The sequence below is a fragment of the Eretmochelys imbricata genome, chromosome 11 (assembly GCF_965152235.1).
Source record: "Eretmochelys imbricata isolate rEreImb1 chromosome 11, rEreImb1.hap1, whole genome shotgun sequence".
NCBI lineage: Eukaryota > Metazoa > Chordata > Testudines > Cheloniidae > Eretmochelys > Eretmochelys imbricata.
The window spans coordinates 32,332,064-32,575,856 of NC_135582.1; the positions used below are offsets into that span (position 1 = coordinate 32,332,064).

Consider the following 243,793-nt stretch of genomic DNA (forward strand, 5'->3'; position numbering starts at 1 on the left):
CATTTCAGCCAATCCCCAGCTGAAGTGGGAATAGGGCCCGCTGAGCCCCTTCCCTGCCCTCCTCAGCCCAGAGCTCACAGACTGCAGAGGGAGCTACAGTAGAAGCCAACCTGACCAAGATGCCACCTGCTCTCCCAGGGCTGCTGTTGCCCTAGCCCACAGCTTGTCAGGTAGCAGAGGCCCCGTGCCCTGAGGGGGGCTGGAGCCCAGAGCCCCCAGCCCAGACTCTATATTTGAAAATATAGAAAACCCTCAAAATATTTAAATAAATGGTATTCTAATCTTGTTTAACTGCAATTAAAACTGCAATTTTTAAAAAAATTTCTGGACAGCCCTAATATATATATTCACATTGAAAGAATTTTTAGGCTGCAAAGTTAAGCACTCAGATGTCAGGAAATGCCAGAATTAAGGTTGCTTATGCAACCTTAAATTGGTTCCTTTGTGCGTATGTATTATGATTAGGTTTGGCAGAAATCAATTTTTATTTTTTAAACCTTTACTGTGATAGCTATTCTTGAGTATTTTTTTCACTTGTATTGCTTTAAATTTTCACAGTTGTAGGACACTGCAGGTGTGGGGCCAGACAATTATTTGGTGACAGTAGACGTTGAGATTTATAACCATTAAAACAGAAACTGTGAACATCACATATCAAGAAATACAAAGTGAATATCCTTAAATCAAACTCTAAGAAGTTCTAAAGCAATATTTTTCTTAAGAACATAAGCACAGCCATACTGGGTCAGTCCAATGGTCCATCTAGCCCAGTATCCTGTCTTCTGACAGTGGCCGATGCCAGATCCTTCAGAGGGAATGAACAGGAAATTGCCTATCTGCAAATTTCAGTTTTTATTGATGGAAATATTTTTTCCTCAGTTTGTGGCTGTACAGTGAAATTGACACTTACCCATAAAAAATCTAATCCCTACAAGCCTAATTATGATAATGTCTTTAATTACATTATTACAACTTTTTTTCCCCCACAGGAGTCCTGTCTCATTCAGTACTCAGGATGGATGTATTCAGAAAATTTAAACTTCAGAACCCTGATAATGGAGCTATTTTCTGCAAGATCCTGGCCTCACAAATACAATAGATGTCAAGGAGCGCTCAGCTGTGACTATATAAAATGCTAATTCTCTGAAAAATTGGATCCTAGATTTTTCAAATGGGGCACTTTAAATTAGTGTACTCTATAGACATAAATATCTGAGCCTCATTTCCTCAGCTGTAAAATGGGGATAACAAACTACCTTATTATACAGGGATGTTCTGAAGATAAATTAATTTAACAGTTGTTAAGCACTCAGATACGATTACTGGAGAAAATCCTTAATTCTGAATTCAATGCAAGGTTTGAATAGCATGCAGTAAATGAGGCATAGGGCCACACCTTAAATAATGAGGGTAAAATAAAATATTGAATAGCTGCTCAGTGAGCAGCAACCATCCTGTGCACTGAATGAGGCTGGATCGGAGGGAGAAATAGTGTGAGATCATATGTACAGGCAACCTTAATTCTGATAGTTCCTAAGTTTTGAGTGCTAGACCTTGAAACCTTAATATTATTTTAATGTAGTCTTTATACATACTATATAGAATTTATAAGCATTTTAACAAAGTTACATTCTGTTCACACTAGTTCAGCTCACATTCTGAAGGGCCATTTTTTCCAACCTCCACGTAAGTTTTAAAGGTAACGTAGATCTGTCATTTTGGGAAGAGTTCTTGGCTTCTGACTTGTCCCTCTTTTGTTTCCTTAATATGCGTCAGGTATTACTGATTATAAATAACTGAAATGTGTTGTGTGACCTCACTGTCTCTTTTTTGGTGGATGAGCATAAGCAGGCAGAGTTCATGGAATGATGATGACAGAGGCAGGAGCTCAGTAATGGCAGAGCATTTATTACTGGAAGAGGGTGCAGACAGGCAGCTCTCCAACTGCTGCTGCTGACTCCAAAAAATACATTCATTTCACTTTACACAGGCAGGAACCACCCCCTTACCTGACCTTTCACTCAGGTTACTTCCTCAGTCAAAGTCCTCCTTCCCCTCCCCTGCCCCTGAGAAGCCACACCCTTTAGAGGCTGTCTGTGGATGTGCCCCACACACAGACCCAGCCAGCACAGTATCTTGGTTAGTTACACACACACACACAACTCTGTAAGGTGAATCAGAAGCTTTTAATTTACTTTATATGTACTGTGACAAAGTTCCTTCTCTACGTTGGTGGGTCTTGCGCTTATAGGCTGATTTGCTCACCTTGGAGCTTCACAGCAGCCCTCAATTTGGCTGTTTTCATGAACCCGCAGTCTAGGTCAACTCCTCCTGTGTCTGACCAGGAGTTGGGAGGTTTGGGGGGAATCCAGGCCTGCCCTCTACTCCAGGTTCCAGCCCAGGGACCCGTGGAATGCAGCTGTGTGGAGTGCCTCCTGGAACAGTTGTGCGACAGCTACAACTCCCTGGGCTACTTCCCCCATGGCCTCCTCCCAACACCTTCTTTATCCTCACCATAGGACCTTCCTCCTGGTGTCTGATAATGCTTGTACTTCTCAGGCCTCCAACTGTATGCGTTCTCACTTTCAGCTCCTAGCACCTCTTGCTCCCAGCTCCTTACATGCACACCACAAACTGAAGTGAGCTCCTTTTTAAACCCAGGTGCCCTGATTAGCCTGCCTTAATTGACTCTAGCAGCTTCTTGATTGGCTGCAGGTGTTCTAATCAGCCTGTCTGTCTTAATTGTCTCCAGAAGGTTCCTGATTGTTCTGGAACCTTCCCTGTTACCTTACCCAGGGAAAGGGACCTACTTAACCTGGGGCTAATATATCTGCTTTCTATTACTCTTTGGCCCAATCCTGTCACAGTACGTTAATTATTGAGCTTATGAAGTAGCTACTTTGATTATACGGGGTACAATTCTTGTGCTCTGTAGTCTGTGACTGATGAGTGGAAGCCTGTTTTATTAACTAGACCAGGGGTGGGCCGCCCACCAGCCATTTTAATCCGGCCCTTGAGTTCCCACTGGGGAGCAGGGTCTGGGGTTTGCCCCGTTCCGGTGCTCCAGCCAGAAAGCAGGGTCGGAGGCCACTCCACGCAGCTCCCGGAAGCAGTGGCATGGCCCCGCTCCAGCTTCTATGCCTAGGGACAGCCCAGGAACCGCAGCCAATGGGAGTTGCAGGGGCGGTGGCTGCGGACCGGGCAGCGTGCAGAGCTGCCTTGCCACGCCTCTGCATAGGAGCTGGGGAAGGGACATGCTGCTGCTTCCGGGAGTCGCTTGAGGTAAGTGCCACCTGGAGCCCACACCTTTGAGCCTCTCCCCATGCCCCAACCCTCTGCCCCAGCCCTGATCCCCCTCCTGCCCGCCGAACCCCTCGGTCCCAGCCCGGAGCATGCTCTTACACCCCAAACTCCTCATCCCCAGCCCCACTCCAGAGCCTGCACCCCCAACCAGAGCCCTCACTCCCCTCCTGAACCCCAACCCCAATTTTGTGAGCATTCTTGGCCCATCATACAATTTATATTTCCAGATGTGGTCCTTGGGCCAAAAAGTTTGCCCACCCCTAGACTAGACCCAAGTCTAAAATATAGCATACAAATTAATTAAAACTTTCTCAGATGGGTGAAATGATTCCATTAACACTGCAACAAAGCTAAAAATAGCAACAGTAGACTTGGTGTAAAGTCAATGGAAAATACGGGATAGCTACTGAAATAAAATGGCAATAAGATTTTGAGATTATTTAAAATGCTGTTTTCACCCTTCCTGATTCTGGGGGCAAATAATGGCTGAAGGGCTAGTAAAGGGCCTCATCCCGAGAGGTGCTGAGCACTTGTAATTCCTACTGAAGTCAATGGGAGAAGCAGGTGCTCAGCACCTGTAGGCTCAGGCCCATAATGGGCTACTTGCATTCTGGCTCAAGGATGTCCTACCAAAATATATAATTGTCTGGGGGAGAGGAATATTTTCTCTTGGTTTGAGTGCCCCTTTCTCTTCCACCATAGGGAACAATTTTCCTTTGGAAAGAAGAACAAATAATGAAGCCTCTAGTTCAGGCCTTTTTTCAGCAGGCCCAATGGGGAGGCAGTCTAAGATGGCTTTTACTCCTGTGAGAATTCTGTACCACTGTGTCTGTGCAGAATTCATGTAAAGATTTTTTTTTCCCTCAGAGGAAAATACATTCTGCCCAGAAGTGATGCAGTTATGCCTTTCCCTCACCGGGGCTGCTGTGGCACCAGAACAGAGAGCAGCTGCTCCTGGTCAGGAGCAGCCCCAGCTGTGGATAGGGAAGAGAAGAGGCCCTGTTCCACACAGCACCCTGCTTATGGGGCCAGGTCAGGAGGCACAGGTTATGCGGGGACATTCGGCATATGGGGCTGTTGGGAAGGGGGGCACAAATTGGGTTTCAGAAGAGCTAGTGGTGGGGGACTGGGGTGGGAGCTGAGTGGAAGTTCAGGAACATGTGGACGGGGGAGGGGAGCTGCTGAGTTGGGGTGCAGGGACACAGGAGGGGGGGACAGGGATGCAGGGAGACAAGGGCAGATGTGCCTGACTGAATGAGAGGCTAGGGGTCAGCCAGGATCTGTATGGGGAAGGATCCCTAACAATCCCTTCCCCGCCCCCAAAAAAACCCTGTTCCATACTTCTCCCACCCACACCCAACAACCCTCCAAGTTCACATTCAGGCTGCTTCCCAGAAATTACTTCTGTCTCCCCCACTCCTCTGTTACCCCTAACTCCTCCAAGCCTTTTACTGCTTCTGAGGGGTGTGGAAATATATATCTGTATTGTAATTTAAATGAATTATTACTCATTTAAGTTCTGTGTTAATATGCCTAGTAAGGAATCTATTTGTCAAAAATATTTCCTGAATCTTTTTTGTTGTCTGTATTGTTACAGACCTACTTGTCAACAGCTATTTTGAAATAAATTACCAAAATAATTGAAACTTGCATGATTATATTGTGTTGTTTTGACAAATAAAATATGCAGAATTTTGCAGAATTTTAAAATATTGTGTGCAGAATTTTTAAATTTTGGGCACTGAATTTTAAGTTTTTGGCACAGAATTCCCCCAAGGACAGATTTTACAGATTTCCTCTTTCTGGTGCCGCTTCCTGGTCCCTGCACTCCCCTGTTCAGTTCTGGCACAATTTAGAGCCTTAGGACTGTGCTAAATTACACCCAGTTATCAGAGGTCCCAAGGATCCTTTCCAGAATGTAAGGATCACCTAGAGGTACCTTGGTCTTCTTACTTTCCTCTGGGAATGCCTCCTGTACCAGCAGCCGGGAACTGGGGGGCATAAAGTTACTATGCTGGCTCTGAGCTACCCCGGAAATCCCTCTGTCTGGAGGGACTTTCCCAGTAACCAATTAATCCATCACTGCAGCTCTCCTTCACTGCTGAAGTGGCATAAATTCCTATGTTTTTAATCTCTCTTCCCCTCCCAGAAGCTAATGTCACGTCCAAAAGGTGCTAATGATGGACTTCCACATGCAAAAATAAAGGAGCCAGTGCTTCTTCTATTTTTTTCTATTTTTATAAGTATAATCAACAGGCTTTGGTAGAGTTAATCCTGATTTAAATGGTTTTAAATTCAAGAGGAGAATAAGACCCAAAACTATATTTTGGGATTAGAGTAGTGGTGAAGAGAATGTATGAAATGACTGAGGCTAGGGCTACACTACAGCTTAGGTCGATATAATTTATGTCGCTTAGGAATCTGAGTAAGCCACCCAACCCACAAGCAACGTAAGTTACACTGACCTAAGAGCCAGTGTGGCTAACGCTATGTCGGTGGGAGAGCTTCTCCTGCAAACACAGCTCCCGGAGAACTCTCTCCCATCCCCTTAGCGTGTCTGCTCTAGCACTGCTACAAAGTGGCGGGTGAAGCTGCACTGCTGTAAACTCTCTAGTGTAGCCATGGAAGCAGTCACAGTCATACCTCCACTACTGTGATGTAAAATTTGTAATTCTGCTCAGCCAAAAAATTGTCTCCAAGATTTATCTTGACTCCCATTACCTATTGTCTAGCGTAGACATAGACTCTGCTGTTTACTTTTTATCTGCTTTTTATGTTCTCCCTCTTTCTAATTTCCATAAATAAACTTTGATTTGTTTATAAGTGGAGTTAACGGCTGTTTTGGGGAACAATCAGTGGGAGCCAAAGCAATGGTCTGTGCAGGAGAGAGGGAGTGGAGGGTACCAAAGAGTTGGTAAGTCTCCCTGATTCTGAGCGCTGGCTAGCCCCAATGCAACTGAGTTGCTGCTAGGTTGTTCTAAGTTGCACCACTGATTTAGGGTCTTTAATGGATCCTATGCCGGTAGAGGAGTGATATAGTGGAGCTCTGCACTGCTACAGTCTCTCCCTGCTCCCAACATACCCCTTCCTCCCCTTGCTCTCTATATTGGAGGAGGAGGGGACCACAAGCAAAGAAGCTAGCTGCATGCAATTATACATTGCAAGGAATTCCCCTTCAGAAAGGGAATTACCTGATGGGCATTTGTGGCCAGATTATGGTCACTGTGTGCACCCTGAGAAGTATGAAGGGGCTGTAATGCAGTAGAGATTCAGTCCCAGTAATGACCCCTCCCACCGCCCACAACCTAGCCTCCACTGTCCAAAGAGGGGGTGAGATGGGATAGACGTTTCAGTCAAAGGATGGGCACAAGTGTCCCAGTCTCGACTCACTTCTGCTAAATCACTAATTGCAGTAGAGCTGGTTGAACTTTTTTCACAATTAATATAAATCAGAAGCTAGGAACTGTAGAAAATTGATAAGGGAAGCAAAGGGACACAAGGAGAACCATATGCCAACAGAATTAAGGACATAAGGACTTTATTATTTATTTATATTACTTAAAATAATAACTAAACAACTTATTGACAATGTATGAAAATGACAGAGAAATTTGCATATTTTTTTGAACTTCCAGCATTGTTCAGCTCTTCTCCCTGTTCCTGGTCAATGGGAGCTTCAGGGGCGGTGCTTGCAGGCAGGAGCAGTGCGTGGAGGGAGACCCCTGCCTCCCCCCCCACAGGACCGCGTTTGCCACTTCCAGGAGCGGTGTGGGGCTGGGGCAGTCAGGGAGCCCAGCTGCACCACTGGAGATCACAATCGACTGGGAGATTCTTTAGGATTGACCAGTTGATTGCGATCAGCTGGTTGGTGACCATTGCTATAAACAATGCAGAGTGAACAAAAATGAAATATTCTTGTCAATGTCCTTTTCATTTTTAACTTTTCATGACAAATATATTTCCCCCTGCCTGATTTTCTTTCATCATCTTGACAGATGGAATAACAGCAATATATTATAGTTTAATTCTTATAGTGGTTTGTCATCTATAAACCTCAAAACACTTTAAACAAATGGGTAAGACCTCAAGCCAAGTACCAATGAATTCCATGGAAAAAACCGCCAAGGGAATTCAGTAAATACTGAGTTGGTTACTGAAGGTGAAATTTACCTCTGTTCAGAGGGTCTGCTTAATTCCCTCATTAGTCCTGTTTGAAGATTTTAAGTGATGTATAGGCCTTGTGCTGGCCTTATGCACAAGTATGAATTTTACCCTTTACAAGGCAATGGCTCTGTCTCTAAGCTCAGGGAATTCATAGTTTAGTCAGTTCATGATGGAGATATGATGGAGTATGGCAGCAACCATAAAACTATGCTTTTAGTAATATTGGAATAAGTCTTTGATTCATATGTAATATTGTAATTTAAGTGTATGGATTCACTGAAGACTTATAGAAGAATAGACAACAATTTGACATTCTCCCACAGATGGAATGAGAAAAAAAATCTAAGTCATGAAACTATTAATAAAAAAATATAAACAGCTTTACATAAGAACGTATCCCCTTGAGTCTGTCAAGCTCATGCTTCCAACCTTGAAAAAATGAACACCAAAGTACAAAGCCATTCCCAGCATATGAACCTTCCCCCAATATTAAAAATATATACAGATCAAGATACACTGTAAAGTGTGTGTTACATCATCTTCTAGTGACTGGTCCACATACGTATAAGATAAGGCACCTGTTATAACTCCCAACTAAGCTCTCCTTTAGTTGAAGTGGCAGAGGTCTGGTTTTGGATCTCAATCAGGGTTCTAATTCCAGTTTTTTCTGTGTAATTTATATTGTAATTGTGTCTCGTTACATGACCCCCATAAAAAGTTCACAGTCAAGCAGGTAAATATGCTTTGAGAGCCCAATAATGCATTCTTGCAAAAATGTCTGTCCTCCCTGGTTGTCATTCCTTGGGGTGCTGCTGTTCCTTATTTTCCCTTTCTGCAGCTCATAGACTACCCTCTCCTGTCCTCTTTGGTATTTACAGGATGAGTGCTGGTCTAGCAGACTTCCCAGTGGTCATTTTTGTATTGCCATGATACATAGTTTTTCTGGTGTAGGGTGTGTACGGTGGGATCTTTCACATACTTCCAATGATCTATCAGTCTTGCCTCTGGTTTTCTAGCTTTCCAGGGCGTCAAGCTTTCTGGATAGAGAGGGAGCCGCCAAGTCAGTTTTCTACAGAAGACTTTATTATACTAGGCAGGTACCTGGTATCCATTTTCACAGTCATCTGCAACTACTGAGACAAAGAAATTATAGTCTTCCTTTTACTCAGTGGCTGGCTTCCTCTTATGCAGTGGACACATGCTGAGATTGATGGATTCAGCTCTCTGACAGCCCTGTTTATTATTGATGGTACTGGATACACACTGTTAACTGACTCCATATCTCACTGTCATATCTTACATGATCTTGAGAGGTCTAGGTCTTCATATTCAGTATTTAACAAATACTCTGGTGTTCATTATTAGTTTGGGGATATGGAAAATATATATTCTGATTATACAACAATACAATTTACTCTTCACTGGAGCATAAATGATTAATTAAACAATTTATTTCACCTTCAAATATTAGGGCACTTTCTATATCTTATTGTGTTTGTCATGGAAAATTACTTTTGGAAGGTTCAGTCTAGTGCTCCAGAAGCCTTTGTTAGCAAGAGATTGGAAAATGGAAGGACAGTCTTTTTATTCTGCGTTTGTACAGTGCCTACTACAACAAGGTCCTGGTCTGTGACTAGGGCCCTAAGGTGCTACATTAATAAAGTGGATTGAGGGGAATGGAGGGACGAGGAAAGGAGACTAAGAAAAGAGGAGAGGCTAAGGTTCTGAAGTTTTTGGGAGCACTTCAGACTCTAGCAGAGGCTAATTTTAAACTTGTTTTTCTTATTTACTGAGAGTTAAGTGGACATTATTCAAAGGACAGGTTATTGATTCAGTCATGTCTAAAGAATCTTTTGATAAAAGATTAGAGAGACAAGGTGGGTGAGGTAATATCTTTCACTGGATCAACGAAATATATTATCTCACCCACATTGTCTCTTTAAAGTGCTGGAACCCACATGGCTATAACTGCACTTCAGAGAAGATTAACATTAGCTGTTAATTATACCTGCCTTTTTTATGCCACAAGATGTTGCTGTTCGCCTACAATTTATACAGCTTCCACCAGTTGAGCTGTCCAGTGATGACATTATAGTATCCGCCTATCACTGAGCCATTCTTTTTAATCCACACACAAATTTTATTGCAACAATTTTAAAGAGCAAGCATTAAAAGGAAAGATGTAGTTCTTTCAGTATCATGCTAGGGTTTACACAAACCACAGAGGATTTGACCCAAAAAATGAATTATAAACCTATATACCACATCATTTATGGGGGGGGGGGAGGGGAAGGGGGAAATCACATTTCTTCTTACCATTCCTAGTATCTACCCACACATACGATCTTCATATTTGAACAAGTTAATTACAAATGAAATATGATCAAAATAAATTAGTGGCAAACATACTACACTGGCACTGAATTCAGAGGAGTAGATTTCAGAATCATGCTATTTTGCAGATCCTATTGTATTATACATTTCTAACAGAACAATCTCAACACCAAACTATTTGAATATAATACAGGTATTTTGGAGGGAGATGTAGGCAGTGAGATTTTAGGAGATTTATGAAAACGCAAAATAAAATGTTTGTGTGCAGTGTTGTGGTAGCAGTGTTGGTTCCAGGATATTAGAAACAAGGATGAGGTAATGTCTTTTATTGGACCAACTTCTGTTAGTGAGAGAGACAAGTTATTGAGCTTGCACAGAGCTCTTCTATGGGTCTCTCTCCCCAACATAAGTTGGTCCAATAAAAGATATTACTTCACACACTTCGTGCCTATAATAAATATGTACATTTTAAAAGGCAAAATGATTTCTCAGCAGCACTTCTTCATAATCTGCTCTAGTCACTATCAGAGTTAACATAGACTGGTGCATGTAGATCTATTGAAGGTTGGATATAGCAGTTCAAAATCAACACTGATGTAAACAGACACAACTTCATTGACTGCACCAAGTCTGAATTTGGTCCAGTTTCTCCTCTGCCATTAATTTATTTCTAACTGTTGTTTCAGAAGTTCTTTTTTGTAACATCAAGTTACAAAAGTGCAAGTGCTTTGGAGGTAGCATTAAAATTCAAAATGATCTGGACAAACTGGAGAAATGGTCTGAAATAAATAGGATTAAATTCAATAAGGACAAATGCAAAGTACTCCACCTAGAAGGGAACAATCAGTTGTACACTTACAAAATGGGAAATGACTGCCTAGGAAGGAATACTGTGGAAAGGGATCTCAGGGTCATAGTGGATCACAAGGATCACACAATATGAGTCAACAGTGTAACACTGTTGCAAAAAAAGCAAACATCATTCTGGGATGTATTAGCAGGAGTTTTGTAAGCAAGACACAAGTAGTAATTCTTCCGCTCTACTCCACGCTGATTAGGCCTCAGCTGGAGTATTGTGTCCAGTTCTGGGAGCCACATTTTAGGAAAGATGTGGACAAATTGGAGAAAGTCTGGAGAAGAGAAATAAAAATGATTAAAGGTCTAGAAAACATGACCTATGAGGGAAGATTGAAAAAACTGGGTTTGTTTAGTCTGGAGAAGAGAAGACTGAGAGGGGACATGATGACAGTTTTCAAGTACATAAAAGGTTGTTACAAGGGGGAGGGAGAAAAATTGTTCTCCTTAACCTCTGAGGATAGGACAAGAAGCAATCGGCTTAAATTGCAGCAAGGGAGGTTTAGGTTGAACAGTTAGGAAAAACTTCCTGTCAGGGTAATTAAGCACTGCAATAAAGTGCCTTAGAATCTCCATCATTGAAGATTTTTAAAAGCAGGTTAGACAAACACCTGTCAGGAATAGTCTAGATAATACTTAGTCCTCTTGAGGTCCCTTCCAGTCCTATGATTCTATGTATTTGTATGACGCATTTTCAGTCTGGCTGCATTCAGGAGGTCGGGCTTCAAGATGGTTGTGTTGAAGGGAGGCCTTTGTTAACTTCAGAAACTACATGGATCTGACATCATCAGCTCTACAGGACTGAAGATGCCCTCTGGTTAAGGGATTTAGAAGACTTGTTGGAAAACTGGAATTTATATTTTCTAAAGTTAGTAGGTCAAAATTGGCTTGTCTACACTACACAGCTTTTAGCAACACGGCTGTGTCGTTACAGCCATGCCGCTAAAAATTGGGCAGTGTAGCACTGTTTGTCGGCTCTCCTGCCAACAAAAAACTTCCTCCCCCCAATGAGTGGCGTTGGCGTTGTTGGCAGGAGAGTGCTCCTGCCAACAATGCACTGTTCATACCAGCACTTGTCGCGGCAAAACTTTTGTCTTCTAGGGGGGTGGAGGGAAGGTTTAACTCCTCTGAAAGACAAAAGTTTTGTCATTCATTTGCCATTGTAGACATAGCCTAAGAGCTTCACTGAGGAAGCTAGTAGAATTAGTAAGATGATGATGATCTCTCTCTATATATCAGAAACAATGGCGTCCAAGGTCTGTATTAGCAGCTAAGAAGATCAGTCTTTCCTTCAAGACTAATAAATTTCTAGATACATCTCAGTGGAGCAACGGACTAAACATTACAAGTAGCTATTTATAATCGTATATGGAACCCTATTGCAGATATGCATGTGGACTGATGATTAAAGAAATTAATGGTGCTCTTGATAAACTTCTTAATCAAACAGAAACACTAACATAGGATTAAAAATTGTGTGGGAGTTTGATGTAATTAATGGAATCTTTGCAATGATGGAAGGTCATCTTAAATACCATTAAGAAGATTCTGAAGCTAACTTAGATTAGATGATTTTTGGATAGAATAGATGTGGTGTCACTTCTTACATTCAGCAACATATTTTCTCCAGATTTGATGGCACATTTATTTAACAAAGCCACAGAAGGAAAGAAAGACTGAGCAAGACTATATGGCACTTTTCCTTTCACATTTCCTGGCTGCATTTATCTTGTCTTTCTATTTATGTATTTAAATTTGGTACTAAAAAAAGCACTGAAACAGAAGGTGCGAGCAACCTGGCAATAACTAGACTTACAGTAACCACCCTACACCATTAATACTGGTACACAAATCAAACTAATTCTCCAAGAGAGTAGCATAGAATAATCAAATAGAAGTATCTGTCAAGAATGATGGCTTGCAGCTGCACCTACCCAGTCTCTAGGCACAGTGCCACCCAGATGATTCAGGGGACCTGGGGCAAAGCAATTTTGCGGGCTCCTTCCACAAAAAAAAGTTGCAATACTTTTGTACAGTATAGTATATTGCCCTGGGGCCTGGGGCAAATTGCCCCACTTGCCCCCGAGCGGCTCTGTCTAGGCAGCTTATGAGCACAGCTGAGCCACAGCAGGGCTGTCTTATTGGCTGCTGAAGTCAGCAAGTCCACTTTTAAGCCCAACAGCAACAACCAATCTCTGGCTGCTTAATGCCCATGCCTGCAGCTGTGATCTCTTCTGTGTCTGTCTTGCCCAGCCCTGATCCTGCCTTGTTGCCAGCCTTGTTCCGGCCTAGCCCAGCCTAGTCCAGTCCAGTCCAATCCATTCCACTCCACTCCAGCCCTGATTCCCGGTTCCTGACTCTAACATTTGGCGCTGTTCCTGGCCGCTGACTCCAGCTCTGACTAGTAGGCAAGACTGCCTATGTCTTGGTTTGTGACAGTAACAACTAATCTCAGCCAGCAGACAACAGAAAAGGAAAACTCAAGAAAAAATTTCACCCGCAAATCTTACCCAGGAACTTCCCCTCATCCATCTTTAAGAACATGGTTTTTGGTCCTGTCGACTGAGTTTTGTGTGTCACAGACTGTGTTTAAGGGCTTAGATCCTGGTGGTGTCTATTGCTGTTAAACATAGTATAGAGGACTGTGTGTGAGTGTGCTGGGGGCATGCCTATGACTTTCCTTCCACTGTGACCAGTTGTGTCAAACTGTACTGGGAGGAGAAAATGCTACACCTTTCCAGAAGGAGCAGCTGGGATCATTGCTGTATGCACTTTCCCCAACTCACTTGAAGGATTTCTTCTGTCATGCCTCCAGCCACCACCAAAAGGGCACTGAACTTTCTCTTTCCAGTGCGGCGTACGATCTGGGATCCTTCATTTGTCCCTAAAATCAAAAACAAATACAAAAAAAACCACAAAGTATTTGTAACAAATCTTTGAAAGAATACTCCCCAATCCTCATTTATTTCCAGTATGGCTTTCTGATGGACACAGTCACTGGCAGGGAGGAAGGATCATGGTAGCAATGAACTTCTCAACTCCACCCTGATAGGACTAAATTAACATAACCATAAGAATGGATTATCATTTGTTACATCTGAGAAACTCCAAAGGGCCCTTTTTGAGACCTTCTTTTTCTAGAGACTCTTAGAAGTCTAAATGAACACATCTACCCTGCCCATCTGTATGTTGGACCCATGCCACAGATGTGGCTAATTCCTGAATGGCAAAAATGAAATTGTAGGAATTATAAAACATCATTGTTCATAAGCATGGTTGTCCTTGTTAACAGTTTTACCGATTATTTTTTCAGTTAAATGTTTCCAGTGCTTCTAATTTTTCAAGGAGACTCAAAGATTTTTTTACATCTGGGGAATTTCCTCAGGATAAGGCTTAATTTTCAACTAATCAAAATCATTTGGCACTACTGAAAATAAATTGGAAGCAGAGTTTTCCACTTATTAATTTATTTCCAGACATACAACTGGTGCTTCTTCAAATTGAAAACATTTGCCTTTCCATTACTCTGATGTTTATCCATCAGTCTTCACTATTCTTTGAGTACTTATAAAAATGTCACATACAGTAAGTCTGTGATAAACTTTGGGTTCAAAAATTCCTCCTGTTTGGAGCATGACTTTCTTCTAAACTCTGTACCATGGATGTTCTTCTGTAATCTGCTCATCTCTTAGATATGTGTGTTTGGTATGTCCCAAAGCAGAAACTTTGAGCTAGTACTACTGACACGCTTCACTAAGGCCTCACTTTTACAAAGTACTTAAGCACCTTCTTAAGATTAAGCACATTTTAAGTCTATCTCTATTCAGCAAAGCATTTAAGCACATGCTTCAGAATATTGCTGAACTGGGGCCAATGCTAAGTAAATGCACTGCTTTTGCCGTGTATGTACCATCCATAAGCAATGAAATTCTGCAAGTCACTAGATCTTATACATCTCTTATTTCCTCCTTAGATATCAATCATTCCTTGTGAAATCAGATTCAGAAGTGAGAGACTGCCAAGATAAAATATAGGGCAAAGCTCATCTAATAATTTCTGTCTCCAGATCAGATATAATCAGTTTTTTGATACTGAGAAGAGGATACGGAACGGAAAGGAGAGGAAGGGAGCCTAGCAAAGCATAATGACAGGTTTCAGAGTAGCAGCCGTGTCAGCTCTCGTCTCCTAATGCCCCTACTCTACTTGCGCTACGTTGATGACATCTTCATCATCTGGACTCATGGAAAAGAAGCCCTTGAGGAATTCCACCATGATTTCAACAATTTCCATCCCACCATCAACCTCAGCCTGGACCAGTCCACACAAGAGATCCACTTCCTGGACACTATGGTGCTAATAAGCAATGGTCACATAAACACCACCCTATATCGGAAACCTACTGACCGCTATTCCTACCTACATGCCTCCAGCTTTCATCCAGACTACACCACACGATCCATTGTCTACAGCCAAGCTCTACGATACAACCGCATTTGCTCCAACCCCTCAGATAGAGACAAACACCTAAAAGATCTCTATCAAGTGTTCTTACAACTGCAATACCCACCTGCTGAAGTGAAGAAACAGACTGACAGAGCCAGAAGAGTACCCAGAAGTCACCAACTACAGGACAGGCCCAACAAAGAAAGTAACAGAACGCCACTAGCCATCACCTTCAGCCCCCAACTAAAACCTCTGCAGCGCATCATCAAAGATCTACAACTTATCCTGAAGGATGACCCATCACTCTCACAGATCTTGGGAGACAGACCAGTCCTTGCTTAAAGACAGCCCCCCACCCTGAAGCAAATACTCACCAGCAACCACACACCACACAAGAGAACCACTAACCCAGGAACCTATCCTTGCAACAAAGCCCATTGCCAACTGTGTCCACATAACTATTCAGGGGACACCATCATAGGGCCTAATCACATCAGCCACACTATCAGAGGCTCGTTCACCTGCACATCTACCAATGTGATATATGCCATCATGTGCCAGCAATGCACCCCTGCCATGTACATTGGTCAAACTGGACAGTCTCTACGTAAAAGAATAAATGGACACAAATCAGACGTCAAGAATTATAACATTCAAAAACCAGTCGGAGAACACTTCAATCTCTCTGGTCTCTCGATTTCTGACCTAAAAGTGACTATTCTTCAACAAAAAAACTTCAAAAACAGACTCCAACGAGAGACTGCTGAATTGGAATTAATTTGCAAACTGGATACAATTAACTTAGGCTTGAATAAAGACTGGGAGTGGATGGGTCATTACACAAAGTAAAACTATTTCCTCATGTTTATTCCCCTCCACCCAACTGTTCCTCAGACGTTCTTGTCAACTGCTGGAAATGGCCCAGCTTGATTATCACTACAAAAGGTCCCCCCCCGCCTGCCCGTGTCCTGGTGGAAATAGCTCACCTTAAGTGATCACTCTGGTTACAGCGTGTATGGTAACACCCATTGTTTCATGTTCTCTATGTATATAAATCTCCCCACTGTATTTTCCACTGAATGCATCCGATGAGGTGAGCTGTAGCTCACGAAAGCTTACGCTCAAATAAATTTGTTAGTCTCTAAGGTGCCACAAGTACTCCTTTTCTTTTAGCAAAGCATAGAATCTGGATGACTCCAGTCGATTGGCTTGATCATGTTCTTGATATCTTGTTGTTATAGCCTTAGTTTGTAATAACTTTGCTGCCACTAATTGTGTTGTTATATTGCTTTTTCTTCTAGTAGCCCTTCCAAAGTGATGGAAACTCTAGAGTGGCAAAAGGCAATAGATTAACTACTCTAGCAGGAATAGGGAAAGCCATGCAATCACTGGAGATAAAAGGACTTTAAAATCAGTGAGCTAAATCCTGTCCTCAGATAATCACCTACAGCAAAATTTAGCCCACTTAGTCCTTTAGGAATCTGAGCATCCAGATCAGTCCTTACTGACTGAATACAGAAAGGATGTAGCTTTGTCCTTAGGACTCATGGATTCAATGATTTTCACATTTTAAAATATTTATTAATGATTTTTACCGCTTAAAGACTCTTGCATCTAGGCAAGCAGATATAACAGTATCAGGTGATCCATTTGATGAGGCAGATGAGGGCTGCCAAGTTAAAACCTGAGCTGCGTGGAAAAACTAAGAGTAAGTAGGAAATCTCACAGACCCCATGATTTGTCACAGGGACTCATGTATTCCAAGCAGGAGGCTACTGGTGGTGCGTTCCTTAACAGGCAGCTGCCATGAGTTACATGCAATCAAGTATATCTTAACAATTTAATTTTCCAATAAAAAGAGATTTTAATTAAAATAATGGTATCTATGAATTAGTATTTTTTACAATAAATTAATTATTTTTGTCTTTTTCCATAACAGACTAACTTATGTAAATTGCCACCACAAACCAGTCCCCCTACTCAGATGTTATTTAGTCCCACTGCAGAAAGTGAGCAAGAACTTCTGTAATCAACTAGCTTTTTTGCACTCCCTCTACTGGATGGAAGGTGAGAAATTTGTTAAAGTGTTTACAGTGTAATATATTGATGGTCACCTAGGAATTTAGGGTTGTGGTCACTATGCTGCAAACCATGGCCTCTTGGAGCTTCACCCTGGAATAGAACCCACATCCCACTTGCTCTGGAAGTACAGGTCCTGCTACTTTAACTAAAGTGTCAGCAGTATGTAGGACATGTGACACACTGTCCAGCAACTCTTACTCCATCCAATAGTGGGTAGTGGAGTACATATACACTCTAGCCAGTTCATTATATGTTCCCTGTGTGACCAGCTAAATTAGAGGACTTACTCTAGCCTGCTGCGGTAGATCCCTATAATATCTGGAACCTAAGATCGTGGGTTCTGTTTCTCACGCTTTATGTGTGTATTTGGCTGTTTCTGACCAGAATGTCTCTGGCTGTATGTGTTCATGGATTGTAACACTTGCATGAACTGAATAGTGACACTTAATTTCTTTTCTTTTTTTTCAGAGAAGTTTAGTACCATTGCTTCTTTTCTGGTTCATAAGAGCAACAACAACAAAAAACACCACTGCCTATCCCACCCCCAACCCAGCCTACAAAAAATGTACAAAAGTTAAATAAAGAATTAACATTAATGTGCAATTAACTCATAAAAAGGAAAAAGAGAATATGATGGGCCACTTAAGTCTCATCTTGCAGTACAGTATTTCTGACTTGACTTTGCTTTAAGCGCCATATTCATTGTCAGCTTTTGTTCTGGAGCATTTTATGAGGTTTTCAGTTTTCTTAGTTTAGTTCCAAGCACTGACTGTTCCAGTGTGTGATCACTGATGTTGACCCTAGCTCAAGATGAGTTTTTAAATAGAAAAATGTAAGAACTTGGGTGTAGGCAGGCATACACACCCACAAAATACAGTTTTATCCCCTAAGGGCAACAATTCCTGTGGTGTAATGACAGGGTTTTATTTGTTATCTTTCCTCTGTATGCCTTGCAGAAATGAAGTGCTGGCAGACTGGCAGTAAAGCAAAATTTACTAGCACCCTGTTCTCTGAAGTGCTGTCTGCCAGGCCAGGCCTTGCACAGAGGTCAAGTTTCTGGTAAATTTCACTTTGCTGCCAACCTGTACACAGAGCAAACAGAACAGAGAACTGGAGGGGGTTGGGAAAGAGTAGACATAACAGGAGCAAGGGTTGGGAGAGGAGAGGCAACAGAGGTATCAGAACTGGAAAAGAGAGGATGAAAGAAACTGTAGGGAACACATTATTAATTGGAAAAAATTATCAAACAGAGTGACATTTAGAGTTTTTTTAGTTAATGTTTATTATTTTTATTATTTATACAGTGCCATAGGTTTGCATGGTATGCTAAAGCCAAAAAAGATAAATTCTGCCTCCAGGAGCTTAAAATTTGCTGCCTGTTCCTGCAAACACTTACTCATATACATAATTATTTGTGTGTATTCCGTATAGAGAAAGTGTTGCAGGAGATGAATTGCAATTCTGCAAATACTCATGCATATGACTCACTTGATATGTGTGACTGGTGGTACTACTGAAGTCACTGAGACTCTGCACAGGGATCTGGTCATGCAGAAGAGCTTTCAGGACTGGAGTCATAGTATTTACCAATCACAAAGTAGTTTAACAAAGATATTATTTGTAACTTTATTTTATGTTTTATTTTCATTTTTGTGTTTTTCTCTTGTAAAGTCAATAAAAATATATTTTATTAAGAAATTTTCAGTAAGTCAACAATCTTCTAACAAAAAGTACATAGATGGGGTGGAACTAGGCAGAATAAAGCAGCTGCATCTAAAAAATAGCCCAACAAAACCAAAAGAAATAGAACTGAAACAGCAGCTAAAGATGTGAGCCCACAATCAGTAGCAAAAATTTAGTGAAAATGGACAAAGACAGAGCAAAGAAATCCGATTTCTTAGCTCCCTTGGCCCCCATGTTGCTGTCAGTCTGCTGCAGTATTTATCATCTCAGGATGAGGCTCTTGGTGATCAGAACAGCTCTTTAAAAACCTTGAGAGCTTGCATAATAAATTTGAGGATATAAGGGGAGCCATAACCTCTGTGGAACAAAGCTGGAAAATCCATTGGCTCAGACAAATTATCTGAACAACTGAGTTGAAGGGGCAGACGGGGGAATAGTGCAAGTGGAAAAACAGCTTTGGACGCAACTCCTCCCATGAGGAAGCTACTGATGAGAGGAAAGATTTTTTTTTTTGTGATCAAACGTATTACTGTACTGAAAGACAAGTAGAGAACCTTCACAATCAAGCTACAGCTAAAAATACCTGGTCTTGAGCTTCCCTGTGGAACAGCAGGACCTAAATCCAATTGACTTTATTCTTAATAGTATCCCAAAGCTCCTTGACTTAGATAGAGAGGACTATCACATTATTCAGCAATACTTCAGGATCCTGACCAGGAACACATCACAGAACATGGACCTGTAAGTCTCATGGTTTCTTGTTTCAGATTTCAGACACAAAGAATCGTAAAGGCTGCCAGATGCAAGAAAGACATCTCCTTTGAGGGACAGAAAATCTCCTTTTTTCCAGAGATAGGCCCAATCACACAAGCAAAAAGGAGGGAATGGAATGTGATCAACAATGATTCTCCACAGGAAGGAAGAGAAGCTGATGTACTGTATCCAGCCATATGGTGAGTTGTGCACAACAACCTGTCCTTATTTTGGGATAATTTTTCAGCTACTAAGCTGTTAGAGAAAGTCAAAATGAAAACACAAGCAGCAGATAAAATTTAACTGCATCATGGTTAGGACACTAACACTCCTTGTTTCTACTGTGTTTTGTTTTTCTATTACCACATATGGTATTCATATTTAAATATTCTGGTGGGGTGTAACTTTTGTAAATAATCCTATGACATGTTTATCAACACATCCATGGGCTCTATCCTAAACCTTTACTGGCATAGTGGAAAGGCTATGTGTACACCGTGGCAAACTGGACGTTTTGGCACTCTAATGGTTATTCAGCAGCTTCATTAAGATTAAAAAAGTATGTTTTTAATTAATTCAATATGAAAATAAATAACTCAGTCTGCACAGGAATCCCCTATTTTTTACATTAAATTCAGTTTATTTTCCTCTGTTTCCACATTTTCAAGGTCCTGCAAAATTTTTTATTGATAATGAATAATAGCATAATAGTAGAAATTGCATGGGGTGAAATTGGTATCTAGGCAGGGGATAGTTGGGGTTTGTGGTACCTGCAGAGGTGCGGGAGGCAGTTTGGGATTGTGGGATTAGAACATTAGATGGATGTTTCTGCTAAAATTATCAACTATGAAATAGCTAATGATGACATTTAAATTGCCATCACTAACATTATGTTTTCACTGCAGAAAAAAGATGTTTTACATCAAGATCTAGCTCGAAATAGCTATCCTGATGTAAAATCCTAGTGCAGATAAATCATAGAATATCAGGGTTAGAAGGCACCTCAGGAGGTCATCTAGTCCAACCCCCTGCTCAAAGCAGGACCAATCCCCAATTTTTGCTCCAGATCCCTAAATGGCCCCCTCAAGGATTGAACTCAGAACCCTCCGTTTAGCAGGCCAACACTCAACCCACTGAACTATCCCTCCTCACCACCTGCTGATAAGGCACTATAGTGTTTATCTTGTTTAAAGTAACCCGCAGATGGGGGTACGGAGTTGGCCTCTACTTGTTACATTGAGGTAAAAGCTACCTATACCTTGTTTACACAAGGAGTTTACATCAAAATAGCTATCTCGAGTTAGATATCTCAATGTAAAAACACACCTATTTTTGCAGTAAAGATGTAGCTTGTGTTTCAGAGTTAAAACTTTACTAGAATGATTGTAGCAATTCACGCCCTGGGCTCAGACTGTTTTAGGCTGTCCTTAGATACATCCGTGCATCAGTACGTTCAGAATAGTGCTCCCCTTGACCTCAGCTGCAGTTGTGAAGGCTCAGTACTTATGCAAATCAGACCAGGAGTCTCAAGTTGGGCATTCAGAAAATGAGGAGAACACAGACAGTGGCCATTTGTGGAATGTCTAGTTCGAGCAACTTGCTCAGCAGCACACAGGAACTTTGCAGCGGAGGCAATGATAGAATCCAGTTCTCCAGCATGGCATTCAACTCTCACACACACATTCCCAGCCCCGCTAACTCTCTACAAATCCACTCTCTGGCTCATCCTTTCTCTTCCTTCAGCTCTCTGTCTTATTCGCTACACACCTTCCAACTTCTGCAACAAATGAAGCAAGGGGTGTACAGGTAATAGCCGCAATAACTACATGACCTCAGTTCATTCCGTGACCACTGTCCATTCTGTGCAGTGAAAATAAAGTGTTGGGCAATCTTAGCTATAGGTCATCACTGCCTCTGCCAACTATAATAGCTACATGGTAGGTCAAACCCACCTTCTTCAATGTTCAGTGTAACAGAGTAGTTCCAACCTGTGGGTTGTGACCGCAAATGGTGTTGAAGTATCAGGAGATGAGGTTTTGATGATCCTCAGTGTGCAGAGGATGCCATTTTGCTCCACTCAGCATGACTTCTCTTGTGTGGTGCCTGTGAGGTCATACTCTGTGGAAGACACCATTTTCCTCTACCAAATGGCATCCTCCACACAGCTTGACATCACGTGCACCTTACATATGAGGTCATGCTGTGTGGAAGATGCCATTTTGAAGGGGAAAATGGTGTCCTACATGAGGTGTCACCTCACACATACAGTGCATGTGAGGTCATACTGTACAGCAGATGCCATGTTGTTCTTCAAAATGGTGTCCTCCCTAGTGTCTAGGGTCCCAGGAGGAAATAATTAATTAAAATGGGGTCAGGCCAGCAAAAGCTTTGGGAACCCCTGCAAAGCTTCCCACTTGCTTTCAAACAAACAAAAATAAAAATGGGAGAAAACAGGATTATAGAATAAAAAGTATTAAGACGTTATGAAAGGTGATACAAATATATTTGAATTGAAACACAAACAAACAGCATAGGCCTGTGAAGACTCAGTGATTGGAGGGAGATACCATCATATTTGGGTTGATTTTAAAGCAGTTTTTGAAGTTTCATCCTCTAATAATGAAGAATTTTTGCACTGTATTTCACTGAGACTTTAAAAATCTTCCCTTTTTTGTAATCTGCACTATCCAAATTATCTGGCTATTGTGTAGTACTTTATAGCACTGATAATGTGTGACATATGACAGCAGTGAACACCAGGGCACACACACCAGTTAGAACACAGATATAACATACAACACACACCTGAACAAGAACATGCAGTGCAGGAAAGTTAAGAAGGTATAATTACAACAAGCATCATACACAAGTTCATAACATGGAACACTGAGAGAACGTAACAACAACATGATAACTCACAGATTAACAGCAGCGGGCAACCCACAAGTCCGGATGCAAATGATTTTTTCCCCGGGTGACCCCATCGGCTGGCCTTATTCTTTTAAATTTGCATTTGGCTTCTGTTTTGCATTGCTGATGTTAAGGATAGGAGGACGGGCAAGGCAAACCCTAGCTGGGACCCCCGCTACAGCAAAACCAGCCTGGCTGAGTCCCACTAGCGCTGCTAATCGCTCCCAATCGCTCCCTTATGGGTTGCCTCTTTCCAAGCAGTAGTAACTTTGGACCCTGAGGGCAGGGCTCTGTTTGCAGACGCACCCCGCAGAGGGGCTGAGGGGCTGCTCAGGGATCTCATGGGCCCAGCCCCGGACCGGAGGTGGGAGGCTGCAAGGCAGAGCATCGGGCGTATTTGGCGTAAGCTGGGTGCTATTCAGGAGCTCTCTCCCCTCCCCCAGCAGGAGTCTGTCCGTTCGGGGGAGGGAGGCGGCCGTAGAGAGACTGCGTAAGGCGGCGGTTGTTGTTGCCGCCTGCTTCCAATGAGCTCATCCCGCTGGCTGCCTGCGGAGGAGCCCAGCTCGGGACGCACCGAGGGCCAGGCAGAGGGGCCCGAGGTGGCAGAGGGGTTGAGGAGGCGGCCCCCGCGGGGAAGGGAGGTAAGTGCCCTCGCCGCCGCTCGAGCGGTGCCCCTCGCCGCGGAGGGTTTGCCGGGGCTGGGTGGGGCTGGAAAGTGTGTGTGAAAGTTTCAGGCTGGGAATGTGCATGGGCAAGTCTGTGCCCCTGGGAGCCCGGCTCCGCCGCTTCCTGCCCCGCCGCGGCTCCGCGCGTGGGGCCCCGGCCTGGGCGTGGGAGGAGGAAACCTGAGGGGGCTCCTGGCGCTTAACAGCAGGGCGCTCTGCTCACAGGTAACTTGCGGGTGGAGGCGCTAAGCTCTGACTCTGCTGAGCGGCAACGCTGGGCACGGGCCTGGGGGCGGGCTGGGGCTGGGGCTGGCGCCTGGGCACGGGTCTGGGGGGGGGGGTCTGGGGCTGGCGCCTGGGCACGGGTCTGGGGGGGGGGGTCTGGGGCTGGCGCCTGGGCACGGGTCTGGGGGGGGGGGTCTGGGGCTGGCGCCTGGGCACGGGCCTGGGGGGGGGTCTGGGGCTGGCGCCTGGGCACGGGCCTGGGGGGGGGTCTGGGGCTGGCGCCTGGGCACGGGCCTGGGGGGGGGTCTGGGGCTGGCGCCTGGGCACGGGCCTGGGGGGGGGGTCTGGGGCTGGCGCCTGGGCACGGGTATGGGGGGGGGTCTGGGGCTGGCGCTGGCGCCTGGGCACGGGTATGGGGGGGGGTCTGGGGCTGGCGCCTGGGCACGGGTCTGGGGGGGGGGTCTGGGGCTGGCGCCTGGGCACGGGTCTGGGGGGGGGGTCTGGGGCTGGCGCCTGGGCACGGGTCTGGGGGGGGGGGTCTGGGGCTGGCGCCTGGGCACGGGTCTGGGGGGGGGGGTCTGGGGCTGGCGCCTGGGCACGGGTCTGGGGGGGGGGTCTGGGGCTGGCGCCTGGGCACGGGTCTGGGGGGGGGTCTGGGGCTGGCGCCTGGGCACGGGTCTGGGGCTGGCGCCTGGGCACGGGTCTGGGGGGGGGGTCGGGGCTGGCGCCTGGGCACGGGTCTGGGGGGGGGGTCGGGGCTGGCGCCTGGGCACGGGTCGGGGGGGGGGGTCGGGGCTGGCGCCTGGGCACGGGTCTGGGGGGGGGGGTCTGGGGCTGGCGCCTGGGCACGGGTCTGGGGGGGGGGGTCTGGGGCTGGCGCCTGGGCACGGGTCTGGGGGGGGGGTCTGGGGCTGGCGCCTGGGCACGGGTCTGGGGGGGGGGGTCTGGGGCTGGCGCCTGGGCACGGGTCTGGGGGGGGGGTCTGGGGCTGGCGCCTGGGCACGGGTCTGGGGGGGGGGGTCTGGGGCTGGCGCCTGGGCACGGGTCTGGGGGGGGGGGTCTGGGGCTGGCGCCTGGGCACGGGTCTGGGGGGGGGGTCTGGGGCTGGCGCCTGGGCACGGGTCGGGGGGGGGGGTCTGGGGCTGGCGCCTGGGCACGGGTCTGGGTGGGGGGGGTCTGGGGCTGGCGCCTGGGCACGGGTCTGGGGGGGGGGGTCTGGGGCTGGCGCCTGGGCACGGGTCTGGGGGGGGGGTCTGGGGCTGGCGCCTGGGCACGGGTCTGGGGGGGGGGGTCTGGGGCTGGCGCCTGGGCACGGGTCTGGGGGGGGGGGTCTGGGGCTGGCGCCTGGGCACGGGTCTGGGGGGGGGGGTCTGGGGCTGGCGCCTGGGCACGGGTCTGGGGGGGGGGGTCTGGGGCTGGCGCCTGGGCACGGGTCTGGGGGGGGGGGTCTGGGGCTGGCGCCTGGGCACGGGTCTGGGGGGGGGGTCTGGGGCTGGCGCCTGGGCACGGGTCTGGGGGGGGGGTCTGGGGCTGGCGCCTGGGCACGGGTCTGGGGGGGGGGGTCTGGGGCTGGCGCCTGGGCACGGGTCTGGGGGGGGGTCTGGGGCTGGCGCCTGGGCACGGGTCTGGGGGGGGGGGTCTGGGGCTGGCGCCTGGGCACGGGTCTGGGGGGGGGGTCTGGGGCTGGCGCCTGGGCACGGGTCTGAGGGGGGGCTGGGGCTGGGGCTGGCGCCTGGGCACGGGTCTGAGGGGGGGCTGGGGCTGGGGCTGGCGCCTGGGCACGGGTCTGGGGGGGGGCTGGGGCTGGCGCCTGGGCACGGGTCTGGGGGGGGGTCTGGGGCTGGGGCTGGCGCCTGGGCACGGGTCTGGGGGGGGGCTGGGGCTGGGGCTGGCGCCTGGGCACGGGTCTGGGGGGGGGCTGGGGCTGGGGCTGGCGCCTGGGCACGGGTCTGGGGGGGGCTGGGGCTGGGGCTGGCGCCTGGGCACGGGTCTGGGGGGGGGGCTGGGCCTGGGGCTGGCGCCTGGGCACGGGTCTGGGGGGGGGTCTGGGGCTGGGGCTGGCGCCTGGGCACGGGTCTGGGGCTGGCGCCTGGGCACGGGGCTGGGACTGGGGCTGGCGCCTGGGCACGGGGCTGGGGCTGGGGCTGGCGCCTGGGCACGGGTCTGGGGGGGGCTGGGGCTGGCGCCTGGGCACGGGTCTGGGGGGGGCTGGGGCTGGGGCTGGCGCCTCGGTACGGGTCTGGGGCTGGGGCTGGCGCCTGGGCACGGTATTGGAAGGAAGAGGGTGGGTGAGGGTAGTGGCTGGCCCCTGCACTTGGGATGGGCCAGGCTGGGCTGGAGTTGGCATGTGGACACTGTATGGGCCTGGCCTCAGACTGGCGGGTGGACATAGTATATGGGGGGCAGACACATGGACAAAGTTTTGCGGCAGAGGATAGGTTGGGGCAGACCTCTGGACGTAGTACTGGTGGGAAGCTGGGCTGGGGCTGGTACCTTTACCCTGTTTGTTTGTTTTTTGGCGGGGGGGTAGGAGGGGAGAGTTGGGGCTGACACCTGGGCAGAATTTGGGGGTTGGGGAGCTGAGCTCTGCCTGGCATTTTGGCATAGGTGGGATATGGGAAAGGGAAAAGGAGGGCCATTGATGGAAATAGCCTTGCCTTTGCTCAGGCATTGTTGGGATGGGGGGCAAAAAAGCAGGTGTTGGTTGTAGCTCGGACTGGCATCTGGTGCAGTGAGGGAACAGTGATGTTAAGAAGCCTTGTCCCTTTCCAAACTGAAAGCTGAAGGCTCCTATTTGTGCAGTTTTTATAGAATCATCGTGTCCATGGATTTTACTCACAAGGACATGGCTTACCCCTATCTTTTAGTTCAGGATTTTTCTGATGTTTCCCGGAGAACAAATAAAATCTACTTTCTGCTTAGCCTGGGAACGACTCTGAAATCAAGAAATCTTGGTCTGATAATGTTTACTCTGTTTTTAATTGATATTTGAGGGAGGGGTAGTTAAAAAACTTACAAAATTGCTTTGCATTTGTTTAATCAAGTATATACAGCAACTGCAGCCACATAGAAAGAATGGGCATATGCCACCATGCCATGTGACATGCTGCTGTCTTTCCCTATTGTTAAAAGATAAACTGAGCTACCCCAAAGGAGGATATGAAGTGTTTTGTGGCAGCATGGGGGAGAAGGCAGGACTTTCAGTTAGTACCATCTCTTAATAAAGAAAAAGGTGAATATCAAAGGTGGCTTTGTTGCCTGAATTTGTGAATCCAGGTCTCATAATCTCATCCTAACTAAAAAGAATAAAAAGATATGTTAGCTGATGAGTTACTGTGCATTTGCGGCTCTCAACATAATCTTCCATGAACTGAAAGGCATGGCATGAAACCAAATAGGAATAGAAATCATATTGGATTTGTTTCTTTAACATGTATTTCACATAATTTTCTGTAACCTCATTGTAATGACTTAACACTTCTGATGTCAGTAACTGGCATAGAAAGAGTGAAATAACTCTCTTTGTGTGGTGGATGGAGGGAAATCTGGGTTTTATGTGAATAAGTGTACTTGGAAATAGAACACAGCTGAAAGGTGTACCCCTGTGGGAAGGGAGCTAGGAAGAAGGGAGTCCGGCTCATCTAGTTTTTGATACTGATTTTGTTCCTGTCATGTGACATCTGCCAAAGTGGCACTTTTGTAATCTACTTTGGAAGTGAATTATCCTGGTTGGCAAAGCAAGTGTGCTACTGCTTTACTACTGGGAAACCTGAGATTTCTTTTTACAGAAGACTTGTATGATTGGTAGGAGTGAAAGAATTTGCAAGCGACAGGAAGGTGCTCATTTATAGTATTTGAGTCCTTTACTCATCCAGACTATTTAAAGAGTCTTAAACTGGGTAATCACGTTGCATGTCAATTGTTTTTAAAGTTCCTACATCAGCCAAAAATTTTGGTGGCTATTGTCTTTAAATATATCCTGATGGCTTTAATTTTAAAAGTATCTGGAAGTAAGGGAAATAAATGTGGTATCTTACATCCTTCAGAATTTCCTCCCAGTGTAGTTTCTGATACATAACTGCCAAAAATGAACCTATTCAGAGATTTCCTAATTGTTGTGATTTGACAATAGGTGATGGGGAAATAGTGTCATTATTAAATTATGTTAGGAAAGCAAGTGAATACATGTGAATAAGCTTTAGGTTATCAGTGTAAACATACAGGTACGGGAATGTATATGTGGTTTCAGAGTAGCAGCTGTGTTAGTCCGTATCTGCAAAAAGAAAAAGAGTACTTGTGGCACCTTAGAGACTAACAAATTTATTTGAGCATAAGCTTTCGTGAGCTGCAGCTCCAATGAATCCGATGAAGTGAGCTGTAGCTCACGAAAGCTTATGCTCAAATAAATGTTAGTCTCTAAGGTGCCACAAGTACTCCTTTTCTTTTTATATGAGGTTTGTTTATCTGAATGCTATAATGTGCGAGCTGTCCAGCTTTCTTGGTTTAGTTAACCAGTGGAATGTCCAAATGATGATAAATTATGTCCACTCTAGAGCCCAAACATATTTGGTTCATGGCCAAGCTTGCTCAGCTTCCCATAACAGCTTGTATAAAGAGACATTTTGTCTCTCCAACCACAGTCTTGTAGTTGGTGCCATGGCAACTTTGTGATCTGATGGTATTATTTTAAAGACATCTGAGCAATCTCCACTGAATGCATCCGATGAAGTGAGCTGTAGCTCACGAAAGCTTATGCTCAAATAAATTTGTTAGTCTCTGAGGTGCCACAAGTACTCCTTTTCTTTTTGCGAATACAGACTAACACGGCTGCTACTCTGAATTGTTTTCTTAACTGAACTGTTCACTTTTTCTTTTATAGAATTTCATATTATCAGGATTAATACTTTCCTTGGCAACAAAATGTTAATCAACAACTCTTCAAACTCGCATCTCTATAAGAATATGATCATGGCCTGTTGTGACTCCTATTAACACTGCTAGAAGTTAAAGTTTATGTCAGTGGTAGTATTCTAAACACCTAATTTTGCTCTAAAGGTTTTCTTTCGGCTAAAAGATGGTATTCAAAGCCTCTGACACTGTTTTTTCTTTTATCTTCTAGAAAATGGGAGGAAAAGTCAGTTCAGATGTTAATTACGAGAGTGTGCCTCACCCCTCCCCAAAAAAACAAAATAGATAATGGATGGATTGGTTGTTTGGGGTGGTGGTGGTTTTTTTTTTTTTTTTGGTATTGCTCTGAGTTCTTTTGCCTTAACATGAAGGTTGGCAAGCTATTTATCCTGCACACTATAGTAATTGGGTATAAAAATACACATATATATCCTTTTACCTAACAAATTATCTAATTTTTTTATATTTAAAGTAGTGTGCAGATACAAGAGGCATTGTCATGCTTCAGATTGTAGGCACTCCAAAGTAGTCATTGGGGCTTACTGTATCTCTAGTTTGTGGATGAAGAAAAGGAATGATGTGAAACAAGGACTGAATCACACCAACAAGTGGATAATTCTCAGAGACCATTTCATTTTTTATTTAACTACTCTTTTTGAAATGGGGGATTTTAAAAACTATCTGGGTACAAAGGGATTGTAAACTCTGATCTCGCCTCATGCCCTCCTAAAGAAGGGAGGTAGATAGAGGCATCAGTTTCCTAATATGCACAATAATCAACACTTTCTATCACACTGGCAACTTTAGGGTGCCTACTCTTTATTTTATTGTTTTTATTGCTCTTTCACGATTGTTTTTTAACGTGTTTGGTGGAGCCTTTTGTCACTGTAAATCAGAGAAATTTTGTAAGGAGACACTCCAACACTTGTACCTGGTTATAATATAATTCATGGTTGTATGGTGCTGAAACATACATCCAAGGATCTCAAAATGCTCTGTCAACATCAATAACTTAAGTCTCGCAGCACCCCTTTTAGATATCCCTAATTTATATTGGATGAAACCAAGGGACATTGGCTAAGTGACTTGCCCAAGGAGTCACAGTCTGTGGCAGAATCTAAAGTAGAACCCAGATTACCTTGAGTCCAATAATTCAGTAAAATACCATCTTTTCCCCTTGATCTCTTCATTTTTGAATTTTATTGCAACAGCTAAACTAACATCCTGCCTTTTGCTTTTCTGTCCAATGGCTTCATAAAGAGACCGGTCCTGAAAAATCTGCTTGTAATGTATTTCCGATTTTTTTACTGATCAGATGATACACATATTGTGGGCTTTTTAACTTGTTTTTAAAAATTCCTTTTCATTGGACTAATACAGTTGCTTGCCACTTTTACATCTTAAACTGGAAAACTTATCCATCTTATCTTAGTGTACATTTATACAACTTGATTTGGTGGTATGCCATCAGCACTTTCTATTTTATTTTAATTTTTTACTACCAGTATAAAATAAAATTATGATATGGTTTATCTAGCTAAATGCTCTACATTTCTACAAGGTAACTTTTTGATTGTTAAACTTTTAAAAGACATGCTTGATGCTTAAAGTATTTTGGAAGTATGACACCAGTGGAGGTAACACTAGCATTGGAAAACTAGGCGATTCCATTAAAGGGACACCCTAAACTAACCTTTAGCAATCAGCTAACTGCTTTATCAGAAACTGGATTTTTGTATTCTCTAAGTAATGTCCTGAACTACTTTATTAAAAATTCCTTTTTTAAAAAAAGTTGTTCTCTGCTTCCCTGCTGGTGTTCATAAGAGGTTTTTATAATTAATTTTTTCCCTCCAGCAAGGGAGAGAGTGACTGTATCCAAAGTGGTGTCAAATATGTAAAATTGGGATTTTATCAAAGGAGTGGAAGAAAGTTAGGCTCCCTGCTCTCATTGAACACCCTTTTAGGCTCCTTAGAAAATCCCTGCCAAAACTGTAAGCTCTTGAGGCCAGGGACTCTCATCATTTTGTGTTTGTACAGTGACTAACATAATGGAATCCTGGTCTGTGACTGGAGTTTCTAAGCCCCATTGCAATACAAACAGTAGGTGAAAATAAGAAAGTAAATGGAAAATAGGGACCTTTTTAAATCTAATTTTCAGTTCTAGTAATCTTTGGTGTTATATAGAACCACAGTGGATACAAAATTACAATAAAGTGTGGATTTGTGGTCTCCCCCCTTTCCCTTCCACTGTTCTGTGTTTCTTTAGAAGCTGGAACTGGTAAATTATGTAACTCTGCTGATTCTGTGTTGCACGTTTCCTAGATTCACTCTGAAGTCAGTGAAGTTACACCCACTTGCAACAGTGGAATTATGTTAGTTCTGAATTGGGCCTTTGGTATATATGTTGCTTTCTGACTGGAGTCCCAAGCATTGTTTCATTTACATCTTTTTTTTGTTTGTTTTCAAGCAGTTCTTCCACAAAGACTGTCAGTGTTAATCTACCAAAGAAAAGTGTACAACATAAAAATGAATAAGTGATATCTACTCGACTATGAGATTTGATTATCATATCAGCAGTACTGCTGTTGAGTCAGTAGAAATTACTTGTATGAGTAGGGGCTACTCATGTGTGATAAGGACCTACTCCTGCAGCCCCTTAAATCATAAGCACCTTGGGACAGTGATAGTGTGTGTCTTTGCGTTTACTCCACACTGAGCACACTAGTATTGCAATAATCAGACCACAAAAGGGTAAAATGAGTAGTTCTGACATCCACTGTGAATTTCTTTAACTTCAAGTTGGGGTGTGTGCGTGCATGTGTGCAGGTTGTTATGGTTTACTTTATTGTGTGTATGGCATTATGATAGATCTCTAAAAGTTACAATTTTGAAATGCGGGAGAGAATGATTTATTTATAAGGAATGTAGCCATTTACTTTAATTCTGCTGCTTTCCATAAAAAGCCATTTTAAACTAATAGTGTGGGGAAAATACATCAGCATTTAAAAATTCTAAGTGAAAGTATAACAAAATCTGAAGACCTTGTAAGGAGGGTCGTCATCACCCCCCCCCCGGCTTAAGTAAATGGATCTACTCTTGGAACTCACTGGTGACTCAGGTTTTGCTTGCACCTCTGACTTCCTTCTGCAAAGTTCATTCATTCACCTTTACATGTCTAATTAAACAAAGTGAATGCCAGTACTAGCTGTACATACTGGTATATAAAACACAGCATTGGGTGGTGATGGAGTAACTTTGCTATTTACTGAATCTCTTACAGGGACATACATGTAATAAATTGCAAAGAAGAAAACAGGGTAGCCAGTAAGATGGGATGTTTGTGTTGTTGTTGTAGGGCTTTTTTTAAATTGACTAAATGTTAGTTTTGGTTAAATTTAGATCTTAAAAGAGAGAAGCTGAAACTTGTTAGTAACATAGGAAACGCCCTGAAAGAAAGTTTGTTTGTTTAGTGTGTGAATGTAAACTTTGCAGTTTTATGGCTCAAGGCAAACTATAGGGAGCCCTGATTACTTTAGCAAAGTTTTGAAACTTCTTGTGTTGTATTGGCTTCTAGTAGTTTTGCTGAAGCATATTTAATGCACTTAATTTAGTTTTAACAAACCATAGGTATTACATACATTAAAAAACTGACAGCTAATAGTTCTGAAATTGACTTAGCACTTCAACTGCAAAAGTCTTTAATTGCTGGAAAATCTGGAGACTGAGAGTTTGGCTCAGAATTACTACAATTTTGCTTCATTTGAAGAATTCTTTACAATGCGAACTAATCTAAAGACTTTGAATTGTGCCCTTAACTATTTCATTCACTTACAATAAGATAAATTTGTTTCTTTCATTGCAAGTTTGTTTTCTTTTTTTGCTTTTAAGAGATGGGCCTGAACCAAAACTGTGAACACCCCTAAACTTCTGAGAAGTTAAGATCTGAGTGATGGTGCTTGAGCCCATCACTAGTTTCTACATATTCAGACTTTTTTAAAAAAAGTTGCTTGGAGAAGTTATTGATAGGTAGAGCTGGCTGAAACTTGGAATTCCCAGTTTGCAGTAAATTTTGAAATTTGGTTTTATTCTGATTTGATCTCAAGCTGGGTTCCCTCAGGTTTTTAGGTTCCTTGCTGCGCAGCTGGAACCCAGAACACCTGGGGACCCTGTCCCTGGGCAATCTGCATTTCAGGGTTACCCCAGTCCCCAGCAGTCTGTCAGGTGAGATGGCAGGATACCAGGCTGGGTTCTGTCGGAGACCTGCCTGTGGTTCATTGGAAGTTCGTTGAATCCACTCTCGCTATATCTGTGACCGTTTCTGGTTTGAGAAATCAGTGTTTTCCAATGAAACCCTGGTTTATCAGAAAATTCCCAGCCAGTGCTAGTGATGAGACCAATGTGTTCTGACTATTTTAAATTAAAGTGGAAAAAGGATGATTGGAAGCAGTTTGACATTTTTTGTGAAGTCACTCCATATACACAGGGCATTCTAAATGTGAAATTTGAAGAGGTGCTTCTTTTTTTGTGGTTTGCACCAGAAATATCTTTGTGATGAATCTCTATTCTTATTAATATACTTGGAGCACCATTTCACACTTGGACTAAACTCACTTTGAAGTCAGAGTGAGAGTTTTTTCTTAATAAGAACAGGGTTCCTGGACTCTTCTAAAATGTTGGCCAGCAATTAACATAAAATAAATATGAAAAAGTAAGGGTCGGGTGAGGGGAGAAACCCCACAACAGTTCAGACTGTTGATAATTTCTAATCAGCTTTTATTGCCATAAAATAACAAATTAAATTCTCAGTAATTTTCTACTTCCTGTTCTATAAAATCCTTGCAAACATGAAAGAATTAGCTTTAAAAGTTGTGTGTAAGGGGCTGTCATAAATATAAAGGGAAGGGTAACCATCTTTCTGTACACAGTGCTATAAAATCCCTCCTGGCCAGAGGCAAAGTCCTTTTACCTGTAAAGGGTTAAGAAGCTCAGGTAACCTGGCTGGCACCTGACCCAAAATGACCGATTTGGGGACAAGATACTTTCAAATCTGAGAGGGGGGAAAAGGCTTTTGTTTGTCTGTGTGATACCTTTGCTGGGAACAGATCAAGGATGCAAGCACTCCAACTCCTGTAAAGTTAGTAAGTAATCTAGCTAGAAAATGCATTAGGTTTTCTTTGTTTTGGCTTGTGAAATTCGCTGTGCTGGAGGAAATGCGTATTCCTGTTTTTGTGTCTTTTTGTAACTTAAGGTTTTGACTAGAGGTATTCTCTATGTTTTGAATCTGACTGCCTGTAAGATTATCTTACAGAGTTGTTCTGTTATGTTTTTTTTGTTCTTCTAATAAAGTTCTGTTTTTAAGAATCTGATTGGGTTTTTTGGGTCTTAAAAATCCAAGACTGGTCTGTGCTCATCTTGTTTATTCTCACACCTCCCCAGGAAAGGGGGTGTAAAGGCTTGGGGGGATATTTTGGGGAAATAAGAATCCAAGTGGTCCTTTCCCTGATTGTTTATTAAATCACTTGGTGGTGGCAGTGTTTTACCTAATCCAAGGGCAAAGACTTTGTGCCTTGGAGAAGTTTTAACCTAAGCTGGTAGAAATAAGCTATTTGTGCACAAAGCTATGGCCATTAACTATATTGTGAACCACTTGCTGAGACGGAAAGACTTCAGGGCACAGATTCCGTGTTGCGCCTCCAAGAGGCACAGCACAACAGGAAGGGGTGCAAAGGTGGCTTTAAAGTAAACCACCTTTTTGTGCCAATTTCTTTCTGGGCTGTTGCAGGAGCTCAGAATCTTCACAACAGCTTGCACCATGGAAATGCGCCAATACACTCCTTCTGCTAGGCTTTGCAAAGGTTGGGGGGTAATGTAGAGCTTATGGTGGTCCTGAGCTGTGCCTACACTGGGGAAATTCTTCTCTGATCCCTTGCAGTGCCTTTTCAGCTCCGTCTACTGCTGGAGTGGCACATAGGGATTGAAACAGGGGCAAGAGGCTTCTTGGGGGAGACTTTGTTTTATTAATTAGGTGCTCTGCTCTGGTCCTTCTCAGCAGTTTCATTTTCCATAACAGCTTCTGGCAGGTAGGTATATGATAAATCTAAAGGCTGCATCCTTCTGTCTGGCAGAAATTAGAAGAAACTCTTTCTTCATCCTCCTGTTGGTGGAAGTGGGAAGAGGGGATGCTTGCTCATACTTTGCCCACTATTGCAGCTTTTTTTGGGGGGAGGAGGGAGGAATCCATCCTGCCCCTGCCCCTACTTCATTTAATAGCTTTACCCAGGAGCAGAATTAAATTGATGTGATTTGTGCCAGTTTCTCTGTTGCCCGTGTACAGTTCTATCTGAGTCGATAGGTGAGTACTTGAGGATGGTTAGTTCCTCCTGCTGCTTGTGCCATCGTCCCCACATTTCTATTTTTAGCACACTAGATCAATCAGAGCAGTCTTGAGCTGGTCATCCAGGTCTAATGTAGACATACCCTCAGACTCCTAAGGGCTGAAATGCTTTAGGTCATGTCTATACTACGCTGTTTATGTTGGCATGGCCCCCTAGTGTAGATGTTGTGTATACTGACAGAAGGAGTTCTTCTGCTGACATGGTTATACCACCTCCCTAAATGTCATTAGCTAAGCTGACAAGCACTCTTCAGAGGGTTCTACCTGCAAAACTATGTCACCTAAGGGGTCTGAATTTTTTACACTCCTTCTTGACATAGTTATGCCAGCACAACTTTGTAATGTAGACCATTCCCTAGTCTAATCCAAGTTATTCTACTCAATGTACTCAAATGTAATGGCCTGTGATATACAGGAGGTCAGACTACCATCAGGGGTGCCCAGCCTATGCTCGCGGGCTGTACACAGCCCACCAGAATATTTCATAAAGCCCCGCAGCCTGCTTCGTTACAGTATACTAAAGGCCATTTCATCAGCGTTTTGACGCCATGTTTATACCATTTAGTTTACGCAAGTGTATAAATAGGTTGTTTCTATGTACAGTATCATCTGTCTAAATACATACAAAACAAATTGAACTTAAAATGTAAATCAGTACAGGTGACTTTAAATCTTTTTAAAATATGTGGAATCAGTTTGGCCCACACAAGATTGTGCTTAGGCTATATGTCCTTTCTGTGTAATAAAGTTGGGTAATACTGATTTTTATCCAGTGATCCCTTCTGGCTTAAGCTCTATAAAATCTGCCTTGCAGACATTGATTTCAAGGGGTTAATTATCCATCATACGCTGAAAGTTGGTGGACAAATCTAAAACTTAGATAAAAAGTGGGCATGCCAGATATTCCATTTTCTGGTATGTGCATGTTAGTTTTTTTCCTCAAGCCGTTTCTGGACATTACACTTATATTTGAAATTGGGGACATGAATATGTTGTTCATGTCCTGCAAGAGAGGAAAAATAATTGAAGCACATGTATAGCTTTACTAATGTGAATAATTTCACTGACTTCACTTGCTCACTTATGTGAGTAGTGTTCCGTAGTTAAAAGTTGTAGGATCAGAGGTTGGATTTTAAGATCTTTGCGGCTTATACTGTCTCTAAGTATTTGTACAGTGCTTAGCATAGTATAATATGGCTGCTGTATGCTACCTCAATATAAATTAGTTTACACAAATAATTGCAGTGAAGAGAGCTAGAAGGCAAATGGACTAGGAAGAACAGTGTATTGGAACTTTCCTTCTTAGGTTACACTATTGAGGTGGATATTTAAGTCTCTCACAAAATATAGTATAGTTGGATGGTAAATGCTTACTCTTGACAAGGACAGGAAAACAGACAATTGTCTTTAGTGTGCTACATTTAAATTTTACTGGCTGAATATTAAAAAAAAATCAGACTATTTTGCCCCTTCCCACCTCTTCCCTATTGTAAAAGGTACTTAATAAAATATAATTAGAACAATAAACCTTTCTCAGATTGAAGAGCCCATTATATTTAATCAAATATTTAATTGTTGTCCATGTAGATACTTCTTCTCTGAACCCTCTCCAGTTTATCAATATCCTTCTTGAATTGTGGGCACCAGAGCTGGACACAGTATTCCAGCAGCAGTCGTACCAGTGTTAAATACAGAGGTAAAATAACCTCTCTACTCCTATTTAAGATTCCTCTGTTTATGCATCCAAGGATTGCATACGGTCTTCTGGCCACAGCATTACACTACGAGCTCATGTAAAGCTGATTATCCACTGTGACCCCCAAATCTTTTTCAGTCATGGCTTTCCATGCTAGAGTCCTGATTGTTTTGGTCAAATTGTCATCTCAGAATGGGCAGAAGCCTGCCTTTTATATAATGATGGTATTAGTTTTGCCAGTGTAAGCTTCCATTAAGAGGAATAAAAGTCTTTGCAGTTTAAAAGAGAAATTGTCAACAGCCTAATTTTCAAATGTGTACCTTAATCAGGTGTCCAGACTCCATATTTTGACACCTAGATGCGTAAATTCTATTTTATATCTCATAGATCTTGAAAACATTTTAGAAAATAAATTAAGTAATTTTATCCAGAGAGATAAGACTGCAGGCAAATAAGTGTTTTGTGGTGATAACTCTTCATTTAGGGTAAATAACTTTGTCTGGGCTGTTTAACACAGGGGTTCTCAACCTTTTTCCTTTCTGAGGCCCCCCCCAACGTGCTATAAAAACTCCAGGGCCCAGCCAGGGGGGCGTGGAGGGGGACTCAGGGCTTCTGCCCCATGGGTCACCAGGGCTCGGGGCTTCTGCTCTGCGTACAGTTACTGTGTTTCAGGTTCCCCAAAAGAGGACACTGCCAGAGGGGGAAGGGGAGCCAGGAGAGGAGGAATTGGAGGGGGGGTTCCTGTAACCCATCCAGCACCCCTCCTCCCCTAACCCCTGCACTCCCTCATGGCTCTAGCCCCCTGCACTCCCTCCACCCACCCTCCAGGCACTCGGTGCAGCCTGTCTCTTACCTCCAGCAGCTGCACGTAGCTCCTCCCTGGGAAACAGCTGCACAGCCTGTCCTCCTTTTGTCCTTCCCACTGGGCCTGCAGCATGGGGATCAGCTCTCCCACTGCGAAGCACCGCCCCAGTCAGAGCCACTTCTAGCATGATAAAAAAAGAGCAAATGAACACGTGTTCCTGCAATATCAAAGCAAACTGTATACTTACCAGAGGTTCCTTCCCCTGCATCAGGCTCGCCTGTGCTGGTCTGGAGGGACTGGCTCGACTGCTCTGGAGTCAAAATAGATCCTGGCTTGCTGTTCCTCATACTCCTCTCCACCTCTTCCTTGTCCAACAGCACCTCCTTACAGTTCACTCTGGGGGCCTGTGACTCCAGCTCCCCGAAAGTATCCACAGAGTCTTGCGGTGGTGGTAGTGTCTCTGCCAAAGATGGCATGCAGCTCTTAGTAAAAGAGCAACTGTTAGCCTCCCTTGCCTTCTGGTATGCCTGCCAGAGGTTCTTGGCTTTCACACAGCACTGCTGTGGATCCCTCTTGTAGCCCCTCTCCCCCATGCCCCGAACAATCTGCTCATAGATATTTATGTTCCTGTTGCTCTCTCAAAGCTGTGCCTGCACAGCCTCTTCTCTTCACAGACTCGGGAGATCCACAACGTCCTGTGTACTCAGGCAGGAGTGTGTCTGCAGTATGGTCAGCTGGGCAGTTTCAAGGTGAGCTCTCCAAGGTCAGCAAACAGGAAATAGAATTTCAAAAATGCATGGGGCTTTAAAAGGGGAGGGTCATGTACCTGTGTACCTGGCCGCCAGGCAGCGGAGTACAGAGCTTTCATGGTGGGGCATTATGGGACACCTCCTGGAGGCCACTAAAGTCGACATATGTTGATGCAGTGTCAGCATTACTTAAGTGCTACACCTCTTGTGGAGGTGGAGTTATTAATTCGGTGCAGTGGGCGAGTTACAACATTTTAATGTGGATGCTGAGAGCAGGGGTTCTCAAACTGAGTGTCGGGACCTGTTAGGGGGTCACAAGGTTTTTACATGGGGGGTCGTGAGCTGTCAGCCTCTACCCCAAACCCTGCTTTGCCTCCAGCATTTATAATGGTGTTAAATATATAAAAAGTGTTTTTAATTTATAAGGGGGGGTCACACTCAGAGGCTTGCTATGTGAAAGGGGTCACCAGTACAAAAGTTTGAGAACCACTGGCTTAGAGAGTTAGGTCGACGGAAGCTGCCTTGCACCGACTTAACTCCGTAGTGTAGACCAGGCCTAATCTCAAATGAGATTTCTCTCCTCCTCTGTATGTGAGTAATAGTGTTCCCTCAGAACATCCCTCAGGTTCTACTCCCATCTTTATCGTTCAGAAGCATATAGGGGGAATCTGAGCAATTCTAGATCTCAGAAGGCTCAACCAATGGATAAAGGAAATGAAGTCCCAATGGAGACCCTAACCTCTACAGTGTCAACTCTGTCCCAGGTGGATTTTCCGACTTCAGTGGATCTACTGGATGCATATCTACACATCCCTATCAGACCTAGTCAACACAGGTATTTAAGGTTTGCCTATGACAGGAAGCATTATCAGTATTGGAAGCTCCCATTTGGCTTGTCCGTGGTTTGCCTGGGTCTTCACAAGGATGTTGATGATAATTATAATTGGACTCAGATCACAGGGGATCCACCTATATTCCTTCCTGGATGACATCTTAGTCAGAGCTCCATCCTCTGTAATGGTTAACAGAGCTACAGTCCTTTTCCTTGAATCTCCTGCAGGTGCATGGTTTATCATCATAGTCAATAAAAGCTCCTCAATTCTGTTCACTCAAACAGCTCATTGGGAGTGGCCATAGACACCTCGGTAGCAGGGACATACCCATCTCTAGAGAGATTCCAGAAGATTCAAGACCTTCTTGCATTGTTTTGAAACTGCAAGATTGCTCATTATTGCATTGAGCCTTCAACGGCTAGGTCTGCAAGTATCATGCACAGGGATCACTCCATAGCTGCAGTCACACATCAGGTACCTTCAGGGCTTCATCTTAAAGGCATGGGACCACTCCTTGGAACATATGAAAGATCAAGTGAGAGTTCTGGCACAAGTGATCAGCCCAGTGTAATGTCCACAAGGGCATGCCCATGTGCCTTCCGGATCCCCTGATTCTCACCAATGTCAGCCTGTCAGGCTGGGGAGCACACTTCGGGTCCCAAACAGTTCAAGGAATCTGGAATCATAGAATATCAGGGTTGGAAGGGACCTCAGGAGGTCATCTAGTCCAACCCCCTGCTCAAAGCAGGACCATTCCCCAACTAAATCATCCCAGCCAGGGCTTTGTCAAGCCTGACCTTAAAAATATCTAAGGAAGGAGATTCCACCACCTCCCTAGGTAACGCATTCCAGTGTTTCACCACCCTCCTAGTGAAAAAGTTTTTCCTAATATCCAACCTAAACCTCCCCCACTGCAACTTGAGACCATTACTCCTTTTTCTGTCATCTGCTACCACTGAGAACAGTCTAGATCCATCCTCTTTGGAACCCCCTTTCAGGTAGTTGAAATCAGCTATCAAATCCCCCCTCATTCTTCTCTTCCGCAGACTAAACAATCCCAGTTCCCTCAGCCTCTCCTCATAAGTCATGTGTTCCAGTCCCCTAATCATTTTTGTTGCCCTCCGCTGGACATTTTCCAATTTTTCCACATACTTCTTGTAGTGTGGGGCCCAAAACTGGACACAGTACTCCAGATGTGGCCTCACCAATGTCGAATAGAGGGGAACGATCACGTCCCTCGATCTGCTGGCAATGCCCCTACTTATACATCCCCAAATGCCATTGGCCATCCCAAAATGCCATTGGCCTTCTTGGCAACAAGGGCACACTGTTGACTCATATCCAGCTTCTTGTCCACTGTAATCCCTAGGCCCTTTTCTGCAGAACTGCTGCCTAGCCATTCGGTCCCTAGTCTGTGACGGTGCATGGGGTTCTTCCGTCCTAAGGTGCAGGACTCTGCACTTGTCCTTGTTGAACCTCATCAGATTTCTTTTGTCCCAATCCTCTAATTTGTCTAGGTCCCTCTGTATCCTATCCCTACCCTCCAGTTTATCTACCTCTCCTCCCAGTTTAGTGTCATCTGCAGACTTGCTGAGGGTGCAATCCACACCATCCTCCAGATCATTTATGAAGATATTGAACAAAACAGGCCCGAGGACCGACCCTTGGGGCACTCCACTTGATACCGGCTGCCAACTAGACATGGAGCCATTGATCACTACCCGTTGAGCCCAACAATCTAGCCAACTTTCTATCCACCTTATAGTCCATTCATCCAGCCCATACTTCTTTAACTTGCTGGCAAGAATACTGTGGGAGACCATGTCAAAAGCTTTGCTAAAGTCAAGGAACAACACGTCCACTGCTTTCCCCTCATCCACAGAGCCAGTTATCTCGTCATAGAAGGCAATTAGATTAGTCAGGCATGACTTGCCCTTGGTGAATCCATGCTGACTGTTCCTGATTACTTTCCTCTCCTCTAAGTGCTTCAGAATGGATTCCTTGAGGACCTGCTCCATGATTTTTCCAGGGCCTGAGGTGAGGCTGACTGGCCTGTAGTTCCCAGGATCCTCCTTCTTCCCTTTTTTAAAGATGGGCACTACATTAGCCTTTTTCCAGTCATCCAAGACTTCCCCAGATCGCCATGAGTTTTCAAAGATAATGGCCAATGGCTCTGCAATCACAGCCGCCAACTCCTTTAGCACTCTCAGATGCAGCGCATCCAGTCCCATGGACTTGTGCTCGTCCAGCTTTTCTAAATAGTCCCGAACCATGTCTTTCTCCACAGAGGGCTGGTCCCCTCCTCCCCATGTTGTGCTGCCCAGTGAAGTAGTCTGGGAGCTGACCTTGTTCGTGAAGACAGAGGCATAAAAAGCATTGAGTACATTAGCTTTTTCCACATCCTCTGTCACTAGGTTGCCTCCCTCATTCAGTAAGGGGCCCACACTTTCCTTGACTTTCTTCTTGTTGCTAACATACTTGAAGAAGCCCTTCTTGTTACTCTTAACATCTCTTGCTAGCTGCAACTCCAAGTGTGATTTGGCCTTCCTGATTTCACTCCTGCATCCCCAAGCAAAATTTTTATACTCTTCCCTGGTCATTTGTCCAATCTTCCACTTCTTGTAAGCTTCTTTTTTGTGTTCAAGATCAGCAAGGATTTCACTGTTAAGCCATGGTCGCCTGCCATATTTACTATTCTTTCTACACATCGGGATGGTTTTTCCCTGTAACCTCAATAAGGATTCTTTAAAATACAGCCAGCTCTCCTGGATTCCTTTCCCCCTCATGTTGTTCTTCCAGGGGATCCTGCCCATCAGTTCCCTGAGGGAGTCAAAGTCTGCTGAATCTGGAAGAAAGGACTCACAGCATAAACCCCATAGAATTAAGAGTGGTCAAGCTGGTGCTATGAAGGTTCTAGTTCAGCCTAAAAGCGAACCATGTCCTGATTCAGTAAGACAACACGACCGTGGTCGCATATGGGAAAACAAGAAGCCCAGTGCTATATGCTGAAGCTGTAAAAATCATGCAGTGGATGGAGCATTCTCTCCTTTCTCTTAGGGCAGTTCACGTAAAGGGAGACCTGAACTAGAAAGCAGACTGGCTTAGTAAGTGGAAAGGAGAACTGCTCCTAATGGTGCCTGAATCAGGAAATCTGCAAGTTAATATTTCAGTTTTTCAGCTTGCCTTCAAAAGACCTATTCACAAATCACATGAATACGAAGAGACCAAAGTACTTTACTAGGGAAGTGGACCCCAGAGCCGGGGTACAGATACCCTATTACACAGATGGCCGCAGAGTCTCCTCTGTTCGTCTTCACCATTCCCATTATTAGGGAAAGTGGTCCAGAAAATAAAACATGAAGAGGTGATGGTAATGGTAAAACCACATTGATAAGAAGATCCTGGTTTTCAGACCTGATAGAGATGAATTTGGGGCCACCACTGTATCCCAAAGACACAGGCTATCCTCCACAAGGGCCTCTACTTCATTTGGTCCCAAACTGGTTGCATCTAACAGGCTGGATATTGAAAGGGAAGCAGTAGTAACACTGGGTCTGTCCTCCAAAGTCATCAGAATAAGTCTGTCATCGAGAAGAGTATCAACCTTGAGAGCATACTCCTCTCTCTAGACCAAGTTTCGCAGCTGGTGGCAGGAACATAAAGCAAATATTAGAAGTCGAGCAATTCCAGCTATCCTGGATTTTCTCCAATAAGGTTTTGACAGAGGTCTCCAACCCAACACTATTGCACGTCATGTGTCAGCCCTTAGTAATGTGGTGTTTGTAAGATCCACGGGTTCTCTGGCAGAGAACCCTGAAGTAGCCAGATTCCTCAGAGCAATCCAGTTGGCCAAGTTGGTGATTAGACCTGTGTTTCCTAAATGGACTATACTGAGAGGCCTAACATCCCTTCGAACCACTTACATCAATGTTTTATTTAGCCAGCAAAAATTGTTTTCTGATTGCATCTGCCAGGCGAGAGTCAGAGTGGGTGGTGCTCTCTAAGGAGGAACCTTACTGCGTGTTTCATGAGGATAGGGTGGTGCTAAGAACTTGGGAATTGTTTATGCTGACGATGAAATCTCCTTGGAGAGATGGAACACCTTTAGAAGTCAGAAGGGCTCTGAAAAATTATTTCAAGTGTATTCTTCCATATGAAATGCTAAGGACTCAGAGCTTGCACATTTTCTATTGCTAGGTGAATTAGACTATGTATTGTGGAAGTGTACAAACCATTGAAAATTGTAGTTCCAGAAGGGGTCAGGGAATGCTCCACATGATCCCTGGAGACCTTGTGGGCAGAAAGAACTAATGCATCCACAGCAGAAATTAGAGAGGTAGCCACCTGGTCAAATGCTATCATCTTTATCAAATATTACAAGGTGGACTTCCTGTCCTCTGCAGAGGCATCCTTTGGTGGCAGTAAGGCACTGTAGATGATGGCCTGGAAATGATTTTGCCATGTGAGCAGATATTTTAGAAGGGGAGGGATACCTTTTTCCTTGTGAACATTTCCATAAACCTTCCCATGTCTGTTCACTGCTTGCTATTCCCAGATGACAACAATTGTGGGAGATGCTGGGCCGCAGAATGGAAAATTTTTTTACTGATCATTTCCTTTCTGCTAGTAGCATTTCCCACAATTCAACCCACTCTAGATGGCTCATGAGTCAAAGATCAGATATTAAGTGGAATCATTGCCATGTGACAGTTTCCTTTAGTCTAATGTACATAGGTATTTCATTATCTCTGGGATATTTATTAATGATATGCAAGTTTTACATCTTGGGAACAATTTATTTGGAAGCAAGCCGAGGCTGAGGGGATGTGGCCAGACCATGCAGCTCCAAAACTGTGATAGCCTCCATGAGCTGTAGAGAACAGTCCAGATGTCAAGACTTGTGGGAGATGCTTCTAATGGAAAGGAAATTATCAATAAGAAATTTTCTGTTCCTTCTCTTGTCCCCTCATTTCCCAGTCTGACCAGCTGTTAAACTCCTTTGTGTGTCCTACAGCAGGTCGTTCTCACTCCTGTTCTACTTCCTGTGAAGATCCAGAAGCCTCTGGCTCACCATTAGTGATCCCCTCAGAGGATGCCTTCCCTCCCTTTGTATTTTAGGATGTTGGAAAGCAATAAGACTGTTTTTGAGTTCCTCAGAGAAAGTTTCTCCCTTTACTTTTCTGCATCATTGCACAACAGAAATACAACTTGTATCTCACTTTTTTTCCTTTCCATTCCATTTCATTCGTACATTTCACCATTTGCGGCCTGCTCCTTCTTCTCAACAAGAAAATGGCAAGTGCGTGTACCCACGCGCGCGCGCACGCACATGCACACACACCGTTGTAACTTCTATATGGCAGACTGACACGGTTTCCAGATCTGGAAAGAGGAGAAGCAGAACAGTACTGGTGATGGTTTTAACATGATTTTAGGTTAGAGTAGGCTGATGTGAACTTGCTGAAGATCCCAGACTGGAAAAGAGAACAGCTCCATCCATCTATGCCATGGAATTTTTTTTGTCAACTGATGAGCAGATTAATGACTGGAGTGGACTAATGAGCTACAGGGATGAGAGGGGGAGTTAGCCTTTCCGGAAACCGGTCTGACTGGAGTAACTGTTGAATGAAAATTCCCCTGCATCATTCCATAAGAGAGGTCCAAAATTTCAACATATAGAAATGAGCTAGTGGCTTCATGCAAAAGCAGAAAATCACCATAAGTGGCTTGCAACCCCTCATCCCCACTCTGCAGTGTGAAATCAGGGTCCATAGTTGGGGCACTGCTAAGAGATCTGTCTAATAATAGTATAGGCATGTTCTTGGAATATTATTAGACTGGTGGTTATATTACTTGATCTTCCAGTTAGCGCATCCTAATTCCTCTGATTTTTCTCCTGGCACTGAAGTTCCATTCAATGGATTTCATGATCAGCCATCTTATTTGAAATGTCCTCATGCAGCTTGGTATTTCAATTCTTGCTCCCTAAACTGTGGATCCTGGAAGCATCACACCAAAGATCCACCAGTACCTTGATGCTGCCTCTGGTCAGCTTTCGGCACATTGAGATTATATCTTGTTGATGGCTATCCTAAAAAAAACAGAGGTGTGTACTTGCTGTTGTTTAATGCTGCGTGCAAAAGGAGGGGGAAAATTCTGAGCAGGCCTATCTGCAGTGGTAGGGGACTTCCAGTTAGGAAACAAAATAGGTAGATGGCAAGAAAAGAGCATGGGGTCCTTGTGTTTTGTATGACTAGCAGCCTTTTTTTCTGGATGCAGGGTAGCACTACAAGTCTGCCCTATATCCCAGTCACATGAACCAACTTGTAGTACTATATACTGCTACCACCGCTACACACAAGTGATGGGTTTTTGTGTGTTGATAGGGGTTGAGCAGAGGATGGGACTGAAAGTTCCTGAGAAATTGTGGACATTGATGACCGGGAGATATTTATCATGCTCATGGTGGCAATCCTTGTGGACACACGCCAAAGTGGGTAGTCAACAATAGGATAAAATAACAGCAGAGTAGAAAACTGGGTTACTGGTAGATAAAAGAAATATATAAAATCTGGGAAACCAAATCTAAAACCAGGCTGGTGTGAAAAGTGCTGTTGCAGTGCTTTCTTCTAGTTAACATGAGAGTGAGAGGCAGGTTTTTCTCAGGATTCCTCATCTGTTCCCTCTTTCATTGTAGTTTAATACTGCATCAGGGTCTAATTCTCCTTTCAGTAGCTGTAGTGGTATATTGGAAGCCTCTGTCTTTCTAATTCTGAAGTCAGCAATCTGCTATTGAATTGAGGAATAGCTTTCATGTGTCAGTGAAGTGCTGGGAAGGTGGCATAGCTCATAGGCAAGGTTAATGGTTAGGTTGTTGAGTGAACAAAAACACAGAATTCCAGCATGGGATGTAATTTTAGTGTCTGTGTAAGTATCAGTCTTAGTATCTGATTTTGAGAAACATCTGCAAAATGTAAATATTTGACTGTATGAATGTGTTTAAGAAAAAATGACCACCTATGAAACTACAAATAGTTATTAATACCTATTTTACAACAGTGGGTTTGTTTTGGTTTTGGCAGAATGCAGCCTGTCATGCAGTTATAGAAGTGCATGAGATGTTTCTGACTTTTAGTGCATGGAGCTTTTTTTCTGCATGTCTATAGCAGTTTTTGTTCATTGAATGAGGAATAAAGGGTGCAGCTCATCAGATGATGTGGTGCCTTTTTTCAAATGAATAACTTTTTGTGAGTTACCCATTTGTTCCTGAAAGATGTGGGATTGACAGCTCTAGAAACAGGTCCTCTGTTTATCTATCATATATCAAAAGATTATGGCAACTTGATGTCTAATCAATTTCAAAAAGTGAATTTCAGGTACTACAGTTACCCCTGACTGCCTTGGCCAGTTATGGATTTTTTTTATTTTAAAATGTTTTTCTCTTCCCTCTTGATTTAACTATACAGGGGAAGCTATGAAACTGACTACACATAAGGAATGAAATGCTGGTCCCGTTGAAGTCAGTGGGAGTTGTCACTGACTTCAGCGAGGCTAGGATTTTGCCCAAATGCTTTGGAGTTCTATGGCTGTGCCTTAACCAGACTATCAGTAGCTCTGCCTCGTTATCTTATGTGACATTTTAAAGCTTTACTGAAATGTGTTACAAATATTTCTCATGACCCTATAGTACTTAAAGTAGTTCTGTTACTTGCTGGCTTCTGCTGGTATTTTTAGACTTGGGAAATCTCTCAAACTGTTGAAATGAAGGGAGTTAGAGCAGGAGAGTCTTCTGATGTCAAACTTTCCATTGTTTCTGTATGAGTTCTGGCTATAGTTTTTCTATTTAAACAAAAACAGTATAAAAATGTAGTGGGCCAGCCACACTAGTCTAGGAGACTTCCAAAAGTTGTATGATAGTTTGACTGATCATTGCTTGAAAACATATTTTTATCTAATCCAATGCTGCTTATTTGGATACTGGGCATGGGGGGAAAAAGGGGATGTCCCTTTTTAAATATAGGACAGATGGGGTGCCCCTGAACCTTCAATTCTAAAGATATTTGATTGTGTTAAGTGCTCTGTTGCCACCAATAGCAAGACCAAGAGGGATATTCAGCATATGCCTTCTTTCCAAAGTAAAATCAGTTATTTACAAATTGCTTGTAATGATTTAGGAATGGAGAGGAGTTTAAAGTAGTAGAGATTGAGAAGCTAGCGAAATCCAGGAGGAAGCACAGCACTTTTGTGAGGGAGGATTTGCTAGTTGGTGAAATGGAATATTTGTGAGAGAGTGGGCATGTAGTAAAGCTGTTAATTATGAAGCCATGATAGTGACTCCGTAGGTGAGATTGTAGCTAGCTTTCTGTTATAAATCAATGTGATTTTATTTATTTATTTTTGGATCCCCATCAACAACCTCAAAAAAATAAAAATAATAAAGCTGCTGCTTTTCTCTTGAAATTTCTCATACATGTTCTTTAGGGTAAATCTACACTGTACCTGGGAGTGTATTAGATGATCAGATGTTTGAGAATGAGCTAGTAACAGGAGTAGGATTTGGACTCCTTGTCCAAATACTTATAGAATATTAAATGAAAATTCAGATACAAAGTATATATAAAAATATTGCTTATATCAGAATCTTATACTTTCCTACTTAGAAAAGTAGAAAGACAATGAATAAGTGGTATAAGGTAATGGAAAAGACAGAGCTAAATTACAGTGGCATCTGGAGTGGGGAAGGAGAGAGAGTTATTTTTCTGAAGTTTGATCACAAAAAATATATAAGCTAACATCTAAAGGCCTCTAACTTTGTAAACTTTGGTAGGGTATCTGATTTTTAAGAATACTTAATGAGTGTCTAAATCGTAAGGGAAAATTAATATTGTGTGTGAAGGTAGTATGTGTCATTACTCCCATTAGATAAAAATACTATAGGGCTGAATTACTTGGATGAATAAAAATGTAATCAAAACTTTATCGTATGTGAAGATGTTTAATAATTACGCAGATATAAAAAGTGTTAACATGTTCAATGTGGTAGAGTATTTGGTGCAGTAATAAATCACAAGAAAGTCTATTAATATAAAAAGGAAGTTAGACAGTGGGTTACTAAAGGAGATGAGTGGGCTGTAGTGATTGAATAACATTCTTAAGAGCTTGAATGATTGCTTTGCCTCAGTATTCACCAGGGAAGCTGCATAGTGCTACATCAAAAATAGAGCAGAGGGCCAACAAATAAAATTATACAAAGGAAACTAAAACTCCGAATTTGGTTATTGCAATTCAGGCTAGCTACTTTAAACTCAGATTGGAGAGAATATGATTTTAAAGCTACAGTCATAAGGGTAGCAAAATACAGACCAATTCAGGGAGGGGAGAGAGAAATTTTCTGTTCTATATCAGTTTTTAGTGTATTTATATAGTGTTAAAGTAACTTATATTTAGCTGGCTTGAGGCAAGGGGAAAATACACAGATTTGGCTCATACCTTTTTTGGTAAAGGATGACATGGTTAAAGTATAGCATGGAAGGCATATTAAAATAGGACAAAGTTTTGGCTGTTTAAACGTTTTAACAATCGCCAATTCTGAAAGTCTTGGATTGAAAGTGATGGGGGAGGGGAAAAGGGGCATAGTGTACAAGTATTGTAGACTGAATTTTTTTAACTCAGGGTTTTCTGAAAAAATCCATTTGCTAAAGGCATCAGTGGAAGCAAGTAGTTTGATGAAGAAATGTTCAGTATTGACTTTAACTGAGGAACAGTTATTTTGTTGGATTAAAGTGCTAACAGCTGCTGGTCTCCTGGACTAAATGTGGTCTCTGATAAATTGTATTGTCTTGGGCTGTCTCTTAAATGTTCTTGTATTTGTATTTTAACACTATTGTAAACCCTATGGAAATAAAGAAATGTAGGGTGTGGAGCGGGAAGCATTGCCTCAGGCCTGGTGTACACTGGAAACTCTCGGTAGTATAGCAGTGTCAGGTGGGGGTGTGGCATTTTTGTGTTTTGCTACATTCTGTACTGATAAAAATCGTAATGTAGATGCAATTATAATGGCATAAAAGTGCTTTTGCAGTTATAGCTTATTTCTCTAGGGGAACTAGGATAAGTTATACCACCAAACCATTTTTAGTGTAAGAGCTACTTTAAGATGAGAGCAGGAGATGGAGTCAGGAGACTGAGAGTATGTCTACGCTGCATTTAAACACCTATGAGTGATCCATATCTACTGGCTTGGGCTCAAGTTACTGGTCTGTAAAACTGTGGTGTAGACATTCAGGCTTGGACTCCACCTGGACCCTTGTGGGGTTCCAGCGCTCAGATTCCAGCCAGAGCCCAGACAACTACACTACAGTTTTACAGCCCCGTAGCTCGAGCCTGAGTCAGCTGACATGGGCCAGCCACTGTATTAATTGCAGTGTAGACAGTGGTGTTGGAACAATTTTTATAGTGGGGGTGCTGAAAGTTATTGAACAAAACTGTAAACCCTGTATATGATGGAAACCACTTCAAGCCAAGAGTTGCTGCTGCACGCCTAGTTCCAACATCTTTGAGTATATACATATCTCAAGGATCTTCCCACCTCTGTTTTGGCTTTGTGTGAACTGGGCGAGTGGGGGGCTGTCACTAAACATGTCTGTTTCTATTCCCATTCTATAAAGTGGAAATAACACCTTCCCTGCTCAGAGCTTTAGATGTAAATCACAAACCAATTAATGCTATGTTTCATATATCTAGTGCTCTTCATCCTCTTTGAAATGTTGTTGCCTACCTTTGTGCTAATATTTTTGTGAGAAGAACCTGCCATGATTGAATGGGTAAGAGAACTAATCAGGAGTGGATATTAGTCTGGCATTTCAGCCATCAGCCGCAGCATGTAATAAAATTTTAACTATTTAACAAGGCTCAGGAGGCTGTGATCAGCCACAGGGTTTTCAGAGGGAAACACGTGGCTGCTGGGTTCCCAGAAAGCAACTAGGAAAGAGAGAGTAGTATCTGTGTGAGGTAAGTTCTGAAGCAAGCTCAGGAAGTGTGCTGCCCTCTGGCTGGCTGGCTAAAATCCACCTTAGCATTTTTACAGGTCTATTAAAAACTTTGGGGCAGACCAAGACAGTTGAGGGAAAGACTGTCCGAGAGAGTGTGATATGAGTTCCTGGACTGTGGGCATGATTTATGTTGTCAGACTACTGTTAAAGAGAAGTGGAACCTCATTGCTAAAGGTGACATTTACCAGGAAGCTGGCCAAAAGAAGTCTTGGCTCTTAAGACCCACATTTATATCTAGAAATAGTTGTTTTCTGTTTGTGACCTTTGTGCAACAATATACTACTTCTGCAAATAAAATGGCTTACCTGAAGGACTCTTTCAAACCAAGACTCTCAAACTTCTTTGGGGAGGAGGAGGAGAGAGAGACATTCTGAAGATTATTTTATGTGGACACTGCAAAACTTGTGGCGCAAAGAGGGATTCATAGAGAGATGCTGAGTATCTCAATTGGGAAAACAATAGGAGTCATTCTTAGTCATTGTTTCTGTAAGTGGATGCAAAATTTTAGAATTGATGTTTTCCATTAAAGGAGGCGATGGGGTGGGGGTGTATGAGGTGAATAGAGAATATGCAAAATATAAATCTGTACATTCAGCTGATGGTCTGTAAACTAACTCTAGTGTTCTGTGACAACAGCAAAAGAAATTCCACCAAGTGGATTAAAGATGCCATTTCAAACTTTGTTAGAACTAGAGCATAATTTCTAGTACTTAAAACATTGTTTTTAAGCACTTTATGTAAAAGAATTATATGCAATTTAAAACTTTCATTCACCAAAGACAGACAAACCATTTTCAATTAATGTTTGTTATGATTCATGTTTTTGGTTTTTTGTTTTTTTTTAATACAGTCATTGGGAGGTAAATTATCTCCAATTCAACGGGTTAATCATTAATATTTGGGGGATTTTTTTGCCATGTAGTATTAGGAGGAGAACATCACCAGACACACACTTAAATTGTTTTATTTAACTAAAACAACAACGTTATGTATTCTGGATTTTTTTCTTCAACAACAAACACCTAATATTTTAACAAAACAAGCATATGAATCTTTGAATTTAGTTAAACATTTGTTTTTTAAAATCAGGTTTGTTTTTGTTAAAATTGTTTTTAACTACAATAGTTAAATGAAATATTAAAAAAAAAATTTAGTTGACTGTGTCGGTCAGGTCAACATGAGAAACTTAAAATATTGGCTTCTGCAGCTAATTCAATAGTCTTCACCTTCATTTTCCTGTTGGTTCATAATCTGGGAAAAAAGAACAAGCTTTTCTGCTTTTTCAGGTCCCAAACGATTTCTCAATTTGGAATGAATTAGTCTAAAGAAAGAAAATATCCTTTCTACACCAGCAGAAGACGTTACTGCTGTTAAAAGTGAGATAATCACTTCAACAGTCTCTGAATCCAAGTGCTTAAGTGACTTCCATCAGTTCACTGGTGTGACTTTCTTTAAACATCATCAGCAAATATATATTTCTTGAATGGTTCTTATTCCCAAACTGGGTTTCTTTTACGGCCTGCTGCCATTATAGGTTTTCCTTTCTCGTGAGAGAAAGGTATGGTAGATCTCAAATCAATGAAGGTTACGCTCAGAAAGACCTCAAGACTTCTGGAATGTGCTGCTCAAACAGTTTCACTTTTGTTTCTACTGCCTGTCCCTCCCTTCTCACGTTTATCTCCAGACTTTTCTCCTTGTCCAGATCTATTCCGCTCCCAACAATCTTCTGTTCCGGGGCCAGCTCTAGGCACCAGCTAAGGAAGCAGGTGCCTGGGGTGGCAAATCAGAAGGGGCAGGACTTGAGACTGTTCTTGGGAAGCACTCCTTCCTCGGCGGCACTTCGGCAGCAGCCTTTTCATTTTCCCTTCCTCGGCGGCACTTCGGCAGCAGCCTTTTCATTTTCCCTTCCTCGGCGGCACTTTGGCAGCAGCTTTTTTATTTTTTCTTGTTCGGCAGCTGCTTTTTATTTATTTATTTAATTTAATTTAATTTTATTTTATTTTTGCTTCGCTGCTTGGGGCGGCAAAAATGGTAGAGGGGGTCCTGTTCTATTCATTGAACTTTTTGAAGTTTTGCACTTTTAGAGAGAGGTAAGGGATTGCCTCTGTGTACACATATTTGCATAGGGACCCATAGGGTTGAGGTCTGTTGTTTCTCACCTCTATAGATTTATTTATTTATTTTAAATCATTTTTGCTGTTAAGAAGCATGTTATCTCTGGAGACACAAATCTACAGTTTGAGAACTGCAAAACTAAGCATCTCTGATGGTTTCTTCTAGACTGAGCACCGAGTCCCATTGGGTAGATAGAAAGATTAACCTAAATAATCTATACAGAAGCCCCAGGAACCCCATAAAATTGGGTCCCTAATCCATGAGCTATTGGAACTTATTTACAAAATTTTTCTTAAACGTTACATGACTATATTGTCTCATACTATAGAATTAGAATTTATAATCCCTATTCCATGATGAGATATCTCTGAGCTATAATGTATCTTAATTAAAACTATCTTTAGATTGCTTTTTTCCTCAAAAAGCATTTTATCATAAAATTCCGATTTAAATAAAAAAAAATCTGTTTGTTTTTTTTAAATCATTGGTTTTTATCCACCCTAGATAAATCAAACAATAAAAATGTGAGTCTTACTCTAGGAAGTTAATAATAAATTCTGATATTTTAAAAAAGAAATGAAAGTAGGGCAAAAGGGAAAAATTACCATCACAAAAGTGAAAGTGAATTGTGGGGGTGGGGGTAAATAGGGGAAAAAGTGGATTTTTGAGGAATGAGTTGAAGTAGGGGCCTTATTTCAGGGGGAAAAAAAAAAACGGGAGTGGGGGGAGTTGCCAGCATATAGAACTTACTCTGTTTCAGAAAGCATGATGAATGAAAAGAACTAGGCAATTATTGGTTTCCTAATGACTGCATTTTAAGTCTGGGTGGGTGGCGATGGAACTGTCCCCATTGCTTCATACAAATGATGCCCCTGGATTTGAAAGACGATGGCTGATGCACAGGAAGAGTGATGTCCTTCCAGGTTTAGGGAGCAACATGGAAAAAGGTATGAAGGCAATTTTTTAAACAAAATCTATTCCTACAAGTATTTGGACATTATTCAAACATATATTCCTCATTCAAAGCAACAACTGTTGTAGCTGAAATATTTTTCTCTTCAGATGTAGTGAGTCATTGAATATAGTTTAATTGTGGGCAGAAGAGAAATAACATGGGCTTAAACAAAGACAAGCTTCCATTGCCAGCGGGAAAACATTTCCTACCAACATAACTATTAAAACATTTTTAAAAATATAGTACTCTGTCCTGCATTGGTTTCAAGGCATAAATCAGTGTGGACACACAGCATTGCTGTCAGTGTTGTTAAACCTCTTTCCCAAAGCTCAAATAGGGGCAGGAGGCATTGGAAGAAAAATCTTTTCCTGATGCTAAAATTGCTGCTTATGAAAATATTTGCAAAACCATACACACAAGTAGGATTTTTAATAGTTTGGAGTTCCTTTGTAATAAAAGTCTAAGATATGCTTTGAAGCTATCTCCTAAAATGTACGCAATTCAGCTACTAATAAAATATAAATGTTGTAAAATAACTAATATCTTGGCCTTAATAGAACAGTTCTTGTAACTATAGTGACTTCTGTTTCCATCTATTAGCATGTCAATTCGTGGTAAATTTGCACTGCTTCTGTTTTGCTGATGAGAACCCTGATCAGTAAAGTCTGCTTCAGAATGTTATTAGCATATTAGAACTCTGACAGAATAATTTTGGAAATAGTTAAATTTGGGCTGTCAGTCGATTAAAAAAAATTAATCACAATTAATCGTGAGATTAATTGCACTGTTAATAATACAATACCATTTATGTAAATATTTTTGGATGTTATCTACATTTTAAAATACATTTATTTCAATTACAACACAGAATACAAAGTGTACTGTGCTCACTTTATAATTATTTTTGACTTCAAGTATTTGCACTGTAAAAAACCAAAAGAAATAGTATTTTTCAGTTCACCTAATCCAAGTGCTGTAGTGCAATCTCTTTATCATGAAACTTGAATTTACAAACATAGAAATATGTAAAAACAAAAACAAAAAAACTGCATTCAAAAACAAAGCAGTGTAAAACATTAGCCTACAAGTCCACTCAGTCCTAATGTATTATTTTTTTAGCGAGCATCATCAGTGTGGAAGCATGTCCTCTGGAATGGTGGCTGAAGCATGAAGGGGCGTATGAATGTTTAGCATATCTGGCACATAAATATCTTGCAATGCCGGTGAGAAAAGTGCCATGTGAATGCCTGTTCTTGCTTTCAGGTGGCATTGTAAATAATAAAGTGGGCAGCATTATTTCCCATAAATGTAAACAAAGTAGTTTTTCTGAGCAACTGGCTGAACAAGAAGTAGAACTGAGTGGGCTTGTAGGCTCTAAAGTTTTACATTGTTTTGTTTTTGAGTTCAGTTACATAACAAAAGTCTACATTTGTAAGTTGCACTTTCATGATAAAGAGATCACATTATAGTACTTGTGTGAGGTGAATTGAAAAATACTATCTTTTGTTGTTTTTACAAGCAAGTATTTGTAATAAAAAATATAAAATGAGCACTGTACATTTTGTATTGTTTCATAATTGAAATCAATATATTTACAAATGTAGAAAAACGTCCAAAAATATTTAATAAATTTCAGTTGGTATTCTACTGTTTAACAGTGTGATTAAAACTGCGATTAATCGAGATAAATTTTTTTTAATCACGAGTAATTTTTTTGAGTTAATTGCATGAGGTAACTGTGATTAATCGGCAACCTTAGTTAAAATAGATCTCTTAAAATAGATCTTTTAACCCTAGTTAAAATAGATCTCCACGCTGTTGTCCTGGGCAACACAGTATGAGAAGGTGAGCAGCCTTCAGTGGTGAAAGAACAGGTTAAAGACTATTTAGAAAAGCTGGACATGCACAAGTCCATGGGTCCAGATCTAATGCATCCGAGGGTGCTGAGGGAATTGGCTGATGTGATTGCAGAGCCATTGGCCACTATCTTTTAAAACTTGTGGCGATCGGGGGAGGTCCTGGATGATTGGAAACAGGCAAATTATAATTCCCATCTTTAAAAAAGGGAAGAAGGAGAACCCGGGTAACTAGACCTGTCAGCCTCACCTCAGTCCCTGGAAAAATCAAGTAGCAGGTCCTCAAGGAAACCATTTTGAAGCACTTGGAGGAGAAGAAGGTGATCAGGAACAGTCAGCATGGATTCACCAAGGGCAAGTCATGCCTGACCAAACTGATTGCCTTCTCTGATGAGATAACTGGTTCTGTGGCTATGGGGAAAGTGGTGGACGAGATATATCTTGACTTTAGCAAAGCTTTTTATACGGTCTCCCACAGTATTCTTTTCCAGCAAGTTAAAGTATGGATTGGATGAATGGACTATAAGGTGGACAGAAACCTGGCAAGATTGTCGGGCTCAAAGGGTAGTGATCAACGGCTTGATGTCTAGTTGGCAGCCGGTATCAAGCGGAGTGCCCCAGGGGTTGGTCCTGGGGCTGGTTTTGTTCAACATCTTTATTTATGATCTGGATGATGGGATAGATTGTACCCTCAGCAAGTTCGCAGCTGACACTAAGCTTGGGGGAGAGGTAGATACGCTGGAGGTTAGGGATAGGGTCCAGAGTGACCTAGACAAATTGGAGGATTGGGCCAAAAGAAATCTGATGAGGTTCAACAAGGACAAGTGCAGAGTCCTGCACTTAAGATGGAAGAATCCCATGAACTGCTACAGGCTGGGGACTGACTGGCTAAGCAGCAATTATGCAGAAAAGGACCTGGGGATTACAGTGGATGTGAAGCTAGATATGAGTTAGCAGTGTGCCCTTGTTGCCAAGAAGGCTAGCAGCATGTTGGGCTGCATTAGTAGGAACATTGCTAGCAGATCGAGGGAAGTGATTATTCCCCGCTATTTGGCACTGGTGAGACCACATCTGGAATATTGCATCAAGTTTTGGGCCCCCCACTGCAGAAAGGATGTGGACAAATTGGAGAGAGTCCAGCGGAGGGCAATGGGAACTGGGATTGTTTAGTCTGTAGAAGAGAATAGTGAGGGGAGATTTGATAGCAGCCTTCAACTACCTGAAGTGGGGTTCCAAAGAGGATGGAGCTCAGCTGTTCTCAGTGCTGGCAGATGACAGAACAAGGAGCAATGGTCTCAAGTTGCAGTTCGGGAGGTTTAGGTTGGATGTTAGGAGACATTGTTTCGCTAGGAGGGTGGTGAAGCACTGGAATGGGTTACCTAGGGAGGTGGTGGAATCTCCATTCTTAGAGGTTTTTAAGGCCTGGCTTTACAAAGCCCTAGCTAGGATGTTGGTCTTGCTTTGAGCAGGGGGTTGGACTAGATGACCTCGTGAGGTCTCTTCCAGCCCTAATCTTCTGTGGGACTGACTATCACTTGTCATTTTAGTGGGGAGAGGAAGGGAAATGGACAGTATTGCCAAGTCTCTGTATAGTCTTGAAGTTATGGATTACTGGGTACCTTATGTGTATTATCTGAATAGTATTGCCCTCGTCTTCCAAATAGGAGCAAGAAGCTAGCATTTGTCCTTGTGGATCTTTTATTGTAAGGGTGGAATGGGCCTTGATTTTTTTAAATAAAGATTGGGTAAACACAGAAGTGGGAAACTCAAAACAGAATTATGCAAAGTTTTGCTGATTTAATGCCACATTGCCCCACACCTCCATCTTCTTATCTCTGTCAGACATGCCGGATGTAAAGAATTTGTTTTGTAATGATAGCTCAGGATTGTATAATAACTTCAGATTCCAGCTAAGTATCGAGCTTCTGCATTCATGGCAATAGAAATGGTACACCTGGCACACTCCTGAAGTAAAAAGTGAATTAAACAGAGTATGCAACTCTTTCTGTTCTTTCACTGTGTCACCAGCTTGGTTTTGTCATTCACAATATTGCTGTCAGATTCAATGAGACTGTTTTGTGATTAGATAATGCAGGTTTTCTACAATACTTTTTTCTTTCAGCCAAGTTATTTAAAACAATCCTGTGAAAACCAAAAAGGTTCACTTTTTTTTTTGTTTTTATTTTAAAAGATTGTGAAATAGGCATTTTATTCTTGTTGCTATAGCTTATGAGGCTATCCCATAGTTTGTAGGCGAAAATGTTCTAGTTCTTTATTTCTACCTTTTTTTCATTGGAATATGATACTGACACTTGGCCTAGTATTTGGAGTCTTAAAAAAATTAAAAATGGGGATGGATGGGGCATGTACATTTCACTAGAGTACAAATAGTTTCTGTAGTGTTTCTTATTCTAGTCTGTCCCTTCAGGTTTTTCCCCTATTTCCGCCAATGGGACACAGACATTCTCTTCTCTCCTCAAGCCCTTAACTTATTTTCTATCTCCATTTAGAATCAGACCCAAAGAGAGACTGCTTGGACACAAGAAACAATTTACTTCACATTTGAACCAAAGTAAGAGCCAGGCTCAGCATCGGCTATGAGGATTGGTCAGTTTTTCCATGTAAAATACATTCAGAGGCCCTTTCTTTTCTTTTCAGTATGTGTGCAGCACATTGTCCCTTCTACCAGTAAAGACTGATTAAAACAAGGAAGACTATGTCTTCTGACATTTTCAAGGTTAGAAAAGAAGTAGGAAATGCCATCCCACTTTATTTTTTTGAGAGTTGAGAAAAGCATTCAGGGCTGCTACCTATGCATTAAGAAGCAAAAAAGAAGACATGCACACTTCCTGTTTCATCCATGTCATTGTTTAATTAAACATTGAGTGTAGCATATCTTTGAAATGATAGTAAAGATGAATCTAACTTACTATTTATCACCTCTTACTGTAGTGGCTATAGGCCCTGTGACTGGGGACCCCAGTATAACTATCTGTTAGTAAGAGGCAGTCCCTGTCCCCAGTAGCTTACTGTATACATAGAGAAGACCTACAAAAGGCAGTTTTGTTAACACCATTCTATTGAGGCACAGAGAGAGTAATTGATTTGCCAAAGATCACACAAGAAGTCTGTGGCAGAGCTGGAAATTTTACCTGGATATCCTGAGTCCCAAATCGAATGCTTTATGCACAAGGTGATCTTTCCTGTCTTTCTGTTTTGTTTTAAAAGTTAGTGTCAGAGGACTTATTTAAAATTGAAATTGTTCCTTTCTTTGCTGCTTTATGGTGTGTGAAGCAAGCCTGGCAGTTTGTCTGTCTGTGTGGTGGTTTATTCATTTGATTGTTTTTTCTCGGCTTGTTGTTTATCATGGCAATATTAGGTCTGGTTTTACTTGAAAACATCTTGTTTGTTGTGAGTTCTAACATTTTAATTGAGGGATTGGGAGTGCTGAATCTTGAACAAAGATATCCTATATCCAAGCTGTTTAGTATGAAGGTAAAACAGTTGCTAACAAAAGCAAACAAGAGTTGGAAACTAAAAATCCCTTCCCCTTCAAATTGTTCAACTTTCATTCTTGAGTTGCGATATGATGAAATCACTGGTTCTCTAATCTTTATTAGGGGATGCCTATTGTAGTGAACACTTTTTGTTATATTAGTTATTCAGCCTTACCATCCTTTGTAATGTTGTGAACCTTAAGCAGCTAGGATGCTGGCTGTTACAAGCATTCTAACTGACGTAGTTAAAATATCTGCAGCAGCTGGTGACCTGTCAATACAAGGGCTCCCAAAATTGCTGACACAGCTGGAGCAGAAAGCATTGGCAATGATGCTTTTTTGAAAAATTTGTCAGTGGAAACATTTGTAAAGCATCTTCTAAAACTGACTGTACCTGAATTTGTAAGGTTTCGAAATAAGTAGAAAAAAAATCTTTTGAAAGTAGTCATTCAGGTCCACTATGTAAAGAAGCAAAAAAGGACAAAAATCCACATTTTCTATTTGTAGATCACCATTGAACAGACTGCTATCATGTCACTACTGAGTCAGGATTCAGAATAGGCTCCTTCAGTCTGAACTGTCTGAACAAAGACAGGAAAAGTCTAAAAGTCCACCCTACAATTCAGAAACTAATAATTTTAAGCAGTGGGCATGACCAGATTAATGCTTTCCCCAACCTTAATCCTTTATCAGAACTACTAGCTAACAAATGGATACTTTGTTGTTGAGTCTCTGTCCCCAGTGTAAATGCTGTCATTTCTGAACTGCTTTGGGGCTACTGATTTGGAGAAGGGTTTGGACTGGAATTTGTGTGCTTAAATACATGTTACTTCTATGCTCTCCATGAAAGCTGAGTTAAGCAAAGGATGTCAGCACAATTTTCAGTGCCCCTTTTGAGTTCCATTTTTATTGCTTTCTTCAGTGCTCAATTTTCTCCTCATTTGTAAGCCTATTCTTAGTGGCCACTGTTTGGTCAAGTGTGTCTCACTAAGCTGCTGGCTCTCTGCTTTTTTGCAGGTCTTGCCAGACCATGTATCAGGGTGGAATCAAGCTTTGAGCTTTAAATTCCTACTGTTTTTCTACAAATAGGAAATTATATTTCACTCCATTGTATCCTAGATATTATGCACTTCTGCCTTGAGCCAAGATGCATTTCTTGGATGTTAATAGAACAATAAAGACTTGGCTACCTGTATAAAATGCTGGGGCCACATTTTCATAAGTGACTAATGATTTTGGATGCCCAAATTGAGATGTTTTAAAGGACCCTGATTTTTAAGAAACTGGTGAATCCCTATCTTCTGAATATCCGGCCTCTTGAACATGTCTCCACTTAGGCACACAAAATCACTAGTCACTTCTGAAAACTTGGACTTAGGACTTCAGGAACTTGGAGAGATACTGTGATACAAAAAGATTCCTCAGGGCGTATGAGAAGGTTTACTGCCTCTGCCCCTCTTCCTGAATAAGGGTGCGATTTTCAGAAACACTCAGCATTGGTTTACTCTGCATTGACTTCAGAAGGAGCAGAGTTAGGTATGGCAATATTTATAAATCATATGAGCAAGTGGCGTTCAGCAGACACAGAATTTATCAGAGTCCCAGATTTAATGACTGGTGTATTTTTCTCTTACTAAAATGTTAGTCTAGGTTTTTTGGGACCCCCCCAAAATGTGTAAGGTACAATCCAACTATTTTTTGTATTAGCTAATGTACCATTTTAGACCAGTCCTCCCTCAAAAACAAATAAATGTCTTTTGTGTATATTGGCATACCTTTATTTTAGAAGGGTGTTTCTCATGTTTAGAAAAATAATTATCTATAATATCTATAATAACTTTATGGGTTTTATTTCTAATAATCTTCTGTGGAATGGATATCAGCTAGTGATCTGGAATGGAGGTGCAATGGGACCATCTTTTTCTACATGCTTGAAAGTAGTTTCTACATGCTGAATATTCAAAATGTGTATAAGCTAGCATGCTTGAAAATGTTCCTATAAACATTGTCATTGACAAGAAGCTATAGTCCTTTATTGGCATTTTATATAACTTTAAGTATTAATGGTGACCTGGATTTTTTTTTTAAATGTAGTTGGTACATTTTTGTGAGGGTACACTTTTTAAAAATTGTTGCTGCTTCACAATGAAAAAAGAAGACATGAAAGGGTAAGGGGTTGGGTTAATTTTTTCTTTTTTAAAGATTAAAACCCATTAAGTGACCATGACCAGAATCGTCACATAAGTGTTTAAAAATTTAAAACAGTCTCATTAAACAATTCCTTACCGTCACAGTATATGAATCTTTACTCTCTTGGCTTTTGTGGTGTTGTCATTTCACTAGTTCTTTTTCCCCCTTTTCTTTCAGTCATCATACAGTCTTCCAGGCTAGACAGGATCTGAATTTGCAATCTTAACCTTCGCAACCCCCCCCCCCCCCCAAAAAAAAAAAAAAAAAAAAAGGCAGTTTGTAATAGGCTCTGATAATGCAGAACTTTTTTACAATTGACTTTTCATCTAAGGAACCTTGTTATCAGACTCCCTAACATTAGGTTGTCACTCTGTCCACCTCAATACCTCCATTGTGCCATAATGGACTTGGAGCAGTTTTGTGCTATGTCTTGCAATAATTAAGTTAATATGTGGACAAAGTTGAAACTTCAACTCAGAATATTCTGGTTTAAACTAGAAGCTGTCCAGAACCAAAGCTCTGGATCCAAACAGTCCTGACCTTTGTGGTTCAGGCCAGTTTACAATGACTGAGCTAATCCGAGGGAGGAGAGCATTTTGCGAAATATCACTTAAGTGTGTACTCTTATGAGGTACTGGAAGAGAAAATGGATGCTCCACTCAGGATGCTACTAAGAAAGCCAGAAAGTTCTATTAAAAATGTGTTTGTGAACTGGCAGGCTCTCATTAAGCAGCTCTCCAGTGCTTCTTGATGTAAAGGGAATGGTTTCTTTCCTGAAAAATGCTATTGATTCATATCCTCGTTCACAAGATGGCGTGATCCTGTCGGGAATCCCCAAATGCTAAGCTGACTTTGGCTAAATGTTGGAAAGACTTAAAAGATAACCACAGAAGATAATTCCTTGTGGTTGAAACTCCCAAGGCTTGACTTTACAGTTTCAGCCTATGCTAAATTCTCCTCTCATCCCCTGGACTCCAGTGTCTTGCCTAAAGATTTATTAGACCATAAAACTGAGTAAAATCTGAGGCACAAAAATAAGTTAGTGACCATTTAGCTTGCCACGAACACTAGCTACTTTTATATTTTTCTAGAGTGGCTTAAGCCTGGAAGGGGAATATTCAGGCAGATGAAATAGCATGTGCTCCATTACCCAGATAAGTCATAATTTTCCCCCACCTCTTATTAACCTTTGTCATAATGGTAGCAGCAATCACAGCGAAGATCTCTAGTGTCCTACTTACGATAACTGGCTTGTCCAGTCTCTATGAGCAGTTATCACCAAAGAAGAACTCCAGAAGTCTTTGACTTCAAAGTCCCATGCCTGAAACAGATTCAGTCCACAGAAATGCTTTCGGAAACAGGTTTCAGAGTAGCAGCCGTGTTAGTCTGTATTCGCAAAAGGAAAAGGAGGACTTGTGGCACCTTAGAGACGAACAAATTTATTTGAGCATAAGCTTTCGTGAGCTACAGCTCACTTCATCGGATGCATTCAGTGGAAAATACAGTGGGGAGATTTATATACATAGAGAACATGAAACAATGGGCATTACCATACACACTGTAACGAGAGTGATCAGGAAAGGTGAGCTATTACCAGCAGGAGAGCGGGGTGGAGGGACCTTTTTTAGTGATAAACAAGGTGGACCATTTCCAGCAGTTGACAAGAATGTCTGAGAAACAGTGTGGGGGGGGGGAATAAACATGGGGAAATAGTTTTACTTTGTGTAATGACCCATCCATTCCCAGTCTCTATTCAAGCCTAAATTAGTTGTATCCAGTTTGCAAATTAATTCCAATTCAGCAGTCTCTATTTGGAGTCTGTTTCTGAAGTTTTTTTGTTGAAGAATTGCCACTTTTAGGTCTGTAATCGAGTGACCAAAGAGATTGAAGTGTTCTCCGACTGGTTTTTGAATGTTATAATTCTTGATGTCTGATTTGTGTCCATTTATTCTTTTACGTAGAGACTGTCCAGTTTGACCAATGTATGAATAAATGGACACAAATCAGATGTCAAGAAGTCTTAATCTTGGAACAGCCAAGCAGGTGAAATCCCCTGAATGTACTATGGGATTTGGGAAGAATGCATCAAACTCCAAATGCTAGCTGGAGAGTTCACAGGGGCACCTGGATGGTGCAGATGATATGGTGTTGCTGGAAGAAATGACACACAAACATATTGTAGAGCAGGGGTGGGCAAACTTTTTGTCCTGAGGGCCACGTCGGGGTTGTGAAACGGTATGGAGGGCCGGGTAGGGAAGGCTGTGCCTCCCCAAACAGCCTGGCCACCGCCTCCTGACTGTCCCCCTCAGAACCCACGACCCATCCAACTCCCCCTGCCCCTAACCAGGACTCCACCTCCTATCCATCCACCCCCTGCTCCCTGTCTCCTGACTGCCCCGACTCCTATCCACACCCCCGCCCCCTGACAGGCCCCCCAGGACTCCCATACCTATCCAACCCCCCCAGCTCCTTGTACCCTGACTGCCCCGACTCCTATCCACACCCCCGCCCCGTGACAGGTCCCCCGGGACTCCCACGCCTATCCAACATCCCTGTTCTGCATCCCCTGACTACCCGAACCCCTATCCACACCCCGGCCCCTGACAGGCCCCCTGGTATTCCCACACCTATGCAACATCCCCCCATTCCCTGACTGCCCCCCCCAGAACCTCCGCCCATCCAACGCCCCCCCCATCCCTTGACCATCCCCGCACCAGAACCTCCACCCCATCCAACTGCTCCCTGTCCCCTGACTAACCCCTGGGATCCCCTGCCCCTTATCCAACCCCTGCCCCCTTATCATGCTGCTCAGAGCATCATGTCTGGCAGTTGCGCCGCCCGGCCGGAGCCAGACACGCTGCCCACACAGCGGCATGGCTGTGGGGGAAGGGGTAAAGCGGGGGAGGGGTCAGGGGCTAGCCTCCCTGGCCAGGAGCTCAAGGGCCAGGCAGGACAGTCCCGTGGGCCTAAGTTTGCCCACCTCTTTTCTACAGGGTGGTGTTGCTAGTGATGCTAGCTGTCTTTAGCATGGCATGTGACTGCCAGAAACCAACACCTTTGGGTTGGACAGTTGCGGCTTCTGTAAATATTGGCACACAAAGAGCAGAATGGTCCTGTCCTTTTAGGTGGGCAGAAAGAAGTCTAAACTCTGCATCAGTGATACTCAATTAGATCTACCCGTAGGTTGATTTGAGAATTTTATGACACGAAGCAGGCCATTTGCATAGAAAGCTGACAGCAACAAAAAATTAGCTGCCAATAAAGACCTTTATTGCAACATAAGTATTAGTGTTTCTGTCTTTTAACCAAGTTTATAAATCAACATTATTACCTGTGTTTGTGACAATATCTGATGGGAGAGGTGACATCGTTGATCTCTGGCAAGTTTTTGAAGAATGATTTATAAAAGGTCAGGGAAAGGCACAGGTGAAGATGCTCATCTGTCAGATGATTGCAGTATTGTTTTTTCTATGTTCATGGTAGAAAACCCAGATTCTCAGAGACACATTGATCCAAACATTGTTAAAAGATAGATGGCTAGATTCTGGCTATTCTGAAACTGGTCAGCATATTGAGTCCAGAAATCACAAAGTCCCACTTCTCTGAATTTTGCCTTCAAGGCATCTGAGCTCTGGAGTCTTATAATTTCTAATTGAAAGGCACCTTCATCAGCTGACTCAAGAATGGCCTTTGCTTCAGAAGGGCAAAGTCCATTGGCAGAGTCAACAAATGGATCATGAACAAACAAAACCGAATCCTTTGGAATTTTAAAATGTCTCAAATCTCATTTTAAAATTTTTGATCAGATTGTTTAGGAATTCTTGCTTCGTTTTCATATAAGTTTCATGTGTAGCGACAACAGACGGTGTGGGAAAGTGCAACATCTTTCCTGTTAAGTCTGGCTGAAAGATTTCAAGATTCCTCTGAAAGGCGTGCACTTTTTCAAACAGATCCCCAATGTTGCTTGCATGGCCTTGGAGCTGCAAGTTGAGGGAATTCAAGTGACCAGTAATATCACACAGAAAAGCTACCTGTGACACAGAGGGGATATCCTTCATAAATTCGAGGAACTCACAAGCCATATTGGTTTTGTGGTTTAAAAGAAATTATATTATTTCAAAGCTTCACAGCCTCTCTAACACACTTAAGCAGCAAATGTCACTGTGCTGCAAGAGGTCACTGTTTTTGGCTGAAATGTCTTGTAAAGGAGCTTTAAAAAGATGATGTAGGAAGCTAGAAGTTGAGCGTATGTAGTTCCTTAATCTCATCACAATACTCATGGTTAGTCCCAGACAACTTAGGGTATGTCTACACTACGGAATAAGGTCGAATTTATAGAAGTCGGTTTTTTAGAAATCGGTTTTAGGTATTCGAGTGTGTGTCCCCACAGAAAATGCTCTCAGTGCATTAAGTGCATTAACGTGGCGGAGTGCTTCCACAGTACCGAGGCAAGTGTCGACTTCCGGAGTGTTGCACTGTGGGTAGCTATCCCACAGTTCCCGCAGTCTCCACTGCCCATTGGAATTCTGGGTTGAGATCCCAATGCTTGATGGGGCTAAAACATTGTCGCGGGTGGTTCTGGGTACATATCGTCAGGCCCCCGTTCCCTCCCTCCCTCCGTGAAAGCAAGGGCAGACAATTGTTTCGCGCCTTTTTTCCTGAGTTACCTGTGCAGATGCCATACCACGGCAAGCATGGAGCCCACTCAGGTAACCGTCACCCTATGTCTCCTGGGTGCTGGTAGACGCAGTACTGCATTGCTACACAGTAGCAGCAACCCATTGCCTTTTGGCAGCAGACGGTGCAATATGGCTGGTAGCCGTCATCGTCATGTCCAAGGTGCTCCTGGCCACATCGGCCAGGAGCACCTGGGCAGACATGGGCGCAGGGACTAAATTTGGATGACTTGACCAGGTCATTCTCTTTAGTTCTGCAGTCAGTCCTATTGAACCGTCTTATGGTGAGCAGGCAGGCGATATGGATTGCTAGCAGTCGTACTGTACCATCTTCTGCCAGGCAGGCAAGAGATGAGGATGGATAGCAGTCGTATTGCACCATCTTCTGCCGAGCAGCCATGAGATGTGGATGGCATGCAGTCCTTGTGCACCGTCTGCTGCCAGCCAAAGATGTAAAAGATAGATGGAGTGGATCAAAACAAGAAATAGACCAGATTTGTTTTGTACCCATTTGCTTCCCCCCGCACCCGTCTAGGGGACTCATTCCTCTAGGTTACACTGCAGTCACTCACAGAGAAGGTGCAGCAAGGTAAATCTAGCCATGTATCAATCAGAGGCCAGACTAACCTCCTTGTTCTAATAAGAACAATAACTTAGGTGCACCATTTCTTATTGGAACCCTCCGTGAAGTCCTGCCTGAAATACTCCTTGATGTAAAGCCACCCCCTTTGTTGATTTTAGCTCCCTGAAGCCAACCCTGTAAGCCATGTCATCAGACGCCCCTCCCTCCGTCAGAGCAACGGCAGACAATCGTTCCGTGCCTTTTTTCTGTGTGGACGCCATACCAAGGCAAGCATGGAGGCCGCTCAGCTCACTTTGGCAATTAGGAGCACATTAAACACCACACGCATTATCCAGCAGTATATGCAGCACCAGAACCTGGCAGAGCGATACCGGGCGAGGAGGTGACGTCAGCGCGGTCACGTGAGTGATCAGGACATGGACACAGATTTCTCTGAAAGCATGGGCCCTGCCAATGCATGCATCATGGTGCTAATGGGGCAGGTTCATGCTGTGGAATGCCAATTCTGGGCTCGGGAAACAAGCACAGACTGGTGGGACCGCATAGTGTTGCAGGTCTGGGACGATTCCCAGTGGCTGCAAAACTTTCGCATGCATAAGGGCACTTTCATGGAACTTTGTGACTTGCTATCTCCTGCCCTGAAGCGCATGAATACCAAGATGAGAGTAGCCCTCACAGTTGAGAGGCGAGTGGCGATAGCCCTGTGGAAGCTTGCAACGCCAGACAGCTACCGGTCAGTTGGGAATCAATTTGGAGTGGGCAAGTCTACTGTTGGGGCTGCTGTGATGCAAGTAGCCCACGCAATCAAAGATCTGCTGATATCAAGGGTAGTGACCCTGGGAAATGTGCAGGTCATAGTGGATGGCTTTGCTGCAATGGGATTCCCTAACTGTGGTGGGGCCATAGACGGAACCCATATCCCTATCTTGGCACCAGAGCACCAAGCCGCCGAGTACATAAACCGCAAGGGGTACTTTTCAATAGTGCTGCAAGCCCTGGTGGATCACAAGGGACGTTTCACCAACATCAACGTGGGATGGCCGGGAAAGGTACATGACACTCGCATCTTCAGGAACTCTGGTCTGTTTCAAAAGCTGCAGGAAGGGACTTTATTCCCAGACCAGAAAATAACTGTTGGGGACGTTGAAATGCCTATATGTATCCTTGGGGACCCAGCCTACCCCTTAATGCCATGGCTCATGAAGCCATACACAGGCAGCCCGGACAGTAGTCAGGAGCTGTTCGACTACAGGCTGAGCAAGTGCAGAATGGTGGTAGAATGTGCATTTGGATGTTTAAAGGTGCGCTGGCGCAGTTTACTGACTTGCTTAGACCTTAGCGAAACCAACATTTCCACTGTTATTACTGCTTGCTGTGTGCTCCACAATATCTGTGAGAGTAAGGGGGAGACGTTTATGGCGGGGTGGGAGGTTGAGGCAAATCGCCTGGCTGCTGGTTACGCGCAGCCAGACACCAGGGCGGTTAGAAGAGCACAGGAGGGCGTGGTACGCATCAGAGAAGCTTTGAAAACCAGTTTCATGTGTGGCCAGGCTATGTTGTGAAAGTTCTTTGTTTCTCCTTGATGAAACCCCCGCCACTTAGTTCACTCTAGTTCCCTGCAAGCTAACCACCCTCCCCTCCTCCCTTTAATCATTGCTTGCAGAGGCAATAAAGTCATTGTTGCTTCACATTCATGCATTCTTTATTCATTCATCACACAAATAGGGGAACGACTACCAAGGTAGCCCGGGAGGGGTGGTGGAGGAGGGAAGGAAAATGCCACACAGCACTTTAAAAGTTTACAACTTTAAAATTTATTGAATGCCAGCCTTCTCTTTTTTGGGCAATGCTCTGTGGTGGAATGGCTGGTTGGCTGGTGGCCCCCCCCCACCGCGTTCTTGGGCGTCTGGGTGTGGAGGCTATGGAACTTGGGGAGGAGGGCGGTTGGTTACACAGGGGCTGTAGTGGCAGTCTGTGTTCCAGCTGCCTTTGCTGCAGCTCAACCATACACTGGAGCATACTGGTTTGGTCCTCCAGCAGCCTCACCATTGAATCCTGCCTCCTCTCATCACGCTGCCGCCACATTTGAGCTTCAGCCCTGTCTTCAGCCTGCCACTTACTCTCTTCAGCCCGCCACCTCTCCTCCTGGTCATTTTGTGCTTTCCTGCACTCTGACATTATTTGCCTCCACGCATTCGTCCGTGCTCTGTCAGTGTGGGAGGACTGCATGAGCTCAGAGAACATTTCATCACGAGTGCGTTTTTTTTTTTTCTTTCTAATCTTCACTAGCCTCTGGGAAGGAGAAGATCCTGTGATCATTGAAACACATGCAGCTGGTGGAGAAAAAAAAAAGGGACAGTGGTATTTAAAAAGACACATTTTATAAAACAGTGGCTACACTCTTTCAGGGTAAACCTTGCTGTTAACATTACATACATAGCACATGTGCTTTCCTTACAAGGTCGAATTTTGCCTCCCCCCACCGCGTGGCTACCCCATCAACCCTCCCCCCTGCCCGTAGCTAACAGCGGGGAACATTTCTGTTCAGCCGCAGGCAAACAGCTCAGCAGGAACGGGCTCCTCTGAATGTCCCCTGAAGAAAAGCACCCTATTTCAACCAGGAGACCATGAATGATATCCCTCTCTCCTGAGGATAACACAGAGAGATAAAGAACGGATGTTGTTTGAACGCCAGCAAACATACACTGCAATGCTTTGTTGTACAATGATTCCCGAGTACGTGTTACTGGCCTGGAGTGGTAAAGTGTCCTACCATGAAGGACGCTGTCAAGGTTCCTCTCCCACTCTGAACTCTAGGGTACAGATGTGGGGACCTGCATGAAAAAAATCTCCTAAGCTTATCTTTACCAGCTTAGGTCAAAACTTCCCCAAGGTACAAAATATTCCCCCCCGTTGTCCTTGGACTGGCCGCTACCACCACCAAACTAATACTGGTTACTGGGGAAGAGCTGTTTGGACGTGTCTTTCCCCCCAAAATACTTCCCAAAACCCTGCACCCCCCTTCCTGGACAAGGTTTGGTAAAAAGCCTCACCAATTTGCCTAGGTGACTACAGACCCAGACCCTTGGATCTTAAGAACAATGCACAATCCTCCCAACACTTGCACCCCCCCTTTCCTGGGAAATGTTGGATAAAAAGCCTCACCAATTTGCATAGGTGACCACAGACCCAAACCCTTGGATCTGAGAACAATGAAAAAAAGCATTCAGTTTTTTACAAGAAGACTTTTAATAAAAAATAGAAGTAAATAGAAATAAAGAAATCCCCCCTGTAAAATCAGGATGGTAGATATCTTACAGGGTAATTAGATTCAAAAACATAGAGAACCCCTCTAGGCAAAACCTTAAGTTACAAAAAAGATACACAGACAGAAATAGTTATTCTATTCAGCACAATTCTTTTCTCAGCCATTTAAAGAAATCATAATCTAACACATACCTAGCTAGATTACTTACTAAAAGTTCTAAGACTCCATTCCTGGTCTATCCCCGGCAGAAACAGCATATAGACAGACGGAGACTCTTTGTTTCTCTCCCTCCTCCCAGCTTTTGACAGTATCTTGTTTCCTCATTGGTCATTTTGGTCAGGTGCCAGCGAGGTTACCTTTAGCTTCTTAACCCTTTACAGGTGAGAGGAGCTTTCCCCTGGCCAGGAGGGATTTCAAAGGGGTTTACCCTTCCCTTTATATTTATGACAGACGCAATAAGGCTGCCCTCCCCAGAAACCTTTTGCAAAGGCTTTGGGAGTACATCCAGGAGAGCCGCGAATGCCAGGGCAAATTAATCCTTTCACATGCTTGCTTTTAAACCATGTATAGTATTTTAAAAAGTACACTCACTGGAGGTCCCTTTTCCGCCTGTCGGGTCCAGGAGGCAGCCTTGGGTGGGTTCGGGGGGTACTGGCTCCAGGTCCAGGGTGAGAAACAGTTCCTGGCTGTCGGGAAAACCGGTTTCTCCGCTTGCTTGCTGTGAGCTATCTACAACCTCCTCCTCATCATCTTCTTCTTCTTCTTCATCCCCAAAACCTGGTTCCGTGTTGCCTCCATCTCCATTGAAGGAGTCAAACAACACGGCTGGGGTAGTGGTGGTTGAACCCCCTAAAATGGCATGCAGCTCATCATAGAAGCGGCATGTTTGGGGCTCTGACCCAGAGCGGCCGTTCACCCCTCTGGTTTTCTGGTAGGCTTGCCTCAGCTCCTTAAGTTTCACGCGGCACTGCTTCGGATCCCTGTTATGGCCTCTGTCCTTCATGCCCTGGGAGATTTTGACAAAGGTTTTGGCATTTTGAAAACTGGAACGGAGTTCGAATAGCACGGATTCCTCTCCCCACACAGCGATCAGATCCTGTACCTCCCGTTCAGTCCATGCTGGAGCTCTTTTGCGATTCTGGGACTCCATCATGGTCACCTCTGCTGATGAGCTCTGCTTGGTCACCTGCATCTTGTCACGCTGCCCAAACAGGAAATGAGATTCAAAAGTTCGCAGTTCTTTTCCTGTCAACCTGGCCAGTGCATCTGAGTTGAGAGTGCTGTCCAGAGCAGTCACAATGGAGCACTCTGGGATAGCTCCCGGAGGCCAATACCGTCGAATTGTGTCCACAGTACCCCAAATTTGACCCGGCAAGGCCAATTTAAGCGCTAATCCGCTTGTCAGGGGTGGAGTATGGAAATCGATTTTAAGACCCCTTTAAGTCGAACTAAAGAGCTTCATCGTATGGACGGGTGCAGGTTTACATCGATTTAACGCTGCTAAATTCGACCTAAAGTCCTAGTGTAGACCAGGGCTTAGTGTACAAGGCAGTCTGGTGAATGATGCAGTGATATATATTGAATGAAGGGTGTATTGCTGCCAAATGGGAAGCAAAGCCCACAATCATGGAGGGACCTCTGTCTGTAACAAGCAAGTTTACTTTCTGCAGATCTAAACCATTTTTTTCTCCCAAAAAGCCTTTTACCTTTTCAAAAATGATCTCTCCTGTGGTGTATGTTTCTAATGGTATTTAGCACAAAAATTCTTCCTTGAAAAATTTCACCATCATAAAATCTAACAAACGGTGATTGCTGGGCAGTGTCACTTAAATCGCTTTGTTTGTCCACTGCAAAAGACACACATTTGGCGTTTTTCAAATTGAAAAGCAGTGCTGATAAACAATCCTTGTAAATTACTTCCAAACTTTGCACTGCTATCAAATCAGATGGGAACTTGCTTTGCATGGTTCACAATGGCATCTTTGTTTTTATCTCCAGCAAAAACCTTCTCCAGCATTTCCAACTTGCACTCCTTCACAAGCTCAGCATCCAGGAAAGGCTATTTCTTTTTAGCTAGTACCAACATTATCCGAAGAGAAGCAGCTGTTGCTTTTTCCTCTAGTCACTGATGATGTTAGAATGACATTTTGAATTTTGATATGAAGACTTCAGATTTTCAGTTTTGTCACATCTTGCAGTACTGTCAGGATGATAGGCTGCGTTGAAGTTACTCTGCTTTGATTCAAAGTGTTGCCTCATGTTGACGACCTTACAGACGGATACAGTTTGCATATTAAACATGAAGGTTTTGCATTTAAATGAGGTGGCATAATAAAAAGAAAAACTGCTGTCCGGTTTGGGTTTAAAGCTTCATTTTTGCTGTTGACTTTGCAATGTTTAGTCCCACTCACATTAATTTTTGGCTCAATTTCCATCACGAATGAAAAAACGGGTGGTGTCCTAGCTCATTCGTAGCCAATGCTATCGCAAGAACTTAAGATCCTTTAAGCAGTGCTTAATTTGTGCCGGAGCTTGCTGGGGCTGAGCTCTGGCACCTCTAGGATAGAAAGTTCATAGCCGTGGCACCTCTGGCTCCCAGCCAGCAGCAGCACCGAAGTAAAGGTGGTGATACACCATACCATGCCACCATTACTTGTTTACTGCTGCTGGTGGCAGTTCTGTCTTCAGAGCTGGGCATCCGGCCAGGAGCTGCTGCTCTCTGGCTGCCCAGCCAGTGCTTAATTTGAGCCAGGGCTTGCTGGGGCTGAGCGCCGGCACCTCTTTCATTACAAATTAAGCACTGCCATTAAGGTACTTACTAAGGAAGTCATTACAAATGATCCGCAGTGCATCACTGTTCATGAATTTAATTATAAACTTTTTTTAAGGTGAGCTGGTGGGCCACACAGGAAGACTTGGCAGGCCACGTTTGACTTGAGAGAGAGAGAATGCTTTTCGTCTGCTACAGGGCAGGATACTTACTTCAGTCCCAGATATGATATACTTAAAGCGGGGTGGGCAAACTTTTTGGCCCGAGGGCCACATCGGGGTTGCGAAACGGTATGGAGGGCCGGGTAGGGAAAGCTGTGCCTCCCCAAACAGCCTGGCCCCTGCTCCCTATCCGCCCTCTCCCGGGACTCCCTCCCCCCCGGGACCCCACCCTATCCAACCCCCCCCCCCCCCCCGCTCCCTGTCCCCTGACTGCCCCGCCCCCTATCCACACCCCTGCCTCCCCACAGGCCCCCTGGGACTCCCACGCCTATCCCACCCCCCCTCTCCCTGTCCCCGACTGCCCCCCAGGACCTCCGTCCCTAACTTGTCCCCCAGGACCCCACCCTCTATCCAACCTCCCCCCGTCTCCTGACTGCCTCCGCCCCATCCAACCGCCCCCTGTCCCTGGACTGCCCCCTGGGACCTCCTGCCCCTTATCCAACCCCCCGCCCCCTTACCCTTACCAGGCTGCTCAGAGTGGCAGGACAAGCTTATTTGAACGCCTGGGAGGTGGGTGGGCGCAAGCCGCACTACCTGCTGGGGAGGGGCCAGGAGCTCAGGGGCCGGTCAGGATGGTCCCGCAGGCCGTACTTTGCCCACCACTGAGTTAAAGGGATGCAAGTGTCAAGCAAGTCCTTTTGAATTCGGCCTTGCTCTTCTTGAGGCATCAGTACGCTTGAGGCCTGCCTGCACTAAGATTTTGTTGCTCTCTGAAATAGTGGCAACAAAGGTTTTGTCCTGCCTATGTGAGCACTCTCACCATTTTAAATACTGGTTTAAAGGAACTAGTTATTAACAGTGCAAGCAGGTCCCTGTTGTAGTCTAGTTAATTTCATATTAATTGTTCAAATGTGGAAGTCATCATCTGCAGAGGAGCTGCTGGGAAATGCTTGAAGGACACACAGGTGTGAAATTACTGATCCTTCACTGACTGAGTGGCATGATGTCCTATGGCCTGCATTGGCACAACTGGATCACAGAAAACAATTAACAGGTGAGAGTTGCCACCAGAGGCACTACAGGTGAGAGTATATATGGGAGAAACTGTCTATATACCTTTGTATTATCTGTGTGTATGAAAATAATGGTAGAAAGGAGCTGCCAACCTATGGAAATTGACTAGATGAATTTTTAGTAATTTTTTAGTGTTTTAAAAGTTAAAACGAGGTTAACACCTGAGTTGCCTTTGAGGAATCTTCAACATAATGAAATTTTGAAATGACAGAGAGAACCCTAATAACCTATATTTATACAGTATTGCTTCTGAGAAGTGCTTTAAATATCCTTCTTTAAAGAAACAAAAGGAAGCATCTCTCAGCATATTTGTATTCTAATCTAAAATACCACACAGTGAATTATTCTTCATTAGTGTAGATTGCAACATTGTCTCCGACGATAGAGAGGAGAGAAATAGTTACAAAACTCTATATAACATTCAGTCCAAAAGATGGAATATGATGCATTTTGATGAAATTTTCTAAACTTCAATTATTCATGGGTATGAATTCAACAATTTTCAATTTATCCAACGTTCAAGGGATTATTAGTCTATTAGCACTAGATAACTAGATTGTCTATAGTATAAAACTCTATATTCTATATGGATGAGCTACATGATATCTTGTCTTTTAGAAAAGACTTGCCTTATAGCAGATGTTCGTTAGTTAGGAATTTGTGGAAGTATGTATAACCAGTTTAACCAGTTTGTGGTGCCAAGTTAAACACTCTTTCCAAATGCCATAATCTATATTGTTACACCATTATATAAACTTTTAAAATTTATAATTATCCAAAATATTTTTCTTATAATTTTTAGCATACTGCCTTTTATAGAAATCTTAGGATGACATACAAGACAACACATGAAAACTTTTATGAACGTTTTGGGTCTGGAGTCTTGGATTTGTGTGAAATCTAGGTAGGGATATATGCCAGGAGTACAAGGAAAGAATTAGAACTGTGTTTATGTAGTACTAAAACACACACTTATTCTGTAGAATTTGCATATGTTAGTAGCAGCATATGAGCAAAGTGTTTTTGTAACTCAAAAATGTGAATTTTATTCTGTTTCAGGAAGAGGAAAAGAGTTTAGAAGCAGAAATCCAAGTTTTGAAGCTGCTTCTGCCTAGTGTGAGCTGTCCGTGTAGCAGCCTGATATTTGTTGTTTTTATTGTTTACTTCTTCGTCTGCCCCTCCGCCCATTTATCCTAAGTCTGAGCCTACATCAGGTTTCCAGTAGATTTTTGTCTAACTTAACAAAAAAGTCCCCCTCTTCTAAATCTATCTACTATTAGGAATTTCTGCCTCCTGTTGTTTCCTAGCTTTAAAAACATTGCCCGGGAAACAAAATGAGTTCTATAACAATAAATTAGTTTAATAGATTGTATTTGTGCAGCGTTCTGTGGGTATTTGGTGTACAATTTCTTTTCCTAAACATATATAGTCATACGAAGTTTGAAATGCTAGACATCATGCATGTATCCATGTAGCAGAAATCGGCAAATTATTCAGCCTTTTAAAAGAAACTTCCATTTCCAAGTATTGTTGAATGTTTTTTTTTTTTTTCCCCTGCAAAGGAGTTGGTGTTCACATCTACGATAAGTGCTGGTGGTACTTGTGCTGAAGCATTTCAAAATTACTGCCGTAGGCATACACCTACTGGGAATTTAACCTACATCTTTGGTTTTACAAATAAATGGAGCTGTCTCAAGAGTGAAGTGTACAAGTAAAACTAGTCTCTAATGCAGGGCTGAAAAAATGTGCCAGATGTTTACTAATCAAAGGTCCATAGGCAATTCGTTGGAGGGGCATGAAGGGTCGAGTGGCCCCCCAGCAGCTGGCCCAGGCGGGGAGTGGATAGGGCAGGGTCAGAGCCTGAAGAGAAGGGGCGGAGCCAGGCCCTCTTCTAGGCACACTGCCTGGGACGCTGTCCGGTGCAGCGCAGTGGCTGACTGGAAGAGTGCCTGGCTGCGGCAGCAGCAGGCTGCCCCCTGCCCAGGCTCAGCTTCTGGGGACAGCGGCTGAGTGAGCTGGAGACCCCCCCCTTTTCCCCAGGCATGCTTGGAGTTGGCTCCTATGCCCAGAAGCTGAGCCTGGGTAAGGAGCGGGCTGCCACTGACACCCCTCCCCAGCCAGGCTCTCTCGCAGCCAACTGGTGGTGCGCACAGAGCATGTGGGAGTGGGGGCTACGACTCACTCAGTTGCTGTCTTAGAAGCCAAGCCTGCGTTACTTCCTACAGTCCCTGCCTCTCCAGAGTCACAGTGAAGTCCTGGCTAGTGGCTTCCACTGCACTGTTTCTCTGGAGAGGCAGGGATGAAGTCCTGGTTATTGGGCAGAATTGCATCCCTGCTGGAAGGGAGTCATATGTTTCCTTCCTCTCTCATGAGCTCTCTCTCCTGCAGTGGCTGTTGACTCTGAATTGAGGTCTGCTTCAGGGTGGTGTGGGGCTCCTGCTCGATTCCTGCAGGAACTACCATGGCAGGTCTGCTCCCTGGTGGGGGGTTTGTACAGAAAGCCCATCAATGATCTCCATGGTCATTTCCCACACTTACCAACAGTTTCTCTCCCTGGATTCTGCTATGTCTTCATCCCTGCTTTTGGCCTTTGGATAGTGGGTGTAGGATAAACGTGAAGGTCCCTTTGCCCCCAAATGGTTGCTGGAAGGGAAAAGGGGAACCTTATCACTGCTCATTGTGGTCTTTTCTTGGGTGGAGGCACACATGAGTCCCATACCTGTTGTTGCTCAGACCAAACTTTTGCTCATTTCCCTCTTGTGCTTCTCAGGAAAATTGTAAACAGAAATGGAGGCACTGGAGCAGGTTGTAGACTCAGAAGGACAACTTTAGACAGTTTATCTTCACAATCATTAGGGCTAGGTTCTAATCCTGACTCTTCCATGCTTTGTGACCTTCAGTAAATCATTCAGCCTCACTGAGCTTCAGTTACCTATGCCCGTTGTTGAAAGAGGGTATTGCTTGCCTGAATTCATAAAAATGCTCAAGGTTCTCAGATAACTTATACTTCAAGTGCTTTTTATCATTGTATTAAAGTATACTGTGTATGCTTATTATATATTACACACGAGAAACTATGTTAAAAGAACCCTGTTTGCAAAGTCAAGCACTCAAAAGTTAGGAAATGCCAGAACTGAGGCCTCACAGGCAACCTTAATTTGACCCGTTTGTGTATATGCATGAATAATAATAATATATTCTACATTTGTAAGTTCAACTTTCACAATAAAGAGATTGCACTACAGTACTTGTATTAGGTGAATTGAAAAATACTATTTCTTTTGTTTTTTACAGTGCAAATATTTGTAATACAAAATAAAGTGAACACTGTACACTTTGTATTCTGTGTTTGTAATGGAAATCAATATATTTGAAAATGTGGCAAACATCCAAAAATATTTATATAAATGGTATTCTATTATTGTTTAACAGCGCGATTAATTGCAATTAATTTGTTAAATCGCTTGACAGCCCTAATTAAAACATATTGGCTAACACACATCCTTTTTAAGTTCCCTTTTCTCTTCACAAGGCCTAAAATACACCCCCAGTTTACTGGTTTGTTGGCACTGGTCTCACAATCTGCTGAGTAACTCCTATGTTTAATGTCTGCACTTATAATGAATATCTTACTATGTGCATCTTGTGGTGGTGGTAATGTATTCTCTTCTGAGGAGAGAAAATACAAATGATCAAGTATATTAAATCTAATGTAGGTGTATTGTTATATATACCGTGAAGTAGGCTTTTTGTTGCAGTGGGTTTATAGTCCCAAATGTAAGTAGTTCTTTGACATATTCAGTGCAAAGGCATGGTTCTTCCTTTTTCCTCTGCAGCTACATACTTGATTGATGAGTGCTGTCTTTTCTTGAAGTTGCACCCATACCACATTTCCTGGGCACAAATCTGACATCAGGAATTATAACATTCAAAAACCAGTAGGAGAACACTTCAATCTCTTTGGTAACTCAATAACAGACCTAAAAAGGCAATTGTTCAACAAAAAAACTTCAAAAACAGACTCCAACGTGAAACTGCAGAACTGGAATTAATTTGCAAACTGGATACCATCAAATTAGGCCTGAATAAAGACTGGGAGTGGTTGGGTCATTACAAAACCTAAACCTAATTTCCCCCATACTAATTTCCCCCTACTGTCACTCACACCTTCTTGTCAACTGTTGGAAATGGGCCACTCTCATTACCATTACAAAAGTGATTTTTCCTCCGTTGGTATCCTACTGTTAATTCAATTATCTCGTTAGACTGACCTGCCACTTGGTAAGCCAACTCCCTTTCATGTGCTGTGTATTTATACCTGCTCCTGTATTTTCGACTCCATGCATCTGATGAAGTGGGTTCTAGCACACGAAAGCTTATGCCAAAATAAATTTGTTAGTCTCTAAGGTGCCACAAGGACTCCTCGTTGTTTTTGCTGATACAGACTAACATGGTTACCACTGAAACCTGTTAATAATTACTTTATTTTGTTGCTGCATGCTGTGTTCTTGTTTGATGCCTAAAAGAAGAGAAAAAACAAACCTGTAGAATTGTGTTTTTCTAATTAGATCAGTTAGCTAAAATGAGGTTGAGGACTCTCGGATATTTCAGGAAGTTTAATGGAAAAGTTAAGTTTAGGGACCATTCTTCTTAGAGTAATACCCTTGTGCTCTCTTTCATTCATTGTTTCATATTCATTTCCATGAAAAGTAGAACAGTTGTTTAGAAGTTTCTGCTCCAGATGTTTCTTCTCTTCCTGTAGTCTGTAACTTTCTGAAATTGCAGAAGTTGATGATACAGAAAATTAGTTTTTTTACATTGTGGAATGGGAAATAAGGAACAGAAACTGTAATTTTATTTTTAATGCAAAATTTCTTGATAGTAATGGTGGGATTGTGGGGCAAAACAGTGCAAAGATGGTTTTAAATAAATTGGCTTCTTAGTGGCATGAGTTGTGGTGGATTAAGTTAGTAAAAATATTTCTTCCATATAGAAGTTATATTGTACTTTCTCTTTATGTCAGCATTTGAAGGTGCCGATAAGTTTTACTGTCAACAGTGTTTTTTTGCCACCTTCACTCAACCTCAAGAAGGTATTGTTTTGTCTAAGTTTATTTTCCTCCTCCTTGATGAACTCTGGTCAGGAGCAGACATTCTTTTGCCAGAGTGTCTTACGGTAACTTATCCAGGTTTAGCCTCATAACCTTAATTATATGTGGAATGTGGAGAATGCTATATGTTGTTTTTGCTTTATAACAAGATAGTGAACCCCTATCACTTGCTTCAAGTATTAAAACATTCCTTGAAGCTTCAGTATTTGGTTTGACCAGTGTAACTTGGTTATAGAAAACTAATGTAAACCATCAACATGTTTCAAATGAATACTCTTTTGTTTAGTTTTATATTCCTCCTGTCTACTGCAGTTTTCTTTTTCTGTGAACTTTCATTATTAATGATGTATTTAAAGTTTTGTTTTTCTTTCTTCCTTCAGGAACAGTATTAAAATGTTAAAAGCGGTATTAAAAAAGAGCCGAGAAGGTGCAAAGGGGAGCAAAAAAGAATCAGGTATGAATATTTAAATATTGTTATACTGTAGATCTCATCATAACTCGTGAATTCAGCATTTAACATTTTTGTATATTGATATTTTAATATTTTCTTAAGGAAATTACAATTTTTTAAGTATATTTAAACAGAGTTTAATTATTTTACGAGTCAAGACATATTAATGATGAAAAAATTACTGAGATTCTTTGAGGTAAAAATTATTGATAAATACCTGTGCTTTAGACATTTGCTCTAAGTAACTAAATATTGTTTGAGATATTATGTCCCAATGTGTACTTGATATAGTACTGTCTGAAATCCATAAAGAAGTCTTTCTTTTATTTTTTGTAAATTGTAGCTGATGCCATAAACCCACTAATTCGCTAGTTGTCCATAGTTAAGGCTAGGATTTAGTCATGGGTATTTTTAGTAAAAGTCATGGACAGGTCATGGGCAATAAACAAAAATTCACGGCCCATGACCTGTCCATGACTTGTACTATAAATACCCCGACTAAATCTTAGCTGCGGGACAGGGTTTGTGTGGAGGGCTGGGGTGTGTGTGAGCTGCTCTGGGTGGGGGGATCCAGGGGCCAGCGGCACCAGCTGCTCAGGGCCACTGAGGCCAGCGGTTGCTCCTGGCATCCCCGAGGCCAGCTGCCCAGGTGGTCCCCGGGGCCAGCTGCCTGAGCAGTGGACAGTGCAGCTCGCCCCAGGGACACTTCAGGGCACTAGTGCAGCTGGCCCCAAGCGGCTGGCTGTGAAGCCGCTCCAACAGTAGCCAGTGTGGCTGTCCCCAGGGCAAGCTGCTTGGGCGGCCCTGGGGTCAGTCATACTGGCTACTGCCAAAGTCATGGAGGTTGAGGAAAGTCATGGAATCAATAGGGTTGCCAATTTTCTGATTGCAGAAAACCGAACACTCCTTCCTTAAGGCCCCGCCCCTTTCTCACTCCATCCCCCCTCCCTCCGTTGCTCATTAGCCCCCACCCTCCTCACTCGCTCATTTCCACTGGGCTGGGGCAGGGGATTGGGGTGCAGGAGGGGGTGAGGGCTCTGACGTTCGGCCAGGGATGAGGGGTTTGGGGTGCGCTAGGGGGCTCAGGGCAGGGGGTTGGGGTGTGAGGGGGAGGGCTCTGGCTGGGGGTGTGGGCTCTGGGGTGGGGCCGGGGATGAGGGGTTTGGGGTGTAGGAGGGGGCTCCGGGCTGGGGCCGAGGGGTTCAGAGCATGGGAGGGGGCTCTAGGCTGGGGCAGGAGCATGGGAGCAGGTGAGGGCTCTGGCTGGGGGTGCGTGCTCCGGGGTGGGGCCGAGGGGTTTGAGGTGTGGGGGTGGGGTGCAGGATGGGGCTCAGGGTGTGGGGTAGGCTATGGGTGGTGCTTACTTGAGGCAGCTCCTGGAAGGGGCAACATGTCCTCTGGCTCCTAGGTACAGGAGCAGCCAGGGAGGCTCCGCATGCTGCCCTCGCCAGCAGGCACTGGCCCCGCAGCTCCCGCTGGCCGTGGTTCCCAGCGAGTGGGAGCTGCAGAGTCAGCGCTCAGGGCGGGGACAGCATGTGGAGCCTCTCTGGCTGCCTCTGCGCCTAGGGGCTGCAGGGATGTGTTGGTGCTTCCCGTGAGCTGCGTGGAGCGAGAGCAGGCAGGGAGCCTGCCTTAGGCCCACTGCGCCGCTGACTGGACTTTTAATGGCCCGGTCAGTGGTGCTGACTGGAGCCACCAGAGTCCCTTTTTCACCAGGTGTCTAGCTGCTTGACTTCTGATTTGCAGAAGTGCTGGGCACTCATGAGTGCAACTGAAGTTTATAGGTTCAAATTGCTATATAATGCTAAGTATTCTGGAAAAATCACATCCTAGGTGTGTCAAATTGGGCACTCAAAATTACTGTATACTTTTGGACCTTAATTTTTCTGTGACTCACTGCACTATCAGTAAAATAAGAATATTATCCCTTCATCTCACAGGGATGTTTTGAAAATAATTTAATTAGTATTTGTGAAGCATTCAGATACTTCAGTGATGAGTGCCATAGAGAGCTCATAAGGAAATTAATAATTCTGTCAACAGAGTAGAATTCGAAGTAGCAGGTGTCCAGTAAATAAGGCATGCGGCCACACATCGAACAAGAATAAAACAAAATACTGAATAGTTACACCGCAAGAGAGCACCATCCATCCTGCACTGTCAATAAGGCAAGGGTCCTGTGGAAAAAAGTAGAATGTGATCATGTAATTGGACTGTATCATAATGCATATGTACAAGGGAACAAAATTAAAGTGGCATGGACAACCTTAATTCTAGTTTTTCCTAACTTTTGAGTGCTTGACTTTGCAACCTTTAATGTTCTATTCATATAGCTTTTTGTATGTATTTTCCTAGCTGCTTTATTTTTTTTTTAAAGAAGACTGGAAAAAACAAGAAATAACATCCTGTGGTATAATATGATATAGGTCATCAGAAGGGCTGGAACTTTTATCACTTGAGCTAACGGAGTAACTGATAGCAGTAGTAGATTGTTATCCTCTTTGGACCAGTACCAGAGGGAGATGGAACGTTATGCCAGTGGGTTTCAAAGACATTTGTTAGTCCCAGAGGAACTGTGAAACTTGGGGATCTTGGGTTCCATTCTAGACTCCGGAGGTGAATATGATCTGCTGGTACAGCTTTTCTGCCCATTTCCCCCTGAGCTTGACCCTTTCTGCTATGTCCCCTCCAACTTGTCCCAGTCTTGTCTCTCCCTTCCCCCACTTGCTTCTTGTCCCAGTCTTTTTTCTCTATTCCCCAAGCTTCTGATCCCAGTCTCCTTGCTTAGTAAGTCCTAATTTCACCTCTCCAGACTCCATGTCCCAAGCCTAGTCATCCCCAATCTCCCCTCCACCCCACTCCCAATCTCCTTGCCCATCTAGTTCCAGTTCTCTCCTTCTCTCCCTAATTTGTTTCTTTCTCCCTCCATGGTCTCCAATCGTGCTCCCACACCCAAGTTTCTCATCTCCATTGGTTCCCAGTCCCTGTGTCCCTTCCTGGACTTCTCATTCAGTCTGTGCCCTTGCTCCTTCAGTCTGTGCCCCTGGCTCCTTGTCCCACTCTGTTTTACCAGCCAGTCCCAGTTATCCCCCATACAGCCTGTCTCCTTGTCAGATCTGTCTCCCCTTCCTGGCTCACTGATTACTTGTCCCAGTCTTCTTTCCTGGCAACTCCCAGTGCGCTCTCTCCCCTCCCCCCCGCACCTGTTCTCATCTGTCCTGCTTCCTGCCCCCAGTTTAACTCACTGGCTCCTAGATGTAGTTTTCTTGCCATCCTCTAGTCCCAGTTTTGCTCCTCTCCCTTCTCGTCCTAATCTGCCCTAATCCTCCTGCTCAATGCTCTAGGTCCCATTTTTGTCCCCTTTACATTTGAATTAGATGGTTTCATCCTCCGTGCTGCCTGTGTGCCAACATGGAGTTCATAGAGCATAGGAGAGACAAGCTCCCTGCTCTCAGTTCAGTGCCCAAACTCATCCCCACAACCCAAAAAGCCATTACAGGGAAAAAGAAATGGAGTACTTGTGGCACCTTAGAGACTAACCAATTTATTTGAGCATAAGCTTTCGTGAGCTACAGCTCACTTCATCGGATGCATACTGTAGAAAGTTTAGATCTGTAGCTCACGAAAGCTTATGCTCAAATAAATTGGTTAGTCTCTAAGGTGCCACAAGTACTCCTTTTCTTTTTGTGAATACAGACTAACACGGCTGTTACTCTGAAACCTGTCATTACAGGGAAAATATGACTTAGCTACTGATCTGGAGGAAGCATGTTGAGTCTCTCTGTGGGGATGGCACATGCACAGTCTGGTCACATGTAGGAGCTCTGAGGGGAGCATGCTTAGTGAGGATGGAAGCTTCAGAGGTTATAGCTGTTAAACTCTAGTAAGGCTCTAAACTCTATTGAGTCTCTACTTTGGCTTAAAACTTGCCCAAATTTGGGCACATTTTCCTTGGGATAGTAACAGGCACATTCCTGACAAAAAGGCTACCGCTGCCAAATTTCAGTGCCTGTGCTCCAAAACACAGGGGATCTAGAGTTTGCCATGGAAATGGTCACCAGAATTTTTTGAATGTTTGAAAAACAGTGTATTTTGTTCTTGCCTCTTTCTCAAGAGGTTCTCTTTTTGAACCATTTTGGCTGAAATTTTCCAAACAGCAAAAAAACCCAACAAAATCCCCCACTCCCCCCTCAACAAAAAAAACCCAGCCTGAGTCAGGCACTTGGCATGGATGATAATTTCACCCAAAGTGGTTAAAATTAAGCAAAATTAAAAGCAAACGAAACAGGGTCTTATAATGGGAAGAGTCAGGCCACCTGTATAAGCAGTGCTGCCAGCCCCCGTATAGGCCAGTGCAACATTTACAGTCTTTAATCTAATTAGTGAGCTTTTTTTAGACACATACTTTGCCTATTATGACATACATTTCATTCTCATGGGTGGATGTCATGATGCATTTTAAATTATGCAACTCAGTTTTGTAGTAAAATGTTGAGGTTCTTAGTACTTTCACCATCTGCTTAGCATTTTTATGATAAACAGGAGATATCAGTGAGGTTTTTATCAGCTCATCCTACTTGCTCCATCTTTCCTCTTAGGTTTAATTTTTAACCTGATACAAGCAGTAAGTCTTCCATCTGTAGCCATTCTGTACATTCTGGATCTGTAGCCATTCATTCTTGTGGGCAACACTTCTAAAGTGGGTATTTGTTTGTGCAGCCATAGTGATTGCACCAGCTGCACCCAGCAACAGTTCAACACAGTAGGTGAGTAATGTGAAACTGTAGGATAAGTTAGTTAGGCAGAATATAATTACATATATTGTGATTTGTTCAGAACACTCCAATTAATGCCATTGGTCTTGAGAATGGTTTTACATCATCTCTTCAAAGAAGTAGTCATTAAATCACAAACTCCGCTCCTTCAACTCCCCAGTGTCATACTGGGGCATTGCTTAAATAGGTAACAATCTTCCTTTTGATTACTATTATTCTATTTCTTATTAGGGGGGCTGTGGCAATTGATACGCTTAAAGTTTAGAACTTCTGCATTTGCATAATATGGTGGTTCAGACTCAACCTGGTGAATTTTTTTTAATCCTTGTGATTTATACAGTTTTCTGTTAGATACCATAAGTGATATAAGCCTATACTTATTGTATTCCTTATATCCACTCATCCAGTTGAGTTGGCTTCTCTTTTACAAGGTCAAGCAGACTGAAGCAACTCGTAGAATATTCAAAATTTCATGTAACAGCAAATACGGTCTCATTCTATTTAATTGTGAGACCTCTGTTTTGTACTGCTTATATTCTTGTATGTATTCCTCATTTAAAGTAATATCTAATTAGTAGTAGAGGAGCATATTTTTCCTCTACCTATCTAAGCCATTTCATGCATTTTTTGACTTAAGTGTGAAAGGAAACAGGCCAACTATATCATTTTAAGTAGGGCTGGATTAATCCTGCCATTAAAAAAATTAATCGTGATTGTTCATGTTTAATCGCACTGTTAAACAATAATAGAATACCATTTATTTAAATATTTTTTGGATATTTTCTACATTTTCAAATATATTGATTTCAATTACAACACAGAATTCAGAGTGTACAGTGCTCACTTTATATTATTTTTTATTTCAAATATTTGCACTGTAAAAAACAAAAGAAATAGTATTTTTCAATTCACCTAATATCAATACTGTAGTGCAATATGTTTATCATGAAAGGTGAATTTACAAATGTGGAATTATGTACAAAAAAATAACTGCACTCTAAAACAAAACAATGTAAACCTTTAGCGCCTACAAGTCCACTCATTCCTACTTCTTGTTCAGCCATTCGCTCAAAAAAGTTTGTTTATATTTGCAGGAGATAATACTGCCCATTTCTTGTTTACAGTGTCACCTGAAAGTAAGAACAGGTGTTCTCATGGCACTGTTGTAGCCGGCTTCACAAGACATTTATGTGCCAGATGCACTAAAGATTCATATGTCCCTTCATGCTTCAGCCACCATTCCAGAGGACGTGCGTCCATGCCGATAACAGGTTCTGCTTGATAACGATCCAAAGTGATGCAGACTGACGCACCTTCATTTTCATTATCTGAGTCAGATGCCACCAGCAGAAAGTTGATTTTCTTTTTTTGATGGTTTGGTTCTGAAGTTTCTGCATTGGAATGTTGCTCTTTTAGCTCCTCTGAAAGCATGTTCCACACCTCCTCCCTCTCAGATTTTGGAAGGCACTTCAGATTCTTAAACCTTGGGTCGAGTGCTGTAGCTATTTTTAGAAATCTCACATTGGTACCTTCTTTGTGTTTTGTGAAATCTGCAGTGAAAGTGTTCTTAAAACGAACAACATGTGCTGGGTCATCACTCAAGACTGCTATAACCTGAAATATATGGCAGAATGCGGGTAAAACAGAGCAGGAGACATACAATTCTCCCCAGAAATTTAATTAAATAAATTTTTTTTTAATGAGCATCATCAGCATGGAAGTATGTCCTGTGGAATGGTGGTCGAAGCATGAAGGAGCATACAAATGTTTAGCATATCTGGCACATAAATATGTTGCAATGCTGGCTACAAAAGTGCCATGTGAATGCCTGTTCTTACTTTCAGGTGACATTGTAAATAATAAAAACAGCGAGGAGTCCTTGTGGCACCTTAGAGACTAACATATTTATTTGTGCATAAGCTTTCGTGGGCTAGAACCCACTTCATCGAATGCATGGAGTGAAAATACAGGAGCAGGTATAAATACATGAAACGAGTTGCAAACGGGGGGTTGCAAATTTAAGTGGGCAGCATTATTTCCTGTAAATGTAAACAAAGTTGTTTTTCTGAGTGATTGCCTGAACAAGAAGTAGGACTGGGTAGACTTGTAGGCCCGAAAGGTTTACATTGTTTTGTTTTTGAGTGCAGTTATGTAACACACAAAAATCTACATTTTTGTACACACAAATCTACACTTTCATGATAAAGAGATTGCTCTCCAGTACTTGTATGAGGTGAATTGAAAAATACTATCTTTTATCATTTTTACAGTGCAAATATTTCTAATAAAAATAATAAAATAAAGTGAGCACTATACACTTTGTATTCTGTGGTGTAATAGAAATCAATATATTTGAAAACATGGAAAAACATCCAAAATATTTAATAAATTTCAGTTGGTATTCTATTGTTTAACAGTATGATTAAAAGTTCGATTAATTTTTTTAATCTCGATTAATTTTTTGAGTTAATCGCTGGAGTTAACTGTGATTAATCGACAGCCCTTCATTTAAGTATTCTCAACTTCTGAATTTGTCAACCTTATGAATCACTCCCCCATCCCCACCCCACACACACACACCTATGTATGCATACACACTACCCTCTTTTTTATTTAGTAAATTATGTAAACCTCCACCTCTTCAATTTGGAGTTTTTAGAATAATGAAGTTGTGTTGCCAGTCACCTTCATAGGTGATTTCAAAAACTGATTTAAGAACCAAGCTGTGTCTCTTGGCATCAAAAGAGACTACTTAAAAAAAAATCACCTTGTGCAAAAATCCATCCATCTGGTGGGCAATATATTCTCTGGGAACTAAAGAAAATTCTTGTGATCATTGTTAAAATCATATGAAATCCACATTTCCCAATGTGGTCTCTTTCTAAGTGACATAATGGTGAGAGCCATTCTGGAATAGAAGAAAAAATTGACAGCTGGATCAAAGATATCAAGAAATGATCCCAATGCAAGACCAAAGACATCTGGTTAACTTTGTGTGTGGTGGTGTTGCTGCTAACTTGAAGTCAACAGCTGGCTTTGTTTAAATATAGTGGCTTATAGATTCCTGTGGTAAGGCCCTGATTGGTGGATTTTCCATCTGCCCTTAAGCCAATTTCCATCTCAATATTTTAAAGAAAAATTAAGCGGTTTGAAATGGAGACTAGACCAGGCTCTGATAAAGGCTGAAGCTTGAGACGCATTTCTCCTTTAAGTGGGTTAGAAAAAAATATTTTGCTACCTTACCCCATCTGTCTGGACTGGTGTATGCAGAATGCAGATTTCATCTCTTTACAAACACAGTGCTACTTCTCTCATGAAAATTGGTCTTACGAGAAATCAAAGAGCTCTATTTTTATCAGTCCAGTGTTATAGGAGTCATCAGTTGGGCAGAGTCTGCTGATTAAAGTCTAGACCAGGGGTCGGCAACCTTTCAGAAGTGGTGTGCCGAGTCTTCATTTATTCACTCTAATCTAAGGTTTCGCGTGCCAGTAATACCTTCTAAAAACGGTAAAATGTATCTTTCTGTAAGTCCATAATATTTAACTAAACTATTGTTGTATGTAAAGTAAATAAGGTTTTTAAAATGTTTAAGAAGCTTCATTTAAAATTAAATTAAAATGCAGATCTTATCAGTTTAGTGTGATCCTTGCCCTTGCTTTTCCTTGCTGAGTTTTCCAATGTCTGGCACGTATTTGGATACTTTAAGCTGCACACAGGCTTCTGAGTGATCAGTTGTTAACCGGCTCTGAGAGGGACAGAGAACAGATTTCATGTGTGAAAATACTCGTTCACACAAGTATGTGGATCCAAATGCTGAAAGCATTGCAAACGCAATTTTCTTCAAACAGTTAAATTTCACTGGCAGGGATGTCCAGCAGGTCAGAATAGAGGCCCCATGATCTCTCTCGGTGGCTTCAAGTGCACTCTGTAGATCTCCAAACTTTGATGCCCACAATAATCCGGGGGCCGGGACCGGCGAATGGAACCTCAGCTGGCAGGGGGCTGGCAGCCGGTACCCCAGGCCAGCTGCGGAGCCCCTGGGACTGGTGGCCAGGAATCGGGCAGTGTGAGTGCCACTGAAAATCAGCGTGCGTGCCGCAGGTTGCCTACCCCTGGTCTAGACCTTTTTCCTCTGATCCTATTTTTTTTTAGAGAAGGGAGGATTCTTCTTCGAGTGATTGTTCACTTCTATTCCAATTAGGTGTGCTCACACTATGTGCATGGACGTCAGAAACTTTTTCCCTTAGCAGCTTCCGTCGGGATGGCAGGGGAGCCCCCTACAGTAGCGCCCTTATGGCAGTGTATATAGTACCCTGCTGGCCCAACCCCTCTTCAGTTCCTTCTTACTGTCCGTGGAGGTGTTGGAACGTTCTCTCTCTCTCGCTTGCGAGTGATCCCATTGCCTTTCAGTCTTCTAGTTAGAGTTGTTCTTAGATAGTTATCAGTTAGTTAAATACCATTGTATTCAGGTGTCTGGAAGCTAGTTCCAGCACCAGCCTTGGACTGCGGGGCATGCTGCAAGTACAGGCTTTCAAAGCTTGCACCAAGTGCCGCGAGTCTATGCCTAACAGCGACCCCCATGACTCCTGTCTCCGGTGTCTGGGAGAGGCTCATCAGGCAGAGCGCTGCAAAAACTGCAAGGCCTTCAAGCCGTGCACTAAGAAAGAAAGACTTTCACCTTAAGCAGCAGGGCACTATCTCCAGAGCCTCTAGGTCCGGGCACTCCATGCAACGCCATTCCAGGTTGCCAGACAGACACGGATCAATGACAAGGGAGGCATCTCTCTCCAGGCCGCCCCTGGACCCCCAAGAGCAACTGGTGATGCCAGGCCCAATGCCCAACGCGGTGCCAAGCACTGTGACACCTCAAAGAATTCAAATAGATGGGTGAGACATGATTTCCCTTTACAAAAATCATGTTGACTCTTCCCCAACAAATCATGCGTGTCTGACAATTCGTTCTTTACTATTGTTTCAACCAATTTCCCCGGTACTGAAACCAGGCTCACTGGCCTGTAATTGCCAGGATCACCTCTGGAGCCCTTTTTTAAAATTGGCGTCACATTAGCTGTCTTACAAGTCATTTGATACGGAAGCAGGATATAGTGTACTTAGAAGTGGATATAGTGTACTTAGATTTTCAGAATGCCTTTGACAAGGTCCCTCACCAAAGGCTCTTAAGCAAAGTAAACTGTCATGGGATAAGAGGGAAGGTCCTCTCCTGGATCTGTAATTGTTTAAAAGATAGGAAACAAAGGATAGGAATAAATGGTCAGTTTTCAGATTGGAGAGCAGTAAATAGTGGTGTCCCCCAAAGGTCTACTGGGACCAGTGCTATTCAACATATTTATAAATTGATCTGGAAAAAGGGGTAAACAGTGAGGTGGCAAAATTTGCAGATGATACAAAACTACTCAAGATAGTTAAGTCCAAAGTAGACTGTGAAGAGCTAAAAAAGGATCTCATAAAACTGGGTGACTGGGCAACAAAATGGCAGATGAAATTCAGTGTTGATAAATGTAAAGTAATGCACATTGGAAAACATAATCCCAACTATAGATATAAAATGGTGGGGGTCTAAATTAGCTGTTACCACTCAAGAAAGAGATCTGGAGTCATTGTGGATAGTTCTTTGAAAACATCCACTCGGTGTGCAGCGTCAGTCAAAAAAGCTAACAGAATGTTGGGAATAATTAAGAAAGGGACAGATAATAAGACACAAAATGACATATTGCCTCTTTATAAATCCAAGACGTGCCCACATCTTGAATACTGCATGCAGATGTGGTTGCCCCATCTCAAAAAAGATATATTGGAATTGGAAAAGGTTCAGAAAAGGGCAACAAAAATGATTCGGGGTATGGAACAGCTTCCGTATGAAGAGAGAGTAATAAGATTGGGACTTTTCAGATTGGAAAAGAGATGATTAAGGGGGGGATATTATTGAGGTCTATAAAATCATGATTGGTGTGGAGAAAGTAAATAAGGAAATGTTATTTACTCCTCCTTCTCATAACACAAGAACTAGGGGTCACCACATGAAATCAGTAGGCAGCAGTTTTAAAACAAACAAAGGGAAGTATTTCTTCACACAATGCACAGTCAACCTGTGGAACTCTGTTCCAGAGGATGTTGTGAAGCCAAGACTATAACAGGATTCAAAAAGGAATTAGATAAATTCATAGAGAATAGGTCCATCAATGGCTATTCGCCAGGGTGGGCAAGGATGGTGTCCCTAGCCTCTGTTTGCTGGAAGCTGAGAATGGGCGACAGGGGATGGATCACTTGATGATTTACCTGTTCTGCTCATTCCCTCTGGGGCACGTGGCATTGGCCACTGTCAGAAGAGGAGGATACTGGGCTAGATGGCCCTTTGGTCTGACCCACTATGGCAGTTCTTATGTTCTTAAAATGAATAGGTTTTTTTTTTTTTTTTTTTAAGTTACAAACAAACAGAAAAGACTGTAGGAACTCTGAGAATAGACATTGATTTGAGACAGTCTGATGTAGGAATTTCCATCTTTCTGTATCCTGTTCATTCTCAAATGTTGGTGGTTAGATAGCTAAATTTACCTTTGTGTTACTCTATGCCAGAGTTTTTCAAATGTTCATGGGCATGTAGATTTGATTCACTTGTTATGAAACTCAACTAAATTTTCAAGTATTTGGAGCTTCAAAAACCAAGTGGGGGCAGAGGAGATGAGGGAAAGAAACATGGTTTTAAAGGATTTAAAATGCAGCTCTGCTCTGGTGTTTGGGCCTGGTCTAACTGAAAAATTATATTGGCATAGCTACACTGATCAGGGGTATGAAACTCTTTCTTCCCCCCGACCAGTGTAGCTATGCTCACATAATACCCTCTGTAGCGGCAGTTACTTTGACAGAAGAGGGTTTCTTCTTTGAGTGATTCCTCATTTTGATTCCAAGTAGGAGCTCCCTGGCTGCCCCTACATTTAGGAGCCGGAGGGGGAACATGCTGCCGTTTCCGGGAGCTGTGCAGAGCAGGGCAAGCCCCCAACCCTGCTTCCTGGCAGGAGCTTAAGGGTCGGATTAAAAGGTCTGATAGGCTGAACGCGGCCTGGGAGCTGTAGTTTGCCCACCCCTGACCTACACCTTCACTCTACGCCAGACACCTTTTGAGGTGGCTAGTGACCTCGTAGTGATGACAGTGTAGTCCCTGGCACGGGTGCCACAAAGAGGCTCTGTGCCCTCTAGGGGCAAGCTGACGCTGTTGAGGCACTATTCACCCTCACCTCGGCACTGCTCCCCAGCGCCATCTCGCTCCATACCTCCTTGGTCACTGAGGTCAGCGTCCTCGTTGGACTCAGAGGCGGAGTTGTATGCCTTTAGGCAATGCTGGCACCGCTCTAGACAAGAGGAAGGGCAGCCGCTACCCGTGATGCCCTGGCCTCTGCAGTGGCAGGTGCCAGCTCAGTGGCCCTTCTGGACTCTGTGGGCCTACCACCAAGCCCAAGGGCTGGGGTCCAGATTCTTGTTGGTGGCTTTGGAGGCACAGGCCCCTCCATCGTCAACATCGGTTGCCTGGGAACCTTTGCGAGGGCAGGAGATGGGCACGTAGGCTGGCACCGAGACCGCTGCGGGGCTTGGGGCCGATATCAAAATGGGCACAGGCCCAGAAACCAGTACCCTCCCAGCACTGCACAAGGCATTTTGATGCAAGGGGATCCCCACAAACCAGAGAGTCAGGAAGACCCAGTGCTCCCGCGGGCATCTTCATTCTCTCCGAATGATGCGGTGGTGGACATTTCGACCACACTACCTGCCATGGACAACTGGGCACCCCAAGACTTGCTCAGGAGGGTGGCTCAAAATTTGAGCATGCAGGCAGAGGAGGTGTCAGAGGAGACTGACCCTATGGTTGACATTCTGGTCCCTGAAGGTCCCTCGAGGGTGGCTTTGCCCCTCATTAAGACTATCCATAACACCACTAAGGCATTGTGGAAAACACCCACCTCTCTTCCCCCCATGGCGGAAGAGGTGGAGAGGAAATATTTTGTGCCCTCCAATGCGTATGAGTACCTGTTCACTCATCCTCAGCCAGGCACTCTGGTGGTGGAAGCTGCAAACCAGAAGGAAAGGCAGGGACAACAGGGGTCAACTCCTAAGTCCAAGGAGGCTATCTCTTTGGTAGGAAGGTTTATTTTACGAGGGAACTCACGCTTTGCATTGCCAACTAGCAGGCAGTCCTTAGCCGCTATAGCTTTAATTCCTGGAACATGCTGTCCAAGTTTCAGGAGCTGGTTCTGGGGGACTCCCATTCAGAGTTTGCTGCTGACCTGGAGGAAGGCAAGGTCATTGTGAGGACCTCCTTACAGGCCTCCCTAGATTCGGTGGACTCAGCAGCCTGTATGATGACAAGTGCGGTAGCCATGAGACGTAGCTCAGGGCTTCAAGTGTTGGGACTCGCACACAAAGTCCAACAGACAATCCAGGAGTTGCCTCTTGACTGTTTGGGGTTCTTCTCAGAGCAAACAGACACTAGGCTCCACAGCCTGAAAGACTCATGGGCAATTCTTAAGTCCCTGGGGCTTAATACGCCAGGCCTCCAACGAAAGCAATTTAAGCTGCAACCCACCCCTCGCCTCAGCTTCTCCTATGCAGGACTACAACAGGAAGTGAGGCAGGAGTAATAGATGGAGGCCCTCTCAGTCCTCCTGTAACCAGGGCCAAAGCTCAGGGAAGCAGCCCTCAGCCTCCAAGCCAAACTTTTGAAAGTGCACCTGGGGGTGATGCACTAATTCAGATCCCGGATCCTTTCTCTCTCTTTGTGAGTGGTCTATCCATTTCTACCATGTCTGGGCACAAATCACCTGAGACCAATGGGTCTTGAGCACGGTGGAATTGGGATAGTCTCTCCAATTCTGTTCCCTCCCGTCTTCTCACTCACCTTCCCCGTCCCTCTGCAGGGATGCTTCTCACAAACAACTCCTAATGTAGGAGGTGCAAACACTCCTACAACTCGGGGCTGTAGAGGAGGTCCCTCTGGAGTTCAAGGGCAGTGGTTCTACTCCTGGTATTTCCTAATCCCAAAGGGCTCATGCGTATTTTAGACCTTGGAAACCTAAACAGATTCATGAAGAAGTTAAACTTCTGCATGGTCTCCCTGGCTTCCATAATTCCCTCCCTGTATCTGGGGGACTGTACGCCACCCTTGCCTTGAAAAACTTTCACGTGTCCCTAATCCCGTCCCACAGATGGTTCCTCTGCTTCATAGTCAACAACACGCACTATCAGTTCATGGTCCTCCCCTTCGCCCCCTAGGGTGTTCACCAAGTGCATGGCAGTCGTTGCCGCCTTCCTGAGGAGACAAGGGGTTCAGGTTTATTCATTCTCGATGATTGGCTGGCCAGAGGTTGGTCCAGACTTCAGGTAGAAGCAGATGTGAAACTAATACAGTCGACCTTCCAGAACTTAGGTCTGCTCATAAATGCGCAGAAATCCACCTTCTTCCCAGTTGAGAGGATAGAATTTATGTGGGCAATTCTAGACTCGGTACAGGCCAGAGCTCTCCCAGCAGCATGTGTCCAAGCAATAAAGAGGTTTATAGAAAGCCTCAAGAATCACCCTGTCACCACGGTGACAAATTGCTTACAGCTCCTGAGCCACATGGCATTTTGCACCTATGTGATTCAGCATACTAGACTTCAGCTCAGACCTCTCCAAGCATGGCTGGCATCTGTATATTTACCAAACCAACATCATCTAGTCTCAGTCATTACAGTTTCTCCATTGGTGATTACTTCCCTCGAATAGTGGCTAGTCCCGCTAGTGGGGTGTGCTGGAGTCGCTTTCTCAAGATCCCAACCCTCAGTGTTCCTCATCACAGGCGGATCAGCAATGGTATGGGGAACTTACTTGGACTCATTCAGGACTCGGGGCCTCTGGTCTCTGGAAGAGCTCTTGTTGCACATCAATGTCAGAGAGCTCAGGGCAATTCACAGGCGTTCCAACCCCACGTAGCAGGCAGGGCTGTGTCAGTCTTTATAGACAACAGAACAGCCATGTTCTATATCAACAGGCAGGGTGGAGTGTGTTCTTCTCACCTGTGCCAGGAGGCACTTCGCTTATGGGAATTTTGCATACCCACTTGATTCACCTCAAGGCCTCCTATCGGCTGGGTTCTCAAAATGAACTAGCAGATCATCTCAGTAGTGTATTCACCAGCCACCATGAGTAATCCATACGCCCAGAGATCCTACAAATCATCTTCCAGAAGTGGGGAATTCCCCAAATGGATCTATTTGCAGCGAGGCACAACAGGAAGTGTCTCCAATTCTGCTCTTTCCTGGGCCACGGTCCAGGATCTCTGAGAGATGCCTTTCTCTTTCCCTGGACAGTTATCTGTTCTACATGTTTCCACCCATTCCTCTCATACATGAGGTCTTGTTGAGGATCAGACTGGACAGAGTGAGAGTCATCTTGATAGCCCTGGCCTGGCCACGCCAGCATTGGTTCACGACCCTCATGAACATATCAGTGGAAATACCAATCCGACTACCTCAGGTGCCAGACCTGATATCCCAGGACCACGGTTGCCTGTGTCACCTGAACCCCTAGTCCCTTCATCTCATGGCCTGGAAACTCCATTGCTGAACCCCTTGGAGCAGGCATGCACCAGACCAGTTTGAAAAGTTCTTTTAGGAAGCAGAAAGCCATCCACTAGAGCTACATACCTGGCAAAGTGGAAAAGGTTCTCAATTTGGTCAGCACAGAAAGGTGTCTTGCCCACGTGGTCATAAGCTCCATTCATTCTGGACTACTTGCTATGCCTCAAGCAGCAGGAGTTATCGGTGTCCACCTGGCTGCAGTTTTGGCATTTCACCGTTGCTGAAACAGCTGATCTGTCTTTGCAAACTCAATCTGCAGTTGGTTTCTCAAGGGGCTTGACAGGCTGTACCCCCAGGTACATCAACCAATCCCGCCCTTGGATCTCAACCTGGTATTGTTAAGGCTCATGGGTTCCCCATTCGAGCCATTGGCAATGTGTTCTTTGCTCTACTTGTCCTGGAAGGTAGCCTTCCTGGTGGCCATTATTTCGACCAGAAGGGTTTCAGAAATTAGAACCTTACTTCAGAACTTCTATACATGTATCCTTCAAGGACAAGGTCCAGCTACATCATCATCCAGCCTTCATTCCAAAGGTGGTTTCACAATTCCATAGTAACTAGGACATATTCCTTCCGGTCTTCTATCCGAAACCACATGCCAACAAACAGGAGCAGAGGCTTCACTCACTACATGTCAGACGTGTGCCTTCTACAGAAAAAGGACTAAATAGTTTCAGAAAACTACTCAACTTTTTTCAGAGTAGCAGCTGTGTTAGTCTGTATCTGCAAAAAGAAAAGGAGTACTTGTGGCACCTTAGAGACTAATAAATTTATTTAAGCATAAGCTTTCTTGAGCTATTAGCCATCACCTTCAGCCCCCAACTAAAACCTCTCCAGCGCATCATCAAGGATCTACAACCTATCCTGAAGGACGACCCATCACTCTCACAGATCTTCGGAGACAGGCCAGTCCTTGCTTACAGACAGCCCCCAAACCTGAGCAAATACTCACCAGCAACCACACAACAAAAATACTAACCCAGGAACCTATCCTTGCAATAAAGCCCGTTGCCAACTGTGTTCACATATCTATTCAGGGGACACCATCATAGGGCCTAATCACATCAGCCACACTATGAGAGGCTCATTCACCTGCACATCTACCAATGTGATATATGCCATCATGTGCCAGCAATGCCCCTCTGCCATGTACATTGGTCAAACTGGACAGTCTCTATGTAAAAGAATAAATGGACACAAATCAGACGTCAAGAATTATAACATTCAAAAACCAGTCGGAGAACACTTCAGTATCTCTGGTCACTCGATTACAGACTTAAAATTTACAATTCTTCACCAAAAAAAACTTCAAAAACAGACTCCAACGAGAGACAGCTGAATTGGAATTAATTTGCAAACTGGACATCATTAACTTAGGCTTGAATAAAGACTGGGAGTGGGTGGGTCGTTACACAAAGTAAAACTATTTCCCCATGTTTATTTTCCCCCCCTACTGTTCCTCAGATGTTCTTGTCAGCTGCTGGAAATGGCCCACCTTGATTATCACTACAAAAGGTTTTATTTCTCTCCTGCTGGTAATAGCCCACCTTACCTGATCGCTCTCGTTATAGTGTGTATGGTAACACCCATTGTTTCATGTTCTCTGTGTATATAAAATCTCCCCCCTGTATTTTCCACTGCATGCACGCGATGAAGTGAGCTGTAGCTCACAAAAAGCTTATGCTCAAATAAATTTGTTAGTCTGTAAGGTGCCACAAGTACTCCTTTTCTTTTTACTCAACTTTTTGTGTCTGTTTCAGACAGGAAGAAAGATCTCCCAGTCTCAACTAAGAGAATTTCATCGTGGATCATGTCCTGTATCCGTATGTGCTATGACGTGGCAAAGGTCCCTGCTCGGGCCCGGACAGAATAGTCCGCAAGGGCACAAGCATCTTCAGCTGCGTTCATGGCGCAGGTCCCTATCCAGGACATCAGTCAAGCGACTGTATTCTTTGGTCCGCACTTTTGCTTCTCACTATGCCATCACTCAGCAGGCTAGAGACAATGCTGGATTTGGGAGAGCGGTGTTGCAATCTGCTTGTCAATAAACTCCGAACCCTCCCCCTACATCTGCTTGGGAGTCAGCTACACTGGAATGGACAAAACAAGTGCTCATAGAAGAAAAAATGGTTACTAGCCTTCCATAACTGTTGTTCTTCGAGATGTGTTGCTCATGTCCATTCCAAAATCCGTCGTCCTGCTCTGTTTTCAGAGTTAGCAAGCAAGACGGGTCAGAAGGTTTGGCAGGATCATTTATACCAGCGCTATGAGAGTGCCACTCTAGGGGGCACCGGAGCCATCCCAACAGATACCACTGAAGGAAAAACTTCAGTGGGGGGCAGGGAGGGAGCACCACCAAGCTCTGCTTCTAGCTCTGTCCATCGGTTGTAGCTGCTGGCTCTGGCCACCAGCCCCACCCTCGGTGCTCTGCTCCTGGTGTGGCCCCGTGCCCCTGGCGCTCCGGTTCCGGCCCCAGCTGGGGCCCCAGCCTTGGCCCTCTAACCCCTGTCCGTGTCCCGTACCACCACCCCCCACCCTCCACCCCCCCCGCACGGAGCTGTGGCTGGAGGGGCACGGACAGGGGTAAGGGAGGTGCGGGGTAAAATGTTTGGGGACCATTAGTATAGGGGAAGCCGGTGCCTATCCCTAACCTGTCCTTCAGTCCAGGACTATACACAGTGGAGTGCCATCCACTCTGACAGAAAGGTTCCAATCCTCCCATCTTGGGGACTACTTCCTTCTTTGTCTCCAAGGCCCTTTCCACCATCCCTCCTGGGCTGAGTGCTTCTCCACTTCTCTCCTCAAGCCTGTTTAGGCCAAATTCCACTTCCCTGTCTCCATTTCCCTGCTTCCTCCTTAATCACTGTAGAGAGCCTCTAACATAGCTGGCGTGAATCAAGAGCCTTTTTTATATAGCTCCTGTAGGCGATCACGTGATCCTTCTGTCACATGTTTTAGCAGGTGACTGTAACTGTCTAAACTCAAGGTTTAAGTGCGAATGCCTTCCTAGAAGAGACATGTTGGCTACACCCATGCTTACACGACTAGCACACTGTTACACACTTAATGTTCAGAGGTTTAAGCAAAAATAAACATTTAATTATGGAAATTGATATTTTCCTAGAGTTTTAGATAGTAAGTTTATTTAAAGTTCTTTAAAAATATTACAGATATCCATTGGTATTTCCTTTTGGTCTCCTATACTGCCTATTCTTCACTAGTATGTGGTTTGTTTGTTTGTTTTTCCCTTAAACATGCCACACTATTGTTTCATGGAAAGAATAGGCTATATTTAGGAAAACTCAGTTTTTGAATATAATTATCCAAATAAATAGCAGTGCTGGATGCAAAATATAGTTATATTGGACTGAAGCTTGACCAGTAGGTCAGAAGAAGGGTGACTTCTTTTAAAAATTTCACACAGAGACCAGTCAGTTATTTCAGTTAGTTTTTAGTAACATGAGCAGTGTTGTTCTGTTGACCCCCCTATCAGGCCTGAAGGAACAAGAATAATGGAAGTATTGTGCTTAGCGTGCACTGTTCTTCCTGCAGAATGTCATCAAAGTTTAACATCAAATGTAGCACAAGGCATGCATGAAAAATGCATTAATTTTAATAAAAATTGGTGTCATTTGTGGGTTTTTTGTTTTTTGCATTTAATTTGTTTCTTTGACAACTTATATTGTGTCCAAAGCAACCAAGATATGCTACAGAAAAATTATTATGGTGTATTTTCTAAATAAGTTCCACAAAGGTATAGAATCTGAGGAAATCAAGAATCAGATTGAAGTTTTTGGCTGTTTGTGAATGGACATCGTAGTGTTTATTGGGATATGCAGTAAATCTAGTGATTTGAATCTTTTATTTTTTTACGAATGTTCTGTATTTACAATCTGTCAAAGGTTCTTCTTAGTATAAGTTTTGACCTTCTTAGTTTTCAGTTTCTCTTACCTTGTTTTACCATCTCCTCATATCCTAGTCTCTTTATATAAATATCTTTGACCTAAATGTATAATATAATACAGAATAAGTATTTGAGTGTACAAAATCTGAGTAACATTTTTACTTTTAGTAGTAAATTCTATTATGCTTGAAATATTCAAACACCTTTTAATTTTTATATTCTGAAGGATAATATAGGTAAAAAGTGTATTTTGACAAAATACACTTATTCTTGTGTTGAGCAAATGTTATGTGAGTTTGGAAAGTAGATTTTAATTAAGAAACTTGGACATTGCTCTCATTTTAATACCTTTTTTTGAAAAAAAAATTTCAGTGACTGTTGTGCTTTTTGGGCATTTGCTTTGGAGTCCTTAGTTTTGATTGCTAAAATAATGTCCAGTCATATTGTTTTGCTTTTCCTCCTCCATTTAGGATTATTTTATTCTAGGCCACAATTAAAAGCTTGACCTACACTACAGGCGCAGCACTTGAATACCAAATACAAATGCACTTAAATTCGCTGACATGAGAATTTTGTTAAATCATTGTAGCTAAATTGCCACTTTCATTTATAATAAAAGCAAAATGGAGTTGTTTGGCAAGCAAAAAATTATTTATTAGGCCACCTATTTAGTCCTTTATAAAGAAAAGCTACACCTTTTTGAGAAGACTTCTCTGTAACAGTAAGGATTTGTCTCAGCTAAAGCTGTTTATTTAGAACGTGTATTTGACCCTCACCTTCCCTATGTGATCTCTCATTAAACATCAGTGTTTGATTAACACTTGTAACTAAGCCAACAGTAAGCAGAGCTTCAGATACCCTGTCATCAAATTCAGGGCTTGCAAAATCATTAAATAAAATATGTTTGCATTTTAAAACTAAATATGCAAATCCAGTTTGCTTTTGGTACGTCAGCCCTGTATGGTAGGCTTTGAATTTTAAGTGAAAAGGGTCTTTCTTGTGCATGAGGTTCTGATACCATTAGTGGAATGTTGAACTTGTGCTGGAATCCTTTCAAATTTTAGAGTGACTTTTGGTCAGTCTTCTAAAAATGTCTCACAACAGAAGATGCTTTGTTTCATGCTAAAAATATGGAACTGTTTTTGATTATTCTGCAACGCTTTGCCCATTTTCTGTGGCGGTTGGCTATTATTTAAGAGTTTAGTACAGTGCCTTTTTTTGCTGAGCAAGTAGGTATTTTGTGTGGTGAAGCAATTCTTTTTTCCATAAGCTAACTCCAAAGAGAACTTCCAAGTGTCAAAGCTAGCTTTGATATTTAGATATTCACAAGCAATCGTTATTTCAAATGCTCTAATTTCTATTTCTCACTTTAATTTCTTTTAAAAATAGTTGTCTTTAACAGTAACACTTTAAAGGAAACAATTTTTGCTAATGCAAAAACCTCAGTTACTGTTAGTGGTTCAGATTTGGGGCTGTTGGAGAAGTAATCAGTGGGTGGGAAGTAGATATTGAGGATGAACAAATGGGTTCAGATAAAAACAGACTGGTTCAGATTTTCATCCAGGCATTGAACTTCTTGTTTTAAGTTTTCCCTGGGTTGGTTCTGATTTAATACATTTTGACTGCAGTCCAGGTGCCTAACTCCTGATGAGCCTTCTCCTCACAGGCTAGGTCCTTCCTTTGTCTTGTCCCTCCATACTTGGTGTGACAGGAAAACACATAGTTGAATGATTTCCCCACCTCACCCCACCCCTCAGAGGTGTCTCTTAAGTGACAGAAGTTAGTTTCCTTTTCCCAGGGCCAGGGCCTCATGCTCTGGCCTCTACTGTCTTGGGCAATGTGTTGGGGTAACTTCTCCTCCAGTTCCCCAATGTTGATACTGTTGTTGGTGGGAGTGGGTCTCAGGTTCCCAGGGATTGGGACCTGATACTCTGGTGCCTCCAAATCTTCAGGTAATGCTCTGGAAGCAAATTATCCTCCCCATTCCCTAACCATGAGTCCGGAATGAGTCTCTTTGTCCTGGGGACAATGGCATGATAGCTTGTCCTCTCCTGTCCCAGGCAACATTCTTACCTGCTTTGAGTTGACTGGTTTTAATTTAAAAAAGATGAAATCTCTGTAAGAGACAACTGAAGCTTTGTTATCAGCACATAATGATTAAAATAATAGGTGTATAGAGAACAGATGGACCATGCCGCCCTACCCCTATACTGTCACCTGTTCATTCCCAAGAAGAAAAAAATCAGGATGGGGGTGAAATGTGAAGCAAATTAGGTTTAAAAAATCATTTTTGAATCTTCAGTAATCTTTGTGGCACCTGGAATTTAGAGATTGTGATGGCACACTTTGGGGTTTGAAATAGCATCTGACAATGGCATGTTATGAGGGAAACCAAATCTTTTTTCTTCAGCACTCAGAGTTCCCCACTAATCTGTGGAATCTCTTTTCTCCTCTATGCACACTCATTAGCGGAAGTTATATATATATTCTTGTGTATGTCACGAAGAATCTCATTCAGCTGCATGAGACAGTTTTTAGCAAAGTAGAAAGTACTTCAGGATGTTGGATAATCAATGGTATTGTATGGGCACACAACATGTTAATTTGTTGGTTTCTAGGACATGTCTTCACTGATCACTTAGAACTTTAACAGAGAGATCACTGAACTGTTGGTGGCAAGAGAATAGGAACCATATGCAAAGAAGGCTAAATGAACTGTTACTGGTTTTTATGATTTTCACAGTCACGCTCTCTCCCATTCTCCCAAATATAATTTTTGTCCTGTCTTAACCAAAGCCATATATTAGTGCTTCTTTCCAACCAGCAAAATAATTACTGTGATGATAATCTGAGAGAGAGATGTGGAGTTTGACTATAGTATTTCCTCTGTGGGTTATTCTGTAAAATAACTTCAGAAAATATATCTAAAAAATAGACTACGGTGATTATCTGTGGATACCAAAACTTCAGCAAAAATTGCAGCAAGAGTTCCCTTATTTCCTAAAGGCCGGGGGAAAGATATAGGTCTTGCATGTGCTGTGAAGGCTAATAAAACTTATGCTCAGTCAGTAAGGGCACAGTTGTGAGGTCTAAAGGTCTGGAATCGTGAAAAAGAGTTCCAAGTTACGGGTTGTTTAGGACATTATAAGTCAACATCGTAAAATCAGTCCAGAAGCCAATAAATAACCATTGTGGATAATGGAACACAGGTTTAATGTGCTTGTGAAAAAAAATGACACTTATGAAAAAAGAAAAGGAGTACTTGTGGCACCTTAGAGACTAACAAATATATTTGCGCATAAGCTTTCGTGAGCTACAGCTCACTTCCTCGGATGTATTCAGTGGAAAATACAGTGGGGAGATTTATATACACAGAGAACATGAAAAAATAGGTGTTACCGTACACACTGTAGGGAGAGTGATCAGGAAAGGTGAGCTATTACTAGCAGGAGAGCGGGGGGGCAGGGGGGGGAGGAAGGGACCTTTTGTACTGATAATCAAGGTGGGCCATTTCCAGCAGTTGACAAGAACGTCTGAGGAACCGGGCGGGCGGAAATAGTTTTACTTTGTATAATGACCCATCCACTCCCAGTCTTTATTCAAGCCTAAGTTAATTGTATCCAGTTTGCAAATTAATTCCGATTCAGCAGTCTCTCGTTGGAGTCTGTTTTTGAAGTTTTTTGGTGAAGAATTGCAACTTTTAGGTCTGTAATTGAATGACCAAAGAGATTGAAGTGTACTCCATCTGGTTTTTGAATGTTATAATTCTTGACGTCTGATTTGTGTCCATTTATTCTTTTACGTAGAGACTGTCCAGTTTGACCAATGTACGTGGCAGAGGGGCATTGCTGGCACATGATGGCATATATCATATTGGTAGATGTACAGGTGAACGAGCCTCTCATAGTGTGGCTGATGTGATTAGGCCCTATGATGGTGTCTCCTGAATAGATATGTGGACACAGTTGGCAACGGGCTTTATTGCAAGGATAGGTTCCTGTGTTAGTGGTTCTGTTGTGTGGTGTGTGGTTGCTGGTGAGTATTTGCTCAGGTTTGGGGGCTGTCTGTAAGCAAGGACTGGCCTGTCTCCGAAGATCTGTGAGAGTGATGGGTCATCCATCATCCTTGATGATGCGTTGGAGAGGTTACAGCTGGGGGCTGAAGAACATGGCTAGTGGCGTTCTGTTATTTTCTTTGTTGGGCCTGTCCTGTAGTAGGTGACTTCTGGGTACTCTTCTGGCTCTGTCAATCTGTTTCTTCACTTCAGCAGGTGGATATTGTAGTTGTAAGAAGGCTTGATAGAGATCTTGTAGGTGTTTGTCTCTGTCTGAGGGTTGGAGCAAATGCGGTTGTATCGTAGAGCTTGGCTGTAGACAATGGATCGTGTGGTGTGGTCTGGATGAAAGCTGGAGGCATGTAGATAGGAATAGCGGTCAGCAGGTTTCCGGTATAGGGTGGTGTTTATGTGACCATCGCTTATTAGCACCATAGTGTCCAGGAAGTGGATCTCTTGCGTGGACTGGTCCAGGCTGAGGTTGATGGTGGGATGGAAATTGTTGAAGTCATGGTGGAATTCCTCAAGGGCTTCTTTTCCATGGGTCCAGATGATGATGATGATGTCATCAATGTAGTGCAAGTAGAGTAGGGGCACTAGAGGACGAGAGCTGAGGAAGCGTTGTTCTAAATCAGCCATAAAAATGTTGGCATACTGTGGGGCCATGCGGGTACCCATAGCAGTGCCGCTGATTTGAAGGTATATATTGTCCCCAAATGTGAAATAGTTATGGGTGAGGACAAAGTCACAAAGTTCAGCCACCAGGATTGCTGTGACATTATCGGGGATAGTGTTCCTGATGGCTTGTAGTCCATCTTTGTATGGAATGTTGGTGTAGAGGGCTTCTGCATCCATAGTGGCCAGGATGGTGTTTTCAGGAAGATCACCGATGGATTGTAGTTTCCTCAGGAAGTCAGTGGTGTCTCGAAGATAGCTGGGAGTGCTGGTAGTGTAGGGCCTGAGGAGGGAGTCTATATAGCCAGAAAATCCTGCTGTCAGGGTGCCAATGCCTGAGATGATGGGGCGTCCAGGATTTCCAGGCTTATGGATCTTGGGTCGCAGATAGAATACCCCAGGTTAGGGTTCCAGGGGTGTGTCTGTGTGGATTTGTTCTTGTGCTTTTTCAGGGAGTTTTCTTGAGAAAATTGTATAGTTTCTTTTGGTAACCCTCAGTGGGATCAGAGGGTAATGGCTTGTAGAAAGTGGTGTTGGAGAGCTGCCTAGCAGCCTCTTGTTCATATTCCGACCTATTCATGACGACGACAGCACCTCCTTTGTCTGCCTTTTAGATTATGATGTCAGAGTTGTTTCTGAGTCTGTGGATGGCATTGTGTTCTGCACAGCTGAGGTTATGGGGCAAGTGATGCTGCTTTTCCACAATTTCAGCCCGTGCACCTCGGCGGAAGCACTCTATGTGGAAGTCCAGTCCAGGTGTGGGCAGGCAGGCTTAGCAAGGCAGGATTCAAGTATGGGGGGATCCAGGTGTGGGCTGAGAGAGTTCTGTGTGGGGGCAATCTGGGTGTAGGTGGCTCGGGGGGGGATGCAGGGGTGTGTGTGTGTGTAAATCTGGTTTGTTGGGGGGCGGGTTCTGGGTGAAATGGTAATGGGACTCTGCAGTAGGGTCTGGGTGTGGGTGGTTCAGTGTGGGGGCCAGATGCTGGGGAAGTGGGGCTCAGTGGGGTAGGGATTCAGGTGCAGCTGGTTGGGGCTTGGTAAGATGGGGATCCGGGTGTGGGTGGCTCGTTGGGGTGGTGCAGGGCGAGTGTGGCTTGGTGGAGGGTCTGCGTTTGAGGGGATCTGGATGCATGAGGGTTGGGCGGATGGGGGAGTAGCTCCCTGTGCAGGGATCCCTCCCCCTGCAGCTGAGGAGCAATGGGTACAGGAAGGGTGGCAGTGGGGAGGTTTTTTTGCAGAGCTTCCTGCAGCCTGGGGAGAAATCTGGGGGTGGGTCTGACCTGGCCCCAGATACCATGCAGGGGAAGAGGAAGTCCAATCCTGCAGGGGCTAGCAGATGAACCTGGCACAGGTTAGGAGCCACCAGCTGGGTCTTTCCTTTCCCCACCCCCTGCCCCACAGTGATTTACCTCTCTGCTGGCTGCCCTGGGCACCCAAAACATACTGCTGGGGAGGGTCGCATGACCAGTGTTGTGGCTTCTTTTTGCTTCCTTATAGAAAAGTCATTTTTCTGTGGGAAAGCAAAGAAATCTGCGGGGGACTTAAATTCTGCGCATGCACAGTGGCTCAGAATTTCCCCCAGGAGTAAATATAGATGATGTCAAGTCCATTAGTTTGTATGCATGAGCTTGCAAATAAAGAAAATGATAGGTTTCTGCTGGAACGATCTTATAACATAAGGCAGTGGTCCTGCAAACGCTGTGGGATAAACAATTTTCTACCATGAGTTGTCCCATTAGCATGTGCCTGGTATTTAGTGTTTGCAGGATTAGGTCCTAAACTACCTTTAACATGTTAAGGGATGGGAAATAAAGGAAGGGGATATGGGAAGTTGAGGGTTTCAACTGTGAATAACAGAAGAGATCAAAGAGTGATTTTTTCCTAGCTTACTTGGGGCATTTAGCATGTTAATGCAGGTATGTTCATAATATGGTTTGTTAAATGTACTGGTCATATTTAAGATAAAAAGATTGTCCTTCTTTATTGACTGTCATCCGAGATCAAAAGAGGCTTACAGGAAAGATCTATAATTGGCTTGGTAGAATGCATGCTGAAAATTTGTCATCCTCAATCTAAACACTGTTATTGATTGTTCTTCCATAAAAGGAGGACTGTTAGCTGCAATTTTGAAGGTTTTCATAGTTTCTCCCCCCAATCCCAGTTGGTATACTTTTTTTTGTGTGTGTGTACTGGTTTCCCCTCCCCCCCACCAAAAAACGTTTGCTTTGTCTCCTAACAAGAGACTATGGCACTGTACATTAGAAAGGTGACCAACTAAAGGAATAAGTCTGTTAAATTGATATAGTTTTTGTGTATCATGCAAAAATATTTTAAAACAATGGAGGCTTGTTAAAAGAGCAGACCTATTAGCAATACATCTTAAAAAAGGGTGTTGGGACAGAATTTCTGCTGTTATGGTCCATTTTTACATCCTTTCTATACGGCAAGAAGATTGTTTTTGTTTTTTTCTTATGTGGCCTATCTCAGTTCAGCAGATGTGGCTGATTTTGCTTTTCCCTTGACATCTCAAAAATATCTGTAAAAAAGAGTCCATGGGATATTTGTTGTCCTTGGTATTCAGACCTAATCAAAGTATTGACAGAGCTTGTATTTTCATTAACTTAACCATTGGTGTTTGAAACTAGATCTTCTTCTTGAATGTTATAATAATTAGAATTCCAAAGTCTCTTCCACACTATACAGCTTATATACTGAATGAGGAAATAAAATAGTTTTTATTATGCTTAATCTTGAAATATATACGAAAAAAGCCAGTAAAGGTTTTCATTCCTGTTATCCTCTGTTTTCAATAGGATTAGATAAAGCATTTAGTTTTAGGTCTGTTAAAATTCAAGTTCTGCATTAAGTATAATCAGTCTTATATAATCATTACATTGTAGTCAGCTATCCCCATCCCTTCCCCCCCCCCTTAAAATTGTTAATCTTATTAAACTTTTCAGTTCCGTCCCAATATGTCAATAGGATTTGAGTTTCATTTTCAAGGCACCCCCCCACCCTTTTTTAAATTGTGGCAGTTTCCATGGTTACTTTGACCATTGAATAGGACCTCCTAATTCCTTGTGATTCATGGCCATGAAACTATGTTGGCCAGAGACACATTGGCAGTGGAAATGTGTACAAATAAAAGGTTTATAAGATAGAGAATGTGGTTTCACAGGACTACTTGTCTTTGTTTAGTCTGACATTATTAGAAAACTTGTAAGCTGTCACCTTCCTGTTATTGCAGGGCTGATGTGTAGACACTGGGCTGGAGATATAAAATATAAAAATATCTAACACTGTGAAAACATGAAGCTATAATTATTTGAATTATTTTTAAAATGGTGGGTGAGTAATTGTAGCTTTTAATATGTTTATGGCAACTGATTACATCCTTGGATACAGGTGCAAACTGGTGTTTTGGCAGTGATTATGTATGTATTTCTAAAGTGCTCATCTCTCTAACATGTAGGTGCTTTCTAGAAAGCAGAAAAGTATTATTACTCACACCCTATGTGGTCATTAATTTTTGATCTGTACTATCACCAGTCTATACCTCCCACTCTGAAGACTGCTAGTGGAGTTGTGAGAAACTAAACAATTTACTGCTTCAAAATATTGTATTTATTTTTCTGTGGCATTAACACTGTGCATCACTTTAGATCTGACAGTAGTCCCAATTTATATTATAACAAATATATAAATATCAGTGAAACATGTAACGTTCACTGAGACTATTGCCTTTATTTGAAACACTGAAAATGCTAATTACTTTGTTTTCTGTGGGCAAATTCCATTCTGAATTACTTCGGTATTTGTTATACTGAAATTTAGAATACCTAACTTGGTTTGCTTGTCTGTATTCCAAATACTACTTGTGTTGGTGTTTAAAGACCACTAAACTGAAAAGTGCTGTCTCTTTCCTGCCTCGTCCCGGGCAGGGTGTATTTTTGTTGTTTTTTCTTTTGCAAGTGCCCAGCTGTCATAGTTGTTGCATACAAACTGGCAAATTGAAGTGACATTGGTGCCAGGACAGTGTGACGCTGTCTTGTTCCACAGGGAAACCGCTTTAAGATGGTATGTAGATTGGCATGGGGCAATTGTTTAAGAACAATCAAACAGCTAGAATGCATTGTATATAACATTTGGTAGAAATGAATAAGATGCCTAAGAATTGATTCTTATAGCTATTTTAACTTTTCAGTGTCGTCAGAATTAATGGGTTGCTAGCAGATAGCAGCCAATCTGGAAGCAGGATTTTCATACCCAGTTCTTTGTCTTTCTCCCCTTTGGGATCAACTATGCCAATTATTTGAAAATACTATATGAAAGTTGTACCGTTCCTGAAACTAACCATTCCACAGGTCCAGTCCCTGCTTGTACTGTTTGAAGGCCTTACAGAGGGTACAAGGCATTCAGAAATGTCATTTGCTCAGTGGATTAGAGGCCCTAACAAGCCTCCCTCACCTCAGAGGAACTTTGGGTTTGCTCTATCCAAGCCATGTCTATGTCCTGGGACGGAGTTCAGGATGCCTCAATTGATGAGATCTCTTGGGCTGCCTTCTCTGCTAGGCTCATACTTTCTTGAGAAACTACTAGCTGAATTGCTTGCATTAGGTAATGCAGCCTTTCGTCAGTGGGTTTTTGGAGGGGTCCTTCAGGAGCAGCCAGAGGGCTGATTCTTTCCTGGGGTGTTTTGCTCCCTTCTGACTGTGCTCCTTCCCCATTGTTCCTAATGGTCTCCCCTTTTAGATTAGCCTATCTTAGGTTCTCAAGAGCTGTTTTCCCTTCTGGGTACAAACACTTGCTAGTCAGATCCATTCATCCATAATGGTGGGAGTTGCATAAAGTGAGGTAAGAGAAATTAGTTTTGTTTTCATATCCCCTCCCCCTCCCTCCCCCCCCCCCAAATATAACTGTTTAATTATGGCAACAATGCACTCAGTGTCTTAGTGAGCAAGGATCTGTGAATGAACATAAATGAGAGCTTGCTGTCAAGCTGAAAGAACTTGAGTGCAGGTAGAAGGGTTTCTGTGTTTTAATTTTGTGTTGCTCTTGAAATTCAAGTAATGGAAATTTGGTGTGTGCTGCTGTCGCAACAGACATGATCATGGGTGTAATCAAAGTAAATATCGGCAGCATGCTGCTATAATAAAAATTGCTGAGACAGGATGGTCTATGTACAAATGTTAAAAATTCTTGTAAAGTTACTGTTGTAGCCAAATTTATTTATCATGTAATTTCATTGAAGATAGTAGTAGTTTCACTCCTCTGAATTTGGCCCTATTGCACTAGTTTTCATTTAACAGCCTAATCTTTCAAAGAGTTAGTAGGCAGCAAAGGCAGACTAAAATAATAGCTGTTTTTTTATTAAAAAATATGTGAATATAAAACACTAATTTATTTCACAGCAATAAAATAGAAAAAATGTGTGATCCAATGTTTTCTTGTTTTTTGTTTTGCTTTTATTTCCTGCAAGAGGAAAAACTCTTTTTGTTCCTCTTTCTGTATGTGTTGTCTGTTTTTGCACTGTCTCACTGCCATCACAGCTGGAATGCTTGCACAATTTCCAAATTGCAGTCTCTGTAACATGTCTAGTGAAAACCTTAGCAACAATGTCAATATTTTCAAATTGCAGTTAGCTGCATTTACATTTTGCTTGCTTGCTCGCTCACTTTTTTTCTTTGTCCAAAGACATGAATGGAATGTGAGCTCCTGCTTCTATGTGTATCCTACATACACCTCGTCCAAAAAACCCCTCATTTTATATTCACTGGTTTTGTCTTTAAGGTTATAAATGAGCCTGTCACTTCTAATCTAAATCTGTATTTATAGTGTACCAGTTGCCAAGGTTGACGTGCAATAGGTGCAGAGTTGATACTAAAAGTGTGGGTTGGATTTTCAAAAGTGCTTAAGGGAGTTAGCTGCCTAGCTTCCATTCAAAGTCAATAGAAATTAATTGCCTAGTTCCTTTAGGTGCTTTTGAAAATCTCATCCTGTGAGGTTATAAATCTGTAAATTAAAATTGCTGGTGTTTTGTTTCATTATTTCTTTGGAAATATCTTTTTACACACAGTATGTTGCAACTTGCTACACACGGAAGTGTCTCTTCTAGTTCTCAGGGGGTTTTGAGCCAGTAGCGAAGCTTCAACAATAGTCATGAAAGGCACTTTAGATAAATGTAATTGTACATTTTCCTTAGTTTTTACAATTTCTGTTCTTCATTGTGATTGAACCTAAAACTCAATCCCTAAAAAATGTACCCCACCACCAACCAGTTCTAGCTTTGTTGGGGCTGAAAATTAAGAGAGGAGCTGAAGATAAACTTAACATTAGGAAGGTGGTATGTTATCCTGCTATCGTGTTTTAATTGTGTTTTAGGACTTACAACTCAGTGAGAGAACTTCGAAAGCCAGAGTGAAGTTTTTGCAGTTCATTCATCCTTCAAAGAGAAAGCATATTTCTCACTGTATAATTCCTAGCGGTAAAGTTTGACAACAGGGTAAGTCTGGCTATATGAACCAGACTTCTTGAGATGCGCTCATTTTTGGAAATAGGAAACCACTGTGTATTTAGACTTTTTGCTTGTTAAATGATTGTGCATTTATCTCAAACTTCCATGTGTGCTGTTTCAAAGCTTGCTAGTTAAATTGACAAATACATCCCATTTTTTTCTCCCAATCTAGGAAGATTACATACTCTCTGCAATCTTGTTATTAAAAATAAGAGGTTTCCTTATGGTACAGTATGAAAATACAAGAAGATGCTTTAAAGATTGTATTAATAGACTGCATCTGATGGAAAGTGCTGAAGAACAGCTGTTAAAAAGGTTGTAGGTTTTGATGGCTACAAAATAAACAGGAAACTTGACCATACAAGATTTGAATCTAATTGAAATATCGAGTTTATTTACTTTCAATAAGATAATATGAGGAATTGGTAAGAAGTGTCTGTTTTCTCTATAACTCTAATTTATCTAGGTTCTTTTACGGCAACCATCCTTGTAGTAACAATGTGCCTTGACTGTGGTAGCTGAGCATATAGGCTAAACTTTACTGTAGACTTTTCTTTCTCTCTCATTTGTCAGGATATGTATAATATTTTTGCTTTACTTTTTATTTTTGCGAGACTGGTTCACTTTTAACTATAGTTTTGAGTTTACAATTATCAATTTTTTATTATTTATAATTTCAATAATTCATGATGTCTTCATTAGGAAATAAAATATCGGATGCATTTTGGTATAAAGCTTTGTTTGTGAGTTTTGTTGATTTCTATTTTAGACACTGAGGCCTGAAGAACTAATATGACCATACACATCTGGCTTGTCTGCCTTGCCTTCTGTTTTCCTTGTTTCATTGCTGTGAGCAGTCAGGCTTTTGAAATGTATAGCAATTCGGTCTGCTATTGAACTAAAATGTTTTTTCTTGATAAGTTTCCCCTCTATTAGATATACACACTAGTTTGTCATTGTATTGTGAACCAACAATTTTTTATTTTTTCTTAAATAAAAAAACATTTATTTATCAAACCCCATGTCTTGGATTTCACAGATACAAGCAGAAAAAAAGGCAGGTCAAATTTGGACTTGCCAAATTTGAGGGTCCCTTACTGTTGCCCTTATTTCATAAGGTTATTCCTGGCATAGGTTGAAAACTCTTCCAGATTTCCGCTGTAGTTGTGATTTTGCAGACAAGCATGCCTTTCAGGGCATCACAGCAATTGTAAAATACCTTTTCATCTATAGAAATATTTGTGTCTAATTGTGGTAATATGGTTTTGCCTCAAAGGGTAAAATCTAAACGATAGTAATCTTATCTATAAGCTTGTTTTCTGAATGATGTTAGAAACAAAATTCTGCTTACTTGCTCTACGTTCTGTGTGTTCACAGGGCTTTTTGTTGATTCCTAGATACTATAGTGATAGGAATATTACAGAGAGGTGGTCTTTTCCCCACCATGGTAGGAGTGGTCTAGTAGACTTTTTTGTTAGTGGATGGTGCATGTTCATACCAATATTGTAGGCTATATTTCAGTGTAATTGTCTCACCTTTATTTCAGTGCATTTGGTAAATCACAAACCACATTTTATTTTCAGCAGGTGACTCCTGCCCAGAGAATGCACTGCACATTATTGCGACACCTGGCTACAGTGCAGATTCTCCCACTGGTAATCAGCATGTACCTGAGGATATGTATAGACTAAACTTGACTAAAGGCGTCTCAATGTCTTTGCCATCATCACCTTTGCTGCCACGCCAGTCTTTCTTGATGCAAACAAGAGCAAACAAAAAATCCCCAGGTAAAACTTAATTGATAAACTAAAATATATTTGCAATATTTAATATCAAGAGCATTATAAATTTCCCCCCCTATTTCAAATAGTGTTAATAAAGCTACTGTAATGAAACCAGGAAAAATTGATGTGCGTTTGTATGGGCCTGTGGAAAGACATAAACAACTTGTGTTCACATGGAATATTTTCTTCCTTTCAAAAGCACAGAATTGTTCTAGCTGGTTAAAGTTTAATACAAAATCTGTTTGCCTTGAAATGTCGTCTGAATGTGTTTAAAAATTTAATTGTTAGAGTATGAGTTTGTACTTCAGATATGCAGAGATAGCTATAAATCTGTATCCTGTTTTTGCTTGATTTTTAAGTGTGGTAGTGACTATAGAGTGTCATTGTGACATGCATTTAGTGATGGCTGTAGCTGTGTTTAATTTGAGAATAATCTTCACAGTTTGTAGCTACTATTTATTTTCCAAAATAAATAAATGGATGTAAAATTTTAAGCTGTTGAAATCATGGCAACTAATTTGTTACTACTAAGAATACAAGTTTTGAGAAGTAATGCGCATGTCTCTTACTAAATTAGGTATACCCTCTAATTTCCTTTTTATCTGCATTCTGTGGATTTCAATCATTCCAACACACTAGCATCACTTGAGTTCAAGTGGCTTGAGCATCAGATGAAGCTTTCCAAACTGCCAGTATCTAGGGAGATAGGTAATGGTTTTGAAGTTCTGTTGTCTTAGTATCTGCATCTGTGAACTTGAGTATCATGACAAAAAATTGTTAGGTTTGTCAGTACAAGATGCTTCTTGGCAACAAGCCATGATATTTAAAAATGAAAGAGAAACATTTGTTAAAAAGGTTATCAGTCAAGTATTCCAAAATACTATTAGGGTTTTTAAACAAATATTCTTAGAGGATTTACTTACTTTATCTAAAATTCTTTTATCATCCAAATCCTTCTTGTAACCTCTTTCTTTTTGGCTCTTGATGTTTAAAGGACCGTGTTAACTTTAAGAGTTCAGGTAAAATTACTGAACCAGCGAATAGCATGTTTCAGTTCTGTTTGATTTTTACAAAGGATTGTATATTGACTTTAACACCTAAGGTAAAATCTTGGCCCCACTGAAGTCAATGGCAGTTTTGCCATCTGCTTCAGTGGGGCGAGAATTTTACCCCTAGTTTTGAACTGTTGGGAAAAGTTAACAATATTTCAGAAAGATACAGTGTTTTTAAGGTATCTCAAAATTGTGTGATCTAATGCAAAGTGACTGAAATTTTTATGGTTAGCGTAACAGACTACTTATCAAGGTGGATAAAAATCAATGATTTTTTAAAAAAATCAAAACAGATTTTTTTTATTTAAATTGGAATTTTTTGATAAAATGCTTTTTGAGGGAAAAACTATCTAAAGATCATTTAAATTAAGATACATTATAGCTCAAAGATATCTCATCATGGAATGGGGTTATAAATTCTAATTCTATAGTATGAGACAATATATTCATGTAATCTTTAAGAAAAGTTTTGTAATTGAGTTTCAATAGTTCATGGATTAGGGACCCAATTTTATGGGGTTCCAGGGGCTTCTGTATAGATTATTTAGATTAATCTTTCTATCTACCCAATGGGACTCAGTGCTCAGTCTAGAAGATACCATCAGAGATGCTTAGGCCCCGTCTACACTGACAAGTTTCTGCACAGTAAAGCGGCTTCCTGCGCTGTAACTCCCGAGGTGTAGACACTGCCAAGCCACTTAATGCGCAGAAACTGTGCAGTTGTAGCGCTCTTAAAAAAACACCCCGACGAGAGGCGTAGACCTTTCTGTGCCGGAGCTACAGCGCTGCAGTGCCAGTGTAGACACCGTGGTGAATACAGTGCTGCGATTGGCCTCCGGGAGGTTTCCCACAGTGCCTGTTCTCACCTCTCTGGTCATTGGTTTGAACTCTGCCACTCTGCCCTCAGGTGACCAACCGTCAGTCCCACCCCTTAAATTCCTTTGGAAATTTGGAAGTCCCCTTCCTGTTTGCTCGGTGATGCGTGCAGTAGTCTCAGCACATCTTTCCAGGTGGCCATGCCTGCTCCACGCACCAGGTGATCCCCTTCTTGGAGCAATGCCAAGCTGCTGGATCTCATTGGTATTTGGGGAGAGGAGGCTATGCAGTCCCAGCTGTGCTCCAGCCATAGGAATTATGACACCTACGGACAGATTTCTCAATACATGATAGAAAGGGGCCATGGCTGGGACACATTGCAGTGTAGGGTAAAAGTAAAGGAACTGCGTAACGCTTACCACAAGGCGCAGGAGGCAAACTGCTGCTCCAGTGCTGTGCCCACGAGCTGCCGGTTCTACAAAGAGCTGGATGCAATACTCGGTGGTGACCACCTCTCCACTACGAAGGCCCCTGTGGATACTTCGTTGGCTCATATGCCAGTCAAGAGTGGACCAAGCTAGGAGGAGCAAATCTTGGACGAAGAGGGGGAAGGGGTCCCAGATGCATAGGATGGCTCGAGGGCCAGAGATGCATGCAGTCAGGAGCTCTCTTCTACCCTGGAGGAGCCTAGCCAGTCAAAGCAGTCGGATCTTGGCGAAGCGCAAATAGGAGAGGAGGCCCCTGGTAAGTGGATCTGATTTTGGGAATTGCCAAAGTGATTTGTTGGGGGCAGGAGTGTTGCAGAAAGCAAGCTTGTCTCCCACCACGTGCCTATTCTGAGCAGCGGAACAGGCTGTTGATACACTCCCTCACTTCACGAGAATCTCCCTCAGAGATCTCCTGGAAACTCTTGTGGAGATAGTGGGAATTCACTGCTGCAGGTTCCTCAGCAGAGCTGCTTTGTTTCTTGCCTCATTAATGGTAACTTTCCTGCACCACTGTGCTGTCCGGGGGCGGGACGGGACGGGCAGGGAGGATCATTGCTGCACACAGGCGAGCCGCATAGGGGCCAAGGTAGGAGCCGCAGGCTTGGAGAAGACCCTCCCTTGATTCCCTGCTCACGCTCAGCAGCAAGATGTCTTCCATAATGAACACAGCTTGTGGAAAATGTGGGGACAGAAATGATTATCAAGCCCCCCCCACAGTGCTGGATCTCCCCAAGAGCCATGTGCCCAGTGTACAGTAGCGTCTGGGAAGAGTGATTCACCGTGCCTTGCGGCTACTCACCATTTTGGGGGTCTTGTGGCTTATGTGTGCTTGCCTGGGGTCAGCCAGTTAATGACAGATGTGTGACTACTGGCTGTGTTTTAAAGCACTGAATTAGTGTTGTCTGTGCTGCAAACAATACTGCTTGTAAAATGTTGCATTTAAACTTCACAGAGATGACATTGGGAGGCCAGCCTCCCTTATCGGCAGTAGAACGGCTGCGCAGAATTAGAAAGCAGCCACGAAGAACTGAGGAGGACTTTCTGCGTGAGGTTATGATGCATTCCGTTGCTGAGATACAGGAATTGAAGGAGTGGCGGGACAGCGAGAAGAGAGACCGAAAGGAGAATGCAGCACACACCAGAAAGAAACCACGGAGCGGCTCTTAAATGTTATGGAGCGCCAAGTGGACGTGCTCCAGGCGATACTAGCTCTTTAAACCGAGCAGCTCTGTGCCCGCCCTCTCCTGCAGCTGCTGTCGCAAAACTCTTACCCATGTGCCCCCCACCGCCAACACACTGTTATCAACCTCCTGGCTCCATTCTCTACCCGCAGCATTCCACTCCTCCCTCCTCACAGTCCAGCAGTGTGGACTCCCACTGCACTCAACACCCATCCCTCTGCAGTTTGGCCCTGCTGAAGTACGGCACCCGCTGTATTGTACTCCAAAGGAGAAGGTTGGGTACGATTCCTGGACGTACACAAATCTGTAGCTGTCCTGGGACCCCTCCTCCTCTGGAGACCATCTCTTCCCCCATCTCCCTCCCTGCTGATGTATTTTTGTTGTTTGACTCTCTCCTTCGGTTGTTTTCTTTTAATAAAAGCATTGTGTTGGTTTGAAAGCAATCTTTATTCTATTACGTGAAAGCAAAAAGAGCCCTGCAAAGCAACATACAATTACGTTAAACCCCCTTATTGCATCATGTGCACCAGTCACCTCATAGCATTACAAGCACTGCAATCCCGAGTATAGCAGCAAATTGTAGCTCACAAAAGCTTATGCTCAAATAAATTGGTTAGTCTCTAAGGTGCCACTAGTACTCCTTTTCTTTTTGTGAATACAGACTAACACAGCTGCTACTCTGAAACCAGCAAATATTATATTTAAATATTAAATATTCAGCTTCAAATTGCTGCCTCAAGACATCTCTGATCCTTCTGGCCCCACGCAGTGCCCCTCTAATAGCCCTGGTCTCTGGCTGTTCAAACTTAGCCTCCAGGCACTGAGCCTCTGCGCGAAGCTTTCACCCTTCTCTTCACAAATATTATGGAGAATACAGCATGTGGCTACAAGCATAGGAATACTGTCATTGGCCATGTCCAGCTTCCCATACAGGCATCGCCAGCGGGCTTTTAAATGGCCAAATACACACTCAGCAGTCATTCGACACTTGCTCAGCCTGTTGTTGACCCGCTCCTTGCTGCAAGTTGCCCCATGTATGGCTTCATAAGCCACAGCATTTAGGGGTAGGCTGGGTCTCCCAGGATCACAGTGGGCATTTCGACTTCCCCTACGATGATCTTCTGGTCTGGGAAGACAGTCCCTGCTTGCAGCTTCTTGAACAGGCCAGTGTTCCGAAAGATGCGTGCATCATCACCAGCCTGCGTTAGTGTCCATGAAACGCCCATGGTGATCCACAAGAGCCTGGAGAACCATTGAGAAATATCCCTTGCGATTAATGTACTTGGTGGCTAGATGGTCTGGTGCCAGAAGTGAAATGTGCATTCCAACTATCACCCATCCGCAGTTAGGGAAGCCCATTTGTGCAAAACCATCCACAATATTACGCATGTTGTCCAGAGTCATGGCCTTTTGAAGCAGGATGCGATTAATGGCCTTGCACTCTTCCATCAACACAACTCCAACGGTTAACTTTCCCACTCCGAATTGGTTAGCAACCAATTGGTAGCGGTGTAGAGTAGCCAGCTTCCACAGTGCAATCGCCACATGCTTCTCCAATGACAGGGCAGCTTTCATTCTTGTGTCCTTGTGCCACAGGGCTGGGGGGAGCTCATCACACAGTCCCATGAATGTGGCTTTCCTCATGCGAAAGTTCTGCAGCCACTGCTAGTCATCCAAGACGTGCATCACAATGTGATCCCACCACTCAGTGCTTCTGTCTCGAGCCCAAAAGCATCATTCCACTGTGGTCAGCACCTCCGTGAATGCCACAAGCAATCTCGTGTCGTAGCTACTATGTGTGGTGAGATCGTTGCAGTCCACTTGCCTTTGTAGTTTAAGGAATAATTCCACTGCCAGTCGTGACGTGTTGGTTAGAGCGAGCAGTATACTGGTCAGGAGTTCGGGATCCATTCCTGCAGCCTGAAAGAGGCAGGGTGCACAGGACACAAACCATTGAAAGATGGCGCCAAATGTGGATGGAAGCACAGAGATTGCTTGGATGTGAAGGAATGCATCACTGGGCATTGGGACTGGACCCAAAATGCCCTGTGGTCCCCTCTGCCTTCCCACAAGTCTTAGCGGCAAAAGAGAAAGAGCTGCTCTGTGGGATAGCTGCCCAGAGTGCACCGCTCCAAATAGTGCTGCAAGTGTGAACGCGCTATTGCTCAGGCAGCTGTCAATGTGAACACACAATAGCGGTTTGCCTTCTGCGCTCTGTAAGCGGCACTGTAACTTTGCCAGTGTAGACGTGCGCTTAGTTTTGCGGTTCTCAAACTGTGGATTTGTTTCTCCAGAGATAACATGCTTGTTAACGCAAAAATAGTTTTAAATAAATAAATAAATAATATATAGAGGTGAAAAATAAGACCTCAACCCTTTTGCCCTTCTGCAAATTTGTGCACACATAGTCAATCCCTAACCTCTCTCTAAAAGTGCAAAGTTTCAAAAAGTTTAATGAATAGAAGATTGTTGGGGGCGGAATAGCTCTGGAGAAGGAGAAGAAGTCTGGAGATAAATTTGAAAAGGGAGGGACAGGCAGTAGAAACTGTTTGAGCAGCATATTCCAGAAGTGTTGAGGTCTTTCTGAGTGTAACCTTCATTAATTTGAGATCTACCATACCATTCTCTTACTAGAAAGGAAAACCTATAATGGCAGCAGGCCGTAAAAGAAACCGAGTTTGGGAATAAGAACCATTCAAGAAATATATGTTTGCTGATGATGATTAAAGAAAGTCATACCATGAACTGATGGAAGTCACTTAAGCACTTGGATTCTGAGACTGTTGAAGTAATAATCTCACTTTTAACAACAGTAGCTTCTTCTGCCTCTGTAGAAAGAATATTTTCTTCCTTTGGACCAATTCATTTCAAATTGAGAAATAGTTTGGGACCTGAAAAAGCAGGAGAACTTGTCCTTCTTTTCCAGATTATGAACAAACAGGAAAACGAAGGTGAGGATGACTGAGTTAGCTGCAGAAGCCATATTTTAAGTTTCTCATGTTGACCTGCCTGCATAGTCGATTTACATTTTGTTTTCTGTTTTTAAATATTTTATTTAACTATTTTAGTTAGAAACAATTTTAACAAAAACAAACCTGATTTTAAAAAACTTGAATGTTTAACTAAATTCAAAAATTCATTTGCTTGTTTTGTTAAAATATTATATGTTTGTTGTTGAAGAAAAAAATCCAGAATACATAACGTTGTTGTTTTAGTTAAATAAAACAATTTAAATGTCTGGTGATGTTCTCCTCCTAATACAGTATGGCAAGAAAATCCTCCAAATATTAATGATTAACCTGTTGAATTGGAGATAGTTCACCTCCCAATGACTTCATAAATGTCTGCTTCAATTACCTTTGGTAAATGAAATAACCAAACAATCATTCATTTTCTGATATAGCTGTAAAACTAACCTGAAAAGTTTTCAAAATAAATCACTTAAAAATGTATAGTGTGTACCTTCTAAAAATGAAACCTACATTTATCTCTGAGTTGTGAAGAATATGTATTAAGGTTATAACAACCAACAAGAATGCACTTTTGTGTATAAATCCATGATTCAATCGAGTCTTCCTGACTAGTAGTGATTTTAATCAATTTGATTTAAATCAAATCCACCCTGCTACTTATTGTTTTGTTTACCCTGTGACTTTCACACACAAATGTTGACTCATTCAAAACATTGAGAAATCTCAAGAAATCCTCTTGTCTTGTTATTTTGTTTGACTGTTTCACAGTGGAATAATTTTGAAGTTTTTGGGACTACTGCCTGTCATTTAAAAGCTAGCAGCTGTTAAAACATTTTTCATTAGTGGATATGGCTGCTTTGTTCCATAGGAATATACCAGACGTATACATTATGCTGGTATGCTATTCCTTTTGAATGTTGGAGAATTTGAACTGGCAAAGGAGGAAGATTTTACATAAATGAACCGTCATCTGGGATGGGGCAATAAGAGATGAAGAGGATTCCAGCAGTATGGCTTTCACAGCCATTTTCGGTGTTATTGTATCAGCAGTTTATGTAGCATGGTGATATTCCCATCTCAGAATGTGGTTGTCTGAAAAGAGAGAGAGAAGTGAGGAGAGCACAGAAGAAGGTGGGGGTTTTTTGTTTTGTTTTTTGTTTTTTTTTAAAAAAAAACAACAAAAAATACCCATAGTTGAGAATAATCAAATGTTAGGAGAGATGGTGGAAGCAAATGTTAATGAAATAAAGCGATACCTATCCCACTTTACTGGGAGACAGGTATGTCAGAGCTTCCAAATGGTTTGTTTATTTTGTGTCTGTGATTTTATCAATTTTAAGACATGGCCCTGTACTGCTATAATTGGTCACGTGTCTTAGAACTGCTCTTCTGAACTAGAGTTTGTATGTGGATTTCTTAAATTGAAACTCCATTAAGTATCTGGCTAAACAACATATTATCTGAGTCTTGAAACTCTTAATTTACGTTAGTTTGTTTAAGGAATAGAATAGCTGTATTGTAGCCAGCATTTTATGGACTGACTTTCTTACCTTGTACCATGTCTGTATACATTAATAATATGAAACCCACAGGGTAAATGATGTAAATTTGAGTTGTCCAGGATGTAAAACAGACTTGTCTTATTTTTTGTGTGCTCCTGCCATCACACTGTTATAAATCACAGTTTAAAGCTTTCAACAATATTGGTAACTTTCCCTTCCTGTGTAGGAAAATTTGGTTGGCACTTACGTTCAAGAAAATGACAGTATTTTTGGCCCCTTTTATTTAAAGTAAATTTTCACACTTTATTTTAGCATACATTATTGTGTACTTTATTACAGTCTTTTTCCAGTCCCATTGCTATATTTACTGATAAAATAACATTTAGTTTGCTGGTTAAGTACACTAAAGACAATTTTATGCATAAAAGTACTTGCATAGATAAATAGTTTTAAAATAATTTGAGGAGAACCAATCTGACATAGAATCTTTTCTATAAAGTAATGATACATCCTTGTGTCATTTTAATGGTTTAAATTAAAATTCAGTCACAGAACAGGACTCTAGTTTGAGAAGTCTGAAACAAAGAAAAGTTCAGTATAAAATAGCTTGGCAGCAGCTGTCTCCTTCCTTTCCAATCTCTCATCTCTTTCCCTTTCCCTGCCCTCTCCTCTGTGTCTTGGCTTTTTTTGATGTTTCCCAACACCTCTTGATATAATGGTGACTGCAGGTTTTTTTTGATGGTGCACGCAATATTGGAGTCAGATATCTGTCTGAACAGGCACTGCATCAAGCAGCACTTTGAGTGGAGATGGAGAGACCATTTCTTTCCTACTCTCTTCTTTCTCCCCCATAATAGTCCTAAATTGTGTGGGAAAACTGTGGTCTCAGTTGTTACAATTTGACTGAGTGTTATCCAATTAAACAGGAATAAATTAAGTTTAAATTTGGAGGGGAAAGAAAAAAAGAAAGGCAGGACAGTATTGTGGGTCTCATAGACTCATAAGTCAGAGGGGACCATTGTGATCATCTAGTCTGACCTGCACATTGCAGGCCACAGAACCTCACTCAACCACTCCTGAAATAAATGCCTAACCACTTGTCTGAGTTAATGAGGTCCTCAAATCATGGTTTAACCACTTCAAGTTACAAAGAATTAACCATTTACACTAGTTTAAACCCGCAAGTGACCCATGCCCCATCCTGCAGAGGAAGGTGAAAAACTCCCAGGGTATCAGCCAATCTGACCCAGGGGAAAATTCCTTCCTGACCCCAGATATGGCAATCAGTTAGACCCTGAGCATGTGGCAAGACCACTAGGTCTTTTGCTGCTGGCGGTCACCGATAGGCCACATGCCACCCCCTCCATAAACTTATCAAGCTCAGTCTTCAAGCCAGTTAGGTTTTTTGCCCCCACTGCTCCCCTTGGAATGCTGTTCCAGAACTTTACTTCTCTTCTTGTTAGAGACCTTCACCTAATTTCAAGCCTAAACTTGTTGATGGCCAGTTTATATCCATTTGTTCTTGTGTCCACATTGGTGCTTAACTTAAATAACTCCTTTCCCTCCCTAGTATTTTTCTCTCTGATGTATTTATAGAGAGCAATTATATCTCTCCTCAGCTCTACATGAGCGCAAGGCCTGCCTGGCCATCTACCATAGCTGGCCCTTCACCGAGGGCTGTGCCTGCACCCCAAAGCAGATGGCTGCAGCCAGATTCATCCACTGCCCCAGTGAGAATGGGCCTGATGTGGTTCAATGCTGCTGCTTCTTCAAGGAGCTGGAAGGCTGGGAGCTTGATGATGACCCCGTTGATGAGCAGAGGAAACACACCTCTTGCTGGGCTTTCCTCTCCCTCCATAAGAACCCTGTTGACCTGACACTGCAGGAGTTCCTGAAACTGGATAAGGAATGAATGAGAAATGTGATTTAAAAAGCAAATCTTTCAGAAAGTGACGGAATTTAAAGAAGAATCAAAGTGTTCACGTTGTGATATTGAGGTCTCCTAGGCCCCTGCGATTTGCCTGTGTGCGGCATCTGACTTGTGTATATGGAGCTTTCTGGAGCTGCCTCTTTGTGCCTGGGTAGTGCTAGTAGTTCAGGTCCCTTTCATGCAAAACTCAAAGGGATGTATACTTATAAACAAAGGGGGAAATTTTCGGAATCACGTTAAGGGATTTAGGACCACAATTACCATTGACTTGGACTGCTTCACCTTGGCTTTCAATGAGGTTTGTGTTCCTAAATCTCTTACATGACTCTGAAAACCTCCCTTTTGAAATGATTTTCTGTCTCATGTTGACACATATTTCCTGTCAGCCTTCTTTTGGTTAGGCTAAATAAGCCAAGTTCTTTGAGTCTCCTCTCATAAAGTAGGTTTTCCATTCCTTGGATCATCCTAATGGCCCTTCTCTAAGGGTCTAACTTAAACCTACAGAAGGAAAGCACTTTAGCGAAAGCTAGCACTTGACTATCCTATTGTGTAAAAGATACTGCAAAAGTGTTAAATCTGACTGAGTTCAGGTAATCTGCTGTCATATACAGCTATAGCACAACATTTGAAAGTGACACAGTTACGACCAAAATTTAGGTTTTATTTACAAAATTATATATAGGAAAATATATAAATCAGAACAAAATGTTTTAGTTGAAATTAACACATTCATGGAAAGAAATGTACCTATTTTTTCCATGTGGCGTGTATTATCCCTACTACAATGAACACTTTCCTAATTCATATGGGATATATAGCTTCAAGGTTGTTCTGTTTTCTTGTAATTTATCTAGACTTTATTGAATTGCTCCCGATTACTAACCTAAATGACATTTTGGTGATGTCAGTCTCTTTTAGTTCATGTATTCCTCTCTGCAGCACTGTACTACGTATGACATTGTAAAGAGACAAGGTTAATCTCTCCATTGTGGAAAGATTAATTAAAGATGTAGTTAGTGTGTGAAGTATATGTTACTTCAAAGAATTAAAGAATTCCATTCCATCATATGTATCTTTTTGATGCCTATAATGTTGTAATTTAACAATTCTGTTTTTTGACCAATCTGTGCTGGGGAGGGGATGAGAGAAACACGACAGATGTTAGCATGTTGCTTAATGTACTACTGGAAGGTACTTGAATACCATTGTGACGAAGGCGGAATAAAAACCTATACCGAATGTGTTGGCCTTTAAAGCTAAATTTGCCAGCAAGTATTTAGACTGCAGTTCCAACTAAATGAGATATAGGCCTACTAACCAGGCTAAGCCATGTTGAAAGAGTGTTCAAGTATATGCAGGAACTGTTTAAAAAAAAAAACACAAACACACACACACATTCAAAAATACCCTGGTTCCTTAGGACTGTTGGAGCCCCAGTACCCACAGGCTTCTGGGGGTGAGGCAAAGGAATTAGTTTTTTAACAAGTTTACTTCTAAGGCTTGTATATACAGAAAAAATCCACACACACACACTGTCACTGTCTGTCTCTCTCTCTCTCTCTCTCTCTCTCTCTCACTGTTTGTTTAATAAATATCAGGCACTGTTATAAAACATATAGTATATCAGGCAGCTAAGTACATGATGTTCCATTTTTTATTTTTTTTTGCTTCACAGTGGAAGACTATATTATTATTTTTGATGGGCATGTGGAAATCCTATTAGTGTTAAGCATACATCAAGAGGAGATTGTATGCTGACATCTATTAGGGAAACATTATACCTGTCTTTGGTGTGCTTTTCTAATCTTGGTATTAGATTTGATTTGTGTGTACTTTGGGCTTACGCTAACGTTACTAGTACAGTAGCTACAACAGGGTTTTTAGTTGTTTTTGTTTTAATATTTCTGGGTATGAACTTAAAGCTTGTGAAAGGTTCTGCATTGAAAGGTTCTGCTCCCCACCCCCTAAAAGGCAGAGCACAGGAAGTGTCAGGGCAAGTTTCTTACCACTGTGCCTCATCCCTAATTTGGAGGTTTGAAACTGCATTAGTACCAATTATGTCCTCTTGAAATGAAATGACATGCTGGGAACTGGATTGAGATCAAAGTCATTTCATGTAAGGCACGAAATAGTCAGCAGGTGGTAATAATGTTCATTTACTAGACTTGGGCAGGAACTTGGATATGAAAAACTAATTTCAGTAGTTTAGAAAGTGCAGTGTTAGGAGACCAGCATGTTTCCTCCACAGTGGGGAAGTCTTCCACTGTATGGAGAACACTAAGTCAGTTTTTCTTAATCTGTAGTCTACAAACCACCAGTGATCCACTGAGCACTTGTGGATCATGTGGGGCTGGCTGCTGTGCTCCTCTCTTACATCTGCTGCTTTAAATATCCAACTTACTGACCTATGTGGGGTTCTCCTGTGTATGAAATGATTGTGGTCTCTATGAAAAGCCTGGACTCCTACCTTTCAGCTGCTTCTATAAGAGGACCAAATGTAGCAGCATCCTCTGGGGAACCCTGTAGCCAGGGCTAAGATGGAGCCAGTACATGGGCTTTATGGCATACCAGTATCTCTCTGAAATGACTGTATTTTTCTTCAGAATCTCAGTTTTTATTTTTGAAAAAGTGGCTGTTATGGTTGCAAAGAAACCTCAAAAATATGAACAGTGTGTACTTGATGCAGAGATGTTTATTGGTCAAGGCACACAGCTCTGAAATGTATGATTATGTCCACATTCATCTTAATGAGATGTTAACTCAGATTCCCAGACATGAAACTTAAATACTAACACCATTAACTATTTTATTCCTCATGTGAGAAAGGAAGGCCTTGATTACAGATCTCCACTATTTGTTATGTCTGAGGTCTTGTTTTGGTGTCACAAGTGGATGGTGGTTGGTGATAGCTACACTTATTTTTTTTTTTTTTGTCCCTCAGTCAAGAAAGAGCCAAGCCTACGGAGCTTCGTAGAGTCCATGAGCATATCCAAGACCTGCCAAAGAGCTTGCAGAATCATATTCTGAATATCTGTAAAAAATATTGCGATCGGCATCCCATTTTGGTTAATCACATGGGCTGACCTTAGTTTGTGAGCAGAGCAGAGCCTGGTGAACATCACCATCTTTTTTCCTTCCTCCCTCCCAATTCAATCCCAGATTACAGTCATAAGAGGAGGGGACAGAGGAACCATAACTTAAGTAGGAAAAGAACCAAGAATTGCTGGTGGAACTGAAGTTCCTGGTTCATTTGGAGTCAGGAGCTTCCTTAATGCAGTACTTGAGAGAGGAAGTTGGCAAAAGAACGGAGGGAGCAAGGGCAGGGAGGAGCCTGGGTGAGAAAGTGAAATAAGATGGTGAGGTGAATCTATTTTGTAAAGGAAATTTAACATTAACAACATAAACAAATTATGTGCAGGTATACAAAGTAGTGTAATCTTCAAAGGGATGACATGGAATTAGGTATTGAATAATAATTGTTAAGGGAAATAGGAACTCAAGTGCATTTTGGTTGGATGAGTAGATTACTGGCGAAGGTATTGGACTTTACTATAGTGCAGATCACAGTGGTAGATGGGCCATCATTGATATCTTGGACTTGGCCAGTTCCTCCTGCTGCAGTGACGATAGTGCTCCAGGCTTGAACTAGGGAGAAGCCAATTAATATTTTTAAAGACATTAAACAAATGCAGTTCATCTTTCAGGAGGAGTAAATTTCCACTACAAGTGTAAAATTAAAGTTTTGTTTAGCAGTAGGTGCTGAAAGTTGTAACTAAGAAGAATAAGAGGACCATTCCATACACTTCAGAGGTGAGATATCTGTTTTAGGCCCCACTCCTGTATGTATTTCCTCACAAGCTTAACTTTACACATGGGAGCAGTCCCTTCTGGTTGTTTGCAGGACGTTGGGAATATTCATAGATTATATTAATTTTTCTTAAAGGCTGGAAGGGACTGTGATGGTCCTCTAGTCTGATCTCATTCATGACACAGTCCATAGAACCCCCCAGTAATTCCTGCATTAGGCCCATAACTTTTCTTTGAGATATTGCATATCTTTTAGAAAGATATCCAGTCTTGATTTAAAGACTTCAAGTGATGGAGAATACACCTGGAACCTAGACATTCATTTTCACTCCTGCCTCCAGGCCTTCCCTGGGATTTGAACTCAAGATCTTCAGCATTGTAAGAGAGCACAAGATCTGTACAGATCATTAGACTACCTCTGTTGTTAAATCCAAAGAAATCTTGCTGATTTTGATCTGCTGAGATGCCCCAGCATGTATCTTTTAGTGTCATCGCAACCTCTGGTGGGTTGGAGAAGGGTGGAGGTGTCAGTATTTTTAAGTATCTCAGGCTTTCAAAGTAAGACGCTCTGAAATCTCTTGTAATTGTCCTGTATGCAGCATTAAATAATGCATTCTGGAACATCACAGCTAAGTGGAGCTGGCCAGTGTGGAATTTGGAGAATGTTTGTTAGATGTTAGTGTGCCCAATACTTTTCTTATCATGATTGGTTGCAATATTCAGCACGGTACTTGAGTAAACAGAATTTTCATTTTACATTTACAATTTACTTTTGAATGGTTTATCTTTGAGCCACAATTAAACTCTGCTAATGTGTCCCTTTCTAGAGTAATATACTAAAGTTTATTACCGTTTGCTGGTCTTCCCTGTAGTAATTCATTGTATCTGTTGGGGGCTGTAAGCGTTGCTAGTCAGTTTAAAATGGCTAAAGAAAAAAGTTATTTCAGCAATGAGTCCCAACTGCTCTGCAGCTGAAAAGTGAGATCAAGGTGTTAAAATATACTTTGAGGATATTTCAATTCTGAATTGTCACTTGACAGGCTTTTGCTTATTAATCTTGTTCTGATTAGAATATTTTCTCATAGAGCAGAGCAGAAAATCAATCTAATTATAGTGCTATTTGCAGTTGAGAGTTGAATTACTGTCTTCTGAAAGGAAGTGGTTATGTTTCTGAGGAATGCATTTTGAGATGCTTTACGTATCACAATTTTTTAAAGTGTCGAAATAGCACCCTCTGGTGGTAAATGGTAACTAAACATTTTATTTTATTTTTTTTATTTATAAAATTTACTCTCATACTCCTTGCGCACAAATGGATTTATTTTTAATTACTAAATTAATTTTCCAATCCATAAACTCCTGGGCCACAGATTAGGCTGTAAATATATTCAACAATCTCCACCCTGAGTGGAAGTCTGAAAGAAGAGAGTGGCTTTAAGCCATACCATGAAAGAGTGCAGGACACTGTGTGCAGTTGTGGAATGAAACACTCCCTCCAGAGCATCCAGTTTGCAGGCCCCAATCACTGAAATCTAGACTTCCCATCTGATCTCAACTGTTGCATCATAGATAGAAAGATGGTCTCTCACTAGGCCAGTACCCAAATGGTAAAGGGTTTGGGTTTCTTTAAGAGCAGTTTCAAAACCTTGAATTACACCTGGAAATCAACAAGAAGTCAACGTAGTCTTCAGGGAATTAGTGTAATATGGTCCCTGATGCTGATGTTGCCATGCAGGTGAGCGGGATCATTCTGCATAAAATGCAGATTGAGTGGCCTTCAATGGCAGCCCCATTTATTACATTACAGTAGTCAAAGCAGAAGGTCACAAAGGCATAAATATCCATATCCAAGAGCAATGATTACATTTGGCTTTTCATATATGGATTAAAAATATAGGTGCCCCCTGAGAACTGAGGAGTAGTTGGGGACCTACAAGCATTCCTAAATTGTGTGCCTCTTTTCCTAAGGGTGGGCAGAGAAGTAGACAGCGCATGCACCACCCTTGCAAACTTTTGTTCTGATCCTAGGCTCATTTGTCATCAGCGTAGCATCTCCCGCCCCAGTAAAAGGAGTCAAGAGACTGGAAAACTTGAAATACAGTCTAAGCTAAATGGAAACAGATTTTACTCTGAAAGAAACTACCGAAATTATCAGTATTGTGTGGCATTTAATCACCCTTCAATAAAATACTCATCAACTTTCATCCAAACATTTCACAGTACATTACAAACGTGAATTCAGTCCTGTGAGGGTAGGTGAATAATTATCCCTATTTCACAAATAGGGGAACTGGTGCAGAGAAAGGACAAGGTATGTCAGCAAGGCAATGGCAGAATCTAAGCATGCTGACTGGGTTGTGTTGTGGTTCTTTTGTTCATTTGTTTTGTATTCAGATCACAAGACATTATGGCCTACTTTAAATTTAAAGGGACACTTTCAAGGACTTAGGGTCTACAGGATTTTTTTATGTATAACTCAATAGCAGAAATGTTTTCCTTTCTTTAAAAACAAAAGTTTTTTTAAAAATGTAAACATTTCCTTGCAGTGTCCTTAAGTCATACATTGCAGCATTTTAATTGTACCTGAGAACTAAAGAGTGAAACTGAGCAGTGTACTTATTTCACTTTAAATATTCCTCTCAGTGGCCAGGGTGTGTATGGAGAGGAACAGTAAAAATTGTGAAAGAAAACTCGTAATTAAAACTAAAAAAAAAAAAAAGCATAAATTAATCTAAAATAGTGGTAATAGTGTAGGTAGAGTTAAAAATCCATTTCCCCTTTTCTTCTGGGAAATATCTTGAGAATTTTTAAAGGAGCAAGTCCCCGTCTGCTTACTCTCCTCTCCTCTCCTCTCCCTCCCCAAGGTTACTCCCACCCTGAAACTCTAGATATTGTAAACTTTATGTCCGTGGGAGAAAGGAAAAACCAGTCTGATATGGAAGACAGCCAGCCTGTCTATCTGTCTATCAATAGTGATCATTTAGAAGATAGGGGAAGAAAAATAACAGAGGAAAAGAGGTGGTAATGGCATGATTTCATTTAGCCTGTTGACTGGATTAATTGATTGGAAATCGCTGAAGAAGGGTCTAGTGTTAAGGCAAGTCATCGGTCCAGTAGATACCCTAGTGAGAAACCAACAGATAAAAAACCGTTCATAGTCATATCCTAAAAGGTAGAAGTCATGCAGTTCCTACCAATGCAAGGTAACAGTTTTAAATCTAGGCTGGATGAAACCCTAGAAAAATTCAGAGTAATGGGGTTTCTATCATGTCTCATGGGAGTTATTCCATAGCTTACATTTCCCTTTTCTTGATTTCATGTCATTACTCCTGGGTAAACCCTATATATCCTCTCCATCCATAGGGTCTCTATTCTTCTTGGTCATTTTCACTATATTCTGGCTGCACTTGTACAGGTGGATGGAGTAGTTACAGGCAGTTTGCACTTTTTGTGCATCTGCACGATGGACAGCCAGAATTCTGTTGGTTGAACTCAGAGTACAAGATGTATTTGGTAAATCTTGTTAGCAATGGCGCTAGATAAGCCAAATGGACAAGAATGGCCTCACCTCCACTCCACACACAGTACATGCTAAAGCAGTAGTTAACCTTGACTGTAGGGAACTTCTGTTTTGCCACTCCCACAAAATAAACTTTCGCTGCTTATTGCTCTTGGTTCTGTTATCCTCTAGGACTGACATTTTTCAATTAAAAATTATTAATTTTAATGGGAATTGGACATCCATATCCCTCAGGCAGCTTTGAAAACCTAAGCCCAAGAGTTAATGCTCTTTCTTAATATTCCATTAGTTACTGAGGATAGAAGTTAGACTTATGGAAGAGATTTTGACAGAAGCATCCTTCATTCCTCTTTTTGAAAATGGATTGTAAATTTACAGTAGAAGCCATTAAAAAGATTAACATTTGTCAGCTGTTATGAAGAATTATCACAGAGGTACTACAGCTATCTCCTATTCAAAGTATAAAGAAAAACTGGTAATCTTAGATGCTGCTGCATGGTAAGTGTTGCCAGATGCAGGGTTGTGAGTTCAATCCTTGAGGGGGCCATTTAGGGATCTGGGGCAAAAATTGGGGATTGGTCCTGCTTTGAGCAGGGGGTTGGACTAGATGACCTCCTGAGGTCCCTTCCAACCCTGAGATTCTATGAAATGTTGACTCTGTAATGGTGAAGTGCTACTTTTTTGCCAAATCTTTGGTAACTCACCAGTTGCCTTTGATTGATTTTTTTAATATCAGTTGGTACATAAAGTTCAATTAATTTCCATAATACCCTAGGATGCATGTCATATGATGAGGCTGATCTATACACCTTAAAAGTTTACAAGTATGCTCATTTAATGGGGTCTTTCTTGCTTACTAATTGTTCAAACTTTTTCATATAAAGTTAGATTAATTTATAACAAGTGACTTTGAACCCCAAACTTTGGAGTAGTTACTCTTCAGATTAGGGCTGTCAAGCGATTAAAAAAATTAATCGTGATTAATCGTGTGATTAAAAAAAATTCATTGCGATTAATTGCAATATTAAACAATAATAGAATACTATTTATTTAAATACTTTGGATGTTTTCTACATTTTCAAATATATTGATTTTAATTACAACACAAAATACAAAGTGTACAGTGCTCACTTTATATTTATTTTTATTAAATATTTGCACTGTAAAAAAACAAAAGAAATAGTATTTTTCAATTCACCTCATACAAGTACGGTAGTGCAATCTCTTTATCATGAAATTGCAGTTTATAAGTGTAGATTGTTTTGTTTTTGAGTCCACTTATGTAACAAAATAATGTAAAACTTTAGAGCCTACAAGTCCACTCAGTCCTACTTCTTGTTCAGCAAATCACTCAGACAAACAAGTTTGCTTACATTTGCAGAAGATAATGCTGCCTGCTTCTTGTTTATAATGTCACCTAAAAGTGAAAAGAGGCATTTGCCTGGCACTGTTATCGTCAGCATTGCAAGATATTTACATGCCAGATAAGCTAAAGATTCATATGTCCCTTGATGCTTCAATCACGATTGCAGAGGACATGCGTCCGTGCTGATGATGATGGGTTCTGTTCGATAACAATCCAAAGCAGTGTGGACCGACACATGTTCATTTTCATCATCTGAGTCAGATACCACCATTAGAAGTATAGTATAGTAGTTTCTGCATCAGAGTTTTCTTCTTTTAAGACTTCTGAAATCATGCTTCACACCTCAGCCCTCTCAGATTTTGGAAGGCACTTCAGATTCTTAAATCTTGGGTTGAGTGCTGTAGCTATCTTTATAAATTTTACATTGGTACCTTCTTTGTGTTTTGTCAAATTTGCAGTGAAAGTGTTCTTAAAACGAACAATATGTGCTAGGTCATCATCCGAGACTGCTATAACATGAAATATATGGCAGAATGCAGCTAAAATAGAGTAGAAGACATACAGTTCTCCCCCAAGGAGTTCAGTCCCAGATTTAATTAACGCATTATATTTTTAACAAGCGTCATCAGCATGGAAGCATGTCCTCTGGAATGATGGCTGAAGCATGAAGAGGCATATGAATCTTTAGCATTCTTCTATTCCACCCTTTCTTTAATCTAGTTTAGATAGATAGGGCTGCTACTTTCCTGATCTGGAGCTAACTTGCATCAGTTGAAACTAAAATATTCAAAGTTTTTCAGCATCTTACATTTCTATGAAAGATGTACAAAAGATTAAAACTGTTAAAATTCTGGTGCTTGCTGCATCTGCAGACCATCAAAAAACTATTCTAAATAGCACTAGAATGGTTCAGGTAATGTTGAAAACCAAGCATCCTCTGAAAATTATTTTAGCTTCCATAAATGAAAACTAACCTGTGCCCTTCCTTTTGCACAGCCTGGAGAATATACTCTAAGCAAAACCTTTATGTTCTCATCATTCCCAAAGCATGCTTTATTTGGTTGTTTCAGCAAGATGGGACCTAGTTAGTTAAAGAGTAAAACAGGCTTCAGGGACACACTTATTTGAGTGTTTATATGAAAATGAAATCTGTAATCCTAAAAATGAATAACATGCCTTAAAGCAGTGATACTCAGACTTCAGCATTCAGGAGCCAAATTAGCAATCAACATTACACAAAAGAGCCACAGTAGTGTGAATTCATTGTTTAATTTACTATTCTATCTAATCTAATCTAAAAATATTCTCAGAGTAAAATGACTGATCAAGTATTCTGCAATTGGTTAATAACATAGTAAAAGCATCCTGATTGGTTAATAATTAAATCAATGTTTTTATATCATGTGGTGTGAAGAGCTGCAGGAGGCGCATTAAAGAGCCTCTTGCAGCTCCCCAGCCTCTGTGTGAGTATCGCTGCCTTAGAGCAGTGGTTCTCAACTGGGGGTACCGGTACCCCTGGGAGTACTCAGTGGTCTTCCATGGTGTACATCAACTCATCTAGATATTTGCCTAATTTTTCAACAGGCTACATAAAAAGCACTGGTGAAGTCAGTACAAACTAAAATTTCATACAATGGCTTGTTTATACTGCTCTGTATACTGTACAGTGAGATGTAAGTGTAATATTTATATTCCAGTTGATTTATTTTATAATTATATGGTAACAATGAGAAAGTAAGCAATTTTTCAGTTATAGTGTGCTGTGACACTTTTGTATTTTTATGTCTGATTTTGTAAGCAAGTAGTTTTTAAGTGAGGTGAAACTTGGGGATAAGTAAGACAAATCAAACTCCTGAAAGGGGTGCAGTAGTCTGGAAAGGTTGAGAGCCACTGCCTTCGAGTGTGCAAGCATTCACAGCCTGACATTTGCCTACTTAAACAGCCTCCGGGCAGATATAGACCAAGCAGACAAGTAGCAGCAAAGACATCAACATGATGTCTTTTCAACTAGCAAGTTCTATATTTTGGGACTGATTCTCCTTTTATTTACTGTAAAACTGTGGGAGAGGAGAATCAGACCCAATGATGCATGCAGACATCTTTTTTTGTCTGTCAAGTAAACCTCCTGTGTAAAATCTGTTGTTCATTTGACGCATTACTGACAATACTTTAGTTTCAGCATAAAAAAGCACTAGCCTGAAACCTTTTTGTACTTCTTGTGTGTGTTTAAAGAAAAAAAGTGCAATAACTAAGAGGCAAACCATGTAAGAATATATTGTTCAATGTAACATGAATTTAGAATACAAAAGTGTTATGGACCATTTAGTTTTTAAATCATCCTTAGTTAATTCCATTGTGTTTTATGTGAAATCTGCGTGAGCTGTAGTATGAATCTTACGCACTTTTGTCAAAAGTTCTACAGTTAACATTTATCCAAACTGTTCTTTTGGCTTGCAGAATTCACGAAGATGATCTGTTGGTCAAAAATAAAATGTTTTACAAATGTAAGATAACAGTGTGAGGTTTGGGGCAGGTACGGTTTTTTTGTTTTGTGCAGTGTCTAGTACAATGGAATTCTGATATCCAATTGGGATGCATGTATGCTACCAAAGTAAAATAATAAATGGGGAAGATTGAACATTCGATCCAAAGTATTTGACTCCCTTATGTATGGTGCTTTATAATGTACAAAATTATACAATATATTGTACCCTGAAGGTAGATTGTCCCTAAGCTAGGGGGAAATTCTACTAGTCTGAAAGATAGTGGGCACAGAGGCCGAATTCTGCCAGTCTTACTTATAATGAGTAGTACCATACTCTGAATAAGATACTACTTAATGTGCGAAAAGTGGCAGAATCTGGACCATAATCTCCCCATCTGCAAAGTTTATATGAAGAAAAGAATTGGTGTAGATATAAATGATTGTTTGTTTTAAAAAAGTGGAATGTTTGGAATGCAGAGGCTTCTTTATTTGCTTTTATTGTTACTGTGGTCTAATGTAGGTATTTCAAAAATATGCTCAAATAAATTGGTTAGTCTCTAAGGTGCCACAAGTACTCCTTTTCTTTTTGCGAATACAGACTAACACGGCTGTTACTCTGAAACCTGTCAAAAATAAGAATAAACAATTATGCAACCATTTCACCTTGGCCAGACTTCCAAGAAAGGAAAAATCTTCGTCAACTTCCATTATGGCAGTATGGGATTGGACAGAATCTGAGACTGTGATTGTCTAACTCCATAACACAACTGGAGGCTAATATCCAGGGAGGAAGGGAAAATGGAACTACTCAGGCAACCAGCTCTATCCGTGTCCTCCCCCAGGTCCAGTAAATTGGACTCCTCTGACTGAAGCAGTGTAGCACCTCATGTCTCAAGCCCATGAAAAACACTCTGTCCCTTCCCTCAAATCATCTTTCTGGATTTTAAAAGTGGTTGTATGGATTACCCCAGTTACATGGAGAGTGTACACAGTGTGCACAGGGAATATGAGAAGAGAATTTTGATTGTTTTTAATATCTTGACTTTGGACTGGTATACGTGCCAATACTGCCCGCCACTCCCCTGCCCCAGAATGTCCTGGGTTTCTGATATGATGTTTATAAATCTGTGTTTTGTTCAGTTTTTCTCCTTAAGTAAGTGTAATATATTTGCCACCTTAACTAAAGCTTCATAAAATTTTCTGTCTGGGGTTATATAAGTATAAGGCAGATGCTCACTCCAATCCTGCAACATGTTGTGTTCAGGTACAGTAGTCTGCCTGCCTGTGCTATCTATTGTACTATTAAGATAAGAATTCAATCCTTCAACTTCCTATGTAGTGCATACTGTAGATAATGAAAAGGTGACTTGCATAATCACCACAGGTTATACTGCTGCCAGAGTCTAGTGAGTTGAGAATGGAGTTCCAATATTAGCTTTGAATTTTGTCCTGTTGCAGGTGTAGGTCAAACTTGTTAAATTTTTGCCACAAAACAAATATATTTTAATAGTTTTAATCTACCTGTCATTCTTAATGAATAGAAAATAGAAGTTAAATCATTCACTGTAAAATTAGTATGCTAAGCATTATAATTACAATAAATGTAAAATACATTAATCTGGAACAATTTTCTTCATAGAAGATCAAATTTATTTTAACTAACAAACTCAGAATAGATATTTTTATAACGATGTTTTCTGTACAAGTGCACATGAACTGAAAATGTTAAGGGCTAAATAGATGGAGTTAATTTATGTTGGTTTAATATTACTAGTATTCTACTTTTAGTCAACCCTTAGATGGCAGCATTGTTCTCATTGTGTTGATATTTTTCTGACCAGAAACTCTGTTTTCATCTCATGTTTCCTGTAATTGTTAAATCTCATTTAGCAAAGTATACTCTCATTAATAATCTAAGAAAGAAAACATGAAGCTCAAACTAAGAATGCTTTAGGTATCAATTTAATTCAAAATTTTTGTTCTGTATTTTTTTTTATGATGATAAAAGGTAGTTTAAAATACCAGGTACAAATTAATTTAATTTTTAAGCAAGAGCTGGGAAAGCAGATGTTTTTATAAATGAGAAACAGTTGGTTGACAAAAAGATATTTTTCTCCCTCAATCTCACCTTCCCCTTGCAATCAGACTGTGCGGCATTGATTGGATAAAATACCCAGAAATATAAAGTTGTTGGACTGAAGTATTCTGAGTGTTAGTGTTGCAAGTTGTCTGCTTACTATAATCTTTGTCTAGTAGCTTCAGAGATATTAGAGTTATCTTCATACTGAGTTGGAAAATTTAAGTTCTGAATAGAGGAAAGTAACTGGCAGCTGTCTGGGTTGGAATATGTCTAAGTCACCCTCTTTTTACATATACTGGACACTGCTTCAGGAGCGTCACAGCAAGCAAATTGCTTTTGTTTTCCACCAGAGTTTACATTCCAAAAAGTGAGCGTGACTCAAGTTTTTCTTTCCTCAACGGACTGTAAGAGAGGAAGTGCAGCAGTTCACTGATCTTTATTATAGTAGCTCTCTGTGTGTGTGTGTGTGTAGTAGGTCGTCCTTTAGGTTTATTTAGATCTCTAAGGGTACACACTGTTCATTCTGAAACGTGCTTTCCATCTGGAAAAAATTAGACACACTAAATTTTTTCCCGCTGCAGGTCCGATCAGGAAGCCCAAGTACGTGGAAAGTCCCAGAGTGCCAGGAGATGTGGTTGTTGTACCATCGAGAAAAGTATCAGAGCCAACAGAACCCAATCAAAATGGTAAGAATGTATTTTCAGTGCTCTTTTATTTTATTTAATGGCTAGCTTTTCATTTCAAAGAGAGCTGCGCTATGCAATCATGGGACTTGAGTCTCTCTTGTAAGACTGTTTTGCACAATTAAATGCATTTGTAGTAAGGAGGAGAGGTTTCCTGAAAGATTGTGATCTTTCTAAAGTCTAAACTCTTGGAGCTATGTACCCTGTGAAGACAAAATTTGAATGTGAGGGTTGTGGGTCACTTCTTATGCTAGAGGCCTGCTTGAATTTTTCTGAATTGGTTTTTAAAAAGTTGATTCAAAGTGTATAGTTTTATATTGAATACAATACTGCTGTTAAAAAGTTCAGTGAAAGCTTGCAAAATAGTAGGGTAATATCAACAGATTTCTGTGTTGGCAAAGCTGGTAACAGATATCCCCCTCAAGTTAATTGGTATTCCTGAAAAGTTTCAAATTCATAAAATTTGACCAGCACATAACGAAGTGTAGTTTCGATGAATGTCATAGAAGAAAATGACAATCAAGTCAGTATGTAAGTATACATACTGAAATGAGCATTTCATTTTCATGGTTGCATTTTTGATCAATTTACAGCTTTACTGACCTCATTAAGGTCATTGCATATAATCAATCCAGTTACAGTTGATCAAATCTTTTTCTTGTGCTTCAATTTAAAAGGCATTCTTAGGTTTGAAAAGGAATTATTTATTTTTAAAATAACATTACTAATATTTATTATATCTTTATTCAATGAAAATAGGCAGGTCGGTTATAGTTAGTTTTGCATTGTGTTCCAGTTCTTCTTCTTCCAATGCTGCAATGATTGAGGTTGTTAAAACTTCAATGAGAGTGGTTAAAACCAAGCCAAAAAAAAAAAAAAAATTAGTGAAACTTCGGTAGAATATTCTGACCATTTGTGAGTTTTTTGTTGTAAACCTACTTTTTTTTAAAAAAAAGATCTTATATTTGGGGACTAAAACTAACATTTTCTTTCTCAACATTAAAAACAAAAACACTTTAAATAATTCACCTTTTAACCTATTTATATTTCCAATTTAAATGCACCAGCAAAATCTGCATTGTTATATTTTACTTATAGTTAAGAATGGAAAAATTGGAGACCTTTTTAATGGGCAGGACATCTCAGTAAATTGGCTTTTGGTTTCAAGTTTTTCTTTTTCTTTTTGATCAACTAATGTGATCAGTCATCAAGCCATCTGATTGATTGACCAGCATATATCCTATTTGGTATAACACAGATAGTCTGGGAACACCTTGCCCTTCCTTACCAGCTCTGTTCATAGATGCATAGAATACATTATTCTCCCTCATTTCAAGTGCCACATCTAACAGTGACCCTCCATCTAGCAGAGTAGAGCCACATTCTCTGAGCAGACAGAAACCTTACTAAAGATTAATGCTAAGCTCCCCACCGTCTATGACTGAGCAGTATTTGCTGGGTTGAGGAGTTTAGACTCTCTCTCTTCTGAGGTATAGCAGCAAATTTCACTACCGCTTGACCGCAAGCCTGGAACAAAATACTATTTTTTAAAATAATCATGAATCACAGAAAGCGAAGGAACCAAAAGCTCATTATTAGATGCTCTGTCACTGTTCCAATTGTTCTGGGGAAAAATTAAGGCTCTGAGAGCACTTGCTGTAAGGCCAATGGAAATTTAACAAAAAGGAATCAGTGTAAATGTGGATTAGTTGTGGTCCAACACAATTAAACATTAAATGACAATTGATAATAGCCAATTGTCAAGGTTTCTCCCCCACTCTGAACTCTAGGGTACAGATGTGAGGACCTGCATGAAAACCTCCTAAGCTTACTTTTACCAGCTTAGGTTAAAACTTCCCCAAGGTACAAATTAATTTTATCCTTTGTCCTTGGAATAACCACTGCCACCACCAAACTCTAACTGGGTTTACTGGGAAACATAGTTTGGACATGTCTTTCCCCCCAAAATCCTCCCAACCCTTGCACCCCACTTCCTGGGAAAGGTTTGGTAAAAATCCTCACCAATTTGTGTAGGTGACCACAGACACAAACCCTTGGATCTGAGAACAATGAAAAAGCATTCAGTTTTCTTACAAGAAGACTTTTAATAGAAATAGAAGTAAATAGGAGTAAAGGAATCACCCCTGTAAAATCAGGATGGTAGGTACCTTACAGGGTAATTAGATTCAAAACATAGAGAATCCCTCTAGGCAAAACCTTAAGTTACAAAAAAGACACACAGACAGAAATAGTCATTCTATTCAGCACAATTCTTTTCTCAGCCATTTAAAGAAATCATAATCTAACGCGTACCTAGCTAGATTACTTACTAAAAGTTCTAAGACTCCATTCCTGTTCTATCCCCGGCAAAGCAGCATACCAACAGACAGAGACCCTTTGTTTCTCTCCCTCCTCCCAGCTTTTGAAAGTATCTTGTCTCCTCATTGGTCATTTTGGTCAGGTGCCAGCGAGGTTACCTTTAGCTTCTTAACCCTTTACAGGTGAGAGGATTTTTCCTCTGGCCAGGAGGGATTTTAAAGGGGTTTACCCTTCCCTTTACATTTATGACACCAATGCATTTTGAAATCTATATGGTATCTTTGAAGTTTCTGTGGGGTTAATCAATTTGGTTTTGTAAGCCAAGTATCTAAATCTGACAAAGGTAGAAATAATTGGAACAGATATAATAATAAATATGGGTTTAACACAAGTGGAAAAGCAGAATGAAGAAGTTGATTAACAAGAGAACCATTTCTTCTTTTTGTTGAAGTGTGGTTCTACTCTGTAAAATGATTTTAAAAGTATTTGGAGGTTACATGTTTCTCTCAGAGAAATGGCTATTCCAACTACCAGAGCTGAAAATTTAATCTGCAGGCTGGCTTCTTTCCTGTCAGTCATCAACACCTATTGCAAAAGTTCTGGAGGCAAAAACCTGCTCTTCTACACCATGGCTTTCAATTCTATTTGAAGAACAAAAAAAATAGCTTTTGACTCACCCTCCCAGGGCTAACTTCTGTTTGTCACTAAAGCAGCGGCAAATATGAGACTGAATACACACAGAGAACAATTCTTTTTAACATAGTCATTTTTCCTAGTAGAACTTTGCTTAAAATAACTGATGGTTAAAGGGATTTTTGCAAACTTAAATTATAGCAACTTATATACGTTGTATTGAGATTTACTTGTAAATACATTGACATAATGGCCAATTAGTTATGTTCCAGGTTACGAGCTGTCACATACTGTATTCAATAGAGTTGCTGTCTTGACATATCAAGAGGTAACTTGGAAGATTAATTTGCCACATACTGTTTATACAGGAGTTGTCCCTGACCACCATTAGCTCCACCCCTGGTAGGCAACGGCAGGGCCAATTCTGCTCCTGTCTCTTCTAAGGGCTTTCACCTAGCTATGACATTTTCACAACCGTATCTTCCAAAGTGGTTAGTGACCAAACCCAGGGAGCATCCCCAGGGCACCTCTCCTTTGTTGGCAGACACTCATTTAAAATTGTGTGTGTGCATTCATGCACGTCCACATCCACCAACTTATGTACATCAATTTACTACTCAGGTACACTTTTATGCCAGCTCTTTTTTGGCTCTTTCGCAGATCTCCCAGCAGAGTTCTTGACCATAAATGCTAAATAGCACTGCTGTTTTCTGTTCTTGGAGAACAGCAACTGCAGGAGTTTTAAGGGACCTGGATCCCAAAAACCTGCACTGTCCCAAATCTCAGTTGTAATTGCTAAACAGGACCGACAAGGCCACACCACAGCTGAAGTCTTGTACTCAGTTTTATAAACCCAATTCCTATCAACACCTCATCTGTAATTACAACATGCAAATTAGCAGAATATAACTGTCTTGAGTTCCTTTTTGGTGAATGCAAGATCGACTACAAAAAAAAAAAAAACAACCAGCACCATCTATGAACTGATTTTGGACAAGACACCTGACATCTTTTGCAAAGACCTGGTTTAATGCCAGCACCAGCTCTGTTTACACAGGTTAATAAATGCAACAAAAACCAAGAAGGATTTCAGAAGAAGCGAAAAGGGAAGGAGAATGGGATGGGATAGTAGTTCTGTCCCCTTACAATCTCCTAGGCAGCAAACATCCCCACCCAGAAACAAAATCCATTTGTATGTATTCACATGGGTGTGAAGTGAAAGAAGAAGAATTTAGGGCTCCTAATGGTTTACAGGCCTCTAGGTGAAGATTCTTGACAGTTTCCTAGACGAACTATTAGCCTGCAATTTACCATTGGAAATCCCAGGTTCGGCTTCTTGGCAACATACACATAAATGTATTTAGGGTATTCTTGATGTTAATCTTGTTGTCCCACATAGAAACAATGTATTTCATACAAGACCTCACTGGCCTGAAATCCAATGTGGGGCACAGCCCCAGGGTTCAGCTGGACTGTTTGCTAATTTTGTATGACAGATAGCAACAGTATCAATTCTTTAAGTCCTTTTTTCTGAGATGAGGATCTAGTAAAAGAGATCTGTGCAGTTGTCACCCCAGACTGAATTACAGCAATTCACATCTTTGGGGATCAGCACACTTTTCTTGCCAATTCAAGGCCCTGATCCTGATATCTTTTGTTAGCTATCTAATGACCAGGACACAACTGCCTGAGCAAGCTCATCTCCATCTGTTGTCCCAAGAAAACAGGAATGATGCAGCTTCAGAATCAAGCACAAAGGTGTGAGAGCTGAAGTTAGAGGGATAAAGGGGGTTTATCTAGAATGATAAGATGAGAGTATTTTGGCTACTTTTAGGGCAAACTGCAAGATTTTCCTTTATGATAAAGCTCTTACCACAATAAATACAGGGCTTTGTATTAAAAGAAACCAAAATCAAACACTCAGAAAAATACCCCCAAAAGATTTTCGTAAAATCTGGGAAGGGTGAAGAACAGAAGTCCTACCATGGACCCAACAATGCAGATGTAATTTACCTGTGCAGCTTTTAGATATGCCAAAGGTCCTAGGTTCTCTAGAAACTAGATATTCAAAAAAGGGCCCTTGTCCCCCCAGAAAACTTAAAACAAAACTGTTTTTCATGAAAAATGTCAACTTTTTGGTGAATTATCAAAAACCAAAATGTTTTGGCCAAAATTTTTTTGCATTTTGAGCCTTTGGATTTTTTAAAACAAAATATCAAACATTTCTACAGAAAGCAGACACTTTTCATGAATAAATTTGTGTAACCAACCCCCCAGATTTCTGTTTAAAAACAAACATTTTTTTAATGTAAAATTTTCAACCAGCCCTAACAGAAACTCAAAGATTTCAATTCCTGGCTTCTCTAAGCAGATAAGAAGGCTGTCAGTTGTTGTGGTCATGTGTGGTGAATTATGGGCACATGTTTGTTGGGAAAGGGACAAAAACTGCTCCCCCTTTAAAAAAACAACTACTACTTTTTCTCTCAAATTTAGGGAGGCACCACAAAGTAATAGTGTCTATGAAAAGCAAAATCCTCATCTTCAGAATGGATTTGTTGAGGTTTACGCATTTGAGGGTTGTAATACTGAAAATAGCTTGACAGTGTCCACCTAATGCCTTCTGTTAATTGGCATGGTTAAAGTTCATTTACCTTTTTAATTGAAACTTGGCTTTCCTGTCAGAAATATCATTACTGACTGTATAATATTCAACAGCTATAAATTTGAGAGGAAAGCACTGCTTATACTCCAGCTGCATATAGAATCAAAATGAAATTGAAAAAAAGTCTACGTTTTGCATTCAAATCATACTAAGAAACACATACGTGTGGAAATCCAAAGAATCATGTGTGATGACAACTCTTGCTGTTATCTTAGTTACAGAAAAATGGTACCCTAATGTTGTTCACCTTACAGATATCCTCTTCCTAATATCATTAGGGGAGAATTAAATACTTTTAAAATACTTAAATAATTCTTTATGAAGCTTCAGATGAACTGAAACAATTACAAGAAATGTATAAATTAGAAACAAACAGGTGTGTAATCAGTTGAAGGATGTTAAACTTGTAAAGTACAGCTGTTGGGGGACTGGATGGTTCAATGCAGCTCAAGACAAACAAAGTAAAATTTAGTTATTGCCTTCTGGGCAAACTGCCGAGCTGTACTTAATGTTGTTGGGTGTTTTGACTTGTGCATCTTTTTGAAGCTGGAAATCAAAACTAATTTTGTGCTTTTTCCCTGCAAATGCCACTGAATGTCAGGTATGTCTAATACTGCAATTTTGAGAAGTGTGTGCACTCTTCTCAAAGAGCACATTGAGGTGCAATTGATAGTGTGAAACTAGAGGAAGATGATGACAAAGTAGGTCTGGTACGAAATAATCCATTTCTTCTTTTTGGTAATGTACAAGGCTCAGAGATGAGGCTTATCTTTATTTCTGGCCTCATTTTGGATACATCAGTCGGTCAGTGCACCAGGACTTTGAAGTGCAGCTCAGCAACTTCTTCCTGTCTCGAGAGATGGCAATATAACACAGTTTAAATTTAAAATAATACATTTTGGCTTCAAAAACTGTCAAATAAACAGGTTTTGTGATTTGTGTTTGCATAAATTGATGTATTTGTGCATTCATGGTGAACATCTTTGAGCATCTGATCATCCTCTGTAAGTTTAAGTACAGAGGGCAGCCTGACTTCTTATAAGAATCCTTTAACTGTCTCCAGATCCTCCCTAATGTGCTTCACCAGCTAGGAAGAGATCCTTACTATGTGCAAGTCACTTACTCTTTATCTGTTTTTTCCATCTGTAAACTTGGGTATAATGATGCTTACTTAGAGCCAGCCAAGTACACTGAGAAACTCTGCTAAAGAAGTCTGAGTTTTTACACAGTCCTCCTCTGACAGTATTGTTGGAAGATTGAGGGTGGAGGCCCCGTCCTCTGATTTGATCAAATCTTCTCTCCAAAGAAAGATAAGAAGATATTGCAGCATGGAACTGCTGGGACCCCCTGACTGCGCGTAATCCAGAACAAGCAGACTGCCATAATCCAAGCAGTTTAGTTGGTTAGTTCTTTGTCTTCATGATGGAAGAAGCCAGAGAAAATCTTAGCCTCCACCACTGCATGTGTGCCCCTGACCTGGTCTCTGTTTAGAGCTCCTGATTGGATTTGGAACAGGTTACCTTCCGCTAATGCATTTGAGCAGTAGCCTGGATCATTAACTCTCTCAATCCTTGATAAATTGAGTTTTTGCACCTAAGTGGTTGGATGCCACAGTTTTTTGAATTGGCAATAGAGAACTATATTGTGTACAATGTTGGTTTGAGGAGGGGAGTTTTTATAGTTGGCTGGTGACAGTGCTGATAACAGACGAGAAGACATGGGGAGGTGGTTTGAGGATGTGTGATTAGCACATCAGCTAGATATTTTTCCTTATCAACAATGAAATAATTAACAATTTGGACATTTTAAAAATGGCATTTTTAGATTTTGGCATTTACACCCTGTTTAGATGAAAGTTACCTGTATTAGAGCTTATTGCTCCAGTCCATCTGCAAACTTGGGAAGACAAGACTGCACCGATTAAATTAAATTATTTTAAAAGTTTTCTTTGCAGTCATAAGGTTGAGAAACTTATGCACTGAATGCAATAAGAAAGCACAAAAATATGTTGTTTTTGTTGTTATATCTGTAGTTGGGACTGCAAAAGGTTTAATTAGTAACCTCTGTTTTTATACACATAACTTTCCAGAATACTGCTATTAAAAATTACTGGAGTGGAGTCATAGTCTTACATGAACCTTCACAAACACAAGGATTAACTATACTTGGAAATGATGTTGAATTTTATCCTGTTTACACTAACACAGTGTCAAACACGTTAGACAGTAGACATGAACTGGTGTGTTCAAAATGCTCTCAACTAGTTGTGGCTAACACAAGGTTATCGATTACTGAACATATCTGACAAGTTGGATAAAAATGCAAATGAACATAAGAGAAATCTACCTTTTTAAAGCTTATTAGACAAAAAAGTAAGATGTTTGTCTGCTGCACCTATTACATTCAGTTAACTAAAATCTTGCAGATAGAAAAATCAGTGTTGAGATTTGATTGCAGTCTTTTAATTTTTTATTTATTTTTTTACCTCTAGCAACAGTTTCCAGGTATAATACTGTCATTCTTCATCAAAGTTCAATCTTTTATTTTGGTACAGAAGGAAAGCCTGATAAAGAATCAAACTGTTCACCTGCAGCACAAGAACTGATGACAAGATTGGGATTTTTACTGGGAGAAGGGATCCCAACCTCTAGACACATAATTGTAGAAGAAAAAAATGAAACCATGGTATGATAAAAGAAAATACCTTAACTCTCACTCTAACTCTGAGATAAGAACCATTTTCCTAAGAGTTAATTGCAGTCATTTGATATTTAACAAAGCACTTTTGACTGTATTCATAGAAAGGAATGTCATGGAACTTGTAGATGAATCAGAACTGTAGAGACTTTTTAATTGTGAAATGATCTCACCTCCTTCCCCTAAGAATAAAGGGCAGTGAGATTTTTTTTTATAAATAATTGGCTTATACAGTCAATTTTAGAATGATTTGTTAGGGGAAAATGTTAGTAATGGTTAAAATAGCAGATCTTGTGATGGGCACACATTCTCCCCCCAACGCCCCACCCCCTGTTGAGCCCTGTTTCACTTCTGCTTTGTGATGTCTGTGTTTGGAAGCAGTGAGGGGAGAGGAATGCGCGGCTGATGTCCTATCTCTGTGCAAGAATGTCATGGTATTGACTAGTGGCTATTGGGTGATCTCAGTCTTTATGCTTATCCCAGGCCTCCTAAATCTTATAGCATCAACTTAGGTTTCAATGGTGGTTAAGTGTGAGCAAGACAACGATCCTAGAGTTTAAATGGAGAGAATGAATAAAGCATTTGTTTTGAGCAAAATGTCTAAAAGAAAGGAAATCTGCCTAGCAGCAAATGTTTCCTTGAACAATGTGTTTCTCCTTTATTTCTTCAAAATCATTACTTTTGAAAGGGTATTTCAGGAACGTGTCTCTGAATCTCCCAAATCACTGAGAATAAAATGTAGAAATTAAAGTTCTGCACAAAAATGGGTTCTTCAGGTTTTGTCATCCTTCTATTTCATCTCAGTAATTCTAACGTTCAAGAAATGATGTGCTGTCTTCTGTGCAGTAATTGTTTGTTTCATTCATGTTGTAGTGCACAGTAACCAGTCAAGGAGTCAGCCCCTGCTCTACACTAACAAGCAGCACTACGTCACCCAGCACTGATAGTCCCTGCTCAACTCTGAATAGCTGTATTGGCAAAACAGCAGCTAATAAAAGTAGTCCCTGTGGGACCATTAGCAGCCCTAGCTCCACACTGGAAAGCAAGGACAGTGGAATTATAGGTAAGCAACCGAATTCTTAGTAATGTAAAAACTTAATGGATATCTTCTCTTGTTGTTTAGTGTTTATATATAGCTAGAAGGACCAGACCACAAGATGTTCTCCTGTCTAATTCTACTTAATAGTTTGAGTATGCTTTCCTATGCTTGAGAGGGTTTAAAAGTGCTGCTCTTTCTCTAACAGCATTGTCATTTCAGGTGTGCATTTTCACCTTTTCCTGTTCATGTTTCTAATACCCCTTATTTCTTTTTCTTTATCACTCTTGTTGGTTTTCTCTTCAGTTCTTTCTCTGTTTTCTAATAACTGCCTCCACTTCTACCCTTCCCTTGTCTTCTTGGCATGTGCTTCTTCTGCACAGTAGTGTTTTGCCATGGTGATGCCCACAGTTGTTTGAAACCAGTCTGTTAGCTTCCAACCAAAAAGTATTTAGTATTGCTGATACAGGGAAGTGCTGCTGTACTGTTCATGAGCACAGTCAGATCATGCTAATTAAAAACAATGCAGGTTTTTCCAATGTTAGTGGGTATGGAAGGAGGATTTAAACAGGGTGACAAGGGACAAGTGAAATTCTGGTGATTCTCCACAAAATCGATAACTTTGGGCAGGAGGGAAAGTAGAGGCCCCACAGTTAGTCACAGCAGGGAAGGAACATCTCTCTAGCGAAAGCTGCCTTCACAGTAAAAGTCAAGGATTAATTTCTTTACCATTGCTAGATACCTTAATATTTAAATAAGAATATGTGTCTGAAGGGAAAATTCAAAGCTCTGGGCCTCTGTGTATTCCATCTTCTCTTTCTGTCCTCTGTCCTGAAGAGCTTAGTCTTATTTTTCTGTCTTGTATATAGAGCCCTACCAAATTCATGGTCCATTTTGGTCAATTTCAGGGTCATAGAATTTTAAAAATAGTAAATTTCATGATTTCGGCTATTTAAATCGGAAATTTCACAGTGTTGCAATTGTAGGGGTCCTGACCCAAAAAGGAGTTGTGGAAGAGTCGCAAGGTTATTGTAGGGGGGATTGCACTACTGCTACCCTTACTGCTGCAGGCGGTGGTGCTGCCTTCAGAGCTGGAAAACTGGAGAGCGGAGGCTGCTGGCCAGGAGCCTAGCTCTGAAGGTAGAGCCAGCAGCAGCACAGAAGTAAGGATGGCATGGTATGGTATTGTATTGCCACCCTTACTTGTGTGCTGCTGCCTGCAGAACTGAGCTCTCAGCAGCTTCCATACTCCAGCTCTGAAGGCAGCGCAGAACTAAGGGTGGCAATACGTCCACCCCCCCCCACCTCCCAAATAACCATATGACCCCTCCCCCATATGACCACCCCATCCCCCGCAACTCCCTTTTGGGTCAGGACCCGCAATTTGAGAAACGCTGGTCTCCCCCATGAAATCGGTATAGTATAGGGTAAAAGCGCACACAAGACCAGATTTCATGGTCTGTGACACGTTTTTCATGGCCATGAATTTGATAGGGCCCTACTTATTTAGCACTGAGCCTACTGATGCTTGACAGAAACACATAATGCAAACAGTCGTGCAAAATATTTGTCATTATTTCAGTACCTCCATTTAGAGAACTGGCTGGTGAATCCCTGAGTACAGGCTGCTGTGTTAGTGTTACTTCCCAGCAGGGTCCCGAGAAAAATGGAAAGATCATCTTTCGTGTTAAACAAAACTTGAATTGAGCCAACTTCAAAGCTGTTGTAAAAGTGGGGTTTGTTTGTTATGTTAGTTAGTAGTTAAACCACGTGTTAACTCATTAACTAATTAAGCCCTTTTAAATATTATTAATTTCTATCATGACTGCTAACTTTACCTACAATAAGAAAACAAACATAAAATATCCCCTTAACTTGAAGCTACGACGCTTTCTGTGTTCCAATGCCTTCTAACTGGAAAAGTGACCTTTCAGTTCTACATAAAATCAGTCAGTTGTCAAGATGGCAGCTTCTTAATTGACTTGTGTAAGACACTAAACATTTTTAGTAATCTCTGTATATAGAGATTAGAATATAGAGATTAGAACATTTTATTATAACGAAGGTGTGATGCTGGCAGACCAGGTGCCATGCTAATTCACTTGTGTATACGTTCTTCAAAGTGATTGTTAAATTTATAGGAGTGTATTTGGCGTTTAAACTTCGTGAAAACTAGTGGGATGTTACTTGCATTGTTTTCATTTATCTGTATCCTGTTATAATGTAGTAGCAAACATCTACATTGTGTATACCCCTGTAACTTAATAACCTATCAAACAAAGCATCAAACAAGAAAGAAGTGTTGGGGAATGCAAATGAAGAACTTTAACAGAAAATTGCTAATTTCAAAGCAAGTGGTCGGGTAGTTGAAGACTCAAAAATGCATCCTCACTCTCCGTCATCAAAGGAAAAGCCCACGTGGGTAGTGGCCCTGTCAGCTTGTTTTCTGTGAGAAGAAGCTATAAATATGGATTCAGGGAAAGATGCTTCATCTCTGGACTGTTTGGACTCTTAGAGAGAAGTGTACCGGATGCAAAGCAGAGATCCCCAGAGACAATCTGGGAACTCTGAAGAGATTTTTGAGAAACTGGTAGTTTATTACATCACTGCCACCATTTGGAATTACAAACTGTGATTCACCTGTGCATATGTTTTACCTGCTTTAACCTCTCAATAATGCTACTTACTTTTATTAGCTAATAAACCTTTAGTTTACTATAGAATTGGCTACCAGTGTTGTCTTTGGAGTAAGATCTAGAGTGCCAATTGATCTGGGGTAAGTGACTAGATTCTTGGGACTGGGAGCAACCTGATGTGGTGTGATTTTTGGTTTAAGTGACCTTTTATCACAGAGTCTAGTTTGTCCGGGTGGCAAGATAGACTAGAGAGTCTAAGCAGACTGTCTGTAACTCCATGATAAAACTGGTATAATGATCGAGAAGTTCACATTTGTTATTGGCTTGGTGAAATCTAATTCTAGAACACACCACCAGTTTGGGATGTCTGCCCTGTTTTCTGACAGTCTGCCCTGAGGTAGGCACTCACAGTCATGAGCCACTCCAGACAGCATGACAGATTGGTCTAGTCGTTACAGAATTCACATACCATAGGTCAGTTAACCTTAAAGATCATAACCCAACACTGTTAAAAGTTAAAACTCTCTCAATATCAAATTTAAAGGGTTAAAGTTTAGTTACAATGAGTGGATCAGAATCATATGAGGGTCTTGAGACAAAAGACCTTTTAAAAATGTGTAAAAATAGGGGAACATCCCATAAAAAGAGACTCAGACCAGGAACTGAGAGCTTTGCTCACTGACTTTGACCAGAGAGCAGGGTCTGAGCATCCCTATACTCTAGATGCCACAGAGACCGCTGCAACAAAACTGGTTTGGCTGAGGCACCTGGAAGCCAAGAAAGAACGTGAGCATGAAATAAGGATGAGGGAACTCTGGATCAAAGACACAAAAGAAATGGAGGAAGCTGAGGAGAGAGCCTACCAAAGACGCAAAGCTGACGCTGAAATTGATATGGAAGCCCACCAAAGACACATGGAGCAGCTAGTAGCCGAGAACAAAGTGCATGCCATGAAGCAACAAAAGAAGCAGCCTCAGACTGTGAGTACATCCCCTCTCAACAGCAGGGAGTGGGAAAAAGCCTGCTCAATTTATCAAGAGACTGACTGCATTGAGCAGTTCCTATCCACCTTTGAGAGACTGTGTGGGATCCATAAGATTCCAGAGGATGAATGGATGCCTGTCCTCTTAACCCAGTCAACTGGGTAAGCCAGATAAGTTTTTAACTGTATGGAGGAGACTAATGCTAAGGTGTATAAGAAATTTTGAAAAAATGTATTGAAGAGGTCTTCGCCTCTGAGTCCTATCAGTTCAAGCAAATAACGTACGTATTACAAGATCTACAGTTAGTCAGAAAGTCAGTGACATGCAGTGTAGTAAAGAGGGCTCCATTCACCATCTTTTGCTGATGGAAAGACTTTCAGACAAATGCATTCCCTCTTTCTACCATTATGAAGTTTTTGCTGATTTCCACTCTGGGATCTAGTGATGGTGATGATAATACGCTCTTCTATGGCACATTTCACTTTGCAGTTTGACCGTTCAGCTATTTTAGCATTTCATAGCAAAATGGAGGAATAAAACTTAGTAATCATGCCTTAGTAATCTATTTTAGTGTGGTTATCTCAGAAACAGATAGTCTTCCTGAGAACATGTTGTCGTAAGATAGTTAACAAAATTGTCCTCCAGTCCCTTATCATGTGTCAAGTGACATCCATATCTTGGAAGAGAGATTTTCTATTTGCTGGTTTCAGAATAGCAGCCGTGTTAGTATGTATCCGTAAAAAGAAAAGGAGTACTTGTGGCACCTTAGAAACTAATAAATTTATTAGAGCATAAGCTTTTGTGAGCTAGTGAGCTGTAGCTCACAAAAGCTTATGCTCTAATAAATTTGTTAGTCTCTAAGGTGCCACAAGTACTCCTTTTCTTTTTTCTATTTGCTGTCACGTAAGTTAGAAGAAGGAAAAGAATACATTAATAATTGTATTCTCCCTTTCTGACTTTTTTAGCATTGTGGCTTCTTCTACCTTGGAAATAGGTCAATTTTAAAATAAATCTTGGGGCTCACAATTTCTCAAAACCCAGCATCTGTGGCTGATAAGAGGGAAACTCCATTGTGACTCTTAAATATTACTTATTGTAAACATTAAGTGGATGTTTTTTACTTTTCTCTTTAGAAAATTATATGAACTCGTTTCACAACTGAAAACTCTAACATGTTAGTAGAGGTCACTGTTAGCCAGAAGTTTAATTGATTAAGCTTTAGGATATGCCTGTGAGGTAAAGTAGGTAAGTACTTTACCCTGTTACCTATCTGTTAAACTGAGTCAGAGAGGTTGTCACTAGCCTAAGGTCATACATCAAGTCATTAGCAGAGCTGAGGGTCAATATAAAAGTTTTGTCAATATAAAAGTGCTTATAGCAATATAACTAATTCAGGAAATGATGTAAGCTACACCAGTATAAGGCATCTTTATGCTGGTGTAACTATTTTGGTTTAAAAACAAAAAACCCCACGCTTCCAACTTGAAAAAGCTTGACGGGTAAAACTGTTAAGTGTAGATCAAGTCTTGGGCTCTTCTGGTAGATACTCCTTGCCAAAGTCTGAAAATTTTTATAGCTTCTGTAAGATAGTGGTAAATAACTATATCCAGTCGTTAAGTTAGTCATTTTTATTTGAAATTTTCACTTGTCTAGGGTTTTTAAATAAATGATTGCGCTGCTCACTGAATGCTCAACATTTTAGATGTATTTTATTGAAAAAAAATTGATTTTGCCAATTGTTTAAGGGCTATGCGCCATATTAATTCACTAATAATTTAAGAGCTATTTAAGTTAATAAGTGACATTCATTTGAGGGCAAAATTTGGCCCTAACAATGGACTTAAATTATCCTAATTTTGTGCCGGCATGAGCTCTTTCTTCCCCACCTTGGAAGTAACCAAAAAGTCTAGATTTTAGAAAACCAGACAACTGCTCACTCTGGCAAGTGAGATGGGGTTTCCCCCTCTCAACTCACGTTTCATACCTTGGCATAATTTCCTTTCTTTTAAAAGGAGCCTCTTCCAGTTATAACTCATTTCATTAAAGCAATTGTCTCTTCTTCAGTGGGGTTAGGGAACACACCTCAAATGGAAGTTTTGACACCACTTCCTATAAACGTTTTAAAGAGGCATTATAGAGTTCTATTTAAGTCTCTTATGGACTCCACTATAATTAAAATTTATACTGTCAAAATTATCTTAATTATACCCTCACCTACATCATTTTTTTTTCTGTTTATTGTTGTGGCTTTACAGTTGTTTGCTGGAAAAATGGAGTTCTCCTTTCTTGCTTGTAAGTCTTGCAGTATTTTGTATATACAGCTCTGCAATCCAGTAGTAGTCTATGCGCATACTATATGTATGCAGCTTTATTTTTAAATCGTTGAGCACTTACAATACAATATGTGCTCAATGTTGTGTATAATATAAACATTAACTCAAACTAGGTACTTTTTAGTTCGCTCCAGTGATGAGAGGGGTCTTGTTGAATAATTGAATATGGGTTTGAGGGGTGGTGGTGGAGGGGAAAAGCAGTGTTTGAATTTAGTGGCAGCATGAAAAGAGACTAGGAATGATCCGGTTGGAAGGAGTGCAGAAGGAAACTGGAGCAGACATAGGAAGGCAGTATTGTATAGTGTCTTGAAATTGTGTGTGTGTGTGTGGTTTCTGACCCTGAGACCCTCATAAAAATGATTTGCCACAGTTCATGATGGACATATTCTACTGAGCTTAATGATTGATTTAAAATATAGCCTTTCATCTCTCACATCTTCTCCCAAATCCATGGAAAACAAATTCCTTGGGAATACATTTGGAGACTGTTTAAGGTCTGTGTGGCCCAGACCTGCTCCATAGATGAGAGAGGCAGAAAAATCGGGAGTGTAAATTACTGCTCTAAAAAATTCTTAGTCACTGTTACCAGCCTATGAATCTGTGTGGACGGGTATTTTCGTGAAAGGGGGGGGGGGGGACACACACCTCTGATAAATAAACTTTATTTTAGTTTTGTATAAAAAATGTGTATAGTTGTGCATTCAGATTTGTTAATAGCATTAAATGTGCATTTTGAATAGAGTTTAGCAAGTATATCTTTTGTAAGGTTTTCGGCACAGTTCACCCAACCATGAAAATAGCTTGTTCTTCCATGCTACTTAAGAAGGCTTCCATTGTATTTCCATTCCCACTTGGTTATTCTGGACCAGCAGGCCCTTTGATGGGAAAGCTTCCCTCCCCTCCCCTACTGCTAGCTCAGGCTTCTTTTAGTCTTCTAATGCTTTACTGACATTGTCTCTGCTTCCATTGAGTTTGACATAATGGAGGTGGAGGCAGGTTTTCATCTTTAGCAGTGAGCTAAATAGGAGAAAAGCCTGGGCTACTCGCCAAAACATAAGCTTTCCTGGAAAAGTGCTATCCTTTCAGTATGGAAGGCTTGAGTGGAACTCTTCCCTGGCGTTATTTTTTGAATCCAAGGGGAATCTTCATTTATAATATTTCAGAAAGGGCCAAGTTGTTCAGACTCAAGAATAAAAATGCAGTAACTGTGTCGTACAGAAATGTGATGAGGATTACTGAATTCTTTATGAAAGCCTTAGCCTTGACAGTCCATAATTATTCTGCCAAATTGTTGGTATTTCTTTAAATAAGGTCCTTTTTTAAAATGTCACTTATAAATTCCGTTAAATGTAATACTCAAGCCTGGTTAACACCTGAAACTTAGGACAACCTAGCTCCATCTCTCAGGGCTGGGAAGAGTTTCACCCCCTGTGCGATGTAGTTAGGTCAACTTAGCTGTGTTGACTTAATTATCACCTCTAGAGAGACTGATTTACTTTATACACAACATGAATTGTGAACATCATCTAATATTTTTATCTAAAGCAGAACTAATTATTTTTAAATGTGTTGATTTTATAAACATGGCTGAAATAACAAACTTTATAAGCCCCCAAATGCATGGGTGAATAAGCTAGTAGCTTAGTTTGGTAATTAGCACACCTGTACATAATCTTAGGGCTTGTCTGCACAGCGCATTAGTGCACACCAGCATGTTGCATGCAGTACTGCTTGACTACATCAGTGTGCACTAGGAAACTTTTACTGTATGCCAGCAGGGTCCATACAGACAGTGCATGACGTATTGGTGTACACTAGAATTTACACCCCAGCTGATGTGCACCAACACACTGTGTAGACAAGCCCTTTGAGATTGACCTAAGTGCACTTGCTTCTGTAGTTGCTCAGTCCATAGAGGCTCTGTGAGCCTCCTGGGTTACTTATTCTGAGGAATCACCTCTCTCTTACCTGCTGTTACCTCCCACTCTCTTGGATGAGGGGAGACAGTGCCAGTTTTAGTCTTACACTGATGCTTAAATCTGACTCTTTAATCTCATTTATCCCCAATGGAGGATGCAGAGACTAGATGAAAAAAAATCTGTGGGACGCATGAATTCTTGAAATGTGCAATGGTGCAGAATTCCCCCAGGAGTAAATGGAAATGGGATGAAATTTAATAGTGCGAAATGCATGGTCCTCCACTTAGGGACTCTCAACAAGAATTTTTGGTACAAGCTGGGGAATCTGTCAGTTGGAAGAGACAGATAAAGAGAAAAACCTTGGTTAATCACATAGAATCATAGAACTCAAGGGTTAAAAAGTACTGCAAGGGTCACCTTGTCTAACCCCCGCCAAGATGCAGGATTTGTCACAGAAATTGCCAATGTGATGTGACTGCAAAAGGCTAATGCAATCCTAGGACACATTGGGTGAGGTATTTCCAGTAGAGATAGGGGAAATATTACCATTATGCAAGGCACTGGTGAGACCTTATTATTATGTGCAATTCCAATCTCCCATGTTTAAGAGAGAGGAATTCAAGCTGGAACAAGTGCAGAGAAGGGCGACTAGAATGATCAGAGAAATGGCGAATCTACCTTATGAGATGGTTGTGGGCTCTGGGAGGGAGTTTGGGTGCAGGAGTGGTCTCCAGGCTGGGGCAGAGTGTTGGGGTGCAGGAGAAGGTATGGGGTGCTGGCTCTGGGAGGGGGCTCAAGTGTGGGGGTTGGGGTGCATGCTTACCTTGGGCAGCTCCCAGTTGACAGTAGAGCGGGGCTAAGGCAGGCTCCCTGCCTGCCCCAGCCCCATGTTGCTCCCTAAAGTTGCCAGCATGCCACAGCAGCCCCTGGGGTGGGGAGCATGTGACTCCTGCATGCTGCTCCTGCCTGCAAGCACTGCCCCCGCAGTTCCCATTGGCCGCAGTCCCCTGTTCCCAGCCAATGGGAGCTGTGGGCGTGGTGCTTGAAGGCAGGAGCAGTGTCCAGAGATGGACTTTTAGCAGCTGGAGATCATGATCGACTGTCAGAGGCTCCAGGATCGACCAGTTGATCGCGATCTACTGGTTGGTGATCACTGGTCTATGGTATACCTTCATGCCATAAAAGTCTATTTTGTATGGGAAATTATTTGTTGTTGCTTTCCTGTTTTGCATTGCTTTAATTGAAAAAAGAGCACAAAATTATAATTAATCCTTGGTGTTAAATGCATTCTGTACAGATTGAAACGTTTCTGAAATTGGTAAGCCAAATATTTCGGGATGTTTTAATCTAAATTTCATTTACAGATACATCAACATTCTTTACACCAGGATTTTAAAAAGATGATTAGGGAAATATTCCTTCTGATATCTTGAGTTGAGAGCCTTCATTGTTACTTCATAATAAGCATATTGAAACAGCAGCTGTTTTTTTCATACTTGTGGTGTATTGTCAGGTGGCTTGTTTACTGAACAAAAATTGATTAGAAAAGGAAGTGGGTGGTGCAGTTTGCTATTGTATGTTTGTAGACAGCAAAGTTATAATCTGTGGAATTGTTACAAAGCTAGCCATGGGAAAGATATATTTCAAACTTTAAAGTTTGGTATATATCAAAACCACTGTATTAAACACCTTGTCTTCTGTGAATGGGAGCAGATTATGTTATTACTGTTTGGGTTTTTTGTTTTTGTTGTCACTCATTCTGTAATCTCTGATAAGCAGAGGTGCCTTAGGATAGGATAGATCGGGGTGGGCAAACTACGGCCCGCCGCATCCGCTCCTTCAGACTTTTTAATCTGGCCCTCAAGCTCCTGCCGGGGAGTGGGGTCCAGGGCTTGCCCCGCTCCATGTGTGCTGTGACTCTGCGCGGCTCCCGGAAACAGCAGCATGTCCCGCTCTCCGGCTCCTACGCGTAGGGGCAGACAGCGGGATCTGTACACTGCCCTCTCCCTAAGCGCCGCCCCTGCAGCTCCCATTGGCCGCCGTCCGAACCCCTTCCACCCTCCGAACCCCTCGTTCCTGCCCTCCTGCACCCCAGAGCCCACACCCCCAGCCGGAGCCCTCACTCCCCAACCCCCTGCACCAGCCCGGAGCCCCCTCCCACACCCTGAACTTTTCATTTCTGGCCCCAGCCGGAGCCCTCACCCCCTCCCGCACCCCAACCTCCAATTTCATGAACATTCATGGCCCGTCATACAATTTCCGTACCCAGATGTGGCCCTCAGGCCAAAAAGTTTGCCCACCCCGGGATAGATTCTTAATCTGCTTTCTGTTGACCCAAGTTTGGAAGCTACAATGTTGGCCACGCTACGTGTGCCAGAATACACCAAGTGTTGTACCAATCTTACATCTGGTCCAAAATCCTACATACCACTCAGATTATGAACCTGCTTGCAGCAAGACCGAGTGCTTAAGCACTAGAGCAGGGGTAGGCAACCTATGGCACGCGTGCCAAAGGTGGCATGTGAGTTGATTTTCAGTGGCACTTACACTGCCTGGGTCCTGGCCGCTGGTCTGGGGGGCTCTGCATTTTAATTTAATTTTTAAATGAAGCTTCTTAAACATTTAAAAACCTTATTTACTTTACACAAACAATAGTTTAGTTATATATTATAGATTTATAGAAAGAGACCTTCTAAAAACATTAAAATGTATTACTGGCACGTGAAACCTTAAATTAGAGTGAATAAATGGAGACTCGGCACACCACTTCTGAAATGTTGCTGACCCCTGCACTAGAGGACCAACGTGTCATAATTAGTTTTTTCTTTTGCTTAACGAATTACCGTATCAAATTGATATTTTAAGATTTTTCTTTTTGCTTTACAGCACTTTAGATTGAAATGCTAACCTAATGTGAAGATTATGTTATTAGAGATGGAGGTTGGAGAACTCCTCTCTGCTGTCAGTTTAGGCCCTTATGTACTTAAGCATATTTTTAACTTTAAGCATGCGAGTAGCCCCACTTAAGTCAACAGGGCTACTCACAGGTTTAAACTTCAACATGTGCTGAAATATTTTGCTAGACGAGGGACAGTGAAAACTAAAGAAAATGAAATATACTTCGTTTGTAATTCAGCTCTAATGTTTTTCTGTTTAAAAAAAAAAAAAGGTTAGGAGTCACAACGACCTTTTTAAAATAGGAATACTGCTCTATTCTCCCTGCCCCCAAATTCCTACCCAACAACAATAAATCTCAGAATATGAGATATCTTTTGGTCATCCTTTTTGTTTGTTCATAAATGTATAAATACTGAAAATTGGAAGTATTAGTGCAATGGGTGAGGAAGAATAAAAAGCGTTAGGCCAGAGTTTTTTAAGGGCTTTGGAGGTATCCAGATTATCAAAGGCAAAATGAGAACCACAGCTGATAGAGCTGGAAAGACAGCCCCCCACACTAATCTAGAAGCAAAGGACAGGAGCTAGAGCATAATTATTCTGAATTTCCTCTAACTCTAACATAAGGATTGTCCCTTTTCATTTTGATTTCACACATACTTCACTATGACATATTCTGTGTTGTTAGACTGTGAAAGAGCTATGCTAAATCCCCAGCATGTAGTTTTATGTGTGCTTTGCTATAGATTGCAGCATGCCTAGGAAAGTTGTATATATACCTAAATTCACATGGTATTCTCAAAAACTTATTATTTTGCAAACAGACATATGGAAACAAATGTGGGAGGAACAGTCTGAATATTTTGGCACACTTAGCTAGGTCAGCATTTTAGCTTTCCATCTTGGATTTACAGAAAGCAGGTCAGGAATCTGTCCTGTCCTAAAGTTTCACTGTTATTCAGAAAGTATAGAATGGTGACTTTGGTAGAACTGTCCCAGCCTACTCTGGAGTTGAAAAGTGACCCTTTTGTAAAAAGTATACATTTGGAAAAGTGACTTATCAAGAATTTATTTAAATTCTTGATTCTTACTTTTAAAATGCTTTATTGTTTTATGTTTTTCTATTAGATTTTATTAGTTGATCAAAATTTCTTGTTTATAAAAATACTTGTAGTAGTTTGTTACATTATTAAATTTAATATTCAAAGGAATTTGAGATTTATTCTTTAAAGGGTAGTTTGTTCCCTCATTGAAAAGAACTGGATAAATTATCTCCCACACATTACATGGATTTAAAGGAGTTTCCAAACTGCCTTTTCATTATCTGTTTTATCAGACTTTCTCTTTTCCTGTAGCCATAGAGTTTAAGGCCAGAAGAGACCACCAGATTATCCTGACTTCCTGTGTATCACAGGCCGCTGACACCATTCAGCACTCTAAACCCAGCAACCAAAATTAGACCAAAATATTACAGCCCCCTGTAGGAGGAATTGAGCAGTTTGTTTTCATGGACAAGGAGCATTCTTCTAATTGAACAGAATACATTGTATGGAATTTACTTGGATGTTACCTGTGTAAACTAAAATGCCATTTGAATAGTAAATGTGTCATGCCACTGAAGTGCCATTGTGGTACTTCATCCTCCCTAAGTTTTTAGGATTTTTGTTTCTTCAGCAACCATAACAAGTTCATCTGAAAATGATGATCGCAGCGGATCCAGTTTGGAATGGAGTAAGGATGGGAGCCTCAGGGCTGGTGTACATCAAGGAATTATTCATGATCGAAGGGCAGATAATTGTTCACCGGTTGCAGAAGAGGAGACAGTTGGGTCTGCAGAGAGTTTGTCTAAAGTGGAAGTGTGTACTGGAGATGGGCCTGTTTCCTATACACCAAGTTCTAGCTCTTTAATAATGCCTCGTCCCAACTCTGTTGCAGGTAAGGAAGCACTGAACTAGAGGAGGAGGAATTTTTCGTGATCTAATTGTACAAAATGAGGTTTTGTATTAAAGTTACAACATTGCTAGTAAGATATTTCTTTGTAGGAAAAAGGCAATTACTCTGCAGTGAATTGAATACATGTTTATTACTTTAAATTGTTTTCAAGTTTGAACATGGATGTTATTGTTGAGACACTTATAGTATATAGTGCCATCCATAGGAATATGTTTTTCTTCTACTCTGTGGGCTTTTTAATCCGGATATGCACTTATTTACTGGGTTTGTAAATGTACCATTACTATTTTAAATTGTTTCTGGTGGGGGGGTTTACTTCAGTGTTTTTTTTAACTACTGTCTGTTGGCAATGCACCTTCAATACAGCTCTGGAAGAGGTGAGGTAGATTAAGTTATGGTTCGAGTATTGTTGCTAGAATTAACTAAATTCCAGTTGCAATGCCATATTTTCCCCTCACTTATACCTGTGTAAACCCATTGACAACTTAGTGTGATACAAACTTTCCAGAACTGGCAAGGGAAACAAATATAATGACAGTAAACTTAGTTAAAACAAATGAAAATTAAAGTTTATAAAATCCAGAAGATGTAGACTGAAGGAGCCCCCCTAACATAACCAGGCCTTGCCAGGAGTTAATGATTTATGGAGGGGAAAAGTATTATGCTTGACTGGGAGTTGAATATAGTCAGCATTCCACAGTTTAAAAAAAAAAAAAGGAGCTGTAGTTTGAGATGTGAAATAAAAATTGCTGACTGATATTGGCGGGTCTTAGTTTAAAGTTTTAACTGAAGTTTTCTGAGCCTTTTTCTCTAGGGAAACATTTTTTGCAGTGAGTGGGAAGTTACTTCTGTTACCACTGGGATTTCCAGTGACAGTGCTCTGGTGCAGAATATATTAGCGGTGCTGGTCTGAGCTTAAAGATACAACAGTATCACCACTCTATTGCTCAATAATTTACAGTGATAACCTGTGATAAGAGTATCATGTTTTGCTGTGTTTTTAAATTTGAAGCAGCAAATAAGTGGGGCTGCACTGGAAAAACACTGGGATCCATTCTTCAGTTGATTTTTAAAGGAAGTGTAATGTGGCCCTATTCCAGAAAGGATGTCCAACAAAGTGCAGTAAGTTGGAACTGACATTTGAAAAATACACTAGTATATGGCATAGTGAACATTATCAAGAACTCCGAATTTGTCAGCAAGGTACTGGATGGGAGGTTTTTTTGTCTTTTAGGATTATATTTTTCTTATTTATTATAACTAGATTGAATGATTCAGTTGTATTGTGAAATTCAGTAATGCATTTGAAGCCGACAGAAACCACAGTCTTGATGTGCATAGTCTGACTGAGCATTTAAAATGCCTTGAAAATCATTAGTACATTAATTTTGAAACAATGAAGGCACCACTGTTAAGTGAAGGATTACATTACTTCTGAATATTATATTGTGCAGGGTCTTTCTGTTAAAGTCTACAGAGGGAGGGAGTCGAGATTTTTTCCAGTAGACTGCTGTGATTACAGAGCATAACTTTCCAGTTTTCTGCTATGCTTGCTCATTAGCTTCATCCTATTCACTCAGTTAGACCTCCTGCGGAATGAAAATTTTAGTCTTAGACTGTGCAGTGACAAAGAATCCTAATGAATTTGCATGACTTTTCCATTATCCAAAGATGAGTTAAAAAGAGCAAACTGATGCAGCAGACTCTTTTGGTATTGGACCCAGTACTGAAAACTGCACTGAGTGAACAAGTGTGAAACTGCCATCAGCACCAGGGTGTCCATTGGTACCAACACCAGCACCATGGGAACCGATATGCTCCTCGTCACCATCCTTGGGGCACAGCGCCTTACCAGCATCGATCAGGGTGTCATTCCCCATATAGTCCCCAAGTACCACCAGAAGACCAGAGGAATTCTTCTGAACTCCACCACCACGAGACTGGCAGTGGCCCAGCCAGGAGCCTGTCAACCATCTGTATCAATATAGGATGCTACCCCCTTCTGGGGTTGCTGGAGGCTTCCCAAGTCTTGATGAAACAGTCTCCTCTTTTAGAAAGAGAAGATATCCCTCTACCATAGCATTATTGGCAAGACCACAGATACCAGAATACCAGGAGGAGTGGGACCCACAGGCATAACTTATCAGTGCCCAGTGTTGCCCCCTAAAGACATCTCCTCCTTATCACTGGACAAGGCAATTGCCTCAGCACCGATCCTGACTCTGGATGGTTTCAGTGTGTTCCAAGAGTTCCTGCAATGGATTGCAGACACACTGGAAATTGAGACTTGCGTTAAATCTGAACAATCTCACAAATGATTGGAAGTTCTGTGGTCTGTGAATCTTGCCAGAGCCCCTCTCCCTATCAATGAGGGATTACGAGTTCCAGCCAGAGCTTTGTGGCCACTATACCACCACTGGCAAAATGTATTGAGAAGAGGTCAGATGTCACCTTCCAGGTTCAAATACATTTACTCACACTCCAACTCCAGATCTCTAGTAATCTCTGCCATCCAAAAGAAATCACACACTAGCAAGAATGCACCAAAGGAGGAAGATCCAAAATGTCAGTTCGGGAGAAAGTCTTCCTGCTCTGCCTATCTCCCGCTATGAGTGGCTAATTGCCGAGCTCTGCTCGCCAAATATGATTTTCTAACATGGGGCAGAGTGATGCCATTTGTCAACAAGCTCCCATATGAGACTGGACAAGACCGTAAGGACATTGTAAAAGAAGGACACTAGTGGCAAAGATGTGCCTACAATGGATACAGCTGATAGTGTGGCTAGGCCCATGGCCACCACTGTGACCATGAAGAGAGCATTCTGGCTCCCGGCTTGGGCATTCCTTGGCAAGTGCAAGCCACAATCAAAGGTTTTCCATTTGAGGGTTCAGAATTATTTAGTAAGAAAACAGAAAGTGCCTTCCACTCTCAAGAACTTTAAGGCAACCTGTAGTCCCTGGGAAACTACAGACCTCTAGTGTACTGCAAAATGTACTGCCCTCAACAGCAACATCAGCAGAGACAGAAGACACCTTCATACCACAGGCAGCTGGACTGTCAGTCAAAAAAGGAAATGCGATATGATAGAGGATGTCAATCCTCTTCAACTCCAGCCATGCATACAGTTCTATCCACATAGCAGCAAATTTGATAGCTCAGTCAATAGCTGTATCAAAATCCGTCATATGAGCGCCTGTAGTAGAAGCTGCCTTGCCTCATTCCTCCAGACATGGTCAGCCATCTCCACTGACAAATGGATGCTTAGACCATCAGATTCTCACTATATCCCATTCCCTTTCCACATCCCTTTTGAGGGACTCTCCTGATAGGAGAAGAGTTTACCAATATTGGGTTCTGCCCTTTGGACTTTCCACGGCATGGAGAATATTCATCACATCCACAGCAGTGGTTGTGGTGTACCTAAATGGAAGAGGGAGTACATGTCTACCTGTACCTGGATAACTGGCTGTTCTGGATCAGATCTCATGGGAAGACCAAGATAGCCCTAGATCAAGTAGACTTCCCTGTTCTTTCAGTGTAGGTTTCTAGCAAACTACAAGAAATCCTCTCTAATACCATCCCTGATTATAGAATTCATAGGAGCTCTACTTGACTCATGGTGAGCATGAGCATAGAGGGGCTGGTGGAAGATGGATTGATACCTACCGTCCCATTTGTATGGACAAGACTGTCCACAATGATTTGCATGTGCCTAGGGTTACTAGGACACATGTTGTCCTGTACCAACTTGACCCCACTTATATCCATAACAACACTGGCTAAAGCTGGTGTAATGCCTAGCCAAACACAGTGTGAACAAATAATTCACAGTACTACTCCAGGTCTGGTAAAAACTTACCTGATGTCTAGAACCTTTAAATGTGAGAAAGCTAGTGTCCTCCATGTCCCTTCCCTGACAGAAGTGCTTATTACAGATGTATAAGGGGCAGTTTTGGTGCCCATCCGAGTTGCCTCCAAATGCCAGGTCATCTGATGATCCAAAGCTGCTCATGAATGTCCTAGACCTGAGAGCCATCAGGCATTCCTTCTTGTTCTGTGGAACTGTGGTACAAACCTGACAGACAATATGTCAGCAGTGCATTATGTCAATAAACAAGGAGATGTGTGTTTGTCCCCCACCTGCCTGGAAGTCATAGAGTTCAGGGGATGGTGTCACCATCATGTTGTGACCACACTGGCCTTTCATCTAACAAGGGTCAAAAATGATCTTGCAGACTTTATGAGCAGGAACATGGTAACTAACTATGAGCAGTCATGGCAGAAATCCATCCTGGACCCAGTATTCTGGAAATGGGGAATCCCGACCGCCAGCCTGTTCCCCAAATGTAAAGCCTTTTGATCTAGGACGGTATGAGACTAGGATCTTCACCGGACACCTTTCTTTTTCAGTGGTCTTGAGACCTCCTCCACACCTTCCCACAGATTCTCCTGATTCTCAGGTAATATGCAAATCAGAAGGTACAGAGCTATTGTTGTCATACTAGCCCCTTATTTGCTGAGAGAACTCTGGCTGTCAGCCTACGTAATGTCTAGCCAACCTCCCATTTGCCTCCCTGCCTGCCTGCACAGATACAGTGTCTGAGAGTCAGGATCAGATACTATATCCAGACCCACAGTTCTTGCATCTGATGGCCTGGCCTGGATGCTGGCTGGATGACCATCACTGACTGAGTGCTCCAGACAAGTACAAGGAATTATTAAGCAGAGAAGGATGGCTTCCACTCTGCAAAATGGGAAAGGTTTTTCATATGTGGGCAACTCCAAAACAATGTGAATCTGGTTGAAGGGCTAATCCCAAGCATCTTGGACTGAAAGTCTACCTAGCTGCAATACCAGCATACCATCCACCAGTTCAGTCATGTTCTGTTTTCTCTCATCTCACACTGTTGAGGTGCACAGGTGACCTCATCGGCCTGATTCAGAAATGTGCCAGTTTCAGAAGTTTGTAAAGCAACCACCCTTCGTTAACATTACGGACTTGACCTGGCAGCTAGGACAGATACCAAGTTTGGAGGAGCAGCACTTCAATCTCTGTTTGATTAACACAGCTGATACTCCTCATACCCACCATCCAGACTGACTGCCAGTCACGGACAGTGGAATCCACACTGAAACCTACTCAAAGAAGAAAATAAGGTTATTTACCCTTCAGTATCTGTAGTTCTTTGAGATGTGATAGTCAGTGCATATCCCAGAACCTGCCCTCTGTCCCTGCTTTTTGCAGTCCTTAGCTGCCCAAGCTTTGAAGAGAACTGAAGAAGGGTCTGCCCTTCGTGCCAGAGCATGAGGAGACTCAGGGTTCATGGGTAGGCCTGATGGATACTTCTAGCAGAAAGAAACTGATCTTGTGCATATGAGGTGATGTGTACTTACAGTGGAATCCTCACAGATTACATCATCTCGAAGAACCACAGTTACTGTAGGGAAGTAAATGTGTTATTTCACTGTACATATGAAGCACAGCTTTGTAAAAATTGCTTGAACTGGGAATAACCTAATGACTTGGATCTTTGTAATGCTAAAAACCCTCCTTTTTGTTAACTTGGGTTTACTAATGTGCATACAGCACATTGTTAACATTTTGTTAACTTGGGTTACTGGACTAAATTGGTTGATGTTGTTACTGACAATGCACTAGGCACTGCCCACATGTACAGCAAGGCACAGTCTCTGCTCCAGAAACACTCAAATGAAGGCCACCATGTTATGAGTGTGTAATTAAGATGGCGTACCTATGACACCTCTGAAAAAATGTTCCATATAAAACCACAACTCTAGCACGTTGTCTGTCGGTACACAAGAGGAATAAAAATGCTCTGATTTTAAACACCACTATTATAAAAAGGTTATCTTATTACAATTTTTTGATGTGCTAATCCATAAGCGGTACATTAGTAAGCTGCATTTACGACAGAGTAAGATTCTGAATTTTTTTTACTAGTATTAAATGATAAAATGACAGGAATAATATTTCACAGGTCAGTTGGTAAGCAAACCAAACACAATTCTAAAAATATGGGAGCCAAGGAACCACAAAATATATGCAAAAATAACGAGGAGTCCTTGGATGCATCTGATGAAGTGGGTTCTAACCCACAAAAGCTTATGCCCAAATAAATTTGTTAGTCTCTAAGTTAACACAAGGACTCCTTGTTATTTTTGCTAATACGGACTAACACGGCTACCGCTCTGAAAAATATATGCTGTTCATTTATATTGTCAGTTGTCTCTTTAGTAACATAGTAAATATGCTATACTAGTAAAAGTTTGCTTAGCCAGATATGGAGGATCTGGCCCTACATTGTTCAGTCTTTACTGAGATATGGAATGAGACTGCTGTGCATGTGTGAAAATTATCATTTGTGCAGATGAGTGGTTCCTATTATAAATAATAATTTGGAATTTTATCTAGATTATGAAAAATACTTGTCCTTGTAAACAATTGATTTATGAGGCCTGGAAGGGATAAGTGTGAAGAACCAGGCTTTGTATAGGGTCAGCTTACAAGGGTCTGGGAAATCCTTCCCTGCTCCAACTGCAGAGCAGCTATTACTGCAACAGCTCCCGCTTTCCCCTTCATAGAGGGAATGGCTGACAAGTCTGCGTAGCTGTTGAGCCACTGTTCCCGGCCTGCCTTGCTTCTGTTACTCAGGGCTACCCAAACCTGAGCTGAGCTCCTTTATATCCTTCTGCTCCTGGTAGCAGAACTACACCATCTGGCTGTGCACAGGGCCCACCACTACTGTTTTATGAGGAAGCGCAAGAGGGGAAAAGACTGCACGATCTACCCAAATGTGAAATGTTGCTTTTGAAGACACTGCTAAGAGATTTAGGCTCAGAATGTGCCCCCCAGTATAACTGTTTGGTAAGTCCTCTGGGTCTTTAACATTTTTTTTTATTTCTGTCCCTCTTCATAAAATGTTTAAGAACAAAAGGGAAAAATTATGCATCATTTTGCTGGACCCAGGATCAGTTGCATTTATGAGCTCTCTAGGGATATTGCAAGCAGCAGTTTACCAATGTATGTTCCTAAAGCTCTGCTGACATCATTGATAGTGGTCTCAAACAACAAAGTAAAGAAGAAGCCATATTAATGTTAGTTTTGTTTGAAAAACAAGGGGGAGAAAGGGGAAATGAATGCCTGCCAAATGGAAAAAGACCTAAATGGTGGTAGGGAAAGAAATGTAATCTTCCACTTCAGTGCATTTGATCCCAGAGCACTCTATAAACTACATATAATGTGAATGACTTCAACCCACCACTGCAATAATAGTTCAAGGTTTCCATTTAAATGATGTGCAATAGTAAGCGTACTACAATATTTGTATATTACTTTTCTCAGTCCTAGAAAGAATTGGTAGTGTGCCAATACGTTGTGGAATTATCGGTACATTTTAATCCCATGAATACAGAGTGTGATCACTTGCTGTTGCAGAAGATTTCTCTTCCAATCAAGAACTTGTATAGTTAAGAAATCTATTTAGCTTTGCAAAGTAATATGAAGAGTCAGATAGTTAATGGGGTGATTGTTAATGTTCTGGATGCGGTGAAATAGTGCACACAGTGTCTGCTTGTCTAATTGCAAGATTTGGATTGCCAGCAACTATGAATGAAATCACTGGGGCAGAAGATTCATCTAGCTACCTTGCTGTGTTTCTGCTTGGAAGTACTGAAGCTTTACTAAATAATTTCTGACTGCCCAGGCTTGTCATAAAAATTCAATGTAAAGCTTTCTACCCCCTCACCCTCCTTAGCTTCTCACTAGGAATTTTAGCATAATTTTAAATTCTGGTAATATTTCTTATTAAAAATATAAAATAAATAAAAGCATATCTAATGAAAATGACTTTTTTTAACTGGACAGTTCATGGTGTGGGTAGGACATTTAAAATCTTTTTACTATCAAAAGACTTACATTTACAGAGGAAAATGACCATGCTCATCAAAAATGTTACCTAGAATTTGCGGGTGTAACTGTGCAGGAAAATTTATCTATGAATTCCATGTTGAAAGCATAAATATAATCATTAATAATAATTCATGCTGATATACAGTATTTAGTTTAGTTTTGTGTCATTATTTATTCAGATGAAAAAATAAACTTCAGTTCTTAATATCCTAGCAACAAGTTCAACCAAGTTAGAAGATCTGAGCTATTTGGATGGACAAAGGAATACTCCATTACGCACCTCAATTCGCTTGCCTTGGCATAACACTGCCGGAGGAAGAGTACAACAAGAAATTAAAGGTATTTATACATTTGTGGTTATTTTAGAATGGATACACAGTAGTTGTTTTAGTAATATCATAAAGCTGCAAAAGCCTTTGCAAAAGAATTTGTAAGTGTAATCCTATATAAGCACAGGTTCTTGGGCTCCTCACGTGTTCAGCTGAAGCCAGAGGGTCTCCATGCAGGCATTCAGTTCTGCACTAGTAGATTCTATTACAGGTTCTGGGACATTATTGATCATAAAAAAGTGCTTGCTCACACTTCTTTTAGTATGGCATACCGTAGATCAGAAACGGAATATTTATTAAAAAAAAAACATATATTTATATAATTAATATGCATGTGCAGTAAAACCTGGATTATCTGAACCTCGCATATTCATAACTGAATGATGTGCCTCCAATGTTTATATTGAAGATTCCTTTGATCAGCTAAGCAAGACTTCAGAAAAACTTATTCAGTATCCTCCATGGCATTCAAATAACCAGGATGATACTGTATTTTAAAAATCAGATTTATATGCAATCCCAAGGTTATCCTTGCACCTGAATCTTGTTTATGGAAGAAAAGTAATTAATTCATTAAGGATTGGTGTAGTGGTACATAAATAATCCAGTATGGGATGCCCTTTGGGAAAATAGTGGCATTTTTTTCATTGCAGATTGTGTGCAATTTTTATTTTCTCATCTTAACTTTATTTTGGTCAATTGCTTTTTCTGTTCAGATTACCATTACAAACAGAAAAATGTAAGCAATCAAACTTCCATATTATTGCTCTTCAGTGAGTCGCTGTGTAGATGTTTTGGTGCCCTCATTCATATTCACTTTATCTTCATGAGTTAATTGCTGAAAAAACAGTTATGAAACAAATCTTTTCTTGAGAAATCATTTAATAATTGTGTGGTTTTTTTTAAAATTTTTTCGCATGGTTAAAGTAATCTTTCCAATCAAAACCAGATTCATTAGCCCCTATAGCTCTTGCATTATCTGTTTGAGAATACAAATGAGAACAAGAAGATATATGTCAGATTTTCAGAGGTGTCGAGCACCTGCAACTCCTGTTGACTTTAAAAGGGCTGTATGTACTCATCACCTGCTGAGAATCAGTTCAGTAATGTCTCATTTACATGGCTGACTGATTTTGGAAGTCAAATAATCAAAATTTTTCATGCTTCTCAGTATTTCTTTACATTTCTCTATATATGTTGTTGCTGCTTCTAAGGACCTAACCAGGTGAAGTGCTTAGCACCCACAACTCCCTCTGACTCAAAACATTTCACAGGGCCGGGCCCTCAATTAGAAAAATTTGTTATGCATTTTCAAATATATAGAAAAAAATTGTTCTTCATTAAAAGTCAAATTATCACAGTTCTACAACATTTTAAATATAAAGGCTGAACCCCTGTCCAAAAAGAAAACCGCAAGAATTATTTGCATTTTATCATGAAGTGGTTTTAATCCACACTGAAGCTGCTAATTTATAGACAGTTCAATAAGTCATTTGTAATTGTTTGTTTTTATGATAAAAGTGCTGAAAAGAAATCCTCTCAAATTGTAAACGTACCCACCAAAAGTTATTGAAATTGTCATCTTAAATACTGCTGCAAATAAATAGGTTTTCATTACATAACAGTACTTTCTTCTAATAAACGTTTTTCCCTTTCCACTACTCAGCACGTTTTGTCCCTTATAAGCCTCAAGACATTTTGCTAAAGCCACTATTGTTTGAAGTGCCAAGCATAACAACAGACTCGGTGTTTGTCGGAAGAGAATGGCTGTTTCAAATGATCGAAGAAGCCTTGAAGAATCCAGAGCTGGAAGAAAACAGGGGAGCAGTTATTATTGGAAATGTGGGATTTGGAAAGACTGCTATAATTTCAAAGCTGGTGGCACTTAGCTGCCATGGAAGTCGCATGAGGCAAATTGCTTCAAACAGCCCTAATTCATCCCCGAAAAGTATGTTTCTTGTCTAAATAATTGTTTGGGTTATTATACTATACAAAGGGTGAGAATATTGCTTACTTTGCAGACATAAGTAATTACTGGCCTTCTTGTCCCCTGCATGAAAAGCTCTCCTCGGGGTAAAGGAAGTTCCAATAACCTGCAAGAGAATAGACCAGGGGTTCAACTTCTTAAACACACAGGCACCCACACATACCAAAAAAATCCCCCACTCCCCGGGTAGCTATGGAAACTCTGAATCTCCACCTGGCCTCCCAGCACTCCAAACTCACTTGGCAGCATGGCTCTAATGAACTGTGCTACCTAGACTCTTCTCCTCCTCCCTCCCCCCCCACAAAGCTATTGTTGGTTTGTGGAGGGAGGATGGTGCTCTAGTATAATCATACCCTGAAATGTGCAGCGCAGATTTTTCAAAGGCTTCACAGAATCTGAGATGAAGGGGAAGGTGATGCTAGGAAGGTGACACTTATCCCTTCCGTGCCCTTCTGTTGCCATTGCACTCCCTCAGTTTATTAGAGGTGACAGGATGATATAGTTCTATGTATTTACTCAGAGTACTTCCAGTGCTGACACTTTTCAAATGTCCCATATTGATGATGTGACGAAAAGGCTATTATGATAACATAGTTAGTACTTTCCACACCAGTTGAGCTCTGGTATATTATATGATTTAATGAGTTCTTGCATTTAGGATTGTACTTATTTTCACATCACTGTATTTATTTTCAGTATTTGGTATTTCTTCAGCTCAGAGGTCAATTAAATCACATAGAGAGTATAAAGATGAAAACATGTATATGCATGTCATGTTGTAACGCTTTACCTTTGAGGATGGTATATAGTGTATGTTTAAAAATCATGTATCTTAATAGTAAATTTTACCCAAGACTTTAAGAACTTCCATTATCATGTATATATTTTACCACACAGCAGTAGTCTGTAATCATAAGTTTGGTCTGTGCACTTTTTTATAGGCAGTGACCCCTGTCAAGAGATTCCCCTCACTAAATTACCACCGCCTGCTCCTTTCACAAATGGTAACAATACAGTGAAGATCCTGAGTTGTCCTGGTACTCCTGAACATCAAAATCAAATGGACAAATCTGTGAGATGTCTTGCTTCAAAGGTAAGCTTTCACCATTCAGTAGACTTCTAACACACTAAAAAGCTTTTAAACTCTGAGACATGGTGCTTTGCAGAACTCCCTGGTTGTGGTAGGGGTGAGACGGGAGAGTGATTTGGGACATGCTCATATAAGAGTGTACCACATGCATACACCGTGCACAGTTAGCTAGGTCTTTCTCCCTTCTCATGAGTTGCAACCTGGTAGCAGCCGCATTGCTCACTTGAGTCTGTGTAATACCTGACTCCTGCCTTTGCTGTTGCTGCTTTCTTGTCCTCTGTGTAATCTAGGTTAAGAGAAGGTAGAAATGTGAGAAAAAGTTCCTTTTGTTTAATATCAGTCACTGGCATCCCTAATTCCTTAGATGTCTACTGCTCCCACCAGATAGTTACTCCATGTAGCTTCTTATAGTGCAATTTTGCATGAAACAAGGAAAGACAGAAGTTTTGCTCAAAGCAATTTGCAATGCACTCGTTGCTATTGTGTTTGGGCAAGGGTTACAGAAATTAAGATTAACAGCAAATTGTCTCTTGGATGGGACCGTATCCTTTGGATTCTCTTTCCCAAGTGAATGTTGCCAGGTCTTTCTGATGCAGTTGTTATTGTGGAAAAACTTGCAAAGTGAGGCCTGCAACATGCCTTAACCATGGCAGAATTTGGTCTCATCTCTTTCTCCTGTGATAGAGAGTTCCAGAGCAGTGAGTTCTCTATCAGAAATGTTCTATCCTTGTCTTCCAAGAGCCCTTAAGGCTGTCAGTTGTTGAGTCCTGGTTCACTATAGCTTCTAAATTGTGTCATTGGGGAGTGAGGTGGGAGAAAGGTAGTATGTAAAATAGCTTGAAGAGTTCTTCTAGGGTTTTAAAGATTAGGATCAATACCTTGAAACCAATTTGGAGTTGAATGGAGAGCCTGTGCAGGTTGTGGAACACAATCTTTGCTCTCTCCCATTTATAAGACAAGCCATCGCATGATTGATTGTTGATAGTTTGTAGGTGGTCTGTGGTATCTCAAGGTAAGCACATTTTGCAGTAATCTAGCCTGAATTTCAAAAAATATGGATCATTTGGGCTAGAGCTTTCAAAGATAAAAAGGCAAAGATTTTAACTGCCAAAGATGAAAAAAGATGTTTCCACTAATGGTCAAGCTCTCAAGAAAGAGATCTTTCCTATCCTAAATCCTCTTTCTGAAAAAGAAGATTCAGTACTCTCTGAGCTTCAGTGAGGAGACCTTACCTAGCTCATACTTTTTATAATATATAGTGCGTTTGTGAAATTTATTTTCCAGTATTGCCTAGAGATCCAGCCAACATCAGAGCTCCATTGTGTTAGGCACTATGCAACACACAGTAAGAGATGTTCACTGCCTTGAAGAGTCTACAGTCTAAAAACAGACAAAACTTACATAGGGTGAATTAATAACTATTTCTCCATACCTTTCCCAATTATTCGTTCACTCAATGTTAGAACTTTACATATGGGGTAGGGGGGAAGTGTGATTATTAATATAATTAGGTTCAAACCAAGCCCTTTGCTTGTGAAAATCCTAGAACTTTGGGGATGTTCCAGTGCTTAGGCCCACCTAGTGCCAGATACTCCTGTGCTTTGACATTTTATGGGTAGATCTATTGTTGATCTCTAGTTGGAAATGTTTCCCTGACACTGACTATTGCAGATTGGTTTTGCTAAAATATGGAAAATCATTATAAGTAATAAGAGCTTCAGCTCTTCTAAAAATCAGAAATATGATATTGAACAAAGGAGCTAGGATGTGATCCTGTTCCATAATTATAATAGAGAGATTTTTGGCTGGTGATGTAGGCATGATATCAGGTAGACACCATCCAAAGTTGTCCAAGACTTCCTTCAAGAAAACCAGAGCAAAGACTCAATCTCAGTCTTGAGAGCAAAGAGCATGCTGACAATGCCCTCATGATTCTCCTCAGATCAAATCAGTTTAAAGCTCTGCCACAGGGGCAGAAGAGTGTACTTGAACGTGATGTAAATATGTAGGGAATCTTGTGCTCATATTATAATATGTTCTGTCTAGTAAAATGTGTCTTGTGCTTGAGAACCAAAACAAGCTACTCTCCCCTGAGATGGAAACTACTTCACATCTTAAATTAACTCTTTTCTCAATTTGAAAAAAGTTTTTAAAAGCTGTATTACTGTAGTTTAGACTACATACTGATGATAATCTGTGACTATCTAGAGTATTTGATTACAACTGACTTCTGTATTAGATTATATTATGCTGAGAAACTGATTTTGCCTAAAGGATAAAAATATTCTACATCAGAGTTCCACATATTTTAAAAATATGTTTCTCATATTACTCTAAAAATAGGTTTAATCATTTGCAAAATTTTGTTTTAAAGGGGTGTTTTAAAGTATCTACTTGCATCCAGTAGAAAAGGTGTTAAAGCAGAGGAGGGCAAACTACGGCCTGCGAGCCACATCCGGCCTGTGGGACCGTCCTGCCCGGCCTTTGAGCTCCTGGCTGGGGAGGCTAGCCCCTGGCCTCTTCCCTGCTGTCCCCCTCCCCCGCAGCCTCAGCTCACCATGCCGCCAGTGCTCTGGATGGTGGAGCTGCAAGCTCTTGCCAGGCAGCGTGGCTGAGAGAGCCACCGGCCTGCCTCTGTGCTCTAGACTGTGCAGTGGTGTGGCTGGCTCCGGCCAGGCGGTGTGGCTGCCAGTCCTGGTGCTCTGAGTGGCAAAGGAAGGGGGCAGGGAGTGGGGGGGTTGGATAAGGGGCAGGAGGTCCTGGGGGGCAGTCAGGGGACAAGGAGCAGGGGTGTTGGATAGGGGGCGGTTAGGGGTGGGGGGTCCCGGGAGGGGGACAAGGAGCAGGGGGTTGGATTGGATGGGTCGGGGTTCTGAGGGGGGCAGACTGTGGGTGGGAAGTGGGAAGAGGCAGATAGTGGGTGGGAGCCAGGCTGTTTGCGGAGGCTCAGCCTTTCCTACCCGGCCCTCCATACAGTTTTGGAACCCCGATGTGGCCTTCAGGCCAAAAAGTTTGTCCACCCCTGTGCTAAAGAGTTTCAAGCCATAAAAACCACTAAATGACACACTTGTGTGAACTGTAAACATTGCTTTTCATTGTGATGGGTTGATTTTCACAGAAATAATCAGAACCCTGAACCGTGACTCCTCCTCACTTTAAGGCGCATTGAAGTCTTTTCTTCTTCGAGTGATTGCTCATGTATATTCCACAATAGGTGTGCGTGCTTGCCATGTGTGCTGGTGCTGGAAGTTTTTCCCCTAGCCATACCCGTAAGGGAGCACCCCTGGCGACCCCTGGAGTGGCTCCTCCATGGTGCGGCGCCTCCATGGCGCACTCCCTCCACCCTCAGTTCCTTCTTGCCGCCAGTCAAGGTGCATCGGAACTGCTCTGCTCCAACCTTGCTGTAGCTCGTCCCCAGAACTGCTTGTTCGTTCAGTGTTGGTACCTGTAGTTAGTTTTAGTTTAGTTTAGCTAGACAGCCTGGGCCGGGGCAGGCTCTGTGCCCCGGGTTTTAAGTCATGCGACACTTGTACGTGATTTATGTCTGTGAGTGATCCACACACAGACTGTTTAAGCTGTTTGGGGGAAACCCATCTCAGCGATCACTGCAAGATTTGCAAGTCTTTTAAGCCTCGGACCAAGAGAGAAAGGGACATGAAGCTCCGGGCTATTCTGATGGAGTCGGCACTGACCCCGGCTCCAGCACGCCACTCTGAGTCGGCACTGGGCACCTCAGTGTCGGTGCACAGTGACTCTTCGGCACCATCAACTAGTTGGCACTGCTCCCCGTCCATAGGACGCACCAAGAAGGCTAGGAAGAGGCCGCCTTTGCCGTGGCACCGAAGTAAACCTGGGACAGAGGCTACACCCATGTCGGGCAGCCCTCGATCCCCACCGGCTTCTAGGCCTCCGACTCAAGTCGAGTGAAGTAGCCTGGCCCATTCAGAACAGGCCTCCCTGGATGTCTGGAGGCCCTGCAGGCGGCCCGGGATGTTACGTCCATGCCAGTACCAGGAGCACCGCCGATGTCGGTCCCGTGCTTCAGAGGCAGGCCGCCGCTGGGATCTCCGCAGTCACCCCCGGCTTGGTACTGGTCTCAGTCGAGGGAACGTTCCCGACGCCGTTCACCGCCCAGCGACCGTTCAGGGCAAAGTCCACGTGGATCACCCTGGACGCCCACCAGACTGTCTGGTTGGGTTCCATCCGATCGGGACTCTCAGCACCGCTCTGCCTCAAGGAGCAAACACCAGTGGGACGGAGGGAGATGACGCCAAAGGTCCTCACCGAGGAGGGGCTATCGCAGCCGGTCCCAGTAGACACTGTGGCCCCCAATGCAGCCCCCAGTGGGGGCTTGCCCGGTGGCTGGAGCCTCGGAAGGACCATCGGCCTCCCTCTCCAGACCCCCAAGGAAGGAGTCGGTGGGATGTACATCCTTGGCACCGTGTCCAGAGACTGACCAGGTGGTGGACCCTCCGGTGTCAGTGGACACGCAAAGTACTGTGCTGGCCTCCTCACCCTCCCCAGATGAGACGATTATGGCCCCTCCGTCCCACAGGAGGACTTTAGGGCCCAGCAAGAACTCTTAAAAAGGGTGGCATCAAGCCTCCACCTCCAGGCAGAGGAGATGGAGGAGCCTTTGGACTCCCTGTTTAATGTGCTGTCCTCCTCGGCACCGGGCAGGGTGGAAGGAAAATTTATTTATCCTCGAGCTTCCAGTTGTGGGTGGCGAACCACCAGACTCTCCTGGGCTAGTATGAGTTCAATCTGTGGGGCTCCCTGCCCAAGTTGGAGGACTCCCTCAAGGTGCGCGACAGAAAGGAGTTCAGAGCGCTGGTGGAGGGCACAGCGACTGCCTGGGCAACCCTGCAGGCAGCTTCGGATGCAGCAGACACGGCCATGCAATCCATGGCCTATACGGTGTCCATGAGACGGGTGGTCATGGCTCCTGCTATCTGGGTTGTCCAGCGAGGCGCAGACTTCGTGCAGGACCTCCCATTTGATGGCAAAACTCTGTTTGCAGAACAAACGGATACAAAGCTGCATGGCCTGAAAGACTCCCACACAACCCTCCAGACTCTGGGTCTGGCTAAATTTAAGTTCAAGCAGCATCAGACTCCCACTCAGGCCACCCACTCAAAATACAAGACTGCTTATATGAAGTTGCTGGACTATAAGAGGTGCCCACAGAGGCAATCTCGGCCTGCCCCCCAGCCTGGGTCTTCCAAGGGCAAGCAGGCGGGGAAAAGGCAGTTTCGACGGGATGCCCGGGGGCACCCTGCCAGTTATCATCAGGGGTCTACCTTCAATAAAGCTTCCCTTCTCCAATCGGATGTGTGCTTTCCCCCAGAGTGGTCACGGCTACACCCTCCAATTTACTTGCTCCCCGCCCAACCACCCCCCGCCCCTGTCCCTCCTGGGGGACCCCTCGCATGAGGCTCTGCTCGAGAAGGAGGTGGGGCGGCTCCTGGGCCTACGAGCGGTGGAAGTGGTACCGGGGGAGTTCAAAGGCAAGGGGTACTACTCCTGCTATTTCCTTATCCTGAAGGCCAAAGTGGGGGTCAGGCCCATCTTGGACCTGCGAGGCCTGAACCAGTACATGGTGAAGCTCAAGTTCCACATGGTCTCCCTAGCCTACATCATCCCCCCACTGGATCCCGGGGACTGGTACGCCACCCTCGATCTGCAGGATGCGTACTTCTACATTCATATATTCGAGGGGCACAGATGCTTCCTCTGTTTCATGGTGGGGCAGGAATACTACCAATTTGCGGTCCTCCCATTTGGTCTGTCCACTGCCCCCAGGGTATTCACAAAATGTATGTCAGTGGTGGCGGCCTACCTCAGATGCTATGGGGTCCCGATCTTCTGCATCTGGATGACTGGTTGGTCAAAGGCTGCTCCCGGTCGCAGGTGCGGGATCACGTGGCGCTCCTTCTGTCCACATGCACCACTTTGGGCCTGTTGGTAAATAACCCCAAGTCCATGTTAGTCCCGGTACAATGCATAGAGTTTATCAGGACGGTCCTGGACGCCTCATTGACCAGGGCCTCCCTCCCACCGAACAGGTTCGAGACTCTGAAGGGGCTCATCGACACAGTCACAAGTCACTGTTTTCTGGTGAAAACAGCCAGAGTGTGCCTCCAGCTCTTGGGTCACATGTTCACGTGCATGTATGTATTCTGTCACACCACACTCAGGATGAGGGCCCTCCAGCTCTGGTTGGCCTTGGAATTCTCCCAGGCCAGGGACAGGATGGGCAAAGTCCTCACAGTGCCCGAGACAGTGGTCACCTCGCTAAGGTGGTGGTCCTCCCTGAGAAATATGCTCCAAGGGGTCCCATTCAGGGTCAGGGCCCCATCACTGGAACTGGTGTCTGACACGTCGGACCTGGGATGGGGGGGCGCATGTGGGGAATGTTCAGACCCAAGGTCTGTGGTCAGCTCAGGATCTGACCCTCCGCATAAACGTCAAGGAGCTCAGGGTGGTATGGCTGGCGTGCATGGCCTTCCGTTTGCACCCAGAGGGCCAGGTGGTCAGGGTCCTCATGGACAACACGGCCGTGATGTTCTATATCAACAGGCAAGGCGAGGCCAGATCCTCTGCCCTCTGCCGCGAAGCCCTCAGGCTGTGGGACTTTTTGTATAGCCCATGACATCTGCCTACAGGTCTTCCATCTGCTGGGTGCCTAGAACACTCAGGCAGATAGCTTGAGCAGGGACTTCTCTCAGCACGAGCGGTCTCTCCACCCAGAGGTAGAGTACAGACTTTTCCAAGTGTGGGGAACTCCCCATGTGGACCTGTTCGTGACTCAGCAGAACCGTTGCTGTCCCCGGTTCTGCTCCGGGCCGGGAGGAGGAAGGGGCTGGGAAGGGGCGCTATCTCAGATTCCTTCCTCCTGTCCTGGTCCAGCCAGTTTCTCTATGCCTTTCCCCTGTTCCGGCTGATCAGCGGGGTCCTGGAAAAGATAGACGGACAAGGCCCAGGTTCTTCTTAGTGCCCCAGCATGGCCCAGGCAGCATTGGTACAGGACCCTCACAGGCCTGGCAGTTGCCCCACCGTGGCCATTGCCCTCCTGCCCAGACCTGCTCTCCCAGAATCAGGGCTGCCTTCTCCACCCCAACCTAGTGGCACTCCACCTCACAGCATGGCTGCTCAATGGTTAGGTAGGTAGGAAAGGACGTGCTCGGAAGGGGTTCAGTGCGTCCTCCTAGAAAGCAGGCAGCCCTCCACAAGCCGAGCCTACTTGGCAAAGTGGTCTTGTTTTTCCAGGTGGGCGGACAAGCGGGGAGTTTCCCTGGTGGCTGCCCTGATCCATCTTATTCTGGATTACCTCCTTCACCTTAGAGCCCAGGGTCTGCCTCCCTCGTCAGTCAAGGTGCACCTGGCGGCCATATCGGCCTTCCATCCGCCGGTGCAGGGCCACATGATATTCTCTGATACTATGACCGGCCGATTCCTTAAGGGGTTGGATCGTCTCTTCCCGTATGTTAGGCCCCCAGTCCCGCAGTGGACCTAAACCTGGTGTTGGCCCAACTCACGGGGCCCCCGTCTGAGCCACTAGCCACGTGCTCCTGGTCACACCTTTTGTGGAAGGTGGCCTTCCTGGTTTGCGATCACGTCGGCTAGGTGGGTCTTGGAACTCAGGGCCCTGACCTCCGAGCCCCCGTACACGGTGTTTCATAAATATAAGGTCCAGCTCCTCCCATACTCTTCGTTCCTCCCAAAAATGGTCTCCGCCTATCACGAGTCAGGACATTTTTCTGCTGGTCCTCTGCCCCAAGCCCCATGCGTCCAGTGAGGAACGCCGCCTCCACACACTGGATGTGAGATGGGCTCTGGCTTTTTACCTGGAGTGGACTAAGCCATTCAGGAAGTCCTCGCAGCTGTTCCTCGCTTCAGCCGAGTGCATGGAAGGTCGGCCAATCTCCACTCAACGGCTCTCCAACTGGATCACTTTGAGCATCTGTACTTGTTATGACCTGGTGGGACTCCCTCCGTCACCAATTGTGAGGGCACGCTCAACTAGGGCACAAGCCTTGTCGGCTGCCCATGTCCCCATTCAGGACATTTGTAGGGCTGCCACATGGTCTTCTGTCCACACGTTCACCTCTCATTATGCAATAGTCTCCCAGACTGGGGAGGACACTGGGTTCAGCAGGGCCCTACTCTGTCTCAAGAGTTTGTGAACTACCCACCTCCAACAGATGTAGCTTGGAATCACCTATTGTGGAATACACATGAGCAATCACTCAAAGAAGATAGTTACCTTTTCCGTAACTGATGTTCTTCGGGATGTGTTTCTCATGTCTACTCCACATCCCGCCCTCCTTCCCCTCTGTTGGAGTTGTCTGGCAAGGAGGAACTGAGGATGGGGGGAGCGCACAGCGCCCCTTATGCCACACCATGGAGAAGCCACTCCAGGGGTCATGAGGAGCACTCCCCTACCGGTACTACAAGGGGAAAAACTTCCGGCACCAGTGCATGTGGCGAGCACGCACATCTACTGTGGAATAGACATGAGCAACAGATCTTGAAGAACACAAGTTACGGAAAAGGTAACTGTTTTTTTCTGCAGCAGTCAGCTACCTACAGTGATACTGTAATATTCAGCTGATCAGCTTGCTCAGATAGAGCTTTCACAGATTTTCAGGTTTTGTTCTGGAAGTTTTTTTTGTGTTATGGCAAGGGCCTCAAGTTCTGCCTTACCTGCTGAACTCTAGTCATATACAAATGCCAAGAGGCAGGGACTCTTGCCAAGAGGCAGGGACTCAAATTAGTCATTTATTGATTATGTCCAGAATGGATGTTTGTATTTCTGTGTATCTTCTTTCCACGCTCTGCTGTAGTAACACTGTTTTCCCTGTTGTTTTTTTCTTGTGTCATGATTCCATTAGGCTCATCTTTCACACAATATAAATCAGGATAACTTTTCTAAAATTGAACAGAGCTTGGGGGGTGCCATTCAGCTAAATAAATTAGCTAAATTTTTTTGCTTTTTCTACAGTTTTCAGAGTAGCAGCCATGTTAGTCTGTATTTGCAAAAAGAAAAGGAGTACTTGTGGCACCTTAGAGACTAACAAATTTATTTGAGCATAAGCTTTTGTGAGCTACAGCTCACATTGTTTCTACAGTGTCATCCACAAAAATGTGATAACCTGACTTTCTTTTTTTAGGTTGTTGCCTACCACTATTGCCAAGCTGACAACACATATACATGTCTTGTCCCAGAATTTGTGCACAGTATTGCAGCTTTACTTTGCCGGTCACATCAGTTAACAGCATACAGAGATCTTCTGATAAAAGAGCCTCAGCTACAAAGTATGCTTAGCCTTAGGTCCTGTGTCCAAGATCCAGCAGCAGCTTTTAAAAGAGGAGTGTTGGAACCACTTGCAAACCTCAGGAAAGGTATGCCAAGTAGCAGTCTACTCAGAAACTTCCTCTGAACTTTATAAATGACCAAAAAACCCTAAAGTGATCTGATATACGTATTTAATGATCTGAGGGAGGTGATTAAATGTATAGGAATGACTTCACTAGCAGGAATGTTTTTCTTTAATGTCTTTCAGTTATAATCATTTTAGATGTCACTTGTAAGAATAGTAGACAATTTTCAGACAGAAGTATTTTAGTTATAAAATAATAGCCTCCAATACCTAATATTAAAAGTAATGTTTTCATGACTTTTCTGAAAATGTCAGTGAAAACATGGTCACACTTATTGTTAAGGATACATTTATAAGTTATAGGCAGGACGCCTGTCAGCCATTAAGGTTGCCCACCACTTCCCATTATAAAACCCAGTTTTTAGCTGTGTATAACTTTGCCATACTTTAACTGTCTGGGCTGAAATTTTCCATGCTGGGTGTCTGGCTCCGGTTGAATTTGGAAAACATCAGCCAAAGCAATTTGGTGTTTCTGAATACAAGGCAAAAAGAAAAAAATATGTTTTGCCCATGTGACAAAATTCTGGTATCTTTTATTTGAAAAGCTCTAGCACTCCCATGCTGTGGAGCACTTGAAATTATGTAAATCTTGAAAATATGTGTGAGGGATCTGTCTTTTGCTGTTCTCATGAAAATCCACTCAAATTTGGCCAAATTGTAAGTCTTTGAAAAATCACAGTTCATGCGTGCTCAGTAGAAACTTCTTAGATTTTAGCAGCTAAATTCCCCAAGATTCCATCTGCATTGGTCATGGTCCAACCCAGGGCTGAGCAGGACTCTCCCTGTAATTACCGCACAGACCTGCTATGTGCTGTGCCAGGGCTGGGTCTGAGCACCTGAGCTGAAAGCAGAAAGCCCGTGCTCTTGATGACCTCCCTGCTGGGCCCAGGCAGCATGCATGAGGAAGCTGCCCAATTCAAATGCAGAGGAGACAAAAGCCAGACCTCCAGGGGGATGTGGGGAGAGTAGATTGGGACAAGGAACCTGGGTGTGGTGGGGATTGGAGGCTGCTGGGGGCAGGGGAAAAGGAAAAGGGAGAGTGGGACTAGAAGTTGGGATGTAGGGGGTGTGAGTGATGGTGACTGAGATTGGATGAGGAGTCAGGGGAGAGATTGTAATTGAGGAACAGTTGGTGGGGGAGGGAAAAGGTAAGATGGGAGAAAAGGCAGATATGATGAGGAGCCAGGTTGTGGGGGAAGAACTGAGACTGAGACAAGGAGCTGGGGTTTGGGGAGGATGGGGAGTGTGGGATAGACTGTTGTGGTGCGTTGAAAGGGGTGAGGCTAGGACTTATTGGGACTTGAATGAGAAGCCTGAATGTAGTGGAGTCTGGGACTAAAGTAGGTGAGGACAATGGGGCTGAGATAAGGATTTGTGGTGAGGAAAGGACTGAGTGGGTGGGGAAGAAGGGGTCCCTCTCTGAAGGAGTATGCAGAAGAGTTTTGGCCCACTAGAGCATGCTATCCTCCAGAGCTTGGAATGGAGCCCAGGATTCCCAAGTCTCACCATTGTTTTGTTGTCAGCAAATAACTGTGAAACCCACTGGTAAAGTATCTCTCATCCCTCTTTAGTGCTGGTCCACATAGAGGGTGACGACACACTACTGCTATTAGTTACACCATAGCTGAAGTGGCAGAGTGTGCTCTTTTAAAAAACATAGGAAATTACATCCAAAAAGTTATGTTAAAAGAACATTATAAAATAGAAAAGTCAAGTGGCCCAAAATTAGAAATGTCATAATTAAGATTGCCTGTGGAACATTAATTCAGCCCCTTTGTGCATATGCATTATCATACTTTCCTTAATTCTGTGGTCACATACTGTTTTTTCCACAGGATCCTTACCTCATATGGTGCACAGAATGGACAGTGCTCACTTAATGAGCAGCTATATTTTGTTCTCTTTTTTCAATAACTTGCCCCATGTCTTATTTACATAGGTGTTTTGTGTTATAATGTTTTGTAAATGTTTAATAAATTATTAATAAAAGTTCTAATAAATGGTTATTTGTTAGAACCTAAGGGTCAGTAAGTGCTTGTAATTACATATGGAACCTTCTATTGATGTGTTTATAACCATCTAGAACACCTACTACTCATGTCTTTAACATGCTTGTAACATCTGTTAATCATTTAACCTTTTCAATATACCATTTACAAAATGGAGCTTTAATATAAAGTGTGACCAAAACACAGCTGGAAATGTGTAGAAGTTCCCCTGCAGTATTTGTAACCCAGACATTGCAGCATAGTGCTAGTCATAAGATCTAGAAAATGAAACTATGAACTATTTTCGTTGGCTAAAGAGGGCAAAGTGCCAAAAAGCAGACAAACAGCATAAATAGTAAATTAGATTTTAAAAATTCAATTTTAATCTAAAGTGAGATTAGTGACGGAGGTGATTTTTGGTTGGATATTCTGACTTGCAAAATTTCTCCTGATGTATATAAAGTTACCTTTACTGCCAAGATTTTCAAAATTGTGCAGAAAAATGTGCAATCTCCTGTTGTTTTTTACTTTTGTTATTTAGAGCAGAGAATTCCAGAGGAAGAATACATCATTTTGATAGATGGTTTAAATGAGGCTGAATTCCACAAACCTGATTACGGTGACACACTTTCTTCATTTATCACAAACATTATCTCTAAATTTCCTTCCTGGTTGAAGCTGATTGTGACTGTAAGAACTAACTTTCAGGTAAAAATCATATTTTTAGTTTAGCTTATTTTTCTCTTAAAAGTGACCTTTTACACTGCTATAATTATATTACTTTGAATTAATGCACTTTTAGGTGAATTCAAAGACATAAATAAAAATTGTGCCATGTGTTCTTTCTTTATGGTGGATAAATAGGTTTTTTTCTGGAGTATGCCAATGAGATAAGTGACAAAACATGAGCTACAGTTTTCTTAGACCTCAGGTGAGATGAGAATGGGATATTGAATCACTAGAAGTTAGGAATTCTCAACATCTTATAGAAATTGAGGTGGTTAGTTCCTAACTAAAGATTGATTTATTTGGGATTTCTCCTGAAAGGATCACCCATTTAGAAGTCGTCTTTCTCTAATACATAGTCCGTGAAACAACTATCTGGATTCTGGGAGGTTTGCAGCTACAGTGTTTTCATAATGTCAATGCCCCCAGACTGAAAGTTCAGCTTTTTTTATCAATTTAGCTGTTTTTAATTACATAGGAAATGCATTATATTATAAAGGTGCTCATTTATACTAAAGATGTTTGCAAAGTTTGCTAGACTATACAAATATGTATTGATCTGCCTGAAAAGCAGTTGTATGTCTATCATCTGAATTACTGTTTTTTATGTACCATAAATGTGTGTTCAGGTAAAACCACTATACCTAGACGATCCATTCTGTAACTGTCAGTTCTCCCTAACTAAGTAGTCATGCATGCCCAGTCAGTACTTGGATGGGAGACTTCCGAGGAACACCTGCTGCAGGAAGTGGTGGTGATGGTGCTCTTCTCTCTGGGTCATTACTGAACTATTTGTAAGCAAAGAGATGTAAAACTGTTTCCTGGCCAAATTCCAGTTCTAGTAACTTTGTATTCTGCTGCCCTAAATTTGAAATGACCACTATATATCCTTCATCTACCCTTCAGGGGTTGGTTAATAAAGTGTTTTGAGATTCTCAGAAAAAAGATGATGGTAGTGTAAAAATATAAAATGTTGTGTTACCTGTTGTCAGGTTACTATATCTACAGGAGCATACTAGAGCTAATAGATCTTTCTCATCTCTATCTAATGCCTCTCACAAAAGAAAAATATAGTGAAGCTAGACTGAATTTTCAATTCTGAAATGCTATAATGCGCGTGTGTATGTATGTGTTGTTCTGTTGCAGGAAAATACGAGTTCACTACCCTTTTTCAAAATATCCCTAGATGACTTCCCAGATAACAAAGAAATCCATGGTGATTTGAATTCATATATTCAATACAGGATCAATAGCAGTCAGGAAATTATAAACAATATAGCTTTAAATGGGAAAGCTGATGCAGCCATAATCGGGAAAGTGAGTAACCACCTGATCGTGAAGAGCTTGGGATCTTATCTCTATTTGAAACTGACACTGGATCTTTTTCAGAAAGGTCACTTAGTGATAAAAAGTGCAAGCTACAAGGTAGTTCCTGTGTCTCTATCAGAACTTTATTTGCTCCAGTGCAACATGAAGTTCATGACCAACTCTGCTTTTGAGAGAGCACTGCCCGTGTTAAATGTGGCTCTAGCATCCCTTCATCCCATGACAGATGACCAGATTTTCCAAGCTATTAATGCTGGTCAGATAAATGGTGAACAGGACTGGGAAGACTTCCAACAGAGGATGGAGGCCCTTTCGTATTTCCTGATAAAAAGGCGTGACAAAACACGTATGTTCTGCCATCCTTCCTTCAGGGAATGGCTTGTTTGGAGAGCGGATGGTGAAAATACAAACTTCTTATGTGAGCCAAGGTAAAGTAAGGCTGTAATAAGGTGTAATATGTACAGATAGCTGCTGTTACAGATTTTACTAATCACTTTTGATCACTGATGGGGGGAGAGTAATGTTAAACAGATGCATTTTTTTCAAAGGAAAAGCTGTGCATATTTAGAGCCAAGTTTTGTCTTCTGATGCCTAGATGTAACTCCTGATGGAGCCAATGAGAACTGGGCCTATATATCTGAGAGCAAGATGTACCCTTAGTAATAGTTAAGCTGTGTGATTTCACTACGTTGGTGAAGAAGTATAATTTATGAGAAGCCTCCTATTTTTATCACCTTGGCAAAATCTGCAATAGGAAAATACTGTAAGGCTTCTTACAAACTCCGAATTTGAAAGCTACTTTTTCTACTGGGAAATAGGGCAATAGATCATTTTGTCTAATTTTCTTCTGTTTTTTTTTTTAAATTACTGAGACATTCTCAGTCTCATTATTTCAATTTGACCCTTCTACTCCCCTTTCTTGGGTTGTATAGTATGGGTCATGTAGGTCAGAGCCACTGAAAAACACTGTGTGTGCACATTTTGCCAGTCTGCATTGTCCATTTTGCCACACTATTCAGGGCGTTGGAGTTTAGTCCTTTTAAAAACATGTTAGGATCATCGCTCATACATAAAGTAGATTTTGGTGATAATTCTAAACATGGATTTACCAGTATTGCACCCAGCTACCTCAGAATTTTAAGAATTCAGTTCTCCTGCGTTTTACAAAACCATGGGTTATACATGATAAAACTGATCTAATAACACTGGAATTTAGTTATGTAAAATTCACCACTCTGTGTTTGTATGTTAGGCATATGTTTCAAGCTGATGGTGGGTTTTGTGTCTGCGTGTGTGTGTTTTCATTTTATTACGAAAAGAAAAGGATGCTCTGTCATTTTTTAAAGGGGCTTGAGGATTTTAACAGAATTTCATATCTTATTAGAGGTATGGAAAGATGCAACAGTCAGATTTAGCAGAACATTGCAATATCTATTTACAGTGTCTTGTTGACCTCACCCCTTCCATCTCCAGTCAATGGAGATTCTGATCTGGTGCTTGAGACCTAAACGCTTTTCATGAAGCTACTCTTTAGATTTCCCATGACCCTGTTCAATTCAGATATATTCTTTTAGAAGTGAATTCACTGTACTTAGAGACAGAGCTCTGTTGTCTCCTCTCCTAATGTCAAAACTTATGAACTTAGGACAAGTATTAAAAAGTTTTCTCTCTTGTGACATTTGAAGGTTTTAGTATTTAAATTGACACATGGAGATATTTTAAAAGTTTAACTGGGTGAAACAAAAAACGTTGAAGTTTGCATGACATAAATGTATGAACGTATTGGGTGATGTAACTAAATCTTTACTAAATATATGTGCTGCTCTCTCATTTCCTTCCTTTTGTTAGGAATGGGCATGCTCTACTGGCATTCATGTTTTCTCGGCAAGAGGGAAAATTAAATCGCCAGCAAACGATGGAACTTGGTCATCACATTCTTAAAGCGCACATTTTCAAGGTAAAATCCACATATTTTAAAAACACAGTTGTATGATATCAGAATAAATGCACAGGTGTCTGAGATGATTCCAGACTGGTTGCTTTAATAGTTATAAACCACCTTTATAAACACCTAATATTCTTACAAATAAAGTGATCCCTTTTATGCCTCATCCACATAAAGAAATGTAAATTCTCTCTGCAATCCTATTTCTAAAAGTATCTCTTTATTTTATAATTTCTCCCAGGGTCTGAGTAAAAAAACTGGAATTTCTTCCAGTCACCTTCAAGCCCTGTGGATTGGATATAGCACAGATGGATTGTCAGCTGCCCTTGCTTCTCTGAGAAATCTCTATACACCTAATGTGAAGGTAAGAAAATAAGAATTATGAATTGAGGATGCCACCTGAATCACAAATGGGTCTGATCTTGCACCGATGAAATCAGTGGGAGTTTGCCACTGACTTCAATGAGGACAGAATTAGACCTAATGTGAAAATATCATTCATAATTAAAATACCAGTGATGACTAAATATCATCCAGAGATGGTCTGTGAATAATATTTAAGTGCTATGAAGTCAGCAAAGGGAGAAGTAAAGGTTTGCTTTTCTAGGGCCAACTTATAAATTGCAATGAATACCTTAAGATTGTTTTTGCCCAGAAAGTCAATGTATTTTTAAAATAGACACTGAGAATCTGGAGGACATTACTCAACAAATCATAAACATTTTTATGAGATTAAATATCAGACCAAATTTATGGGAAGGTACCCTTTGTAAATTTGTTGCCCTGCAGCTGAATGAATGCTATCTGTGTTGTGCCCTTTTTTAGCTTTTATGTTTTATTGGGGAATTTGGCTTCCGTGACTATCAGAAACAGTCTGTTCTTCACTCTATTGAGTTTTATCTCCTTTTGGATTATTCCTAAAACTTAATCCAAATGGATATTTAATACATGAATCAATTTAAACAAAATAGAAACAAATCTCTACCCCAAGAAGCAATTTTACTCCAGAATAGAAATGTCAGAGACTCCATGAAGTCTACTAGGAATTTTGCTGTTGCTATCAATTTTACAAAAAATTTTACAAAGGCATTTGGATTACTATGGTGATGGGCAGCAGTTTAAAACCCTGACACAGAGAGAGAGAGAGAGAGTAGAAAATGTGCTGAGTTTAAACATTAAACTGAGAAGATCTGAATTTCAACAGATTGCATGGATGCATAGTCAAGTATGAAGACTCCTGATTTCCACACCTGTTTCTATTTTTTACTTCGGGACAGATCACTTAATGCCTCAGTTTACCCGTCTGTAAAATGGATGTGGTGCTTAGTTGTTTGTAAAGTCATTTGAGATGCTATGTTAAAAGCTAAGTATTATTTTATCACAAATGATTCCCTGTGGGAGGAATTGAAAATAAAACCCACCCATCTAACAGGTGTTGTGAGGTGGTCCAATATATATTGGGTCCGTAGTTGTTATTTATATAACTTAAATTTAATCTCATTTGTCTTGACTCTTCTGAAACTTTGCTGAAACAGCTAATGTGGGATCATTTTAAAGACTGTGTGTTTAATAGGTATTGTAAACTATCTGTTTTTGCAGAAATCCGTGTAAATTATTTGTGGCACCATGTTGTCTTAACTGTATTGGTTGGCTTTGTACATCCACTGTTTTTTAAAACAGAACTTGCATAAATTATGCATGTAATTAAAGGAATTTTCACAATCATAATGGTGAATGAATATCTACAGTTCTTCTGGATACTAGAGTTTGTTGAGGGGTATTTCTGTGAAAAGACTTAATTCATACAAAAATCTTTCACTGGTTGATTTTCATTTCAGCAGAGAGCTAATAATGTCATAGATGCCAACGTTTAATTACAGCCTAAAAAAAGTGTCCTTTTAAAGGAAAATATTTTTAATATATAATTTAAAGCAAGTCATAAATTGGCTGGAGAAAATCCATATATTGGAAAATGAGTTCAAAATATGCCCTTGCCAGTAAGGTTAAGTCTAGTTCTTCTGACTATAATTCCATAACCGTGCAATTTTATTTGGTAATTGTACAAAACCTTATTTTTTGAAAATCTGACATAAATGTGCAGGAACTTCAGTTACAGATTCTTTTGTTTAAATCTTACTATTGATTGTGTCTTGGAGACTGATCCAATTCTCATTAAAGTCAGTGAGTCTTTCCCTCAATTTTGACTGCCCACATTTATGTCTGAGTGAGCGCTATATTGACAATTTATCAGGAGCCCAAGGACCACACCCAGTTTACTAATTTAGAGCAGAATTCAGTCTTCCTTGTCTTAAATATGCTGAAGTGTATTACCAAAGGTTAGTTTCTAGCATGTGATGACCTATTTTAAACTGTACAGATCCAGCATGGAGAAGGAGTTGTGTCCCTTCCTGAGGTTCAGTATACTCCTCCCTCTTCCTCCTATGAATGCTAATGCAGGGGAGTGTGACATGGCCTTGTCTGTCTTTACCCCAATTGCAGTAGACTGTGCCTCAAGGGGTGCAGAGAGAGACCAGGCAAACATAAGGGGAAAGGAAACTCCTTATACTCACTGCTCTCCCTTTGCTCATACTAAGAGCCATCTACAATCTGGCTGTTGATTAAAACAGAAAAAAATTGCTAGCCATTTAGCTGTCATTTACCCACATAGTCAGACCTTGGCTGTGGTTTAATTGTAATATTAAAAAGAAGAAACCCCTGATTTGAGGCCACGTATGCCTGTTTCAGATATTTTCAAATATGCCGGTAAAACCCTAAAGTGCAAATGAATAAGAGAAACAGTAAGGCATTGAAACCACAGTGATGTCAACTAGAGGTAATAATAGATTTCATAGTTGACCATTTTAGGGACCTATCCTATAAATATGTATGCATGTGAGTAACTGTATTTGCAGGACTAGGCCTTTAGATTGCCCTTCTTTTGTGTGTTATCTGGATTTTCATAATTTTAGCACATTTCTTTTATGGCTGTGTTTTAGGGTTAGAGAAGAATTTAACAGTAACTTTAAGCCAAATTCAGCCTACCCTAAAATTATTATATTCTGCTGGAAGGTGTCATTAATAGCAATTTAAAAAGGGCGGGGGGAATCCTTCCATTTCCAAGACAGTAAATTAAGCTAGTCAATGTTTTTGTGGACCTGACGCACATGTTTTCTGTTCTTGTACTTTCCTGCTGATTCTTCAGCAGATTTAGTTGGGGTTGGTCCTGCTTTGAGCAGGGAGTTGGACTAGATGACCTCCTGAGGTCTCTTCCAACCTTAATCTTCTATGATTCTCTGAAACTAACTCTGGCCCAGTGATGAGCTGCCAAAATCTTAACAACTTAACAAATCTCACCCCACGATGGGGTCGTAGCCCGTCCCCACCCTCCGGGACTCCTGCCTCATCCACCCCCCCACGTTCTTTGATGCCTCCCTGCCCCCACCCCCAGGACCCCTGTCCCATCCATCCCCCTCCCCTGTTTGCCCCCAGAACCAGGCAGGAAGGTCTCATGGGCCACTATAGTGGGTGCCCACTGCACCCCGCCCCTAAGAGCCAGAGGGACCTGCCGGGGGGCGAGGTGGGGAGTCCCGGCGGTGCTTACCTGGGGCGGCTCCCAGGAAGCATCTGGCAGGTCCCTCTGGCTCCGAGGGGCGGGGTAGCGTAGCTGGGGGGGAGCAGGGGGAGTGGCCGCTCCCCCCACCAATCACATCAAAAGTGGTGCCATAGGCACCGACTCCCTGGGTGCTCCGGGACTGGAGCACCCACGGGGAAAATTTGGTGGGTGCAGAGCACCCACCGGCAGCTCCCCGCCCCGCGCCTGGCCCCAGCTCACCTCCATTCCGCCTCCACCTCCTCCCCTGAATGCGCCACCGCGCTCTGCTTCTCCGCCCCCGCCCAGTTTCCCACAGATCAGCTGTTCACGAGGGAAGCCAGGGAGGGCTGAGAAGCAAGCGGTGGGGCCTAGCTTTGTGCTCATATCGGTGATGTGGTAAGGCAAGTAAGGGAACAAGGCTATGCACACAGAAAACATGCTAATTTCAAGGAACACAATCTGTGTTTTGCGAAATGGAAAAAATCATGATCTGCAGGGAAATAATTGTTGTTTTCTGAGAGGGAACAAACAAAGATACCATGGGGAACTTTAAAGATGAAAGAGGTAAAATTGGGGAAAGTGGGAGGTGTAGGGTCCATTATTGGAATTGCTAACGCAGGGAGGGGAGAAGGTTGCAATTTTGGCCAACTGCTAAGTGTTTTCAAAGGTGTTTTTTGTGTAATGATATATGTTGTGCCATGGTAACAGATGAAACCATAATGGTGAAGACGATATAAAGATTTTTAAAGTTCATGTTATTGTGGATTTATAGCTAGAATTTATAGCTAGTAACCCAAAGATATAACTGCTAACCAATGGCTTTTAAACTTTTTTTACTTCACATTAGTATCAATATGTAATAAATTCAGTTTCCATTTATAATTTTAATACCAAAATCAGAATAGAAAATGAGATACTTCTGTAGCCTCTCGATGATATGCTATGATAAATGTGGAGAAAAAATAGCTTGTTTAAATTTTCCTTCAGGTGAGTCGTCTGCTGATCTTGGGGGGAGCAAATGTGAATTACAGGACTGAAGTTCTAAATAATGCTCCAATACTGTGTGTTGAGTCTCACCTTGGTCATGAAGAAATGGTCACTCTTCTTGTGGAATTCGGAGCTGCTCTTGACGGGACATCTGAAAATGGAATGACTCCACTTAGCTATGCAGCAGCTGCAGGTCACATGAACTTGGTTTCATTGCTCTGCAAAAAAGGTGCAAGGGTAAGCTATGACACCAAAGGATGGTTTTAACTACAGTACTCATGGCTAAGAAAATATTGTATAGGCATGTTTTATTATATTTATTAGCAATTTATATAGAGTATGGTGTGTACATATCATTTTTGGAAAAAAAAAAAAAAAAACCCAGATAACAAAGGCTTATACATTCTTATATAGATCCTTGCCCTGAAGAGCTTACAATAGAAAGCTGTGATTCATATATGTAATTATCTTTACACTTGTGAGTCGTCCCATTGAATTTAATGGAACTATTTACATGTATAAACCTCTCCCAGATTGTGGCCGAAGAGCTGAAGCTGACTGATGAAATCAGTGGCAGTTGCAGATGTCCTGGGGCAGGCCCCAAGTTTGTGATGAGCAATCAATGTCATGACAATTGGGGAGGGAAATAAGAGTGGAATTGCAATAAGGGGAGAGGAAACATGTTCATGGGCGAGCATATTTGTTTATTTGCTACTTGCAGTCATTTCATAGTGGTTTATTGTTGTTGTTTTTCCATTTAATTGTATTCCTTTCTCATGTTGGGGTAGATAGATCCCAACCCTTCCTAATTTTCCGTAATCCTTCCAATTTTTGCTCGTAATTACAAAACTACGAATTCAGGTTTAAAACTACTACATTTTATAAATGTATATTTATATATTTTATACATATATAAAATACATGTGTGTGGGTCATTCACCACCACTCAGGTCCAACAAACAGCAAATATTGCTGGGGCATTAGGGGGCATTCTTTTCTACTTGTGGCACATGCGTAGATTGCACAGTGAGGGTCTGACTGGAGGCAAGCTGCAGTGATTTTGAATGGGTTTTGGCATTGCTGGATTTACTGACCAAGCCACAGGCTGTGTATTGCTCTCTAACTGCCCTGTGTGGACTCTGATGGTGCACTTTAGGACCTACAGCACTCCAGCAGGGTCTACACAGAGCAGTTAAAATGCAACATGTGGCCTGAGTGGTGACTCCAGCACCCAAACCCCACTGGCAATGGCCGTGGCTTGCCTTCTGTGAGACCCTTACTGCGCAATCTGCAGCAGAGGATAAGCTATAGGGGCAGGAGGAGGAGGAGAGGAAACATGACAGAGGAGGGAGAAGAGGATCATACCAGGAAGGAGGTTCAGCCGTGGGCCAAGGTAATTAAGGGCCTCTGTAGGTGGCATAAGAGGGTAGCTTTCCTAGGGCTGATTCTCCCCTTCTTCCTGTTCAGGAGTAGGAGCCCAGGCTCCCTCCCTTGTCCATAGATAGGGAGGGTGCTGGGAGAGATGTCCCATTTTCTGTGGGGGGAGAGGAGTGGAGGAGGAGAGCAAGAGGTCCCAGGCCAGGGGAAGAGAGTTCTAAGCAACCTCCCTGATTCCTCATCAGCTGTTTTCATAAACATCTGTAAAAGTCTCAGAGCAAGATTGGCGTCTCTGGCCGAGTGCAAATACAAAGATACAAAGCACTCAAGTGGAAATTAGTGCGGGGGAGATAGCCAAAATAAAGGAGGTTGGAGGAAGGATTTGAAGGAGAGAAGTTACAATTACTTGGTGTGCAGGAGGAGAGAAATTGTTTCAGGCATACGTAGGGACATGTATGTGGGAGAGAGAAGACATAGAGTGGAAGAAGGAAGTAAATAGAGAATGCAAATATACGTGGAACTAGGTGAGTACAGGATATGAGAATGAGAGAACAAAGGCTGAGATGTACGTATGGTGCAGAGCTGTGGAGAACACTGAAGATGAGGAATGTTGATTGATTGATCAGTGTTTTCCTGAGATGTTTTTATATACTGATTTATTAGGGTTTCATTTATTTCTCCTGTGTCAAATTATGAGTAACAAAAGTGCAGTATGAACAAAATCCTGTTGTTGTTTTTCCCCCTACAGATTAAACACTAGTTTTGGAGCTGCAAATACTTGGCAGAGAATTTGACTAGTTAGTATTTGCCACATGTATAAAATGCTCATTAACAGATACTTACTCCTGTTACTTGGATTGTAGGCTCTTTGGGACACGGACCAGCTCTTTATGACTTTATATACTACCTAACACAATGGGGCTCTGATCCATGACTGGGACTCGTAGGCACATAATACAAGGAAGAATAATATGCACCCAGAACGCGGAGACTTAAAGGCCAGAAGGAGGGACTCTTGTGATCATCTAGTCTGGCCCCCTGCCTAACACAAGCCATTGGACTTCCCTGAATTAATTCCTGCTTTAAATCCAATAGCGGTGGTTGCACTGGAATAATGGAGAGGCCTCTAAATGGGGTCATGCATTATTTAGTTCCTAAGTTGCTTGCTGATGGCAGAGATGTTGCTCTACACATCCTTTTCATTTGGCTCATGTTTTGTGGCTATACATAATCACTTTCCATACCTAATGGAGCTGTATGAGAGACCAAAGGTAGAAAAAATAAATTAAATGCTTTCTGCTCAAATTCTTGTTGCTGTTATAAAAATATAACCCAATAGCAGATTTAAAATAATCCCCGAAAAACCCACAATGCAATTGCTATGCCAGCTCTAATGGATTAGTTTTACTTCTTACATTGAAAAATAGAAAAGCTCACAATCTAAAATGGAAACAGACAAAATAACTAGATACTGGAGAAGTGGTGGAAAGTTCCTGTTCTTTGTTTGTACTGACCATCACTTTCAGCATGCAGATGAGTAATTAGACAGGCTTGATCTTTTAGTGTTTTGGGGGAGGTTTTTTTAATTTAGCAGCCCTAGACTGACCCTCTCAGCTACTTTTTTACAAACTGATAGCCCAGACAGACACCTGCAGTATTAGCAAGGGGGTGGACAAGCTGGGGAATCAGTGATTTCCTTGAGGGGTGTGGTATAGGGCTCCTTCCGACCCCACCTGCTTTCTCCTCTCCAGTGAGGTCAGATGCAATGTTCCTCACTTAAACTGTATCAGTTTCTCTGCGGGGGGATGAGAGTGCTCTCCTCCGCTGTTCTTGTTAGGCTGATGTAGCCTCTTCAGGCAGTTGCTGCTGCCCCAGCTGGCACTACCCTCACTGTTGATGCAAGAGTCTGAGAGTAGTGATGGTTTTCAACATGCAAAAGAAAAAATAAAGAAATGGTCAGTCAGAAGCCTCTCTAAATGTAAAATATACCTTTAAAAAAAAAAAGTCCAGGGTTGGCCATTTACTCACCCTGACCCTGACTTTAATGAAAAATGACAGCATTGACCCCTTATTTTAATCCTTATCTATCATATAGGGCTACAGGGTGTAGATCTGGAGGTGTAACAGAGCTAGATTAGAGTACTCCTTGTGTTTCTGGGAGAGCAAAGACTAACATTGTGTGTGACCACTATACACAGGTAAAGGCAGTGATACTTCTTGCACACCCCAGAGGGTCTAGGCATAATCAAGGGTGTGTGTGTGTGTGTGTGTGTAAGTCCTATAGCAGGAAATGGAGGGAACCCACAAACACACTGTGTCTTCTGGTAATCATCTTTTTATTTAAAGTTATTCAGTAGGAAAGCTGTTTTTATGTTAGCCTCTCCTTGTGTTTCTTTAATTTTACACAAACAAGGGAATTGTCACATAGTATAATAGAAAAGTAGGACTGGAAGAGACCTCAATTGGTCATCCAGTGCAGTCCCCAGCACTGAGGCAGGTCTAAGTATTATCTAGACCATCCATGACAGATGTTTGTCTAACCTGTTCTTAAAAACCTCCAGTGATGGAGATTCCACAACCTCCCTAGGTAATTTGTTCCAGTATTTAACTGCCCTGACAGGAAGTTTTTCCTAAGGTCTCACCTAAATCTCCCTTATAGTAATTTAAGCCCATTACTTCTTGTCCTGTCCTCAGTGGATAAGGAGAACAATTTATCATCCTTTTCCTTATAACAACCCCTTATATACTTGAAGACTATCGTATCTCCCTTCAGTCTTCTCATCTCCAGACTAAAGAAACCCAGTTTTTTCAATCTGTCTTCGTAAATTGTGTTTCCTATACCTTTACTCATTTTGTTGCTTTCTTCAGTTTGTCCACATCATTCCTGAGGTGTGGTGCCCAGAACTGAACACAGTATTCCAGATGAAACCTTGTCAGTGCTAAGTTGAGTGGAAGAACTACTTCTCATATCTTGCTTATGCCATTCTTGCTAATGTTCCCTTCCTCTAAATTCTAGCTCTGTGTTGAGCCATAATTCCAAAAATATCACTTATAAATTAAAAGAAAAATATTTATATAAAACTGATTTATGTAGTACATAGTGTTCTGAAAGTATAATGAGAGTCATCAAACTTCCCACAAGATTATTATCAATTGCTTTGAGCTGAGTTTTGTTGTTGTTAGATCTGTTTTGAGAGCTCTGAGATTACTTATAACATTCAAATTTTTGTTTTTGCATACAGGCTGACTACCTAGACAAAAAAGGCCAATGTGCTTTGGTCCATAGTGCATTAAGGGGACACTGTGATATCCTTGATTATTTGCTCAACATTGACTGGACAGTTCCTTCCCATGAACAAATTTCACTGAAAAAATGTCATGCACTTCAGCAGGCATTGACAGCAGCTTCCAGTATGGGACACAGTCAGGTAGGTTAGTGGTTGGAATGTTTCAAAACTAATTTGAACTATCAAAATGGTTTAAATCATGCTTTATAATAATAAATACAAAAAGGAAAACTATTGCAGCTTCAAATGACTTTAATTGGATATCATCTTAGGTTTTAACTGTATATAGTGTTCATGGTTATTTAACCAAAAAGTCCTTTGTGTCTTGTTTTTGTTGATATGTAATTGTCAAATTACTTTTTCTTCACTATTCTTAAAACTGTTATATAGAATTCCTAATTGTGATTACTGTTAATCCATACAAATGAATCACTTCCTGCCTTAATCAAAGGCTTATTCTGCCTAGGATGGATTTTTTAAATTTTTCTTTTAAAAACCAAGAAAATACCATGCAGAAAACTACATTAAAAGAGCATTAGATTGCTTCACCTTCCAGCCTTAAACGTAGAAAGTACTAAAGTTAAGGTTGTATATGTAACCTTAACTCTGCACCCTTGTTGCATATGCAGTGAGATGCAGGGCTAGATCAGGGATGAGCAACTTGGAGCTACATCCAGCCCACCAGATCATTTTATTTGGCCTGCCAAACCCACTTCAGGGCAGGTGATCTCCCTGTGCCAAGGCCAGGAAGGGGGCAGGGTGTCACGGGAAGAGGGCCCTGTCTGCGCCCAGATGCACGCATCACATAATACTCTGGCAAGAGCCAATGGGCTCGAGTGGGATGACATGCCCAGCACTGCGGGACAGGGGCTGCTGCTACCGGGTGAATATGGGTTGGGCTTGCATACCAACTCTCCCTCGCCCCACAGCCTCTTGCACCTTGTGGGCAGGATCTGACCCCTTCTGCTCCCCCCTCAATAACCCATGACACACACCCTAGCCCACCAAAGTGTTTTAGTGGATTCTGTGGCTCTTTGCTATGTTAAAGTTGTCCATTCCTGGGGTAGGTCCTCAAAACTCAGTTGGACCAGCTTTGTCTGATACCCCAGTATGACTGAAAAGGTGGTTTTAGTCCACCTTATACAGTTTTCTAGTTCTGTGGCCAACTGGAGGCTGTTTTAGTTTTGACATGATTTAGAGCAGTCTTGAGACTTCTCTAAGTTGCACCCAGGCACAAAGAGCTGATGATAAAAAGAACTTAACAGCACCTCCTTCCCTACTTACACCTCCAAAATACGTCCATCTCCAGAGGCTGCAAAGAAAAATGTAAGACTGGCTATGGTGGCTATACACTGCTGGAGGATTACAATTCCATTAGGAAAATCTTCAGCTGGCCATTTAGGCTAACTTTAAGGCCTCATTCACATGGCTGCACCGGTTTAACTCAAATTGTTTTATAAACTGTTTGTTAGTTAAGCTGATACAAAACCCCTGTGTGGACATGGTTAAACTGATTTAAACGTGGTTTATATTGATTTAGCTTAAGTAGTTTCTTTACTGAACTAAGCCAAATCAATATAAAGAAGATTAAAATTGATTTAAGATTGTTGACCCAGCAGTTTGCACTGGCTTAAATGATTTATTACAAAATACTTGTTAAAATAATATACATTGCACTGCCTTCCAAATCTGCCTTAAATAAGGATATGTATTCTTTCACTATAGGCTTTTCTAAAGTGGTGAGCATCATAGAATCTGAGTGCCACACAAGCACTAATGAATTTATCCTTACAACACTGTTGTGAGGTAGATAAGTATTATGCTCCCCATTTTGTAGATGAGACCTGAGGCACAGAGTGAATTGTTGGAGGTCATACTACATTGGAAAAGCCGGGGGGGGACTAGATCTCCAAAGTCTCTAGTGCCTTAACTAGAGGACAGTTCTGTCTGTAATCCCCTGCTTTGTTTACTGAATGCTGTCCAGATTCTACAATATAGGAGCCTGGGATACTTGGAGTGAATTAGGGTTCCTGCTGAAAAGATGGGATGTAATCATATTAATCTTTTTATAGTAATGCATATGCAAAAGGGAGCAAAATTTAAGGCTGCATAGACAACATTGGTTCTTCTTCGAGTGATTGCTCATGTCTGTTCCACAATAGGTGTGCATGCTTGCCAGGTGCACCAGTGCCGGAAGTTTTTCCCCTAGCAGTACCCGTATGGGGGGAGTGCCCCAGCAACCCCTGGAGTGGTGCCTCCATGGCCGGTATAAGGGGAGCTGCGCACTCCCCCCACCCTCAGTTCTTTCTTGCCGCCAGTGAAGGTGCGTCAGAACTACTCTGCTCCAGCTTTGCTGCAGCTCATCCCCAGAACTGCTTGTTTGTTCAGTGTTAGTACCTGTAGTTAGGTTTCAGAGTAGCAGCTGTGTTAGTCTGTATCCGTAAAAAGAAAAGGAGTACTTGTGGCACCTTTGAGACTAACAAATTTATTAGAGCATGAGCTTTCATGAGCTACAGCTCACTTCATTTAATGCATACAGTGGAAAATATAGTGGGGAGATTTTATATACACAGAGACATGAAACAATGGGTGTTATCATACAGACTGTAACAAAAGTGATCAGGAAAGGTGAGCTATTACCAGCAGGAGAGTGGGGGGGGGGGGTGAGGGGGATCTTTTGTAGTGATAATCAAGGTGGGCCATTTCCAGCAGTTTACAAGAACAGTAGGAGGGGAGATAGTTTTACTTTGTGTAATGACACATCCACTCCCAGTCTTTATTCAAGCCTAAATTAATTGTATCCAGTTTGCAAATTAATTCCAGTTCAGCAGTGTCTCGTTGGAGTCTGATTTTGAAGTTTTTTTGGTGAAGAATTGCCACTTTTAGGTCTGTAATCGAATGACCAGAGATTGAAGTGTTCTCTGACTGGTTTTTGAATGTTATAATTCTTGACGTCTGGTTAGTGTTGCAAGGATAGGTTGTAGATCCTTGATGATGCGTTGGAGAGGTTTTAGTTGGGGGCTGAAGATGATGGCTAGTGCCGTTCTGTTGTTTTCTTTGTTGATTGATGGAGCCAAAAGAGTACCCAGAAGTTACCTACTACAGGACAGGCCCAACCTCTCCAACGCATCATCAAGGATCTACAACCTATCCTGAAGGATGACCCATCACTCTCACAGATCTTGGGAGACAGGCCAGTCCTTGCTTACAGACAGCCCCCCAACCTAAAGCAAATACTCACCAGCAACCACACAACAAAAACACTAACCCAGGAACCTATCCTTGCAACAAAACCCGTTGCCAACTGTATCCCCATATCTATTCAGGGGACACCATCATAGGTCCGAATCACATCAGCCACACTATCAGAGGCTCGTTCACCTGCACATCTACCAATGTGACATATGCCATCGTGTGCCAGCAGTGCCCCTCTGCCATGTATATTGACCAAACTGGACAGTCTCTACGTAAAAGAATAAATGGACACAAATCAGACATCAAGAATTACAAAGTAAAACTATTTCCCCATGTTTATTTCCCCCCCCCAACCCCCCACTGTTCCTCAGATATTCTTCTCAACTGCTGGAAATGGCTCACCTTGATTATCACTACAAAAGGTTTTTTCCCCCCTCTCTCCTGCTGGTAATAGCTCACCTTAAGTGATCACTCTCGTTACAGTGTGTATGGTAACACCCATTGTTTCATGTTCTCTATGTATATAAATCTCCCCACTGTATTTTCCACTGAATGCATCCCATGAAGTGAGCTGTAGCTCACGAAAGCTTATGCTCAAATAAATTTGTTAGTCTCTAAGGTGCCACAAGTACTCCTTTTCTTTTACCTGTAGTTAGTTAGCTGTTTGTTAGTTCAGTTAGTTAGAACACCCAGGCCAGGGCATTCCCTGTGCCCCGGGTTTTAAGTCGTGCGACACTTGTAGGCGATCTATGCCAAGGAGTGACCCCCATGCGGACTGTCTCTGCTGTTTGGGAGAAGCCCATATCAGCGATCGTTGCAAAATTTGCAAGTTGTTTAAGCCTTGGACTGAGAGAAAGGGACATTAGGCTCCAGGCTATTCCGATGGAGTCGGCGCTGACCCCGACTCCGGCGTGCCGTTCCGAGTCGGCACCGCGGTGTTGGCACGCGGCATCCCTCCTGCACCATCGACCAGTCAGCGCCGCTCCCTGTCCATGGGGCACGCCAAGAAGGCTAGAAAGACGCCTTCTTCGCAGCGGCACTGAAGTAAACCTGGGACAGAGGTTAGACCCATGTCGGGCAGTCCTCAATCCCCACCGGCCTCTAGGCTTCTGACTCAAGTTGAGCAGAGTAGCCCAGCACATTCGGAGCAGGCCTCCCCAAATGTCCAGATGCCCTCCACGCTGGAGGCCCTGTAGGCAGCCTGGGATGTTATGTCCATGCCAGTACCAGGAGCACCACCAGCTCTGTGCTCCAGTGGCAAGCTACTGTGGGGATCTCTGCGGTCACTCCCGGCTCGGTATTGGTCTCGTTTGAGGGAACGTTCCCGATACCGTTCGCCAAGCAGTGACCATTGAGGGCAAAGTCCACGGGGAGCGTCCTCGACTCCCACTAGGCTGTCTGGTTGGGTTCCGTCCTACTGAGTCTCCCTGCACCGCTCCACCTCAAGGAGTGAACACTGACTGGACCGAGGCAGACGTCGCCAAAGGTCCTCGTCTTGGAGGAGTTATTCCAGCCGGTCATGGCATGGACGTCGACACCGTTCCTGCTCGGAATCCTGCTCCGAGACCCTGCCAAGGCATCACCTCCGCAGCCCCGGGTGTCGGTTGCCAGTGTCTCGCCGGCGCGGTTCTACCCATCGGAGCTGATCGCAGAGTAGCTGTTACTGACAGTACTGGTCCTCCACATTGGGATTGCGGTCTCGTGGTCAGCGTCACTCCTGGCACCACCGCTCCGCCCGGTCCAGGGACAGCCACAAGTCATATGTCACCGCGGCCTCCATTCATAGCTGACCATCGATGGGCCAGGCCGAACAACTGGCTCTGCAGGTGCAGTGGCACCGGGCCCCATGGCTGGCCCAATGATACCAGTGGGCACTGTGGCCCCCAATGCAGCCCCTGGTGTGGGCTCGCTCAGTGGCCTGAGCCCCAGAAGCACCACTGGCCTTCCTCTCCAGACCTCCGAGGAAGGAGTCGATGGGATGTACATCCTCGGCACCGTGCCCAGAGAGCGACCAGGTGGTGCACCCTCCGGCGCCAGCAGACACCCACAGTACCGCACCAGACTCCTCGCCCTCCCCGGATGAGGTGATTACGGCCCCGCCCCCATCCGTCCCGCAGGAGGACTTTAGGGCCAGCAAGAACTCTTAAAAAGGGTGGCATCAAGCCTCCACCTCCAGGCAGAGGAGATGGAGGAGCCCTTTGACTCCCTATTTAATGTGCTGTCCTCTTCAGCACCAGGCAGGGTAGCCTTGCCTCTCCATGAAGGGGTGGCAAAAATTTCAAATGCCCTGAGGCAAACACCGGCATCATTGGCCCTCATCTCTAAGAGGGTAGAACGCAAGAACTTTGTACCTGCCAAGGGACACAAGTACTTATACACCCACCTGGCACCCAACTCCCTGGTGGTCGAGTTGGTCAACCATAGGGAATGGCAGGGTCAGCCAGCCCCTATCCCGAAAAATAAAGATTCATGTAGGCTGCACTCTTTTGGAAGAAAAATGTATTCATCCTCAAGGTTTCAGTTATGAGTGGCAAACCACCAGGCTTGAGCGGAGACTTCTCCTCTCAGCATCAGTGGTTTCTTCACCCAGAGGTGGCTCACAGGCTTTTCTGAGTGTGAGGGACTCCCCAGGTGGACCTGTTCATGATTCGACAGAACTGGCGCTATTCCCGGTTCTGCTCCAGGTTGGGACTGGGATGGGACACTATCTCCGATACCTTCCTTCTGTCCTGGTCAGGCCAGTTTCTCGATGTCTTTCACCCATTCCCACTGATCAGCAAGGTCCTGGGAAAAATAAAGACGGACACGGCCCGGGTCCTTCTGATTGCCCCAGCAAGGCCCAAGCAACATTGGTACAGGACCCTCACAGACCTGGCGGTTGCTCCGCCATGGCTATTGCTCTTCTGCCTGGACCTGCTCTCCCAGGACCAGAGCCGTTTCCTCCACCCCAGCCTAGTGGTTCTCCACCTCACGATGTGGCTGCTCAGTGGTTAGGTAGGGAGGAAAGGACGTGCTCAGAAGGGGTTCAATGCATCCTCCTAGAAAGCAGGCAGCCCTCCATGCGCCGCACCTACTCAGCAAAGAGGTCCTGGTTCTCCAGATGGGCAAATGAGCAGGGCGTTTCCCCGGTGGCTGCCCCGATCCAGCTTATCCTGGACTACCTTCTCCACCTTAGAGCCCATGGCCTGGCGCCCTCGTCAGTCAAGGTGCACCTGGCAGCCATATCAGCCTTCCATCTGCCGGTGCAGGGTCACACGGTATTCTCCCATGCTATGATTATCCGGTTCCTCAAGGGGTTTGACCATCTCTTCCCATGTGCTAGGTCCCCGGTCCCGCAGTGGGACCTAAATCTGGTGTTGGCCTGTCTCACTGGGCCCCCGTTTGAGTCGCTAGCCACATGCTCCTGGTCCCACCTACTCGTGGTCGCAATCATGTCAGCCAGGAGGGTCTTGGACTCAGGGCCCTGACCTCTTAGATGTCATACCTGGTTTTCCATTAGGACAAGGTCCAGCTCCGCCCATACCCTGTGTTCCTCCCGAAGGTGGTCTCCGCCTATCACATGGGTCAGGACATTTTTCTGCCTGTCCTCTGCCCCAAGCCCCACTCGTCCAGCGAGGAGCACCATCTCCACACGCTCGATGTGTGATGGGCTCTGGCGTTCTACCTCTAGTGGACCAAGCTGTTGAGGAAGTCTTCGCAACTGTTCATTGCCTCGGCTGAGCGCATGAGGGGTCGATCAATCTCCACTCAGCAGCTCTCCAACTGGATCACTTCGTGCATCCATACCTGTTATGGTCTGGCAGGTATCCCCCCACCACTGATTGTGAAGGTGCACTCGACTAGAGCACAAGCCTTGTCGGCTGTCGTCTTGGCCCACGTCCCCATCTAGGACATTTGTAGGGTTGCCACATGGTCTTCGGTTCATATGTTCACCTCGCACTATGCAATTGTTTCCCAAACCAGGGATGACACTGGGTTCAGCAGGGCTGTACTTCATCCCGAGAATTTGTGAACTCCTACCCACCTCTAAAGGATCTATTCCAACTATTGTGGAATACACATGAGCAATCCCTCAAGGAAGAAAAGACAGTTACCTTTTCCGTAACTGATGTTCTTCGAGATGTGTTGCTCATTTCTATTCCACATCCTGCCCTCCTTCCCCTCTGTCGGAGTTGTGGCAAGAAGGAACTGAGGATGGGGGAGCGCAGAGTGCCCCTTATACCGCGCCATGGAGGCGCCACTCCAGGAGTCGCTCGGGCACTCCCCCCACTATGGGTACTGCTAGGGGAAAAACTTCCGGCACTGGTGAACGTGGCGAGTACGCACACCTATTGTGGAACAGACAGGAGCAACACATCTCGAAGAACACCAGTTACGGAAAAGGTAACTGTCTTTTCCCAAATGACGCACTCAAAATTTAGAAAATAATAAAATTAAACATATGATCCATCTATACTACTGTGATAGGCACACTAAAAATGAATAGAAATAGAATGCGCACATATCTTATTCGTATTTAACTATGGATGCATGTGATGTGTTCATTGAGAAAACAGATTCATATATTCCTCTTGGGAATAGAGTCTAGACAGTAACTTGAGATACATTTAGAAAGATCAAATGGGGAAGATTCAGCTTCTGTGTATGTGTCCAATATGTGATGCAACAAAATGACACAGGAAACTTAATATTATAGAAATAATGTTTATGTTGTAGGATAAGTTTTTCCTATTGTTTTAGGACTCTGCTCTTTTAAAGTGGTTTACACTAATAAAACTGACAGCTAAACACTCTCACTATGAGACATAGAATGAACTTTTCAGTTTACACACTCTTTCATGGAGAATCAATATGCATGAAGTATTTGAAAATCCACTTTACCTTCCAACAAGTATTTGGTCCATTACTGAATACATTTGTTTTTGAGGATAACACTTACTATTGTGAGGGGAGCGTTAACTTCAACAGATATGAGGCCACTCATGACATACACTACCTAGTGAAGATTATCTCCACTGCTGCATCTTAAAGATGAAGTGAAGTGCTTTTTAAATTAAATAAATCCAAAAGTCTCTGAAGCTCATAAATCACTAAACAGATTTTAATATAAATGTATTTTAAAACAGAATAGTTGAAAGTCATTTCCTCTCTTACATGACAAGACATGAGTTCAGAATTCTGTTTCTCTTGCCTGTTTGATTAGATAGATCAGTACACCTAACATTGTATAAGGAGCCTATTTAGTAGCTGTTAGGGTTATCCGGTCTGGCAGGTATAACATTCATTAATTCGCATTTTGGCAGGTGAAAAAACCCTCTTGATTAACTTTTCAAAATGTTACATATTTGTAATTTTAAGGTTTTGTGAATATTCAGATAAGATAGGGTTTTTTTTAAGCATTTAGTTCCCATTCTAAGATTTACCACATCCTACAATCAGTAGTGAAGTGAGAAAACTAGATTTAGAGAAAAAACATTGTGCTAAAGCATTTAGTAATTTTTCAACAATTAGATATATTCTTTATGTGCTAGGGCTGGGATTTTCCAAGAGTCCTTAGGAAGCTAGGCACCAAAAACCGATTGTTAGGTATCCTAAATCCCTTAGGCCTCTTTGAAAATCCCACCTAAATTGACGTTTCATGCCCATGAAAAATTCATGCCCATGAAAAATGCGTCACGGACCGTGAAATCTGGTCTTCCCCTGTGAAATCTGTTTTTTTGTGTGCTCTTACCCTATACTATTCAGATTTCACGGGGGGGGAGACCAGTGTTTCTCAAATTGGGGGTCCTGACCCAAAAAGGAGTTGCAGGGGGGTCCCAAGGTTATTTTAGGGCAGTCATAGTATTGCCACCCTTACTTCTGCATTGCCTCAGAGCTGGGCTGCCGGAGAGCAGCAGCTCTGAAGGCAGTACACTGCCAGCGGCAGCACAGAAGTAAGCATGGCCACCCTGCTGCCACTGCTGCCTTCAGAGCGGGGCGGCTGGAGAGCAGTGGCTGCTGACTGAGGGCCCAGCTCTGCAGGCAGCAGCACAGAAGTAAAGGTGGCTATGCCATCCTTACTCCTGCGCTGCTGTTGACGGTGGCTCTGCCTTCAGAGCTGGGCTCCCGGCCAGCAGCCGCTGATCTCCAGCCGCCCCGCTCTGAAGGCAGTGCCACTGCCAGCAGCAGTGCAGAAGCACAACTCCCTACAATAACCTTGTTACCACCCCCACCCCCCAACTCCTTGTGGGTCAGGCCTTCTACAAGTACAGCGCCACGATATTTCAGATTTAAATAGCTGAAATCATGAAATTTACGATTTTAAAAAATCCTTTGACCATGAAATTGACCAAAATGGACTGTGAATTTGGTAGGGCCCTATATATTAGGAAACACAGTTCACAAAAAACTGTATTCAAGCCAACTTTATTTTGTATAGTATCTTTCATATAATCTATATCCAGTGGTAGAGTAAGATAGTACATGTGAGCTGTCTCCATTTATCTTAATGATGTATTAACTCTTAACCTTAGTGACAATTTAAAGGTAAGCATTAAGTATCTCACTGATCATTTCTGCAGAAAAATCCATAATTTCTGGAGTTCTTCGTTGGCGTTTGACTAGAATATCACTATTTTTCACTAATCTGCTATCTCTGTTCCCTAGTCTGACTGTATTCCAGAATGCTTTAAAGAATTAAGGTTACAAAATAATAGAATTAAGATGTATCATTGAGGGAGAAAAGAGGTCTTACATCTGTGTGAAATATGATGGAGAATCAGTGAGAATGGGAAATACAAGAAGGATATTCCAGATGGCAGAAGCTGAATAGAAGACTCTCCCAGCAATGTTGCAAAAGTTGAAGGGAGAGAGTGGAGGCAACTGCTAAAAAAGTGAGGGGAGAGGAGTAGAGATATTTAATATCTGTGTGATCAAGTTGTAGATGTTTATAAAAGCAAGAGTGGCATTCCTAAACTGTGTTTTGGAATGTTGAGTTAGTAGAATTGTTCTAATAGAGGGTTGATATGGTGGTTTTTGTTCAGGTGTACATTTAAAAAAAAGTGAGCAGCAGCTTGTTGTGCATCTGGCATCTTGCAAGTTGGATTTTGAGAGGCCGCAGAGAAGGTGATAGGAGATAGTGATTATGCTGTTCAATATATTTTCTTTTTTTCTTTACATATTGGTGGCTGAGAATGAAATCCCAGATGTGTATTGCATTCATAGTTGTATTTTCGTCATGGCTGCTCATCTCAGTTTGATTCTACACTTAACATATATCTTTCAAACTTATTTTGCAACATTTTGTATCTCATTTAATTTCCCTAGGTAGTTATGGATCCAATATTTTAGCCAGCATATCTTCCAAGTGCCCTGCAGAAGATCTGGTTGAAATGTTGAAGGTGTAATTATTTGATACAATGATAAATTTGCAATAACAAATACTGCAGAGCAGTATGAAATGTGAACAGTGTTATTTTAATTCCTGAGTAGGACTCAGGACTTGAGAAACTGGGCTAAAAGAGAGAGAAAGATAAAAACTTGTCTTTTGTCACCCTTGGAATTTATTGCCACTATCTGCTATCAAACATATGGTAGAGAAGTGTTTTGTAAGGATTAGAGCCTTGACAGACCTGGCAAACTTTTGATTTAAAAGCTGGAAGTGCTCTGCAAAATGAGTATTGGGTCATGGATTGTGGTAAATTTGAGATGAGGCAAAAATTCCTTCACACGAGTAAAAGTTTATTTCCAATCCATTGATGAAGGTGAAACCTGCCAGTTCCTTCATAGTACAAAACTGGCCACAGTAATTATTCAGTACCAAAACATTTTCTTGCCATCTAAAATCTCTGCCTTTTCGCCCTCTCACAGCCTTTATAGGGCAATAGGGTAGCTAAATTCCTCATTGCTGGAAAAATTCCACCAAGCAGGTATGAAAAAGTGCAACAGAATTTTCTGACTTTAAGATGAATGTAAAGAATAGAATTAATCCACCATACATTCCACACAATATTTCTTGAAATACGTTCGGTGCTCATGCAGCCTGGGGCTCTTCTCCACACCATTCCTCCTCTCTGACATCCTGTACCTTAGTTGACACCCAAAACTTCTGCTAACGTGGATTCTCTTTCTCCCCTGCCCCACTTCCTTTGCTGCAGTCTCAATGGTCCTATCCACACTGCAGTTTACACTGTTAGGAAATTGCTTTAAATAAGTCATTTAATGCTATTGTACTTGCTAGTGATAAGAGAGCATAACTTTATTAAAATGCTTTTTAAAAAAAAACATTGCAAGAGAGGTCTTCAGTGTTCTTAGAAAAAACAAACAAACAAAAAAACCCCACTTGTAACAAAGTTATGCTCTGTCCGCACTGAGCAGCATAACGCTCTAAAGTGGAAAAAGATTTTAAAGGCTGCAACTAAAAATTGTGGTGTAAAGTGAGCATAGAAGGGGCATGGGAGTCTATATAATTCAAGATGGGTCTAAAAACATGCTTTTTGATTATAACTGGAGTGGAAAGTGTTGTATCCCTTGTGGGAAAACATGGTATTAACCAAGCCTTACAGGACTTAGGCCAAACTGGCACTTTTTTGCATTGTCTGTCCTTGATTATGCTGGCATATTGAGGAGCTCATTAAAATCATTAACATGTAAAACACCCTAAAATGATTTATAGAAATATACTGGGTTTATTTTTTTAATGATTTTATAGAGTAGAAAATTAATCTTAAAATGAAGTTGTACCCCAAATAATACTGAACTTTTGCTTGGTCCACATGTGTTAGGAGAGAAGCAATCTCATTGCTGAAACCTTAATCTATTTGTGTACGCAGCAAAATGACAACCTAATGGTTTTTTCTAACTCTTTAATTTCTTTAACTATTTTTGACAGGTGATTCGTTACCTCTTTGGGGTTGAAAAGGAACATGAAATAGACATTAATAACACTGATGCATTGTGGGGAGAAACAGGTATTTTATTTCTTATTTTTCCTAATGAGAGTTGCTCACATAAGATTATTGGAAGAGATTTTAATTTGATTTAAACTGCTTTGTACATTCATCACAGGAAATTCACAATAAATCAGCATATAAAAGATTTTGTAATGACAATGCCAAACTTAATAAAAAGCCCAACCATTGTTTTATAAATGGGGTGGGAGATAAAATTTATACACAGTATGGAAATGAGTAATTTCTTAATGAAACTACAGATTTTCCTCTGAGGCCAACAGTGCAAAAGAGATGCTTTTATTATGGCGTTCACTTGGAGTGTTAAAATAATGCCCTGACTTTATTTTAATGCCCTAGCCTTTGTATTTTAAAAGGAAAAAAAATGTTGGGAAGTTGCCTAATCAATTCCAGCTCGGTAACAGATGCAAAATGTTCACATTTTCATGGTCAGCAAATGCCTTTTCAAACTCATTCGCGAAGAAGGTATATGTAAAAATATGGCTGTAAGAATAGCCATATTAACTTCATTTAAGTAGCTGAGATTTGCATAGTGTGGCTTGCAAACAGTCTAATTTTATGATTCCCAGAAGCCTCTTTGCAGATGAGAGACAAGTATGCTTCCTCTCTGTGTTCTACACAAAAACTTCATTTTTATTCTTCATTGCTAATATAAAATCAGATAACGCTTCCCAATAAAACACAATTTTTTAAATGGATCACAAACTGCATCCTTGGGTAATGTTGGATTTGGGGGTTTTCGGGTGTGATTTTGTTGAATGAAGGCTTTTGCTTGGTGCCTCTTAACTTTGCTGACTTGATATATTCATAAAATTGGATGCATTAACACTTATGAGAGTAAACTACAGTGCTTTTAGCAATCAGCTGACTGAAAACACCATTCCCTGTTAAGAGTATACTTGCTTAGGAAAACCAGTCTGCTTTTTTTTTTAATTTAGCAAACACTAGAATCTCTGTGAGGACGGACAGCTGCCTTTAACAGTATGATCTGAATGCTTAAACAATACAGATCAGATTATTTTACGTTTCAGTGTCTTTTTTCTTTTTTAACGGATTTCCACAAAATCCAGTTTGCTTTTCCATTATTAACCACCAGGCACTTTGAAATCACTCAACACATTTTCCCCCTTTCTCCAACCAATCTGTAGCCATATGAGCTTGACTTTAGTTGATTAAAACTCTTCATGTACCTGTGTTGCAGTGTTTCTGCTCCATTACACGGCTATGAAGATAATTCTTGCACAAGAAGGTGGAAACTGGAACAAGACCACTTTATGTGCATTCTGTCTCTCTCAATTTCCCTTGTCTTGCAAGGGGAAAGCAGTTCAGGAGGGGTTTAATCACTGGATGAGTAAAGGGAAACATTAAGCTTTGTAAGCCCCTCAACACTTGATTTATCTCTCATCAGGATATCCAAATGGAACACGAGGTGAGGGAGGAGAAAGGAATTTAGATTATTAGCAGAAAATCTTCAGTCAACTCTTTCCCCTTCACTTCTCAATCAGAGATCAGCCTAATCCTGAGTTTGACCACTTTCAGAACATACTGCAAGATCCTCTTCTTTGACAAGGCATTTCAAGCATAACAACAATGCTGTCATGCAAATGGCTGCTCATGCACAAACCACACACATACAGATCCTCCATCTTCCTGTACAAAGTTTAATAGAATGCTTCACCATTCAAATGTCCTTCCTTTCTCAGTGGCCTTTATGTTGTTGCTCTGCCCTGCCTTCATCATCATGTCTAATGCGAGTGTGGCTAGCTATAGAAGACATAGTGTGAAGTGCACACAGGTCTTGCAGTAAGAGTCTCTGAAGGACCCAGTAATGGACAGATAGGGATGAAGTTAAAAGTTTAGTACTTGAGAGTTCCTGCCTTTCAGCCTTATTACTCAGTCCATTGGAGCATGTTTGCCATTAGAAAATTGCTGGGGGAGGAGGAGGTAGGATAGGACCTCCCCCCCCCCCCCAAAAAAAAAACAAAACAAAAAACAAAACAAACATTCGCTATTTGTGGGGGTGAAGTGCATGCAAGTTCAGGAAGGGATTTAGTAAAGCAGAGGGCAGAGAAGAAACGGAGGATAAAGGAATTATAATTAACCAGGAAAAGGAAAATACACTAATGAAGAAAACTGTTGAAAAGACAATGTGGGGGGGGGAGGGAGAAAAAAAAAGTCGGGATGGAGCTAGAGCAGGGGTTCCCAAACTATTCTGTGGAGAACTGACTGGTTGCAGAGTGCTGGCTCCTTCTCCTTCTTTCTAGCTGCTAAATTGCTTTAAAAGAAATTTATAAATACACCCAGTATTTTCCTGTTGACTTCTCCATGTAAGCAAGAGCAGTCATTGGTACAAAGATACGACGATTGCGAAAGGAAGGGGAGAACGGGCTGGGAATGGGGCTTATGAGGCCAGCTGTCAGTAAGAGGCCTGTGAGCTGTAGCCCATGCTTTGGGAGTTTGAGAACCCCTGAGCTAGAGGACTGGATATCCTGGTTCCATAAGGCCACTGTGTAAGCAGCTTACAGGATCTGGAGAAGGCCAGCGTTGAATTAATCCTGTTCAGGGGAATTCTCTGCTGGTGTAAATCCATCTTGTACTGGTCACTTAGTGTAAGGGAAATGGCAGGGGGAGGGGGACATGCAGAGAGTGTTCTGGGGATGAAATACAAGTGGGAGAGAGGAGAGGAGGCAAGGTGGAGCCTAATCCTCCATTGGCATATGGTCCCTGAAAGACCTTATGCCAGTGGGGTGAGTTAGGGCCATCCCTGTGCAATCCTAATTTATGCCAGAGTTGAACAGCTTTGAATCAGGTTTCAGAGTAACAGCCGTGTTAGTCTGTATTCGCAAAAAGAAAAGGAGTACATGTGGCACCTTAGAGACTAACCAATTTATTTGAGCATAAGCTTTCGTGAGCTACGGCTCACTTCATCGGGGACTCACCCTGCGGCACCCACCTCCACTTTTTCTGAGAATAAGTCCAGAAAGAATTAAGCTGCAGTTTTGAAATGGGCAGTTTTAGAAATATAATATTTAAGAAAAACATAGAGGGAAATAAGGGACTGTGATAGATAGACACTTCTAAAAAATTATTGGGTCTCATCAGATTAATATGGCTTGTGAAAAGATATGCTAATTTATGCACTCTGGAAACTTCTCACATTTTCAGTGTGCCTATGTGAACTCATATTTGTGCTGCACACTCTTAACTAGAGCTGGGCAAAAAAATCTCGGTGGATAAGGCACTTACATAGAGATGAGAGAGACTCAAGTTCAGGTCCCTGCTCCAGTGACTACTGCCAACAAACTAAAAAAACTGCATAATTTTCACAACTCTGCTCTTACTGCATTTAGAAATGTATCATGCAAATATATCTTGCCCAGGAATTTCTGAAAGGTGACAATCCTGTGTAGCACAGTTGAGAGAGAGGTTGGTGAAGTAGGGAGTTGGAAGGTGTCAAAGATAGAAAGGGCTGGAAGAGGGAGTAAAGAGTGGCCAAGGGAAACAGTGTGTTTTGTGTATGCTTGTTTTAAAAAGAAAAATTGTATAAATGTTAAAAACATGGAAAAATAATAGGAGTAAACAGCGGAAGGATGGTGACATGCCTATGAGGTACTAGATGGTACCAGATATGAGAGAGGAGTTCTTTGAGAGATTGCATATGTCCATTGCACTGTATGTGTGTGCGTGTCCTGAGCATAGTCGCCGGAAATTTTCCCATCTGTGTACCTGGCAGGTCGGCTCTGTCACCCTCTGGTGCTGCATGTGCACAGCACCGGTATAAAGGGCCCAGCTGACTCCGCGCCCCCTCAGTTTGTTCTTACCGGCCAGACAGTCACTGGAACTGCCGTCCTTGCTACAGCAAGATTTTCTCAGTGGTCTTTGTTTTCTTAATAGTTGTATATAGTTAGTGTTTTAAATAGTTTTTCGTCTAGTTAGTATAATTCGTTTTTTCTCTGTTAGCGGAGTTTCGTCCGTTCCCAGTGCCGAGGCATGCCTCAGGTGCTGGGCTTCAAGCCCTGTGCCTCCTGCAGCAAGGCTATGCCTTTGAGCAACCTGCACTCCAGCTGCCTAAAGTGCTTGGGTGAAGCTCACACCAGGGATAGCTGTCAGATCTGCAGCAATGTAAAACCCCGTACGAAGGAGGACTGGGAGGCTAGGTTAAAGTTCCTGCTGTTGGAGGTGGTGCTGAGACCTTCCTGCGAGCTGTGCCAGTCGGACTTAGCATCAAACATCTCAGTATTGGTGAGGAGCACTCCTCCCACCGTGCAGGAGTCCCAGCACCATTTGCCATACCCAGTGCCTAGGCAAAAGCACAGGAAGCTGTCAGCCGAGAGGGGACATTCCCCAACACCGAAGAAGGCCAGGCACGGGAAGCAGAGCAGATTGTGACCTAAGTCAGGCCGCTCCTCTGCCTTGGAATTGCAGTTGACACCTTTGTTTCTGGCCCTTACACTGCTACTGTTGAGTCTGGTACCAGAGAAACCATCAGCGCCAGAGGGACAGTGCGGCACCAGCACTATCGTGGCCATCCGAGGCGGAGGCATGTGCTGCCGCTAGAGACCTGCTAGATCGTCACCGGCAGTACAGGAGTCGGTGGCATTGGTACTGGGGGCAGGAGGGACCATGTAGCCTCCACTGGCCGCTTTGTTCTGGGCCGCATGGTACCGTTTAGAGTGAAACTGACGATACTGGCCCCAATAAAATCTTCCCTGCCTCGGCACTAATCTCCGGCCCTGGTGACAACCGCAACTCCGTGGCCACCGGAGGAGACTTGTCATTGGAATTGGAGGTTGGGTCATACACCTCTCGGCTGACCGCCCCCTCCTCCCCCCTGCTACTCCAGTCCCTACCCTACCATGGACCATAGCACAGGAATGCCATTAAGTGCTTGGCCTAGTGGTCACTGGCCCATGTCAATGCCCTTTAGGAACCCTTGGGGGTTTCCCCCAATCCCAGGGCCCCATTCGAGACACTCATAGTTGGTGGCCTCCAAGAGAAGGGCACTTCCATCCCTTCAGGCAGCACTTGATCTGGACTCCAATTCCAAAGCTGGTGCCGAATTTCAGGAACTGGCTCTGTGGGATCCTGTTGGCCTCTCCTTGAAGGGGAGAAGGAGTGTCCTCAGTCAGTGCAGGCTGCCTTCTCCCTAGATGAGGCTGTGTCAGGAGCGGGCGTGTCGCCTCCGCAAGATCACTATAAGGCCCACCAGGAGCTGCTGAAGAGGGTTATCTCAAACTTGGGCTTACAGGTGGAGGTAGTGAAGGAATTCTCCAATAGCCTGGCTGACATTCTGGCCATGGCAGGCCCGTCAAAGGTAGCCTTGCCTCTCAATGAGGCCATTGTGGACCTGCTGAAAGCCCTTTGGCAACCACCTGATTCCCTTTCCACCACCTCAAAAAGAGGTGAAAGGAAGTACTTTGTGCACACCCAGGGTTATAAGTTCCTTTATGCTCATCCCTCCTTCTCCCCCGGCTCCCTAGTGGTGTCTGGCCAACGAGAAGGAGAGGCAGGGTCTGCAAGTGGTGACTTCTAAGGCAAAAGACTCCAAGAAACTGGACCTTTTTATTAGTTTACCTTACCAGGGGGGCTGCACCTTAGGATCTACTGGGCAGATATGACCTCAACATGTGGGACTCCATGTTGAAGTTCAAGGTCTCGCTTTCTAAAGAGACTAGGCAGTAGTTCTCTTCACTGGTGGAAAGGGGAAGTCGCTAGCCAAGGCTTCCTTGCAAGCTGCCCTGGATGCAGCGGATTTAGCAGCCAGGTCCACGGCCTCCACCACGCGGTGGCCATGCATAGAAGTTCATGGCTTCAGTCTCCTGCAAGAGGTCCATCAAACCCTTCATTACCTCCCCTTTGATGGAGCATTGCTCTTTTCAGAGCAGACTGACATGAAGCTCCATGGACTGAAGGACTCCAGAATGACCCTCAAGTCCCTGGGATTGTATACGCCAGAGACTTCGAGAAAGCACATCAGGCCTAAGCAGTCTTCCTGGTACTCCGCCCTGCTGTCCCGTCGAAACCCACAGAGGAGATGGAGCAGGGGTTTTAAAAGCAGACCGCCACCCCCTTCTACCTCGGCATCAATGTCTGCCCTATCCAGACATCCAGGGGCTCTAAGCAGGCTTTTTGATGGGATGCTTGAGGACGTTGTACCAGGTCCCGTGTTTCCAGATTCTGTTTCCCCTTTATTTTTGGACTGCCTATCCCACTTCATCATGGCATGGCCCCATATCACCATGGAATCACCATGGAATGTTGGGTGCTGAGCATGGTGAAAATGAGATACACCCTCCAACTATTTTTTCCAGGCCTGTACTCTACATTTGCAGAATGCTGTTTGCTGTTCTAGAAATCCACATCAGTGCTGTTTGATTGATAAGAACATCATTGAGAGGCCTGCTTCAGAGGTATTTGAACAGTCTCACAGTTTTCCAAAAGCATCTCTGTATGAAGATAGATGGATATGTAGGGGGTTTGGAAGATGTAGGCTGAAACATTACCCACTTTGTAATAAGACTGATCAAAAGCCTGTAATTCGTGGCAGCTGTGGCAAACATTTCAGTTACATATGCTGCAGTTCAATCTGAATCGTCTGAGTGCATTGTCTTCAGCATACAGGAACTTATAGATGAGAACTTCAAGAGATAGTTAATTCTCTTGATTAGAGGAAAATAATTCCTTGTAACACAGTGAAGGGGAGATAAATATTTTAGTTCTTATTTTATTTTTTGTTATGTTTATGTGCCAAATCTAAGAATGCGTCCACACACTTGTTCCATGGTTATTGATAGCAAGAGAACTCGGGACTTTCAGTACCAAAAACACAAGCCTGTCCGCCAGTCACTAAAGGAGAGGGAGACATGTTCATATGCACTTAGCCAGTGTTATTACAGTATGCTTATTCAACTAAGTGTACTTTTCTTTTTCATTAAATATAGTTTGCATATTTTTGTTTATAATGGTTTAATGTGTCTTAGAATAGTTAACATATGTAAGATCCACTTATTTGAAGGCCTGCTGCACTAGCACTAATCACCTCCTAATTTTTTTGTTTGTTTAAGAAATATTAATTAGAATGGTATCTTGTCCAAAATGGGAATCCAGTCAGGTGATAGGTATGTGGGGATCTGATAGAGTGGAAGGTGGGGTGGAATGGCAGCGAGGAGAAGTTAAGTGGGAACATGTCCTAGGTTTCTTCTCTCAATTCCTCTTTTTCTCACCTTGAAAAAGGTAAAGGGCCCTTTCATGCTGTTGCTCTGTCTTCCCAGTCTCTCTTCTGTCCACACTCTTTCCCTTTGGGCCTCACATCTGTCTCTTTATCCTGTATTTATATGTCTGCAATCTCTTCCCCCCCTACTTTTCTCTTTCAACCTTCTGGAAACTCTCTGCAAGCACCTATGTACTCTGTACCCTCTGACTTCCCCAGCTGGTATCTCTGCCTCTTTTTCTTTGCATTGCAGTTTAGTATCTTAAACCACCTGATATGTCTAAAAGTGTATTGGCAACCTGAGAATATTATTACAATATTGTCCAGTTTGTATTTTGTGATGGACTAGGCATTTTAAGTTGCCATATTGCTGTAGTTCTATTTAACACTGTAGACGTACACAGCTTTTAACCGTCTGCAGAATATGCAAAACAGAAAACCCAGTTCGTGCCTTGAAGAGTTTACAGTCTAAGCACATAAGATTGCTTAGTGTCAAATCAATAAAATATCTCTCTATATATTTTGAGTGCCCTGAAGCATGAGGAACTGTGCGCTTATCAGTTCTTACATTTCGAAATGGATTAACCTCTTAGAACATTTTGATCATGTCATCCTTTGATTTAGTTAATTAATTCTCCTATACCTGCAATGCAAGGAATTTATCTTATGGAGATGGTTAAATTAAATGAAGAGTTTAGTGACAAACCAGTTGGGAGTTAATCAGCTGAGTAAAACTATAGGGTGGCTGTGTAAGCAGTCTGGATTTGAAGGATTTTAGTCTAATCACAGCTAAAGAGCTACAGCTGCTACATGTCTTTATAATAATAGACTTAAATAGCAGTTAATTTTGTAGGAACCCTGGGCACAGTTTGTGTAATGCAGTTCATGAGTGTCTAAGAAGAGGTCCTGACCTTTGCACACTAGTGTGTGACCTGAAATTTCTCAGTGTAAATTGAAACAGAAATGGTGTGCCTTCATTCACTAATCACAAACGTATGCCCAAAGTGGGATAGTGTGTGGCAGCCTGTAATCTGAAGGACTCGTTTTAGTGAAGCGATATTACCGATCAGATTAGGCTGAAAATTTGTTTTAGCATTATTTTTTAGAACCACCGAGAGAACTCAGGACTTCCTGTATCAATGTAAAATATTTTATAACCTGTTGAACATATCTTTCAGATTCTAAATAGCTACTGTATGTTTTTCTTTTATTCACTGCTGTCTCTGTTTAAAATTAGATTTTGAAAAGTTTTGTTTTAGAACCTACAATAATTATGCTGAGAGTGCACAGTCCACAACTGAATCTCAAAAAAGTTACTCCTGGAGCTTTGCCTAGCTGACATAGTTGATGATGTTGGACTACGAATGAAGAATTAAACACAAATAGTGTGTCATCTTCAAGCTTCAGTGACATTAACCGATCAGTGTTTGCCAGATAAAGGAGAATAAAACTGATAAGGAAAGGCATGATACTGCTCAGGAGTATCTGAAACAGTGGAGAATGAAAATACATGATTTTCAAACAGTATTTCACTTTGCTTTTTAAATTGTGTTTTAAGACTATATTTAACAGCTATGTTAAAAACTCTTGGAAGGAATTAATTTGGAAGCGTTGTATTGCTTCTTTTAATGTGATGTTTGAAATTGAAAGTGTTTTAAAAACAGTGCCATAAATTTAAATGTACTGTGGGGAACAAACAAGACTAGCAGGGAGTTTGGATTAGATGGGTCGTCTCCATATCCAAAATCCATGTTGCATTGGTGCCCCATTGCAAAATCTGTGACCTTCTGTATAAATTTCAGCAGAAGGCTGGCAAATTGGAGATAAAACTTTATGATCCTTCAGTATTTCAAAAAGTGTTGAAAATAAGTATAATAAAAAATGTGAAACTAAATGACTTCTCATGTGACTCTATCACTTTTAATTTTCAGCTCAATGTGTAAAGTGTGGATTTAAAACATGGTAGTGTGGATTCATAAGGTGAGAATTGATCACACGCATCAGAGGATGAAATTCAGTAAATGTTTTAATAATGAGATTGGAATAAAAGCCGAAAATGAACAATAATGGAGGGACATATAATTATCACTTGTGCCACTCTACCAATAAAAGGCTGAAAATATTAATGTCAATTAATTTGTCAATCTCTTCTTAAAGAAGGCTCTAGGATTGAGGTCACAGAATGTGGCATGTGGCAAACTACTGTACAAGTGGTGTTTGATTGACATGACTTCTAAGAGTTGCTGATGAAAATAGCCTTAGAATATTAAATAACTTGATTTAGTACGTGACCTTGAAAATCCTTGATTGTCTCTGGGAGCAAAAAGTGGTTATTATTGCAGGGCCTTATTTCTTTTACTTCAGACATGCTCACACACTATAAAACTAAATATAACAAAGTATCATCTCATTCTTTCTCTTGGGGTCGTCTTTTTTTATTACTTTTTAAAATCATAGACATGCAAAATCCTTAACTCACCTTGTTTTTTTTCCTTTGTAAAGGGCTCTGAGCATAGTGGCTTTTATTTTTTGTATTTATATTTACATTTTTATATTTATATATCTATATATATAATTTGCAAGTATGCAGTATGATTTAGGTAGAGATCTATATTTAAAACTAAGTTTTGATTTTAACACCCAGTAAAAACAGAAGATTTAGATTTGAAATGTTTTTACTCTGATCAAATTCACATCTTTTTGCAAAATGTCAACTCAGATTTTGAACCATAATGCAAAATGTCATTGCTTTTTGGTGTTTGTCCTTTAACATAAAATTATTCAGCAAAATTTTTTAGTGTTGTATAAATATTTGTATTTTTCATATAAATCATTGTGCCATTAAGGTAATTTTATCCTATCTTCATTTTTTTATTTTATCTTAAAACCAAAAAGGACGCCAGTAATGCCAATCTGAGTTTCTAAGTGAAATACATTTTGTGGGGATTTTTCTGTAGTATGTTTAATCACCAGCTCTGTTTCATTCTGCCCTTTGCATGTGTAGTAGGAGATAGAGCTTTTTTCTGTCAGAACTAAATAGGATTTTGTTAGGATAGAAATTTTCCACATCACATAAATCCACTGTAACTGCCATCCTCATCTCTGAAAAGTGCTGAGGATTGAATATGTATGGGCACTAAATTATTCACTTATCTTTAGAGGTTAAGTGAGAGGTGTCTTTGGGCTGGAGTTGAGTCTCATCGGGGAGTGCATATGTTCTGTTTTTGTTTTCTGGCTAAATGACAACCTTAGAAAATGAAGGCCTCCAACCTGGCACCTTTTCACATCAGCACTAAAAGAAGATCTTGAAATGCATTATAAATATGTATTAGTAATATACTTGCATCATCAGCTGGATCAAACTTAATTCTAATTGCTTACTTGAAATTTAAAGAGCAAAATTATTTTTTTCCAACTTTTGGTAAGGGGAAGAGGGATAATTGCTTGTGGGATGAAGCAAATTAGTCAATATTTATATTACAATAGCATACAGGGGCCTGGTTATTATTGGGGTCTCATTGTGCTTGTACAAACACAAAGACAGACATGCACCAAAGAAGACAAGCAATATATAAAGGATGGTGGGAGAGGGAGGCCTTCAACTATATATTTTTTAATAACAAAATAATATATTTGTATAGTTTTGTAATTAATGACTTTCCTGGAGGCCCCTCAGCTTAGGCAACATATAGTGGCTTATTTTTTAAAACTTTTTTATATATAGTTATCATGGCAGAAGTGGGTCTTGAGGAAGGAATCTGAAGAGCGAAAAGAGTCCTAGCAATCCATATCAGTTTGGGATGGGGCGGGCAGATTTCCCGTACACAAAGCTGGCATCACTGGCAAAGAAGAGGGATGGGGAGGGTCAAGGGCAACATGAAATAAAAATGGATTCTTAAGAGTGGTGTAGTGTGAATGAATGGCTTAAAGTTAGGAGATGAGATTTTAAGTGGATATCGTGGAAGAGGGGGAGATAGTAGAGGGATTCAGAGAGACTGATTAATGTGGTGAGAGTAATGTGCAAGGACATGTCAGCTGAAAGCAGATTCTTGGTCAAGATATAAACCTCTGAAAATGAATTTACAAAGGAAATACAAGAAAGCCCCTTAGAAGTGTCATTAAAGCTGAGATAATGAAACACATTGAAAAACAGTCCTAGTGTTGAAAACTGTAAATATTTTTATGCATATACTTACATATAAAGTTTGTTTAGGAAGCAGTTTTTTGTAGGCTGTGAAAGTCTGCATGTACCTATTATGATGTTTAAAACAAATAATGCTCTCAAGACAAATGGTGATCTTTACAGGATAAAATTCCAGAGTCAAAGTCCAACACACAACTGTGTGCTTCAGTAGGTATTATTGGCATCTTAAGGAAACTTGAATGACCGTGAAATACAATATTAAATGGTTTTTGTATCAGACATGTTGGATAGTGCACTTGGTGCAAGCCATTTATAATCATGTTTTCATATAGATTTCCAAACTTTGTGTCTGTCTTGTTTCAGACCAAACAAAAAAAAAAAAATCCTTTTTTCCGTCCCAATTACTTTCCATCTAACATCGTTGGCTGTAGACCAAAGATCTGCCAGATTATTAGTTTTCCTTCAGCCTAATGGGTTGCTCTCATATTTTCCATTCTGCATCAGTTGCTTGTTTAGCTGCTCATTTAAATTCTTTCCTTTTTTTATTAAGGCAGAGTGGGTTGAGCTTTTGCAGAGTACATTAGGCAGAGCAGAGGTGGTCTTTTCAGTAGAATACTCGGAATTCCTGAACATAGTTTTGCCATGATATTGTTTGTTTTAGCTTGCTGTAGTGCTATTCTTTAGTCTTGCTTGTGGCCGAATATGGTATGCTTTAGTCATGTTGTTGCTATAACTTCAGAGTTACACCCTGAACTCGAGCTGGAAGTGACAGTGAGATAAATGTGAAGTCTGTTTTTAAAAAGGTGGTTTTGTTTGCTTTTTTAGTAACTCGACAGTTCTATCTGTACATTGGAGATCTTCAAGAAGAACTGTCAAATTGTTTAGACCAAAACATTTGGTCTGATTTTAAAATAGGTATCTGTAAACTGGAGGGGTGGGTATGTAGGTCAGATGTTTTAAAAATTAAAAGCAGATTTACTACATCCTGCAATGATTGTACTTTTATTACTTTTCAGCACGTTTGTGCAAGTTTTTAAATACTGTATTTAAATATTTTCTAATTGAAAATTATTTTTAAACAGGGAAAAGAAATGCACTATTTTTTTCACTGAGCAACTGAACAAAGTGTGCATTAACTCTTTATGCTGGATTTAGATAGAAGCACTGTGTGTGGTGGTGAATCATTTGCTGGTTTTAGCTGAAGTTAGCTAAGAAGTACTATTTCCAGAACAGTGCTTACATCACTGGTGATTCTGGTACAAAGAATTCAACAACAACAAAACCTGTTAATTTCAAGCTTCATTTAAAACACACAAAAAAGCTGGTGTGTGCCAAATGGAAGAGAACAAAATCATGATGGGAAAATATTTTATTTTCAAGCTTCAAAGAGTGTCACAGTGGAAGTTAAAAGCATAATAAACCATGGGAAAATATGATTGAGTTGTTTAAATGATAGCCTAACTGTAAAACTATTCTTTTTAAAGTCATGATGCTGACAGGGATTACAAACTCTATAGCTCCCTATAGATAGGAATTATCTGCCTCAATATAAACCATGAACAATGCATGCAAATGTACAGTGATGCTCACCTTATCTATGCCTGTAATAAAGGTCCTAGCAACAGTTTTGTAATTATGCTGCTTGTACTCACATGCTACCATGTTGTGTAAGGATGATCAATCACAAAGGCACATGCATGTGCCCACAGAATGTTTTAATCCAGTGCCAAATTGCTGTTCAGTGCACCTGTTTATTTGGGTTCTGTGCATAGACCAGCTAATGCTCTAATGATCTATCACACCAATATCAGTCCAAAGTTGCAAGGAGGTTGCAATCTAGTAGAAATCAAGAGTTGAGAATATTGTAATCTTTTGTACTATTCTAAAATATTTTTAACAAGAGACTAGCTAGAATGTTAACATGCATTGGCAAAAGTCATTTGAAGCCTAAAACAAATATGGTCAAGTTAAGAATCAAAACCCTTATTAGAGAGGTAGTGTAACTTTTCCTATGCAGTCTGCTGCAGAAATAGACAAAACAGCTTTAACTCATCCATCAGGAAGAAACCCAGTTATATGAGACATACAAACTTCTTGGGAAACGTTGACTATCTGCTGCTTAGTGGTTGCAATAAATAGTGGTGCTGTCAGTCAATGAATAAGCAGCATTCTGAGAAGCTGTGATAGTCCTGGGATTCACTAACAGGACCATCAGCTCTATGAACCTCCGAGAGACGCATGGTCCAGTAGGTTTCAGCTCACTTATCTTAATAAAATGATTAACCTAAAATGAAATATAATGGACTTATCAAATTGGTTGATCTGTTTTGTTCTGTCCATGAACACTCTTCTTATACTATGTACATGATTTAATCAGTGGGTTTGAGACTTAGCTTTTCCTCCGTCATAGTATACTTCGGTGCTTTAACTTCCCATCTTAGTTCTGCTCTTCCTGATGCTCTGTAGAGAACACAGAGTTGCCTTTATAAATGTGGGGTGGGGGGCATTTAAAAAAAAAAGTCAGTGAAAAAGTTTGAATAATTGAATCTGGAGACAATTTGATAAGAATGCTGTGAATACTGTACAGAGGTGGTATTAGTTGAAAAACTTGCTCTTTTTTCCTCCATAAGAGGCTGTGTTTACCAAAGCTAAAAGAAGTTTGTGAATAAGAAATAATTTCTTTTGACTTTCTTTAGCCCTGACAGCTGCTGCAGGAAGAGGGAAATTGGAAGTATGCGAGTTACTGCTTGAACATGGAGCTGTTGTGACAAGAGTCAACAGGAGGGGAATCCCTCCACTTTTCTGTGCAGTGCGGCAGGGACATTGGCAGGTGTGACAAATGCTCATGAATAAAATGAATGATTATGGGAGATGTTTCCTGAATTTTAAAATTCTTTCTCCATGTTTATGCATGTAATAAATTGGTGCAAGTGTTCAGACATACTTAGTTCCCAAGGAAAACCTCACCACTTGAGTTATTTAAGATGGGACAAAGCACTTGAAATTACTGCATCATTCTGAACTAGAAAATTGTGCTCCCTAAACTGGGAGCAGAGGCAGCATAGGAGCTATTATGCTGGTGCTGTACTAATGGAAGATCAACCTATTATGGGGGGATTCTCCCCTGGCCTGCTACACTTGGTGGTGTGTTGCAACATGGCACAAAGTGGCCCTAGCAGAGTGGAACATACTAGACTTAGAACTGCAAACTTTTGGAGTTTTAAATTCATCATGAATTATCAGACAGAATATAAATAACACATTATACATCCCATTAGTGCATTTCTAAAAATTAAACTGCTTATCTAAGTTGAAATTGTGTTTTCAGATTGCTAAACTTCTGTTAGAGCACGGATCTGATGTGAATTTAAGTGACAAGCAAGGCAGGACACCACTTATGGTGGCTTCTAGCGAAGGACACTTGAGCACTGTGGAGTTTCTACTTTCCAAAGGTAAAATCAATAATTGTACAATTGCATGAGGGATTTTTCTGTCTATTTAATTACAGGTACACAAGTTAGATAATTTTTCAGCATCAAGTACTTTGATTGTTTTCAATCATATCTTCTTTGCAAACGGTATGCTGGACTATACAATAAGGTTTATTTTATTGTAGCTTTTGATGGAGATTAGAGGATGTGAAAGGGTTTTATTATTACTCATATTTTGAAGTTCACATCAAATTTTGGTTTTAATTTTAAAAGTTAAACATGGAACTTTAATTTTTAAAAAAACCATTTGCCTTTTATTTCAGGTGCAGCCATTTCATCCCTGGATAAAGAGGGGCTGACAGCACTCAGTTGGGCCTGCCTAAAGGGCCATAGGGGAGTGGTTCAATATTTGGTTGAAAAAGGTGCAACAATAGATCAGATGGACAAGAATGGACGAACACCCTTGGATCTGGCAGCTTTTTATGGAGATTCTGATATTGTAAGTAAGGTTAATTTGTAGAAAATCCTCTAAACCCACTCTAAATTTTCACAGTCTGAATTGGAATCATGTCAATCAAAATGTTAATGGAAGAAGTGTAGGCAAATAGTTAAGAAGGAAGTTAAGCCTCTTTACTTACGTCATTTAGACCTGGACACCAGTGCAGGTGTTTATGCAGAAAAAACATTTTCCAACAGATTTTTAGTACCTAGATAGTTGTACTAGAAATCCAGTGTTCTTCAAGTAGTGTCCCTATAGATGCTTCAGGTTCATATACGCTTCATGAGCTCTTGGTCAGAGATTTTCTGTTATAGCCCTCCTCGTGCCACACATCAAGGCTACATAAGGATGCATGGGTGAATCGTCCTCAGTTCCTTCTCAGCTGTCTCAGGCTGAGATGAAGTCTTAGCATGTCCGCCTTGAGCATGTGTCAGCTATCTTATATACAGTTTATACTGGGGGTTTGTTTAGTATTAGTTATAAGTAGAGAGAGGATTGTTTTGTTATTTTCTCTCTCTCCCTAAGGGAGCCTTATTCTCCTGACAGGGCTCCCTCTCCTGATGAGAGACTGTATCTGTTAGCGACAGCCACTCTGTGTCCATTGTTTGGGGAAGTCCCATGTCTCCCAGAAGTGCAACTTTTGCCTGGCCCTAAAATCCAGGGCAAGGAAGAACAGGGAGATTAAGCTGAGACTGCTAATGGTAGAATGCTCCCTTTGACCAACTTCTGAGGGTACATCTACACTTAAAACGCTACAGCGGCACAGCTGGGACTGGCAGGGCTGGAAAGTCCAACAGCTCGAAGGAGAGAGACTGCTCTGACAGGGCCTCTGTACCATCTTCAAGGGACAAGGAGAGCAATCATGCTGCACATCTGTCATGGATTCCGTAACGTCTGTGACTTTTGCAACGGGTGGTGCGGCTGACTCCAGGGCTGCCTGAGCACTCAGGCAGCCCGTGGGCCAGCAGCATCCACGGTTTGGATGTGGGAGGGGCTCAGGGCTGAGGCAGGGGTTTGGGATGCGGGTTGGCTCTTACCTTGGGGGTGTCCCTGCAGCTCCTAGGCAGAAGGGTCGGGGGCTCTGCGTGCTGCCCGTGCCTTCCAGCACCGCTGCTGCAGCTCGCATTGGCTGCAGTTCCAGGCCAATGGGAGCTGCAGAACCGGCACTCGTGGCGGGGGACATGCTGCTGCTCTGGGGAGCTGCACAGAGCTAGGCAGGGGGCCTGCCAACCCTCCCCGACCCCCAGCACCAGTGAGGGTCCGAGGCCACGCGCCGCCACCTGCCTTCCCCCAGCACCAGCGGGGTTCCTGGACAAACCCCACCACCCCCAGCACCTGTTGAGCCCCTGGGCTGGCCCCGCCCCGCTGAGCACTCCTGGCCTAAGTTTTAGTTAGGAGTATATAGTAGTATATAGGACAGGTCACAGGCTGTGAATTTTTGTTTACTGCCTGTGACCTGTCCATGGCTTTTACTAAAAATACGCATGACTAAAATGTAGCCTTAATCATAAGCACTCTGGACTGTCACCATCTGGCGTAGCCCCGCTGTCAGTACCTATCCATTCAGCATACTTGGTACTGAGCAAGCCCGGGTACCACACACATCAGCACCTGCACTGGTACTGCCCCAATCAGCTTTACAGTCTGCTTCGGCTACTGCGTCAATACCGATCCCTTACTTGGTACCACGAGAATTCTGATACGCTAAGGACCTGTCTGTAACTGACTAAATGAAGTCCCTGCTCCTCATGGGTACTGAGTATCTCTTGGTTCTGACACCCCGATCTCCAGATCACCATTGTCCTCTGGTACTCAAGGACTCTCAACCTTTTCTTTGTGTGCTCCCCCATTGGAGGAGATTGACGAGGATGAAGAAGACTTCCAGTCAGTCTCTTCTATTTCTGTGTAAGGTTCTCCGACATAGCCTTATAGGAACCCATTCTTTGACAGTCATAAGGAAGATCATCATGCTTGGCAATGAGGATGGTGGAACCAACCCTGCATACCACCTGCACTTCCATATGTCCCCACTCCCCATGACTACATTGAGATCCCGGGCTGCTTATTGGCAGCAATTCACAACAGGTGCTGTCTCATAGGAAGCGAGAACTGTACAGTCCTCTCCTCTCCAAAAAAACCCCTCTCCCCAACAGGAGGAGACATCTGAGGAGCAGCAGGCCACTTCTCAAACACCTATTTCATCCTTGTTTCTAGATGAGGTGGTTATGCCCCCACCACCTTCCATGGCCGACAATTTCCATAAGTTTCAGGACCTTCTAAAGAGAGTAGCTGACACACTTCAGATTCCATTCATAGCACAAGCAGCTGGATATCCTACGATCACCAATACCCTCCAGGGTGGTGTTAACCATTAAAAAGGTGCTCCTGGATCCCACTAAGACTGTGTGGCAGACACCTGCTACCGTTCTGCCAACATGTAAACAGGCAGGTAAGAAATATTATGTTCCCTTATGTTCTCCCACTTCCCCTCCCCTCCCCCCAAACTCCCTTGTGGTGGATGTGATAAATAAGCATGGTAAGTAACACTTCTGGAAAGTCTACTTCATATGACAAGGACCAAAAGAGACTGGGCCTTTTTGGATAGAAGTACTACTCATCCGCAACCCTGCAATTTAAGATCATGAACAAAAAGGCAATCATGGCCAAATATAATTTTACAAACTATCATAGATTTACAGCCTTTATTGAACATCTGCTGCAGAAACATAAGAAACACTTCCAAACCATCATTTCACGGGGCCAGAACCTCTCTTCAAACATCCTTGAATGCTGTGGGCACTACTGTCAGGAACATCTTCATGGCAGTTGTTATGCACAGGGCATTTTGGCTCCAACTCTCGGGGATTCTGAGAGAAATTCAGAAAACTGTTGAGGATCTCCCCTTCAACGGTCATAAGCTTTTTTCCAGAGACCAGGTCTGAGTCCTTGCACATACTAAAGGACTCTAGGGCTACTTTACAATCGCTGGTCATGTACAAATAAGAAAAGATTTAGTAGGTTACAAACTGCCCAGAGATAGTGTCCTGCTCAGTTCTCTGGATTCCGTAGATCCCCTGAACATCCCAGAAAAAGACTTAATTCCACAGAGAGAGTGCCATTCACCTGCACTGCATGAGCACTCAGTCATCTTTAAAGCAATAGTTCTGACGGGTCAGTCAAGAGATTGAATCCTTGCATGCCTCTGGTTTTACAGCTTCATCCATTTGCCCACCTTTCTCCCCCCCCCCCCCCTTTAGAGACCTTCTTTCCCATTTCCAACATGCTGAAAGGTGGATCACTACGGACAAGTAGGTCATAGAGGTCATAACATTGGGCTATGCCGTCCATTTTATGACCTTCCGTCCCTTCTTCCCTCCCCATTTCCCCATCCCTTTTTACAGACCCCGCTCACTGGTTTTATTGGGACAAGAAATGAACTCTGTCCTTCAGTACGGAGCAGTAGAGCCAGTTCCACCTCCTCACAAGGACAGAGGGTTTTACTCAAAGTATTTTCTTGTGTCAAAGAAGGATGGAGGATTGAGACTGATCTTGGATCTAAGACTTTTGAACAAATTTGTAAAGTGTCAGAAGTTCAGAATGGTGACTGACAATTATAATTCCTTCACTAGAGGAAGGGGATTGGTTTTTGGCCCTCGATCTACAAGATACCTATTTCCATATAACGATACCTCCATCACACAGGAAATACCTATGTGTCACTATAGTCCAGGATCATTTCCAGTACGGAGTTCTTTCCTTCAGGCCCAAAGATGTTCTCAAAAGTCCTGGCGGCAGTGGCTACTTACCTCAGATGAGAAGCAATCCTAGTCATCTTGTACCTCAACAAATGATTACTCAAAGGTTGTTCCTACAAAGCAGTGCTGTCTTCCATCCAGATATCGCTTGTTCTTTTCCAGGAATTGTGTCTCCAATTGAATGTAAAACAACCATGTTAATCCCTGTACAGAAGATACAGTTATAGGAGCATCCTTGGACTCATTGACAGCCAGGACGTACCTTCCCAAAGAAAGATTCATAAGCCCCTCTGATAGGCACAGTTCTGGGAGCCCTCAATGCATGATAAGGAGCTGTCTGTAGTTCTTGTGACACATGGTAGTTTGCACCTCCATGACTGATCGATCAAGGCTATGTGTCTGCTTCCAGAGTTGTATTAGAATGACTTGTTTTCCAGCCAGAGACACCTTACAGGCATGTGACAGTACCTTTTCAAGTGAGCAACTCCTTGGACTGGGAGAAAGATCAACTCAACGTCTGTGCAGTCATTCCCTTCTGTCACCCAGCTCCATCAGTAACTATGACAATAGATGCACTGTTGTGATGGGAAGTGCACCTCGATGCTCTGATGACTCAAGGCAGATGGACGTCTAAGGAAACCAGTCTCCACATCATTCTGTTGGAACTCAGGGCAGTCAGGAATGCTTGCTTTCATTTCCTATCTCTCATTGGGGCAAATCAATCACGGGCATGATGGGCACATGTCCTGCATGTATATCAACAAACAGGGAGGAGCAAGATCCCCAACCATGAAACTATAGCACTGGTGTATAGCCCATCAGATCCAAATTTCAGCTCTCTACCTCCCATGTAGTCAAAACACCACAGCCAATATTCTCAGCAGATGCTTCTCCCGGGACTAAGAGCGGGAGCTACACTCTCAAATTCTTCACAGCTATTCTGAAGATGGGGACTTCCAGACATGGATCTCTTTGCCATCTCCAGGAACAAGGAGTTCTATTCCGCTCTATTCTGCTCAAGTTGGGGAGTAGGCCACCACTCTGTGGGAGACTCCTTTCTTCTATCTAACTGGGAACTAGAGGGGTGTGTGTGTGTGTGTGTGTGTGTGTGTGTGTGTGTGCGCTGCAGCACCGCCACATTTTATGCAGGACCTCGCTGCTGGCCCCCACACCTAGGGATCTCTGCTGCCGGAGTCCCGGCTGCTGGCCCCCCAGGGCAGCAGCGGAGTCCTGGGCTCTGGCTAGCAGTGAAGTTTAATCATTAACCAAAACTGATAAGTCTAATGCTTATTGGTTAAACTTTTACATCCCTACTTGTTATGATGCAACCGTTGTTCATCCCCCACAAAGGGTGAGAGCACGTTCTGCCAGATCACCAGCAACATCCACAGCATTAGTCAAGAATGTGCCAGTATCTGAGTTATGTAGGGCTATTATGAGGGCTTCAGTAAATACATTTTCTAGACTTGGTACTACAGTACTGCCTTCAATTCTAGACTCCGTTCTGAAGCTCCCTCTGCTTGTAAGCAACCTGAAGTGGAGCACCCATAGGGACACTACTTAAAGAAGAAGAGGTTACTCACCGTGTGTAGTAACTGTGGTTCTTCCAGATGTGTATCCCTGCGGGTGCTCCACTACCCACCCTCCTCCACTACCCACCCCTTCTGCTTCAGACAGTTCTCTATGGGATGTCCAGGTGGAGAAGCAACTGAGGACGGTTTACCCATATATTCCTATATAGCCTCGGTGTGTGGCACAGTGAAGCATAGGGCACATGCTTGGGCCGAATGGACAGTATTAACAGAAAATATCTGAACAAGATTCAAGAGATGCATGCGTAGCTGAAGTGGAGCACCCGTAGGGACACGCATCTTGAAGAACTGCAGTTACTGCACAAAGTGAGTAACCTCTTCTGTTGCCCTTGTGTTTTACAGTATGTTGTAATATTTCATAACGGCTATCTTAAATCTCCGTAAGAAAAACACCTAGTTTGTACATCCGATCTACTGGAATTAAAAGAAAAAGAAAGGAAACAAAACAAAAAAGTCTGCTAGACCATGGAAAATATCCTTTCTCTTTGTCTCTCTGTAACTCTTTTTAAAATAGCCTGCCGATGCCCAGGTTGGGTAACAATGTTGAGCAAAGACCCTGAATGAAAGGGATATATAAAGAAAATAATGGTGCATGAATGCTGAAATTGAGTGGTTCATTTCTGTATCATAAAGAGCACTTTCTCTAATCCTCGTGTAGGTATCCTGCATTCTTGATGTGCTAGTATTTATGATTATGATGATAGTACCACATAGCGTTCATTACGCTTTTTTTCTGTAAACCTCACAACACTCTATAAAGGTGGATAAACATTACTATCCAGTCTTTATAAGTGCAGAAAACTAACGTGTTGTGGTAAATTTGCTGCATGAACTAAGGCAAATCAGATACTTCAGTACTGGGACTACAGCTGAGGTCTCCACTTCCAGTCCTGTACCCTATCCACTGCACTCCACTCCTTCCTTAGTTTATAATATAAGTATTACAGTGGGGCAGTGATTAATTTGAATCTGAAATAAGAGATGTCTCTAACTGAGACAGCCAATATATGGTAACTTCAGAGTCCATGATTTAAACTTTTCAAATTTGCAAGCACGAGGTGAGACTCTCAGCAATAAAACATAATTAAGCCAAACTGGCAGAAGTTACGCTTCTAGGAGTTAACTGGTATGGACAGGTAATGTTCTTCTTACCTGCCACGAGATGATTCACTTCAGGTTTGCAGATAATGTCAGAACACTACTGGGAAGGACATGCACTATACCAAATCCAGCAATTAAACCTAGAGTCTGAGCTTTCAATCTCTTACTCATATGGAGGTAGCCTTTACTCAGTTTAGGGCATGTCTACCCATGCAGTTGCTTCAGAATAGCTATTTAGGAAGAGTCAAACCTCTAAAGGTCCACATGTGGAGTTACTCAGAAATAGCTATTGTGCTTTAAATTCACACCCCACCTTAATCTGAATTAATTTACACAAGCCTATAGTTGATTTTGAACGAGTGATTGTTAATGGATTTTGGAAGGCACTATGCTCAGCCTCCTCATGAGTGTATTTCTAACAGGCAGAAGGAATCCTCAGGCCTCCTAGTAGGATTCTGGGTGTACCCCTCTGTTCAGTCGGGCGCCTTTTTGGAAGTACTGTCGTTGACATACTATATTAGACACTGTGTAATAAAAAACATTGGTATTTCAGGATTTGCACATATACTTCTCAGTGAATAGTGGCTTATTAAATGACATTAACAAAAATTAAATATGAAGTAAATATTTCCAACCAGCACATGTTGTGTGGGAACGTAGCTGTTAGATTGTTTAAAAATAAATCTCTTTTTTCCTCTAACTGGTGTGTCTCTTGCATGTTAAAGTTCCAGTATTGCTACTTTTTTTTTTTACTAACTATATATTTTTGGAGGGTAGGGGTGTTGAGTGTACTGAGTCTATTGTGATACAGCATGTCCAGAAGGCAGCAGGAGAGTGATATAGGAGGGACATGTAAGCCCCAGGATGCGGAGAAGCCTTATTCCCTTTAGAGGGAAGAAAGTTGCTATAGATTAATTAAAAGCACCTGAAGCCAATTAGAGCACCTGAAGCCAGTCACCTGATAAAACCCCCCTACTTCAAGCAGCCAGGAAAAGGAGTTGGAGTAGAGTGGTTTGGTGTTGGAGCAGAGAGCAGTTTGAAGGAGTTGGAGCAGAGGAGAGTTTGGAGAAGTGCTGTGGCTGGCTAGAAGACAAAGACCCTAAGTAAAGAGACACCCAGCTTGTGCAGAGAGAGGGCAGGAAGACCCACAAGCTGAAGAGCAGGAGAGGGAAGTAGTCCAGGGGAAGGAAGTACTAATTCAAGTGGTTTGCCACTATCCCTAGGGCCCCTGGGCTGGGACCTGGAGTAGAGGGTGGGCCCGGGTCCCTCCCTCTCCACTACCCTTCTCTGGGTTACTAGTGGGACAGTAGATACCCTAGTTTGGGGTGGGAAACTGCACCCTGAACCCCCCCCCCCCAAAAAAAGAGGAAGCGCAGGACCCATCATAATCATGCCAGCAATTTGCCACAGTATATTCATGAAAAACACTTAGTCCATATGTGCTGAAAACAGCGTGATGAAGCACAGAAACACATAATTTACTTGGAACAGTTTTCCTGCTTAAATGACTTCAGAATCCTCGGAATTTCCAGTAGTAGGAAAGCAGTAGTAGCAGCACTCTGCCAGGAGGAGGACATTGACCAGAGTTTCCATTGCCGGCTTCTACACGCACCGCACCTCACCTCAGATCCAGAATTCCCATCCAAAAGCAACAAGAGGAAGAGAGAACTAGTCTTTAGACTCCCCAGTTTGGATGGTGACATTACATCTTGTGTGTGACTTAACATCTCCTGTGCTACCCAAGGTCCTTACTGTTATCTCTGGGACAAGATTGGTCACCAGCTGGAGCAGCTCAAACTGCCAGTTAGTCTAGCAGACAGCTGCATCAGGAGTTACCATCTTCTTTCACCTTGTATGTCCGGGCAGCTTAATCTGTGGGCCAAGGTGGCAGCCAACAGCATAGAGTGTTGGAGGTAGTGGAACAGCTTATCCAGCAAACCAGCAGCACCAGGACCTGGGGGCTGTGAATGGCAAGGATACTTAATGCCTCCCTTCAGGTTAAACCACTATCAGCCATACATAAGAAAGCAATTGTTAGGCTCCTTATTCAAGGAACTATATCGCTGACCATTAACCACTTGGCTATTACTGTCATTTCTTGTACTTCCCACTTTAAGAATGGTTATTGAGAAGTTAATGATGGGTCAATTCCAGCTACTCTTGGGTACCAGAAGTTTCTGATGCATTTATTTTGTTCAGCATTTGACATTTTTTTTTTACTCTTTTACATTTCTGTTCTTACCACTTCATGTTTTAATTTGTCTACACTGCATTTTAAAACTTGTGGTCCCAAGTCTTAGAGCTCAGATCAAGCATTACGGAACCAAAAACAGCAGTGTAGATGTTTGAGTTCAGGCTGCAGCTTGAGTTCTGAAACTCTCTCTCCTCCTGGGACTTCAGCCCCAGCTCCAGCTCCAGCTGCTATGTATACATAGCTGTTTATTTTAAACCTGAGTTTGTAGACTCTGAGACTTCCTAATGTGGGCTTTAAAATGCAGTGTAGACATACCCTTAATTTGTTAACTGCAGCATCAAACTGCTCCAGAGATAAGTGGTATAGAAATTAATAAATATTACTGCTTTAGTTTTCTTCAGTTAGTCCAAAAAGCCAATGTCTGTTATCACAAAAAATTGAAGCATATAATTAAACTTGGGCATTTTAAATAATCCATGTCTAAGTGAATGTGACTTAAAAACAGCCTGTACATTCTTCTTTATTGTATTTGTATGCCATTCTTCCCCAAACACATCAGAACAAATTCTGGTACTATAGTTTCACACTTGTCATTTTAATGTCACAACATACTGTGACATGCTATCAAAACCTCTGTTAATTATCCTGAAGCCCATATGGTCTGTGCAGGGCTTCTCTATATTTTCATCCCAGTTTTATAATCTTGGACACTAGCAGCCATACCAGTATTTTGAAGCTCATGATGTGAACAAATGGGAGAGTGATCATGCACTGTTGGCCTTATGGTGTCTTGTATATATTTTCTACCGACATGAAGACAGGAAAAGATTATTATTCATTACTGAAGTTAATGCAGTAAAGTTAGAAATGTGGTTATTGCCTTTTCCTCCCTTCCATTTTGGGGTCAAAAGACAAAAGAGAATTGAACTTATTTTAGATACTAACTTTATTTAATGGGGACTCCCAAGTAGGATTAAGAAGTGGCTTCACTATCCTGCCTCCCATGCTGAAAGTTTTTAAAGGTTTTAATCCAGTCTCCTTCCTTTTCCCAGGTGCAGTATTTAGTAGAGAAGGGTGCAGTGATTGAACACGTAGACTACAGTGGAATGCGTCCATTGGACAGAGCAATTGGATGTCGAAATACGTCGGTAGTGGTCACACTACTTAGAAAAGGTGCCAAATTAGGTTAGTAAGCCCATCCTATATCGTCAAAGCACAATTTTTGTGTGTGTTGTTTTTGTTTAGAAGGGAAAGAATTGAATGTCTGCTATAGTGCAATAGTTGTCATTTTTCTAAAACAGAGTTTTAGAGAGTCTGTCACATTCCTTTTGAATGGAAGTCTATAAAACATTATATACAAAAATTTGTACTACTTTAAAAAAACTCTGTTTAAGTTGCCAAATCAAGAACTACAAAGTTAGAAAATGCCAGTTTTATGGTTACCCATGCAACTGTAATTGTGTCTCCTTGTGCATTGAATGCTGAACATAGTGAACATTTAATTTAACAGACTGAATCAAAATGCTTACGCACAAGGGCAGGGGCTGACTTACTGTTACGTGGGCAACCCTAATTCTGGTATTTCCAAATTTTTGAATGCATGACTTTGCAACCTTAAGAATATTCATTTAATGTAGATTTTGTATGGAACTTTCTAGAGTTTTTTAAAAGGAGAAAGGTAAACAAAAATTCTATGGCATCCTATGTAACAACCCCCATTATCATCAGAGTTCAAACTCTGAACCCTCAACACTGCAAGCCAAATTGCTGCCTTTTGAACTTCAGGATCTAAATATTTTAGTGTGTAGATGCTCTCCTCCTTACCTCCTTTACCTCGTTCCTCTGGAATTGAAGGGAGCTCTGTCCCCATGTGGTTCTCCTTGAGACGAGCTGTGAAGGAGAATGAGCCACTTGGGCTAGGTGCGAGGTCTGGGTGCAGTGGGGAGGAGGCTGGGACTGGTTTGCTCTCTCCTTCTGCCACATGTTGCTGCCACAGGGGCATGAGCTACAAACTAGGTCCCACTAACTACATGTGCTCTGACAGCTCATGGGAATTCCCAGTGCAGTGTGTGTAACTGGTGATGCTGATTTGACAACAGCATTGCCAATCCAGACTTAGAATTTTTATATTCAGTTGTTATTTTAGTGTGCTGAATTTTTCTCAGGAATGCAAACATGAGAAGGAAATAGTGATTTTTTTTAACAGTTTATATCTCAGCAAAAGCTGAATGGAATTTTATAGGAAAAATAAAAAGGCATTTATGTAGTCTGAGGGCATTCCTGCTACCAAAATAATGCTGCAAACAAGGGAGGGGTGAGAGCTTCTCAAAGAAAATGTCTCAAGAATAATTTGTAATGCAAGCTATTAGGCAACCTAAATATAGGGGCTGTTATTAGAGCTGGCCTAAAAAGGGAATTTTCTGCCCCAGGGAAAATTTCAGAGTTTTTTGGGTGGTGTGGAGGTGTGAAAGGTAAATATCTAAATTTTTCACTAGACAGAAATTCTCAAAAATTCTGTTTTGGGCGAACCAAAACAGATTTTTTTGGCTTATTGACTGCCCTACTGGAAGTTTGTCAATTTTACTCTCTCCCTGTAGGCAGAAAGTGAAATTGAGCCTTCCAGGCAGGCAGTTGGGGAGCTGTCATTTTGATTTTTTCCCAGCAGAAAACAGAAATTTTTGCATGGGAAAATTTCTAATTGTGCAAAAGGGGATTTTTCATTTGGAAATCATCTTCAGCCTGCCCTAGTTGCTTCTAGCTTCTCTTCATAGTGTTTTGGTTCTAATAAAAGATTCCACTTTCATAAACTTTTGGGGCTTCCATTAATTTAAATAGTTGTATAATAGGTATTTAGCATATGAAAATCTTTTCCAGATGTTAACTCACTGCATAGTTCAAGAGCTAGGTGATCAAAGCACTTTGGACACTTCTTTTCAGGTGATAGCCACATGTCTTAAAACCAATGAATCTGTACCAGGCTTGCTGGTCAGTTGCATGAAATATATGTAGTGTGTTAAGCAAGCAATCATTTGTTTGTTCCCACTTCTGTATTTCCCTTCTTAACACTTTGAACCTTGGCTGTAGCAGGAGGCTGTAGAGCCTCAAGAAAGCAAACTGGTACTAATGGTCAAGAAGGGGCTTTTCCCTTTAATACATACAGAAGACATGATGGTATGGTAAAGATTTTATCCACATTTATTTGGAATAGGGCATACTAGTGGCTAGACATGAATTATGAAGTCATCCCAAAAGGGTACCAATAAAACTGTTTATACCACACTGTTGGAGAATGTTCTGAAAAACGACTTTAGAACTGTTTCAGAGGTTATTTAAAATTGTATTGATATTATTTTTAATCTTCCATCTGCGAAACCAGGTGCCTTACTCTGCAGTTAGGATTCGGAGGATAGAAATAATTTTTAGAGGTTTTTAAAGTTACAGTCTAAAATAGCTTTTCTATACACACTACTGTTCTGATTTTAAGGTTCCATATCTCACTATCTACTAGGATGGGCTAGAATCAAAAACCTTATATCTCTGTTATAGGGAGAGGTGAGATTACTGGCCTTCTAATAACATAAAGGCCCTGTTTTTAGCCCTCATGGATTAAGGCATGAAATCCAGAACTGATAATATTCAATCCTTGACTCATGAGATGTTTATCTTTTCTGAGGAGAAATTCCATGTTTGGGTTTGGTGTTAAATTACAGCTGTTTGAAAATGCTCAAAGATTTGGAAATTAACAGTTCTGGGGGCAACGGATTAGAGGGCAGAGTACAGGTGAAGTTGTCAGATGCATGAGGAATGCAATTAATTAATAGCTCTACTTTATCCTGTGGTTCAACAGTTAATTATGTGGCTGTTACTACTGTGTGTTTCTGTATGTGATTGCTACTGAGTCTGGGGCACCTTTAAACCACAGTGAAGGAAAGCATCCTTATTTAGGACTGCACTTAAACACATGCTTCAGTGTTTTCCTGAAGTGGGATCTAAAGCGGGGCAAACACACTTTGAACAATTAATACCAGGCTTCTGTATGTATAAACATTTCTACAATCATTCATCACTTGTGGAATATCCACTGAACTTTTTGAGTGTGAAACTATGTTGGAAACAAGCCCTTAGGTTTTTTCTAGTAATATCAGAAATGTCCTTTGAAAAATATATAACATTTTAACTTGCAGGAAATGCAGCGTGGGCAATGGCCACTTCTAAACCTGATATTCTGATTATTCTACTGCAGAAGTTGATGGAAGAAGGAAACATAATGTACAAAGTAGGTAGATTCTTAATTTCATTGCTAACTGTGAATGTTGTAAGTGTGCTATTACTCAAAGGTAGGTAATGATTGTTAAAACACCTGCTGCTTTGTCTTTAAGAAAATATTGCTAATAAGTTATATGCAAGCCCCTTCCCTCATGTTGTGGGGCATGGGAACCAAGGAGCTTTGAGAGTAAATATCCTTCCCCTGTAAGAGAGAAATTGATTGGGAACACTCAGATCTTGGAAAAAAATGGATAATAGGATTTGACCTGGATTTCCTTTACTATGTATCAAGTTGTTCATTGAAATATTGGTAATATTTAGTTATTCCCTAAGATGGCAGGAAGTTAATGTGAAGATATCCTATTGAATTAGGTAAGAACAAGGTACATAAAGCATCGAGCGTATCCTTTTGTTGAGATACTTCTCTGTATGTCATTTGTTTAAATATGAATTGAGCAAACTGTAGCATGTTTGATAAATGCTTTTCTCTGGAGAGGTATTGCTTCACAAGAACTGGATTGGAAATATCTTAAATTGTGCGACATTCTTTCTGTATTTTGTTTGTGTAACACAGCTTCCATGGGTATTACATGGGCATCACTCAAAGGCCATTTTAGGCATGGGATTTGAAATCCAGTGGGTCACTCCTTGGAAGGACTGCAAACGTCTGCCCCTTTATCTTTATTGCTACTCTGCATCTGCAAAAACCAGAAAAAAATGTGAGAGGCTCCTTATGACCTAAATTAATGTATTTCAAACCCATTTTATTTTTATATATTTTCAGGGGTTGTTATTTTAAAGGTGTAACTGATCCTAGGGGAAGGGCTGATCTTGTGTTTTTTAATTTTTGTATTTGTTTTACTGATTTGTGTTATCTTTTGTGCACTATGGCCTAAGCCTAGTGAATTCAAATTCAAAGCTTCATTGGTATACAGTGTTCATGGCTAAGAGTTCTCTCCCTGATGCCTTCATGAGGCTGTAGTAGCATATATTTAAGGCAGTTACATTAGTCTTCCCTGCTCCTTTAATTGCTTTCCTTTATAGCCTAAATTACCAAAAGTGATGGTTTTGAGGCACCCAACTTGAGGCATCTTAAAAGAGCTTGATTTTCAGAAAGAATTGAGTGCACAGTCTCTGAAAATCAGGTCCCAATCAAGTATCTCAAGTTGGGTGCCTAAAAATTGATGTACCCACAATCACTAGTCTCTTTTGAAAACGTAGGCCTATTTTTATAAACAGACACACCATGAGAGAACTTATAAAACAAGTTTATTATTTAGTCTAACCCAAAGTACAAAGCAAAGGTTTATTAAAACAAGAAATTAACTATAAAATATTTTTTAAAAAGAAAAAATACTTCAGTTTTATAAATTAAAACCATTGCTAGCCCTTATCTAAATTCTGCTTCTGTAAGAAGTGTTAGTAGCATCTTCTCATAGACATTTATCTAACCACATAGATGTTCTCTGAATATCTTTTGGATTCTTTTAGAATTTCCAATACTTTGAAATTTTTTGGTAGTCACTGGAGAAGGTTAGCTTCACTTTTCAATCTCTCTTAGGCAATTCAAGATGTCCCCGCTTCCCTCCCCCTGAAATTCCTTCCCTCCACCCCCCAGCAGCAATCACACAGCAGCAAGACATCTTCATCGTTTCACTTCCAGCTCATAAATGAATTTGGGAGGTTTTGGAATCTACATTTGTATGTTGCTCTGGATATAGGCTGTCCTTCCTCTGAGTTTATCCTGAGATTTTATCCCCCTAATAAAAGGTGTGGCTTAAAGGCATCATCTGGCCTTTAGAGTTTTGCTATTAAGACTGTAAGCCAATTGTTCAATTGCCCTTTGTAAAACTGTTCGACATCAAATACCAGACCAAGAAGTTGTGTTATCAACAAGACCTTACATGTCTGAAGAACTCTGCTTTGGCACCAGTTGTACATAATTTAAATGTACATATTTGAGTAACTATCCCTGTTTTGAAAAAAATATATACTTATTTGTAAATACAAAATTTATAAAAATAGATTCCATTTGAAGAGCATCTATTTAGCAAACGTCAAATAGGAATGATTGCTATTGAGGAATTTACAAATCCAACTTCTAAAGCTCTTGTGTTCTAAACCTATAGAAAGGGAAGATGAAAGAAGCAGCTCAGCGATATCAGTATGCCTTAAGGAAGTTTCCTCGGGAAGGGTTTGGAGAAGAAATGAAAGCTTTCAATGAACTAAGAGTTTCCCTGTATTTAAACCTGTCACGGTGTCGCAGAAAAACAAATGTAAGTTCTTATTGTTGATCTGTTGCTCATATACTTGGAATACTGGAAACCTCAATGAAGCTCAAACCCCATAGATGTATAAATGGCTAGTATGCTGTCCTTGCACCATGATGCTCTTGTGATTCTTGCTCTTCCTGCTGAGGTAAAGGAGAGGCAGGAAAAGCTACCATTGGGAGGATGTGGTACTAGCATGAAGTGAGGGACAAGGAGAGAGGGGAAAACCATACAGGTGGGCAGATTACCTGTTACTCTAGAAGTGATTGCTAGTGTCACGGGTCACTGCACATGTAAGTGGTGGGACCCCTTCCTTCCCAACCTCTAGTATTAGTAAACTCTTTATCCACAGTTATTTCAGCCATCATCTACTGATTTTGTGCCCTATGTTGCCACAACCAATGGGACTCTTCATGAAGTAAAGAAGTACTCGGTACTACATGGGCGAAATTGACCAGCATAGCTATTCCAGAATAACTGCCCTGCTTTTATTCTGGAATAGAGTGTTGACACGGGGGGCTATAACAGAATAGTTATTCTGGAATCGGTATGCTGGACAACTTCCCTGTGTAGACAAGCCTTAGGGATGGCAGAATAAGGTCCATCCTGATCCCTTTTTTTAACCCTCCAACTTTCCTTTTGCCAATTTAAATAGTGCTGTCTGAAGTGGCTAGTCTATGGGAGCTCTCGAGATTGTTTCTGGTAGTGTCTGCAACTAACGTGCATGTAACATTTAAAAAATATTTATATGTCACTGTATACATTGAAAATATAATTGCTATTAAATTAGGACTTTGGCATGGCAGAAGAGTTTGCTACCAAGGCACTTGATCTGAAACCCAAATCCTATGAAGCCTATTATGCTAGAGCAAGAGCCAAGAGAAACAGCAGGTACTGTCTATGACTGTGTCTATACACACAGATCTTTGTTTCATAACATTTTTAAACAGCTAATTTTCAGGTAAATTTAAGGTGCTTTAAGTTAGATATACTTGCAAATTCTTTGTTCCCTTTTCTTCTTTTCCATTTGTATTTGTTAATTTTGTTCGGAGTTAAGTGAATTTAATGCAAGTGAAAGGTGCTAGGTAGGCAGCATATTAAACACAGTTGTTTCTGGAATTCCTGATGACATTTGTTTAAATAATGATGGTCAGAGTGAGTAAATGTTCAGTTTTGGTATCTGCCTTTTTATAAATGACTGTAAATTAAGCTGTATTCTCTTCTATCCTAGCCTTTTCCATAGACCAAAAGCCCTCTGTGGGGTTTGGCTTGATGTTGACAAGCCCACACCCTGGACTGAGCCAGCAGTAATCCATCAGCATTCCTTGCAGGGTACCAAAACTAGCTAACTGGATGGGTCAGCAGTAAAACCCTGGAACTATAATAGGTGACAGAATGTAAGAGGACAAGAAGCTGTTGAATGAGCAGCAGTCCAAGATGTAAGGAAGAGCAGGGCAGGGAAGTAGGTGTCAGCTGTTGGTAGTACTCCTGAGGGCATTCTGCACAAAATTTTTTTAAAAATCTGTGCACAATATTTTAAAATTCTGCAGATGTTATTTGTCAAATAAATATGGAAGCTCCAGCATGGCATTGGGGAGCACAGGCCACTGGCCGCACAAAGGTGGGAGATCACTGTGCAGGTGTGTCTCTCTTCCTCTCCCTCTTCCCCCCCGGGAGATGGCCTCAACAGTGAGGCTGCACCCAAACCTGACACAACACAAGGACTGGGACTGCCCCAGAAACAGCCCAGGGCCCTGCCCCTCCATGCCAGGTGTGGGCAGGAAGGCTCAGCAAGGCAGGATCCAAGTGTGGAGGGACTTAGTGTGGGGGTATCTGGGTGTGGGTTGAGGGGATTCAGTGAGGGGCAATTTGGTTGTGGGCGGCGGATCTGGGTGCGGGGGAGATCTGGATGCACAGGGGCTCGCTGGGGGGTTCTGAGGATTCCCTAATTTCCTACCACGACCACATCAAATAGCAGATACTGATAAAAGACAATAGATCAAAGGACTGCCTTGATGGGTAATAGAGATAACAGCCAGTTACCTAATGGTGGAAGTTTAATTGCCCAAACTTGTATTAATTTTTTTTCTTTTAGAGGGACACGGTGAGTGAAGGGTTCTTTTGGAACAGTTTACTTTTATTTATTTTTTCCTTCACGCAGACAGTTTCTTACAGCTCTTGCTGACCTACGTGAAGCCATAAAATTGTGCCCCAGTAATCAAGAAATCAAAAGGCTCCTAGCTAGAGTAGAAGAGGAGTGCAAACAGTTTCAGAGAACACAGCAACAAAAGCAGCAGTCTCCACAGCCAGCACAGCAGAATGACTCTGACAATGAGGAGGTTCTTGTCCAAGGAGTGAATGATCATTTCAATCTTGAAGAGAGAAAAGAAGAATTTCCACACCATGATGACCCCTTTCCATCTTCACAGAGGCTGCAGCGTTCCCAAACAGCTTCTCCCTACAGCAGAACCCTTCAAGAAGGCCTTCAGCAGAAAGCCAGACCCATGTCCCCCCAGAAGAAAAACGGGAGTAAATATCTGAGAGAACCAGGGTTGATCATGCAACCTACAAAGCAAGCACAGATTGTGAAAACTAACCAGCATTTGAACTCCATTCAGCCTGGATCAAGAACTGGAGCTACGCTGTGTAGTGCAAAGTCACAGTCTCCTTTTCAGCATCTTCCCCCAAATGCTATGCCAGCCCGACATCCTGGAAATCTAACCAATAAAAGTCAGCATTTAGACGGGCCAAACATTTCAGCATCTGGAAGCATTCCTACAGGTTTCAGCTCTGGACTGTACCATGAAAAGTTAGCATCCAACCAGTGTTCCCATTTACAGGATGGTGAGAGTGTCTCTTCTCACTCTTTCACAAGCAAGGCCAAAACCACTGATGGGCTTACTGTCCTTGCACTTTCAGTCAGGGAGAAAGCAGCTCCAATTCAAGGAATTCAAATGAATTGCAGTGAAGCAAGGCAGCAAGGCTCTGTAACTAGTGTCATCTCTTCTGGCTCTCCATCTAGCAGCATGATCATTTCCAGCTCAACCAACAGTTTAACTTCAAGCAGCAGCTTTTCAGATAGCGTGAAAGGGTTAGGGCCAGATGTTCGAATCAAGGAAAATAAAGTTAGTCAAGTTCAGAGTGGTACGACTGAACACAGACCTCGGAATACACCATTTATGGGGATCATGGATAAGACAGCAAGGTTCCAGCAGCAGAGTAATCAAACCAATCGCACTTGGCATTGTCAGACATCTGAAGGGTTACTAACAGATGCTTTTGGTGGGTTTGTTCAATCTTCAAACTGTGAGCAATTCTCTGCCAGACAGACAGGTGGATACAGTAATCAGACTAAAACTTCCTCTCCTGCTATTGCCCTGGGAGAAAATATCCAAAATGGAATGCAGCCTAAAGAACTTGAGGAGCTCAAGTGCCAAATGCCTGCCCACTGTCAAGACACCAGGACATCTAAAACTGTTCCTCATTTGTATCCAGATGCTAGATCTGAACAGCAGTTTCATGTTAATAAGGAAGGGCATCTAAGTCCTGTCACTTCTGCAAAACCAAAGCGATCATTCATAGAGTCTAATGTATGAATATATCATTTTATATAATAATAAACTGGTTGTAAAACTTAGCACATAACAGCATATTGATTACTTACGTTAATCACTACTATAGGGCTGTTTCATCATAGAATATTGTTTCTCCATAACATATTGATTATCTGGCCACTTTTCTAATTATGAGTAAGTTATCCGTGTTGGCCAGTATTATTCATAGAAATATGGGATACAACCACTTTCTTAAGAAGCTATACATACCACCATGGAACAAGAATATTAACTGGAATGTCAAATGTAACTAGAAATGCATTTACATGGTTAGCTAAGATTGTGAATGCACCAAACTGGGACTTTGAAAGAAGAAAAATAATTTACTTTTCATTATATTCCATCCTTATTGTAAGACTTGTAACATTTTCCTCTTATATAGGGCTTTAATCTTGGCTTCTGATTGTATTAAAAGTCATCACTTGCATAATAATTATAACTGTGCCTCCTTCTAGTAATGCTTGATTCCAACAAAGTTATGAGGGTAAATACACAGTATGTAACATCCAGATCTGTAAATGACTGTTTTCTTATAAAAAAGATATAGTATTTCATTAGTTTTCTAGAGGGATTTAATTGGGATGCATGATGTAAATTTAGGAACTTTAAGTCACTTGTATATGAGTAAACTTTAAGCAGCTATGTTTTGACATGTAAATATGATATTTTTAATTACTGCAAGAAACCAAGTAAAATCCAGTAAATTACAGCAACAGATTTGCATGCATTTTTTTAAAAAGCTTCAACCATACTGGTTATTGCACTGAATATTATATTATGGCATGTTAACAGTATACCAGTAACCGCACTTTATATAGTTTACCTAAAACATCTTTGAGGTGCTACCTTAATACAAAATGATGTATTGTACATTCACAAAGAAGAGGTACAGGAATTAAATACTTTATTGAAAAAATTTTATAGGAAGCCTGATGTATTATTTTGAGACTATTAAGATGAAAATTTGAGGAAAAGGGTAGGTGTGCATTTGCTTTGTAGGATGGGGTTGAAATTTTTTTTTCTAGAGCTTGGGAGGAAAAAAGTTCTATATTTGCAAGAATGTTTTCAAAATGAATAGTTGTAATGACATTCCTCTGTGTAATAAAGGTTTGTTTTGTACAAGTTGGAATTTTCAACTTTTATTCCCATGTACAGTATGTATGCACATTGTAAAACAACCTTACACATTTTTACAAATTCCTTAGGAGTTTGCATTATTACACCCTAGCTTATTTATTGTTTACTGTTCCTTTGATATTTGTACAAGTCTTGTTCTCTTCTTCTATAGTTCTTTTTGCACTGCTACTGTATTTTTCCTTATGAAATAAAGACTATTAATATAGTGGGTTGAGAGGTGCACTCTTATTTTGTGTATTGTGGTACTGGTATAAAACCACCAACAGATGCACAGAAATTAAATTGATGTGTATGTAGTACAGTTATAGAAAAAGGTCTGTTTAGTAACTGTATTATATGATTCTCCCCACCCTGTATTTTTCCTCTGAGGTCTGTATAGCTTCATCAGTATCTTCTGAGGGTAAATACTGATGACTGAGAACTGGAGAATATGCAGGATGATCTTTTGAAGGTGAAAGACTTGTCTCGATTGCCATCAGCTTCTCCAGTACAGTAGAAACTCAAAGCTATGAACACCAGAGTTAAGGACTGATGGTCAACCAGCCACCATGGGGGAGTAAGCTATCAGGCAGCAGTGGAGACGACAAACCCCCAAACAAAAAAACCAGCAAATTCTGTACTGTACTGTGCCTGTATTGCATCTTAAAGGTAGGCACATCTGGGCTGCCTGTTGCCACCCACCTCCATGCACCCACCTCCAGCCACTTACACGTAGGAGGTGGTGAATGCTGTTTTCCCCTCTCCCTCCCTACTAGCGGGGGACAAGCTTTCAAACTCAGTGCTGGGAAAGAAACTTCCCAAACTGCTACTGAAACCTGGCCTGGAGTGTAAGCTGCTGGAGCTGGAGCTCCTGCCTGCACACTGCGCTCTGGCGGAGCAGCTCAGTTTTAAAGGGCCTGCACCGCGCGCCAGCTGACGCTGCGGTGCCCCAGTGTGCCTCACTCATCACACTTGCAGCCAGAGGGCTAGAAACAGCTGCCTGTATCCACCCCCACTGCAGAGCTGTGAGCCCCCACTTCAAGCAGTCCGCCCTGAGGAGCATCCCATAACTGCTTGTTCAGAGTTACAAACATTGCAGAATTATGAACAACCTCCATTTTCCTGAAGTGTCTGTAACTCTGAGGTTCTACTGCACCACATCTGTCTAGCCTGAAAATATCAGTCCTCAAGCGGGAGGCCTAGAACTCTGACTTCATCCTCAGGTGATTAGCTGCCGTTGCAGAGCCAAGCATGCCTCCTTGGAGTCACGGCAGAAGCAAGTGAACTGGCTGCTCTGTCAGAGAGATCAAAAGATGCTCTCAAGGCATGCTTAGTGTTCCTAGCTCTAGATAGAGGAACTTCTCTTTATTTTCCAGAATATATTAGGCCCTGGAGATTACCGTGGACAATGAGTAGGAGTATCTGGTTAAACCGCTCAAATTTTATTTGTTTCAAGGACTTGTCTCAGAGGTGAGCAAAGTATGACCCGCGGGCCCCTCCTGCCCGGACCCTGAGCTCCTGGCCCGGGAGGCTCGTCCCTGGCCCCTCCCCTGCTGCCTCAGCGTGCTGCGCTGCCGGTGCAAAGCTTTGGGTGGCCGGGCAGCACAGTTGCAGAGCTGCGGCCTGACCCATGCTCCAGGCAGCGCAGTAACGGGGCAGGGGGGTTGGATAGAGAGCAGGGGAGTTTGGGGGTGTGGTCGTGTCGGGGGTGTGGTCGTGTCAGGGGTGTGGATAGGGGTCGGGGCAGTCAGAGTGCAGGGAACGGGGGGTTGGATGGGGCAGGAGTCCTAGGGGGGCAGTCAGGAATGGGGGGGGTTGGATGGGGCGGCAGGGGGCTGTCGGGGTGGGGGGTCCAGGGGTGGTCAGGGAGTGGTGGATGGGGCAGGAGTCCCAGGGGGGCTGTCAGAGGACAGGAAACAGTGGGGGTTGATGGGGTAGGAGTCCCAGGGGAGCTGTCGGGGTGAGAAGTGGGGGAGTTGGATAGGAGGCGGGGGGCTGGGCCACGCCACGCCTGTCTGTTTGGGGAGACACAGTCTCCCCTAACCGGCCCTCCATACAATTTTGGGAACCCGATGTGGCCCTCAGGCCAAAAAGTTTGCCCGCCCCGACTTGTCTACACAGAGAAATTCTAATGGTGTATAAGATCGGGGTGAATATAACTTGCTGTAACTGCCTCAGTAAAAATCAGTGTGTGGACATTCCTATTTTGATACAAGAGTCTTTTTCCAGTTTCCCTTATGTTGTTTCAGAAGCAGTTTAAGCTAAACTGCAAAAGGCGACTATTAATCCAGAGTAAGGGTGTGTCTATGCCACCCACGTTACAGCAGCGCTGTGACGTGGGCACTGTAGACACTTTATCGCTGGGGAAGAGCTCTCTTGGCGATTTAAAAAAACACCCCTAACAAGCAATGAAGCGCTGTCTATACTGGTGCTTTTCAGCGCTAAAACTTTTGTCACGGAGGGGGGTGTTCTTTCACACCTCTGAATGACAAAAGTTTTAGCGCTGAAAGTGGCAGTGTAGACACAGCCGAAGAGTCTTTGTATAGGGGAGTTATAATTGCATAGTTTAACTTAAAGTGCTGTAGTTATACTGGTATAATTATCCTTGAAAAATCTCCTTTGTAGGCAAGCCCTAAATTAGAATAGGTCTTTCAGTCCCAAGCATCAAACTGCCTGGATTATTTACCTCCTAGAACAAAGGTTTGACTGAACTCAATTTACTTCCGTTAGCCAAAACCACCGAGTGAACCTGATGCCAGGTGCTGATAAAATAAGTCAAACCACCCTTTGAGACCTGATAAAAATGACAGCAGTCTTCAACTACCTGAAGGGGGGTTCCAAAGAGGATGGAGCTAGGCTGTTCTCAGTGGTGGCAGATGACAGAACAAGCAACAATGGTCTCAAGTTGCAGTGGGGTAGGTCTAGGTTGGATATTAGGAAAAACTATTTCACTAGGAGGGTGGTGAAGCACTGGAATGGGTTACCTAGGGAGGTGGTGGAATCTCCATCCTTAGAGGTTTATAAGGCCTGGCTTGACAAAACCCTGGCTGGGATGATTTAGTTGAGCTTGGTCCTGCTTTGAGCAGGGGTTTGGACTAGATGATCACCTGAGGTCTCTTCCAACCCTAATCTTCTATGATTCTATTAATCAGAGTTACAAAAGCAGAGCCACTCAGACATTCCTCAGCTGTCTCAGATCGACAACCATTGTTAAGGTGGGTTGCTGTTTCCTTTTCTTGAAGATATCAGAATTTTCAGACTTTCCTTGACAAAGATACCAAAGAAATGTGTAATACTGCCATCATCCTGCTGCCAGAAGCTAGGGGGTACTGGGGTCACTCAGAGGGGAAGAAGAGGCAATAATGCATTGTTATAGAGAAGAGACAGACTTCCAATGTTCATCTTCTCTAGCTTTGGCAGGGTCAGGAAACATTGCTGAACATGGGAAACTGGGTGACAAGGGTCTAACCAATATTGCAGGAGCCATTTTAGGAGAAGACTTCCTATGACGTTACGGGTATCTTGTTCTTCATCTCTTGCTCTTGCTGAAGATGTAGTGGAAAAGCAGGTGAGGGTTGGGAGTAATCCCTCAAAAACCCTGGGATGTGAAAA

At 42.1% G+C, this 243,793-nt stretch overlaps 1 protein-coding gene across 6 annotated transcripts; it reads left to right on the forward strand.

Moving 5' to 3' along the window:
• The first annotated feature begins 22,985 nt into the window (after positions 1–22,985).
• TANC1 (tetratricopeptide repeat, ankyrin repeat and coiled-coil containing 1) lies at positions 22,986–240,403 on the forward strand. Of its 6 annotated transcripts, none has more exons than XM_077829708.1 (26): positions 22,986–23,168; positions 78,486–78,559; positions 110,690–110,893; positions 134,671–134,775; positions 142,941–143,071; positions 143,957–144,146; positions 156,560–156,820; positions 164,983–165,108; positions 166,765–167,046; positions 168,027–168,178; positions 177,349–177,580; positions 180,148–180,314; positions 181,479–182,086; positions 183,507–183,615; positions 183,845–183,967; positions 188,183–188,419; positions 192,802–192,987; positions 204,911–204,989; positions 219,040–219,173; positions 219,672–219,795; positions 220,098–220,273; positions 229,968–230,100; positions 233,100–233,191; positions 235,311–235,457; positions 236,242–236,342; positions 237,613–240,403. In XM_077829708.1, exons 2-26 carry the CDS (start codon positions 78,499–78,501, stop codon positions 239,045–239,047), a joined length of 5,595 nt encoding a protein of 1,864 aa, XP_077685834.1. In that variant the 5' UTR covers positions 22,986–23,168; positions 78,486–78,498; the 3' UTR covers positions 239,048–240,403. The 6 variants fall into 6 exon arrangements, with proteins under 6 accessions (XP_077685834.1, XP_077685836.1, XP_077685835.1 ...); XM_077829710.1 differs by having other exon boundaries at positions 233,109–233,191; XM_077829709.1 differs by having other exon boundaries at positions 110,693–110,893.
• The last annotated feature ends 3,390 nt before the right edge of the window (positions 240,404–243,793 follow it).

Excerpts from the sequence above, each read along its gene's own strand:
- TANC1 (XM_077829708.1), top strand. The coding sequence starts at position 78,499 with ATGTTAAAAGCGGTATTAAAAAAGAGCCGAGAAGGTGCAAAGGGGAGC. Across the intron at positions 156,821-164,982 it reads TCGTCCCAACTCTGTTGCAG|CAACAAGTTCAACCAAGTTA; the intron begins GTAAGGAAGCAC and ends TTAATATCCTAG. Across the intron at positions 180,315-181,478 it reads CTGTAAGAACTAACTTTCAG|GAAAATACGAGTTCACTACC; the intron begins GTAAAAATCATA and ends GTTCTGTTGCAG.